Source organism: Procambarus clarkii, chromosome 73, assembly GCF_040958095.1.
Source record: "Procambarus clarkii isolate CNS0578487 chromosome 73, FALCON_Pclarkii_2.0, whole genome shotgun sequence".
NCBI lineage: Eukaryota > Metazoa > Arthropoda > Malacostraca > Decapoda > Cambaridae > Procambarus > Procambarus clarkii.
Genome location: NC_091222.1, coordinates 25012518 through 25300875, shown reverse-complemented (window position 1 = coordinate 25300875; position 288358 = coordinate 25012518). Strand labels below are relative to the sequence as shown.

The window sequence follows — 288358 nt, the reverse complement described above, 5'->3', positions numbered from 1 at the left end:
TAAAGTTTGCAAGCTACAATCAGGGCTGTTCCTAGATGCTATATGATAATTTAATAATTTCTTGTCTCGCGGGACAGGAAGCCTGAGTGTATTCATACACGTTAGGCTTATATCGACGTCCCCCCCCCTCCCCAAGGTCGAATTACTGACCCCCTTCAGGATGTAACCCCCCCAACAAACTGCCTTACTGCTAGGTGAACAGAGTCATTAGGTGAAAGGAAATGTGCCTATAACCACATCTATCCCGCCCGGGATTCGAACCTAGAACTCTCGATTGCGAAACGACAACAAACCCGACTTAACTACAGGGAAAAGAAAGGCTCCGAGACAGAGATAAGAATCTCACAGCTGCTTGACAGAAAACCGAATGCTAACTAAGACAGCCAAGACAATCATGTGACAATCTGCTTCAAAACACAATATAGTTCCCAAGATTATAATATGATTGTCTATTCCAATTCCACAACAACGGAGAACTATATCAGTAACTGTTATATTTGACCCGTAATGGAATATAACAATGCTAATAAGATAACTTTATTTTACAAATTAAGTTATCTTACGTAGAGAGAGAGAGAGAGAGAGAGAGAGAGAGAGAGAAAAGAGAGAGAAAAGAGAGAGAAGAGAGAAAAGAGAGAGAAAAGAGAGAAAAGAAGAGAGAAAAGAGGAAAGAGAAAAGAGGAAAGAGAAAAGAGAAAAGAGAGAGAAAAGAGAGAGAAGAGAGAGAGAGAGAGAGAGAGAGAGAGAGAGAGAGAGAGAGAGAGAGAGAGAGAGAGAGAGAGAGAAAAGAGAAAAGAGGAAAGAGGAAAGAGGAAAGAGGAAAGAGAGATAGAGATAGAGAGATAGAGAGATAGAGAGATAGAGATAGAGAGATAGAGAGAAAGAGAGAGAGAGAGAGAGAGAGAGAGAGAGAGAGAGAGAGAGAGAGAGAGAGAGAGAGAGAGAAAGAGTCAAAAAATAATATTTCGATTACGGGTTATTCACACCCGTACCACCACTAGTCATCATCAATAAATCAAAGTTTAGAGCTGTACAAGGCCAGCAGCAGTCGAACCAGCGTGGGTGCCACAGTCTCGCCTCACGAGTCTAAATGCCAGTGAGGGCCATTTTTGCAGAGATGAACTAGAGGATTCAAGATGACCCGACCCAGAGCAGGAGAAATTAAGGTGTTGGCCAAGACGCCAGATCCTGATACCGTAGAACCAAGAAGATCCTGATACTGTAGAACCAACAAGATCCTGATACTGTAGAATCAAGGCCCTGATACTGTAGAATCAAGGCCCTGATACTGTAGAATCAAGGCCCTGATACTGTAGAACCAACAAGATCCTGATACTGTAGAATCAACAAGATCCTGATACTGTAGAATCAAGGCCCTGATACTGTAGAATCAAGGCCCTGATACTGTAGAACCAACAAGATCCTGATACTGTAGAACCAAGAAGATCCTGATACCGTAGAACCAACAAGATCCTGATACTGTAGAACCAAGAAGATCCTGATACCGTAGAACCAACAAGATCCTGATACCGTAGAATCAACAAGATCCTGATACTGTAGAATCAACAAGACTGATACTGTAGAGCAATTAGGGGCCTATGTCTAATAGGCAATTAGACATAGCCGAAGAACCACATATCAAACCCACTTTAACCCATTATCAACAGCCAATTTACACAGGTGTGAATCAGTTGAATCAAAATAGGTTGAGTCGGGGTAATCTTTAAGTTGTTTGGAGCCAGATTCACGAAAGTACTTACGCAAGCACTTACGAACCTGTCCATCTTTTCTCAATCTTTGGCGGCTTTGTTTACAATTATTAAACAGTTAATGAGCTCCGAAGCACCAGGAGGCTGTTTATAACAATAACAACAGTTGATTGGCAAGTTTTCATGCTTGTAAACTGTTTAATAAATGTAACCAAAGCCGTCAAAGATTGAGGAAAGATGAACACGTTCGTAAGTATTTGCGTAACTGCGTCATGAATCTAGCCCCAGGTTCGTAAGTAATTGCGTAACTACTTCATGAATCTGGACCCAGGTTCGTAAGTACTTGCGTAACTACTTCGTGAATCTGGCCCCAGGTTCGTAAGTACTTGCATAACTGCTTCGTGAATCTGGCCCCAGGTTCGTAAGTACTTGCATAACTGCTTCGTGAATCTGGCCCCAGGTTCGTACGTACTTGCATAACTACTTCGTGAATCTGGCCCCAGGTTCGTACGTACTTGCATAACTACTTCGTGAATCTGGCCCCAGGTTCGTAAGTACTTGCGTAACTACTTCGTGAATCTGGCCCCAGGTTCGTACGTACTTGCATAACTACTTCGTGAATCTGGCCCCAGGTTCGTAAGTACTTGCATAACTGCTTCGTGAATCTGGCCCCAGGTTCGTAAGTGCTTGCATAACTGCTTCGTGAATCTGGCCCCAGGTTCGTACGTACTTGCGTAACTACTTCGTGAATCTGGCCCCAGGTTCGTAAGTGCTTGCATAACTGCTTCGTGAATCTGGCCCCAGGTTCGTAAGTGCTTGCATAACTGCTTCGTGAATCTGGCCCCAGGTTCGTACGTACTTGCATAACTACTTCGTGAATCTGGCCCCAGGTTCGTAAGTACTTGCATAACTGCTTCGTGAATCTGGCCCCAGGTTCGTAAGTGCTTGCATAACTGCTTCGTGAATCTGGCCCCAGGTTCGTAAGTACTTGCATAACTGCTTCGTGAATCTGGCCCCAGGTTCGTAAGTGCTTGCATAACTGCTTCGTGAATCTGGCCCCAGGTTCGTAAGTACTTGCATAACTGCTTCGTGAATCTGGCCCCAGGTTCGTAAGTGCTTGCATAACTGCTTCGTGAATCTGGCCCCAGGTTCGTACGTACTTGCATAACTACTTCGTGAATCTGGCCCCAGGTTCGTAAGTACTTGCATAACTGCTTCGTGAATCTGGCCCCAGGTTCGTAAGTACTTGCATAACTGCTTCGTGAATCTGGCCCCAGGTTCGTAAGTGCTTGCATAACTGCTTCGTGAATCTGGCCCCAGGTTCGTAAGTACTTGCATAACTGCTTCGTGAATCTGGCCCCAGGTTCGTAAGTACTTGCGTAACTGCTTCGTGAATCTGACCCCAGGCATCAAATTGGTTTACCCCCAACGACCATGTGTTTATACATTTCAGTTGTGACGTAACCTTAAGACAATGTTGATCTATATTGTCCTGATGGAGCTGCAGTTAAAAATGTGTGAAAATCAGGACACAAGGAAAAGTGGACTTTTCCAAGTCCGACGGCCCAGGGATGCCCAAGTCCGGCCATGTTTGGCGACTCCCTCACAGCATCCCCATTTCTCATCCCAATGACCTGAGATGAACATACAAATCACAATAGCGTGATGCATCAAATGAGCGAATCCCACAAGGGCCGTCACGAGGATTCGAACCTGCGTCTGAAAGGATCCCAGACGGTGTCTTAATCGACTTAGTCGATTAAGGCAGCGTCTGAGATGAATCTTCGATTAGATGAGAGATCAATGGCTCTCTACTGGCAGAAAAAAAGGTATTCGACTCAGGTAAAGCAATTGAAAATAGTCTTAAGAGGCTACAACAGCAAATCAAACAACAAAGTTGTTTGATCTGTGACATCACAAGTTTGAGGTCAAGCTCCAAGCATTGCACGCTTCCTTACGTCACTTATGTGATGCTTGTCGGGTCAAGCTGGCGATCACGATGGGTTACGAATTACGGTCATTGACATAAGGTCAGGCAAGAGTTAGGTCAAGGGTACAGGTGAAACTTCCTCCCTGATGTTCTGATACACACACACACTCTTCTTAACACACAATCAGGTCATGTAAGGTGTTTTGTGTGGCTCTGTGTGGCTCTGTGGGGTTCTGTGTGGCTCTGTGCGGCTCTGTGTGTAGCTCTGTGTGTAGCTCTGTGTGTAGCTCTGTGTGTAGCTCTGTGTCGCTCTGTGCGGCTCTGAGCTGAGTGACAGTAAAAGTTGTCTTTGTTAGTCTATATTAATGTTATACATTGTCATTGCCTGTGTGTGAATCAGTGTTATGTGTGACTCGGTATTGTGTGTGAATCAGTATTATGTGTGAATCAGTGTTGTGTGTGGATCAGTGTTGTGTGTGAATCAGTGTTGTGTGTGAATCAGTATTGTGTGAATCAGTGTTGTGTGTGAATGGCTCTGTGCGTCTCTGTGTCTCTGTGTGTCTCTGTGTGTCTCTGTGTGTCTCTGTGTGTCTCTGTGTGTCTCTGTGTGTCTCTGTGTGTCTCTGTGTGTCTCTGTGTGTCTCTGTGCGGCTCTGTGCGGCTCTGTGTGTAGCTCTGTGTGTAGCTCTGTGTGTAGCTCTGTGTCGCTCTGTGCGGCTCTGAGCTGAGTGACAGTAAAAGTTGTCTTTGTTAGTCTATATTAATGTTATACATTGTCATTGCCTGTGTGTGAATCAGTGTTATGTGTGAATCGGTATTGTGTGTGAATCAGTATTGTGTGTGAATCAGTGTTGTGTGTGAATCAGTGTTGTGTGTGGATCAGTGTTGTGTGTGAATCAGTATTGTGTGTGAATCAGTGTTGTGTGTGAATCAGTGTTGTGTGAATCAGTGTTGTGTGTGAATCAGTGTTGTGTGTGAATCAGTGTTGTGTGTGAATCAGTGTTGTGTGTGAATCAGTGTTGTGTGTGAATCAGTGTTGTGTGTGAATCAGTGTTGTGTGTGAATCATTGTGTGAATCAGTGTTGTGTGTGAATCAGTGTCGTGTGTGAATCAGAGTTTTGTGTTGCTTAGTGTTAGCTCTCTCTGCTAAGTGTTACTGTTTTGAGCCGGAATTTGTTCTTCAGTATTCTTCAGTGTGTTGTCCTATGTTCCATATCGGTCAAGAGTGTTGAATTAGTCAATGTTTCTCTGCTTTATTATGTGCGGGTTAGTACTGATCTGTATTGTACGGTGGTCACTGTTGGGTGGTGGTCACTGTTGGGTGGTGGTCACTGTTGGGTGGTGGTCACTGTTGGGTGGTGGTCACTGTTGGGTGGTGGTCACTGTTGGGTGGTGGTCACTGTTGGGTGGTCACTGTTGGGTAGTGGTCACTGTTGGGTGGTCACTGTTGGGTGGTGGTCACTGTTGGGTGGTGGTCACTGTTGGGTGTTGGTCACTGTTGGGTGTTGGTCACTGTTGGGTGGTGAGCACTGTTGGGTGGTGGTCACTGTTGGGTGGTGGTCACTGTTGGGTGGTGAGCACTGTTGGGTGGTGGTCACTGTTGGGTGGTGGTCACTGTTGGGTGGTGGTCACTGTTGGGTGGTGGTCACTGTTGGGTGGTCACTGTTGGGTAGTGGTCACTGTTGGGTGGTCACTGTTGGGTGGTGGTCACTGTTGGGTGGTGGTCACTGTTGGGTGTTGGTCACTGTTGGGTGTTGGTCACTGTTGGGTGGTGAGCACTGTTGGGTGGTGGTCACTGTTGGGTGGTGGTCACTGTTGGGTGGTGGTCACTGTTGGGTGGTGGTCACTGTTGGGTGGTGGTCACTGTTGGGTGGTGGTCACTGTTGGGTGGTGGTCACTGTTGGGTGTTGAGCACTGTTGGGTGTTGGTCACTGTTGGGTGGTGGTCACTATTGGGTGGTGGTCACTGTTGGGTGTTGAGCACTGTTGGGTGTTGGTCACTGTTGGGTGGTGGTCACTGTTGGGTGGTGGTCACTGTTGGGTGGTGGTCACTGTTGGGTGGTGGTCACTGTTGGGTGTTGAGCACTGTTGGGTGTTGGTCACTGTTGGGTGGTGGTCACTGTTGGGTGTTGAGCACTGTTGGGTGTTGGTCACTGTTGGGTGTTGAGCACTGTTGGGTGTTGGTCACTGTTGGGTGTTGAGCACTGTTGGGTGTTGAGCACTGTTGGGTGGTGGTCACTGTTGGGTGTTGAGCACTGTTGGGTGGTGGTCACTGTTGGGTGGTGGTCACTGTTGGGTGGTGGTCACTGTTGGGTGGTGGTCACTGTTGGGTGGTGGTCACTGTTGGGTGGTGGTCACTGTTGGGTGGTGGTCACTGTTGGGTGGTGGTCACTGTTGGGTGGTGGTCACTGTTGGGTGGTGGTCACTGTTGGGTGGTGGTCACTGTTGGGTGGTGGGCACTGTTGGGTGTTGGTCACTGTTGGGTGGTGGTCACTGTTGGGTGGTGGTCACTGTTGGGTGGTGGTCACTGTTGGGTGGTGGTCAATAACTCCATGAGCTGACAGCCAAGAACGCCCACAAGAACACGACCCGACAGCTAATAAAAATAAGAACACGAGCTGAGAGCCAAGAACCCGACAAGACGTCACCATGAGCCTCTGGGTCACACCAGAGTGGTAGCAAGATTGTCACCAAGATTCACGAATGAGTTTCCTCAATGGCCAACCCTTCCCCCTCAGTTCTTAGCTGCTGCTGCTGGTGCTGTTCTTCCTTGATTCATCTTATCCTTCCAACATATCTAAGAGATGATGATATACTTTAAACTTACGACACTATACAGGGGCCTCGTAGCCTGGTGGATAGCGCGTAGTACTCGTAATTCTGTGGCGCGGGTTCGATTCCCGCACGAGGCAGAAACAAATGGGCAAAGTTTCTTTCACCCTGAATGCCCCTGTTACCTAGCAGTAAATAGGTACCTGGGAGTTAGATAGCTGCTACGGGCTGCTTCCTGGGGGATGTGTAACAAAAAGGATTCCTGGTCGAGGACCGGGCCGCGGGAACGCTAAGCCCCAAAATCATCTCAAGATAACCTCAAGATAACTTCAAGATAGCACTAATAAACAGTAAGCACACCGCATATGTCCTGCAGAGAGGAACTATAGTACCATTGAGATGGAAGCGATAGCAATCACATTCGCATTGCAACGAAACCGGTACATCATCTTGCTAGAACGTGAGATCAGGCTCAGAAGCGATCACAAACCTCTTAAGTATGTGTTCGAGACCCCGGAGCCTTGTCGGAACCCGTTCTCGCACTTTCTTACAGTCAATATTGACTTATTAAATAAGTGCGTATGTGACATACTAATTTATTGTGAATATTTTAGTTTACCTTGAAAAGCTTCATAGAAAACACCGACCTTACCTAACCTTCTTAGTATGTTAAGATAAGCATCTTATTGCTTCGTAATTACAATTACTTAACCTATTATAGCACGGGTTGGTGGGTGACTGGCCAACCCCTCAGTGTTCAAGAGAGAACTGGATAAGCACCTCCAAAGGATACCTGATCAACCAGGCTGTGACTCATACGTCAGGCTGCGAGCAGCCGCGTCTAACAGCCTGGTTGATCAGTCCAGCAACCAGGAGGCCTGGTCGACGACCGGGCCGCGGGGACGCTGAGCCCCGGAAGCACCTCAAGGTAACCTCAAGGTAAGGTGACATCTCTCTCGGAAATGTCACCCAAAATTATTACAAATTCTGAGCATGTATCAGGGAAAGTCAAGCGATCCCGGACACATCTCAAAATCTTCGCCTTTCTGGTTAATATGTCTTGTTGAATAAAAGCGACAAGTAGAGTTATTGCAAGTTATGTTAGTATGTAAGCTGGACAAAGACAAGATGCGAGATTTAGCAGTCTAAGATGGTGCAAGATTTAAGTCTAAGATGGTGCAAGATTTAGCAGTCTAAGATGGTGCAAGATTTAGCAGTCTAAGATGGTGCGAGATTTAAGTCTAAGATGGTGCGAGATTTAACAGTCTAAGATGGTGCGAGATTTAGCAGTCTAAGATGGTGCAAGATTTAAGTCTAAGATGGTGCAAGATTTAGCAGTCTAAGATGGTGCAAGATTTAACAGTCTAAGATGGTGCGAGATTTAAGTCTAAGATGGTGCGAGATTTAACAGTCTAAGATGGTGCGAGATTTAGCAGTCTAAGATGGTGCAAGATTTAAGTCTAAGATGGTGCGAGATTTAACAGTCTAAGATGGTGCGAGATTTAACAGTCTAAGATGGTGCAAGATTTAGCAGTCTAAGATGGTGCGAGATTTAACAGTCTAAGATGGTGCGAGATTTAGCAGTCTAAGATGGTGCGAGATTTAACAGTCTAAGATGGTGCGAGATTTAGCAGTCTAAGATGGTGCGAGATTTAACAGTCTAAGATGGTGCGAGATTTAGCAGTCTAAGATGGTGCGAGATTTAACAGTCTAAGATGCAAAATTTAACAGTCTAAGATGCAAGTTTTAACAGTCTAAAATGCGAGATTTAACAGTCTAACAAGATGCAATTAGCTCATGTAACTGCTGACGTGGTGGTAATGTGGCTATATTTAACTACTTGTATCGACCCTGTGCAAAACTATCATCTTATAGTTACAAATACCAAAAGCTCCCAAATGAGGAATTACTGCACCTCAAGGTACAATTCAGATTTATATAATATAGAAGTTGTATGCAAATTTGATATATTGAAAAATGAAGCATTTATCTTTTATCTTCGTTAGCTGTGAGGGTAATCGTGGCCATAGCCCTGACTAACACACTCGACCTTCACAGACAATCGAATTTAATTCCACATTGAGGTGTTGAGAGATTAATCTTAGGTGTGAGAAATGGGATCTCTCTCTCTCGATATGACTCTGTCGGGCGTCAACTCCGTGTAAAGAATTTAATATTTATATAGAAAGGGTTAAATATATTGTTGTGCTTTGTTAAGGGTTGTATTATATATATAATATATATATATATATATATATATATATATATATATATATATGTGCGTGTCAGACCACGGAGGAAAATTGAAACAGGAATTTCCTTAAGTACTTTCGTATATTAATACATCTTCAGGAGTCAATTAATATTATTAATATACGAAAGTGCTTAAGGAAATTCCTGTTTCAATTTTCCTCCGTGGTCTGACACTGTCACATTTATAATCACGTGTTTATTTTCGTGATACACACACACACACACACATAATATAATATAATATAATATATATATATATATATATATATATATATATATATATATATATATATATATATATATATATATATCATTCCCGGTCACGTACATGAAGATATTGACCCAATTTTAGTACGTGACCTCTGACCTCTCCTTTTCCCTCTCCAATGTTACCCTTCCGCTACCCCCTACCCCTGACCCCCTACTGCTACCTACCCCCCAACCCACCCGCTAGAACCCCCCCCCCCTTTACCCCAATGTTACCTTACACTCGCTACCTCGACCTTGAATCTCACTGCTACCCAAGCCGCCCCAAGCACCACCTTCCCTTCACATATCATTCACACTGCGCCACAGTCGTGACTGACGGGGGGGGGGGGACGGGGGGGGACGGGGGGGACGGGGGGGGGGACGGGGGGGGACGGGGGGGGGACGGGGGGGGACGGGGGGGGGACGGGGGGGGACGGGGGGGGGACGGGGGGGGGACGGGGGGGGGACGGGGGGGGACGGGGGGGGGGACGGGGGGGGGACGGGGGGGACGGGGGGGACGGGGGGGAGACGGGGGGGGGGGGACGGGGGGGGGCTGAGGAGGGGGGTGGGGGGGTCGTCCAGCTTCCACAGTATTCAAGAGTACTCTAGTTCTCAGTACTCTAAGAACTAGTGTACTTAGAGTACATTATCAGTACTCTAAGAACTAGAGTACTCTTAAACATGTGAGTTAACTAAATAACTGTTAACTGGTTACTCGGATTACAAATTAATGGTCGTTATCAGTCAGTCTAACTGCTTTCAGTCTTGCAATGATCAATAATAATTCGTTTTCTTGGGGGGACATGAAGCCTGTGAATATATGTCTCCTCCCCCCCCCCCCACCACAAGGTAGAACTACTGACCCTTATCATAACCCCCACAACAGCTGAATATCTCCGGGGGTCACCTATTTATGGGCAGGTGAACGGCGGTATTAGGCGAAAGAAAACCTTGCCCAACCATTTCCAATCGACCCGGGAATCCTCGAGTGTGATTGGGGAACGAAGCCCACTCTTGTATTGAGCTTTCCGATTCCAAGAGAATCTTGAGAAATATATATAATTATATTTTGCATAAATTTTGTGGTTTTGTGTATAAAGAAATGGAATTTAAATAACTGGTTATCAAACAGATATCGTCCCCCCCCCCACCTTTCCATGAAGATAACTAATGTTATATAATATGAAAAGATATCACGGTATGGTCGATATCATTCCTATTTCTATAACTTCTAAATATTAAGTCACTAAAATATTTAGAATGATAACATATATAATAATTTAAACAATTAAAATAATATATTATACTAATTATAATTAATAATATAATTTATATAATTATATAATAATTTAAATAATAATATATATGTATAGCCCAACCAAAATTGTAGATATTTAGATCATAATGAGATAAGTCCATGCAATAACTCAACCCGTTCTCGCACATTCTTATAGTCAATATTGACTTATTTAATAAGTGCGTATGTGACATACTAATTTATTGTGAATATTTAAGTTTACCTTGAAACGCTTCATAGAAAACACCGACCTCACCTGACCTTCTTAGTATGTTAAGATAAGCATCTTATTGCTTCGTAAGGTCGATGTTTTCTATGAAGCTTTTCAAGGTAAACTAAAATATTCACAATAAATTAGTATGTCACATATGCACCTATTTAATAAGTCAATATTGACTTAAAGAAAGTGCGAGAACGGGTTGAATAACTACATATTTCTATTTCTATTTGTAGAAAATGTGTGTGGGGCAGAGTTGTCAACTTTGTGAGGCAGAGTTATAAGCTATGTTGCAATAGTTCGCAACAATATCAGTTACTCTAAAGGTCGCTCCCAGAAGGCAGAGAGCAACATTGTATCGCAAGTAAATCAGGCGGCCTTACCCTACATATTATATATATATATATATATATTATATATATTATATATATATTATATATATATATATATATATATATATATATATATATATATATGCGAACAAGCCTGAATGGTCCCCAGGACATATGCAACTGAAAACTCACACCCCAGAAGTGACTCGAACCCATACTCCCAGAAGCAACGCATCTGGTATGTACAAGACGCCTTAATCCACTTGACCATCACGACCGGACAAAATGAGGTGATAGCCGAGGCTATTTGAACCACCCCACCGCCGGCACTCGGATAGTTATCTTGGGCATAGCATTTTACCAAATCACCTCATTCTTTGGGGCAACACGTGAGGAACACAAATGCGAACAAGCCTGAATGGTCCCCAGGACATATGCAACTGAAAACTCACACCCCAGAAGTGACTCGAACCCATACTCCCAGAAGCAACGCATCTGGTATGTACAAGACGCCTTAATCCACTTGACCATCACGACCGGACAAAATGAGGTGATAGCCGAGGCTATTTGAACCACCCCACCGCCGGCACTCGGATAGTTATCTTGGGCATAGCATTTCAGTTGCATATGTCCTGGGGACCATTCAGGCTTGTTCGCATTTGTGTTCCTCACGTGTTGCCCCAAAGAATGAGGTGATTTGGTAAAATGCTATGCCCAAGATAACTATCCGAGTGCCGGCGGTGGGGTGGTTCAAATAGCCTCGGCTATCACCTCATTTTGTCCGGTCGTGATGGTCAAGTGGATTAAGGCGTCTTGTACATACCAGATGCGTTGCTTCTGGGAGTATGGGTTCGAGTCACTTCTGGGGTGTGAGTTTTCAGTTGCATATGTCCTGGGGACCATTCAGGCTTGTTCGCATTTGTGTTCCTCACGTGTTGCCCCAAAGAATGAGGTGATTTGGTAAAATGCTATGCCCAAGATAACTATCCGAGTGCCGGCGGTGGGGTGGTTCAAATAGCCTCGGCTATCACCTCATTTTGTCCGGTCGTGATGGTCAAGTGGATTAAGGCGTCTTGTACATACCAGATGCGTTGCTTCTGGGAGTATGGGTTCGAGTCACTTCTGGGGTGTGAGTTTTCAGTTGCATATGTCCTGGGGACCATTCAGGCTTGTTCGCATTTGTGTTCCTCACGTGTTGCCCCAAAGAATGAGGTGATTTGGTAAAATGCTATGCCCAAGATAACTATCCGAGTGCCGGCGGTGGGGTGGTTCAAATAGCCTCGGCTATCACCTCATTTTGTCCGGTCGTGATGGTCAAGTGGATTAAGGCGTCTTGTACATACCAGATGCGTTGCTTCTGGGAGTATGGGTTCGAGTCACTTCTGGGGTGTGAGTTTTCAGTTATATATATATATATATATATATATATATATATATATATATATATATATTCCCGAAGTCAGGGGCCACATTCACAAAGCAGTTACGCAAGCACTTACGAACCTGGGGCCACATTCACGAAGCAGTTACGCAAGCACTTACGAACCTGGGGCCACATTCACGAAGCAGTTACGCAAGTACTTACGAACCTGGGGCCAGATTCACGAAGCGGTTACGCAAGCACTTACGAACCTGGGGCCAGATTCACGAAGCAGTTACGCAAGCACTTACGAACCTGGGCCCAGATTCACGAAGCAGTTACACAAGCACTTACGAACGTGTCCATCTTTCCTCAATCTTTGACGGCTTTGTTTACATTTATTAAACAGTTTACAAGCATGAAAACTTGCCAATCAACTGTTGTTATTGTTATAAACAGCCTCCTGGTGCTTCGGAGCTCATTAACTGTTTAATAATTGTAAACAAAGCCGCCAAAGATTGAGAAAAGATGGACAGGTTTGTAAGTGCTTGCGTAACTGCTTTCGTGAATTAGTCTCGTCGACCACTGCCCCTTGGCGGGGATCGAACCGTAACTCTCACTTGCCACTTAGCTGGGGCGAGCCAATCACCGCCTTGTTGACCCAGAACGGAAGCTTTCCTCACCTCTGATGCTAACACAGATTGATTGACTGATGAAGATTAAGCCACCCAAAAGGTGGCACGGGCATGAATAGCCCGTAAGTGGTGGCCATTTTAAGCCATTACCAGTATCAGGAGCTGATACTGGAGATCTGTGGAGGTGCGACTGCACCCTGCGTGACGGGAGATGTCTCCCGGACCAAATGGTGACCAGATGGTGTGCTAACACACTTAATCCGTTCAATTTATTAGTATAAATGAAAATTTATATATAACAACAATTTATATATATATATATATATAAACCCTTTTTGGCGATGCATAACAGGAATAAAATGTTTAATAACAGTGTGTAATCCGGGCAGCAGGAGAGGCAACTCTCTCCAAGTTCAGTTTCCAGTTAGTAAATATTGCAATTTACTGCCATCTATTGGCGGGATTAGTAACTGAGCACCCACAGGAAAATTATTCCATACAATTTCACCCTCGTTCTGTTATTTTCTTTCTTACAATATGGTAGCCTTCAAGTATGTTTATTAAGACGATAAAACATCTCAAAGGGATAGAATAGCTTAGGCTATCTCTACCCTCCTTAATCGTAGCCTCATAGGAATACTGAGTACCTTATAACTTCTGATAGATTCAATCGCATCTTCTATCTTCTATTCAACGTCTATGGAGTTTACATAGTTGTCTTTGCATTCTCACAAGATCTCTTACACCATGTTGACCAGACCACACACTAGAAGTTGAAGGGACGACGACGTTTCGGTCCGTCCTGGACCATTCTCAAGTTGATTGTCTTACACATCTTAAGATGTGAGTGTTTGGCCCCGTGAAGGGATTACAAGGGGGTTTGATGGGATTTCAAGAGTTGGGGGGGGGGGAATGTTTCTTGAAATCAAGTATTGCGTGGAAGATTTAGGGCTGAGGTTGCAAGATGGGTCCAGGGAAGGATTTGCGTGTGGATTGAGTGCGTCCAGGGACGGGTATGCGTGTGGATTGAGTGCGTCCAGGGAAGGGTTTGCGTGTGGATTGAGTGCGTCCAGGGAAGGGTATGCGTGTGGATTGAGTGCGTCCAGGGAAGGGTATGCGTGTGGATTGAGTGCGTCCAGGGACGGGTTTGCGTGTGGATTGAGTGCGTCCAGGGACGGGTTTGCGTGTGGATTGAGTGCGTCCAGGGAAGGGTATGCGTGTGGATTGAGTGCGTCCAGGGAAGGGTATGCGTGTGGATTGAGTGCGTCCAGGGAAGGGTATGCGTGTGGATTGAGTGCGTCCAGGGAAGGGTATGCGTGTGGATTGAGTGCGTCCAGGGAAGGGTTTGCGTGTGGATTGAGTGCGTCCAGGGAAGGGTATGCGTGTGGATTGAGTGCGTCCAGGGAAGGGTATGCGTGTGGATTGAGTGCGTCCAGGGAAGGGTATGCGTGTGGATTGAGTGCGTCCAGGGAAGGGTATGCGTGTGGATTGAGTGCGTCCAGGGAAGGGTATGCGTGTGGATTGAGTGCGTCCAGGGAAGGGTTTGCGTGTGGATTGAGTGCGTCCAGGGAAGGGTATGCGTGTGGATTGAGTGCGTCCAGGGAAGGGTATGCGTGTGGATTGAGTGCGTCCAGGGAAGGGTATGCGTGTAGATTGAGTGCGTCCAGGAAAGGGGGTTAGGGGTAGGAGTGTGGTTATCTTGAGATGATTTCGGGGCTTTAGTGTCCCCGCGGCCCGGTCCTCGACCAGGCCTCCACCCCCCAGGAAGCAGCCCGTGACAGCTGACTAACACCCAGGCACCTATTTTACTGCTAGGTAACAGGGGCATAGGGTGAAAGAAACTCTGCCCATTGTTTCTCGCCGGCGCCTGGGATTGAACCCAGGACCACAGCATCACAAGTCCAGCGTGCTGTCCGCTCGGCCGACCGGCTCGGTGTGGGCTGAGTGCTTGCCTTAATATTGACTATATAATGAAAAGATGTCTGACTCCTTATGCTCTGACTCATTTTCTTCTTGTACGTGTTACCTTATAATGACATTGTACTGATGTACAAATTCTTTGATGAATCTGGTAGAAAGTTGAGGATGGAGGTGGCTTCCACAACTTATTCTTTCATTGTATTCCATTTCTTGGTCACCTGTATAGGTTACGAGTACTTGCATTAGGTGTGCGCAAGGTGTGTACTAATCTAGTTGTGCTTGCGGGGGTTGAGCTCTGGCTCTTTGGTCCCGCCTCTCAACTGGTGTACAGGTTCCTGAGCCTATTGGGCTCTATCATATCTACACTTGAAACTGTGTATGGAGTCAGCCTCCACCACATCACTGCCTAATGCATTCCATTTGTCAACCACTCTGACACTGAAAAAAATTACTTCTAATATCTCTGTGGCTCATTTGGGCACTCAATTTCCACCTGTGTCCCCTAGTGCGTGTGCCCCCTGAGTGTATGTGCGGTCAGTCCCAGGAGTGCACTCTGCGAGTCGCAGTATATAAGTCCACTGCCTTTGTTAACACTTTTACCGCTCCTGTGCCAGGTAAGTCCACTACGGGCTCACCATAGCCCGTGCTACTTGCCCCGCTCCTGTGCCAGGTAAGTCCACTACGGGCTCACCATAGCCCGTGCTACTTGCCCCGCTCCTGTGCCAGGTAAGTCCACTACGGGCTCACCATAGCCCGTGCTACTTGCCCCGCTCCTGTGCCAGGTAAGTCCACTACGGGCTCACCATAGCCCGTGCTACTTGCCCCGCTCCTGTGCCAGGTAAGTTCACTACGGGCTCACCATAGCCCGTGCTACTTTGAACTTGTTCCGAATAGCTGAATCTTAAACAACAACATGTTAACACTACAGTGGCAAGGTCTATGCCTGCAAGTTCGGTTTGAGTTGTACTTGCCCAATCATTGAGACTCGTTGAAAGCAAAACGATGGTTCGTGACTGACAGTGTGGTGACAGCAGGTTGTCAATGAGGGAGCTGTTGCTGAGGTCAACGTAAACATGACGTTTTCTGCGGTAATGAGGAGGGCGTAATGAGGTGTCATTCAAGGCTGGTGACGGCGTGACATGGCGTGACGTGATGGACATGACAGTGACAGATCTTGGTCACACCCGAGTCACGATCTGCCACGCCTCAAACACACACACACATACAACAGTTGATTGTGAAACAGTTAGAAACATTTGATTGACAATTGAGAGGCGGGCCGAAAGAGCAGAGCTCAACCCCTGCAAGCACAACTAGGTGCACACACACACACACACACACACACACACACACACACACACACACACACACACACACACACACACACACACACACACACACACCTGGCCTGATAGCTGAGTCGACAGCGCTTGAGATTCGTAATCCTATGGCCCGGGGATCGATCCCCGGTGGAGGCGGAAACCAATGGGCACAGGTTTCATCCTGTTGCTTCTGTTTACCTAGCAGTAAATAGGAACCTGGGAGTTAGACAGCTGTCACGGGCTGCTTCCTGAAGGTGTGTGTGTGTGTGTTTACTAGTTGTTTTTGCGGGGGTTGAACTCTGGCTCTTTCGGCCCGCCTCTCAACTGTCAATCAACTGTTTACTATTTTTTTTTTCACACCACACACACACACACCCCAGGAAGCAGCCCGTGACAGCTGACTAACTCCCAGGTACCTATTTACTGCTAGGTAACAGGGGCACTTAGGGTGAAAGAAACTTTGCCCATTTGTTTCTGCCTCATGCGGGAATCGAACCCGCGCCACAGAATTACGAGTCCTGCGCGCTATCCACCAGGCTACGAGGCCCCCGTGTGTGTGTGTGTGTGTGTGTGTGTGTGTGTGTGTGTGTGTGTGTGTGTGTGTGTGTGTGTGTGTGTGTGTGTGTGTAAAAAAATATTGACAGTTGAGAGGCGGGCCGAAAGAGCCAGAGTTCAACCCCCGCAAGCACAACTAGGTGAATACACATACACACAGTCGCGCCTGCGCAAACGCCAAATGACCGTAGTTTTAACAAGTTAGTTTTCCCAGGATGTGACGGGTTGAAAAGCTACTTAACGTACACTTAACATAACATAATGGAAGGACCAAAGATAACAGTAACATATAACCCTTCAGGAACACCAGAACGAACGGTCATTAAAGTAAAAAGAGTAGATTAGAGTAATACTTGACTACAATTTACGAAAATTTGCTTAAACTACAAAAAATTCAACGGCATACAGCAAAACTTCTCTCACTTGTCTCTTGGCGGGGAAAAAAAACTCAAAAAATTGTCAACAAAACACAGCTGTTTCGGAATTAGTCAACCCCATCCCTGGAAACACAAGCCGAAACTGTCTCTATTTTCCGCTTGTTACAACTTGTAATAAAGTTGTTACATTTTGACTTAACGTGTTTATGACGTATTAGAACGTTGTTACAACTTGCTATATTGGTTGTTATAACTGGTTAGGAGGTGTTAAAACTTGTTCGAACGTTGTACCAACGTCGTAGTTTCGGTGTTTGGCGGGAACACGCCCCCAAAATAGCCGTAGCCGGCAACCATATTCCAAGAGAAACTATACCACCTCGACACGGAGTAAATTGCTCAGTTCCATATCGCCGGAGGTGGAGGGCGTTGCTGCGCCGCTCTTCCTGACCTCATAACTTTTACAAAAGCTGGAATTATTTACAAAAGCTGCCAGCAGTCAACCACACTAGACTGTGGAACGATAACCCAACCCATTTGCCACAACCATAACTACTTTGAATTATTAGACAGGATCACAACTACTTTGAATTATTAGAACCAGTACTACTTGCAGACGAGGAGTCACAATAACGTGGCTGGAATATGTGGACCAAACTACATACTAGAAAGTGAAGGGACGACGACGTTTCGGTCCGTCCTGGACCATTCTCAAGTCGATTGTGACACAGTCGACTTGGGAATGGTCCAGGACGGACCGAAACGTCGTCGTCGTCCTTTCACTTTCTAATGTGTGGTCTTGTCAACACCATTACTACGTCTGAAATATTTGACAATACCACAACCACTGCCCGTTCAGCACTACACGTTCACCACTACACGTTCAGCATTGCATGTTCACCACTACACGTTCAGCACTACACGTTCACCACTACACGTTCACCACTACACGTTCAGCATTGCATGTTCACCACTACACGTTCACCACTACACGTTCACCACTACACGTTCACCACTGCATGTTCACCACTACACGTTCAGCACTGCATGTTCACCACTACACGCTCAGCACTACACGTTCACCACTACACGTTCAGCACTACACGTTCAGCACTACACGTTCACCACTACACGTTCACCACTACACGTTCAGCACTGCATGTTCACCACTGCACGTTCACCACTACACGTTCACCACTGCACGTTCAGCACTACACGTTCACCACTACACGTTCATCACTACACGTTCACCACTACACGTTCAGCACTACACGTTCACCACTACACGTTCACCACTACACGTTCAGCACTACACGTTCACCACTACACGTTCACCACTGCACGTTCACCACTGCACGTTCACCACTGCATGTTCACCACTGCATGTTCACCACTGCACGTTCAGCACTACACGTTCAGCACTACACGTTCATCACTACACGTTCACCACTGCACGTTCAGCACTACACGTTCACCACTACACGTTCACCACTACACGTTCACCACTGCACGTTCAGCACTACACGTTCACCACTACACGTTCACCACTACACGTTCACCACTACACGTTCACCACTGCACGTTCACCACTACACGTTCACCACTGCACGTTCAGCACTACACGTTCACCACTACACGTTCACTGCACGTTCACCACTACACGTTCACCACTACACGTTCACCACTACACGTTCAGCACTGCACGTTCACCACTACACGTTCACCACTGCACGTTCAGCACTACACGTTCACCACTGCACGTTCAGCACTACACGTTCACCACTACACGTTCACTGCACGTTCACCACTACACGTTCACCACTACACGTTCAGCACTGCACGTTCAGCACTGCACGTTCAGCACTGCACGTTCACCACTACACGTTCACCACTGCACGTTCAGCACTACACGTTCAGCACTACACGTTCACCACTGCACGTTCACCACTGCACGTTCACCACTGCACGTTCACCACTACACGTTCAGCACTGCACGTTCACCACTGCACGTTCACCACTGCACGTTCAGCACTACACGTTCACCACTACACGTTCAGCACTACACGTTCACCACTACACGTTCACCACTACACGTTCACCACTGCATGTTCACCACTACACGTTCACCACTACACGTTCACCACTACACGTTCACCACTGCACGTTCACCACTGCACGTTCACCACTGCACGTTCACCACTACACGTTCACCACTGCACGTTCACCACTGCACGTTCACCACTACACGTTCACCACTGCACGTTCACCACTACACGTTCAGCACTGCACGTTCACCACTGCACGTTCACCACTGCACGTTCAGCACTACACGTTCACCACTACACGTTCACCACTACACGTTCACCACTACACGTTCACCACTGCACGTTCACCACTGCACGTTCACCACTACACGTTCACCACTACACGTTCACCACTGCACGTTCACCACTGCACGTTCACCACTACACGTTCAGCACTACACGTTCAGCACTACACGTTCAGCACTGCACGTTCACCACTACACGTTCACCACTGCACGTTCAGCACTACACGTTCAGCACTACACGTTCACCACTGCACGTTCACCACTGCACGTTCACCACTGCACGTTCACCACTGCACGTTCATCACTACACGTTCACCACTGCACGTTCACCACTGCACGTTCACCACTACACGTTCACCACTACACGTTCAGCACTACACGTTCAGCACTACACGTTCAGCACTGCACGTTCACCACTACACGTTCACCACTACACGTTCAGCACTGCACGTTCATCACTACACGTTCACCACTGCACGTTCACCACTGCACGTTCAGCACTACACGTTCACCACTACACGTTCACCACTACACGTTCACCACTACACGTTCACCACTGCACGTTCACCACTACACGTTCAGCACTACACGTTCACCACTACACGTTCACCACTACACGTTCAGCACTGCATGTTCAGCACTGCACGTTCAGCACTGCATGTTCAGCACTGCATGTTCAGCACTACACGTTCACCACTGCATGTTCACCACTACACGTTCAGCACTGCATGTTCACCACTACACGTTCACCACTACACGTTCACCACTACACGTTCACCATACCCAAACCGTCATATAATTAGTGCAAGGTGCATTCGTGAATATATATCTACACTTCATATCAGATTTGATATTCAATCACTTGGGGTGGACGGTAGAGCGACGGTCTGGCGTCATGCAGGTCGGCGTTCAATCCCCGAGCGTCCATAAGTGGTTGGGCACTATTCCTTTCCCCCCGTCCCATCCCAAATCCTGACCCCTTCCCAGTGCTATATAGTCGTAATGGCTTGGCGCTTTCCCCCTGATAATTCCCTCCCTCCTATATGCCTCTATTCCCTTCCCATATGCCTCTATTCCCCTCCCATATGCCTCTATTCCCCTCCCATATGCCTCTATTCCCTTCCCATATGCCTCTATTCCCCTCCCATATGCCTCTATTCCCCTCCCATATGCCTCTATTCCCTTCCCATATGCCTCTATTCCCCTCCCATATGCCTCTATTCCCCTCCCATATGCCTCTATTCCCCTCCCATATGCCTATTCCCTTCCCATATGCCTCTATTCCCCTCCCATGTGCCTCTATTCCCTTCCCATGTGCCTCTATTCCCCTCCCATATGCCTCTATTCCCCTCCCATATGCCTCTATTCCCTTCCCATATGCCTCTATTCCCCTCCCATATGCCTCTATTCCCTTCCCATATGCCTCTATTCCCCTCCCATATGCCTCTATTCCCCTCCCATATGCCTCTATTCCCCTCCCATATGCCTCTATTCCCCTCCCATATGCCTCTATTCCCCTCCCATATGCCTCTATTCCCCTCCCATATGCCTCTATTCCCCTCCCATATGCCTCTATTCCCTTCCCATATGCCTCTATTCCCCTCCCATATGCCTCTATTCCCCTCCCATATGCCTCTATTCCCTTCCCATATGCCTCTATTCCCTTCCCATATGCCTCTATTCCCCTCCCATATGCCTCTATTCCCCTCCCATATGCCTCTATTCCCCCTCCCATATGCCTCTATTCCCCTCCCATATGCCTCTATTTTCCATTCAGTAAAAACAGACTGTTGGGCTCAGATGTCACTCCACAAGTTTATCTGGGAATGAATGAGAGTCTCTAGGGACTCTATATCCGGTACAGGCAGAGTCTCTAGGGACTCTATATCCGGACAGGCAGAGTCCCTAGGGACTCTATATCCGGACAGGCAGAGTCCCTAGGGACTCTATATCCGGCACAGGCAGAGTCTCTAGGGACTCTATATCCGGTACAGGCAGAGTCTCTAGGGACTCTATATCCGGACAGGCAGAGTCCCTAGGGACTCTATATCCGGCACAGGCAGAGTCCCTAGGGACTCTATATCCGGCACCGGCAGATAACCTTTTCAAAATCTGCCATATATCCGGCCGTAATAGCCGGATATATATATATATATAGCCGGATTCCGGTACTGTGTTTTCTCTAGAAGACAATCTACAATAGTTCCCCCAGTGGCTACATGGGGGGGAGGAGCCGGTCGGCCGAGCGGACAGCACGCTGGACTTATGATCCTGTGGTTCTGGGTTCGATCCCAGGCGCCGGCGAGAAACAATGGGCAGAGTTTCTTTCACCCTATGCCCCTGTTACCTAGCAGTAAAATAGGTACCTGGGTGTTAGTCAGCTGTCACGGGCTGCTTCCTGGGGGTGGAGGCCTGGTCGAGGACCGGGCCGCGGGGACACTAAAGCCCCGAAATCATCTCAAGATAACCTCAAGATGGCTGAAGGCTGATGCGGGACATTGCCGTTTTGCCCTACTGTACCTAGGGTTCGATTCAGAGTCGTCCTCGTCTTTCGGGACGAGCAGGTGTGGGAGCCGGGTCCGGGAGCTACAACACTACAGTAGTTCTACACTACCCTTACTTCTCATCACCGTGAATCATCACACATTTATAAGATTATCACCCTTACCATTTCACCGAAGAATGTCATTTATTTTCGAAACGATCTGTCTAAATAATTAACAGTTTTAAAGCCAGAATGATTTTCTAGTGATACATGTTGATAATAATAAAAAATATACTTAACATAAAAATGTAAAAATATAATATAAATATATTTAGTAAAAAAATATACTATAAATATATACAGTATAAAAATATACTATAAATATATACAGTATAAAAATATACTATAAATATATACAGTATAAAAATATACTTTCCATACTTCCCAACTTTAGGCTCTCAAAGATGATGTGTGTATTAATCAAGTTACGGGATCACCATAGCCCGTGCTACTTGGAACTTTGTTCCAGGTAGCGAATCTTTAACAACAACGTGTGTAAAAATTGTCATTCACACTATTGGTGAAATAAAGACTCCATTCAAGACACTTCCTTATTAAGGCCACTCAATAGCGCGGTCGATAGAGCTTCGATCCTCACACACACGTGGGGGTCCAGGGTTCGAGTCCCCTAGTACCCAGGTGAATGGATTGACGTGTCTTTAATGTTGTAAATGTTGACACAATTATTTTTTAATTTTTATTTGCGAAGAATTTACTTGTATCCAAACTTCATAGCGAACATGTAAAGAATTAACGTCAAAATTTAGTTTAAGCTTTATAAATACAAAATAAATTAACATATGGTTAAAGGAAGACACATTTAATTAAGTTATTAATGATGGGGAGGACTAAAATAGTTTGCCCTCGGCTGTTAGTTACCAATTGCCTCAAAATAGACTGAAACTAACGAGCTAGTCAAAACAATTTATTCTATAAGGGAAAACACCAAGCCATTACGACTATATAGCACTGGGAAAGGGTCAGGATAAGGATTTGGGATGGGACGAGGGGAAAGGAATGGTTGCCCAACCACTTGTTGGGACGGTCGGGGATTGAACGCCGACCTGCATGAAGCCAGACCCTTACAGCCTGTACTCTGAGGCAATTGATAGCTATAAGAGTGTATGGATTACTTCTTTGAATTCTGTTATGATATCGCATTTCATCAACCCATTAACCCAGTCTTCCACTGGCATTGTGAATGTTGTCAAACAACCATAGCTTACCATGTGTCTGCTGTCAATCAGACAGCATGTGTCCATTGCTTGTTGACAGCTTGTAGACGCGTCTTGTTACAGTCCAATCCGTTCTCGCACTTTCGTATAGTCAATATTGACTTATTTAATAAGTGCATATGTGACATACTAGTTTATTGTGAATATTTTAGTTTACCTTGAAAAGCTTCATAGAAAACACCGACCTTACCTAACCTTCTTAGTATGTTAAGATAAGCATCTTATTGCTTCGTAATTACAATTATTACTTAACCTATTATAGGTATAGGTTAAGTAATAATTGTAATTACGAAGCAATAAGGTGCTTATCTTAACATACTAAGAAGGTTAGGTAAGGTCGGTGTTTTCTATGAAGCTTTTCAAGGTAAACTAAAATATTCACAATAAATTAGTATGTCACATATGCACTTATTTAATAAGTCAATATTGACTAAGTGCGAGAACGAGTTGTACAATCCATGTTTTCAGTTAGCTGTCACCTACAACAATCAGTTTTGCAATGATTATGTAACCTACAATCACTGCAGCGTACTCTGCCTTCGCCAGTTACCACCTTTGCGTCATCTGGTCGCTCCAGTGCAGTCAGAAGTGCGTAATGTCACGGTCACCATTGCGTAACGTGCTTCAGGCGGCTTGTAGACGCACATTACCATCTTGTGGACGCAAATGGACGGAAAGTTTTCTTTGGCGTTAACCTCAACTTTCAGGGGAAACTACTTTAAATTGCTAGCAACTGTATTTTTCGTCTAAAAGTATTTGGTGCTTGGGATATTTAGTGCAAGACATGTACTGTTACTGATATTGTTTGAAAAAGAGCAGTATTTTCTTGTCGATGTTGAGAAAGGAAGAAGTATGTGGTGTGAATGTTGTCGATTTACAAGAATGTTTGGGATTAAATGTCCTTGATTTCTTTCTCATGAGACACGACTGTTTGGAAAACATTCTTAACACCCTTAACATGGGTAGGGATACTTATATCTAATTCAACTTCATTCTTGTTTGATGCTATTTTAACTGTTGTGTCTGTGTTATCAATGGGAAGCAATGGCCAGCTGCCATTAACAGTTAGGGAAGACACTTCCATTAACCTAATCTCATCTGAAAACCTCACTCAAGCGATCATAGCGACGTCTGCTACAACATTATCAAAACATCCCAAAAGCAGCCCAAATGCTGCAGCCAAACTCTCTAATCTTCTGAAAAGGGTCAATGATGCCCCGGAAAACATTCAAGCATGGCTTTGGGGAGCCGGTCGGCCGAGCGGACAGCACGCTGGACTTGTGATCCTGTGGTCCTGGGTTCGATCCCAGGTGCCGGCGAGAAACAATGGGCAGAGTTTCTTTCACCCTATGCCCCTGTTACCTAGCAGTAAAATAGGTACCTGGGTGTTAGTCAGCTGTCACGGGCTGCTTCCTGGGGGTGGAGGCCTGGTCGAGGACCGGGCCGCGGGGACACTAAAGCCCCGAAATCATCTCAAGATGGCATAATGTCCTTTTGTTTGGCAATGTATGCCTCACCGTCCCTCCAAGGTGGGACAAATCACTTGCATCTTCGGTCATTAGGGCAATAAATGAATACCCAAGGAGGGGGATAACCTAGTTCGCCTGCCTCTTCGAGCAAAACACACCCGTCACAGCAATAACAACACATCAGAAACGTCCAAAAACAGAACACAAATCACCAAGAAAATATAAGAGGGAAGTATCGCAAGTGCTATTCGAGTCCTCACCAGTGACGAGAAAATTGCTCCTAGAAACTCTGCCACAGCACGAGCCCTGCAAAGCAAGCACCCACCCAGAGCCCCTCAAGGCGAACAACATCGCTCCGCCACCAGCCGAGGCCAGTTCGCACCCATTAACTGTTGGTGAATCTGAGGTCTATAAAGCAGCTCTTTCTTTTCCACCTGGGTCAGCAGGCGGCTTTACAGGATTAAAACCTCAACACGTCAAGCAAATGTTGAATCCTGCAGTTGGTGATGCTGCACAAGATCTTCTTAAGGAACTCACGAAACCTTGCGGGTCAACAGGTGCCTCGCTGGTGGTATACTTGAAGTCATCAGGCCCCTTTTTCCGACGCCTGGTTGCTAAAGCTGCCACGAGGGTTGTCAGCCAGCAAGCGGCTGAATTGCTGAAACGAATTCAGCTAGGATTTGAGATCCCCCAAGGTTGTGAAGCGGCTGCCCATGCAGCACGAACATACATCACCAACATTTCTGACGAAAAGGCCCTGCTCAAACTGGACTTTAAGAATGCCTTTAACATGGTCAGAAGAGATGCAGTGCTCTGTGCCGTACATCGCCATTTCCGGCCCCTCTACCCGTTCATACTATCTTGCTACAGTTGGGAATCAAAATTGCTCTTTGGCAAACACGAAATTAGATCATGTGAAGGTGTTCAGCAAGGTGATCTTCTAGCTCCTCTTCTTTTCTGCTTAGTCTTGAAAGAAATCAGTGAAAACTTGTCCAGCGAGTTCATCATCTGATTTTGAATGATGGCACATTAGCAGGCCCCCTAGACCACCTCTTAATTAATAAGGTAATTATCAAAAGGCACCAAACCGGGATCACCTCTTGGAAGACATTAGAAAAATAAAGGAGCAAGAAGTAAGCCTGGGGTCTCTTCCTGAACTTTCTAGTGTGTGGTTTAGTCAACATAGCATAAGATCCATTTTGCCTGGAGCCCATGTCATTAGGGCTGAGAACAGCACTCTCCTTGGAGCCCCCCTCGGGTCTAACGCCATTGAGGAGATCCTTGATAAGAAAATCACAGATCTCAGGAGGATGGAAGACAGGATAGGTGACATCGATGCTCATGATGCCTTTCATCTCCTCACTAGATGCCTATCCCAAGGCGATAGTCATGAAGGGATAAGAATCGATTCCTTCCTTCCCTTACTTTCTGAGGTGCGCGCCGTCTTACAACCACCACAAAGCTTAAAGAATATGACTTCTTACTGACGTCCATGCTAGAAAAAGTTGTCACCCTTTCCCTCTGAATGACTCAGTAGAAACAAGCCACTTTTCCTGTCAAGCTCGGCGACCTTGGTGTCCGCACTGCCACCCAAATTACTGTTATCATTACTTATCTTACTTAATCTTAATCTTACTTTAGGATATACGTGAACATGTTTATCCTGGCCCAAATTGAAAAACAAAAGAGGAATCCATGGGTTAATTAGGGATGTGAGGAAGCCAATTAAACAAAAGGCGAGGAGGGGAAAGGGAGAGGGAATTATCAGGGGGAAAACGCCAAGCCATTATGACCATATAACCCTGGGATGAGGTCAGGATAAGGATTTAAGGCGAGGAGGAACTACGGAAATAACACAACACCCGACAACAGAGAGATAACAGAGGATCAGGAATGAATACCTCAGAGTGGGAAGAGAAGCTGAGAGACAGTATGAAAACGGCATAGCAAATAAAGCCAAGACCGACCCAAAACTGCTCCACAGATACATCAGGAGGAAAACAATAGTGAAAGAACAGGTGATGAAACTGAGAAAGTGTGAGGACAGGTACACAGAGAATGACAAAGAGGTGTGTGAAGAACTCAACAAGAGGTTCCAGGAGGCCTTCACAATAGAACGAGATGAAGTCCTCGAGTTAAAAAAAAAGAGATGAAAATGAACCAGGCAGCTTTGGAAAGGTTTGAAATTACCAGAGATAAAGTTACGAGGTATCAGGTATTGTATCTGAACGTGAGAAAGGCTGTTGGACCTGATGACATCTCTCCATGAATACTAATAATGTGAGTAGAAGCATTTTATTTGCCGCTATCCATGATGTATAAGTCACCGGAAACAGGAGACCTATCAGAAGAATGGAAGGCAGCTAATGTAGTCCCAGTATACGAAAAAGGGCGACAGGCAAGAGGCACTGAACTACAGGCCAGTGTCCTTAACTTGTATACCATGCAAGGTGACAGAGAAGATCGTTAGAAAAAAAACTTGGTATTAACACATCTGGAGAGAAGGAACTTCTTTACGCACCACCAGCATGGGTTCAGGGAGGGTAAATCTTGCGTCACAGGTCTAATAAAATTCTACGATAAGGTGACAAAAATTAAGCGAGAAAGAGAAGGATGAGCTGACTGCATTTTCTTGGACTGTGAGAAAGCCTGATGCAGTACCCCATAAGAGGCTTGAGCATAAGTAAGAGAAACAGGCAGGAGTAACTGGTAGGGTGCTCCAGTAGATAAGGGAGTACCTAAGCAATAGGAAGCAGAGGATTACCGTGAAGGGTGAGACCTCAGATTGGCGTGATGTCACCAGTGGAGTCCCATTCTCTTCTTCGACCTATCCTGTTGTCTATATCAGTAAATGATCTTCCAGAGGTCATTGACTCATTCCTCTATTGACTCATTCCTCTATTGACTCATTCCTCTTTTGACTCATTCCTCTTTTGACTCATTCCTCTATTGACTCATTCCTCTATTGACTCATTCCTCTATTGACTCATTCCTCTATTGACTCATTCCTCTATTGACTCATTCCTCTATTGACTCATTCCTCTATTGACTCATTCCTCTATTGACTCATTCCTCTATTGACTCATTCCTCTATTGACTCATTCCTCTATTGACTCATTCCTCTATTGACTCATTCCTCTATTGACTCATTCCTCTATTGACTCATTCCTCTATTGACTCATTCCTCTATTGACTCATTCCTCTATTGACTCATTCCTCTATTGACTCATTCCTCTATTGACTCATTCCTCTATTGACTCATTCCTCTATTGACTCATTCCTCTATTGACTCATTCCTCTCAATGATTGCTGATGCCAAAATTATGAGAAGGATTAAGTCAGAGGAGGACATCATGAGGCTACAAAATAACCTGGATTAAAGAAATTGTCCAACAAATGGCTATTAGAGTTTAACCCGAGCAAATGTAAAGTAATGAAGATAGGTGTAGGGAGCAGGAAGCCAGATACAAGGTACCATTTGGAAGATGAAATCCTTAAAAAATCAGGGTGAGAAAAACCTGAGGGTTGATATCACACCAGACCGGTCCCCTGAAGCCCACATCAAGAGGATATCATCAGCGGCATTTGCCAGGTTGGTCAACATAAGAACTGCCTTTATAAAATTTGGAACCGTGTATACAACATATGTCAGACCAATTCTGGAGTATGCAGCTCAAGCGTGGAGTCCGTTTCTCTCCAAGCATAAAATTAAATTCTAGAAGGTTCAGAGGTATGCCACCAGACTAGCACCCGAGCCGAGGGGCTATGAGCTACGAGGAGAGACTACGGGAGCTAAACTTCCCATTGCTGGAAGAAAGAAGAGTTAGGGGAGACATGATCACCACATACAAGAGTCTCGGAGGAACTGATAGAGTAGGTAATGACAGTTTAACACAGAGGACACGAACAAGGGGACACAGGTGGAAACTGAATACCCAAATGAGCCACAGAGTTATTAGAAAGAATTTGGTCAGTGTCAGAGTAGTTAACAGGTGGAATGCATTAGGCAGTGATGTGGTGGAGGTTGACTCCATACACAGTTTCAAGTGTAGATATGATAGAGCCCAGTAGGCTCAGGAACCTGTACACCAGTTGTTTGACAGTTGAGAGGCGGGACCAAAGAGCCAGAGCACAACCCCCGCAAGCACAACTAGATGAGTACAACTAGTTGAGTACACACTTAAATAAGGAGGAGTTTAGATCACTGTTCACCACGTACGTGAAACCAGTCTTAGAGTGTGCCGCTCCATCTTAGAGCCCCATCATAAAACATCCATAAGGAAGCTCGTAAAGGTACAAAAGTTTGCAACGAGACTCGTTCCAGAATTGTGAGCGATGAGTTATGAAGAGGGACTGAATGAACCAAACCTGACGACACTAGAAAGGCAGAGTGAGAGGAGGAGACATGATACAGACGTATAAAATCTTAGGGACGCTTAACCAACCCGTCCTCGACTCAAGTCCATTCCATTCAGCGGTCGACCCCACAGACGGATTCATAAATTTTAATATGCTGTTCATTCAAAACGGGAATTTTCTCAAGTATAAATTAATATTATAATATATTAGCATATTGTGTATATATAGGCATAGGATAGGTTAGGTGTTTAGGTTCTGTTGGCGATTATTTGTATTTGTAGTACGTGGGTGAAGCATTTATAACGTTGTGGTTCGAACACAAGTCGTCAGTGAAGCACTTGTTCCGGATATGTTCGAACGTCAGCAGTTGTGAGTCGTGTGTAAACCGCTTTTCATTCATAAACAGCTGAGGGTTTGGCGGGTGCATGGAATCACTTTTGGATCTTTGTTTGGAGGACGAGCTGCGCTTAACAGAGTGGAAATGTTCGCAAATGTTCAATTATTCCAACAGAATAAGAGGCTTGAGAATCATTTGAGTCATTGAGATGTTCAAAAGTTATTAAAGTAAGATTAGTGTGTAATTGGAATGAACTGAAGGAGCAGGCAGCAGAGGTAAACTCCATTCATAACTTTAAAAGCAGGGAGAATAGGGAAATAGGCCAGGAGTTACTGTATTATACAACCGCCGGCTAGACAAGCCGGGTCCAAGAGCTTGAACTCGATCTTGCAGGCACAAATAGGTGAGTACACACACACACACTGGAAAACTGGATCAACAAACTGGAAAAGATGCAAAGACAAGTGGCTCCCAGAACTGAAGGGCAAGAGCTACGAGGAGAGGTTAGAGGCATTAAATATGCCAAAACTTGAAAGACAGAAGAAAAAGAGGTGATATGATCACTACATACAAAATAGTAACAGGAATTGATAAAATCGATAGGGAAGATTTCCCGAGACCTGGAACTTTAAGAACAAGAGGTCATAGATTTAAACTAGCTAAACACAGATGCCGAAGAAATACAAGAAAATTCCCTTTCGCAAACAGAGTGGTAGACGGTTGGAACAAGTTAGGTGAGAAGGTGGTGGAGGCCAAGACCGTCAGTAGTTTCAAAGCGTTATACGACAAAGAGTGCTGGGAAGACGGGACACCACGAGCGTAGCTCTCATCCTGTAACTACACTTAGGTAATCACACACACACACACACATTTGGTCGTAGTCGACCAAATGTGTGTGTGTGTGCCCAAAAAAAAGCCGACAGGACCCGGGTTTGATTTCCAGCCGAAGCAGAAACAAATAGTCAGTCTCTTTCACCTGATGCGCATGTTCACCTAGCAGTAAATGGGTACCTGGGAGTTATACAGCTGAGGTGTATTACATCCTGGGATGTAATACAGCTGAGGTGTATTACATCCTGGGATGTGTGTGTGTGTGTTTGAGAGATAAATATATTAATAGATCTGATAGATGCAAATAGATCGGAAGTCCGTGACATCCGACGATTAGAAAGGCGGGGACCAGGAGCTAACAGCTCGATCCTGCAGGTACAAATATTAATACAAATAGTAAATACACAGGCAGATGTAGATATGATAGAGCCCAGTAGGCTCAGGAACCTGTACATCAGTTAACTGATAGCTGAAAGGCGGTACCAAAGAGCCAGAGCTCAACCCCCGAAAGCACAATAAGGTAAGTACAATTAGGCGAGTACAGACTCCATACACAGTTTCAAATGAAGATATTATAGAAACCAAGAGACTCAGGAACCTGTACACCAGTTGACTGATAGCTGAAAGGCGGTACCAAAGAGCCAGAGCTCAACCCCCGAAAGCACAATAAGTACAAATAGGCGAGTACAAACTCCATACACAGTTTCAAATGAAGATATTATAGAACCCAATAGGCTCAGAAACCTGTACATCAGTTGATTGACAGTTGAGAGGCGGGACCAAAGAGCCAGAGCTCAACCCCCCTGCAAGCACAGACGCCAACACATCTGACCTAAATACACCCTGATCTGGAAGGTTTTTATGTCCATTCCAACTGGAAATTTGACCCTGACCGAGCGATGAGAGAGAAACAGCTTCTGTGGAACCGCCTACGGGCATTCAGTAGCAATTATCCCTCCCGGCAACATATGAGGCTGAAGCCAGATAGTGTAGTCTTAACACATACGGGTGGAAGTCCTTCACGTACCACCACATTCTCCACCTCACAAGGCCGCCTACCCAGCCAGGGAGCCGGTCGGCCGAGCGGACAGCACGCTGGAGTCGACCAAAGAGCCAAAGCTCAACCCCCCGCAAGCACAATTAGGCGAGTACTGGACTTGTGGTCCTGGGTTCGATCCCAGGCGCCGGCGAGAAACAATGGGCAGAGTTTCTTTCACCCTATGCCCCCTGTTACCTAGCAGTAAAATAGGTACCTGGGTGTTAGTCAGCTGTCACGGGCTGCTTCCTAGGGGTGGAGGCCTGGTCGAGGACCGGGCCTCGGGGACACTAAAGCCCCGAAATCATCTCAAGATAACCTCAAGATAACCCGGCCTCCTAACAGCACGTCGCATTTTGACATACTCTCCCTACGGCCCAAAAAATCGTCGTACCTGAACATGGAAGCAGCTCGCTAAATTGACATATTGTCCCGTTTTCTGTTTTGGGGCCTCTGGTATGTTAAGATAAGCCCACGTTAGTACGACAGTTTCTTGACGTTGGGGAACCTTAGGGGAGGACGGGCTGGTGGACTATGTTCAGGAAGCAACCCGTCCTCTTAAAAATAACGTCACTTTTGGATCGTATGCGCGCTATGGCCAAATTTGAACGTAATTCGAAATGAAATCGACTCACAAAAGTGACTTACTGTCCCGTTTTCTGTTCGAGTCGTCTGGCTTACTCGGCAAGGTTAGAAGAGGAAACTTTCAATTAACGTTTTTCATAACGTTTTGAAACTTTGTGAGGATTTCCTGCCCACCTAACCCATCAGAGGACCCTTAACTTACTGTTGTTGAAAAAAAATCCCAAATTTATTTTCATTTTCAAATTACATCCACTTTCGGCTATACGGGCGAAAGGTGAAAAGCGACGTTATTTTTAAGAGGACAGGTTGACCGAATAATATATTCCTGTACTCAAACAATTCAGCTTTCCCCTCAACCTTCAGCACAGACGTCGTTTCCAATCCATTTTTTTTTTTTTGAGATATATACAAGAGTTGTTACATTCTTGTACAGCCACTAGTACGCGTAGCGTTTCGGGCAAGTCCTTAATCCTATGGTCCCTGGAATACGATCCCCTGCCGCGAAGAATCGTTTTTTCATCCAAGTACACATTTTACTGTTGCGTTAAACAGAGGCTACAGTTAAGGAATTGCGCCCAGTAAATCCTCCCCGGCCAGGATACGAACCCATGACAAAGCGCTCGCGGAACGCCAGGCGAGTGTCTTACCACTACACCACGGAGACTGTATTTATCTTCTTGGATCATGGGTCGCTATCGGCGAGGGCGTATGGCTGACCATAATAACCACAGTGATGATTGCCTCGTGATCCAGGATAGTTGGCAAGAGTCGAAACTAACTCGCTCGCTGTCTACTCCAGTTTCTGTTTCAGCGCCTCAGTGTGGCGATCCAGAGGGGGAACGGCTCGGTGTGGCGATCCAGAGGGGGAACGTCTCAGTGTGGCGATCCAGAGGGGGAACGCCTCAGTGTGGCGATCCAGAGGGGGAACGCCTCAGTGTGGCGATCCAGAGGGGGAACGCCTCAGTGTGGCGATCCAGAGGGGGAACGCCTGCCGTGTGGCGATCCAGAGGGGGAACGCCTGCCGTGTGGCGATCCAGAGGGGGAACGCCTGCCGTGTGGCGATCCAGAGGGGGAACGCCTCAGTGTGGCGATCCAGAGGGGGAACGCCTCAGTGTCGCGATCCAGAGGGGGAACGCCTGCCGTGTGGCGATCCAGAGGGGGAACGCCTGCCGTGTGGCGATCCAGAGGGGGAACGCCTCAGTGTGGCGATCCAGAGGGGGAACGTCTGCCGTGTGCTCGGTTTCTGTCCAGGATCAGAGGAGATCCAAGAGATGGTTGGCTGCCTAACGAATATAATCAAAACAAAATTGACCCTTTGAAGCTACGTTAACTATGGATGACTGATTAGCACCTGTTGACGGATGACTGAGTTCGTCAATCATCGGGTGAGATGAGACATTAATCGTGCTGGGTGTGATGGTCTGAACGACCAGACGATTGATGAAGTGGGACTGGTTGACAATGGGACTGATTGACAATGGGACTGATTGATAATGGGACTGGTTGACAGACTGGTTGAGAGTGGGACAATGGTTGACAACTTCTACTGAATGCAGGCGATGAGTCACAATAACGTGGCTGAAGTATGTTGATCAGACCACACACTAGAAGTTGAAGGGACGACGACGTTTCGGTCCGTCCTGGACCATTCTCAAGTCGATTGTGAGAATCGACTTGAGAATGGTCCAGGACGGACCGAAACGTCGTCGTCTCTTCAACTTCTACTGAATGTTTCTCCATGGTAAGGGAGCCGGTCGGCCAAGCGGACAGCACGCTGGATTTGTGATCCTATGGTCCCGGGTTCGATCCCAGGCGCCGGCGAGAAACAATGGGCAGAGTATCTTTCACCCTATGCCCCTGTTACCTAGCAGTAAAATAGGTACCTGGTGTGGGAAATTTTTACCCACCATATCTAATAATCATCTAAGAAATGTATAATTTCTATATCATATCTAAATCATATCAAAATCATATCTAAAATGTATCAAAATCATATAATGAATCTTTAAAGATTCATTATATAGCTTGATCCTGGATGACAATGGCACCATGAACACGTACGCAACAGGGGCCCTTTTGATGCCTACGTGACTTTGTACATGATCTCTCAAGGATCCAGAAGCTTCTAGAAGGACTTCTTAATTAAAAAACTATTGGAACATTGATTCAACATCCGGTAGGATTAAAAATCGAATCCTTAATAAGATTCAGTGGTACTTTCAAATACTACTTATAATCTTTAAATCTTATATCTAATTATATTATAATCACATCTTATTTCAATAATAAGTCTAGACTGTAAAAATAATCAATCAATATTCATTGCAAGCTACCTCTCAAGGGAGAGGGGGAAGGCTCTCGGGGGGCGAGAAGCGCCCACGACGATGCCTCGAGGCACTCCGCGTTTGTTTACAAATGAGTGAACAAGTGACTGATCCTTAGCGAACATTACCAGCTCAAGGACACCTTATCTAACATTTTTATCGCCAGTGAATACTCTCTAGAACTGGGGGAGTACCTGGACAATATCTACAAGGAAAATCCGTGAACATTCACATAAAATAGAGTGTATAGTGGAGATCAGTGACACGGTTTCCTCCACCTTCATTCATAAACTTTTATCTCGAATCATTCTTCTGCAACTGCAGGATAATCACGTAGCAACGCTACCAGATCATCATACAGCAACGCTGTAGCAAAATATCGTGCCTAAACTCAACAAGGGAGAGTTAATCAGTCTGGCAAACTTGTCAGACAGGCACCCCGACTGGCAGAGAAGTATATTGAGGGTTATTTGGTGTATGATTGGCCAATTGTATGCTTGTGTAACTTTAATATCCTATAAATCTGTCTGTTGGTTAAAAAGCGAGGCTAAGCCTCACATTTCAGTAAGTTTATTAAAATTGTAGTGTAGCTGTGAATCTTATCCAAGCACTGAACCTCATGAGTGTCCATTCTGTCAGAAAAGAATTCAGCCTCAATAAGTAAAAACCTCACAAGTGTCCACAGTCTTGGAAGAGATTCAGTCAAGCTAACTGTATAAAGTGAATATGTCTGCATATATATTTGAATATATAAATTAAGTTATCAATTGCTTGCTTAGTTATTTATAAGTTATCATATAAGTTCATTTAATTGAATATAATTTCTAGTACTAAGTTAATAGTATTAAGACTCCATTTAAGGTCATTTATTTATACTTTTACAATTAATTTGTTGTTTATAGTATAAGAATCTATTGGCTGTTAAGTTATGGTACTAGGTTAGACTATGTATGTTTAAATCTCTGATTTAAACAGAGCCAGTGTTCAGTCAGATAACTGAATTTATCAAATCTTATCCTTGTATAAAATACAAGCTGATGTGAGATCCCTGTCTACAGGTGGATTGGAACTTCTATCAACATAGTCATTCACCCCACCTGTCCCTTACAGCCCACAGTCTGTCATTAGGAAAAGAGGATTTAGGATTTACAACCCTAGCTAGAGATTTTAATTGAATTAATTTGCAGACAGTAATTTTTAATTTAGTTCAGTACAAGTCCCTGGTAGTCTCCTCTTATATCAATCCCAGCAGGTTTTTCCCACATTAATGGTCCTTCGAACCTAGATAATAATGGTCTTTTGTACCTAGATATTTATGATCATTCGTTTACCGAATATTTCAATGCCAAATACATAAGAAACTTCTTGATTTTGCATTGGAATAATTCTTACATATTCTAGCCTAACCTAGCTATCAGCCAATATTTATCATAGCTATATATCTAAGTAAACAAATAGTTTGCAGTGGCTTAAGCCACCATATCCATTAACTAGTAAGCATTCATAACAATCTGATATTGTTTTGTGTTAAGAAACCACAGTACTTAATTATATCAGTGTCACAGACACAACTGCATCTTAATCATAAATATCAATTATCTACCTCATTGTGGTAACATTACATATATATTTAAGTGTATTATCTAGCATTATCTCTAATCTACTGATTTTCAGAGCTGCTCATTACATAATATTCTTTAAAAAAGTGTTATCATCACTGTAAGAGCATTCCTTACAATCTAACTATAATTAACTATATCATACCCTATTCCAGGTAAAACCAGTAGACATTCTACTGTATTTTATCTAACAATTATTATGGTAACAGATTTTGTAATAACTTTGCAAAAATAGTGCCATTTACTATTTTTAAAAAATTATTACAAGATTTACCAACTTGGTGCATTCGTGCATTCGGGTCACAAATCAAATTATTACAGTACTTTTGATAATTGAACACCTGCTACAACCAGATTCCAGGGAGGAAATGAAGGACGATCTTTGGAATCATTACCTAAGTAGACAGGAAAGCTCATTTATCAAAATACATTAACATCATACATATTTATCAGAAAAAAGAGAAAAATCTCGGAATCTCCGAAACTCGGAAAAGGTCAAAATGACTAACAGTATTCCACCTGCAGCTGAAACAGAAAAGAAAAGGACACAAAGTGTCTAAAAAAATCACTTGAATCTACAGCCTACAGACCATTTAAATCAGGTGATAGACAAATGTCATCATCACTTGACTACAATAGTCTACAATTGGGGATTAAGACCAATCTTAATCTCACATCGCAATCTGAAAGGCTAACAACACATTGACAATGTCAATACAAATATTATCATCCATCTAAGATAACTATCTTAATCCAAGAATAAAGTCTTGATCACCTAATCTCATGCTTTCACTGGAGTGAAAGCAGCCTCAGAAAATCTGAAGTTAATCAAGCATCTCAAAGAGACTTACTTAATAGAAAAGGCAAAGCCGAGAAAAAAGAAAAAGCAAAATGCTTCATCACATCATGAATAATGTAGATACACATTATTACAGATACAATTCATCCTTTAAGGAAATCCTTGGAGGAGTACAAGTGTTACATGCTTGTATGACCTACTTGCATGTAATTACTTACCTACAAGTTTTACATACTTGTAACAACATCTTATCACAAAGCCAAATCTTTGATGGACTTCGAGCTTACGTACAAAGATTACGAAGCCGAGGAAAACTTAGATCTCAAGAAAAAATCCCCAAAGGTGAATCCACGGACAAAAGCAAAAATGTCCAGAATGGCAGTCAAAAATCAAGGCAACAAAACTCCTCTTCTGCAAAGTGGAAACAGAATAATGTTGGCTCTTATGCTATATCCCCCACAGTTAACAGAACTGTAGGAAACCAAGCTCCTAAGACAGATAAGACAAAAGGAGCTACAAGTGCCCCAAAATGTTTATTCTGTCAAGAAGCACATACCATTTATCAATGCACAGTTTATGTAGGCCGTGCCAGTCGAATCGATCGACTGAAATCTCTGAACAGGTGCATCCGTTGTCTACGGAAGCACGATACAAGTGAGTGTATCACTCAATTGCAGAACTGCCAATATTGTCATAAAAGTGTACATCACACAGCACTCTGTAGTGATATTAACACTCAATCCAGATCACAGACTTCCAATAATCAACCTGCATCTCAGGCAAAGCCCAAAGATGATAATACCACAACAGCCGTACAATTCTGTACAGTAATGAGCAATGTCAACGACTTGGATACAGAAATTGTTACAGCAGCCATATTGCCTACTGCACAGCTAGAACTATGCAATCAAGGAATTTGTATTCCAACTAGAGGCTTTTTTGATCAAGGGTCACAGAAAACCTTTATCAGTAAAAAGATGGCAGAAGATTTACAACTTAAATCTTCAAAGCAAGTATCTACATCCATATCAGGGTTTTTTACTAATTCTGGTCGTAGAACCTTTGCAGTAGTAAAACTCAATGTCTGTCTAGGTACATCCCAAAGGACAGTAGAAGCCATAGTAGTTGATAAAATTCCTACTGAAATGGGAGTGACTGGTCTGACAGCCACAATTAAATTCCTAAAAGAAAAAGGAATACAATTAGCAGATCCTCTGCTTGATTCTGACTACATAGGAGATATCGGAATCCTGATTGGAGCTGACTACTATCATCGATTCATTCTGGGATCAGAAGAATCTATGGGTATGAATATACTCAAATCAGCAGGAGGCATATTGATGACAGGACCTATACTAGATCTTGAACCTTCAACTCCTGAAAAATCACATCATACAGAAACTGTAATAGTGGCATGACTAGGCAAAGAACAGTCACCACTTAAAATCCCCCACATGATTGATGATGGATTGGAATCTGTACCTCAATTGTGGGAACTTGATGCCATAGGAATAATTCCTGAACAACCAAGTCCTGATGATGTCTGTGCATACAATCAATACTTAGAAACTGTACAGTACAATGATGGACAGTACTGGGTAAGGCTACCATGGAAAATCAACCATAAAACCTTACCTACCAATTATCACATGGCTTATAGTCAATTTAAATCTCAACTAGCAAAGCTAAGAAAAAGGCCTGAGCATTTAAAACTCTATCATGAGATTATTGCTCAACAATTAAAGAATAAATTCATCGAAGTCGTGAAACATGACAATACGCAAATAGGCCATTTTTTACCACACATGGCTGTAATGAGAGAATCAAAAACGACTCCTTTACGGATAGTTTTTAATTGTAGCTCTAAATCTGGACCCCAAGGAACCAGTCTAAATGATTGTTTGCAAACAGGTCCAAGTCTAACTCAGAAATTGTATGACATACTGTTGAAGTTTAGACTTAACAAATATGCGTATTCAGCAGATATAAGTAAGGCCTTTCTCAGAGTGGGCTTGCAGGAAGAAGATAGAGACTTCACTAAGTTTCTATGGGTAGAGAACCCAGAAGATGTCAATAGTCCTGTAGTGACTTTCAGATTCTCTTCAGTTCTTTTCGGCGCGACAAGCAGTCCATTTCTGTTGCAAGCAACTCTAGATACTCATCTGAAGAAATCATCAAGTCCCTGTAAGACTGAAATCAGTCAAAATCTATATGTAGATAATTTTCAAGGGACAGTTAACAGTACTACTGAACTGTTACAATTATATCAAGAGGCCAACAAGGAGCTACAAGGTGCCAACATGCCACTACAATCTTGGGCCTCTAATAATGCAACATTGAATAATCAAATAGCAAGAGATTACCCTGAATATCACGTACCAGAATCACAAAAAGTGTTAGGTATGGATTGGGATTTAATCTCGGACACAATATCGATCAAATCTGTGCCAGTAAATTACATCATCACTACAAAAAGGGATTTGCTTTCACAAGTTAGCAAAGTATTCGACCCACTTGGTCTACTAAATCCTTTGACTATCAAGTGGCGTTTATTAGTGCAAGAAGCATGGAAAGCTAAGGTTGGTTGGGATGATCCACTACCAATCCAGTTACAAAAAGCTTGGATGGAAGTGGCTCAAGAACAAACTTTAGTTGAAAAGATAATCTTTCCGAGACACATAGTCGAGGAAAATGAGGAAGTATCACTACATGTATTCGCAGACTCGTCAGCCAAAGCTTTTGGAGCTTGTGCTTACTTAGTGACTTCTAATCAATCATATCTTATCACCTCTAAGGCCAGAGTCGCTCCATTAAAAAGGAGGACTTTGCCTCAGATGGAACTAACAGCACTGCTAACTGGAACACGCTTAGCAGTGCATATCAAACAAGTCTTGTCTACCATGAACATCAAAGATGTCATTATATGGTCTGACAATGAAGCTGTCTTACAATGGGTACGAAACGACAACTGTCCAACTCCATATGTAAAAAATCGCGTCTCGGAAATTAAAGAAATTTCCGCAGGCTTTCAATTGTTGCATGTACCAACAAAGGATAATCCAGCTGATCTCTTATCAAGAGGTATGACATTTAAACAGTTTGCAAAGACAGATATTTGGTTTCATGGGCCTCGATGGTTAGTGAATGGTAGTTGGCCTGAACAAAAGCCACACGTCATTACGACACAAACCATAACTACCACTAGGCAGCAAGCTCAAATATCAGTCTTGGATTGTACTCGTTACTCCTCGCTCATCAAATTAATCAATGTAACACAGAACGTGTTTCATTATCTCAGGAAAAAAGGTATAAAATACACTTTTCCTGATGCACTTATCTATTGGGTAAGACAAGCCCAGAGAGAAACTTATGGGAATAACTATGAAAATCTTCCGCATAAGTTAAAACACAATCTCGGTCTGTGGATAGACCAAGAAAATCACAACATTCTGCGTTGTGGAGGGAGACTTAAACACGCAGATATCAATCTAGATACCGTGCATCCATGGCTTTTACCAAAAAATCATTGGATCACAAGGTTGATTGTGTTGCATACACATCAACAAATCATCAAACATGGAGGAGTGTTAGACACACTCACACAAATCAGACAGCAGTACTGGATTCCTCAGGGAAGACAGTCAGTCAAATCAATCTTAAAGAATTGCATGATATGCCGCAGGTACGATGCAAGAACTTGCTCTTATCCAGGGCCACCACCCCTGCCAAAGGAACGAGTGGTCCATCTACAACCTTTCGAAACGACAGGAGTAGATTATACAGGAGCAATATATCTAACAGGGACTGCAGATAAGCAACCTATCAAGGCATACATCTGTCTGTTCACCTGTGCTACCACCAGGGCAGTACATCTAGAGGTAACACCCGATATGACTGCTCAATCATTTATTCAAGCTTTCCGCAGATTCGCAGCACGCCGATCATGCCCTAAGCTGATGATTTCAGATAACGGAGCAAACTTGGTAGCTGGAGAAGCATGTCTACGGGAAATCTGTTCCCATCCTGCAGTTACTTCCACACTGGAACAGCGTCATTGCAGATGGAAATTTATCCCTCCGAGAGCCCCATGGCACGGAGGATTTTATGAACGGTTAATAGGAACTGTAAAAAGATCCTTGAGAAAATCTCTACACCGTCAGAAAATCAATCTTCAAGAGCTCCAGACAGTAATCACGGAAATAGAATCAAGGGTGAATAACCGGCCGTTGACTTACTTGTCTGAGGATCCTACTCAACATGAGCCATTAAGTCCTGCCCACCTAATGTATGGAAGACTTCTGACTCCAGTACCATCTCTAGTGGATGATGAGATCAGAGATCCCTCATATGTGGGTCAGAGCGAGTTGGTTCAGGGGTATAAGCATCTGTCCAGCATAATCCAAAAATGGAATGATGTTTGGACAAAAGAATATCTTACATCTCTACGAGAACATCACTATGGGGCCAATGTCCCACATAATATAGCTAATCTCCAATCTGGCGATATTGTCTTGGTAGACAGTGATGGCCCTAGGGCTGACTGGCCATTAGGTAAAGTTGTCTCAGTCCATCCAGATAGTCAGGGGATTTTGAGAATAGTCAAAATCCTGTCTAAAGGAACAACTTCCCTGAAGACATTGGACAAACTCATCCACATGGAATCAGTGAGCCAGCTGCAGTTAGATCCTGAGAGACCTCAAGAGACTCTAACTCCACAAGACCCACAGACTCCTAACAGACACAATCGTCCACAACGGACAGCAGCACAAAAGTGCAAGCAAAATTTGCACTTGTATTATCAATCCAATGGAGAGTAAATAAATACATATGGTTACTATTGTCCTAAGTATTGGACTCTGTGCCAGTTCTCTCCCTCTGGAAGATGTGGGAAATTTTTACCCACCATATCTAATAATCATCTAAGAAATGTATAATTTCTATATCATATCTAAATCATATCAAAATCATATCTAAAATGTATCAAAATCATATAATGAATCTTTAAAGATTCATTATATAGCTTGATCCTGGATGACAATGGCACCATGAACACGTACGCAACAGGGGCCCTTTTGATGCCTACGTGACTTTGTACATGATCTCTCAAGGATCCAGAAGCTTCTAGAAGGACTTCTTAATTAAAAAACTATTGGAACATTGATTCAACATCCGGTAGGATTAAAAATCGAATCCTTAATAAGATTCAGTGGTACTTTCAAATACTACTTATAATCTTTAAATCTTATATCTAATTATATTATAATCACATCTTATTTCAATAATAAGTCTAGACTGTAAAAATAATCAATCAATATTCATTGCAAGCTACCTCTCAAGGGAGAGGGGGAAGGCTCTCGGGGGGCGAGAAGCGCCCACGACGATGCCTCGAGGCACTCCGCGTTTGTTTACAAATGAGTGAACAAGTGACTGATCCTTAGCGAACATTACCAGCTCAAGGACACCTTATCTAACATTTTTATCGCCAGTGAATACTCTCTAGAACTGGGGGAGTACCTGGACAATATCTACAAGGAAAATCCGTGAACATTCACATAAAATAGAGTGTATAGTGGAGATCAGTGACACGGTTTCCTCCACCTTCATTCATAAACTTTTATCTCGAATCATTCTTCTGCAACTGCAGGATAATCACGTAGCAACGCTACCAGATCATCATACAGCAACGCTGTAGCAAAATATCGTGCCTAAACTCAACAAGGGAGAGTTAATCAGTCTGGCAAACTTGTCAGACAGGCACCCCGACTGGCAGAGAAGTATATTGAGGGTTATTTGGTGTATGATTGGCCAATTGTATGCTTGTGTAACTTTAATATCCTATAAATCTGTCTGTTGGTTAAAAAGCGAGGCTAAGCCTCACATTTCAGTAAGTTTATTAAAATTGTAGTGTAGCTGTGAATCTTATCCAAGCACTGAACCTCATGAGTGTCCATTCTGTCAGAAAAGAATTCAGCCTCAATAAGTAAAAACCTCACAAGTGTCCACAGTCTTGGAAGAGATTCAGTCAAGCTAACTGTATAAAGTGAATATGTCTGCATATATATTTGAATATATAAATTAAGTTATCAATTGCTTGCTTAGTTATTTATAAGTTATCATATAAGTTCATTTAATTGAATATAATTTCTAGTACTAAGTTAATAGTATTAAGACTCCATTTAAGGTCATTTATTTATACTTTTACAATTAATTTGTTGTTTATAGTATAAGAATCTATTGGCTGTTAAGTTATGGTACTAGGTTAGACTATGTATGTTTAAATCTCTGATTTAAACAGAGCCAGTGTTCAGTCAGATAACTGAATTTATCAAATCTTATCCTTGTATAAAATACAAGCTGATGTGAGATCCCTGTCTACAGGTGGATTGGAACTTCTATCAACATAGTCATTCACCCCACCTGTCCCTTACAGCCCACAGTCTGTCATTAGGAAAAGAGGATTTAGGATTTACAACCCTAGCTAGAGATTTTAATTGAATTAATTTGCAGACAGTAATTTTTAATTTAGTTCAGTACAAGTCCCTGGTAGTCTCCTCTTATATCAATCCCAGCAGGTTTTTCCCACACCTGGGTGTTAGTCAGCTGTCACGGGCTGCTTCCTGGGGGTGGAGCCCTGGTCGAGGACCGGGCCGCGGGGACACTAAAGCCCCGAAATCATCTCAAGATAACCTCAAGATGGTATTTATTAAACGAAGCGTTCTCTCTCTCCTCACACCATCAGTCTGAGAAGAGCCATATTGACACATTAACCCAATCACATTCCCACAGGATGTTAATTTAACCCATCTGCACTCAATAGTCTTATATACACTCAAGACCTTGAAGGGGGGGGGGTAGTCGTGTCTTTGGTCAGAGTGCACAATCACCTCTGACCATGAGCAGTCCACTCTGGCCCAAAGGGGGTGTAATTACACAAAGTGGGGGGATGTAATTACCGTGGTACAAGGGATGTTCTAAAGTCAACAGTTTACTGAGTACATACTCGGCTCATCGTTGATTGGTTGGTGGTGTTTGGAGAAGGTATATAGGATGATAGGTTTTCGTGAGCATATAGGCAGGATGACAGCCCTTGGAGTGGGTGGGGTAGGATGACAGCCCTTGGAGTGGGTGGGGTAGGATGACAGCCCTTGGAGTGGGTGGGTAGGATGACAGCCCTTGGAGTGGGTGGGGTAGGATGACAGCCCTTGGAGTGGGTGGGGTAGGATGACAGCCCTTGGAGTGGGTGGGGTAGGATGACAGCCCTTGGAGTGGGTGGGGTAGGATGACAGCCCTTGGAGTGGGTGGGGTAGGATGACAGCCCTTGGAGTGGGTGGGGTAGGATGACAGCCCTTGGAGTGGGTGGGGTAGGATGACAGCCCTTGGAGTGGGTGGGGTAGGATGACAGCCCTTGGAGTGGGTGGGGTAGGCTGATAGCCCTTGGAGTGGGTGGGGTAGGATGACAGCCCTTGGAGTGGGTGGGGTAGGCTGACAGCCCTTGGAGTGGGTGGGGTAGGATGACAGCCCTTGGAGTGGGTGGGGTAGGATGACAGCCCTTGGAGTGGGTGGGGTAGGATGACAGCCCTTGGAGTGGGTGGGGTAGGATGACAGCCCTTGGAGTGGGTGGGGTAGGATGACAGCCCTTGGAGTGGGTGGGGTAGGATGACAGCCCTTGGAGTGGGTGGGGTAGGATGACAGCCCTTGGAGTGGGTGGGGTAGGATGACAGCCCTTGGAGTGGGTGGGGTAGGATGACAGCCCTTGGAGTGGGTGGGGTAGGCTGATAGCCCTTGGAGTGGGTGGGGTAGGATGACAGCCCTTGGAGTGGGTGGGGTAGGCTGACAGCCCTTGGAGTGGGTGGGGTAGGATGACAGCCCTTGGAGTGGGTGGGGTAGGCTGACAGCCCTTGGAGTGGGTGGGGTAGGATGATGTAGCCCTTGTGAACATGGTCTTATACCCAGCTCACACATTTGTTCTTTCTCCCCGCCCTCCATGCAAGCATGGGTGATTTACAGGCTATATACTCCTTAAAGCACTTAATTTAGGCCAACACCCGCCGGCCTATGTTCGTCCTGTACCCCAGACCATTTACCCTGCAAATCTGAGTGAGGTTAGCCCCTACCCTCTGGCCTACATTCTAATACTTTATTTATAATTATATATATATATATATATATATATATATATATATATATATATATATATATATATATATATATATATATATATATATATATATATATATATATATATATATATATATATATATATATATATATATATATATATTATAAAGGAACCTCCTATATACCTATGACAGGTGAGGTGGGATGTAGGATTGCTTTCCCGTGATCTCGAAGATGCCGTAGTTAAGAGATAGCGAACACCACCATACTCCTCCCACCACAAGGGGTGGTTGTACTACCCCTTCCCCTTCTTCCCCTTTCCTCTAATCTCCTACAACCCCAATGGCACCCCGGCAAGAAATCCTCCCCTCTCCCCCCACCACCGGGAAATCCCTATCTACCTCTTCAAGAAATCCTTAAGAGACTGATAATCAGCAAAGGATTAGACTATGCAAAGGGAACTATCAGGGGGAAACCACCAAACCATTACGACTATATAGCACTGGGAAGGGGTCAGGATTTGGGATGGAACGAGGGAAAAGGAATGGTACCCAAGCACTTATGGACGATCGGGGATTGAACGCCGACCTGCATGAAGCCAGACCGTCGCTCTACCGTCCAGATAAGACTATCCAAAGCTGCAGTAAGGTTTCAAAACGGGATTTGACGCTTAACTTTCCTTCCGGAAGTGAGAATAGCTTGAGCTACCTCATCCCTTTGTGTGTATTTTACCTCAATAAACTTATTTCTCAATTTCCGGAAGTGAAATGGCCGCTCGTGGTGGTAGTGAAATGGCCGCTCGTGGTGGTAGTGAAATGGCCGCTCGTGGTGGTAGTGAAATGGCCGCTCGTGGTGGTAGTGAAATGGCCGCTCGTGGTGGTAGTGAAATGGCCGCTCGTGGTGGTAGTGAAATGGCCGCTCGTGGTGGTAGTGAAATGGCCGCTCGTGGTGGTAGTGAAATGGCCGCTCGTGGTGGTAGTGAAATGGCCGCTCGTGGTGGTAGTGAAATGGCCGCTCGTGGTGGTAGTGAAATGGCCGCTCGTGGTGGTAGTGAAATGGCCGCTCGTGGTGGTAGTGAAATGGCCGCTCGTGGTGGTAGTGAAATGGCCGCTCGTGGTGGTAGTGAAATGGCCGCTCGTGGTGGTAGTGAAATGGCCGCTCGTGGTGGTAGTGAAATGGCCGCTCGTGGTGGTAGTGAAATGGCCGCTCGTGGTGGTAGTGAAATGGCCGCTCGTGGTGGTAGTGAAATGGCCGCTCGTGGTGGTAGTGAAATGGCCGCTCGTGGTGGTAGTGAAATGGCCGCTCGTGGTGGTAGTGAAATGGCCGCTCGTGGTGGTAGTGAAATGGCCGCTCGTGGTGGTAGTGAAAGGCCGATTGCGAGCCACTATGTAGGGTCCACCGGCCACGTTAATAACCTAATGACAGAATGAATGACAGAAAATGAAGCTATTTTTTGTTCGCTGGCAATTTGATTTTCTATTTCCCTGTGACAATGGTAAATATGTATTGCTTCCTGACCGACCTCTCACTACGGCCCAATCGTCGCGTGCTGCCTTATTTGACGGGAATGTTTCGCAAATGTTTTCACGGCGAATGACGCCGCTTTTGACAGAAAACTTTCTTCCTCGTAATTTTGAGTTCTATTTTACGTTTTATATTCCCCAGTTAATCTCCGCTTTCGGAACTTTTGGTGACAACGGAACTATCAGAGAAAATACCTTTGGAGGAAACTGAACTTTCAGAGTTAACACGTTTGGCGACAAGGGAACTTTCCTATTGGAAAAACAGCCGACAATGCTATCCTTGAGGATCTGAGTATATGAACCTATTTCAAAATAGACATAATGTCTTCTCTCTATGGCTACCAAACTAATCCTTGATCTGTCTTACACGATACAAAATGGGTTAGTATGACTCTTGATAGGCAAAAGAGGTTTATTGAAAGACGGCTTCGCAACACCATTTAATAACTATGTATATATTACATATATACATAGAATCACCTCTTTCGTCGCCTCATTTTGAGTGCTCCGAGATGGTTCCAATAATTAAGGGGCTTTACCGTTTCTAGTCGTGTGTAAGTGTACCTTGAAATCATTCTAAGTCAGATTTCTCTCCTGCTTTGGGAAGGGAGTTGAGGGTTGACCAATACTCGAAGTGGAGAAGCAGAAGTGAATTGGAAAAGTATAAACATTGAAGAGAAATCCCAGGATTTCAAGGGTCTCGTAGTCAATCCTATCACCCAAACCAGGTATCACCCGCCAAACACACAGCGAAACTACGACGTTGGTACAACGTTCGAACAAGTTTTAACACCTCCTAACCAGTTATAACAACCAATATAGCAAGTTGTAACAACGTTCTAATACGTCATAAACACGTTAAGCCAAGATGTAACAACTTTATTACAAGTTGTAACAAGCGGAAAATAGAGACAGTTTCGGTTTGTGTTTCCAGGGCAGGTACCTAACCTAACCAGGTATCAGGTATCAGGTAACCAGGTATCAGGTATCAGGTAACCAGGTATCAGGTATCAGGTAACCAGGTACCCTGCCTTTTGCCGTTTTTTGATATGTTGTGTTCACTAAATATTAGGTCATCTAACATTATAATTTCCAGATTCTCTGCATATTATTTTCCGTCTATGACAATATCGGATGTTTTCTCGTATCCAGTATTTCATTTAAGTCTTATAATATTTTTACCATATCTAAATATCAGAAATTTACTATTTTTATAAATTTTAAATTGCCTTATCTTGAGGTTATCTTGAGATGATTTCGGGGCTTTTAGCGTCCCCGCGGCCCGGTCCTCGACCAGACCTCCACCCCCAGGAAGCAGCCCGTGACAGCTGACTAACACCCAGGTACCTATTTTAATGCTAGGTAATAGGGGCATAGGGTGAAAGAAACTCTGCCCATTGTTTCTCGCCGGCGCCTGGGATTGAACCCGGGACCACAGGATCACAAGTCCCGAGTGCTGTCCGCTCGGCCGACCGGCTCCCTTGTCTAGGATTTTACTGAGATCAACTTGTAGCTTTTCAAAGTTTTCTATCGAAGTAATTTTCATTCTAATATGTGTATCGTCTGTAAGGGCTGACATGACAACGTGATGTATATTCATGTCTACACCCGATATACGAATGAGAAAATGAAATGGCACAATGTCATAGGTTATCTTGAGGTTATCTTGAGATGATTTCGGGGCTTTAGTGTCCCCGCGGCCCGGTCCTCGACCAGGCCTCCACCCCCAGGAAGCAGCCCGTGACAGCTGACTAACTCCCAGGTACCTATTTACTGCTAGGTAACAGGGGCATTCAGGGTGAAAGAAACTTTGCCCATTTGTTTCTGCCTCGTGCGGGAATCGAACCCGCGCCAAGAAGAAGTTACAAGAAGTTTTTGAAAGTCTTTACAGAGCTCAGACTTAAGTTTACTTGAAAGACTCGGTCTTAACATTCTATTTTGACATGAATATCTCTCTCCCTCCTTTACCTGTTACTTCTTCTCACCTCATTTAGTAGTCTATCTCAAACCACATTCATCAGAAGCCTTTGCAGCGTCCGAATACACAACATCGCCATTTTGCATTTTCTTCCATTTCCGGGATTTTATCACAGTAGTCAAGTCTTAGTGAAAGGCTCAATCTTCAAATTGAGGTAAATCGTATTACGGCACACTATTGTTAGTGCTTAGAGGCCTGGTCGACGACCGGGCCGCGGGGACACTAAGCCCCGGAAGCACCTCAAGGTAACCTCAAGGTACAAAGTGATTGACTCAAATTACAAGCTTTAGAGCACTTTACGGGTGAGTAAAAGTATATGCCAGAAACGGTATACGTACTAGTGGCTTTAGGTACTTTGAGGTGCTTCCGGGGCTTAGCGTCCCCGCGGCCCGGTCGTCGACCAGGCCTCCTGGTTGCCGGACTCGGTACTATATGTACTACCTCTATCTTTAAATCAATGTTTGTACTGTAACTCTGTAACTATGTATGTTCCTAAATAAATTGTCATTATATACGGTGAATCACCGTATATGGATGGGAAAGTTAATGTGTGTCACATTATAGTGAGTATATCACGTTATAATGACCCGGTCACAATAATGAGATCAACATTAAGGAGCGATAGTGAGGTACATTATATAAATCTTGTACATTATATAAATCTTGTACATTACATTATATAAATCAAGTGCATTACATTATATAAATCACGTACATTATAAAAATAATGTACATTACATTATACAAATAATGTACATTATACAAATAATGTACATTATACAAATAATGTACATTATACAAATAATGTACATTATACAAATAATGTACATTATACAAATGTACATTATACAAATAACATACATTACATTATACAAATAACATACATTACATTATACAAATAACATACATTACATTATACAAATAACATACATTACATTATACAAATAACATACATTACATTATACAAATAACATACATTATATTATATAACATATAAATAATATTCTGGACCAGCATACTTCACCATCCGGCTTCTGACGCCTCGCCAGGTTTAAAATAATAGTGAAGCCGTCGATATGATCCAATTTATGGGATAATGGTGAGAAACACTTCACTTGACACCATCATTGCCTCCCTGGATAGTGTCATTACAAATTAGGAGAACTATCACTCTCTTAACTACTTTACCCACAGAACTCGACCCGTTCTCGCACTTGCTTACTGTCAATATTGGGTTATTTAATAAGTGCATATGTGACATACTAATTGATTGTGGATATTTTAGTTTACCTTGAAAAGCTTCATAGAAAATACCGACCTCACCTAACCTTCTTAGTATGCTAAGATAAGCATCTTATTTACAATTATTACTTAACCTATCAACGGTAGGGGAGCTAATAATTGTAATTACGAAGCAATAAGATGCTTATCTTAACAATCTAAGAAGGTTAGGTGAGGTCGGTGTTTTCTATGAAGCTTTTCAAGGTAAACTAAAATATTCACAATCAATTAGTATGTCACATATGCACATATTAAATAAGCCAATATTGACTAAGCAAGTGCGAGAACGGGTTGAATCCTCTGTTACTTTTATTTTCAATTCACTATTCAATTTTTAAGCTTTTTCACGCGTACGTTAATAGGTTCGTGGGTTTTTTTTTTTTTTGGTCATGCCACTTTTACTTCCACAAAATAATATCACTCCACTCTTGTCGGGGAGTCACTCACCATCGCTCTACATTCACTGTTTCCCTTTCTAAACCCCTGGATGGGGTCCTTCCACCTTCACAAACTCCTTGAGAACTTCTCCATTTGCAGGCGAGGAGTCACAATAACGTGGCTCAAGTATGTTGTCCAGACCACACACTAGAAGGTGAAGGGACGACGACGTTTCGGTCCGTCCTGGACCATTCTCAAGTCGATTGAGAATGGTCCAGGACGGACCGAAACGTCGTCGTCCCTTCACCTTCTAGTGTGTGGTCTGGTCAACTTCTCCATTTCCTCACTGGCATCACCACCGATTCGAATCTCCACCACGTTCCACTAACCTCTACTATAATCTCCTCAACTCCAGTACATCCCGTCCTCCTAAGGTCTCACAACGTCAAGAAACTGACGTACTAAAATGCGCTTATCCTAACCTGCCAGAGGACCCAAAACAGAAAACGGGACAGTACGTCACTTTCGCCGGCCGCTTCCCTTTTCTAGTACGACGATTTTTGGCCTTAGTGAGATTATACGTCAAAATGCGACGTGCTATTAGGAGAACGGGTTTGCTTTACCCTCAGTTCCATCAACTACACTACCTCCTCCGACCCCAACCAACCTGTCCTCTTTAAAAGAACGTCGCTTTTGGCCGTATGGCCGAATATGGACGTAATTTGAAAATGAAAACAAAAATGAATATAAATTTGGGATTTTTTTTTCAACAACAGTAAGTTAAGGGTCCTCGGATAGGTTAGGTGGGCAGGAAATTCTCATAAAGTTTCAAAACGGTATGAAAAACGTTAATGGAAAGTTTCCTCTTCTAACCTTACCGAGTAAGCCGGACGACTCAAACAGAAAACGGAACAGTACGTCACTTTTGTGAGTCGATTTCATTTCAAATTACGTCCAAATTTGGCCATAGCCAGGGGAGCCGGTCGGCCGAGCGGACAGCACACTGGACTTGTGATCCTGGGTTCGATCCCAGGCGCCGGCGAGAATCAATGGGCAGAGTTTCTTTCACCCTATGCCCCTGTTACCTAGCAGTAAAATAGGTACCTGGGTGTTAGCCAGCTGTCACGGGCTGCTTCCTGAGGGGTGGAGGCCTGGTCGAGGACCGGGCCGCGGGGACACTAAAAAGCCCCGAAATCATCTTAAGATAACCTCAAGATAGCGCGCATACGAAAAGTGACGTTATTTTTAAGAGGACGGGTTGAACCGCCACCGCTGCCTCCAGGCATATCTTACGACCAGGCGCACCACTCTCCCTTTCCTCTGCCTAACCCGGACAAAAACTTGAACAGCGGCTGGAATCTTCCAAGACGAGATCACCCGAGACGAGATCACCCACATTACGTCTCCGGTCCACCACGGTGAAGGGTCCACAACTCACCAGTGGAGAAAAAAGGGCATGACTTGCCACTAGCAGGGGGCCTCGTAGCCTGGTGGATAGCGCGCAGGACTCGTAATTCTGTGGCGCGGGTTCGATTCCCGCACGAGGCAGAAACAAATGGGCAAAGTTTCTTTCACCCTGAATGCCCCTGTTACCTAGCAGTAAATAGGTACCTGGGAGTTAGTCAGCTGTCACGGGCTGCTTCCTGGGGGTGGAGGCCTGGTCGAGGACCGGGCCGCGGGAACACTAAAAAAAAAAAAGCCCCGAAATCATCTCAAGAATATGATCTCAAGATAGCAATATCACACTCCTGATACACATTCACTCTTTAACATCAGCGGTGTATGCGAAGCTGGCTAACATCAGAATTGCCTTCAGAACCTGTGTAAGGAATCATTCAGAATCTTGTACACCACATATGTAAGACCAATCCTGGAGTATGCGGCCCCAGCATGGAGCCCGTACCTTGTCAAGCACAAGACGAAGCTGGAAAAAGTTCAGACATATGCCACTAGGCTAGTCCCAGAACTAAGAGGCATGAGTTATGAGGAAAGGCTGCATGAAATGAACCTAACATCGCTGGAAGATAGAGCTCGGAGAGACATGATCACTACCTACAAAATTCTAAGAGGAATCGACAAAGTAGATAAAGATAAATTGTTTAACACGGGGGTACTCTAACAAGGGGACACAGATGGAAATAGAGTACCCACATGAGCCACAGGGACGTTAGGCAGAACTTTTTCAGTGTCAGAGTAGTTAACAGATCGAATGCATTAGGCAGTAATGTGGTGGAGGCTGACTCCATACACAGTTTCAAGTGTAGATATGATAGAGCCCAGTAGGCTCAGGAACCTGTACACCAGTTGGAACCTGTACACCAATTGATTGACGGTTGAGAGGTGGGACCAAAGAGCCAGAGCTCAACCCCCTCAAGCACAACTAGGTGAGTACAACTAGGTGAGTACTCGTAGCAGACGCAAGAACAGCGGAAATAGCAGCAAAAATATCAGAAATAACAGCAGAATTAACAGCATAAATTATAACAAGCAGCAACATCAGCAGTAACAACAGCAAGAGCAGAAACAGAACAGCTTGAACAAAAACACTAGTAACAGCTACAGCAGACGCAGCAGCAGACGAAGCAGTAGTAGTCCAAACAACCCTACAGCAGAAACAGCGCATCAGAAGTAGCAGCAGGAGCGATCAAACAACTCTCTCCACAGCAGTAACAGCTACAGCAGAAGTAGCAGCAGGAGCAGTACAAACAAGCCCCCTACAGCAGACGTAGCAGCAGACGAAGCAGCAACACACACAACCCCTACAGCAGAAACAGCAGCAGGAGAAACAGCAGCAGCAGCAGAAACAGCAGCAGCAGGCCACAGCAGAAACAGCAGCAGCAGGCCACAGCAGCAGCAGGCCACAGCAGAAACAGCAGCAACAGGCCCCAGCAGAAACAGCAGCAGCAGGCCCCAGCAGAAACAGCAGCAGCAGGCCACAGCAGAAACAGCAGCAGCAGGCCACAGCAGAAAACAGCAGCAGCAGGCCCCAGCAGAAAACAGCAGCAGCAGGCCACAGCAGAAACAGCAGCAGCAGGCCACAGCAGCAGCAGGCCACAGCAGCAGCAGGCCCCAGCAGAAAACAGCAGCAGCAGCAGGCCCCAGCAGAAACAGCAGCAGCAGGCCCCAGCAGAAACAGCAGCAGAAGGCCACAGCAGCAGCAGGCCACAGCAGAAACAGCAGCAGCAGGCCCCAGCAGAAACAGCAGCAGCAGGCCACAGCAGCAGCAGGCCCCAGCAGAAACAGCAGCAGCAGGCCCCAGCAGAAACAGCAGGCCACAGCAGCAGCAGGCCACAGCAGCAGCAGGCCACAGCAGCAGCAGGCCCCAGCAGAAACAGCAGCAGCAGGCCCCAGCAGAAACAGCAGCAGCAGGCCACAGCAGAAACAGCAGCAGCAGGCCCCAGCAGCAGCAGGCCACAGCAGAAACAGCAGCAGCAGGCCCCAGCAGAAACAGCAGCAGCAGGCCCCAGCAGCAGCAGGCCACAGCAGCAGCAGAAACAGCAGCAGCAGGCCCCAGCAGAAACAGCAGCAGCAGGCCCCAGCAGAAACAGCAGCAGCAGGCCCCAGCAGAAACAGCAGCAGCAGGCCCCAGCAGAAACAGCAGCAGCAGGCCACAGCAGCAGCAGGCCACAGCAGCCGCAGGCCACAGCAGCAGCAGGCCACAGCAGAAACAGCAGCAGCAGGCCCCGTAGAACACACACCACCACCACCTTTAATCCCAAGCCTTATCTTGAGGTTATCTTGAGATGATTTCGGGGCTTTAGTGTCCCCGCGGCCCGGTCCTCGACCAGGCCTCCACCCCCAGGAAGCAGCCTGTGACAGCTGACTAACTCCCAGGTACCTATTTTACTGCTAGGTAACAGGGGGCATTCAGGGTGAGAGAAACTTTGCCCATTTGTTTCTGCCTCGTGCGGGAATTGAACCCGCGCCACAGAATTACGAGTCCTGCGCGCTATCCACCAGGCTACGAGGCCCCCCCTTAACCTAGCCTAGCTCTACTTCGTAACCTAGTTCTAGCCTTAACTAGAACACGGAGAGAAACTGCACGATAATTCCTTTTAATTAACGCCACTGCATGGCCCTTCATGCCGTGTGGTAACGTGCGTAGAATATGAATGACCAAATAACCAGTGCATGTGGAGCACCTCGTTAGTCAGAGTAACAGAAACAGGCGAGAATAGCAACAGGAGACAACGGGGAGCTGCGCAAAAGGAGATAACGGGAATAATTCTGAGTACAAACGGGGAGCCGAGAGAGAACAGCTCAGCACGGAACACGGCAAAGAGTGGATACATTACTGGACACATTGACACATTATGAGGAGGATTAAGACGGAGGAAGACAGTATGAGGCTACAAGATGACCTAGACAGACTGAGTGAATGGTCCAACAAATGGCTACTAAAGTTCAGCCCGAGTAAATGTAAGGTGATGAAACTAGGCGGTGGAAATAGGAGGCCAGACACAGGATACCGAATGGGAGACGAAGTCCTTCATGAAACGGACAGAGAGAAAGATCTAGGACTTGATATCACGCCAAACCTGTCTCCTGAAGCCCACATAAGAATAACATCTGCGGCATACGCGAGGCTGGCTAACATCAGAACTGCCTTCACAAACCCGTGTAAAGAGTAATTTAGAATCTTGTACACCACATATGTAATACCAATCCTGGAGTATGCAGCCCCAGCATGGAGCCCGTACCTTGTCAAGCACAAGACGAAGCTGGAAAAAGTTGAGAGGTATGCCACTAGACTAGTCCCAGAACTAAGAGGCATGAGTTACGAGGAAAGGCTGCGGGAAATGCACCTCAAGACACTGGAAGACAGAAGAGTAAGGAGAGACATGATCACTACCTACAAAATTCTCAGAGGAATTTACAGGATAGAAAAGGATAAACTGTTTAACACGGGTGGGACGCGAACAAGGGGACACAGGGGGAAACTGAGTACCCAAATGAGCCACAGAGCCGTTAGAAAGAACTTTTTCAGTGTCAGAGTAGTTAGTAAATGGAATGCATTAGGAAGTGATGTGGTGGAGGCTGACTCCATACACAGTTTCAAGTATAGATATGATAAGAGCCCAATAGGCTCAGGAACCTGTACACCTGTTGATAGACGGTTGAGAGCAACACATGTAACACCATGATACATGGTGACACTGGCAGCAACATTAGACACAGTGAGACGTACACCACAATACCACAATCACCACCATCACCACTAATCTCACAATCACCACCATCACCACTAATCTCACAATCACCACCATCACCACTAATCTCACAATCACCACCAATGTAATTATCAAAATGCAGGCGATGAGTCACAATAACGTGGCTAAAGTATGTTGACCAGACCACACACTAGAAGGTGAAGGGACGACGACGTTTCGGTCCGTCCTGGACCATTCTCACAATCGACTTGAGAATGGTCCAGGGCGGACCGAAACGTCGTCGTCCCTTCACCTTCTAGTGTGTGGTCTGGTCAACCTAATTTTCAACATTACCACTATCACCAATGTCTTAAAAACATCGTAATTTACACAGAGAAATCACGCTAAACAAGTGTGAGTTCTCTTATGTATTTCATGTTGGGACTTTGGGTATTGAACTACTCTACCTCCACCCGGGTGCTTGTGGGGGTAATATGTCATATTTACAATGTCCTCAGAGGCCTCAAGGCTTCCTGTCCATTCAGTACAATCCCTGGTCGTGTGACTTACCAATGGCCAGGGTGGTACAACCCAAGTAAAAGGTCTTGCTCTGGTTAGGCCCCATTTAGATTATGCAGTTCAGTTTTGGTCGTCATAGTATGGTACCGTGGTAGAGTTTGCGGCTGGATAGGGACTTTGGTCGAGGGTTCGAGTCGCCTCGGGGCTCTAGTTAATTGTCTCATCAACCTCATTATCACACACAGAAGTTATCACATTGCCAAATCACCTCAACTAGGACAAATATCATTTGGGGGGCAGAAGAGGCACTGAACCAGCGTCTTGGGTAGCCCCAGACACCCTCGATCCCCCATTCTCCTTCTTGAGGTTATCTTGAGATGATTTCGGGGCTTTAGTGTCCCCGCGGCCCGGTCCTCGACAAGGCCTCCACCCCCAGGAAACAGCCCGTGACAGCTGACTAACACCCAGGTACCTATTTTACTGCTAGGTAATAGGGGCATAGGGTGAAAGAAACTCTGCCCATTGTTTCTCGCCGGCGCCTGGGATCGAACCCAGGACCACAGGATCACAAGCCCAGCGTGCTGTCCGCTCGGCCGACCGGCTCCCTAAAGCCGATATCAACATTAAGTACAAGATGATATTCTCCAATGATATTCTGGTAGATATGTCATGTTATAGTTAATTTCTTGTGTATTTGAAGATGGTGTTCGGTGGAAAAACTTTTATTTACGTAAGCAACATGTTCTCAGATCAAGTCCATTCCATCCAGCGGTCGACCCCAAAGAAACATTCTTAAATTTTAACATACTGTTCATTCAAAAGAATTTTGTTTAAATATAGAATAATTTTGTTATATATTAGCATATTGTGCATATATAGGCATAGGATAGGTTAGGTGTTTAGGTTCTGTTGGCGATTATTTGTATTTGTAGTACGTGGGTGAAGCATTTATAGCGTTGTGGTTCGAACACAAGTCGTCAGTGAAGCACTTGTTCCGGAAGTGTTCGAACGTCCAGAGTCGTGTGTAAACCGTTTTTCATTCATAAACAGCGGGTTTGGCGGGTGGATGGAATGGTCTTTGGCCTTTCCTTATGAGTTCGGACTGACATCAGAGTGCACAGCCCGTCCTCCAAAGATCCAAAAGTGATTCCATCCACCCGCCAAACCCTCAGCTGTTTATGAATGAAAAGCGATTTACACAAGACTCACAACTGCTGACGTTCGAACACTTCCGGAACAAGTGTTTCACTGACGACTTGTGTTCGAACCACAACGCTGTAAATGCTTCACCCACGTACTACAAATAATCACCAACAGAACCTAAACACCTAACCTATGCCTATATATGCACAATATGCTATTATAATATTAATTTATATTTGAGAAAATTCTTGTTTTGAATGAACAGCATGTTAAAATTTATGACTGCGTCTGTGGGGTCGACCGCTGGATGGAATGGACTTGAGTCGAGGACAGGTTGGAGTGCAATCATTTATTTCTGAAACCAGAGTTGGCGTTCATTCGATGACTCCAGACTCCTACTTGACTGGGAAGGTTAGGTTAAATAACATTAACCCATGGGATAAGGGCGCGTCTCTAGGGTAACCCAGAACACAAGTTCGATACCCGTCCTGTTCCAATCATTTTCACATTTATGTATCTCATTATGAATTCCTTGTGCACCACCACTAGAAAGTTCACCAGCGACAACACCAACAGAATAACTAGCAGCTGCACCACAGGAGACGCCATCAGCAGCTTAACATCACCCTTTACATCTTCAATATCATAATCGCTTGATAATGGGCCTGGACAGCATGGTATCTCCACCACAAGACTTGCTAGTGGTCCAGGACCTCATGATATCTCCACCACAAGACTTGCTAGTGGTCCAGTACATCATGATATCACAACCCGTTCTCGTACTGTCTTACAGCCAATATTGACTTATTAAATAAGTACATATGTGACATACTAATTTATTGTCAATATTTTAGTTTACCTTGAAAAGCTTCATAGAAAACACCGACCTTACCTAATCTTATTATTATGTTAAGATAAGCATCTTATTGCTTCGTAATTACAATTATTACTTAACCTATACCTATAATAGGTTAAGTAATAATTGTAATTACGAAGCAATAAGATGCTTATCTTAACTTACTAAGAAGGTTAGGTAAGGTTGGTGTTTTCTATGAAGCTTTTCAAGGTAAACTAAAATATTCACAATAAATTAATATGTTACATATGTACTTATTAAATAAGTCAATATTGACTGTAAGAAAGTGCGAAAACGGGTTGGATATCACCACCACACGACTTGCTAATGGCCAAGAATGAACCAAAACGTCGTCATTTCTCCATTTTTTAATGTGTGGTCTGGTCATCATATCTTCAGCCTCGTTACTGTATACCTCATCATCTGGATCATCACCACCACTAAACTCATCATCAGCTACACATGCACCATCACCACGCCGGGATAGGTGGTGTTCCAACACGTACCAGAGTGACGGACAACATGAGCAGTGACGGACAACATGAGCAGTGACGGACAACATGAGCAGTGACTGTGCTAAACAGGATTACTATCCCTTCTTGGGAAAGGTAGAGAGCTGGGGCCAGATTCACGAAAGCACTTACGAACCTGTACATCTGTTCTCAATCTTTGGCGGCTTTGTTTACAATTATTAAACAGTTAATGAGCTCCGAAGCACCAGGAGGCTGTTTATAACAATAACAACAGTTGATTGGCAAGTTTTCATGCTTGTAAACTGTTTAATAAATGTAACCAAAGCCGTCAAAGATTGAGGAAAGATGTACACGTTCGTAAGTGCTTGCCTAAGTGCTTTCGTGAATCTGACTCCAGTATTGAAGGGTGTAAAGTCATGGCCAGCTGTCGCAGGAGAAACCTAGCAGGTATGGGGGAAAAGGTAGGTTATCTTGAGGTTATCTTGAGGTTATCTTGAGATGATTTCGGGGGCTTTAGTGTCCCCGCGGCCCGGTCCTCGACCAGGCCTCCACCCCCAGGAAGCAGCCCGTGACAGCTGACTAACACCCAGGTACCTATTTTACTGCTAGGTAACAGGGGCATAGGGTGAAAGAAACTCTGCCCATTGTTTCTCGCCGGCGCCCGGGATCGAACCCGGGACCACAGGATCACAAGTCCAGCGTGCTGTCCGCTCGGCCGACCGGCTCCCTTAAGCCAGGTAAGCCAGTATCAGGAGTATAAGGGATTCTTTTTATAATAGATCTTCACCTGCATCTACCTAAGTGAGGGAACCAGGTGAGGGGTGATAGAGGAACTTTTTTTTTCCCCTCAGATGTTTTCATTCACATACAGAGGCTGACCAGGATATGTTCATTACACATTTACCATTCAGTCCTTGGTGGACTATTGCATGTCCTCCAAGGGCAGAGTTATAGGTCTCTCATACTTTATGTACATGGGGGGGGGGGGGTATTAGTACATGGTACCTACTAATAGTACATGCTGGTACCCGGTCAACCCGTTCTCGCACTTTCTTATAAGTCAATATTGACTTATTAAATGTGCACATGTGACATACTAAACATACTAGTTTACCTTGAAAAGCCTACTTAACCTATACCTATAATAGGTTAAGTAATAAATGTAATTACGAAGCAATAAGATGCTTATCTTAACATACTAAGAAGGTTAGATAAGGTCGGTGTTTTCTATGAAGCTTTTCAAGGGAAACTAGTATGTTTAGTATGTCACATATGCACGTATTTAATAAGTCAATATTGACTACACGAAAGTGCGAGAACGGGTTGACCCGGTAGTACCCGGGTTTCCCTGGAACCCAAGCCATGCCCACACGCCCTCTCCATTCTCCACATACCACCCTCCAGAGTATTGCTTCCACACCCCCACCTCTCTGTCCACACCCTATCCTCACCATCTTCCTGCCTGTCTCCCCATCATCACTATACACCATCACTATTTTCCCTATACACTATCTTCAGGTCTACATCTTTATTAATTGTATATAAAAGGGGTATTTATATGCACCCGGGTATCTCCATCCCCCAATCTCACCCTTGATTCCCTCGTCCCTATCCTCTTGATCCATTCCTTCCTCCTCCCACTCTCCCTCACCCCTACCACACAGAAAATGTATTAAGTTTGGCTCGAGAGCCAGTTTAAGAGTGATTCAGCAGCTTCTGTTTATTACATCTCTCGCTGAAAGTGATTTTCCAGGCAGTTCACGAAGGCACAATGTACAAGACAAGCGAGTTCTGATATTTCTAATCTGTTTATACTGTGTTGCAGGATGTGGGCGATTTTCTGTGATAAATGTTGAACTTTCACCTCTTGCTCGTGCACCAGTTATCTTGAGATGATTTCGGGGCTTTCAGTGTCCCCGCGGCCCGGTCCTCGACCAGGCCTCCACCCCCAGGAAGCAGCCCGTGACAGCTGACTAACACCCAGGTACCTATTTTACTGCTAGGTAACAGGGGCATAGGGTGAAACACTGCCCATTGTTTCTCGCCGGCGCCTGGGATCGAACCCAGGATCACAAGTCCAGCGTGCTGTCTGCTCGGCCGACCGGCTCCCAGTACTGCCAACGGTGACCAGGAGGGTGGGGCAGGAACAAGACACTGGTCTGCTGATCAAATCAAGAAATAAAAATGATTTTCTGTACTGAAGGTCAACGCCATCTATAGGCAAAAAAAAACTAAGCGAATTTTAAACAATTTATTCGAGAAATAAATTGTTTTAGATTCAAATTTACTCATTGTCTATATTGTTATAATTCCGTGGCAGCGCCTGACCGCCTTAAGAGTTCATGACATTTCCCATTGAAAACTAAATATATAATATTTTGAAACGCTCTTGATGTCGAAAATTTCATATTCCCGACTTCTTACTTTAAAATGATTGCGGTTAAAACTACATATCTTAAAGTTTCAGAATTTGTGTCGTATAAATATCGCCACACAACAGTTTAAAATGAAAGTTGGTGTTTAAGACTCTATAGAAACCCATGAATAGAACTCTATTCATGGATTAGTCTATAGATTATAGACTCTATAGAATCCATATTATTATACATTCCAAGGGTCTTTAATACTCTATTTCATTTATTGAGACGTACAGGAACCTTCAAGATACCCTTCATACAGAGCAGGTTTCTACTGAACTCTCTTTTCCATTCGAAATCATTTTGGGTCAAAACAAGTTTAATAAAATCATTTGGTAGCTTATGTTCAGGAAATCTAACGCAAGGCACGTTCCCTATAGGTCAAGGCGAACACTTCAGAGTAGGAGAAATATCTGTTCCTTGTGGGATATTCATACTCCACGAAATATGACTACAAATGTTGAGTTTGCATGACAATCTTTTGTACCCAATTGTTCAAAATGCAAAATGTATGGCAGGACAAATACAGGGGAAGATGAGAGATGACTGTACTTCAGGCCAAGATGAGAGAGATAACCATGTACTTCACGCCAAGATGAGAGATATAACCATGTACTTCACGCCAAGATGAGAGATATAACCATGTACTTCAGGCCAAGATGAGTGATATAACCATGTACTTCAGGCCAAGATGAGAGATATAACCATGTACTTCACGCCAAGATGAGAGATATAACCATGTACTTCACGCCAAGATGAGAGATATAACCATGTACTTCACGCCAAGATGAGAGATATAACTGCATTCACTTCAGGCCAAGATGAGATAACTGCATTCACTTCAGGCCAAGATGAGATATATAACTGCATTCACTTCAGGCCAAGATGAGAGATATAACTGCATGCACTTCAGGCAAAGATGAGAGATATAACCATGTACTTCAGGCCAAGATGAGAGATATAACCATGTACTTCAGGCCAAGATGAGAGATATAACCATGTACTTCAGGCAAAGATGGGAGATATAACTGCATGCACTTCACGCCAAGATGAGAGATATAACTGCATGTACTTCACGCCAAGATGAGAGATATAACCATGTACTTCACGCCAAGATGAGATATATAACTGCATGTACTTCACGCCAAGATGAGAGATATAACTGCATACACTTCAGGCCAAGATGAGAGATATAACTGCATGCACTTCATGCAGTGCATATCTGTTTATTTGCTTGTTGCAGGCCAGACGCATAGGGCTAGTCTTACTCAACTTTGCATGGTGATTTGCGACTGCATTGGGAGTGTCACAGGCGGACCATAGTCGACCTCCATATGCTTTTTTAAAGTGTGTCAGCTCCTAATGTGACTCCCAACTAATCCTATGAAGTCAAAGTGTGGTTTCATTTTCCATAGAGTTTTGCGACTTTGCTGTACGTAATGTGGCACTTCCCGAGAGAGGAAAGGAGGAGAGTTTAAGAAGTGCGAGAGGGAAGAGGGGCAATGGGTTATCTTGGTTATCTTGAGATGATTTCGGGGCTTTAGTGTCCCCGCAGCCCGGTCCTCGACCAGGCCTCCACCCCCAGGAAGCAGCCCGTGACAGCTGACTAACACCCAGGTACCTATTTTACTGCTAGGTAACAGGGACATAGGGTGAAAGAAACTCTGCCCCTTGTTTCTCGCCGGCACCCGGGATCGAATTTGGGACTACAGGATCACAAGTCCAGCGTGCTGTCCGCTCGGCTCCCCGAGGCTCCGACTGGCTTGGGTTGTGGAAAGGGGCTAAAGAGAGAGGGAAGTGACTAAAGAAACAGTTTCATAATGCTCACCATGATGGGGATCACCTATTAGTTTCGACTATCAGTTTATGCAACAGCTTAACGGTACAAGTTATTAAGCGTGAAAGATCGCGCTGAGCCTCGTCAGATTAACATTACAGCCGGTTGAGCACGTAGCCAAGACAGTCTAGCTAACCTGAGCCCTGCTTTGGTCAGTGAGCAGGTCTCTCTGACCAACCCCCAGGTCCCCAGCCGAGGACCGAGCGGACAGCACGCTGGACTTGTGATCCTGTGGTCCCGGGTTCGATCCCGGGCGCCGGCGAGAAACAATGGGCAGAGTTTCTTTCACCCTATGCCCCTGTTACCTAGCAGTAAAATAGGTACCTGGGTGATAGTCGGCTGTCACGGGCTGCTTCCTGAGGGTGGAGGCCTGGTCGAGGACCGGGCCGCGGGGACACTAAAGCCCCGAAATCATCTCAAGATAACCTCAAGATATCTCTGGTCTCACTAGCTGAACTGAATTCATTACGAGGGATATATAGACCAATCATAGACTAATAATTACAATACAAATCACTTGTTACATCCTCCGTAGCGTTACATAAGGCTACAGGATAGTCACCTCTGAATCCTTGGGGGAAAAAAAACAGAGTTTGGAACCAGATTATTGGCGATTGAGCAAGCTCTATATACCTGTTTGGTCAAGTTAGCCACACCCTCCAATACTCCCGTTTTCTCCCGCCCGAACCACTGCTTGACGGGGTAACTGAACCATCTGAGTATGGATCTAGTTCAGCGGTCCCTAACAAGCTCAATGCCATGCATTCATTGGCTATTAACTCCCCGGCCAGAATGCACACGCCATAAATATTCATTCAGGCATGAACGTCGCATTCTAAGCGTTTGTTCCATGTTGCACGGCATTCTCATAATGCAATAATTGCCCTACTTCGCTTACACCCGCTGACCACAACACTTCAATAACTTTTTTTTTTTTTTTTTTTTTTTTTTGAGATATATACAAGAGTTGTTACATTCTTGTACAACCACTAGTACGCGTAGCGTTTCGGGCAAGTCCTTAATCCTATGGTCCCTGGAATACGATCCCCTGCCGCGAAGAATCGTTCGAAGACAATGAAAGGGAAAGCGTGCACAATATGTTCTACCCTGCAAGGGAATGCGTGTCAAGCTTGCAATGCCCGCAGACACCTTGCAACAAGGTCCTCAGGTATAGTCATTTCCTCACACTGACCTAGAATGAGATGAATACGTGTGCGATAAAAGTAGCGTTGTAGTTGTAAGTAGCGTGATAAAGTAGCGTGTTAGAGTAGTGTGTGATTAAGTTGGGTGTGTTAGAGTAGCGTGTGATGAATGAATGTTTGTATTGCATATATATAAAATATACTTGTGTAGGTCTATACGACAAGGCCACACCCTTGTGATAAAGTAGCGTGTGATAAAGTAGCGTGTGATAAAGTAGCGCGTGATAAAGTAGCGCGTGATAAAGTAGCGCGTGATAAAGTAGCGCGTGATAAAGTAACGCGTGATAAAGTAACGCGTGATAAAGTAACGCGTGATAAAGTAACGCGTGATAAAGTAACGCGTGATAAAGTAACGCGTGATAAAGTAACGCGTGATAAAGTAACGCGTGATAAAGTAACGCGTGATAAAGTAACGCGTGATAAAGTAACGCGTGATAAAGTAACGCGTGATAAAGTAACGCGTGATAAAGTAACGCGTGATAAAGTAACGCGTGATAAAGTAGCGCGTGATAAAGTAGCGCGTGATAAAGTAACGCGTGATAAAGTAACGCGTGATAAAGTAACGCGTGATAAAGTAACGCGTGATAAAGTAACGCGTGATAAAGTAGCGCGTGATAAAGTAACGCGTGATAAAGTAACGCGTGATAAAGTAACGCGTGATAAAGTAACGCGTGATAAAGTAACGCGTGATAAAGTAACGCGTGATAAAGTAACACGTGATAAAGTAAAGCGTGATAAAGTAACGCGTGATAAAGTAACGCGTGATAAAGTAACACGTGATAAAGTAACACGTGATAAAGTAACGCGTGATAAAGTAACACGTGATAAAGTAGCGCGTAATAAAGTAGCATTTCTTCATCAATCTCATAAATGCTTCTGACCTAAATACATAATGACCTTGATCATCTATTGCATTTGTTTCTTGCGCTTAGAAAGTCACCTAAAGATGAAAAGGGAAAGGAAAGCGTGCCTTTCCCTGCAGACTAGCAACATCTGGCACTTTCTCTTCTCATTTGCCTGTAAGTCCTTATACTGGGATATCGCGGTGGAAGCCCAACCGCTTTGGCAAGTTGGTACGAGGCGATAGCCTCGTATATTTTGGTAGCAGTCTTGTTTTTAAACATTTTGTTGAAAACCACAGAACGTTTTAGATTTATGATTCTGATACGAGGCGTCTCGATATTCCTCATGCATAAACATCGGTTATTGCTATTTCAGTGAGCAGTTCTGGAGTATTTATCAACGGTGTAGAATAATTATATTTCGCTAAATACAAGAAAACGCGAAAGTGAGGCAAATATTTTACGAATAGTTCAATTAGAGGTGTAAGGGCCTGTATCCCTTGAATCTGGCGTCAATAAGCAGTTATACACAAGCACTTATGAACGTGTACATCTTTCCTCAATCTTTGACGGCTTTGGTTACATTTATTAAACAGTTTACAAGCATGAAAACTTACCAATCAACTGTTGCTATTGTTATAAACAGCCTCCGGGTGCTTCGGAGCTCATTAACTGTTTAATAATTGTAAACAAAGCCGCCAAAGATTGAGAAAAGATGTACAGGGTCATAACTGCTTCGTGAATCTGGCCCAGCTGGAGCCCCACAGGAATCACCGTAGACACCAACACAAGCAACACCAACTCTCTCCTACTGACCTGGGCTGAATTTATGAACCCAAGTGAAAGCCTCACTGACAATCCCCTTCCTAGGATTGCATTCTCAATCCAAAGTTGAATACTCACTGTTTTTGCCTAACTGAAGCAGTATTCCTGGACCACAGCGGGAGCCTTGCTGCCTTCTCGGCAACCCGTCCTCCAAATGAAGACCCAAAAGTTATTCCATCCACCCGCCAAACCCTCAGCTGTTTATGAATGAAAAACGGTTTACACACGACTCACAACTGATGACGTTCGAACACTTCCGGAACAAGTGCTTCACTGACGACTTGCGTTCGAACCACAACGCTATAAATGCTTCACCCACGTACTACAAATACAAATAATTGCCAACAGAACCTAAACACCTAACCTATCTTATGTCTATATATGCACAATATGCTAATATATTATAATATTAATTTATATTGGAGAAAATTCCCGTTTTGAATGAACAGCATGTTAAAATTTATGAATGTGTCTGTGGGGTCGACCGCTGAATCAACCCGTCCTCACACTAGGCTGTTTAAAGTAGCGGCCGTCCTCCCCACACGCATCCATCAATCTTAACTTACTGTGTATTAAAAATTGGTTTGTTGTCACATATTAATTAATAATATTATACATAAAAATTCGACGTATAGTTAGGCGTAGGTGTTTATGTTCGTTGGCGATTATTTGTATTTGAAAAACGTGGGTGAAGCATTTACAGAATAGTGGTTCGAACAGAGGACGTGAGCAAAGCACTTGTTCCGGAAGTGTTCGGACGTCATCAGTCGTGTGTAATCCACTTTTCATTCACAAACAGGGGGTTTGGCGGCTGGATTAACGAGCTTGGATCTTTGTATGCGAGAACGGGTTGCCTTTCTCACAACTGTGAACCAAACCGCAAAGAATGATCAAACAATTGAAAAATCAGTTTGAAGTCATTCTTGAAAAGAAATCTACCAACTCAAATTTTGTAGCAAGAATGATATTTACCAATATTTGACCCCAGCCGTCAACAGGTGTGACCCCAGCCGTCAACAGGTGTGACCCCAGCCGTCAACAGGTGTGACCCCAGCCGTCAACAGGTGTGACCCCAGCCGTCAACAGGTGTGACCCCAGCCGTCAACAGGTGTGACCCCAGCCGTCAACAGGTGTGACCCCAACCGCCAACAGGTGTGACCCCAGCCGCCAACCGGTGTGACCCCAGCCGTCAACCGGTGTGACCCCAGCCGTCAACCGGTGTGACCCCAGCCGTCAACAGGTGTGACCCCAGCCGTCAACAGGTGTGACCCCAGCCGTCAACAGGTGTGACCCCAGCCGTCAACAGGTTTGACCCCAGCCGTCAACAGGTGTGACCCCAGCCGTCAACAGGTGTGACCCCAGCCGTCAACAGGTGTGACCCCAGCCGTCAACAGGTGTGACCCCAGCCGTCAACAGGTGTGACCCCAGCCGTCAACAGGTGTGACCCCAGTCGTCAACAGGTGTGACCCCAGCCGTCAACAGGTGTGACCCCAGCCGTCAACAGGTGTGACCCCAGCCGTCAACCGGTGTAACCCCAGTCGTCAACCAGTGTGACCCCAGCCGTCAACCGGTGTGACCCCAATCGTCAACCGGTGTGACCCCAGCCGTCAACAGGTGTGACCCCACCCGTCAACATTTGTGACCCCAGCCGTCAACAGGTGTGACCCCAGCCGTCAACAGGTGTGACCCCAGTCGTCAACAGGTGTGACCTCAAGAGGTCACGGATAGACTAGAGGTGGAGTGCTGGTCCCAGATTCACGAAGCAGTTACGCAAGCACTTACGAACCTGGGGCCAGATTCACGAAGCAGTTCGCAAGCACTTACGAACCTGGGGCCAGATTCACGAAGCAGTTACTCGAGCACTTACGAACCTGTACATCTTTTCTCAATCTTTGGCGGCTTTGTTTACAATTATTAAACAGTTAATGAGTTCCGAAGCACCAGGAGGCTGTTTATAACAATAACAACAGTTGATTGACAAGTTTTCATGCTTGTAAACTGTTTAATAAATGTAACCAAAGCCGTCAAAGATTGAGGAAAGATGTACACGTTCGTAAGTGCTTGCGTAACTGCTTCGTGAATCTGGCCCCAGGTTCGTAAGTGCTTGCGTAACTGCTTCGTGAATCTGACCCCAGGTTCGTAAGTGCTTGCGTAACTGCTTCGTGAATCTGACCCCAGGTTCGTAAGTGCTTGCGTAACTGCTTCGTGAATCTGACCCCAGGTTCGTAAGTGCTTGCGTAATTGAGTAGGCTATAAACATTCACTCCATATAACGGATAATGAGACCGTGGACGGGATCGTACATAGAACGTCGTTTTTCGCACGTATGCGTTACACTAGGCCAAAAATCGTCGTACTAGAAAACGGAAGCGGCTGGCGAAAGTGACGTACTGTCCCGTTTTCTGTTGTGGGTCCTCTGGTAGGTTAGGATAAGGTCACTTTAGTACGTCAGTTTCCTGACGTTGGGGAGACCTTAGGAGGACAAGTTGGGCTGTGTATAATGCCTCAGTGGCTGTGTATAATGCCTCAGTGGCTGTGTATAATGACTCACTGGCTGTGTATAATGCCTCAGTGGCTGTGTATAATGCCTCAGTGGCTGTGTATAATGCCTCAGTGGCTGTGTATAATGACTCACTGGCTGTGTATAATGCCTCAGTGGCTGTGTATAATGACTCACTGGCTGTGTATAATGCCTCAGTGGCTGTGTATAATGCCTCAGTGGCTGTGTATAATGCCTCAGTGGCTGTGTATAATGCCTCAGTGGCTGTGTATAATGCCTCAGTGGTTGTGTATAATGCCTCAGTGACTGTATAATGCTCAGTGACTGTATAATGCCTCAGTGGCTGTGTATAATGCCTCAGTGGCTGTGTATAATGCTCAGTGGCTGTGTATAATGCTCAGTGGCTGTGTATAATGCTCAGTGGCTGTGTATAATGACTCAGTGGCTGTGTATAATGCCTCAGTGGCTGTGTATAATGCCTCAGTGGCTGTGTATAATGCCTCAGTGGCTGTGTATAATGCTCAGTGGCTGTGTATAATGCCTCAGTGGCTGTGTATAATGACTCAGTGGCTGTGTATAATGACTCAGTGGCTGTGTATAATGACTCAGTGGCTGTGTATAATGACTCACTGGCTGTGTATAATGCTTCAGTGGCTGTGTATAATGCTTCAGTGGCTGTGTATAATGACTCAGTGACTATATAATGCTCAGTGACTTTCTATATCAACTGATATCGACGATATCATTAAGGCAATGATCGTGAGGAGATTTCCTGCCCTTATCAGATGGTTGAAAGCTGCTCCAGTTCTTACTATTGGTGTCACTGGCACCCTTACATTGGCACCACAGAGCTGTGGCACCCATTGGTTGTTGGTGGTGAAAGGGCCGACCACTAACGAGCGTACTACACGTAAAGTCTTACAGCTTGAATCGCAAAGCAGTCACAGCTTGGACCTAGAGATTCGCTGCTTGAATCTCTAGGTCTCTATTAAGTAAGTCTTCTGGAGTCAGATTCGCGTAGCAGTTACGCTAGCACTTACGAACCTGGGGTCAGATTCACTTAGCAGTTACACAAGCACTTACGAACCTGGGGTCAGATTCACTTAGCAGTTACACAAGCACTTACGAACCTGGGGCCAGATTCACTTAGCAGTTACGCAAGCACTTACGAACCTGGGGCCAGATTCACGAAGCAGTTAAGCAAGCACTTACGAACGTGTACATCTTTCCTCAATCTTTGACGGCTTTGGTTACATTTATTAAACAGTTTACAAGCATGAAAACTTACCAAGCAACTGTTGTTATTGTTATAAACAGCCTCCTGGCGCTTCGGAGCTCATTAACTGTTTAATAATTGTAAACAAAGCCGCCAAAGATTGAGAAAAGATGTACAGGTTATTAAGTGCTTGCGTAACCGCTTCGTGAATCTGGGCCCTGGCTGTCGTATTTAAGCACTGTCACGCATGACAGAGCCTAACATGCAAGAATATTCACAAAAAAACGTGATTCGGTTATGCATAAGTGTCCACTAGGAAAAAACGAAAATTTCGAGCGGTTTCCACATGGAAACATGAAACTAAAATTCCGTACGTTTTCGTGTTTCATCACAAGGAAACTTGATAATATGGTGAAACCCGAAGATTTTCGTTTCATTTTCCTAGTGGATGAACCCAGAGCCAAATATATTCTTTGGAATAAAAGGAGCTATCAGCCGATATGAGCTTTGCAATTCACATGAACCAAATTCCAATTGAGGGACTGTTTATGCAAATTGTGACTCATCACCGGGGCATTCGTAAGAGATAGACGGCATTGGAAAGGTGGATAATTCAAGAGGATTTGCTAACAACTCACAGCTACACATTTGGTGGTTATAACAATCAACTATCTCCACTCACTACGTATAAGGAGTCTTCCCAATAGAGAAGAGGAGGGTAGAATATTTACATAGCTCTGACAAACTGAGGAATCACCTATCAATGGTGGCAGCGGAGTATTGGTGACAGACATATTGCTGGAAGCACCAGAATTGGCTATTGCAATACATGTAAAATCAATTCATAACTATAAAATTCATATAATATCGTTTCAGTGTCGCAAGCGGCTCTGTTCAGTCACTCAGAGCTGCCCAACTTCATTGCATCATTTAGGTCACTAAGGAATGTCGCTTCGAGACATACCCGCATCCGCCTACCTATCCACACGCCCTCTAACCACATACTATCCCTCAATACAGGCAAACTCACTCCATAAAGGAATCTACTCAGTATTATGCCAGACAATGGGTCTATGAAGCAAGATTCAGTAGCGTTTGAGAGGTTAGTGTCGATGATTCGTTTAAGCGGGTCTGACAGGAGCAAAGCTGGTGGCAGTGGTCTGAGCGGTGCTGAGCGACCAGACTGTGCAGTCAAGGTTACTAGTGACGCGAGCGTTGACGCCTGTTCCAGCCACACACGCGACCTGAGCACACACCCACACACGCAGACCTGAGCACACACCCAAACACCACAACCTGAGCACACACCCACACACTATGACCTGAGCACACACCCACACACCACCACATGAGCACACACCCACACACGCAGACCTGAGCACACACCCACACACCACCACATGAGCACACACCCACACACTATGACCTGAGCGCACACCCACACACTATGACCTGAGCACACACCCACACACGCAGACCTGAGCACACACCCACACACTATGACCTGAGCGCACACCCACACACTATGACCTGAGCACACACCCACACACTATGACCTGAGCACACACCCACACACTATGACCTGAGCACACACCCACACACTATGACCTGAGCACACACCCACACACTATGACCTGAGCACACACCCACACACTATGACCTGAGCACACACCCACACACTATGACCTGAGCACACACCCACACACTATGACCTGAGCACACACCCACACACTATGACCTGAGCGCACACCCACACACTATGACCTGAGCACACACCCACACACTATGACCTGAGCACACACCCACACACTATGACCTGAGCACACACCCACACACGCAGACCTGAGCACACACCCACACACACCAGGACCTGAGCACACACCCACACACTATAACCTGAGCACACACCCACACACCACAACCTGAGCACACACCCACACCACAACCTGAGCACACACACACACACACCACCACCTGAGCACACACACACACACCACCACCTGAGCACACACACACACACACCACCACCTGAGCACACACACACACACACCACAACCTGAGCACACACACACCACAACCTGAGCACACACACACCACAACCTGAGCACACACACACCACAACCTGAGCACACACACACCACAACCTGAGCACACACACCACCACCTGAGTACACACACACCACAACCTGAGCACACACGGAGCACCGACAACCTTGCACACACCCACACACCCACACACACACACACACTTTACAAGCTTAACACATATGTAACAACGTTTTGAGCTGAAATATAAATCACACTGCAATAAATTCCAATTACTCTTATATTTATACAGCAATATCTCTAGGAATTACTCGTGTGGATCACAATACTGTTGTGGTTTGCATTGTAAGTGAATGTTCTCCATCTGTGTGTGATCACATCAGCCAAGAGGGCTGAGATACACTTAAGTGTCCCCACAGACTTACGAGATTACTTACGACATCTGTAGTCTTATCGCAAGCATGTCAGCATTGTCAGTATTCATCAAACAGTCTACGACCTTGGAATCGCTGCGAGGTCATTCCCAACGGCAGGTAATTATAGATAATACTTAGGAACTCGTAAACTCTTTAGTAAACACAGATTAAGATGTAATGATTGAAGAATGAGCTTCAGATGTCGTAAGTGCACTCGTAAGCAATCGATGCGTCCTAAGGTAATATGAACAAAAAATACTTAGCAATACCTTGATATCACAATGAACAGGTGAAGGTGAACAAGTAGTTGACGTGAGTCACATCCACAGTCGAGGGAACAAGATGTTCTTGTCAGTATGAACATCCACAGTCGAGGGAACAAGATGTTCTTGTCAGTATGAACATCCACAGTCGAGGGAACAAGATGTTCTTGTCAGTATGAACATCCACACTCGAGGGAACTAAATGTTCTTGTCAGTATGAACATCCACAGTCGAGGGAACTAAATGTTCTTGTCAGTATGAACATCCACAGTCGAGGGAACTAAATGTTCTTGTCAGTATGAACATCCACAGTCGAGGGAACTAGATGCTCTTGTCAGTATGAACACCCACACTCGAGGGAACAAGATGTTCTCGTCAGTATGAACATCCACACTCGAGGGAACTAGATGCTCTCGTCAGTATGAACATCACGAGTGCCTGACACTTGAGTCATGATCAGTGGGGCTAGTTGCTTATAGAATAACAAAACAAAACCACACACTACAAAGTGAAGGGACGAAGACGTTTCGGTCCGTCATGGACCATTCTCAAGTCCATTGTGGTCCAGGACGGACCGAAACGTCGTCTCTTCACTTTCTAGTGTGTGGTTTGATCAACATTTTTCAGCCACGTTATTGTGACTCCTCGTCTGCAAAACTAAACTAGTATTACGATGTATGTCAAGTGTGTCACAGATGTTGGACTCTTCCATCATGGCGTGATGAGAAGCTGCTAAAGCAATACATATATTAAACTGAACAAATCCACAAGGGCAGTGACGGGGATTCGAACCTGCGTTTGGGAGCATCCCAGACACTATGCCCTTGTGGATTTGTTCATTTGATGCATCACGTTAGTGTGATCTCTGTGTGCATATATTAAACTATTTGTGTGGAGTATTTTCCTAGCAGGCATTTAATTTTAAGTTATTTAAATATTGAATTCCTGATATATTGAATTTACTTTATATATTTATGTTATTACTTCACAGTGGACTGTATTTAAAGTTATCCTGCTCGATGTTTACCTGGTAACAAGTATGGGGAGGTTATTACATAGTCTATTAATAAAGTAAGTCATTATCAAAAGAAGGCACCAAGCCGGGAAGGCTATGTAGCACCATCAAATGTGAGGGATAATCAGAGGGCACTAAATATCACCGAGGATGCCAATACGAGAACAAAAACGCATAAGGCGAATGATATCAAAAGTATCCGAGTCACCAAGAATACTATCGAGGGACAGGTGACAGCAGGGAACGGTCGGAAAACAAGACACACTTGTCCCGGAAGTCAGGACATTCAACAAGGATATTCACGACTGTAAGGGGGACAATGCAATTTGGACAATAAGGAGTAGGGTGGCACTCCATTAAGTGACTGAGTTAAGCGAGTATGGCCAATACGCAACCTCGCCAGAGCCGTTTCCCATCGCCGGTTACGGTGGTAGGAGGACGGCCATGAGGACAGACTACTCTTAAGAGTACGCAGTTTGTTATCAGGAACAGAAGACCAACAAGCCTGCCAACGGACAAGGATGGAGGAATGAATAACTGGGTAAAAGTCGGAATAAGGAATACTTTTATGAGAGATGGGACAAGAGCGGACAGCTTCCCTAGCGACAGCATCCGTACGCTCATTTAAAGACACACCAATATGGCTGGGAACACAACAAAACTCAACCGACTTAAATTTACTGTGAACGAGAAACAGCCAATGCTGGATCTCGACAACCACTGGATGAACCGGATTAAAGGACCCGAGAGCCATGAGGGCACTACGAGAGTCAACAACAACTACAAAGGAAGACTGACAACGAGAAAGCAGGAGACGAAGAACATAGAGAATAGCATAAAGCTCCGCTGTGAAGATGCTAGTCTCCGGAGGCAAGCGACACATATAAGTGCGATCAGGAAAAACAAGAGAGTAGCCAACACCATCCGCAGACTTAGACCCATCGGTGAAGACAGAAATGGAGCGGGAGTGAGAAGAAAAGTGTTCAAGGAAAAGGCGTTTCAGAGCCGTAGGAAGGGTAAAAGCTTTAGTTATGCGGTCTATTAATCAAATAATTGATAATTATAATAAAAGCTAAATACTGTTCTACTACTAAATTGGGTTAATATTACAGCTAAGATTGGGTTAATTTATGGTTAAATTAGTCTCACCTGTTGACCAGACCACACACTAGAAATTGAAGGGACGACGACGTTTCGGTCCATCCTGGACCATTCTTTTTTGAGATATTTTTTTTTTTTTGAGATAAATACAAGAGTTGTTACATTCTTGTACAAGTCGATTGAGAATGGTCTCACCTGTTTGGTTGTGCGAGAGCTGGTCTTCCAACATCAGACTCATGTCTGATGTTGGTCTTCCAACATCAGACTCATGTCTGATGTTGGTCTTCCAACATCAGACTCATGTCTGATGTTGGTCTTCCAACATCAGACTCATGTCTGATGTTGGTCTTCCAACATCAGACTCATGTCTGATGTTGGTCTTCCAACATCAGACTCATGTCAGTGGTTTGCACATGTGGACCATCCTGGACCTGTTAGTAGCATCCCTGTTGTCTTTGGTAGAGCAAGTGGACATCTGGATAGGTTCAGGTAGGCGTTACCAGCTCTGTTAATTTTTCTTTCCTTGGGCTGTACCTGCAGAGTATTTAATAAAGTAGTAACCTATGCAGGCGAGGAGTCACAATAACGGGGCTGAAGTATGTTGACCAGACCACACACTAGAAGTTGAAGGGACGACGACGTTTCGGTCCGTCCTGGACCATTCTCAAGTCGATTGTGCTGGACCATTCTCAAGTCGACAATCGACTTGAGAATGGTCCAGGACGGACCGAAACGTCGTCGTCCCTTCAACTTCTAGTGTGTGGTCTGGTCATCATCAAAGTAGTAACCTGCTACTCATCGTCGCTCCTCTATGGCTCAATGCAGCAAGCACTTTTGAAACTCTCTTATTCTCAACATTCACGCATCTGCCAACGTCTGTACTGGTGCAGTTGTCGGGAGATCGAACCCTTCATGCAGACTCCACCTACTATCAAGAAAAAGAAGAGTCGTCTTTGTTTACATACAATGACTCATCTCCGGCCTAGGGAGCTGGTCGCCCGAGCGGACAGCACGCTGGACTTGTGATCCTGTGGTTCTGGGTTCGATCCCAGGCGCCGGCGAAAAGCAATGGGCTGAGTTTCTTTCACCCTATGCCCCTGTTACCTAGCAGTAAAATAGGTACCTGGGTGTTAGTCAGCTGTCACGGGCTGCTTCCTGGGGGTGGAGGCCTGGTCGAGGACCGGGCCGCGGGGACACTAAAAAGCCCAGAAATCATCTCAAGATAACCTCAAGAAGATACACACACACACTACCAAGTCCAAGGTTTGTGTAAACGATACACAAACATTTTAATATCAATAATTTTCAGTTTTGCACACTCCTCTTACCCCTGCATCCTAAAATCTTATACATTGCACAAACAAAACAAATGCATTTAGTAAATGTACCATGACTGATTTTATTGTAGGATAAGTATATATGTTGCAGGAGATCGAGAAATGCATCTATTGTCTCTATCATATTTTTCTCATTATCATACATTCTCCAACACCCCTCCCTCTCCTCCACCCCCCCCCCCTCCCTTTCTCATATCAATTCAGTAAAGATTATCATAATAAAAACACCCCTCCCTCTCCTCCACCACCCCCCCCTCCCTTTCTCATATCAATTCAGTAAAGATTATCATAATAAAAACACCCCTCCCTCTCCTCCACCCCCCCCCCTCCCTTTCTCATATCAATTCAGTAAAGATTATCATAATAAAAACACCCCTCCCTCTCCTCCACCACCCCCCCCCTCCCTTTCTCATATCAATTCAGTAAAGATTATCATAATAAAAACACCCCTCCCTCTCCTCCACCCCCCCCCCCTCCCTTTCTCATATCAATTCAGTAAAGATTATCATAATAAAAACACCCCTCCCTCTCCTCCACCACCCCCCCCTCCCTTTCTCATATCAATTCAGTAAAGATTATCATAATAAAAATAATTCAATATTTAGCATCAATGTTTTAAAACGCCATCATTGCAATACAACAAAAGACGTGGGACTCGAACTGGGACTCGAAACCACTATGCCCATTGATGGAAACGGATATTAGTGTTTTTTCACATATATTGAGGTTGTTGCCAGCCAACTAAAATGGCGTAAAGAACAACGGTCCATCCTTCTACGAACTCGTTTTACAGAAAGAGCTGCTAATCAAGCTGTCAATGTAATCAATCAGAGCTTTAATATAACAATGTGCTTTAATGCACCTACTTATATCTCTCATCTCATTTTTCTCTTGTAATGTATCTTTATCATTTATCAATTCTGATTGAAATTACCTACTTAAAATTATCTGTTAGATTAAGGACCTGCCCGAAACGCTGCGCGTACTAGTGGCTTTACAAGAATGTAAATACTGTACTATCCAATGTATTCTCACAAACCCAATGTACCTTCTTGTATATATATAAATAAAAAAAGAGTGGCCGTGACTCTCGGTACTCTCGACATAGAAACCAACTATGAAGTACTGAAGAAAACTTTTTGGATGTTTATCTAGCCTCTCCTGAGCGACGGTTCCTTTGATTATGTCAAGACGTGTGCAACGGTATGGTAGCTATGGACATTGCACATTCAACAGAACTGGTCCCGAATTTGGACGTAATATGAAAATGAAAAAAATATGAAAATAAATTTGGGATTTTTTTTTTCAACAACAGTAAGTTAAGGGTCCTCTGATAGGTTAGGTGGGCAGGAAATTCTCATAAAGTTTCAAAACGTTATGAAAAACGATAATTTAAAGTGTCCTCTTTTAGCCTCTGCGCGTACGCCGGACGACTCAAACAGAAAACGGAACAGAACGTCACTTTTGTGAGTCGATTTCATTTCAAATTACGTAAAAATTTAGCCATAGCGCGCATACCAGCCAAAAGTGACGTTATTTTTAAGAGGACGGGTTGGGTCCTGATAGGTATCTTGAGGGACTCGGCTTCCCTACTGACATCTTAAAGAGCGTAAAATATCACACATTTTCTTTTAAAAACATTTTAAATACTACATTTGTTCTCGTTTTTTCTCAAATTTTCTTATAAAAGTAAGCAATTATGAAAGAAGGCAAAACAAAAGAGTACTGCACAGACAATAATTATATTAATTAATAATACATTATGTCATGGAACAGGAAGCCAGAGTGCATTCATCCATGTTAGACTTATATCGAGGTCCCTCACCCAAGGTCGAATTACTGACCCTGTCGCAGTAATTCGGACGCAGGTTCGAATCCTCGTCACGGCCCTTGTGGATTTGTTCATTTGACCCCGCCCAGGATGCAACCCCACAACAAGCTAACTCCCGAGTACCTACCTACTTACTGCTAGGTGAACAGGTTTATTAGGTAAAAGAAAATATGCCCAACCATTTCTGTCCCGCCCAGGATTAAAACCCGGAATTCTCAATTGTGCATCTACAATGAACCCGACTATATATTAATATATAAATTAGAAAAGAAAACTAATCTTTACAAAATTAGTTTTGAAGAGTGAAACAACTAAGAATTTTGTTTTGAGGTAGTAACAGCTTTAAATATATAGGGATGTCTTAACCTGTTTTTTGAACAAAAGTACTCTGCTTTCGAGAAGTTAAAGGAAAAGGTTTTCTATATGATTAGGTAATTAAACTGCAAATCTTGCTAATACCTTACGCTTAAGGAGGAATGGCGAATTCCTTACCTAATACAGCTAATCATGATTTTGAGTGAAAGAATTAGGGGTTCGGAAAATGTCAAATGATGGAATTTTGCATACTTGTTCCAAACATATAGCAAACACAAATGCGATCAGTGTTTGTAACCCAATACTTCCTCCTAACCTCGTTTACAAAGTGAAAACATTGAAGTGTTTGAGGCAAATCGAGATACATTTATGTATATTGATTTGCCTCAAATATTTCAAAAACATTTGGGACAGCAAAGAAAGGCAAGACAAGATAAGGTAATTATCAAAAGAAGGCACCAAACCGGGAAGGCTATGTAGCACCATCAAAGTGCAAAATATTCAGAGGGCGCTAAATATCACCAAGAATGCCAATACGTGAACAAAAACGCATAAGGCGAATGATATCAAAAGTATCCGATTCACCTAGAATTCTATCGAGGAACAAGTGACCGTGAGGGACGGTCGGAAAGCAAGACATGCTCGTCCTGGAAGTCAGGACATTCAACAAGGATATGCACAACTGTAAGAGGGACAATGCAATTTGGAGAATAAGGAGCAGGGCGGCGCTCCATTAAGTGACCATGGGTTAAGTGCCATACGCAGCCTTGCCAAAGCAGTTTCCCACCGCCGGTTACGGTGGTAGGAGGAAGGCCACAGGGACACTACGTTTGAGAGCTGTTACTGACTACAGAAGACCAACAACCCTGCCAACGGGTAAGGATGGAGGAATGAATAACAGGATACAAGTCGGAATAAGGAATACCTTCATGGGAGATGGGACAAGAACGGATAGCTTCCTTAGTGGCAGTATCCACATGCTCATTGAAAGAAACACCAATATGGCTGGGAACCCAGCAAAACTCTACCGATTTAAATTTACTAGAAATAAGAAACAGCCAATGTTGAATCTCGATGACAACTGGATGGACAGGATTAAAGGACCCTAGAGCCATAAGGGCACTACGAGAGTCAACTACAATCACAAAGGAGGAATGACAATGAGAAAGCAAGAGACGGAGAGCATAGATAATAGCATAAAGCTCTGCTGTGAAGACGCTAGCCTCTGAAGGGAGGCGACACATAAGTGCGGTCAGGAAAAACAACAGTAGCCCACACCATCTGCAGAGAAAGGCAAGACAATAGTGCACTCATTAAACATAAGGATGAACCTACAGAAAAACATTATGTAACTACCAGTTAGTCAAGATAATTTTTTTTAATTGGTGATCACAAATTGCCATACCTTTGGTAATATAACTTTATTGTAAAATGACAAGCTTAAGGAGTCAAACAAGTTGAATCAGTTCATACAAAAGATTGAGTTAACACAGACACATCAAACAATACAATCCTGGACAGGCCCCCATTTTATGTTATGTTCATTAAGGTACTGTGGCGATACCCAGCTCATGGACTGCTAAACTTAAATGCGGCTTTTCTTTTTTTATGTTAATGTGCTATGAGAAAACAGGACTAAACCTAAAACCCAAAATAAAACATGTGATACTTTCATACACGTTAGACTAAAAGACCGTGTGCGTCCGATACACTATGCGTACTAGTGGCTTTAGATATTCTATGTGCTAGCTCTATCAATAAATCCAACATTATGTTTGTAAAACAACTATGTATGTACTTTCCTGAATAAAATTGACTTTACTTACTAATATATAAAAATTAACACCTGCAATATAACTTGTCTTGTTCACAAAAATAATGAGATAAAATATAAATAAATGACTCGGACTTTTACAAATAACAATACAAAGTTATATTTCAAGACCCACAAACCTTACCAACTGCCTAAGCAGTTCATAAGACCTTAGTGTTGGGTGCTTGTCGGGAGACGAGCTGACTGAATACTGCAGCTTCCTAACTAACAAGGTAACCTCACCCCTTCCCCAAAGGGGAAAGGTTGGGGATAATTCATTCTAACTGGTAACAACTGTGAAAGTAATTACAGGATGATACATTCCTGTAGTCTGAAGTGATAATCATATGACGAATAAAACTGGAGAATTTTCATAATACAGAATTTGTACAAAGGGAGTAATATTATTACAGGAGTATTATTCCATGTAAGAGGGAGACTGCGGTGGGGAAACAAAAGCCCATTTATAGAGGGTTATGATGTGACTATATACAGCAGGTATCCAATCATGGGGTTGAGAGGGATCTTCATGTTCCTATACAGCAGGTAACAAATCACTGGGTCAAGAGTTATCCACAGGTTGCTATATATAGCAGGTAGCCAATCTTCTGGTCGAGAGGGATCCTCTGGTTATGTACAGCAGATTGTCAATCAAAACGTCGGGAGGGATCCTCAGCTTGCTATATATAGCAGGCAGCAACTATGGCATCAGGGGATATCCTCAGGTTGCTATATATAGCAGGCAGCAATCATGAGGTCGGGAGGGATCCTCAGGTTGCTATATATAGCAGGCAGCAATCATGAGGTCAGGAGGGATCCTCAGGTTGCTATATATAGCAGGTAGCAATCATGGCGTCAGGAGGGATTCTCAGGTTGCTATATACAGCAGGTAACCAACCATGAAGCAAACCATGAGGAGGAAAACAAAGACCTTGGCCACCATCTCCAGCTGCTCCACAGTGTAGTCCGGCGCCCAGCGGCAGCGGTCACGGAGTCCTATCAGCTCCTGCTTCTTGTGCGACGCTGGCATGCCAAAATGTTTCACTTGGGTCATTTTCTGGTCCTTAAAGAGTCGATTATCGATCAAGATATGAAATATGATGACCAGGAAGGTGATGCCCACGCAGAATAGCAGCCAAATGTCCACCATCTTGAAGTACGAGGTGTTGGGCAGCGAATTTGATGCCTGTCGGGTCAGGAAAATGCATCTTAATATATGTATGTTGACTATATTGTGAACTTTGTCGTCCAAGTGACACGTTTATTCATATATGAAACATAGCGTGTGAACGTTTCATCACGATGTGTTTGGGGTGCGAGTAATGGTATGAACGGACCTGAGCGAAGAGTGTAGCGAGGACGAGAAGGGCCGTGAGAGTGACCATGACTCGCACGTCGAAGAGGGAGGTTCTGAAGTAGAAGGTGAGGTAGCTGATGATCATGAGGATGAGGGAAGGAATGTAGATGTTGAGGATGGAGTTACCAAACTGTCGCATCATGGGCACCCGGACCCGAGCCTCGCCTGCCAGGTAGTCCTTCCTCAGGAGCACCTTCACGTCCCCGATCTGAGGCACACACAAGCCACTCAAACATGTATATACCAGCTATAATATATTATATTATCCACGCTATTTACTCATTGAAAATGTGGAAAACTTCCATCAAAACTATAGCATAACATGCTGAGTAACATGGTCTATGAAAGCACATGGACCAGGCATGACTATAGAACAAGCCAAGCTCTCTCAAGGCAGAGGGTATCATCAAGTCAGCATATTTCGACCATTTTGTGAATTCCATCCCAGGAAGGCCTTCATAATGGATTAATACCAAGATGTGTAATTACATCTAATAAGCATATAATGGTAATACTCCAAAATAAGTGTGTATACTCTATGAATAATTGTTTAACCAGATATGTTTGGTTAAGTTATATAAATGGATCCTTAAAACAGGCAGGACAACGATACTCGCCTTGGGGTGGATCGCCTGTGTGTTCAGACCCTGACACTTTAGTAAACATAACTCCGCCACCACACAAGGACACTACGATGGGACTCCTGGTTCAACCTTGATGACGAGCAGACGTCTGGACACCACCTCCACCTTGGAGCCATCCGATCACGTTCTGTTTTCGCGTTTTGACTTTGATACTGCCGTTTGGCATCCCTAATCAACGTTCCGGTTGTATGACGCCTGGCACACACATCGCCTTGGGTCGGATTGTTGATAGTTTTTTTTTTTTTTACATGTTCTGGCTGGTTCTGGCGAAGTGACTGTCCGACGCCGGCTTGGCCGAGAGGTGCCGGGGGTTGGTGGGGCTTGGTGGGCTCCTGGTGTGCCCTCAACCATGGTGGGCGGCTGGCTTCTGCTGTGCCGGAGGACACTGGATGACTTTTGCGTTCTACTTGGGGGTCGAGTTTTTGGTTTTGCTACCCAGTGTTTTCTGTGTGGGACGGGGCCAGTGCTTATCACCCTTAGGGTCCTGGGGCTCCCCCAATCATCTGCCTGTCTGTTTCTTTGCCGCAGGGCATATTAGGTTCCAGTGACTGGCGCCACTTGTTTCGCGATTTGGCTTGGCGTTTCACTTTTCCGGGCTTCATGATTAATCCTTCACCGGTACGCCGGGGCGCATCCGATCCCACGATTGTCGTCGCCCCCTCAATCAACAATAACATTACGATGTACAAGCTGCTTAATTTGCAGCCGTTTTACATCCGTGGATGTGAATGTGGTGTAAACTACTACATAAATGTGTATAAAAAACAGGGGACACTATTTTAAGTGATATAAGTGTGTGTGTTGCTGTAAAACAGTGAGAGGAGAGCTTGATCACTGACGCCACAGCAGCAATGCCACACTTCCTCACACACACATTACCATTCCACCTCATGGGAACACTTCACGGTTATACAAGCTTAGTTTTATCCATTTTTCATCCATGGACCCCTAGCTGGTGGTGTAAAACAACCCCTAAACGAGTATAAACATCAAGACAAACTATTTAAAGTGATATAAGTCTTGCTATAAAGAAAGTGAGAAAAGTGTGTGATCAATGACGCAACAGCTTCGACCCCACACACCCTCACACAGTCAAAAACACCACTTCAATATCGATAGTAAACAACACGACACGCTATGGCCCGACAAGAGTGTTAAATCTTAGTACAAATTAGAGCTCCGTACCTGCATCTTAATCAAATAAGGCAGATTGGTTGTGTAGTAACAGGGAAATTGGATCCAATATCTTTGTACCACTAATGCTATTAATTGCAGGTGCAGTTACACCATTAACTTACGAGCTCACCTCAGTAAGTAAATTACCTACCACTAAAATAAAACTATACTAACTAGGTTAAGCAACATTTAAACAGATATTTGATATATTGCAATTGCTTAAAGACCAATTAGAGTAGACATAAGCAATAGATAAATTCACAGCATTAAAGAATTATTTAATCTTGTCATTTCTATAATTCATATGTCATAAGATACCAGATTAAAAGGATTTGCTATAATAATTAGTAACTATCAATGCTAGCTGAATTATGCATATTTTTTACCAAGTGGTAAGGTGGTAATTTGTTATCCAAAAGGCAAATGAAAGCACCACTATTCTTGTTGGATCACTAAAACTGAGCCACCTAGGGAACCTAAAGAATAAACAGTCCACTACCCCACGAAGAAAACAACAGTTCCCAAGTGACCACTGGATATGACTACTGTCATTGTAAACAGCCAAGTTGCCATCATGTTGATAGTTAAGTTCTTTACTTTAAGGAGTCTGAAAATTAAAATTTCCACAGAAAATATACTCAAAATATTAAATATGAAAATGTAAATTGGCCTCTTGGAGGAAGTTCAGATACTGACCTTGTATTCATTGAGGACATTGCTTCCCAAGTAGACAACGGTGGAGTTAGAGTGGACTTCGAGGAAGGACACCTGGCCAGACACAATCTGAAGGTGGATGTCACAGTGCTGGTTGTCGAAGGGGTAGAGTGTGAGGTCGAACTGACAGGCGTACACTGTGCTGTACTTCCTGCTCACAGATATGGGGTTCTCTTCTCCAGAATACATGTCCACTGAAGCAACACATAAGCTTCAGTTAATATTTAACTCACAATAACACCAAATGGCACATTGATAATAATGACAAAATAACGAATATATTTGTATGAATTAACTGAAGGTTTACTTAGACAAACAGTATGCAGATTAGTCAATAATGTGGCAAAAGATATGTTGACCAAACCACACAAAACATGAAACGACGATGTTTCGGTTCGTCCTGAGCCATTATCAAGTCGTATGTGATGGGGGGGAGAGATTGATGGAAGATTAAGCCACTCAAGAGGTGGTACGGGTATGAGTAGCCCTTATGGATGGGAGAGAGGAAGGCACGGGAAATAAGGAGAGTGGGATGAGGAGCAGGCAAGAGAAAATTGAAAAGAAAATTAAAAAAGGGGGGTAGGCTTAAGCCAGGTCACGTTTGTTATGAAGGTTGGAGCATTTGAATAAGTACTGTGAAAAGGAAGAGGGAATAATGCAACAAAGGCTTCACCTGGCATTTTTACTGTTCCCTTTTACAGTACTTATTCAAATGTTCCTACCTTCCTAACAATAGTGACCTCACTTAAGCCGGTCGGCCGAGCGGACAGCACACTGGACTTGTGATCCTGTGGTACTGGGTTCGATCCCGGGCGCCGGCGAGAAACAATGGGCAGAGTTTCTTTCATCCTATGCCCCTGTTACCTAGCAGTGTAATAGGTACCTGGGTGTTAGTCAGCTGTCACGGGCTGCTTCCTGGGGGTGGAGGCCTGGTCGAGGACCGGGCCGCGGGGGACACTAAAGCCCCGAAATCATCTCAAGATAACCTGACCCACTTTTTCTTACCTATACTATTCTTTCATCCCATTTGTATCTTAACCTATTCTTACCTTTTCAATTCTCTCTTACCTGCTCCTCATCTCACTCTCCAGCCCGTACCCGTGCTTTCCTCTCTCCCCATTCGAACAATTTTTAGCCCATATCATGCCCGTGCCCCCTCTCATGTGGCTTTATCTTCATCAATCTCTTCCCAATCAACCGGTGGGCTAAAGACAAGCCCACACACACTTCAAAATGTTATGCAACCAAAGTCCACATTCACTCCAAACATCTACCACCAGCGGGCTACTCATGCCCGTGCCACCTCTGGTGGTAGCTTAATCTTCATTAATCAATATCTATCCCATCACATACAACTTGATAATGGTCCAGGACGGACTGAAGTAAGTAAGTAATTATCAAAAGAAGGCACCAAACCGGGAAGGCTATGTAGCACCATCAAATACGCAAAATAATCAGAGGGCGCTAAATATCACCAAGGATGCCAATACAAGAACAGAAACGTACAAGGCGAACGATATCAAAAGTATCCGATTCACCAAGAATTCCACCGAGGAACAAGTAAGTAAGTAAGTAATTATCAAAAGAAGGCACCAAACCGGGAAGGCTATGTAGCACCATCAAATACGCAAAATAATCAGAGGGCGCTAAATATCACCAAGGATGCCAATACGAGAACAAAAACGCATAAGGCGAACGATATCAAAAGTATCCGAGTCACCAAGAATTCTATCGAGGGACAGGTGACCGCGAGGGGCGGTCGGAAAGCAAGACACACGCTCGTCCTGGAAGTCAGGACATTCAAGAAGGACATGCACGACCGTAAGAGGGACAATGCAACTAGGACAATAAGGAGCAGGGCGGCGCTCCATCAAGTGACCATGGGTTAAGCGAGTATGGCCAATACGCAACCTCGCTAGAGCTGTTTCCCACCGCCGGTTACGGTGGAAGGAGGACGGCCACGAGGAAACACAACATTTAAGAGTACGTAGCTTGTTACCAGTAACAGACAACCAAGAAGCCTGCCAACGGGTAAGGACTGAGGAATGGATAACCGGGTAAAAGTCGGAATACGGAATGCCTTTACGAGAGATGGGACAAGAGTGGACAGCTTCCTTAGCGGCAGCATCCGCACGCTCATTTAAAGACACGCCAATATGGCTGGGAACCCAACAAAACTCAACCGACTTAAATTTACTGTGAACGAGAAACAGCCAATGCCGGATCTCGACAACTACCGGATGAACTGGATTAAAGCACCCGAGAGCCATGAGGGCACTACGAGAGTCAACAACAACCACAAAGGAAGACTGACAACGAGAAAGCAGGAGACGAAGAGCATAGAGAATAGCATAAAGTTCCGCTGTAAAGATGCTAGTCTCCGGAGGCAAGCGACACATATAAGTGCGATCAGGAAAAACAACAGAGTAGCCAACACCGTCCGCTGACTTAGACCCATCGGTGAAGACAGAAACGGAGCGGGAGTGAGAAGAAAAGTGCTCGAGGAAAAGGCGTTTTAGAACTGTAGGAGGGGTAAAAGCTTTAGTGATACGAGTCAAGGATGTACAAAACCGCGGAAGAGGGACCCTCCACGGGGGCAAAGAAGGAACAACACGAGGAGAAACATCAGAAATACGAACGGAAAGAGAATCCTGCAGGCGAGATAACCGGACAGAAAGAGGGAGGTGGTGAAGAGGAACAGGAACCGCAGGAGGGGTAAAAGTTAAAGCACGACAGAGACGAGAGGAAGGATGTTGCAAGGACCGCGCAAGATAGCGAAGACAGTAGCGATCACGGCGGTCCTGGAGAGACAGGAAGCCAGTGTCAACATACAAGCTAAGGACGGGAGTCGAACGAAAGGCACCAGAACTGAGGCGCAACCCAGTATGGTGCAAAGCATCAAGACGGCGAAGAGTAGAAGGAGAAGCAGACGAGTAAGCAGGGCAACCATAATCGAGCTTAGACAGGACGAGAGAGGAATGTAAAGCAAGGAGAGTGCGCCTATCTGCCCCCCAAGAAGTATGGGACAAGACCCGAAGGAGGGTAAGGGACTTAGAGCACTCAACACGGAGGTAAGAGATATGGGGAGACCAAGACAAACGAGTGTCAAGGAATAACCCCAAAAGCTTCGCGGAATCTTTGTATTCAAGGGGATGACCATAAAGTGACAAAGAGGGACGAAGAACAACCCGTTTCCGCGTAAAAGTCATGGCACAAGTCTTAGAAGTAGAGAACTTGAAGCCATGACCTGTGGCCCAAGACGACACGGCATCAATCGCAAGTTGAAGCCGGCGTTGAAGGAGAGGCGAATCATCACCCTGACAACAAAGGGTAAGATCATCGACATAGAGAGCGGAGAAGACACCAGAAGGAAGAGAGGAAAGAAGACCATTGAGGGCAACCAGAAAAAGAGTAGTGCTCAGAACACTACCCTGGGGCACACCTTCGTATTGCTGAAAAGAGGGAGAGAGCGCGGTACCAAGGCGCACCCGAAAGGAACGACGAGAGAGGAAGCTGCGGAGAAAGAGAGGGAGATGACCACGAAGGCCAAAAGAATGAAGTTGAGATAGGATATGATAACGCCAAGTGGTGTCGTAAGCCTTTTCTAGGTCAAAAAGGACGGCAACAACGGAGGCCTTCGCAGCAAAAGCAGTACGTATATAGACCTCCAAGTTCACCAGGACATCTGTCGTGCTGCGGCACTTGCGGAAACCAAATTGAGAAGGGGAGAGGAGGTGATGGTGTTCCAGGAACCACATCAGACGAACGTTAACCATACGTTCAAAGAGTTTGCAGACACAACTTGTGAGAGCAATAGGGCGAAAGTCCTTAGGGGAAGTACCCAGAGACCCCGGTTTGCGAACAGGGAGGACAACGGCATCGAGCCAGCCCTCAGGGACTGACGACGACTCCCAGATCCGATTATACAGACTCAGTAAATACTGAGACGTGCTCGGAGGGAGATGGCGAAGCATCTCATAATGAATACCATCGGAGCCCGCCGCCGTAGAACCGCAGAGGGCCAGGGCAGAACGAAGTTCAGAGAGAGAGAAGGGATCATTATAGGGAAGCTGAAGATGAGTGCAGAAATCTAAAGGACGAGGCTCAAGGACAGGTTTACGAAGAAGGAAAGATTGGGGAAGATGAAGACCAGAGCTAACAGAAGAAAAGTGGGAACCCAGTTCGGAAGCGACCTGCAACGGGTCCGCCACAAGAGTATCATGGAGGTGAAGGACCGGTGAAACATCGGGAACGAACTTACCCGCTATCTTGCGGATACGCTTCCAGATCTGGGCCAGAGGGGTTTCGGACGTAATTGTCGAGACATAAGATGCCCAACATTCACGTTTAGCCGTACGGATGGCCCTACGGGCCACCGCACTCGCTTTCCGAAAGAAAAGAAAAGAATCGGTCGTCTGCCTACGGCGGTGCTTCTTCCAGGCTGCACGCTTACAGCGGACAGCCCGAGCACAGTCCGCATTCCACCAGGGAACGCACTTCCGTGGACCCCGAGAGGAAGAGCGAGGAATAGAGCGGAGGGCAGCGTCGAAGACAGTCATGAAAAAGGAGGAGAGCGCGAGAGAGGGGCAGAAGGGAGAGGTCAGAGAGAGTAGCACTGAGGGAAAATAGGGTCCAGTCCGCCTTAGCAAACTGCCACCTAGGGAAAGAGAGGGAAGGGCGAAAAGAGAAAAAGGAAACAAGGATGGGGAAATGATCACTTCCATGGAGGTCATCAAGAACCTGCCATGTGAAATCTAAGTAAAGAGAAGAAGAGCAGAGAGAAAGATCAAGACAAGAAAGGGTGCGAGTTCGAGAGTCCAAATGAGTGGGCTCACCAGAATTCAGAAGAGACAGGGAAGAAGAGAGGAGAAACGGCTCAAGGAGGCGACCCCGGGTATTCGTCAGAACGTCACCCCAAAGAGAATGACGACAATTGAAGTCACCCAGCAGGAGCACAGGCTCCGGCAAGGAGTCTAGGAGGTGTTGCAAATCAGGAAGAGAGAGCGGGACACTCGGGGGGAGATAAATGGAACAAACTGTGTACCATTTCCCCACAAAGATACGAGCAGCAGAACAATGGAGAGGCGAAGGAAAAAGTAAAGGAACAAAGGGAACATCAGCCCGAATCAAGAGAGCAGAAGAATTAGAAGCCCCAGCAATGGCTGGGGGGGGGGGGAGAGAAAGGAATAGCCACGAAAACGACCAGGACGAGCACCAAGCATCGGCTCCTGGAGACAGACACAAAGGGGCGAAAACCGCGAAACCAGAAGTTGGAGTTCGAGGAAATTGGCGTAATAACCTCGAACGTTCCATTGAAGAATGGACAACGACGAGAAGAGAAAGGACAAAAACAGAGAACAAGGAAGAAACAAAGGCGAAAGACCAACAGAGCACGTTAAAGAATATCAGGGTCGGGATCAGGGTCAGCAAAGTCAGGGTTAGGGGGCATGGGTAAACTGAGCAAAGACGGAGGGAAGGAAACGGGAGAACAGATCAGAGGTGGGCGGGCAGGGTCCGGAGGAGGAGGAGGAGACAACGGAGAGGAGCAGTCAAGGACAGCAGCAGGAAGAGGGGGAGTAGAAAGAGAGGAGCGCACCCCAGCAAGAGCAGCAACCGAAAGGGAAGCAGGGGCCAAAGAAACCTCCATAGCAGGAACAGGGGGCGCAAGCACTGAAACGGGAGTGGAAGGAGCAACAGAGCCAGAAGGAGGAGCTGAGGAAGAAAGCGAAGCCTTCTTACCCGCCGGGGAAGAGGAAGGAGAGGAGCCAGGCTTACGCTTCTGACTTAAAGAGACCGGTGTCCCAGCAACTACGTACCGGGCAACGGATTCCAGTGTCTCAACAGGAGAAGCCGAACGAGAGCACACACGACGGCCGTTAGGAGAGCGATGGACATCCGCCCGCACCGACAGGCGGCAGGGAGAGCCGATAGATGGAGGAAGAGGATGGGAAGGAGGATCGGAGGGGGACGAGGAAGGAGACACAGAAGACACGACAGACCGGGTAGAAGGAAGGGGAACCCCAGACAGAGGACCAGGAGGAGGATCCTTCAGGAGAGAACCCAAAGGGACAGAGGAGGGGGCAGTGGGCGCATCAGGGTCCAAGGCCTGGAAACGGTTGTGAGTCTGAGGAAGGCGGGAAGGACGAGGAGAGGAAGAGCGCAACACGCGAGCATAAGAGATATTAGCATAAGGCGGGAGCCGGCGAACCTGGCGCCTCGCCTCAGGAAAAGATAAACGCTCCCGGTGCTTCAAGTTGAGGACGGCTGCCTCAAGCTTGTAATGGACACACGCACGGGAGAAGGTAGGATGGGCCTCACCGCAGTTGAGGCAACGAGCCTGGGGAGAAGCGCACTCCGACTTAGAGTGACCTTCGCCACCACACAAAGGACAGAGAGAGACAGTCCCGGAGCAGCGGAGGGCACCATGCCCAAACCTCCAGCACTTGTTGCAGAGCCGAGGAGAAGGAATGTACTCCTGGACAGAGCACCTGGCACCAGCAAGAATGACAGAGGGTGGAAGGGTCCTACCATGAAAGGTAATCTTCACAACCCGGAGGGGTTGACGGCGACTACCACGAGGGGGACGAGTAAACGTGTCCACCTGGAGAATAGAATGGCCCTGGGCAGCGAGGATATGTCGAATATCGTCGTGGCAGTCGCGTAGGTCCCGAACACCGGTCGCAACATGGGGCGGGAGCAAAATAGTGCCAACACTGGCATTCAACTGAACGTTCTTCGAGACCCGAACGGGGGTCTCGCCAAGGCAGGATAAGGCAGCCAAGCGGGAAGCAGCATCCTGAGAAGGAGCAGCAACGACACGCGTACCGAGACGAGTGGGGTTAAAAGTAATGGAGGCATCCACGGAATCAATGAGATGTCGATGAAGGGAGAAATCGTCAGGAGGCGCAGAATCAAGAGGGAGGAGATCAAAATATTTGGCCCACGAAGCGGGACCAAACAAGGCTTGATAGGTAGCAGAACTGGAAGGAATCGAGCGAGGGCGGCCGTGACGAGAACGGCGGTGAGAACCCCCAGAGAGAGAGGGGTTAAAAGGCGCAGTAGTTACAACTAGAGAAGGAGCCGCGCCAGGGGACGAGGTAGTCACCACTGGGGGCTTGGGGCTCGACCCAACCACAGAGGAGGGAGGGGAGCCAGGGGAAGGAGTCAGAGAGGCCAAAGGAGGAGCAAGGTCGGGGCCCAATGCAGCGGAGGCTACAGAGCCCGGTCTTCCAATACGGACCGACTCGGGGGCTTGGTCGCCCACCCCACGAGCCTGAAAAGGTAAGCCAGAAGCAGCCGAAACAGGGGTTATCATCTTGACGAAATTACGAATTCACTCACGAATGTGCCCCCACACCCACCATGGAGCCACAATTAGAGGCAGGACACCCAACAAGAAGCTATCGCCGATCTTGTCGGGGCCTCCTAGGGGTGCGTCGTGAGTATACGCCCCACAAACGCCACCTTAAGAAACCGACAGTCCGTCGAGATCGGGTTCAGTGACGAAGTGGGGATTGACAATAAAAGGTTCCCCTCGCTCTCGACGTCGGGTACTGCAGTTCTACGGGTGCAAGAGTATGCCTCCTCAAGCACCCGGGCGTCAAAGTAGAAGAAGTCCAAGGGAAGAACCAGAACGAGCAAAAGGTCGGCAGGAAACGGCAAGCAGATAGGAGAAGAGGGGGGAGAAAAACGAAACAGAAGGAAAAGGAAAAGATGCCCAGCAGAATTGGAGAGGACGGCAGCAGGAGCACAAGGCTAGAAAAGGACAGAGGACTGTCCCAAGGAGCATCACACTCCGGCAGCCGCCCACTAAGCCCCCAGACGGCGACAACGAGCTGAGCGGGGAGGGGGAGGACGGACTGAAACGTCATCGTTTCTTCATCCTCTTGTGGTGGTCTGGTCATCACTAACAGTATATTTATGCAATAAGAATTGGTAAAAGATGCTAACCTTCGCCTGCAGCTCCCTCGTCCCTTCCCAAGGGCTGAGTGAGTCTTTTGACAAAAGTGTTGGTATCTGCGGCCAAGAGTGTTTGGTCGATGGTGTCTGTGTTGAGAAGCTTCACCAGCGGCGACCACAGCTTCATCATCACGTCTACGGTTGGGCTGTTTAGGCTGTCATTTGACTTCAAATTATAATACTGAAGCCTGTTATCAAACCATATCATCTCTATTTCATAAGATAATTTCATGGACATCGCTACCGTCTGGACATCTATGGATTTAATGATAACATTTATGACAACTGGAAGCTTCGAGTCCTCCTTCCCAGGCACTCTTGGAGGAAGATTCTGGTGGTAATCTTTGGGGAATAAGATGAGTTCGCATTCCAGCTCATCGCTTAGATCTCTACAATCATATTTGAGATCACAACGATAGTGGTGAGGGATGCAGGTCCCGTCATCACATGTATAATGGTTAGAGAGACAAGGTGTGAGTAGCATGAGACGTCGACCACCGCTTGGCTGGCCACACACCTCTCTCTCCAGCTGCCACCATCTGCGCCCCATTGGAAAGTCGGGATCAAATTCTTCCATCTTGGCTATGATGTAGTCCTGCACTGCATTGATGTAAATCCATGTCCCATTCACTTTCTTAATGTGGTTTGATCCGTAACTCCTGAAGATCAAACCACCGTATTCCTCTTGGTACGCGACAAAGTAAATGTTACGCAGTTCTGGCTCACATGTCCCTAGCAAGGAAAATCTCTTGGGTTCCGTAAATGTGCAGAGTGCGCACCTACGCCAGGAGCAATCGTCGTCAATCAGTCCATCCCGTCGTATTGCGCCACAGTTTTCATATCTATAACCATTAGGCTCATCAGGACACCAGTAAGAGGAGTTATCGATATAATTCTTGTCATAAGAAGCTACCCAAACATTCTCTTGCTTCTTATCATTGAGAGGACTCCAGATGTAGACAGGACAATGGTCACTATTAGGCCACATGGTCTCCAAGAGTTGGTAATAAAATTCTGCTTCCTGTAAGCTGGTAACATTAGGCAGGTGAGTGCCCAGAGCCTCACACAGGTACTGAGCGGTGTCGTCAGTAACTTCAGGAAACCAGAAGTAAATATTGCCCACTTCTTCTTGACAAAATTTGTCCAGAGACATGTCGTAAGAAGTTACGTTGTGGAGCGTCCAGCCCGCCTCCCATGAGATGAAGTTTCCCTTGGGGTCAGTTTGGCAGGCTGCAATCTTCTGGATATCTTCGTTGCTAAGAACTCTGGTCCATATGTTGGCCTGGAAGAAAACACATGTAATTGATAAACGTTCTATAGAAATAAGCGAGTCAAAACGGACAAAGATTTATGGGGCCCACTCTTACGAGACCACACTCCTCTTCCATATTTAAGCTGTCTTTCCAACAGAGGGATTATTATAGCCTTATAGGGCTGATAATAGGTGACTACCTGTCACGGATTTAGTAAACTTAATACAATATTTTTGGATGATCCAATAATCGGTGACCATTTGACTATTATATTATCGAACGAATTAAACTCAAATTATTGAGTGCGTGGTGACTATTCGACTATTCTCGTTATTCACCGCCAACTCCACCTTTATGACATTAACAAGATTTTCTAGTGGTAGTATGTATTATTTTGGCTATACCACTCAGAAGGTATTTGTCTGGCCTAATCAAAGGACGAGGTTAGACCTATAGTTGATGTTTGTTATTAAGCGATTCAGGAAATTGACTTTTATGTCATTTATTAATAAGTGAATGCAAGGCTTAACTAAAGGAGAAGCCTAGCCCACTAACTTGTATAATAATAATAATGATAATCATTTTGAGGCAATGAAGGGGACCTGAACCCACGTTTGGGTGATTCCCAGACACATATCTTAACCGACTCAGCCATAATGGTACAAAAGGTGACCAATCCCAAACGCTACTGAATTCACTGGGAAGTTCTGCAGGCCTCAAACCGGAGCCCAACCTGGATTTTACAGTCTGCGCGACCACACACTATCCTACGATAATGGAGTTCACACTTTTACAGCCCACTCAAATTGTAGTGAAAATACATCACACAATGTGATATATCAATGAAGGGTTTTTCATTAATATATCACAACAATCTGTACTCTTACAAGTAGGTAATAATCAAAAGAAGGCACCAAACCAGGAAAGCTATGTAGCACCATCAAATGTGCAGAAGAATCAGAGGGCGCTAAATATTACCAAGGATGCCAATATGAGAATAAAAACACTTAAGGCGAATGACATCAAAAGTATCCGATTCACCAAGAATTCTATCGAGGGACAAGTGACCGCGAGGGATGGTCGGAGGCAAGACAGACGCTTGTCCTGGAAGTCAGGACATTCAACAAGGATATGCACGACTGAAGAGGAACAATGCAATTTTGATAATATGGAGCAGGGCAGCGCTCCATTAAGTGACCGTGTGTTAAGCAAGTATGGCCAATACGGAACCTTACCAGAGCCATTTCCCACCGCCGGTTATGGTGGCAGGAGAAAGGCCACGGGGACACACTATGCTTAAGAGTATGCAGTTTGTTACCAACAACAGAAGACCAACAACCCTGCCAACAGGCAAGGATGGAGAAATAAATAACCAGGTAAAAGTTGGAATAAGGAATACCTTTACGAGAAATGGGATGAGCAGATAGCCTCTCTAGCGGCAGCATTTGCACGCTCATTTAAAGAAACACCTACATGGCTGGGAACCCAGCAAAACTCTACGGATTTAAATTTACTAGAGATAAGAAACAGCCAATATTGAATCTCGATGACTACTGGATCAACAGGATTAAAGGACCCGAGGGCCATGAGGGCACTACAAGAGTTAACGACAACGACAAAGGATGATTGACAACGAGAAAGCAGGAGACAGAGGATATAGAATAGCATAATGCTCCGCAGTGAAGATGCTAGTCTCCGAAAGGAGGCGACACGTATAAGTGCGGTCAGGAAAAACAACAGAGTACCCAACACCTTCCGCAGACTTAGACCCACCGGTGAAGATGGAAACAGCAGGAGTATGAAGAAAAGTGCTCATGGAAAAGCCGTTTCAGAACTGTAGGAGGGGTAAAAGTCAAAGCACGACAGAAGTGAGAGGAAAGATGTTGCAAGGACCGTGCAAGATAGCGAAGACAGTAGTGATCATGGGGTCCTGGAGAGAGAGGAAGCCAGTGTCAACATACAAGCTGAGGGCGGTAGTCGAATGAAAGGCACCAGAGCCGAGGCGCAACCCAGCATGGTGCAAAGCATCAAGACGGCGAAGAGTAGAAGGAGATGCCGACGAGTAAGCAGGGCAACCATAATCGAGTTTAGGCAGGACGAGAGAGAAATGTAAAGAGAAGCGTGCGCCTATCCGCCCCCCCCAAGAAGTATGGGACAAAACCTTAAGGAGGGAATGGGCATTAGAGCATTCAGCGTGGAGGTAAGAGATATGGGCCAACCAACACAAACGAGTGTCAAAGACTAACCCCAAAAGCTTAGCAGAATCCCTGTTCACAAGGGGATGACCATAAAGAGATAAAGAGGGACGAAGAACGAAATGCTTCCGAGTAAGGCATAGCACAATGTCATGTTCACAGAAAATGGTACCATCCGTTTTCTATGTGCGGCGGCTGAGACGCCAGAAGGAGGAGGTAAACAATAGAGAGTACAGGACGCCCGCCAAGCTTGGTAGCTACTAGTCATGTAATCATATTAAGTATTAAAGTCAGTAACCAAGTCATGACTTTACATCAACCCTACAACCAAGACTTCCTCAGTAACACACAAACACCACACACAAGTCTTAGACGCAGAAAACTTGAAGCCACGATCGGTGGCCCAAGAAGACCCGGCATCAATCGGAAGTTGAAGCCGCCATTGAAGGAGAGGCAAATCATCACTCCGACAGCAAAGGGTAAGATCGTCGACACAGAGCGGAGAAGACGCCAGAGTGAAGGGAGGAAAAAAGACCATTGAGGGCAACTAGAAAGAGAGTAGTGCTCAGAACACTACCTTGGGGCACACCCTCATATTGCCTAAAAGGGGCAGAGAGAGTGGTACTCGAAAGGAACGACGAGAGAGGAAGCTTTGGAGGAAGTGAGGGAGATTCCCACGAAGGCCAAAAGAATGAAATTGGAACAGAATATGATACCGCCAGGTAGTGTCGAAAGCCTTTTCCAGGTCAAAAAAGGACAGCAACGACGGATGTCTTGGCAGCAAAAGCAGTACGAATATAGACCTCAAAGTTCACCAGGACATCCGTTGTGCTGCAGCACTTGCGAAAACCAAATTGAAAAGCAGAAAAATGGTGATAGCGTTCTAAGAACCTCATCAGACGAACGTTAACCATACGTTCAAAGAGCTTGCAGACAACTTGTAAGGGCAATAGGGCGGAAGTCCTGGGGGGAAGACCCAAGAGACCCTGGTTTCCAAACAAGGAGGACAACAGCATCGAGCCAGTCCTCAGGGATCGACGACGATTCCCAGACCCGATTATACACACTCGGTAAATACCAAGACGTGCACGGAGGGGGATGGTGAAGCATCTCATAATGAATGCCATCGAAGCCTGCCGCCATAGAACCACAGAGGGCCAAGGCAGATTGAAGCTCAGAGAAAGAGAAGGGATCGTTATAGGGAAGGCTAATACAGAAATCTAAAGGACGAGATTCAAGAATAGGCTTATGAAGGTGGAAGGATTGAGGAAGATTAGAATCAGAGTTAACAGATGAAAAGTGGGAACCCAGTTCGGTCGCGACCTGTAACGGGTCCACCACCAGAGTACCATGGAGGTGAACGAACTTACCCGCTGTCTTGCGGATAATCTTCCAGATCAGTGGCAGAGGAGTTTCGGACATAATGGTGGAGACATAAGACATCCAATATGCACGTTTAGCTGTACGGATGGTCCTACGGGCCACCACACTCGCCTTCCGAAATATAGGAAAAGACTACCGTCTGCCAGCGTCGGTGTCACTTCCAGACTGCACGCTTACAGCGGACACCCCGAGCACAGTCCACATTCCACCAGGGAACACACTTCCGCATTCCCCGAGAGGAAGAACGAGGAATAGAGTGGAGGGTAGCGTCTAAGACACAGTCATAAAAAAGGAGGAGGGCGCGAGGGAGAGGCAGAATGGAGAGGTCGAGATAGTAGCAAGGAGGGTAAAGAGGCGCCAGTCAGCCTCAGCAAACCGCCACCTAAGGGAAGAGAGGGGAGGGTGAAAAGAGAAAAAGGTAACAAGGATGGGAAAATGATCACTACCATGGAGGTCACCATGAACCCGCCACTCGAAATCTAAGTAAAGGAATGACGAGCAAAGAGGAAGATCAAGACAGGAAAGGGTGCGAGTCCGAGAGTCCAAATGAGTGGGCTCACCAGAATGCAGAAGAGACAGGGAAGAAGAGAGGATGAACCGTTCGAGAAGGCGACCCCGGGTGTTTGTCATAACATCACCCCAAAGGGTATGTCGACAAATGAAATCACCCAGCAGGAGCACAGGCTCCGGCAAGGAGTCCAGATGGTGTTTAAGATCGGGAAGAGAAAGTGGGACATTTGGAGGGAGATAAATGGAACAAATCGTGTACCATTTACGTATAAAGACACGGGCAGAAGAACAGTGGAGAGGTGATGGAAAAAGCAAGGGACGAAGGGAACATCAAAACAAATCAAGAGAGCAGAAGAGTTATGGGCCCCAGCAACAGCTGGGGAGGGGCGGGGGGGAAGGAGAAAAGAATAGCCAAGAAAGCAACCAGGATGAGCACCAAGCATCGGCTCCTGGAGACGGACACAAAGGGGGAAAAACTGTGAAATTAGAAGTTAGAGGTCAAGGAAATTGGCATACTATCCACGAATGTTCCACTGAAGAATAGACCTCAACAAAAAGAGTAAGGAAAGTAACAGAGAAGGAAGAGAACAAAGGTGAAAAAGGAACAGCACGTTAAAGAAGCTCAGGGTCAGTGAAGTCAGAGTTGGGGGGCATGGGTAAACCGAGTAAAGAAGGGGGGAAAGGAGTGGGAAGACAGACCAGAGGTGGACAAGTAGGGTCCATAGGAAGGAGGAGGAGAAGACAACCGAGAAGGGTGGTCAAGGAGAGCAGGAGGGGGGGGGGGCAGAAAGAGGGGAGCGCACCTCAGCTAGGACAGCAACCGAGACGGAAGTGGGGCCAAGGAAACCTCCACAGAAGGAACAGGGGATTCTACCACCGAAACGCGAGGGAATGGAATGATAAGAGTCAGAGATAGGGGGCGAAGAAGAAAGAGAAGCCTTCTTACCTGCCGGGGAGGAGGAAGGAGAGGAGCCAGGCTTTTGCTTCTGAGTCAGATAGGTGTCCCAGCAGCAGTGTACTGGGCAACAGACTCGAGCATCTCAATAGGAGAAGAGGAACGAGAGTGAACAACACGATCTCCGGGAGAGCGATGGACATCGGCCCATACAAACAGGCGGCATGGAGAGCCAGGAGACGGAGGAGAATGACGGGAAAGAGGATCAGAGGGAGAGGATAAAGAAGACACAGGAGACATGACAGACTGGGTAGAAAAAAGGGGAACCCCAGACAGAGAACCAGGAAGGGGACCCTCTGGAACAGAACGTAAAGAAACAGGGGAGGAGGTGGTGGGCATGTCCGGGTCTAAGGCCTGGTAAACGGTTGAGAGACTGAGGAAGGAGGGAAGGACGAGGAGAGGAAGAGCGTAACACACGAGCATAAGAGATGCCAGTGAAAGGGGGTAGACGATGAACTTGGCGCCTCACCTCAAGAAAAGACAAACTGTCTCTGTGCTTCAAGGTGAGGAAATTGAAATTGGTATGTAATGTATACACGTGCGGGAGAAGGTAGAGTGGGCCTCACCGGAATTGAGGCAGCGGGCCTGGGGAGAAGTGCACTCCAACTTTAGAGTGACCTCATCCTCATCCCCACACATGGGACAGAGAGACAGGACTAGAGCATTTGAGAGCACCTTGGCCAAACTTCCAGTACTTATTACAGAGCCGAGGAGATGGAATATACTCCTGAATGGAGCACCTGGCACCAGTAAGAATGACAGGGCGGAAGGGTCCTACCATCAAAGGTAATCTTCACAACCCGAAGGGGCAGACGGCGACGACCACGAGGGGAACGAGTAAACGTATCCACCTGAAGGACAGAATGGCCCTGGGCCTCGAGGATATGCTTGATATCCTCGTGGCAGTCTTTCAGATTTCTAACACCGGTAGCAACATGGTGTGGGAGGAAAACAGTGCCAACACTGGCATTTAACCAAGCGTTCTTGGAGACCCGAACAGGGGTCTCGCTAATGCAGGATAAGGCGACCAAGCGGGTGGCTGCATCCTGAGAAGGAGCAGCAACGACACGGGTACCGAAACGGGTGGGGTTGAAGGTAACAGAGGCATCTACTGAATCAACAAGATGCCTATGAAGGGAAAAATCATCAGGAGTTGAATCTAAAGGTTGGAGGTCAAAATACTTAGATCCACGTAGCAGGACCAAACACGGCATGGTAGGAATTAGTATGGGAAGGGAGCACACGAGAGCAGCCGTGGCGGCGGTGAGAACCTCTAGAGATGGGTCATAAGGTGCAGTAGTCACAATGAGAGATGTAGCCGTGCAAGGGGCGAGGCAGTTACCACAGCGGACTTAGGACTCGACCCAAGCACAGAGGAGGGAGGGGAGCAGGGAGTAGTAGTCCAGTCTGGGCCTAAACTGGGCCCTGCAGCGTAGAGCCCGGGTCTTCCAGTACAGTCCAACCCAGGGGCCTGGTCGCCCACCCCATGAGCCTAGGCAAGAGAAGTTGTGTCGTCATCCATGCAGCAATCAGTTAATGCAGCATTAACTGATTGCTGTCGTCATCCATGCAGCAATAGAGGCCGACGCTCTATCGACTGGGCTATGAGCAGTCTTAAAGAAAAGTTTCCAGAAGCAGCATCCTGCTGCCAAACTGGTATTTGCAACTTTCCCTGACTACTACTGAAGCCCAGAAGAATTACTGACCCACGTCCACATCATATAAATGTATGGTGAAATAAGGTGAATGGAGAGTTTATTTCCACGGAAGTGTGGATGACAATTTATATGACATGCACGTTATTATTTACCCATTATAGTGAATTTTAAATTTATCAGTAGTTTATTTAAAACGAATCAAACAGTAATAACAAATTAAATTGGCCTTTTTGGAAGAAAAGTTAATTTGAAAGGTTTCTGTTCAATATTTATGGGTTTTTAATCATGTGATTTTCCTGTTAGAATTAATATCAAGTGGATTAAAATGAAGATTTTCTTCAGTTTATGTGATGAAATACTTGAGAGCTAGAGACGGTCACCTGACCATCACCTGAGTTATGTCTCCACTGAAGCTCTCCGCCGAGGCACGAGCATTCCCCAGCATCACCTGATCTCCGTACGCCGGCCTGCTGATGTTATAGATGCTCTCTCTCACCATTACTCCGTCCAGGAAGGTCTGGATCTGGGAGGCGGGGTGGTTGTGGGTGAAGCAGAGATGGTACCATCTGCAATAATGCAATATTTTGCAGTCCCTGTGGTGTAGGGGTTAAGATGCCCGCCTGGCGTTTCTCGAGCGTTACTGGGCGTCAATCCTTAACTGTAGCCTCTGTTTACCCAATAGTAATATGGGTACCTGGTTGTTAAAACGATTTGGCAGGGTCATATTGAGGGGGAACATAGGATTAAGGACTTGCTTGAAACGTAATGTGTGCTGGTGGCTGTACAAGAATATAAAAACTTGTATAGTGTGTATATATATATATATATATATATATATATATATATATATATATATATATAAAGATTTGTAATGCTTGTGAAAAGTGGCATCTGGAAGAATGGAAGAAGCTTAGTTCATCATTATTTATGACTGACAACACTTTGTATGATTGACTTGCTATTTTTTGGCTTTTCTGTGGTTATATTTTCTTATAATAATCGCCCACTTGAACCATCACTACAAAGAGATTCTTGTTACAAAGCCACGTGCGGTCCAAGATAATTTCATGTATTCAGCACAGTTAAATTTGTAAATAATGCACATAGTGCATTCTTCTATATAAATAAAATGTTATGTATATTTGTGTTAAAACTTTTTAATTAAGATAATTCTGTTTATCTAGGATACAGAGCTAAGTATCTGGCATATCGGTTATTTCTAGTTCAGTTGATGTTACAATGTTCAATGAAGTTACTATTATTATTGCAGTATTACTTGGGTATTACCTACCACAATTCGGTTTGAATATCCGCCGTAAATAAATAAACTAAAATAAAAAAATAAATAAATAAAACATACTAAACAAGTTTCAGAAACTTGACTGCTTTGGACAAGCTGTCCTCGACAAGTCCATTACACCCAGCGGTCGACCCCACAGACGCATTCGTAAATTTTAACATGATGTTCATTCAAAACGAGAATGTTCTCAAATATAAATATTATAATATATTAGCATATTGTGCATATATAGGCATAGGTTAGGTTAGGTGTTTAGGTTCTGTTGGCGATTATTTGTAGTACGTGGGTGAAGCATTTATAGCGTTGTGGTTCGAACAAAATTCGTTAGTGAAACACTTGTTCCGGATATGTTCGAACGTCAGCAGTTGTGAGTCGTGTGTAAACCGCTTTTCATTCATAAACAGGGGGTTTGACGGGTGTTTGACGTCACTTTTGGGTCTGTTTGGAGGACGAGCTGCTGTGGAAGCAGTCAAGGAAGGCTGAACTGAAACACTAAGTATATAAGCTTATTGTCAAATGGGCGAACTTTGATTTCTAGCCTTAAATCAACAAATACTTAAAATAAAATGATTTATTAAGGCAAAACTCTCATCTGTTGTATAATTTCCCGATGAGAGCGAGACAACGTTTAGGTGATTTAACCAAAAATGAAACAGTCAGGAATACAGAGTGAACACATTTGAAACTTATCGGAAATAGAGAAAGAAAGAGGGAGGGAGAGTGAGGTGGGAGGGATGGGGGGGGTGGTAAGAGAGAATGGAAGTTTGTGAGAGAAAATGTGATGGAGGGTAGACTTAGAGAGAGAGGGACAGAGGCAGATGAGGGAAAAGAATGTATTACACACAGAATTTCTGTGATTCTGTCAGCACAGAATCACACTTTTAACTTCTCGATCAAACAAAAAAATCTGATATAATCATTAACAATCAAGACTGGAAATATAAAGGTAATATCTTGAAGCATTAAACAGCGATCAAAGCGTTTTTTGACTTTTTTTCTCCTTGAATCATTCACGATCAGTTAAATTTTAATTTTATTTATATATACAAGAGTTCTTACATTCTTGTAAAGCCACTAGCACGCATAGGGGTTTGGGCAGGTCCTTAATCCTATGTTCCCTGGAATACGACCCGCCAAATCGTTCAACAACCAGGTACCCATTTTACTGTTGGGTAAACAGAGGCGTCCAATTAAGGATTAGCGCCTATTCAATCCTCCCTGGCCAGGATACGAACCCTGGCTAAAGCTTTCGTGAAGCGCCGGACGAGTGTGGTACCACTGCACCACGAGAACTGCGGATGAAGACATGGAGCCAGATTCACGAAACAGTTACGCAAGCACTTACGAACCTGTACATCTTTTCTCAATCTTTGGCGGCTTTGTTTACAGTTATTAAACAGTTAATGAGCTCCGAAGCACCAGGAGGCTGTTTATAACAATAACAACAGTTGATTGGCAAGTTTTCATGCTTGTAAACTGTTTAATAAATGTAACCAAAGCCGTCAAACAGTTTACAAGCATGAAAACTTGCCAATTAACTGTTGTTATTGTTATAAACAGCCTCCTGGTGCTTCGGCGCTCATTAACTGTTTAACAATTGTAAACAAAGCCGCCAAAGATTGAGAAAAGATGTACAGGTTCGTAAGTGCTTCCGTAACCGCTTCGTGAATCTGGCCCATGCTTCTCCGGATGCCAAAACTCAAAATTAAAACTAACTCAAATGTTGCATTAAAGAGCTTCAGTGTTAGACAAATTACATTCTAAGGCAGTTAACAGAAATAAACTAACAATTATTTGAAAAGAATAATTAGAAAAAAATTCATGGTTACATTAGTTGTGGAAAAGCATGACATTAGGAAATTAAATTTTCGTTCGTATGTGTTTGTGAGCCAACAAGAATTCCCTCATGCACAAAATTAATTCATGAGTGAGTTTCTGTATTTTGTACGTTAATTGTGAGTGAAAGAGTTGTATCTTACAGAGTGAACAAGACCTAGATCTCAGTGTACGAATTGACCTCGCGGTCCACAGCTGGTAATGAAGGTGTACGAACTCGCCTTTAGGCCCCAGAGATGGTGACGAAGGTGTACTAGCTCACCTTGAGGGCCGAAGATAGTGACGAAAGTGTACAAAGTTACCTTGAGGGGGCCCCAGAGATAATGACAAAGGTGTACTAGCTCACTTTTAGGCTCAAGAGATAGTGACGAAGGTGTACTAGCTTACCTTTAGGCCCAAGAGATAGTGACGAAGGTGTACTAGCTCACCTTTAGGCCCAAGAGATAGTGACGAAGGTGTACTAGCTCACCTTGAGGGTCGTAGAGAGTGACGAAGGTGGAATAGCTCACCTTGAGAGCCGGAGATAGTGACGAAAATGTACTTACTCACATTGAGGGCCCAAGAGATAGTGACGAAGGTGTACTAGCTCACCTTGATTGCCGGAAATAGTGACGAAGGTGTACTAGCTCACATTGAGGGCCCCAGAGACAGTGACGAAGGTGTATTAACTCACACTGAGGGCCCCAGAGATAGTGACACAGGTGTACTAGCTCACATTGAGGGCCCCAGAGACAGTGACGAAGGTGTATTAACTCACATTGAGGGCCCCAGAGATAGTGACAGGTGTACTAGCTTACATTGAGGGCCCCAGAGATAGTGACACAGGTGTACTAGCTTACATTGAGGGCCCTAGAGATAGTGACACAGGTGTACTAGCTTACATTGAGGGCCCTAGAGATAATGACGAAAATGTACTAACTCACCTTGAGGTCCATAGCTGGTGGTGTAGAGGCACAAAGTGCCAGGTGTGGGCGATGGCCACCCTCACCTTGTCCAGCCACACCTCTGCCACACCCACGGGAAGGAAATATCCATTAATACTTATTCATAAATCCCATTCTTGGCTTTTCTTTAAGATGGCATTAAGATTGTATCGAGGAGACCTCGATATCAGCCTAATATGTACGCTATGTGTAACATGGCTTCCCTGTGGGGAAAATTCAAGAATTGATTTTGAAGAATTGAAGAATTGTGTATTTTCTTAGTAGACTGGATTTTATTAATTGCACAGTTCATCAATCGAAATTAATCGATTATTGGAAATTTACTATAATGTGTCAGACTACAATGATTAATATTAAAACTCCAAAACAGCTTAGCTGCTGGGTAGAATGCAGACTGATTAACCAACATGGATACGAAGAATCAGACAAACTGATTCTTCTCGTGGATAGCTTCTCCACTTCTGCTAGCTTCTTGAAGCTATCAGAAGCCGATAGCTTCTTCTGCTTCTATAGCATTAACACGTCAGGTACCAGGAAATGCTACTAAATTTCTTCCTCCCCATCAATTTCACCTGTCAGAAGAGCAACAGCAATAAACCGTAACCGATAGATTTTATATGAGGGGGCAAAAGATTATGGGGTAAACTAATTTACCTTAGCCTTTATGGGCTATACCTGATCAACCAGGCTGTGACTTATACGTCAGGCTACGAGCAGCCGCGTCCAACAGCCTGGTTGATCAGTCCGGCAACCAGGAGGGCTGGTCGACAACCGGGCCGCGGGGACGCTAAGCCCCGGAAGCACCTCAAGGTAACGGGTAGCTTGCCTAACCGGTCAACCCTATTAATGGCCAAAAATGGATAGATAAACGGGCTAATCGGGTACAGAACACTTGCCTTATGGCTAGCGAAGTCGTGTTGACGATAAGAAACTCTGATATCCCTCAATACTGATATCCAAAGGACGTTTTCTTGGAGTAAATTGCGAACACGATCACAGTCAAGGCTTCTTGTTCTCCACTAATGGCGTCTCTTCCTTCCCAGGCGAGAGACGCGTCCCTCGCTGGTTCAATTTCGACTTCTCATGCTCAAAGCGAAGAAGGAACTTGTATTCTTTATAATTTATTTAAATCCAGTCTTGGAAAGTACTTTTTTATTCTATTTAATTCCCTGGCTGGTGTTATAAAGATTATCGAATCTAATTTTACACGTAAATAGAAAATCAAGTGACGTGGCAAGTTCTCATATTAATTTCTTTGCATGGCTAACTTTAGTAGATTAGGGGTTAGTAGTATTAGTGTCGGATTTTCCGATATACCGTTCCCCGACACAATGAATTGTTACGTAATTAGGTTGATAGTGTTTATTTCACAATCTCACGCCCTCTGCTACTTGATAATAAAGTGTCAGCATCTCCAACGTTTGTCTTCCACCACAATACATCATTTTAGCAGCATATTGTCTATGAAGACATTGTTTATGACGCATATGTCTATGGAGACATGTCTATGGAGCATATATGTCTATGGAGACATGTCTATAGAGCATATATGTCTATGGAAACATGTTTATGGAGCATATATGTCTATGGAGACATGTCTATAGAGCATATATGTCTATGGAAACATGTCTATGGAGCATATATATGTCTATGGAAACATGTCTATGGAGCATATATATGTCTATGGAAACATGTCTATGGAGCATATATGTCTATGGAAACATGTTTATGGAGCATATATGTCTATGGAGACATGTCTATGGAGCATATATGTCTATGGAGACATGTCTATAGAGCATATATGTCTATGGAAACATGTTTATGGAGCATATATGTCTATGGAGACATGTCTATGGAGCATATATGTCTATAGAGACATATGTCTATGGAGACAATAACATTAACTCTAGTATTTTGGAAGCGATGCTCTTACTAAACGGCAAACCCTGGCGTGTCGAACTTTCAGATATTCTCAAATATCACTTGTGTTGATGGTTAAGTTGTTGATGTAGATGATTGATGATGATGTTGGTGAGTGGAGAGAGAACTCACCTCCTCTCAGCATCCAGTAGTGACCCTCGGCTGTGTCGTACATGTAGATGAGTGTCCCGCGTTGATGAAGAAAGAAGAGCTTGAACCTCACACACAAAGTGAGGGAGTGGAGGTGTTGGGACCGACTCAAGTCGCCAGCGTACACTGCATTGGTCAGCATGCTTTCCTCTCCGTCCTGCTGGAACCTCAGCACCGTCACCCCTTCCACACACACTGCCGAGAAGGGGGAAGGGGGAGATTGATTGATGCAGATTAAGTCACCCAAAAGGTGGCACGGGCATGAATAGCCCGTAAGTGGTGGCCCTTTTTGAGCCATTACCAGTATCAAGAGCTGATACTGGAGATCTGTGGAGGTGCGACTGCACCCTGCGTGACGGGAGATGTCTCCCGTCGAAGGGGGAGCTATCAGGAGGCCATATAATACTTCGAAGTGATTAGGATAAGGATTTGGAATAGGACGAGGGGGATAGGAAGCAGCTGCCAGATATTCCCACCCCCACACATCATTCTACTATGAACGAATGGCATATAATACTTCAATAACATCGTTATCCAGCATTACTTGGTAATAAAATATATATTAGTTAAAGGTTATGGGCAGGATTTCTGTTTTATTTTCAGATATAAATCCATTTGATTGATTATGAATCGCTCACAAGACGAGCTTTGGGTGCACAATAAACTAATTACAAAATGATTGTGAGAGCCAGGTCACCATAATGATCTTCTTGAGGTTATCTTGAGATGATTTCGGGGCTTTAGTGTCCCCGCGGCCCGGTCCTCGACCAGGCCTCCACCCCCAGGAAGCAGCCCGTGACAGCTGACTAACACCCAGGTACCTATTTTACTGCTAGGTAACAGGGGCATAGGGGTGAAAGAAACTCTGCCTATTGTTTCTCGCCGGCGCCCGGGATCGACCCCCGTCCGGTGTATATTACGTGAAGTTTTTCATGAGAGTCGACCCAATTATGCATAATTTGCATAACCATTGCAATCCTTCCGTTAAAATGTCAACGCCCCTTGTCCACAGGGGCGTTGACACAGCTCCAATAGAGACATGGAGGGCCTCTATTGGGAGTGTGTAAGGAAGCGTAGTGTGAACAAATCCACAAGGGCCGTGACGAGGATTCGAGCGTAGTGTCTTTGGCATAGTGTAGGATGCTCCATCAGCAGCAGCAGCTGTTGGTGGTGTTGGAGAAGAGTTTGAGGGAGAGATCAGTAGTAATATGCAATCTAACCTAACCTAACCTAACCTAACCTAACCTAACCTACTAGAGCCTGAGGGAGACGGAAAATAAGGCTATAATATGTACTATCTATCGTTGTATCATGCTCCTTATGGCAAATAAGGAGCGAGATTGAGGGAGCTATCAGGAGCCAGATTCGAACCAGCTCACTTGAGACTCCCAACCCTGGAAACACAAACCGAAACTGTCTCTATTTTACGCTTATTACAACTTGTAATAAAGTTGTTACATCTTGGCTTAACGTGTTTATGACGTATTAGAACGTTGTTACAACTTGCTATATTGGTTGTTATAGCTGGTTAGGAGGTGTTAAAACTTGTTCAAACGTTGTACCAACGTCGTAGTTTCGGTGTGTGTTTGGCGGGAAGCTAGCAGCCCTTAACCACTACACCATGACATGGTAAACAAGCAATGCAACCTGGGATTCCATTGACTCCACTAGGAGTCCCGAGGCTTCCAACCATAGCCCAAACCAGAGGTTTCAGAGTGTGAAACGAAGGGGTTCACACAAATTAACACAACCACCATCACTACCGGTCGGTCGGTCGAGCGGACAGCACGCTGGACTTGTGATCCTGTGGTCCTGGGTTCAGGGAGTTAGCCAGCTGTCACGGGCTGCTTCCTGGGGGTGGAGGCCTGGTCGAGGACCGGGCCCCGGGGACACTAAAATGCCCCGAAATCATCTCAAGATTACCTCAAGATAACCCTATGCCCCTGTTACCTAGCAGTAAAATAGGTACCTGGGTGTTAGTCAGCTGTCACGGGCTGCTTCCTGGGGGTGGAGGCCTGGTCGAGGACCGGGCCGCGGGGACACTAAAGCCCCGAAATCATCTCAAGATTACCTCAAGATAACCCTATGCCCCTGTTACCTAGCAGTAAAATAGGTACCTGGGTGTTAGTCAGCTGTCACGGGCTGCTTCCTGGGGGTGGAGGCCTGGTCGAGGACCGGACCGCGGGGACACTAAAACCAATAAACTATATAAAAAATAAAGACAATAAACCTCCAGTACATAAAAGTTACTCCAGTAAACCCATGAACATTATTAGCAACAGTTATGTTATTTAAACATCCTAGAAAATGAAATGTATAAATGTACTACCTTCTCACCACAGTACACCGTCACCATGATCTAGTGGTGGTAGCCTGACCCCACAACACTGCGGGTGTACCTTACCATGTAGGAGGAGCAGCAGGGTGTAGGTGACAGCCTGGAGCAGTGCCTGGACCATAGTGTAGGCTGGTGGGCCAAGACAGGGCAAATGAGATTGTCTGAATATCTTACACAGACCCATTTTCTACCGTTCACCCCTAGGTCGCACAAGCGCCTGCGCAAGCACTATTATTTAGGGCATAATACTTCTCACCAGCTCCACCCATAACAAAGGATAGCGAAGCTTGAGTGGGATTTATGAGGCTCTACGTACTGCATCTTCGACACGCATTGTAAGGGAACCTGTATGTCTGGGAGCATGTCTTACCGTTACTTATTGTTAGTGAGAAGAGAGGAGAAAGAGAGAGAGACAGAGAGAGAGAGACAGAGAGAGAGAGAGAGAGAGAGAGAGAGAGAGAGAGAGAGAGAGAGAGACAGAGACAGAGAGAGAGAGAGAGAGAGAGAGAGAGAGAGAGAGAGAGAGAGAGAGAGAGAGAGAGAGAGAGGGAGAGGGAGAGGGAGAGGGAGAGGGAGAGAGAGAGAGAGAGAGAGAGAGAGAGAGAGAGAGAGAGAGAGAGAGAGAGAGAGAGAGAGAGAGAGAGAGAGAGAGAGAGAGAGAGAGAGAGAGAGAGAGAGAGAGAGAGAGAGAGAGAGAGAGAGAGAGAGAGAGAGAGAGAGAGAGAGACAGAGAGACAGAGAGACAGAGAGACAGAGAGACAGAGAGAGAGAGAGAGAGAGAGAGAGAGAGAGAGAGAGAGAGACAGAGAGAGAGAGAGACAGAGAGACAGAGAGAGAGAGAGAGAGAGAGAGAGAGAGAGAGAGAGAGAGAGAGAGAGAGAGAGAGAGAGAGAGAGAGAGAGAGACAGAGAGAGAGAGAGACAGAGAGACAGAGAGAGAGAGAGAGAGAGAGAGAGAGAGAGACAGAGAGAGAGAGAGAGACAGAGAGAGAGAGACAGAGAGAGAGAGACAGAGAGAGAGAGAGAGACAGAGAGAGAGAGACAGAGAGAGACAGAGAGAGAGAGAGAGAGAGAGAGAGAGAGAGAGAGAGAGAGAGAGAGAGAGAGAGAGAGAGAGAGAGAGAGAGAGAGAGAGAGAGAGAGAGAGAGAGAGAAAGGGGGGTGGGACAGTGGATGAACAAGGCATTACCTCACATGGATTAGGATATGCAGATCCTGTTACACTATCTTGGGAAACTCCAGAGGAGGGAGAGAGGGAGGGATAGGGAAGAGAGAGAGGGAGTGAGGGGAAAGTATTTAACTGAATAATTAATGTAACGTGAAGTGAGACTGAGATTCAAGCGAGGGATACATGACTGAAGGATTAAAGTGAGTGGGAGATTATCGAAGGATTAAAACGAGGTGGGCATGACTGTAGGATTAAACACATTAACATAGTAAATATATATACAAGATATTTGCAACACCTCTGTGAGGAGCGTTGTATGGACAACTGTCCACAATGGTTATCAACAAGGGTAAAAGGCTTAAAGGAATGGTGCAAAATTGTGTGAATTCTGACAGATACAGGTTGTGTCTGACGCAACCTGGAGAAGCAAGGATGTTGTTGTTAAAGATTCGCTACCTGGAACAGAGTTCCAAGTAGCACGGGCTATGGTGAGCCCGTAGTGCCTTAGAAGCAAGGAGTCAGATGTCGGTTCATCAATTTTTTGGGAACAAATATTTGCTAGTATAAGATTCCGTTTATAGGAACGACAGATTTATATATGTGGTAGAAAGGTCACAGATACACCATGTGTAGCTTAACATACAACTTTATTCACTAAATTAAAACAAATAGTTACACATGGATGGAGAATAGTTGTCTTTACTTAATGAATGTTGTGTTAGCAAATCTATGTGCAGCATCCTTCACACTGACGGTACTCAAGACGAGAGATTCCACCTTAACCTGGTTGATACATGGTTGATGGGGTTCTGGGAGTTGTTCTACTCCCCAAGCCCAGCCCGAGGCCAGGCTTGACTTGTGAGAGTTTGGTCCACCAGGCTGTTGCTTGGAGCGGCCCGCAGGCCCACATATACCTGGTTGATGGGGTTCTGGGAGTTCTTCTACTCCCCAAGCCCGGCCCGAGGCCAGGCTTGACTTGTGAGAGTTTGGTCCACCAGGCTGTTGCTTGGAGCGGCCCGCAGGCCCACATATACCTGGTTGATGGGGTTCTGGGAGTTGTTCTACTCCCCAAGCCCGGCCCGAGGCCAGGCTTGACTTGTGAGAGTTTGGTCCACCAGGCTGTTGCTTGGAGCGGCCCGCAGGCCCACATATACCTGCTTGATGGGGTTCTGGGAGTTGTTCTACTCCCCAAGCCCGGCCCGAGGCCAGGCTTGACTTGTGAGAGTTTGGTCCACCAGGCTGTTGCTTGGAGCGGCCCGCAGGCCCACATATACCTGCTTGATGGGGTTCTGGGAGTTGTTCTACTCCCCAAGCCCGGCCCGAGGCCAGGCTTGACTTGTGAGAGTTTGGTCCACCAGGCTGTTGCTTGGAGCGGCCCGCAGGCCCACATATACCTGCTTGATGGGGTTCTGGGAGTTGTTCTACTCCCCAAGCCCGGCCCGAGGCCAGGCTTGACTTGTGAGAGTTTGGTCCACCAGGCTGTTGCTTGGAGCGGCCCGCAGGCCAGGCTTGACTTGTGAGAGTTTGGTCCACCAGGCTGTTGCTTGGAGCGGCCCGCAGGCCAGGCTTGACTTGTGAGAGTTTGGTCCACCAGGCTGTTGCTTGGAGCGGCCCGCAGGCCAGGCTTGACTTGTGAGAGTTTGGTCCACCAGGCTGTTGCTTGGAGCGGCCCGCAGGCCAGGCTTGACTTGTGAGAGTTTGGTCCACCAGGCTGTTGCTTGGAGCGGCCCGCAGGCCAGGCTTGACTTGTGAGAGTTTGGTCCACCAGGCTGTTGCTTGGAGCGGCCCGAGGCCAGGCTTGACTTGTGAGAGTTTGGTCCACCAGGCTGTTGCTTGGAGCGGCCCGCAGGCCCACATACCCACCACAGCCTGGTTGGTCCGGCACTCCTTGAAGGAAACAATCTAGTTTCCTCTTGAAGATGTCCACGGTTGTTCCTGCAATATTTCTGATGCTCGCTGGTAGGACGTTGAACAACCGTGGACCTCTGATGTTCATACAGTGTTCTCTGACATTTCATCTTCCACAATAATTTCTGCCTAACACCACTCCCTTATTCAAAGGAAAATCAGCTCGGGAAAATTTTATGTGCACATAACTGACAGGTGTTTGAAATAAGTGCAAACATGTGCACTGCCAGAGACCTGCACTCGGCGGGAGTTCAGATTCAGATGTTTATTCAGGTAAGGTACATACATACAAGTGATGTTACATTAATGGATTGATATATAGATAGAGCTAGTACATACAATGCCTAAAGCCACTATTACGCAAAGCGTTTCGGGCAAAAGTTCTTCCTCTAACTAGCCCCACCAAGCCGAGACAAGGAAAGACCACCGGACTACTATCTTGAGGTTATCTTGAGATGATTTCGGGGCATTTTAGTGTCCCCGCGGCCCGGTCCTCGACCAGGCCTCCACCCCTAGGAAGCAGCCCGTGACAGTTGACTAACACCCAGGTACCTATTTTACTGCTAGGTAACAGGGGCATAGGGTGAAAGAAACTCTGCCCATTGTTTCTCGACGGCGCCTGGAATCGAACCCAGGACCACAGGATCACAAGTCCAACGTGCTGTCCGCTCGGCCGACCGGCTCCCAGGTTGCTATACTATAAAATACTAGGTTGCATTTGCACCATGAACCAAGTTACTAGTGTACACACAAATTAACACGGTACTTACTCGAAAGAGCCGGCTCACACACTTTCATTTACATATGGATTTCCACCCAGCGTCTTCAATCAGGGTCTATGTAATGGATGGAGCTTCTCTACCACTGTGGAGAGTCATCCACAGAGCTGGGCGAGTTCTGGAGTCATTACCCTCCAAACACACACCGAAACTACGACGTTGGTACAACGTTCGAACAAGTTTTAACACCTCCTAACCTGTTATAACAACCAATATAGCAAGTTGTATCAACGTTCTAATACGTCATAAACACGTTAAGCCAAGATGTAACAACTTTATTACAAGTTGTAACAAGCGGAAAATAGAGACAGTTTCGGTTTGTGTTTCCAGGGTACTTGTAGCTTATAGAGATATGAGACTTGAGAAAAAGAAATTGAAAACAGAAAGAAAAAAAAAAAGACTTGAGAAATGCTTCACCCACGTACTTCAAATACAAATAATCGCCAACAGAACCTAAACACCTAACCCAACCCAACCTAACCATACATCGAATTTTTATGTATAATAATATTAATTCATATATATGGGAACAAACCAATTTTTAATACACAGTATGTTAAAATTGATGAATGCATCTGGGAAGGATGGCGGCTGCTTTAAACAGCCTAGTGTGAGGACGGCCGCTGCTTTAAACAGCCTAGTGTGAGGACGGCCGCTGCTTTAAACAGCCTAGTGTGACGACGGCCGCTGCTTTAAACAGCCTAGTGTGAGGACGGCCGCTGCTTTAAACAGCCTAGTGTGAGGACGGCCGCTGCTTTAAACAGCCTAGTGTGAGGACGGCCGCTGCTTTAAACAGCCTAGTGTGAGGACGGCCGCTGCTTTAAACAGCCTAGTGTGACGACGGCCGCTGCTTTAAACAGCCTAGTGTGAGAACGGGTTGAAATGTGGTGGCGATGCTTCCTTGACTACACAAGTGCGATGCATAACACTTTCACCTGCTCGCATACCCAGAAATAGTATGCCATCATAAATACTGCAACTGAATTGCAAATGGCATTACCGATCCAAGGATACCCAAAACGAGGGAACTATGACCTGGGACAAGGGCATTGCACAATGGACATCACTGCACAACATTGCATCCATGGGGCAGCAAGTCGAGCCGAGAGACCCACCAATCTCTCGCATGAAGAATGAAGACAGTAATGATCACAAGGATCCTGTATAGCATTGGTTTCCAACCTGTGGTCCGTACAGGTAATTCTGAGGGTCCACAAGTAAGTAATTATCAAAAGAAGGCACCAAACCGGGAAGGCTATGTAGCACCATCAAATGTGCGGAATAATCAGAGGGCGCTAAATATCACCAAGGATGCCAATACGAGAACAAAAACGCATAAGGCGAACGATATCAAAAGTATCCGAGTCACCAAGAATTCTATCGAGGGACAGGTGACCGCGAGGGGCGGTCGGAAAGCAAGACACACGCTCGTCCTGGAAGTCGGGACATTTTGCTGCCACAAAGGCCGTCGCGTGTTTCACCTATTAGCAATTACCGCAAGAAGATTTTTTTATAAGCACATTTAGGTTGTGTATCTAGGAGGAGAGTGGAAGGAGGGACCAGGAAAGACCTTGGACCACACTGCCTCCTCATTCTGTCCGAGTCAGCTGCCTGCTAAAACGTGAGAATTCTATCTTGTTGGCCATAACTAAGAACTCCGTCATCACGACGTTAATTAGTATCTCTTCATCTGTCTTATTCCATTTAGCATGTTTCGTTGCAGAATACGGTTCGTGGTATTTGGAAACTCATCCGAGATATAAGTAATAAGAAAGAGAAGTGCTCACCACATGATCACTGCAAAAGCAACGTAACTCTCAGTGTTAAAATCTGTGATTATCGTCAACATCCGTGAAGATATTTCCACGAGATGAAATTTAGAGTGGATAGCATTGATTCCCAATTGTTGTTGTTAATTTCTCTGAGCAAGATAAATGTATTTTCGGCGATATTTTGAGGACATTTCCCGCCATCACCGTGCGGCGCCCACCACTAGTGCCTTATCCCCACGGTCTAGTGCGCTCGCAAATTCCACCCTTGTTTGTAGCCGTCACCGCCACCCACCTGTTACTGCGCTACTACGGTGGACCTGATTTATGCAGGCGATGAGTCACAATAACGTGGCTGAAGTATGTTGACCAGACCACACACTAGAAATTGAAGGGACGACGACGTTTCGGTCCGTCCTGGACCATTCTCAAGTCGAAACGTCGTCGTCCCTTCAATTTCTAGTGTGTGGTCTGGTCAACGACCTGATTTATCATTCACACTAGCCACTTAGTGTACACCACGTGACTCGCATGTTAACCATGTGCGGTCCGGGCTTGAGTAGTCTTCACCAGCCACCCTGTCTGATTGTGGCTGGTAATGTTATTCACATGTTATCACATGCAGTCAGTGCTCGAGTTGTTGCACTAGCCACCCTGTATCAACTATTATTACTCGCATGTTACCTCGTGCGGAGATTGCTGGAGTATTTCATCGGAGCATCTACAGTCCAACATTGTATGTAAGGGAGCATTGGGGAGCCGGTCGGCCGAGCGAACAGCACACTGGACTTGTGATCCTGTGGTCTCGGATACGATCCCGGGCACCGGCGAGAAACAATGGGCAGAGTTTCTTTCACCCTATGCCCCTGTTACCTAGGAGTAAAATAGGTACCTGGGTGTTAGTCAGCTGTCACAGGCTGCTTCCTGGGGGTGGAGGCCTGGTCGAGGACCGGGCCGCGGGGACACTAAAGCCCCGAAATCATCTCAAGATAACCTCTCAAGAAGGAACGTGTGAGTGGCAGGCCGGTCTTTGAGTACAAATATTTTTCATGTTTAAATAAGTGATTCTTTGTGTTGATCTAGGATCAACCGTCCGACCTTCCGTTATCTCGTTATCACCTGTAACAGACGTGAGTATACCGGTTGAGGAGACGGTAAGAAAGTTGTCCCTACAGCTGTCTGCGTGACCTTGTGTATGTCGCTGTCTTTGGTGTATTATACACCCCACCACACATTTAGTAGTTGTATACTTGTGTGCTTTTAATTGTACAGAGTTGTTATTATTTCATTCATATTGACTACTGTGTCTGTGTGATACCGTGTATGTTTTATTCTTTCAGTGGAAGAGTAAGGCATTGAGTACTGTGTCAAGGTGATACGTATGATTATATTATCATGATTGTGTTATATATCACAGTGTTGTACTTGAGTGTTATAGTAATGTGTTGAGTATAATTATTCAGCTTGGTTAAATGTGTTGGTGACAAGATTTAACGTAATTATTGATTTGATTGGTAACTGTCTTGGTGACAGGAGCTAAAGTAAAGAATTACTGTTTTGATTTGTTACTGTCAGTGTGACAGAAGGATTAACGTAATTAATTAGATATTGATTTGATTGCCGTCCAAGGGACAAGTGTTAACGTAATTAATTAACTAAAGACGGCCTTATTGACAAGTCTTGCATTGTTTTGTTGTTATTGTTTTTGTTGTTATTGTTTTGTGTTGTATCATTGTTGATTGCCACTGCAGGAGTTATCTTGAGGTTATCTTGAGATGATTTCGGGGCTTTAGTGTCCCCGCGGCCCGGTCCTCGACCAGGCCTCCACCCCCAGGAAGCAGCCCGTGACAGCTGACTAACTCCCAGGTACCTATTTACTGCTAGGTAACAGGGGCATTCAGGGTGAAAGAAACTTTGCCCATTTGTTTCTGCCTCGTGCGGGAATCGAACCCGCGCCACAGAATCACGAGTCCTGCGCGCTATCCACCAGGCTACGAGGACCCCTACGTACGGACCCAGGACTACGAGGAGTTGAGTGCAGTCGAGTCCGAGTGTGCACTAGTGTTCAATTAGTTTACTTTGTTTCTATCTTACCCATGCATGAGGGTCCGAGACAAGGTCTTGTGACATCCAGACAGGGTTGGAGGGCTGCGTCCTGCTACACACGGAATTGATTAGCTGTGGATTGACTCTTGAGAATTAACGCAATGTAAAGTCGTTATTGCCGTGTATTAGTAAGTCAGTTTGTTGAATAAATTGTTATTTTTGCAAAAGTGGCTTTCCATCAACAACCTTAGAAGAGTACTACCCTGTTATATTGTTCGCTACAGCTACTTCTAAAGTCTTGAATTTAACCGTTTTAACTCTGGGATAAAGCCCAACAGCCTCAAACACTAAATACTAAATATTTGGTGTGAGAATCCATTTGTTACCCCCTCAAAATTGCTTATGCAATTGAAGAGCTAACGACCCAAGTGATTGGACCTCTGCGTTTGCTGTCGCCTTTCCTAGTTGAGTAATTTTCACATATGGCACCCACTCTGCGGCTAGTTAGTGTTGCTTCTACTAGACATACTACCACATCTGGCGCCCAACGTGGGGCCTCTAAGTGTGACTAAGATTACCCAATTAAGGGACACACTCACAATATTATATTGCACTTATATGCTGGCGCTAAAATTCAAAACTAGGGAATCTTTGTTGTGACAAAAGCCCGTTACGTTGTGCTGTATTTATAATAAAGGTGATGTTTAAAATAATGTTCACTTTGATGGGTTGAGAGGAATTCTCAAACTGCTATATACAGCAGGTCGCCAATCTTGCAGTCGAGAAGGATCATCTGGTTGCTATGTACAGCAGATTGTCAATCAAAACGTCGGGAGGGATCCTTAGATTGCTATATATAGCAGGTAGCAACCATGGCGTCAGGAGGGATCCTCAGGTTGCTATATACAGCAGGTAACCAACCATGAAGCAAACCATGAGAAGAAAAACGAAGACCTTGGCCACCATCTCCAACTGCTCCACAGTGTAGTCCGGCGCCCAGCGGCAGCGGTCACGGAGTCCTATCAGCTCCTGCTTCTTGTGCGACGCTGGCATGCCAAAATGTTTCACTTGGGTCATCTTTTGGTCCTTAAAGAGTCGATTATCGATCAAAATATGAAATATGATGACCAGGAAGGTGATGCCCACGCAGAATAGCAACCAAATGTCCACCATCTTGAAGTACGAGGTGTTGGGCAGCGAATTTGATGCCTGTCGGGTCAAAAAATGCATCTTAATATTTGTATGTTGACTACATTGTGAACTTTGTCGGCTAAGTGACACATTTATTCATATATGAAACATAGCGTGTGAACGTTTCATCATGATGTGTTTGGGGTGCGAGTAATGGTATGAACGGACCTGAGCGAAGAGTGTAGCGAGGACGAGAAGGGCCGTGAGAGTGACCATGACTCGCACGTCGAAGATGGAGGTTCTGAAGTAGAAGGTGAGGTAGCTGATGATCATGAGGATGAGGGAAGGAATGTAGATGTTGAGGATGGAGTTGCCAAACTGTCGTGTCATGGGCACCCGGACCCGAGCCTCGCCTGCCAGGTAGTCCTTCCTCAGGAGCACCTTCACGTCCCCGATCTGAGGCACACACAAGTAAGGAATTATCAAAAGAAGGCACCAAGTCGAGGAGGCTGTGTAGCACCGTCAAAAGTGCGGGATGTTCAAAAGGCGCTAAATATCACAAAGAATGCCAATACGAGAACAAAAGCACATAAGACGAACAACATCAAAGGCATCCGAGTCACCAAGGATACTATCGAGGGACAAGCGACCGCGAGGGACACTCGGGAAGCAAGGCACGCACATTCTGGAAGTCAGGATATTCATACAAGGATATGCATGATCGTAAAAGGGACAAGGCAATTCGGACAATAAGGAGCAGGGTGGTGCTTCATTAAGTGCTCGTGAGTTAAACGGGTATGGCCAATATGTAACCTCGGCAGAGTCGTTTCCCGCCGCCCGTTACAGTGGTATGAGGAAGGCCATGGGGACACACTTCCATTAAGAGCATGCAGCTTGTCATCCTTACAGACGACCAGCGATCCTGCCAACGGGCATGGATCGAGGAATGAATAACTGGGTAGAAGTCAAAATAAGGAACACCTTTGTGGGAAATGGGACAAGCGCGGATAGCCTCCTTCATGGCAGCATCCACTCACTTATTTAAGGAAATAACTTGTAGGTTATCAAGAACCCATTAGGGGAAGTCCAAATAAAGAGAAGACGAGCAGGGAGAAAGATAAAGACAGTAAAGGGTGCGAGTGTGGGAGTTAACATGAGTGGGCTCACCAGAATTTAGAAGAGACAGAAGAGAGGACAGAAGTTTCAAGAAGTCGGTACCAGGTGTTTGTCAGAACATCACCCCAAAGGGTATGCTGACAGTAAAAATAACCCAAAAGAAGCACAGGCTCTGGTGAGGAGTCCAACAGGTGTTTAAGATCAGGAAGCAAAAGTGGGACATTTGTGGGGAGATAAATGGAACAGACTGTATACCATTTACAAAGACACGGGCCGCAGAACACCGAATGGGCTACTGAAAGAGTAGGGGGGACAAAGGAAATATAAAGACGGATCAAGTGTATGTAGTAGAGGCATGGAAGAGGGAAAGAAATAACCCCGGAAGTGACCAGGATGAGCACCAAGCATCGGATCCCGGAGATAAACACAAAGCGGGGAGATCTGCACGATCAGAGGCTGGAGTTCATGGAAGTTGGCCAAAAATAAAAAAACACGAATATTCCATTGAAGAACAGATATAGACAAAAAAAGAGAGAACAGAAACAGAGATAACAAGTGAGAAGCAAAGGCAAAATAGAATACAGTAGACTAAGGAAGAACAAAATCAGGATCAGTGAAATTAGGGTGATAGGGTAGGGCTAGCAAAGCTAACTGAAACAAGGGAGCAGGAGGACGAACCAGAGGTGAACGGACAGAGTCCGGAGCGAGAAGAGGCAATGGAGAGGGGCAGTCAAGGGAAGTGGGGGCAGGAAGGACAGAAACAGGTGAGGGCACCGGAGCAAGGGGCAGCATCCAAGAGAGGATCAAGGACCAAAGAAACCTCCATAGGAGCGACAGGAGATCCCACCACTGAAAAGGGAGGGGAAGTAGGGATAGTGTCGGAGTCGAAAGGTAAGGAATACATTGAAGCCTTCTTACCCGCTGGGGAGGAAGATGGAGAGGAGCCAGGCTTACACTTCTGACAGAGACAGGTGTGTACCATCAGCAATATACTGAGTGACCGCCTTGACATTTTCAACAGAAGGTGAACGGGAACAGGCAACATGACGAACGCTGGGAGGAGGATGGACAATGGCCTGAACAGACAGACAGCAAGGAGGACTAAGAGACTGAGAAGAAAGAGGGCGAGACGAAGAAGGAGGGCACAGGAGACAAGGAAGACCGGGAAGGAAGGAAACACCAGACGGAGAACCAGGAGGAGGATCATTTGGCCCAAAACGCAAAGGAGCAGACGAGGTGGTGGAGGTGTCGGGGTCCAAGGCCTCGAAACGGTTGCAAAACTGAGAAAGAGGGAATGTAACACAATCATAAGACATGCCAGAAAAAGAGGGAAGACGGCAAACCTGGCACCTAGCCTCAGGAAAAGACAAATGATCACGATGCTTCAAATTGAAAATTGCTTCCTCAAATTTGTAATGCACACATGCGCGAGAGAAGGGAGGGTGCGCGTCACCGCAATTGATGCAGAGTTTGGGAAGAAGGGCACTCAGTCTTAGAATGACCCGAGGTTTCACACATGGGGCAGAGCCCTGACTTGTGCATCTGAAGGGACCATGCTTAAATCTCCAGCACCTGTAGCAGAGGCGAGGAGAGGCAATGTACTCCTGAAAGGAGCATCTGGCACCAGCAAGAATGACGGGAGAGGAAAGGGACCAACCATCAAACGTGACCTTCACAACGCGAAGAGGCTGATGACGACGACCACGAAGGGGTCAAGTGAAGGTATCCACCTGTAGGACAGATTGCCCTTGGGCCCCAAGGATATACTAAATATTCCCATGGCAGTCTTTATGTTCCTTGTCAAAAGTCGCAACTTGGTGTTGGAGAAGAACTGTGCCAATGCAGGCATTCAACCAGGCATTTTTGGAGATCCGAATAGGGGTCTTCCCAATACAGGACAACAAAGCCAAGCGGGCAGCTGTTTCATAAAAAGGGGCTGCAACAGGACAGGTACCAGTACGGGTAGGGTTAAAGGTGACCAACGTATCCACCGAATCAACAAGGTGCTTATGGAGAAATAAATCATCAGGACGATTAAGGGTCAACATGACTAAGATCAAAATACTTAGTCCACGTAGCAGGGCCTAACAAAGCCTGGAAAGGAGATTGTGAAGGAATCAAGCAAGAGCAGAGGTGATGACACCGAGCATCCCCCCAGTACGGAAGTGGGTAAAAGGTGCAGTTGTGACAGAGACAGAGCCATGCCAGGTGATTAGGTCGTCACCACTGGGGCTTGGGACTCAACCTTGCCACAGAGGTGGGAGGGGAGCAGGGATAGACAGTGGGGAGAGTCCGAGAAGGAACACTGTCAAGGCCCAATGTAGCAAGGGATACACAGCCCGGTCTTCCAACACATTCTAACTCGGGGGCTTGGTCACCCACACCACGAGTCTGGGAAATGAAAAGAGGGACAATCATCACATAATAACAAGCGGGTAACAATTTCATTCATGAATAAGTACCCATACCCATCAGGGAGCCATAATTAGAGGATAGGACACCCTACAAGACAGGGCCCCTCAGGGGTGCATCGTGAGTATACGCCCCGCAATTGCCACCTTAAGAACCGTCAGTCCGTCGAGATCGGGTTCAGCAATGAAAGCGAGGATTGACAAACGCATCCCCTCGCTCACAACGTCGGGTACATCAGTTATACAGGTGGGAGTGTGTCTCCCCAAACACCCTGGCATGAAAACAAAAGATGTTTTATCAAAACAAACGAATAATCAAGAATTGCAAAAAGTCGGTCGGAAATGACAATTAGAAAGGACAAGAGGGGGGGGGGAGGAGAAAAAAGGAAACATAAGGAAGAGGAAAAAGACTTCCAGCACAATTTGTGAAGATATGCTCATGCTGCTCATGGTAGCATGAGCATAAGACTTCAAAAGGACAGAACTGTCCCATGGAGCATCACACCCCAGCATGCGCCCAGCAAGCTCCCTCACGATGACAACGGGATGGAAGGGGAGGGGGAAGGCACATGCAAGTCTCTCAACCATATATAAACCAGCTATAATATATTATTTTATAGACACTATTTACTCTTTGAAAATATACAGTAAATAATATGAAAATGTAAATTAACTTTGTTTCTTGGAGGGAGTTTAGATGCTGACCTTGTATTCATTGAGGACATTGCTTCCCAAGTAGACAACGGTGGAGTTAGAGTGGACTTCGAGGAAGGACACCTGGCCAGACACAATCTGAAGGTGGATGTCACAGTGCTGGTTGTCGAAGGGGTAGAGTGTGAGGTCGAACTGACAGGCGTACACTGTGCTGTACTTCCTGCTCACAGATATGGGGTTCTCTTCTCCAGAATACATGTCCACTGAAGCAACACATCACAAGCGTCAGGTCAACATATAGCTCATAACACAATAACACCAAATGGCACATTGATAATAAAATATTTAATATATTTGTATCAATCAGCTAAGAGTTTATGTATGCTAATAGTATACTTATATAATAATGTTTCGTAAGAGGTGACCTAACCTTCACCAGCAGCTCCCTCGTCCCTTCCGAAGGGCTGAGTGAATCTTTTGACAAGAGTGTTGGTATCTGCGGCCAAGAGTGTTTGGTCGATGGTGTCAGTGTTGAGGAGCTTCACCAGCGGCGACCACAGCTTCATCATCACGTCAACGGTTGGGCTGTTTAAGCTGTCATTTGACTTCAAATTATAATACTGAAGCCTGTTATCAAACCATATCATCTCTATTTCATAAGATAATTTCATGGACATTGCAACCGTCTGGATATCTATGGATTTAATGATAACATTTATGACAACTGGAAGCTTCGAGTCCTCCTTCCCAGGCACTCTCGGAGGAAGATTCTGGTGGTAATCTTTGGGGAATAAGATGAGCTCACATTCCAGCTCGTCGCTTAGATCTCTACAATCATATTTGAGATCACAGCGATAGTGGTGAGGGATGCAGGTCCCGTCATCACATGTATAATGGTTAGAGAGACAAGGTGTGAGTAGCATGAGACGTCGACCACCGCTTGGCTGGCCACACACCTCTCTCTCCAGCTGCCACCATCTGCGCCCCATTGGAAAGTCGGGATCAAATTCTTCCATCTTGGCTATAATGTAGTCTTCCACTTCGTTTACGTAAATCCATGTCCCATTCACTTTCTTAATGTGGTTTGATCCGTAACTCCTGAAGATCAAACCACCGTATTCCTCTTGGTACGCGACAAAGTAAATATTGCGCAGTTCTGGCTCACATGTCCCTAGCAAGGAAAATCTCTTGGGTTCCGTAAATGTGCAGAGTGCGCACCTACGCCAGGAGCAATCGTCGTCAATCAGTCCGTCTATTCGTACTGCTGCACAGTTTTCATATCTATAACCATTAGGCTCATCTGGAGACCAATAGGAGGAATTATCGATATAATTCTTGTCATAAGAAGCTACCCAAACATTTTCTTGTTTCTTATCATTGAGAGGAGTCCAGATGTAGACAGGGCAATGGTCACTTTTAGGCCACATTTTCTGCGAGAGTTGGTACAGGTACTGAGCATCTTGCAAGCTTTTTATTAGCGGCAGGTGAGTGCCCAGAGCTTCACACAGGTACTGAGCAGTGTCGTCAGTAACATCAGGAAACCAGAAGTAAATATTGCCCACTTCTTGATTACAAAATTTGTCCAGAGACATGTCATAAGAAGTTACGTTGTGGAGTGTCCAGCCTGCCTCCCATGAGAGGAAGTTTCCCTTGGGGTCAGTTTGGCAGGCTGCAATCTTCTGGATGTCTGTATCACCTAGTATACTGTCCCACACATTGACCTGCAAGTACACAGTTTATGAATTATTTCATTTTATTATTTTTTAAAACAATTATGAGAAAGAAGTAGAAAATTAAAAGTGTTTATTCACATTACTTTTATGAAATCAAAGAATTATGTATAATGTTATTCTTAACTATTGTGACAACTTAAATACTTATAGTTTTAGCCCATATATTTGTCCATTCACATGCACACAAATGTAGTTAGGGAAGTTCATATATATGATTAGTATGAATGGCAGCATAATGACGACATTTTAGTTTTGCCAATGTCACCACTATGTTGCCACAGTTTTAGGCCAAAATTGGGGCTGAAGCAAGTCTATCTTTGTGTAATATATTAGTTAGGGATTGTCAGGCTATGGACAACATGAGACACACGAACCCTGGAACAGGGAACCTGATGTACCCAGAGAGCATCCACCGTCACAGAACTAGTGGCCCATAGATAATGGCATAAAGTTGCCACCGGACATAATATGTGATGCACCCCCTGTGCAATATGTGATGCGCCTAATCAACCAAGCATCCACCACTAACGGATCCCTCCGGAAGTCAGTCGTCCCATTCTACGCCAGAAAAGAAGAAGGCTGCAAACGAACAAAACTACCTCCTGGACCAAACGAACAGAACCCCTGGTGTTGGAGACGAGCATGAAGCTCCCCATCCTGACTCCCAGAGGCCAAGGCAAAAAAAAAAAAAAAAAACCTTCCACAAGCGATCCCAAACTGAAGGGGCCACAAAAATGTGGGAGAAGAAAGAAAGGAAAGAACCCAGTCCAAAGACCAATTAGGCTCAGGGAGCACATAAGCAGGCCGGAGATGAAAAAACGCACAAGAGTTTGCAGAACAGAGCGGAAGTGACATCCACCCCAAACGCAAGCTGCAGTGGCTCTGTCTATTCCCGGCAGTTTTTCCCCACATTTATGGTCTTTTGAACCTAGATGATTATTCCTGAATCTAGATAGTCTAGAAACTAGATTATATTTCAATAGCAAATACATAAGAAACTTCTTGATTTTGCATTAGAATAATTTTTACATATTATAGCCTATCCTAGCTAACAGCCCATATTTATAATATCTATATAACAAAGTGAACAAATTATTTACAGTGGCTAAAGCCACCATATCCATTACCTAATAAGCATTCATAGCATACTAATACAGTTCTGTGTCAAAAACCACAAAAACTTAATTTTATCAGTGTCAAAGACAATTGCATCTTACTCATATATACCATTATATACCTCAATTGTGGTAACATATATACACACATTAAGTGTATTATCTAGCATTATCTGTAATCAACTGATTTTCAGAGCTGCTCATTACAAAATACTCTTAAAAAACAGTTTTTAACACAAAAAGAGCATTTCATTTCAATATATCCATAATCAACTGTATCAATCCCTATTACAGGTAAAACCAGTAGGCATTCTACTGTATTTTATCAAACCCCTATTAAGGTAATAGATCTTGTAATGATTTTGCAGAAATAGTGCCATTTACTATTTTTAAAAAAATTATTACAAAATTTACTCATTTGGTGCATTCGGTGCATTCGGATGACAAACCAAATTATTACACTTTTGACAATTGAGCACCTGTTACAACAAGATTCCAGGGAAGAAAGGAAGGACGATCTTTGGGATCATTACCTAAGTAGACAGGAAAGCTCATTTATCAAAATACATTAACATTATACATATTTTTATCAAAACAGAAAAATATCTCGGAAACTCCGAAACTCAGAAAAATCCAGATTTCATCTAATTCTTCACCTGCTACAGAAACAGGTAAGAAAAGGACACTTATAAAGGTCTAAAAAATCACTCGACTCAACAGCTTGACAGATGTCAAGAGTTAGCTAATCAAGTATCTCTTAATTTAATCATCTTGAATAACAGTAAAAACTGCTGTTGAAAGATTTGATCAAATCAAAGACCCTTCTAAGACTTATTTAGCAGAAAGATCTAATGCTGATTTAACCCAAAGGGAACTTCAGGATATCAGAACTGAAACAGCCATTTATGAAAATAAAATCCAGGATCAGATAGATCCTTTAATCAAACTTGTATTACCAACAGTTGCCCAACCAAATGTGAGCACATGCACTAAGTTTGGTACCTCAACTATCCCACATGTAGCAATTAACTGAGCTCCCAAAGGTACAATTACCATGTTTTGAGGGCAAAGCTGAAGATAATTGGGATACCTTCTGCAGAGCTTTTGATTATTTAATACACTAATGCTTCTCTCATTAAGGCTATTAAATTTTTATATTTACAAAACCAAGTAAGAGGAAATGCATTGCAGTTCATTGCTAATTTGTCATGCACAGATGAAGCTTATGATTAAGCCATTCAATTGTTACATGCTAAGTACAGTGGATACTAATCAAGAAACTTGAAGGCCTACTGGCCACTTCTATCAGTTGAATGACAAACTCATCACTTAGCTAAACAGCAAATCATTAACCTTAATCTACAGCCTACAGGCCATTTAAATCAGGTGATAGACAAATGTCATCATCACTTTGCTACAATAGTCTACCATTGGGGATTAAGACCAATCATAATCTCAAATCACAATCTAAATAGCTGAATAGCCCATCACTAATCTACAATCTTAAGGCTAACAGCACATTGACAATGTCAATCCAAGTACTGTATTATCATTCATTTAAGGTAACTATCTTAATCCAAGAATATAATCTTGATCCCCTAATTTCATGCTTTCATTGGAGTGAAAGCAGCCCCAGAAAATCTGAAGACAATTAAGCATCTCAAAGAGATTTACTTAATAGAAAAGGCAAAGCCGAAAAAAATAAAAAGCAAAATGCTTCATAACATCATGAATAATCTAGATACACATTATTACAGATACAATTCATCCTTTAAGGAAATCCTTGGAGGAGTATGAGTGTTACATGCTTGTATAATCTACTTGCATGTAAATACATACCTACAAGTATTACATACTTGTATCAATATCATCACAAGAAAAAAATCACTGAAAGTGAATCTTCGGACAAAAATAAAAATGTCCCAACTGGCAGTCAAAAATCAAGGCAATAAAACTCGTCTTCTGCAAAGTGGAAAGAGTAATGTTGGCTCATATGCTATATCACCCACAGTTAACAGAACTGTAGGAAATCAAGCTCCCAAGGCAGATAAAACAAAAAGGAGCTACAAGTGCACCAATTTATTTATTCTGTCAGGAAGCACATACCTATCAATGCACAGCCCATGCAAATGCAGACTGCGCCAACAGAATCAATAATAATCAATAAGCCCATCATCACACAGCAAAAATCTGCTATCAGAATAATAACTAACTCTGCTTTCAGACAACACTCAGCTCCCTTGTTTAAATCCCTAAACTTGCTAAATATTAACTCCCTCCACACATTCTCTTGTGTCAACTACATTTACAAAACCCTGTTCTTAAATGCAAACCATGCTCTGAAACTCTCCCTGGACAGATGTAATAGGACCCATTATCACCACACCAGAAATAAATATCTCTTTGATATCCCCAGGGTCAAACTTAATCTGTGTAAACACTCTATGCAAATTAAGGGACCTAGTCTATGGAACTCACTCCTTAGTGAATTGAAAAACTGTAAAACTTTTGCCTTATTTAAAAGCAAAACCAAAAAGTACCTAACTTCATCTATTTAGTTTCCTACACTGAGCTTTAAATTTGCTCTGTACCTAGTGTTACCCAATCTCCTAATTTTTATGTAATATCAAACAACCTTATCATTGTGTTCATTGCTGTCTTCTTTTATGTGCTAGCCATATGCTGTATTGTGACTACCAATTTTTGTCAACTACCATTCAAGCTGTCATTGCAATCAATCTTATATTGTTTCTGCTGTATTGTGCCTACCAATTTGTTGTCAACTACCATTTTAAGCTGTCATTGCAATCAATCATAGCTACCTATGTGCTTTAATATACTGTACCTATAATTTTCTCTCATCTTCTTTTTTTTCATTCCATGTAATCTGTTATCATTTTTTTGTCTATAAATTTTGCAAGTATTTACCTCCTTAAAATTTTTAGATTAAGGACCTGCCCGAAACGCTGTGCGTGCTAGTGGCTTTACAAGACTGTAATTACCATATTTGTATCCTCACATTCCTTTGTACATTCTTGTATATGCATAAATAAATAAATAAATAAATAAATCTATATCACAGGCAAAGCCGAAAGATGATAATTCTTCACCAGCAGTACAATTTTGTAAGGTACTGAGTGATGTTAATGCCTTAGTAGCAAAAACAATTACTACAGATACATTACCTACTGTACAGCTGGAACTAATCTACCAAGGAGCTTGCATTCAAACAAAAGTACTAGATCTTGAAGCTACAACTCCTGATAAATCACATCATACAGAAACTGTAATAGTGACTTGACTAGGCAAAGAACAGCCACCACTTAATATCCCTTACATGATTGATGACAGATTGGAATCTGTGCATAAATTGTGCGGACTTGATGCAATAGGAATAATTCCTGAACAACCAAGTCCTGATGGTGTCTGTACATACAATCAGTACTCACATACTGTACAGTACCATGATTTTAAATTTAAATTTTTGAAATTTTGCCCCGAGGGGTGAGTTTATTGGGCAGTGCCACTCATCTTGTGAGTGGACACACCGCCATAGCAGCATGTACAACACTCCCCAATAGGAAGAAAACCCGCTGGGTTGTTCATCCTGTCACTTGTACCCAGACACAGCTGGGACTTGCTTAACTGTCTCAAGTGAACAGCTCCTCAGACAAGAAGATTAACATCTATCAACCCTTAAAAGCTTGATGGACAGTACTGGGTAAGGCTACCATGGAAAATCAACCATAAAACCTTACCTACCAACTATCATATGGCTTATAGTCAATTTAAATCTCAATTAGCAAAGCTAATGCTGGCTGTAATGAGAGAATAAAAAACAACTCCTTTACGGATAGCTTTTAATTGTAGCTAATTCTAGACCCCAAGGAACCAGTCTAAATGATTGTTTGCAAACAGGTCCAAGTCTAACTTAGAAATTGTATGACATACTGCTGAAGTTTAGACTTAACAAATATGCATTTTCAGCAGATATAAGCAAAGCCTTTCTAAGAGTTGGCTTACAGGAAGAAGATAGGGACTTCACTAAGTTTCTATGGGTAGAGAACCCAGAGGACCTCAATAGTCCTATTGTGACCTACAGATTCTCCTCTGTTACATCTAGCCCATTTTTGCTGCAAGCAACTCTAGATACTCATCTGAAGAAATCATCTAGTCCTTATAAGGCTGAAATCAGTCAAAATTTATATGTAGATAATTTTCAAGGGACAGTCAACAGTACTACTGAACTGTTACAAATATATCAAGAGGCCAACAAGGAGCTACAAGGTGCCAACATGCCACTACAATCTTGGGCCTCTAATAATGCAACATTGAATAATCAAATAGCAAGAGATTACCCTGAATATCACATACCAGACTCACAAAAGGTGTTAGGTATGGAAATGGGATCTAATCTCAGACACAATATCAATCAAATCAGTACCAGTAAACTATTGCATTGCTACAAAAAGGGATTTACTTTCACAAGTTAGCAAAGTATTCGACCCACTTGGTCTACTAAATCCTTTAACTATCAAATGGTGTTTATTGGTGCAAGAAGCTTGAAAGACTAAAGTTGGTTGGGATGATCCACTACCACTCCAGTTACAAAAAGCTTGGATGGAAATGGCTCAAGAACAAACTTTAGTCGAACAGATAATCTTTCCGAGACACATAGTCAAGGAAAATGATGAAGTATTACTACATGTATTCGCAGACTCATCAGCCAAAGCTTTTGGAGCTTATTCTTACTTAGTGACTTCCCATCAATCATAGCTAATCACATCTAAGGCTAGAGTCGCTCCACTAAAACATAGAGGACTTTGCCTCAGATGGAACTAACTGCATTTCTAACTGGCACACGCTTAGCGTGTGCCAGTTAGATCCTGAGGAATCTAGGTCCTGAGGCCAGATTCATCAAGCATTTACGCATCTACTTACGAACCTCTGCATTATTTCAATCTTTGGCGGCTTTGTTTACAATTGTGAAACAATTCATGAGCTCCGAATCACCAGGAGGCTGTTTATAACAATAACAACAGTTGCTTGGGAAGTTTTCATGCTTATAAATTGTTTAATAAATGAAACCAAAGCCACTAAAGACAGAGAAAAGATGCCTAAGTTCGTAAACAAATCCACAGGTACTGTCGTGAGGGTTCGTAAACAAATTCACAGGAGCCGTGATAAGGGCTCTGATGCAAATCCACGGCTCCTGTGTATTTGTTCATCGATATATCACGATAATGTGATTTCTCTGTGTATAGGTTGGTAAGTTAGATGTGTAATTCTTGTTAAGTTCCGGCCCCAATCCCTTACCTGAGTAATGTCCCCGCTGAAGCTCTCGGCAGCGGCCTGGCCATTGCCCACGGCAGCGTAGTCCCCGAAAGCCGGCCGGTTGACGTTATAGGAACTGTTTCTCACACCCACTCCATCAAGGAAGGTTTTAATCAAGAAGGTGAGGTGGTTATAGGTGAAACAAAGATGGTACCACCTGTAAATGTACAGCTTGTTTAGGCTTCATGTCGAAAGACGAATGTTTATTTTATTTTCTTCTCACTAACACTTCCAACTTGGGAGGAAGTTAGCAAATATAGAATTAAAGTCTAGGAAATGCTCACACTCATTTGCCAAGGTCGTAAGGGTAATAGTAACACATACATTACATTTATCTGGTTTCCAGGAGAATAATCCCTGATGGGCTTAGCCATGAGAAGAGACACAGGTTGGCGCCATCTTCCTGTTCCACAGCATCACTGTCCATACATATTGGTCAGAGCGTGTCCCTAATGATGTTAACATTCCTAACCTGCTCACTCCCTCTTCACTCAATACAGACCTAACTACCTTAAAGGACTGTAAGACTCGCTCAGTCGGGTCATTAAGCCCACCTCGGGGTCTAGTCGATCCCCTATAAACACAACGAAACTGTCCCTATGATTTTATAATAATAATAATAATAATAATTTTTATTTAGGCAAAGGTACATACATAAAGAGATTTTACAAAGTTTGTTGGCTTTATAGATAGAGCTAGTACATACAATGCCTAAAGCCACTATTACGCAAAGCGTTTCGGGCAGGAAAAAACACTACTGACTAAAGCTTAAAACTAATGGGTAAAAAGAAAAAAATGCGTTGAGTACAAAGTTTTCTCTGTACAAAGTACAGAGTTTTCTGATTACAACTTTTAATAAAGTTGTTAATCTTGTTATAACATTTTTATGACGTATTAGAACTTTGTTACAACTTGCTATATTGGTTGTTACAATTGTTAGGTGGTGTTAAATCTTGTTCAAACGTTATAGGAACGTCGTAGTTTTGTCGTGTATTTGGCTCTACTCTGCCTCATAAATATCAAGTCACCCCCCCCACCCCCATGAATAATATCTCAAAATCAGTACCAGAAATGTCCATGTGCTCAACCTTCGCCTGCAGAATAAAAAAAATTTACCCCAACATGATAGCAGTCTAAACAGATTTTCCCAACACTGCCTAGATCCCACATTACCACTTAAAAACTTGACATGGAAAGTAAGGAATACTGCATTTGACCTACTGATCAATACGAGGAAGATCATATTTATCCACAGTTCTCTACAGCCCAATTGCCAAACTAGTATTTGCTTATGTCAATTTTAAAATGTAGTTTCTTCAATTTATGATATTTAACACAAGCTCTGAGCTGGCTGTACATTGTGACACAGTATAGCTAAGATACAGCTGAGGTAATTGTCCGGTATAGCTAAGATACCGTTGAGATAAAAGTCCAATATAATTTAGATACCGTTGAGATAAAAGTTTGCCTGTACTCGGGTGGATTTCTTGCTGGGGTCTTGAAGATTTACTAAGGACAACAAATGATAAAGATAGGCAACAATCAACGAATCATAATTAAATCAGCAAACCTCAGTAATTACACGAGATGAATATTATTATCAAACAATAATCACCTCAGATGGTATAATTATTGGCTTACAGATATAATTTTGTTCCAAGGGAATGTATATGAAGCAATGTATAGTCAGCATATTTATATAATAATAATAATAATTATTTTTATTTAGGTAATGTACATACATAAAGAGATTTTACAAAGTTTGTTGGCTTTAAAGATAGAGCTAATACATACCAACCCGTTCTCGCAAATTTAATAAGTCAATATTGACTTATTAAATATGTGCATAGGTGACATACTTAACATAATAGTTTCCCTTGAAAAGCTTCGTAGAAAACACCGACCTTACCTAACCTACTTAGTATGTTAAGATAAGCATCTTATTGCTTCGTAATTACAATTGTTACTTAACCTATTATAGGTATAGGGTAGGTAATAATTGTAATTACGAAGCAATAAGATGCTTATCTTAACATACTAAGTAGGTTAGGTAAGGTCGGTGTTTTCTACGAAGCTTTTCAAGGGAAACTATTATGTTAAGTATGTCACCTATGCACATATTTAATAAGTCAATATTGACTTATTAAATTTGCGAGAACGGGTTGTACATACAATGCCTAAAGCCACTATTACGCAAAGCGTTTCGGGCAGGAAAAACATTAATGACTAAAGCTTAAAACTAATGGGTAAAAAGAATAAGGTGTGTTGAGTACAAATAAAAATAGAGGTAAAAGAGGGGGGAACATTGTTGAAAAAGCAGCACAAATACAATTACAAATTATTACAGAAAATTACATTCAAACAGCGTTGATTTGAAAAACAAAAAACATACATGGGTTGACAACAGAGGTGTATTATAGAACTCACCTGAAGGCCCAGAGTTGGTTATCGAGAGGCATAAAGTGCCAGGTGTGTGAGATAGCCACCCTCACCTTGTCCAGCCACACCTCTGCCACACACCCACCACACATGCAAAACAATAGTGAGATATCAGGAAAATATGTTGACATATTAAGTAGTAGTAGTAGTAGTAGTAGTAGTAGTAGTAGTAGTAGTAGCTACATTTAGTAGCCTTCACTACGTACGCTACTAAAGTGGCTTTTTTATGTAATGTTTCAGTGTAGCATTTAAACAAAGAGTCAAGAGATTCATTGATCTATTGTCGAGTTATTTAACTCTTAATATTAACTTCACAAGATATTGTTAATTACAAACGTAAAGGGAAATATTTGTGTTAAATATTGAATCTGCTTTTGAGCTATATTTCACTTGTTAATAGAGAGAGAGAGCCAGCACTTCTCACCAGGTCAGTAAAGAGAGAGAGAGAGAGAGAGAGAGAGAGAGAGAGAGAGAGAGAGAGAGAGAGAGAGAGAGAGAGAGAGAGAGAGAGAGAGAGAGAGAGAGAGAGAGAGCCAGCACTTCTCACCAGGTCAGTAAAGAGAGAGAGAGAGAGAGAGAGAGAGAGAGAGAGAGAGAGAGAGAGAGAGAGAGAGAGCCAGCACTTCTCACCAGGTCAGTAAAGAGAGAGAGAGAGAGAGAGAGAGAGAGAGAGAGAGAGAGAGAGAGAGAGAGAGAGAGAGAGAGAGAGAGAGAGAGAGAGAGAGAGAGAGTGAGAGAGAGAGAGAGAGAGAGAGAGAGAGAGAGAGAGAGAGAGAGAGAGAGAGAGAGAGAGAGAGAGAGAGAGAGAGAGAAGGAGCTTGGGGCAATGATTAAGGAACCAGGTCTGATTAATACCTGCTGAAATAAAATTAACACGAGTGTTAATATAAAATCGTGCTACAATGTACCTTTTCACCTTAACTAATATGTTAGATTAAGGACCTGCCCGAAACGCTATACGTGTTAGCGGCTTTACAAGAATGTCAAAATATCTCTCTAAAGTAATCTCACCAACCCATTGTGCCTTCTTGTAAATAAAATAATTATTATTATATTAATACCGAAGACTACCAGTATTGACCCTCCCGAGGAGTGATGACCTCTCTGATAACCTCAACCTCTCAAGACTCTACTCTAACCTCTTAAATGCTGTATCCTCTTAAATGCTGTATCCTTAAATGCTGTAAAACGGGTCCTCGTAGCCTGGTGGATAGCGCGCAGGACTCGTAATTCTGTGGCGCGGGTTCGATTCCCGCACGAGGCAGAAACAATGGGCAAAGTTTCTTTCACCCTGAATGCCCCTGTTACCTAGCAGTAAATAGGTACCTGGGAGTTAGTCAGCTGTCACGGGCTGCTTCCTGGGGGTGGAGGCCTGGTCGAGGACCGGGCCGCGGGGACACTAAAGCCTCGAAATCATCTCAAGATAACCTCAAGAAGATCCTTTAGCTAACCAGGCGATTTGCCAAGGTTGTTAGAAGCTTATTTATACTCGGCTGTACATACCACAAAATGCCGACAACCATGTGGAGAACTACCTAGTTGATAGAAGACTGTATCCGTAGATTATGTTGTGGTTAAAACAGCAACATTGCTTCTAAAAATACACACGCCAAGTGTTTATAAATGGGAAAAAGGAGGCTGGGTCTGTGAGGTGTAGGTTTGAGTGAGGTGAAGATGTTGGGGGGATGGGGGATATGAGGTTAGTGAGGTTGGGGTGGAGACAGTGAGGTGAATGAGGGGGCATTCGCTCAATGGTTTAAAGTTGTTTGGCTGAAGTCAATGAGGTACAAGTATGTTTATTGAGATAAGCAATAAATACATCTCAAAGGGATAGAGTAGCTTAGGCTATTTCTACCCCCCCCCCCCCTTAATGAGGTACAGGTAGAGGGTAATGAGTACAGTGAAGGTGAGAGAGGGGTCAAGGTCAATGAGATGACCAGCCGTGAGGGGTTATGTGCAATAACATATATTATTTAAGAATCAATTTGGCAAGAGACCTTTGCAATTTCCGTCATTGCATTCAATATTAATGAATTGTTTAATGGCTGCAGATTCTCTAGTCCCTTAATATTTGTAGTGTATTCTAATAAATTCATCATCTGTGATGAATGATGGACACGAGCACCATCTTTAGTGTGAACAGTATCCTCTACGGCGATGATTCATAATCCTTATACATAAATTACTTTCATTTAATTCTTTAGCAATTTCATTCTCTGTTTACATACAAACAAACAAGAAACTAATCTACGACGTCAACAATGCGACGTCAAGCGACGTCGCATTGTTGGACGGTAGAGATGGATGGATGGATGGACGGTAGAGCGACGGTCTCGCTTAATGCAGGTCGGCGTTCCATCCCCGACCGTCCACAAGTGGTTGGGCAACCATTCCTTTCCTCCGTCCCATCCCAAATCCTGACCCCTTCCAAGTGCTATATAGTCGTAATGGCTTTGTATTTTCCCCTGAAAATTCTCTACCTCCCTCCTAAGTAGCTACTCTATACATCACTCTCTTATTGTTAGTTTCTGTGCCACAAACTTCAAGACCTCGTATATAGTCGTTCTCTGTGCCACACTTAGCTAAAGTTGAGTGAGACTCTTATATCTTCTGGCTCAGACAGTAAATGTTTATAATGTTATTTCAGTTTTTAGTGTTACGGTATAAACTAAGCCTTGCTGATAGGAAGGAACTCTACTACATCCGTTCACACAACTGAGGCGGACACTAGGCTGCCATCTGGTGTCCCACGCAAGTACTCGCATAGTTGTGCTTGAAGGGGTTGAGCTTCGGCTCTTTGGGAGACACGCCAGACTTCTTGCCAACAAAGTCCTCCAAATTTAATAATTAATAATACTATCTTGAGGTTATCTTAGTCTGAGGTTATCACCCTCAGCCGTGGTGGGGTCCTGGTGTGCCCTCAGCCGTGGTGGGCTCCTGGTGTGCCCTCAGCCGTGGTGGGGCTCCTGGTGTGCCCTCAGCCGTGGTGGGGCTCCTGGTGTGCCCTCAGCCGTGGTGGGCTCCTGGTGTGCCCTCAGCCGTGGTGGGGCTCCTGGTGTGCCCTCAGCCGTGGTGGGCTCCTGGTGTGCCCTCAGCCGTGGTGGGCTCCTGGTGTGTGCCCTCAGCCGTGGTGGGCTCCTGGTGTGTGCCCTCAGCCGTGGTGGGCTCCTGGTGTGTGCCCTCAGCCGTGGTGGGCTCCTGGTGTGCCCTCAGCCGTGGTGGGGCTCCTGGTGTGTGCCCTCAGCCGTGGTGGGCTCCTGGTGTGTGCCCTCAGCCGTGGTGGGCTCCTGGTGTGTGCCCTCAGCCGTGGTGGGCTCCTGGTGTGTGCCCTCAGCCGTGGTGGGCTCCTGGTGTGTGCCCTCAGCCGTGGTGGGCTCCTGGTGTGTGCCCTCAGCCGTGGTGGGGCTCCTGGTGTGTGCCCTCAGCCGTGGTGGGCTCCTGGTGTGTGCCCTCAGCCGTGGTGGGTTCCTGGTGTGCCCTCAGCCGTGGTGGGCTCCTGGTGTGCCCTCAGCCGTGGTGGGCTCCTGGTGTGCCCTCAGCCGTGGTGGGGCTCCTGGTGTGCCCTCAGCCGTGGTGGGCTCCTGGTGTGCCCTCAGCCGTGGTGGGCTCCTGGTGTGCCCTCAGCCGTGGTGGGCTCCTGGTGTGTGCCCTCAGTCGTGGTGTGGCTCCTGGTGTGTGCCCTCAGCCGTGGTGGGCTCCTGGTGTGCCCTCAGCCGTGGTGGGGCTCCTGGTGTGCCCTCAGCCGTGGTGGGGCTCCTGGTGTGTGCCCTCAGCCGTGGTGGGCTCCTGGCTTCTACTCTGCCGGGATCATTGGACGACTTCTGCATTTTAGTTGGGGGATCAAGTTCTTGGTTTTGCTACCTGGTGTTCTCTGTGTGGGACGGGGCCGGTGCTTGTCCCCGTGAGGAACTCCTGGGGCTCTCCAATCATCTGCCTGTCTGCGTTTCTTTGCCGCGAGGCATATTAGTTTCCACCGATTGGCGTCACTCGTTTCACCATTAGGCTTCGCGATAAACTCTTCACGGGTACGCTGGGGCGCATCCGATCCCTCGATCGTCATCGCCCCTAAATCACCAGCAACAACAGGGTGTGAAACTTGGGTATCTGGGTGATGTTTTGTGTTGCTGCGACTGGCCACCAGGGCGGCGCTCCGATCATGGCGCACCATCCCACAGCTGTGATTTGTTTTTATCCATTCCTTGCATATGGCTGCCAGGCAGTTATCTTTTTTTTTTTTTTTTTTTTTTTTTTTTTTTTTTTTTTTTTGAGATATATACAAGAGTTGTTACATTCTTGTACAGTCACTAGTACGCGTAGCGTTTCGGGCAAGTCCTTAATCCTATGGTCCCTGGAATACGATCCCCTGCCGCGAAGAATCGTTGTTACATCCAAGTACACATTTTACTGTTGCGTTAAACAGAGGCTACAGTTAAGGAATTGCGCCCAGTAAATCCTCCCCGGTCAGGATACGAACCCATGACATAGCGCTCGCGGAACGCCAGGCGAGTGTCTTACCACTACACCACGGAGACTGCTTCTTGAGGTTATCTTGAGAGGATTTCAGGGCTTAGCGTCCCCACGGCCCGGTCCTCGACCAGGCCTCCTTTTTTGTTACACATCCCCAGGAAGCAGCAGCCCCTAGCAACTGTCTAACTCCCAGGTACCTATTTACTACTAGGCGAACTGGGGCATCAGGGTGAATGAAACTCTGCCCATTTGTTTCTGTCGCCACCGAGAATCTAATCTGGAATCTTGTTATTGTTATAAACAGCCTCCTGGTGCTTCGGAGCTCATTAACTGTTTAATGAAGCTCACCTTAATTCTTTCCTCAGTGACTGTGGGTTAGCTGCTGTATAGCCTGAATTCAGATTATAATCTCATATAACTACCTTTGTGTACTCTAGCTCTGCCTTTCCCTTCAAAAGGTTTTAACTTTAGTTTAAAAAAGAAAAAAAAAATAATAAAAAGAATAATATTGTCATCTTTATTATTGTCTTTTTTTTCTTTTTACTCCCATGTTCCATAGTACACTGGCTTTGCCTGTGTCCTCTAGTATTAACTTCATTATCCAGTGTTCCTGAGTGTATCTCTATTTAAACTACCTCAGTTTGTTTTAGTGTAACTTTAGTATTCAACTATAGTGTACTTATAATAGTATAGTAAGCAAGCTTTTCATCTTATAGATTTCATAATTGTTTTTTTTACTTTTTTGGTCATCTATTGTTATTAATTATTTTAGTTCATTTTTTACATTCCTAGTTCCCATTAAGTTTTTTTTTTTTTTTTTTTTTTTTTTTACTTAAAATTACCATTAAGTTTATTTTACTTTAGAATTTTTAATCTACTTTTTTCTTTGTTTTCTATTTTGTAATTTGCCATTCTTGCCTTGTTTTCCTGCAAACAGCCTTTTTATGCCGACAAGTATAGACCCAGAACTAAACCTCTTATCCACTATCTATGACAATCATCACTTCAATGATCAAAATTGCAGATATTTTACAGCACATGATGTAAACAATGTATTAACAGATAATCTCAATATCTCTGTAATCAACTTGAACGTTAGATCCCTAGGTAAACACTTCGATGATGTTAGTGCCTTGATTGAAACTATTGACAACAAATTCTCTTTTATTATACTTACTGAAACGTGGTTGAAAGAGGATAATACTCAACTCTTTAACATGCCTAACTACTCGGCAATTCACAACTGTCGTCAAATGCAGAGAGGTGGTGGTACTGCTCTTTACTACCACCAAGAACTAACATGCTTAAAAATAATTAGAACTAGAGACTGCTGTGGGGAGTATATCTTCGCCAGTTTCAGAGTCAAGGGTGCCGAGTCTGTCCTGTCTGTGGGTGCAGTCTATAGAATTCCTAACACTGATGTGTCTGAATTCAACTCAAACCTTAGAAATCTAATACTAGATAACAGATTGAACAAAAACCATCTAATTATCGCAGGGGACTTTAATATTGACCTCTGCGAGCCTGAACACCCTACTGCTGTTAGCTTCCTCAACTGTATGAATTCCTGCTTCCTCATACCCTTAATCACTAGACCAACTAGAATCACTGATAGTACTGCTACGACTCTAGATCACATCTGGACCAACATAACCTCTCCGCTTACTTCAGGTATAATCACCGATAGCACTACAGACCATTACCCCACATTTCTCTTATCTAACATTAGCAAACCACCTCTAGAGACAAGGGAGTTAAGCTTTAGGCTGCACAATGAAACTGCTATAAACAATTTTATAACTGCTGCTGATAATGTCAACTGGGAGTCCGAGTTAGGTAACATAGGGGACATCAACCTAGCAGTGAAATCTTTTCTACAAACAACTCTTAGCCTTTATAACACCCACTGTCCTATGCTTACAAAACAAGTCACAAGCAAAAGACTTAACAATCCTTGGCTTACAAAGGGAATACTTAAATCCATTAACAAAAAACATGACCTTGAGAAGAAGTATAGGCTAGGAACAGTCTCCAAAGAATTCTCAAAGAATTACTCGTTATTGCTATCTAAAATAATTAGACGAGCCAAAACTAAATACTATGAAGATAAATTTACCCAAATAAAGAGCAACATTAAAAAAACTTGGAGCACAATTTCACAAATATTGGGATCAAAGAAGATTTTAAATAACAAACCAACACTCCTTTCCAATAACGTTGGTCAGCTTTCAGCCTCTGATTCTGCTATTGAGTTCAATAGGTTCTTCTCTTCCATTGGGTCATCCCTTGCAAATGATATTCCATCTTCCTGTACTGATGTTAAGGACTATCTTACAGGTAACTATCCACAGTCTCTGTACCTAAAGCCTACTAGTTCCACTGATGTCAATGAAATAATCCTTTCCCTTAAAACTAAGTCTAGTGCCCTCGAGGAGATACCAACTTTAATTTACAAAAAAGCCTCCAGATCGCTAGCCCCTGCTATTGCATTGCTCTTCAACAAGTCACTTGAACTCCAAACCTTTCCTGACATTCTAAAAAAAGCAAGAGTAACCCCTGTCTACAAATGTGGTGATCTCACTGATGTTAACAACTACAGACCTATATCAATCCTGCCTAACTTGTCAAAAATATTCGAAAAGCTAATCTACAAGCAGCTTTACTCTTTTCTAGCCAAACACAATATACTTAGCTCTTGTCAATATGGCTTCAGACCCAAAAAAAGCACTAACGATGCACTTATTAGTATGATTAACTTAATTCACGCAGCTCTTGATAAAAAGGAGTTTCCTGTTGGGTTATTTGTGGACCTGCGTAAGGCTTTTGACACTGTCAACCATCAAAACCTTCTTCTTAAATTACATCATTATGGAGTCAGAGGACACTCCCTGCAATACCTCAAATCTTATCTTACTGACAGGCTCCAGTATGTTTCTGTGAATAATACAATTTCTCCCACCCTACCCATCAACATTGGTGTTCCTCAGGGCAGCATACTTGGCCCTCTCCTCTTTCTCATCTACATTAATGACCTTCCAAATGCCTCCCAACACCTCAAACCAATTCTATTTGCTGACGACACAACCTTCATTTACTCCAGTCCTGACCCCCTTGCTCTAAATGCCACAGTAAATACTGAGCTAGAGAAAGTCCATCTTTGGCTAACTGCCAACAAACTCACCCTTAACATTGACAAAACGTTTTATATTCTGTTTGGCAATAAATCCTCTAATCAGATAAATCTCAAAATAAACAATACCCTAATTTGTAACAAATTAGATGGCAAATTCCTTGGCGTTCTCATCGACCACAAGCTGAATTTCCAGGGTCACATTCTAAATATATCAAAAAAAGTTTCAAAAACTGTTGGCATTCTTTCTAAGATCAGATATTATGTACCCCGCCCTGCCCTGGTTACTCTCTATTACTCCCTCATCTATCCATACCTCAACTATGGTATTTGTGCTTGGGGTTCTACTACCCAAAATCATTTACGTCCTCTTATTACCCAACACAAAGCTGCTATTAGGACAATATCCAACTCTGGCCCCAGACATCACTCGGTACCCTTACTCAAATCTCTGAATATGTTAGATATTAAGTCACTGCACATTCTCTCTTGTGTATTATACATATATAAAACGCTGAACTGTAATGCCAATCCTGACCTCAAAAGCTTCATTGAAGGTTGTAACAGAACCCATGAGCACCACACCAGGAATAAATACAGTTTTGATATTCCTAGAGTACGACTTAATCAAACTAGAAATGCTCTACAAATCAAGGGACCCAGAATGTGGAATGACCTTCCCAACCATGTTAAAGACTGTACCTCTCTCAACCAGTTTAAGATAAAAACTAAACACTACCTAATAAATTCCCTGTAACCCACCGCACTCCTTTATTGTCAACCCATGTCTGTTATTTTTTTATTATTATTTTTTTTTAATCAACACTGTTTGTCAACCTATTGTATTTGTGCTGCTTTTTCAGTCATGTTCCCCCTTTTTTTATCTTTATTTGTATTTGTTTTCAACACTTTTTATTCTTTATGCTCAATTAGTATTAAGTTCTAGATATTAATGTTTTTCTTGCCCGAAACGCATTGCGTAATAGTGGCTTTAGGCATTGTATGTACTAGCTCTATCTATATATCAATCCATTAATGTAACATCACTTGTATGTATGTACCTTACCTGAATAAACATATTTATTTATATTTATTTATTTTATTTAATAATTGTAAACAAAGCCGCCAAAGATTGAGAAAAGATATACAGGTTCGTAAGTACTTGGGTAACTGCTTCGTGAATCTGGGTCTAGGTTCGTAAGTTCTTGCGTAACTGGCTTCGTGAATCTGGACCTAGATTCAGGAAGCTCTGTGTATTTCTTCGTAAGTGGGTTTGCTACGAAGGTTCCTAAGTGCGCCCTAAGAAGATGCTTAGGTGCGATTCAATAAGGTATACTTAGGAAGAAAATTGTTGGTTCACCAGCGTGCCGATAGAGGTCACTACTGTGTTTCGTTTGGCCAATCAGAGAGCAGCAACATTCTTCATATTGAAGATTTAGCGCTGGCTTATCGCAGCTCTACTGCCTCCTATTTACGTCGAATTTTCTTATAAAATTAGTATATTTCGAAGTAAAACAATGTTTTTTCAACTTCTACAGCCAGCACCGACATTGTAGTAAACAAATATGTTACATTTGTTGTTTACCTACGTAATTCTAAGAGATACTGTGTAGCTGTCCTTGTTGCTCGGAAGATGCGCTGACAATTATTGTATATATTTACTGAATTTACCCAAGGGCCACTAACTATCTAGTGACCTCGAAGAGGACAGAAAGCCGGCGGCTTGTTAAAGGGCCCGCCAATTGTCTTAATGATATTTTTTAGCTGGAATTTGGCATTTACGGCTTCAGCGGGTAGGCGGTTCCATGGGTTTATAGCCCTCTTGGTGGAAAAAAAAACATCTGTTTTCAGTCCTACTTGAGAGAACATACTCTCCAACACTATATCTGTGATTGTCCTGTTATCAGTGACTTCATACCAAATGGTATGAGGTATTTTGAGCTCTGTAATTACTTCATACACTCAGGAGTATTGGAAGATATTCTTGTGCTGCACCCAGATTTTGCCAGTGGAGGCTAATAGATCAGCATTAAGTATTTTGTTCTCTCCTAATTCCATGTATGACTGGCCATCCTGTGAGGTGAGGATGTTGGGTGAGCTTGTAGCTGGTTTTTGATCTACACTGTGTGGTCCTTTATACAGAATAGGGAAGCAGCACATTGCTGTGTATACCTAAACATGTTTAAAAATACATTGTTTGAGAGGAGTTTTGTAGAAACTGGTAAGAGTAATTATAATGATTCCATGATTCAGTGCTTACCTCTTGTGAAAATTGCTTAGAGTTGTTTAGTCAGAGTTGATTTGTTTTTTGTATTGAGGCTGGTATTTTCTAAATTGATTCCATGTACAGTATGTCTAACCATCCTGTGAGATGGGAGTACTAGATAAACTTATAGCTAGTTTTTTATCTACACTGTGTAATACTCCATAAAGAATAGGGTAGCAGCACATTGCTGTGTATACCTAATCTTCTTAATAAAAGAAATCAGTAATAAAGATTTTAAATTATAGTTTGTATTATTACAAATACAGTACTGTATTATCCTTATTAAATCATGTTGACCATGGATCATTAAGATCTCATGTTGATATGTAATACAAGTCATATTTCTTTTGAACTGCTAATCCATGCTAATCATTCATTAAATTGTGCATTATGTCTCAATTTTTCACTTCCTTGGATATACTGTACAGTACAAAAAGATAGGATAAAAATAAACCAGTAATATTTCTTGCATTATATTTTTCATTTAAATAACTGCATCAATATTTTTACAGCTGACAGGATTTGTTTTCCCATACAGGTGCATTATTTGTTAAAAAAATTTGGTTTATTGTTACACACAATGGTGCTACATAGCCTTCCCAGCTTGGTGCCTTCTTTTAATACTTACTGATTAAAAAATAAATAATAAATACATTTTATTCAGGAAAAGTACATACAGTTGATTTACAAACATAATGTTGGATTTATAGACAGAGCTAGTACATACAATACCTAAAGCCACTAATACTCATAGCATTTCGGGCAAGGTGTGGGGGGAAAAACACAGACTAAAACTTAATAGTAATCGGGATTAGGTATAAATTGTGTTGAAAGAAGGAATAAAAAATACAAAAAGGGGGGTTAGCATAGCATAACTCAGCAATTGCACATGTTGGTGAACAGCGTTGTTTAAAAAATAGCAAGACATGGGTTGACATTTAGGAGGTAAGTTAGGTTACATGGAGTTAATTAGGCAGTACTTGGTTTAACTCTTAAACTGGTTGAGAGAGGTACAGCCTTTGACATGATTCGGGAGGTCATTCCACATTCTGGGTCCCTTGATTTGTAGAGCACTTCTAGTTTGGTTACACACAGCCAAATTGAGTAACAGGAAGAGGTCTTGGACACAAATTTGTTCCATGCTAAATGTAGAGGAATCAGCTGAGTATTCCTCAAATAAAATAAGTTGCCTCAGCTTGTAAGGAAATAAAATAAGCATTTCTCAAATAAGTAGCTGCCTCACCTCACTGCCTTACTGCTACGTAGCCTTCCCGGCATGGTGCCTTCTTTTGATAATTACTTGTTCCACACCCAAATTGTATAACAAGAAGAGGTCTTGGACCCCTACTTCCCTCTCTCTTTTTTAATAGTCTATATAGTCATAATTATAGCTTTAAGTATTCAATGAATAAAGTTTTTGACATTTTTACCCTTTTCCTTACCTAACATCATTTGTACAGCATATTTTTATTTTATGTCTCACCCAGATTTAATTTCAAAATAAAACCAAACTAAATAAATTAGAAATGGGTATGTATAGCTAAGGTACACCCTTACTACTAGATGAACAGGGGCATTTGGTGATAGTAAATGATCCCATCAGGCAGGGCTCATCACCTTCTCTCATATTTCATGTTCACCAGTGTTTATTTACTTAATAACTACTGGTATAATATCTTGCTATTATAAAACTAATTCTACTATCATCAAACACATATTTACTTCAAGTTTCAAGCAGAGAATGCATATATAACTAACACGAAGGACTCTTCTTCATTAGATTCACCAGCTATAATATTTTGGTCATGTTCCAATATCATAAATCGATCCTAGTGTTATGTAGTAGAGAAAAAATGACTTATATCCAGTTTACGTAAAGCTACGAGTGGTCGAAACCACACTTAAATCCCGGAATGTACTTACGAAGGTTTTTCCACTTAGGGTAGTTAATTGAATACGGACGTAGCCGCCACGAAGGCGCTAAGAAGGAATTCGTTCTTAGCTAAGAGGAAAAACCTTCGTAAGTACCTTCCTGAATCCGGCCCCTGGCCCCCAAACCTCACAGCAGAAAATTGAGAAACGGTGACGTTTCGGTCATTCCTGGACCATTATCACACGACTTGCTAATGGTCCAGGACGGACCGAAACCTCGTCTCCTCATCTTCTGGTGTGTGGTCTGGTCATCATATCATCAGCCACGTTATTGTGACTCATCGTCTGAAGATAAATAATCATCGCTATATATTTCTAAAGTAAATTGAATTGTTGATTCAACTTCATCTTGTTTGTTCGAACAATTACAGAGCGCCTGTGTGGTGATTAGGCTGCAATCAACTTAACGAATCTATTTGAGACTTCGGCCGACAATACTGCAGAATGGTTCCATTTCAAGTGATTCCATGAATAAAATAACAAGCACATCACTAATTGGAAATCCAATTGCCATCCTGAATTGTTGCTAATGGGATTGAGAACTGAAGCAGAGGTATCGTTATGTATGCATAAGTCGATAGGGTCGATGAAGTCATTATAAAGTAGGGGATTGTTGATGTTAGAGGCAGGTAGTTTACCTTAACGTAATCTGAGGGATTTGTGAGTGGGGCTGTTAGTGAAGAATGAGTGTGTGAGGACCAGGAGACACCAGGAGTGGTGTCTCCTGGTCCAGGTAAGGTCCTCACATTTCTGGTGAGGACCAGGAGACACCAGGAGTGGTGTCTCCTGGTCCAGGTAAGGTCCTCACATTTCTGGTGAGGACCAGGAGACACCAGGAGTGGTGTCTCCTGGTCCTCCTGGTCCGGGTAAAGTCCTCCTGGTCCTCACATTTCTGGTAAGGACCAGAAATGTGAGGACCAGGAGACAGGTTCATTTAGCTCAGTTCTCAGTGGTATGCTCTTAACATCATTATGTTATGTTTCAGATGTTTTTTCTAAATTACTCCTTTGTATGTTCATTCTGTTATTAATTAATAAACCATTGTACAGTTACTAGAATTACAGACTCTATAACGTAATAGTCTAAGCCTGTCATTATTATCACTTTCTTGTATTTATTGATTTTTCTTGAACTTTTTCCAATTGTGTTAGCTCCTCTAGTATTAAATGTTTACCCTTTCACACGTTTAGTAAATTTATCTAAATCGTTCTAAGTTTTGCCCGAAATGCTTAACGTAATAGTGGCTTCATGTGTGTAACGCCTGTCCCTACAACTGTACATTTAGTCTCCGTGGTGTAGTGGTAAGACACTCGCCTGGCGTTCCGCGAGCGCTATGTCATGGGTTCGTATCCTGGCCGGGGAGGATTTACTGGGCGCAATTCCTTAACTGTAGCCTCTGTTTAACGCAACAGTAAAATGTGTACTTGGATGAAAAAACGATTCTTCGCGGCCGGGGATCGTATTCCAGGGACCATAGGATTAAGGACTTGCCCGAAACGCTACGCGTACTAGTGGCTCTACAAGAATGTAACAACTCTTGTATATATCTCAAAAAAAAAAAAAAAAAAAAATTACTCCTATGTTGACTTGTACATACATTCTTTTGAATAAAAAATTATTATTATTGAGAAAATCCATTAGGACTGAGGTGGGAGCGAACCTACTACCAAGGCTTTGTCAAGCCACATACTTGGTCATAAGTTTTCATCCATCTCACAGCCCTCACGTTAATGTCATTTCTGGGTGATTATTTTTATTATTACGAGAAAATAACAGCTTACCAGCTCTCAGCATCCAATAGCGATTATCCACACTGTCGTACAGGAAGAACAGCGTGCCACGCTGCTGAAGAAAAAATATCTTGAACCTGACGCAGAAGGTGAGAGAGAAGAGATGGTTGGCCCGGCTGAGAGTCCCTCGGTACACGGCGACGCTCTCGCTGGAGGCTAGGCCATCCTCCTCTAGCCTTACAACCATCACGCTCTCTACACACGCTGAAGAATAACATAACAAATTACAAATATGGCCCGAGAAAGCTAACCTCGGACTACTTCGTTAGCTAGATAAATTATTCTATTCAAACTTTATTATCTTAAACTAAATTTAGGGAAGGTACAGATTTCACCGTCACATCAGTTTGTAAGGGGCAGGATAGGGTGTTTCAAGGACAGACGACTTGAGAATAGTCCAGGACGGACCGAAACGCCGTCGCCCCTTCACTTTCTAGTGTGTGGTCTGGTCAGCATTTTCAAGGACATTTTGGGGGCTTATGCTCCACAAAGATACTTTCTGGAGTGAATAGAACGAAGTCTGGAGGACTCTGCTGAAGCCTGTCCAAGTTTTTATGTATAGCCCCCCTAAGCACTCTGCTGTAGACAACGAAGTTCATCCGCCATACGCGCCAACTTCAGATACTCAGAGAAATCATACTAATGTGATATGTATCAATGATAAAATCAACTGGAGCTCTGAGGTGAACCCGCGACCGAGCGACTCCCAGCCACTGACGCCAACCCCTGAACCACTATGACTTGATAAAAGTTAAACGACCGATTTGCTACCGAAATCACACTCCAGACTTCCTGTCTGGAGTGTGATACCCTCTTTATACCCTACCATTATATTACCATCTCTCTTACCCTAACATTATACCACCAGCCCCTTAACACTAACATTATACTATTGAGAAGATGAGTAGGACCCATGGGGAAGGATTCGAAACCACACACACTTGGGACTCTCTAGCAAACGCCCTAGACCATTGTGAGGACCTGGGGTCAGATTCTCGAAGCAGTTACGCAAGCACTTACGAACCTGGGGCCAGATTCACGAAGCAGTTACGCAAGCACTTACGAACCTGTACATCTTTTCTCAATCTTTGGCGGCTTTGTTTACAATTATTAAACAGTTAATGAGCTCCGAAGCACCAGGAGGCTGTTTATAACAATAACAACAGTTGATTGGCAAGTTTTCATGCTTGTAAACTGTTTAATAAATGTAACCAAAGCCGTCAAAGACTGAGGAAAGATGTACACGTTCGTAAGTGCTTGCGTAAGTACTTTCGTGAATCTGGCCCCAGGAGTCCTCAATGATTCCTAAAGGATTACACTGAGGTCCAATGAGGGTTTGGCGCAGTACCCGAGCCCATTGACTGTGGTTCAGCAGTTTTACCTCTTCAAATGCATAATGAAATAACATTAACGTTATGCATCAATGAGAAAACTAGCGGAAGCCTAATAAGAGGTTCGAATCTATCTCACAACTCCTACTGATTTTCCCACTGATCCGTTATGTTAATTGGATTTAATTGTGCATTATACTACTATTGAATGGAAACTAGGTGTAAGCGTACTTCTGGAAATCTTTTCGAAATTGTAAATTTAACCTAGCCTAACCGAACCTAACTCCAGTAATTTAACTTTAACCTAACTATACCTAACCTTACCTAACTTAACCTAACCTAACAAGAGGCGGCCTGGTCGACAACTGGGCCGCGTGGACGCTAAGCCCCGGAAGCACCTCAAGGTAAGGTAGCCTAACCTGACTCCAGGAATTAATCTCATTGCGCTCTTCGTTTGAGTTTTGACTCAGATAGTGACCTTTATTTTCACTGCTAGCTAGTAGATACATTTGCTTCTGTTATTGAGCACTGTACCATAGGAGGCGATTGTAATGGCAACTGCTGAAACTGCGCATGCGCAGAATACAGTTATCCAGTGGTGCGCAGCAGGCATTGCGCATCCTGTACACTCTATGACACAATGTATTGACCATCGCTGGTCTTGATCTCAATATGATTAATGCAACATATTTATGTAATAATTTAATAGCAACCACAATACCAAACACAACAGCTACTGGGCTCTTGCACTTCAATACAATGAATACAACAACAATACAATGAAACCTCTGAATGTATTTATTGTGTTTCATTTTAAGATATGCACTTGGACGTGAATAGTCCAGCCAAAAATTCGATACATATGTGAAGTATATTTAAATTAAAGATTCAGGCTAGGCTTTGTGAAGGGAATATTGAAGATATTCCTCGGGATGCCAGAGGCTAAAGGATCACAACTCAATACGTAATATTCGTTATTTACAACCTCTGGAGAGTGGTCGGCCGCTCACTCACAAAACGACTACGACTTGTACATGGATACAGGTATGCTCACACACACACACACACACACACACACACACACACACACACACACACACACACACACACACACACACACACACACACAGAGGAAGGGAGAGGGGGGACATGATAGGAACGTATAAAATACTCAGAGGGATTGACAGAGTGGACATAGACGAAATGTTCACACGGAATAGTAACAGAACGAGGGGACATGGATGGAAGCTTGAAACTCAGATGAGTCACAGAGATGATAGGAAGTTTTCTTTTAGCGTGAGAGTAGTGGGAAAATGGAATGCACTTCAGGAACAGGTTGTGGAAGCAAATACTATTCATAATTTTAAAACCAGGTATGATAGGGAAATGGGACAGGAGTCATTGCTGTAAACAACCGATGGGATCCAAGAGTCAATGCTCGATCCTGCAAGCACAACTAGGTGAGTACACACACACGTCAACAGGTGGAATGCATTAGGCAGTGATGTGGTGGAGGCTGACTCCATACACAGTTTCAAATGTAGATATGATAGAGCCCAGTAGGCTCAGGAACCTGTACACCAGTTGATTGACAGTTGAGAGACGGGCCGAAAGAGCCAGAGCTCAACCCTCGCAAGCACAACTAAGTGAAATACATACACAGTTGGGCCTCGCGGCTGAGTGGACAGCGTTCGAGGGTCGTAGTCCTAATGACACAGGTTCGATTCCAGGAAGAGGTGGAAAGAAATGGGCAGTTACTTTCACCCTAGTGCCTCTGGTGACCTAGCAGTAAATAATAATAATGTATATTCAGGTAAAAGTACATACATTTTAAATGAGTTACAAGCAGAATATTGGCTTTATAGATAAAGCTAGTGCATACTATGCCAAAAGGCACTAATACCCACAGCGTTTCGGGCAAGATACGGGAAAAATTCTTAGACTAAAACTTAAAACCGAGAACAAAAGCATAAATTTAATTTAAAAAGTGAAAAAAAACAAAAATAATGATAATTACATGATGGATGGAACAGAAATTGAAACATAAGGCAGAAGTCATTTTAACTAAAATAGAAGACTATAATTGTATTTAAGTTAATGCATAATTTCTTTTTTATACAAAAAATGACAAAAAATATAATATTAGGATACAAAATATTGATTATTTCATTAAACACACAAATCCAATCTTTTCTTCTTGGAAATATAGTCTTACCCTTCCTTGTCTATGTCAAAATTTCAATTTTTAAGACATATATTATCCCGCTAACTCAGTACCAGACTATCAACGCGGCATGTAGCCTAGCGGCATGTGTGTCAGCAACCTCAGTCAACCCCCGTGGTTGACAAGGCGTTAGTCGATTGTCAACTTTGTCATGCGCGCGTTAGTTGATGTTAGTTGATGTTGGTGGGTGTTGGCAGGCGGGTATATGCTTTGGGTAAGCATGGCTGGACGGGTATGTGCATTGGACAAGTGTGGGTGGACTGGTATGTGCATTGGACAAGTGTGGGTAGACGGGTATGTGCATTGGACAAGTGTGGGTGGACGGGTATGTGCATTGGACAAGTGTGGGTGGACGGGTATGTGCATTGTACAAGTGTGGGTGGACGGGTATGTGCATTGGACAAGTGTGGGTGGACGGGTATGTGCATTGGACAAGTGTGGGCGGACGGGTATGTGCATTAGACAAGTGTGGGTGGACGGGTATGTGCATTAGACAAGTGTGGGCGGACGGGTATGTGCATTGGACAAGTGTGGGCGGACGGGTATGTGCATTGGACAAGTGTGGGCGGACGGGTATGTGCATTGGACAAGTGTGGGTGGACGGGTATGTGCATTAGACAAGTGTGGGCGGACGGGTATGTGCATTGGACAAGTGTGGGCGGACGGGTATGTGCATTAGACAAGTGTGGGTGGACGGGTATGTGCATTAGACAAGTGTGGGTGGACGAGTATGTGCATTGGACAAGTGTGGGTGGACGGGTATGTGCATTGGACAAGTGTGGGCGGACGGGTATGTGCATTGGACAAGTGTAGGCGGACGGGTGCGTGTATTGTGTACTCACCTAGTTGTGTTTGCGGGGGTTGAGCTCTGGCTCTTTGGTCCCGCCTCTCAACCGTGTGGGGCGGCATGGATGAACAGCCGGAGTACTGGAGCTGTGAAGGCTGTGGTGTAGTGTGAAGGATTTCGGGGAAGTAATTATCAAAAGAAAGCACCAAGCCGGGTAGGCTATGTCGCGAAGCTGGCATATGCACTGGCTGGTGTTTCAGGTACCTGGGGTACCCAGGTACATTGAGGGTGGTACCTGCACATGCAAATTCCAATTGTTCAACATAATTTTATCTACATGTGAATGCAGCTGCATCTTCAATTCAGTACGATCTCAGCCTTTCTAGTAGGCACAAAATCACATGTAACATTAATGCAATGTTAATTCAGTGCTGAATTAACGTTACACTTGGATACTGTGCCTTACCTTGAGGTGCTTCCGGGGCTTAGCGTCCCCGCGGCCCGGTCGTCGACCAGGCCTCCTGGTTGCTGGACTGATCAACCAGGCTGTTGGACGCGGCTGCTCGGAGGACGAAGATATGGTTTAGAATGAAAAGAATACCAAAGACAATGGTCAAGTGACGTTATCTTGAGATGATTTCGGGGCTTTAGTGTCCCCGCGGCCCGATCATTGACCAGGCCTCCACCCCCAGGAAGCAGCCCGTGACAGCTGACTAACACCCAGGTACCTATTTTACTGCTAGGTAACAGGGGCATAGGGTGAAAGAAACTCTGCCTATTGTTTCTCGCCGGCGCCCGGAATCGAACCCGGGACCACAGGACCACAAGTCCAGCGTGCTGTCCGCTCGGCCGACCGGCTCCCATCCTCCACTAACGTGGAGGAGGTTATAGCAATGTTAGAGCATCTAAGAATGCCCATGCAGTGTCTAATGGGCCCAATAGCCAAGTGTTACGTCAATTCAACGTTGATTAGACGTATCCCGCCAAACACACACCGAAACTACGACGTTGGTACAACGTTCGAACAAGTTTTAACACCTCCTAACCAGTTATAACAACCAATACAGCAAGTTGTAACAACGTTCTAATACGTCATAAACACGTTAAGCCAAGATGTAACAACTTTATTACAAGTTGTAACAAGCGGAAAATAGAGACAGTTTCGGTTTGTGTTTCCAGGGATGGGGGAAAATAGTCCACTGTTATATAATATAGGATACTGTATGTAGGAATTATAGGCTAATAATCAAAAGCCGCTGATGCAAGGAATCGTTTGAGACTAACTCATCCTCCTTTTAGTACGTCGCATTTTGACGTATACTTAACCTAAGGCCAAAATTCGTTTTACTTAGAAAATGGTAGCGGCTCGCGAAATTGTCCCGTTTTCTGTTTTGGGTCCTCTGGTAGGTTAGGATAAGGGCACATTAGTACCCCAGTTTGTTGTCGTTGGGGACCCTTAGGAGGACGGGGCTGATGTCTATAAATAGTACAGGAGCACTGTGGCTCATATGGCTATATATAGACAACACTATAAGGCTTTCTCGAACTGCAATTACATTAGTATACAATATCATAAACGTCTGGAATAGCTCATAAAGGAGAAAATCCACATTTTTGTAATCAAAAACCATTCCTTCCCTCCGTCCCATCCCAAATCCTGACCGCTTCCCAGTCGTAATGGCTTGGCGCTTTCCCCCTGATAATTCCCCTCCCTCCTTTAAGGCTTTCTATATTTATTTGTTTACTTATGAAGATCTTTTAATAAAAAAATATAATCAATGTTAAACCAAGATAATATCTCAAAACGGGTCTTTAAATAATTATATAATAATATATTAATTAAATTATAATTACTTTAAATAATTAGTTAAATAATTAACAATTTATTAAAATAATAAGGAAATAGCGAGAAAGAAAACCGTTTTCTTTAAATCGGCTTGGGAAACCTTGGGTTACAAGCGACCAGCTCACGAACGCCAAGGTCTCACTGTGGATACACAACGTGCTTTTGGATTCCTGGTTCAACCTTGACTGGGAGCGGACGTTCGGACACCAATCCTCCTGGGAGCCGCCGGATCACGTTCTGTTTTCGCGATTTGGATTTGATACTGGTGTTTGGCATTCCTATTCATCGGTCAGTTGAGCGACGTCTGGCGCACCATATCGCCTTGAGTCATGGGATTGTGGATATATTTTTTTCACGTGCTGTTTCTCCCGGCGGGGTGACGGTGTTCGGGGGCCGGCTTGGCCGAGAGGTGCTGGGGGTTGGTGGGTCTTGGTGGGCTCCTAGTGTGTGCCCTCAGCCGTGGTGGGCTCCTGGTGTGTGCCCTCAGCCGTGGTGGGCTCCTGGTGTGTGCCCTCAGCCATGGTGGGCTCCTGGTGTGTGTCCTCAGCCGTGGTGGACTCCTGGTGTGTGCCCTCAGCCGTGGTGGGGCTCCTGGTGTGTGCCCTCAGCCGTGGTGGGCTCCTGGTGTGTGCCCTCAGTCGTGGTGGGCTCCTGGGGTGTGCCCTCAGCCGTGGTGGGCTCCTGGTGTGTGTCCTCAGCCATGGTGGGCTCCTGGTGTGTGCCCTCAGCCGTGGTGGGGCTCCTGGTGTGTGCCCTCAGCCGTGGTGGGGCTCCTAGTGTGTGCCCTCAGCCATGGTGGGGCTCCTGGTGTGTGCCCTCAGCCATGGTGGGGCTCCTAGTGTGTGCCCTCAGCCATGGTGGGGCTCCTGGTGTGTGCCCTCAGCCATGGTGGGGCTCCTAGTGTGTGCCCTCAGCCATGGTGGGGCTCCTGGTGTGTGCCCTCAGCCATGGTGGGGCTCCTGGTGTGTGCCCTCAGCCATGGTGGGGCTCCTAGTGTGTGCCCTCAGCCATGGTGGGCTCCTGGTGTGTGCCCTCAGCCATGGTGGGGCTCCTGGTGTGTGCCCTCAGCCATGGTGGGGCTCCTAGTGTGTGCCCTCAGCCATGGTGGGGCTCCTGGTGTGTGCCCTCAGCCATGGTGGGGCTCCTAGTGTGTGCCCTCAGCCATGGTGGGGCTCCTGGTGTGTGCCCTCAGCCATGGTGGGGCTCCTGGTGTGTGCCCTCAGCCATGGTGGGGCTCCTAGTGTGTGCCCTCAGCCATGGTGGGCTCCTGGTGTGTGCCCTCAGCCATGGTGGGCTCCTGGTGTGTGCCCTCAGCCATGGTGGGGCTCCTGGTGTGTGTGCCCTCAGCCATGGTGGGGCTCCTAGTGTGTGCCCTCAGCCATGGTGGGGCTCCTAGTGTGTGCCCTCAGTCGTGGTGGGCTCCTGGTGTGTGCCCTCAGCCATGGTGGGGCTCCTGGTGTGTGCCCTCAGCCGGGGGCACTGGAGGACCTTTTAGCTGGGGGCCAAGTTTTGATTATGCTCCCCAGTTTTCTCTGTGTGGGGCAAGGCCGGTCCCCCTGAAGGACTCCTGGGACTCCCCAATCATCTGCCAGTCTGGGTTTCTTTGCCGCGAGGCAAATTATTTTCCAGTGATTGGCATTGCTCGTTTCGCGATTAGTCTTAGGGTTTCACCTTTCCGAGCTTCGCGCTTAACCCTTCACGGGTACGCCGGGGCGCATCCGATCCTACGATCATAGTCGCCCTTAAATCAACAACAACGCGCTTTACTGAACATCATAAGTTCCACATAATAACTCGTCTACCACTGGCCTGTGTTTTCAAATTAGTGGCACCAGACCGTCCTTAATATTGGAGAAAGGATCATAAGAGAATTGACAATAGGGAAGAGTGACAAAGGCTTGCCACCTTCAACCCTCTCCGTCACCACAGCAATCAACACCATTTAGTTGCCAGAGCCCCGAACCTAATGTGACATTATAAGTTTTTTTGAAGCTGTAAGACTTGAGCATCCCGTGTGAGACTGTAGTTGATTTAATTAAATAAATGTTTATTCAGGTAAGGTACATACATACAAGAGGTTTTTACAAAAATTCGCTGTAGCGGACTATATAAAATTAATTTTTGGCACACACTCTCACACCATAGCGAGGTTTTAATGTTTTATCTTGAGATTATCTTGAGATGATTTCGGGGCTTTAGTGTCCCCGCGGCCCGGTCTTCGACCAGGCCTCCACCCCCAGGAAGCAGCCCGTGACAGCTGACTAACACCCAGGTACCTATTTACTGCTAGGTAACAGGGGCATAGGGTGAAAGAAACTCTGCCCAATGTTTCTCGCCGGCGCCTGGGATCGAACCCAGGACCACAGGATCACAAGTCCCGCGTGCTGTCCGCTCGGCCGACCGGCTCCGTCTCATGTTAGTGATATTCAGATCCATATTTGTTCATTTAAGGATCATTAAATATTGATTTAATGTTAATGATATGAGATCAATTTTATAGAACTGACAAATTAAATTTAGCAGGTCAAAAGCCTCATATCAGGTTGAAATTCTTGAGTCAAAAGCCTCATATCAGGTTGAAATTCTTGAGTCAAAAGCCTCATATCAGGTTGAAATTCTTGAGTCAAAAGCCTCATATCAGGTTGAAATTCTTGAGTCAAAAGCCTCATATCAGGTTGAAATTCTTGAGTCAAAAGCCTCATATCAGGTTGAAATTCTTGAGTCAAAAGCCTCATATCAGGTTGAAATTCTTGAGTCAAAAGCCTCATATCAGGTTGAAATTCTTGAGTCAAAAGCCTCATATCAGGTTGAAATTCTTGAGTCAAAAGCCTCATATCAGGTTGAAATTCTTGAGTCAAAAGCCTCATATCAGGTTGAAATTCTTGAGTCAAAAGCCTCATATCAGGTTGAAATTCTTGAGTCAAAAGCCTCATATCAGGTTGAAATTCTTGAGTCAAAAGCCTCATATCAGGTTGAAATTCTTGAGTCAAAAGCCTCATATCAGGTTGAAATTCTTGAGTCAAAAGCCTCATATCAGGTTGAAATTCTTGAGTCAAAAGCCTCATATCAGGTTGAAATTCTTGAGTCAAAAGCCTCATATCAGGTTGAAATTCTTGAGTCAGACATAAGTACGGATTTTGATTACAATTATTATTTCTGAATAGAGGACAAGTTCTCATAGTTTATTATTTAATGTAATTAGTATTTATTTACGCTCATATGTGGGAAAATATTCCCCACATTAATTCCAGAGAAAACAGAATTTGAGGAATAATATTGTTATAGTTTCTGCTTGACCTTTTGTGGGACAGTCTGAACTGCAGCTGCCAGGCATGCTACCCAACAGTCTAGGCAGCTGCCAGGCATGCTACCCAACAGTCTAGGCAGCTGCAGGCATGCTACCCGACAGTCTAGGCAGCTGCTAGGCATGCTACCCGACAGTCTAGGCAGCTGCCAGGCATGCTACCCAACAGTCTAGGCAGCTGCCAGGCATGCTACCCAACAGTCTAGGCAGCTGCAGGCATGCTACCCAACAGTCTAGGCAGCTGCAGGCATGCTACCCAACAGTCTAGGCAGCTGCAGGCATGCTACCCAACAGTCTAGGCAGCTGCAGGCATGCTACCCGACAGTCTAGGCAGCTGCAGGCATGCTACCCAACAGTCTAGGCAGCTGCAGGCATGCTACCCAACAGTCTAGGCAGCTGCCAGGCATGCTACCCAACAGTCTAGGCAGCTGCCAGGCATGCTACCCAACAGTCTAGGCAGCTGCAGGCATGCTACCCAACAGTCTAGGCAGCTGCAGGCATGCTACCCGACAGTCTAGGCAGCTGCAGGCATGCTACCCAACAGTCTAGGCAGCTGCTAGGCATGCTACCCAACAGTCTAGGCAGCTGCTAGGCATGCTACCCAACAGTCTAGGCAGCTGCAGGCATGCTACCCAACAGTCTAGGCAGCTGCAGGCATGCTACCCAACAGTCTAGGCAGCTGCCAGGCATGCTACCCAACAGTCTAGGCAGCTGCCAGGCATGCTACCCAACAGTCTAGGCAGCTGCAGGCATGCTACCCAACAGTCTAGGCAGCTGCCAGGCATGCTACCCGACAGTCTAGGCAGCTGCAGGCATGCTACCCAACAGTCTAGGCAGCTGCTAGGCATGCTACCCAACAGTCTAGGCAGCTGCAGGCATGCTACCCAACAGTCTAGGCAGCTGCAGGCATGCTACCCAACAGTCTAGGCAGCTGCTAGGCATGCTACCCAACAGTCTAGGCAGCTGCCAGGCATGCTACCCAACAGTCTAGGCAGCTGCCAGGCATGCTACCCGACAGTCTAGGCAGCTGCCAGGCATGCTACCCGACAGTCTAGGCAGCTGCTAGGCATGCTACCCGACAGTCTAGGCAGCTGCTAGGCATGCTACCCAACAGGCTAGGCAGCTGCTAGGCATGCTACCCAACAGTCTAGGCAGCTGCTAGGCATGCTACCCAACAGTCTAGGCAGCTGCTAGGCATGCTACCCAACAGTCTAGGCAGCTGCTAGGCATGCTACCCAACAGTCTAGGCAGCTGCCAGGCATGCTACCCAACAGTCTAGGCAGCTGCTAGGCATGCTACCCGACAGTCTAGGCAGCTGCCAGGCATGCTACCCAACAGTCTAGGCAGCTGCAGGCATGCTACCCAACAGTCTAGGCAGCTGCTAGGCATGCTACCCAACAGTCTAGGCAGCTGCTAGGCATGCTACCCAACAGTCTAGGCAGCTGCTAGGCATGCTACCCAACAGTCTAGGCAGCTGCAGGCATGCTACCCAACAGTCTAGGCAGCTGCTAGGCATGCTACCCAACAGTCTAGGCAGCTGCTAGGCATGCTACCCAACAGTCTAGGCAGCTGCTAGGCATGCTACCCAACAGTCTAGGCAGCTGCTAGGCATGCTACCCAACAGTCTAGGCAGCTGCTAGGCATGCTACCCAACAGTCTAGGCAGCTGCTAGGCATGCTACCCAACAGTCTAGGCAGCTGCTAGGCATGCTACCCGACAGTCTAGGCAGCTGCTAGGCATGCTACCCAACAGTCTAGGCAGCTGCTAGGCATGCTACCCAACAGTCTAGGCAGCTGCTAGGCATGCTACCCAACAGTCTAGGCAGCTGCCAGGCATGCTACCCGACAGTCTAGGCAGCTGCTAGGCATGCTACCCGACAGTCTAGGCAGCTGCTAGGCATGCTACCCGACAGTCTAGGCAGCTGCTAGGCATGCTACCCGACAGTCTAGGCAGCTGCTAGGCATGCTACCCGACAGTCTAGGCAGCTGCTAGGCATGCTACCCAACAGTCTAGGCAGCTGCTAGGCATGCTACCCAACAGTCTAGGCAGCTGCTAGGCATGCTACCCGACAGTCTGAACTGCAGCTGCCAGGCATGCTACCCGACAGTCTGAACTGCAGCTGCCAGGCATGCTACCCGACAGTCTGAACTGCAGCTGCCAGGCATGCTACCCGACAGTCTGAACTGCAGCTGCCAGGCATGCTACCCGACAGTCTGAACTGCAGCTGCCAGGCATGCTACCCGACAGTCTGAACTGCAGCTGCCAGGCATGCTACCCGACAGTCTAGGCAGCTGCTAGGCATGCTACCCGACAGTCTAGGCAGCTGCTAGGCATGCTACCCAACAGTCTGAACTGCAGCTGCCCGACAGTCTGAACTGCAGCTGCCCGACAGTCTGAACTGCAGCTGAACCGACAGTCTGAACTGCAGCTGCCCGACAATCTGAACTGCAGCTGCCCGACAGTCTGAACTGCAGCTGCCCGACAGTCTGAACTGCAGCTGCCCGACAGTCTGAACTGCAGCTGCCCGACAGTCTGAACTGCAGCTGCCCGACAGTCTGAACTGCAGCTGCCCGACAGTCTGAACTGCAGCTGCCCGACAGTCTGAACTGCAGCTGCCCGACAGTCTGAACTGCAGCTGCCCGACAGTCTGAACTGCAGCTGCCCGACAGTCTGAACTGCAGCTGCCAGGCATGCTACCCGACAGTCTGAACTGCAGCTGCCAGGCATGCTACCCGACAGTCTGAACTGCAGCTGCCAGGCATGCTACCCGACAGTCTGAACTGCAGCTGCCAGGCATGCTACCCGACAGTCTGAACTGCAGCTGCCAGGCATGCTACCCGTGTGGGAACCGACCTGTGAGATTTATATTTATTTAATTTATATGAATTTATATTTACGTTAATTTATATACTTCGATAGCAATTTGTATAATGATAAGTGGACTGTATTTCTGCAATAATCTCAATCTCACAAATCGATCCTCTACACATTAGGGGGTTTATATTAATTGAATATATATGCAGCCAATCAAACTACAGTATTAACTACATACATTGAAAAGGTTCCTTATCTTATAGTACAGCAGGTTAGTCCACCAGGTATAACTAGGGTGTAGACACCAAATTATCCTCTTTGAGGTAGCTTCCATCACCCAGTAACTGGTGCACAAAGTCTTGCTTCCTCGTCTTGACCTGTCAAAAGGGCGCTAGCTGTAAAGCCAGATACCTATATATGACAAGCTATATCAGAGAAAACACTGTACATGGAACCTTAAAGACCTGGCTTAATTACCTTTAGTTTGAGGCTATCTCGTGCTCTAACCGGAAACCCTACCCAATGACATTAATGGCCACTAATGATAGATAATGGGTTTCGGAAAGAACACTTAACTTGATTTGTTGACAGCGTGTTGAAGATGGTACACCTTTGGTTTCCATAACACTACGTCCAAGTAAAATTAACAGGAGCCGTATTTGCTCCTGTGAGCCTCTGGTCTAGTATAAACAATGGCTGTCTAACACTCCATACTATTGACGCTACTGGCCGACATTGTCCAGATATGATAGGAGCCAAATTTGCTCCACACGTCTCGGAGGTGACAACAACAATGGCTGCCCCTCCTTCCTCACTGACGCCTAGCTTACATTGTCCAGATGTCAATAAGTGATAGAAGGGTCACATTTACTCTACTTTAATATTGATAATTAAGTTAATTTATATGAGATGTTTTTCTGATGGTAAAGTCCAAAGACTAATGTATTTAAGAATAATTCCCACCATAATAGGTGGTGATTTATAATAGTATGTGGTGATGATATCCCGTTTTCTATAGACGGTAATTCCACTACAAGTTACGTTTTCTATGGGTAACTTGTTGGTAATACAGCAGCAATTATTATCTGTCTGTATGATATATTAAATGGTGTCGGATTTTCCAACAACCGGACAGTCTGAACTGCAGCTGCCAGGCATGCTACCCGACAGTCTAAACTGCAGCTGCAGCAGAATATACAACGGATGGAAAATTTAAGCAAACACTACTAGCAGAAACAGGAGGTGCTCTACCAGCAGAAACAGGAGGTGCTCTACCAGCAGAAACAGGAGGTGCTCTACCAGCAGAAACAGGAGGAGCTCTACTAGCAGAAACAGGAGGAGCTCTACTAGCAGAAACAGGAGGAGCTCTACCAGCAGAAACAGGAGGAGCTCTACCAGCAGAAACAGGAGCTCTACTGGCAGAAACAGATGAGCTCTACTAACAGAAACAGGAGGAGCTCTACCAGCACAAACAGAGGAGCTCTACTAGCAGAAACAAGAAGTGCTCTACTAGCACAAACAGGAGAGCTACTAATTCATCCGAAAATTCGGGTTAATAATACATACACATGCATACGTAATGACTAATTAATGAATACTTATACATATATTCAACATTTCGTTCACCAATCCTCGTTATAGCACGTCGCATTTTGACGTATATCTCCCCAAGGCCAAAAATCGTCGTACTAGAAAATGGAAGCGGCTGGCGAAAGTGACATACTGTCCCGTTTTCTGTTTTGGGTTCTCTGGTTTATTAGGATAATGGGCAGTTTAGTACGTCAGTTTCCTGACGTTGGGGACGCTCTCGCGGGAATGACCTGGTGTAACTCATCTGTTTCAAAATGACAGAAAAGGTGTTTTGACAGGTGTTGGGTCACATCCTTGACAGGTATCTGTCAAGGATGTGACAGCTAATTGTATTAATCTGTTCCTGTGTTGTCGCGTAGTCGTGGAATATGACGGGTGTCTTATCAGTGTGGGTACTCACCTTCTTCTGCCGAGCTTTAGCTCTTGGACTCTTCGGCTTTGGCTCTTTGGTCCTGCATCTCAATTGTCAATCAACTGACAGTTGATTGACAGTGTATTAACCTAGTTGTGCTTGCGGGGGTTGAGCTCTGCTCTTTCGGACCGCCTCTCAACTGTCAATCAATTCCTACTAACTAATGTTTTTTCACACATTCTCACACACACACACACACACACACACACACACACACACACACACACAAGGAAGCAGCCCGTGACAGCTGTCTAACTCCCAGGTACCTATTTACTGCTAGGTGAACAGGGGTGAAAAAGAAATCAGGGTGAAAGAAACTCTGCACATTTGTCTCTACCGGCGCCGGGAATCGAACCCGTATTATCATATTAATTTACACTTGAGAAAATTCCCGTTTTGAATGAACAGCATGTTAAAATTTATGAATGCCTCTGTGGGGTCGACCGCTGGATGGAATGGACTTGAGTCGAGGATGGGTTGCCCAGTGGCATTGTGGTAAAACACACTCTGCTTTCTCCAGCGCTTTGACCTGGGTTCGTATCTTGGCCGGGGGAGGATTGACTGGGCGCCAATCCTGAACTGTAGCCACTGTTCACCCAGCAGTAAATGTGTTCCTGGTTGTTAAACGATTTGGCGGGTCGTAGAAAATCAGGAAAAGTTAGGATTAAGGACTTGCTCGAAACGTGTAGAGCATTATTGGAGTGGGGTTATCTTGAGATGATTTCGGGGCTTAGTGTCCCCGCGGCCCGGTCCTCGACCAGGCCTCCACTCCCAGGAAGCAGCCCGTAGCAGCTGTCTAACTCCCAGGTACCTATTTACTGCTAGGTATGAGGGGCATCAGGGTGAAACATTTTGCCCATTTGTTTCCGCCTCCACCGGGGATCGAACCCGGAACCTCAGGACTACGAATCCGAAGCGCTGTCCACCCAGCTGTCAGGCGCCCGGATCCTTAGCCCTGTGAGGGAAACGTTGTTGTTTAATATACTCCAAATGTGCCAAGTATCTATGTTTTAAATATACATTAATACATGTTGTATAATAAAAAAAATTATAAAGGGGAATTACGACTTGGGACAAGAGGCGAGCCCAAGAATTACATTTTCTTAACTCACTCAAGTAACCATGTTCAAACTTTTGCTGAAATAAGATATTTTAACATTGTATTTTCATGTGTGTATAAGACTAAGGAACAGGAGCTGGAGCCCAAGAACTATGTTCTTTCCTCTTACTACGTCAAGTAATTTTAAATTTCATTAAAATTTGAATATCAACGAAATTACAATCATCGACATCTAGAGGCGGGGTCCAAGAACTAACATTTAACCTTACAAGACTTGTCACATGTTCCGCCCTTAATTGACTTGATACATGGACTGAAACTTATCCAGGGTATAACATCAGGGTTTAAAAGTATGTCGACTTATATCCTCACTTTAGCCTGAAGAGTATATCGACTTACTCACTTTGGCCTGAAAAGTATATCTACTTGTAGCCTCGCTTTGGCCTGAAAAGTATGGCGACTTACAGCCTCATTGGACTTTGCCGAAATTTGGCCTAAAAAGGGTGACGATTTGCAGCCTCATTGGCCAAAACCCAAAAGTGAATATGTAAGCAGAGTCATTCCCACTACTGACTGATCCATCCCTCAAAGTCATCACTTCCTAAGGGTCCAGGGTCGAGCCTCAAAGTCATCAAATGCTAAGGGTCGAGGGTCGAACCACACAAAGTCATCACTTCCTAAGGGTCCAGGGTCGAGCCTCAAAGTCATCAAATGCTAAGGGTCCAGGGTCGAACCCCAAAGTCATCAAATGCTAAGGGTCGAGGGTCGAACCACACAAAGTCATCACTTCCTAAGGGTCCAGGGTCGAACCTCAAAGTCATCAAATGCTAAGGGTCGAGGGTCGAACCACACAAAGTCATCACTTCCTAAGGGTCCAGGGTCGAACCTCAAAGTCATCAAATGCTAAGGGTCGAACCACACAAAGTCATCACTTCCTAAAGGTCCAGGGTCGAACTTCAAAGTCATCAAATGCTAAGGGTCGAACCACACAAAGTCATCACTTCCTAAGGGTCCAGGGTCGAGCCTCAAAGTCATCAAATGCTAAGGGTCGAGGGTCGAACCACACAAAGTCATCGCTTGCTAAGGGTTCAGGACGGACTGAAAATCGTCACTTTCCTTTCATTTGCTGCTGCATAAGTATTGGACTATTGTCGTGTCATTGTTTCAAGAATTTCTAAATATTTGAAACAATGATGAGGATGACAGACGCAAGGAAACATTCGTTTGGTGTTTGTCATAGCTATCTTGAGGTTATCTTGAGTTGATTTCGGGGCTTTAGTGTCCCCGCGGCCCGGTCCTCGACCAGGCCTCCACCCCCAGGAAGCAGCCCGTGACAGCTGACTAACACCCAGGTACCTATTTACTGCTAGGTAACAGGGGCATTCAGGGTGAAAGAAACTTTGCCCATTTGTTTCTGCCTCGTGCGGGAATCGAACCCGCGCCACAGAATTACGAGTCCTGCGCGCTATCCACCAGGCTACGAGGCCCCCCCCCCCACGCTGTTGATGGGCATCGCAGGGTTTAACATCGATTGGTTATTTGTCGTTCGTTTGTGGTTTGTTCTTTCTTGGGCGCATTCTCATAGACTGAAGTCACTTCACGTCTCAAGGTGCTGCCTGGCCACTGGAGGACCTAAGGAGCCAGATTCACGAAGCAGTTACGAAAGCACTTACGAACCTGGGCTAGATTCACGTAGCAATTACCAAGCACTTACGAACCTGGGGCCAGATTCACGAAGCAGTTACGAAAGCACTTACGAACCTGGGCTAGATTCACGTAGCAATTACCAAGCACTTACGAACCTGGGGCCAGATTCACGAAGCAGTTACGAAAGCACTTACGAACCTGGGCTAGATTCACGTAGCAATTACCAAGCACTTACGAACCTGGAGCCAGATTCACGAAGCAGTTACGAAAGCACTTACGAACCTGGGCTAGATTCACGAAGCAGTTACGAAAGCACTTACGAACCTGGGCTAGATTCACGTAGCAATTACCAAGCACTTACGAACCTGGAGCCAGATTCACGAAGCAGTTACGAAAGCACTTACGAACCTGGGCTAGATTCACGTAGCAATTACCAAGCACTTACGAACCTGGGGCCAGATTCACGAAGCAGTTACGAACCTGGGGCCAGATTCACGAAGCAGTTACGAACCTGGGGCCAGATTCTCAAAGCAGTTACCCAAGCACTTACGAACCTGTACATCTTTTCTCAATCTTTGGCGGCTTTGTTTCCAATTATTAAACAGTTAATGAGCTCCGAAGCACCAGGAGGCTGTTTATAACAATAACAACAGTTGATTGGCAAGTTTTCATGCTTGTAAACTGTTTAATAAATGTAACCAAAGCCGTCAAAGACTGAGGAAAGATGTACATGTTCGTAAGTGCTTGCGTAACTGCTTCGTGAATCTGGCCCCAGGTTCGTAAGTGCTTGCGTAACTGCTTCGTGAATCTGGCCCAGGTTCGTAAGTGCTTTCGTAACTGCTTCGTGAATCTGGCCCCAGGTTCGTAAGTGCTTGGTAATTGCTACGTGAATCTAGCCCAGGTTTGTAAGTGCTTTCGTACCTGCTTCGTGAATCTGGCCCCAGGTTCGTAAGTGCTTGGTAATTGCTACGTGAATCTAGCCCAGGTTTGTAAGTGCTTTCGTACCTGCTTCGTGAATCTGGCCCCAGGTTCGTAAGTGCTTGGTAATTGCTACGTGAATCTAGCCCAGGTTCGTAAGTGCTTGCGTAACTGCTTCGTGAATCTGGCCCCAGGTTCGTAAGTACTTGCGTAATTGCTTCGTGAACCTGACCCACTGATGCTGCATCTCTGCAAGCCTGAGACCATTATGCAACCCACAACAGTCAACCAACTCCCAGGTATCCGTTCACTGCAATTTATAAAACGTATCTAAACTCTCGCTTTGTCCGGGAATCGAACACAGGTGCCGAACATTTGAGAGTGAACTATACTAATCACTAGCCCACCCTTCCAAGGAGGAAGCCGTGTGTTAAGAAGCAGGTAGACGTTAAGGAGCAGGTAGACATTAAGGAGCGGGTGGACATTACCGTGCAGGAGCAGTAGAGTAGCAGTGAGGGCCAGCACAAGAGTCTGGAACATGGTGGTGGCCGGCGGGTCGAGGCAGGGAATGTCTCTCAAAGACCTCTTCTCCGCCTCACTTTCCCGCCAAACCTCACAAGTCACTTCATCTGCTCCCGCGCGCCGGCGCCCCTCCTCAACCTTCCCTCTCTCCCCTCTCCTCTCTCCTCTCTATTCCATTATTGCTTAACTACAAAACTTATCATGGAAGGTAACCGAGAATTGTGATTTAAGTTTATGATTTTATAATTATCTAAGTGTCGCTCTGATGTCTTCTTATACAGTATTATCCCAGCTGCGTCTGTGTGAGTGACGCTGTCTCATACTGGCACTGTGGCGTACGAGCAACAACAGTCACACACACACACACACACACACAAGGAACAACACCCAACACACACACACACACACAAGGAACAACACCCAACACACACACACACACAAGGAACAACACCCAACACACACACACACACACACACACACACACACAAGGAACAACACTCAACACACACACACACAAGGAACAACACCCAACACACACACACACACAAGGAACAACACCCAACACACACACACACACACACACACACACACAAGGAACAACACTCAACACACACACACACAAGGAACAACACCCAACACACACACACACACAAGGAACAACACTCAACACACACACACACAAGGAACAACACCCAACACACACAAGGAACAACACCCAACACACACAAGGAACAACACCCAACACACACAAGGAACAACACCCAACACACACAAGGAACAACACCCAACACACCCACACAAGGAACAACACCCAACACACCCACACAAGGAACAACACCCAACACACACAAGGAACAACAGCCCAACACACACAAGGAACAACAGCCCAACACACACAAGGAACAACACCCAACACACACAAGGAACAACACCCAACACACACAAGGAACAACACCCAACACACACAAGGAACAACACCCAACACACACAAGGAACAACACCCAACACACACACACAAGGAACAACACCCAACACACACACACAAGGAACAACAGCCCAACACACACAAGGAACAACACCCAACACACACAAGGAACAACACCCAACACACACAAGGAACAACACCCAACACACACAAGGAACAACAGCCCAACACACACAAGGAACAACAGCCCAACACACACAAGGAACAACAGCCCAACACACACAAGGAACAACAGCCCAACACACACAAGGAACAACAGCCCAACACACACAAGGAACAACAGCCCAACACACACAAGGAACAACACCCAACACACACAAGGAACAACACCCAACACACACAAGGAACAACACCCAACACACACAAGGAACAACAGCCCAACACACACAAGGAACAACAGCCCAACACACACAAGGAACAACAGCCCAACACACACAAGGAACAACACCCAACACACACAAGGAACAACAGCCCAACACACACAAGGAACAACACCCAACACACACAAGGAACAACAGCCCAACACACACAAGGAACAACAGCCCAACACACACAAGGAACAACACCCAACACACACAAGGAACAACAGCCCAACACACACAAGGAACAACAGCCCAACACACACAAGGAACAACAGCCCAACACACACAAGGAACAACAGCCCAACACACACAAGGAACAACAGCCCAACACACACAAGGAACAACACCCAACACACACAAGGAACAACACCCAACACACACACACAAGGAACAACACCCAACACACACACAAGGAACAACACCCAACACACACAAGGAACAACACCCAACACACACACAAGGAACAACACACACACACAAGGAACAACACCCAACACACACACAAGGAACAACACCCAACACACACAAGGAACAACACCCAACACACACACAAGGAACAACACCCAACACACACACAAGGAACAACAGCCCAACAACAGCAGTCAAACTCAAACAGAATACAACACAGCAGGACAATGAGATACACAAGAATACCCAATAAGAAAAAGATTGAAAATCTATAGCTTCAACAAGTAGCGTTCATGTCGTGTATTTTCTAAAGCTTTTGTGAGTAGACTTATGTGAGGGCCTCATGTTTAAAGCCTTATGTGAGGGCCCCATGTTTAAAGCCTTATGTGAGGGCCTCATGTTTAAAGCCCCGGACCCTCACAATACAACACATCTCTCATGTTGTGTGTAAAGTGATTGCTTTGTTCCTACTTTCTCTTGTCATGTACAAAGTGAATGTCTAGAGAATATCTATAATATTAGAATATGTTTATCGACACTCTGACAAGGTATTTTATAGGTGATAGGTCAAGAGACTATTCAGTGACATTTGAAGTGTTCCCAGTCGTGGTACAATCCATATTGCAGGGCATGTCGGTTTTAACAATGATATAATGACAGGTTGGGCATGACATAATGACAGGACGAGCACGACAATGACATGACAGAAGGACATGACTAAGCGTGTTCCCATCATGAAGCCATCAACACATACACTCATGGGTAACTCAGAGATGAATGAGAACATTTCAACAATGAGTAACTCACTCACTTTCACCGCTAATGTGTATTGCAAACTAATATTAATTCAGATAACAAATCCCTATACGCCAACAATGACATAATTACAACAATTATCACCATACCAAGAACGTTAATTGGTTTAATAAAACAAACACTGAGATGTTGATTAAAGATTCGCTACCTGGAGCAAAAAGTTTCAAGTAGCACGGGCTATGGCGAGCCCAAACACTGAGAATATTATCAATGAAATCATTGTCAGTTTAACAATTAGTTATAATGACCGCATTGTAGGCTACAGCTAACTGGCAATTGAGGTCGTCACCACTATATTAATGTTCAACCATCAACTTTTACGACGATTGGGAATAATTGGTATTCATAATTAGCATAAATTATGTTGACCAGACCACACACTAGAAGGTGAAGGGACGACGACGTTTCGGTCCGTCCTGGACCATTCTCAAGTCGATTGTGATGAGGAATGTTTTAGATACAGCTACTCAGAAGAAAAGTTCCAAGTAGCACGGGCTATGGTGAGCCCGTAGTGGACTTACCTGGCACAGGAGCGAGGCTGTGTATGTGTGGTGATGAAGTAGATACAGAAATAAATAGGCAAGAGAGATGAGGAGCAAAGCAAGAGGTAGTAGAGAGGATAGTAGGAGGAATAAGAACTGCAGAGGGCCTATTGGTCCATACGAGGCAGCTCCTATTGGTCCATACGAGGCAGCTCCTATTGGTCCATACGAGGCAGCTCCTATTGGTCCATACGAGGTAGCTCCTATTGGTCCATACGAGGCAGCTCCTATTGGCCCCCATACGAGGCAGCTCCTATTGGTCCATACGAGGCAGCTCCTATTGGCCCCCATACGAGGCACCTCCTATTGGTCCATACGAGGCACCTCCTATTGGTCCATACGAGGCACCTCCTATTGGTCCATACGAGGCACCTCCTATTGGTCCATACGAGGCACCTCCTATTGGTCCATACGAGGCACCTCCTATTGGTCCATACGAGGCACCTCCTATTGGTCCATACGAGGCACCTCCTATTGGTCCATAAGAGGCACCTCCTATTGGCCCATACACGAGGCACCTCCTATTGGTCCATACGAGGCACCTCCTATTGGTCCATAAGAGGCACCTCCTATTGGCCCATACACGAGGCACCTCCTATTGGTCCATACGAGGCACCTCCTATTGGTCCATACGAGGCAGCTCCTATTGGCCCCCATACGAGGCAGCTCCTATTGGTCCATAAGAGGCACCTCCTATTGGTCCATACGAGGCAGCTCCTATTGGTCCATACGAGGCAGCTGCTATTGGTCCATACGAGGCAGCTGCTATTGGTCCATACGAGGCAGCTGCTATTGGTCCATACGAGGCAGCTCCTATTGGTCCATACGAGGCAGCTCCTATTGGTCCATACGAGGCACCTCCTATTGGCCCCCATACGAGGCAGCTCCTATTGGTCCATACGAGGCACCTCCTATTGGCCCCCATACGAGGCAGCTCCTATTGGTCCATACGAGGCAGCTCCTATTGGTCCATACACGAGGCAGCTCCTATTGGTCCATACGAGGCAGCTCCTATTGGTCCATACGAGGCAGCTCCTATTGGTCCATACGAGGCAGCTCCTATTGGTCCATACGAGGCAGCTCCTATTGGTCCATACGAGGCACCTCCTATTGGCCCCCATACGAGGCACCTCCTATTGGTCCATACGAGGCACCTCCTATTGGTCCATACGAGGCACCTCCTATTGGTCCATACGAGGCACCTCCTATTGGTCCATACGAGGCACCTCCTATTGGTCCATACGAGGCACCTCCTATTGGTCCATACGAGGCACCTCCTATTGGTCCATACGAGGCACCTCCTATTGGTCCATACGAGGCACCTCCTATTGGACCCATACGAGGCACCTCCTATTGGACCCCATACGAGGCAGCTCCTATTGGACCCCATACGAGGCAGCTCCTATTGGTCCATACGAGGCAGCTCCTATTGGTCCATACGAGGCACCTCCTATTGGTCCATAAGAGGCATCTCCTATTGGTCCATACGAGGCAGCTCCTATTGGTCCATACGAGGCAGCTCCTATTGGTCCATACGAGGCAGCTCCTATTGGTCCATACGAGGCAGCTCCTATTGGTCCATACGAGGCAGCTCCTATTGGCCCATACGAGGCAGCTCCTATTGGTCCATAGGAGGCAGCTCCTATTGGTCCATAGGAGGCAGCTCCTATTGGACCCATACGAGGCAGCTCCTATTGGACCCATACGAGGCAGCTCCTATTGGTCCATACGAGGCACCTCCTATTGGTCCATACGAGGCACCTCCTATTGGTCCATACGAGGCACCTCCTATTGGTCCATACGAGGCACCTCCTATTGGTCCATACGAGGCACCTCCTATTGGTCCATACGAGGCAGCTCCTATTGGCCCATACACGAGGCAGCTCCTATTGGCCCATACACGAGGCAGCTCCTATTGGCCCATACACGAGGCAGCTCCTATTGGCCCATATACGAGGCACCTCCTATTGGTCCATACGAGGCACCTCCTATTGGTCCATACGAGGCAGCTCCTATTGGTCCATACGAGGCAGCTGCTATTGGTCCATACGAGGCACCTCCTATTGGTCCATACGAGGCACCTCCTATTGGTCCATACGAGGCACCTCCTATTGGTCCATACGAGGCAGCTCCTATTGGTCCATACGAGGCAGCTCCTATTGGTCCATACGAGGCACCTCCTATTGGTCCATACGAGGCAGCTCCTATTGGTCCATACGAGGCACCTCCTATTGGTCCATACGAGGCAGCTCCTATTGGTCCATACGAGGCACCTCCTATTGGTCCATACGAGGCACCTCCTATTGGCCCATATACGAGGCAGCTCCTATTGGCCCATATACGAGGCAGCTCCTATTGGCCCCATACGAGGCACCTCCTATTGGTCCATACGAGGCAGCTCCTATTGGTCCATACGAGGCACCTCCTATTGGCCCATACACGAAGCATCTCCTATAATCTATGCTTTATGCGGACACAGGATAGTCATTGGGTACTTTAAAACTACACAAAATTATATTATTGTTAACGCATTTGAGGCCGTTTGATAATTTGACCTCAGGGACGCCATCTTTCTTTAGTGGCCTTAACGGGGACAGAAAGCCGGCGGCTTTTCAAAGTCCTCCCCACACTATCACTAGTTACTTCATTCCCCCTGAGGATATTGTTCATAGATGATTTTAACACCGCCGTAATGTGGTATTAGGTTTGTGTGTACGTGGCAGTCTGTGTGCGTGGCAGTCTGTGTGCGTGGCAGTCTGTGTGCGTGGCAGTCTGTGTGCGTGGCAGTCTGTGTGCGTGGCAGTCTGTGTGCGTGGCAGTCTGTGTGCGTGGCAGTCTGTGTGCGTGGCAGTCTGTGTGCGTGGCAGTCTGTGTGCGTGGCAGTCTGTGTGCGTGGCAGTCTGTGTGCGTGGCAGTCTGTGTACGTGGCAGTCTGTGTACGTGGCAGTCTGTGTACGTGGCAGTCTGTGTACGTGGCAGTCTGTGTACGTGGCGGTCTGTGTACGTGGCAGTCTGTGCACGTGGCAGTCTGTGCACGTGGCAGTCTGTGCACGTGGCAGTCTGTGCACGTGGCAGTCTGTGCACGTGGCAGTCTGTGCACGTGGCAGTCTGTGCACGTGGCAGTCTGTGCACGTGGCAGTCTGTGCACGTGGCAGTCTGTGCACGTGGCAGTCTGTGTACGTGGCAGTCTGTGTACGTGGCAGTCTGTGTACGTGGCGGTCTGTGTACGTGGCGGTCTGTGTACGTGGCAGTCTGTGCACGTGGCAGTCTGTGCACGTGGCAGTCTGTGCACGTGGCAGTCTGTGTACGTGGCAGTCTGTGCACGTGGCAGTCTGTGCACGTGGCAGTCTGTGCACGTGGCAGTCTGTGCACGTGGCAGTCTGTGTACGTGGCAGTCTGTGTACGTGGCAGTCTGTGTACGTGGCAGTCTGTGTACGTGGCAGTCTGTGTACGTGGCGGTCTGTGTACGTGGCAGTCTGTGCACGTGGCAGTCTGTGCACGTGGCAGTCTGTGCACGTGGCAGTCTGTGCACGTGGCAGTCTGTGCACGTGGCAGTCTGTGTACGTGGCAGTCTGTGCACGTGGCAGTCTGTGCACGTGGCAGTCTGTGCACGTGGCAGTCTGTGCACGTGGCAGTCTGTGCACGTGGCAGTCTGTGCACGTGGCAGTCTGTGCACGTGGCAGTCTGTGCACGTGGCAGTCTGTGCACGTGGAAGTGTGTGTACGAAACACCGGGTGCTCCTGGATTGGTTAGACGACACATCAACACACGAACTACACCAATTAAACAATTACTCTTGAAATTGCATAATTGACCAACTGAACTAAACAGGAATCGTCAAGACCTAATCCGGACCGAAACCGGACCTGAATTAATTGATTCATGATGGACCACGATTCTTCGCGGCGGGGATCGTATTCCAGGGGCCAGATTTACGAAAGAACTTACGCAAGCACTTACGAACGTGTACATCTTTCCTCAATCTTTGACGGCTTTGGTTACATTTATTAAACAGTTTACAAGCATGAAAACTTGCCAAATCAACTGTTGTTATTGTTATAAACAGCCTCCTGGTGCTTCGGAGCTCATTAACTGTTTAATAATTGTAAACAAAGCCGCCAAAGATTGAGAAAAGATGGACAGGTTCGTAAGTGCTTGCGTAACTGCTTCGTGAATCTGGCCCCAGGTTCGTAAGTGCTTGCGTAACTGCTTCGTGAATCTGACCCCAAGGAACTGCCCGAAACCGCTACGCGTACTAGGTGGCTGTACAAGAATGTAACAACTCTTGTATATATCTCAAAAATTGTGATGAGATTCTGGAATAGAGCAGTTGCTATTCGGGCAAGTATTGTACCCATCGCCGGGGGGAGCCGGTCGGCCGAGCGGACAGCACGCTGGATTTGTGATCCTGTGGTCCTGGGTTCGATCCCAGGCGCCGGCGAGAAATAATGGGCAGAATTTCTTTCACCCTATGCCCCTGTTACCTAGCAGTAAAATAGGTACCTGGGAGTTAGTCAGCTGTCACGGGCTGCTTCCTGGGGGTGGAGGCCTGGTCGAGGACCGGGCCGCGGGGACACTAAAAAGCCCCGAAATCATCTCAAGATAACTCAAGAAGATCGCACATTAATTGAAAAAAAATGAAAAAAAAAAACAGCTTGATACCTCTACGATGAGAGAGCTGCGGGCCCAAAGAGAATAAAAGCTACAAACATTGAATATAATAAAAAAAATGACTAATTTTACACAAAATAAGCAATAATGAAAACAAAACTCCTTATCCACTTGGCTTACAATCAAAAAGATATATACATGTGAAATTTATATTCAATAACAAAGGTGCTGGTAATACCTTATACAAGATGCTATGTGCGTCTACCGTCACCCGGGGGTCAAGAGTAGATGTGCAGGCGATGAGTCACAATAACGTGGCTGAAGTATGTTGACCAGACCACACACTAAAAGTTGAAGGGACGACGACGTTTCGGTCCGTCCTGGACCATTCTCAAGTCGATTGTGATCAATCGACTTGAGAATGGTCCAGGACGGACCGAAACGTCGTCGTCCCTTCACCTTCTAGTGTGTGGTCTGGTCAACAAGAGTAGATGTTACAGCTGAGAGCACTCGAAGGTTAGTTTGTTGAGCTGGACACTAGCAAGCCCTTTTATATGGGCCATGACGTCATAATTGGCGCGAATTCTGGAGTTTAACAATCAGCAGGCAGGTAAACGATTGTTAGCTGATGGCATCTGGACCCCCTGCTGAGACAGGTGTCATGGGTACTAGAGGGGGGAGGGGGGAGGGGGAGGTGTGTCTAGACCAGCTCGTCCTCCAAACAAAGATCCAAAAGTGATTCCATGCACCCGCCAAACCCCCTGTTTATGAATGAAAAGCGGTTTACACACGACTCACAACTGCTGACGTTCGAACATATCCGGAACAAGTGCTTCACTGACGACTTGTGTTCGAACCACAACGCTGTAAATGCTTCACCCACGTACTACAAATACAAATAATCGCCAACAGAACCTAAACACCTAACCTAACCTAACCTAACCTAACCTAACCTAACCTAACCTAACCTATGCCTATATATGCACAATATGCTAATATATTATAATATTAATTTATACTTGAGAAAATTCCCGTTTTGAATGAACAGCATGTTAAAATTTATGAATGCGTCTGTGGGGTCGACCGCTGGATGGAATGGACTTGAGTCGAGGACGGGTTGGTCTAGACTCCCATACATTTTGGGCCCATATTGTTGTTGTCGTTGATAAATCTTGTTATAGCATGCTGATAAGTAGGCGGTAAAGGAAGAGGCAGGATCTACTGCTAAGCAGGATATTACGGTAACATAATAAACAAAAAAAAGCTGGTACGGACCTCAAATCTCACAACCTGTCCTCGACTCATGTCCATTCCATCCAGCGGTCGACCCCACGGACACATTCATAGATTTTTTACATGCTGTTCCTTCAAAACGGGAATTTTCTCTAATATAAGTTAATATTATAATATATTAGCATATTGTGCATATATAGGCATAAGTTAGGATAGATGTTTAGGTTCTGTTGGCAATTATTTGTATTTGTAGTACGTGGGTGAAGCATTTACAGCGTTGTGGTTCGAACACAAGTCGTCAGTGAAGCACTTGTTCCGGATATGTTCGAACGTCAGCAGTTGTGAGTCGTGTGTAAACCGCTTTTTATTCATAAACAGCTGAGGGTTTGGCGGGAGGATGGAATGGTCTTTGTGTCTTTGTTTGGAGGCAGCCCGTCCTCCAAACAAAGATCCAAAGACCATTCCATCCACCCGCCAAACCCTCAGCTGTTTATGAATGAAAAACGGTTTACACACGACTACACTGATGACGTCCGAACACTTCCGGAACAAGTGCTTCGTTCACGTCCTCTGTTCGAACCACAATTCTATAAATGCTTCACCCACGTACTACAAATACAAATAATTGCCAACAGAACCTAGACACCTAACCTAACCTAACCTAACCTAACCTAACCTAACCTAACCTAACCTAACCTAACCTACGCCAAACTATACATACCATTTTTATGTATAAGAATATTAATTTATATGAGAACAAACCAATTTTTAATACACAGTATGTTAAGATTGATGAATGAGTCAGGGGAGGAAGGCCGCTGCTTTAACCAGCCTAGTGTGAGGACGGGTTGCCCACGTACTACAAATAATCGCCAATAGAACCTACACACCTAACCTATGCCTATATATGCACAATATGCTAATATATTATAATATTAATTTATATTTGAGAAAATTCCCGTTTTGAATGAACAGCATGTAAAAATCTATGAATGTGTCTGTGGGGTCGACCGCTGGATGGAATGGACTTGAGGACGGGTTGATATAATCACGAATAGAAACCAAACACCTAGCCTAATCTACACCTAACTATACATAGAACTATATATATATATATATATATATATATATATATATATATATATATATATATATATATATATATATATATATATAGATCAAATCTGTAATACACATTACGTTAAAATTGACAAGTGCGTCGTGCGTAGTAGAGGGGGAGGGACTGCCGCCTCTTTAACGAGCTTAGCCTCACGATGAGTTGCACAGTCCCTCATTGGACTTGATGTAAATAGCTCAGCGCTTCATAGGACTGTATCCAAATAGCTCAGCGCTTTATAGGACTGAATCCAGATAGCTCAGCGCTTCATAGGACTTATCCAAATAGCTCAGCGCTTCACAGGACTGTATCCAAATTGTCAACAAGTCCAATATCAGGTGTTTGATAAATCGGAACATTGTTTAGATACCCCTCAAAAATAGTTTTTTTCCACTATGGCCATCTTTGCACTATAGCAGCTTTTAGACTGATGCTACTACCTTGGCCTCTCATATCGGGCATTCACCCGCCCTCCTTCCATATCTGTGTTCCACTCTCCAACTTCCCTCCCTCTTTTTTCCCACGCTGCTCCCCCCTTCCCCCAACAGTTGTAGGGGCAGGGGGTTGTATATAAGGTGTGGGTGGGGGATTTGAGGGTGATTCTTTTACGTGTGGTGGCCAGATGACTCTTCTAGCGTTGTGGCTGCTTGCTCTGACTCCTTACGCCTTGGGTAAGACCCGCCAAACACACACCGAAACTACGACGTTGGTACAACGTTCGAACAAGTTTTAACACCACCTAACCACTTATAACCACCAATATAGCAAGTTGTAACAACGTTCTAATACGTCATAAACACGTTAATCCAAGATGTGACAACTTTATTGCAAGTTGTAACAAGCGGAAAATAGAGACAGTTTCGGTTTGTGTTTCCAGGGGTGTCTCTCTCAACTCTAACTGGGGTCCTATGATCTCCCTTCTCCTTTTCCGTTTCTGTACAGGATGGTGATCCGGCGGTGCTCGGGACATCTTTCCTTCTGCACACACCTCTTCTTTTTCTCTCTAAGCACACTCTCCCCCGTCTCCTTCGTCCCTGCCCACACACGCCCTTACGACGTCGTCTCTCCACGATGTTTCAGCATTCTTGGAGGACAAGTGTCAATTATTACCGAACTGCTCAACCCGTTCTCGCAAATTCGTAAAGTCAATATTGACTTATTAACTACGTGCATAGGTGATATACTAAACATAATAGATACCCTTAAAAAGATTCATAGAAAACACCGACCTTACCTAACCTTGTTAGTATCTTAAGATAAGCATCTTATTGCTTCGTAATTACAATTATTACTTAACCTATACCTATTATAGGTTAGGTAATAATTGTAATTACGAAGCAATAAGATGCTTATCTTAACATACTAAGTAGGTTAGGTAAGGTCGGTGTTTTCTATGAATCTTTTTAAGGGTATCTATTATGTTAAGTATGTCACCTATGCACATATTTAATAAGTCAATATTGACTTATTAAATTTGCGAGAACGGGTTGCACTGCTTGTGAGAGTAAATACTATAATTACCACGGTCTGCTCACCTAAGGTCAACTCGTAAGTGTACTCGAGTTCCTCATCACTTAATATCCCGAATTTTGTGACTTGCTGTTAAAATAGTGAGAATTTGTGGGTATTAACTCACCGCAGGAATGGTGAAATACGCCTAAATGGTGAGCATCTTCTTCTTGAGGTTATCTTGAGATGATTTCGGGGCTTTTAGTGTCCCCGCGGCCCGGTCCTCGACCAGGCCTCCACCCCCAGGAAGTAGCCCGTGACAGCTGACTAACACCCAGGTACCTATTTTACTGCTAGGTAACAGGGGCATAGTGTGAATGAAACTCTGCCCATTGTTTCCCGCCGGCGCCTGGGATCGAACCCAGGACCACAGGATCACAAGTCCCGTGTGCTGTCCGCTCGGCCGACCAGCTCCCTTATGCATAATGACAGTTGATGATGTATGGTATTAGGAAGGTATATGTTGCATTTGTTTTTGTCGTTGAAGATTCATCTACTCTGAACAAAAGTGTCAAGTAACACGGGCTATGGCGATCCCAAAGTGGACATTTTTTTCCCCCCATATCCTCTGTGTTGCAGGATCGCCCCGGGCTTGGGAGGCGGAGATCCGCTGCTACGCCTCCACCAACAAGAACGGTGAATGGTTCGAGTTTAACGAGCCCGTGCCAAACCTGGCCAGCTTCAGCTTCGACAACACTGTTGAGAGTGTTACAGTCACCGGCATGTGAGTCCCTTCACCTACACACTTTCACCTACATTTTCACCTACACCTGGTCGACGACCGGGCCGCGGGGACGCTAAGCCCCGGAAGCACCTCAAGGTAACCTCAAGGTAAGGTATATCCCTTCCTCAGGCCTGTCTCCCTGGGGCCAGATTCACGAAAGCACTTGCGCAAGCACTTATGAACCTGGGGCCAGATTCACGAAAACACTTACGAATCTGGGGCCTGATTCACGAAGCAGTTACGCAAGCACTTACGAACGTGTACATCTTTCCTCAATCTTTGACGGCTTTTGTTACATTTATTAAACAGTTTACAAGCATGAAAACTTGCCAATCAACTGTTGTTATTGTTATAAACAGCCTCCTGGTGCTTCGGAGCTCATTAACTGTTTAATAATTGGAAACAAAGCCGCCAAAGATTGAGAAAAGATGGACAGGTTCGTAAGTGCTTGCGTAAGTGTTTTTGTGAATCTGGCCCCAGGTTCGTAAGTGCTTGCGTAAGTGTGTTCGTGAATCTGACCCCAGGTTCGTAAGTGCTTGCGTAAGTGTGTTCGTGAATCTGACCCCAGGTTCGTAAGTGCTTGCGTAAGTGTTTTCGTGAATCTGGCCCCAGGTTCGTAAGTGCTTGCGTAAGTGTTTTCGTGAATCTGGCCCCAGGTTCGTAAGTGCTTGCGTAAGTGTGTTCGTGAATCTGACCCCAGGTTCGTAAGTGCTTGCGTAAGTGTGTTCGTGAATCTGACCCCAGGTTCGTAAGTGCTTGCGTAAGTGTGTTCGTGAATCTGACCCCAGGTTCGTAAGTGCTTGCGTAAGTGTGTTCGTGAATCTGACCCCAGGTTCGTAAGTACTTGCGTAAGTGTGTTCGTGAATCTGGCCCCAGGTTCGTAAGTGCTTGCGTAAGTGTGTTCGTGAATCTGACCCCAGGTTCGTAAGTGCTTGCGTAAGTGTGTTCGTGAATCTGACCCCAGGTTCGTAAGTGCTTGCGTAAGTGTTTTCGTGAATCTGGCCCCAGGTTCGTAAGTGCTTGCGTAAGTGTGTTCGTGAATCTGACCCCAGGTTCGTAAGTGCTTGCGTAAGTGTTTTCGTGAATCTGACCCCAGGTTCGTAAGTGCTTGCGTAAGTGTTTTCATGAATCTGGCCCCAGGTTCGTAAGTGCTTGCGTAAGTGTTTTCGTGAATCTGACCCCAGGTTCGTAAGTGCTTGCGTAAGTGTTTTCATGAATCTGGCCCCAGGTTCGTAAGTGCTTGCGTAAGTGTTTTCGTGAATCTGACCCCAGGTTCGTAAGTGCTTGCGTAAGTGTTTTCATGAATCTGACCCCAGGTTCGTAAGTGCTTGCGTAAGTGTTTTCATGAATCTGACCCCAGGTTCGTAAGTGCTTGCGTAAGTGTTTTCATGAATCTGACCCCAGGTTCGTAAGTGCTTGCGTAAGTGTTTTCATGAATCTGGCCCCTGGAGTGTGTGTCTCTGCTACACCTGCAGACTATAAGTACTAAACAAAAGACAATATACCGTTTGTCTCTACACTCTTGGGGCCAGATTCACGAAAGCACTTACGCAAGCACTTACGAACCTGGGGTCAGATTCACGAACACACTTACGCAAGCACTTACGAACCTGGGGCCAGATTCACGAAAGCACTTACGCAAGCACTTACGAACCTGTACATCTTTTCTCAATCTTTGGCGGCTTTGTTTACAATTATTAAACAGTTAATGAGCTCCGAAGCACCAGGAGGCTGTTTATAACAATAACAACAGTTGATTGGCAAGTTTTCATGCTTGTAAACTGTTTAATAAATGCAGCCAAAGCCGTCAAAGATTGAGGAAAGATGTACACGTTCGTAAGTGCTTGCGTAAGTGCTTTCGTGAATCTGGGCGTTGGTGTACAAGAGTTAAGGTGTAACCTACAATGACCTTTCTCATCTTCACTCTCTTCCCCACATTCTCACTCTCCTTCACTCTTTCTGAATGAGTGCGAATGTGGAAAAATGTAATCATGTCTTCTATACAATATTGTAAACATTGTACTAGAGTTAAAACAGTCTTGGTTTACTTAGTATTTAATGTGTTAGAAGATTATCTGAAGAGTGAAGATATATCAGTGCTTCTGAGTATCTGAAGATATATCAGTGCTTCTGAGTATCTGAAGATATATCAGTGCTTCTGAGTATCTGAAGATATATCAGTGTCTCTGAGTATCTGAAGATATATCAGTGCTTCTGAGTATCTGAAGATATATCAGTGTCTCTGAATATCTGAAGATATATCAGTGTCTCTGAGTATCTGAAGATATATCAGTGTCTCTGAGTATCTGAAGATATATCAGTGTCTCTGAGTATCTGAAGATATATCAGTGTCTCTGAGTATCTGAAGATATATCAGTGCTTCTGAGTATCTGAAGATATATCAGTGTCTCTGAGTATCTGAAGATATATCAGTGCTTCTGAGTATCTGAAGATATATCAGTGTCTCTGAGTATCTGAAGATATATCAGTGCTTCTGAGTATCTGAAGATATATCAGTGTCTCTGAGTATCTGAAGATATATCAGTGTCTCTGAGTATCTGAAGATATATCAGTGTCTCTGAGTATCTGAAGATATATCAGTGCTTCTGAGTATCTGAAGATATATCAGTGTCTCTGAATATCTGAAGATATATCAGTGTCTCTGAGTATCTGAAGATATATCAGTGCTTCTGAGTATCTGAAGATATATCAGTGTCTCTGAGTATCTGAAGATATATCAGTGTCTGAGTATCTGAAGATATATCAGTGTCTCTGAGTATCTGAAGATATATCAGTGCTTCTGAGTATCTGAAGATATATCAGTGTCTCTGAGTATCTGAAGATATATCAGTGCTTCTGAGTATCTGAAGATATATCAGTGCTTCTGAGTATCTGAAGATATATCAGTGCTTCTGAGTATCTGAAGATATATCAGTGCTTCTGAGTATCTGAAGATATATCAGTGCTTCTGAGTATCTGAAGATATATCAGTGTCTCTGAGTATCTGAAGATATATCAGTGCTTCTGAGTATCTGAAGATATATCAGTGTCTCTGAGTATCTGAAGATATATCAGTGCTTCTGAGTATCTGAAGATATATCAGTGTCTCTGAGTATCTGAAGATATATCAGTGTCTCTGAGTATCTGAAGATATATCAGTGCTTCTGAGTATCTGAAGATATATCAGTGTCTCTGAATATCTGAAGCCATCTATCAAGAGGAAGCGCCAAGCCATCACGACTATATAGCACTGGGAAGGAATCAGGATAAGGATTTAGGATGGGACGAAGGAAAAGAAATGGTGCCCAACCACTTGTAAACAGTCGGGGATTGAACGTCGACCTGCATGAAGCAAGACCGTCGCTCTCTACCATCCACCCCAAGTGGTTGGGGCCCAGAGCATCAAGAACAACCCTCAATTAGAGTTATTAAAACAATTACGTCCGCTTTTTAACATTGCCGTATAATGCTTGCTGGGTAATCTAAATGATGGCAACACGTACCTTATAAACCTCTCCCACTCCATAAACAACTCCAACTGCTAATGTTAGCAATTATTCCGTCTTGTAACGTCTCGTTCATAATGTCTCATTAACATAGGGGCCTCGTAGCCTGGTGGATAGCGCGCAGGACTCGTAATTCTGTGGCGCGGGTTCGATTCCCGCACGAGGCAGAAACAAATGGGCAAGTTTCTTTGACCCTGAATGCCCCTGTTACCTAGCAGTAAATAGGTACCTGGGTGTTAGTCAGCTGTCACGGGCTGCTTCCTGGGAGTGGAGGCCTGGTCGAGGACCGGGCCGCGGGGACACTAAATCCCCGAAATCATCTCAAGATAACTTGCGAGATTGAATCGAATTCTCGTTATTATAATTTGATTCTGAATATTCTGTTTAATTTGAAAACTTCAAAATGGCAAAGGCTGAATAGGACTTTGATAAGACTTTGTTTTACGAACATACATGTTAATGTTAAGTAACATCTACGCCTTATACTCCAGTAACAGAATGGTGTAGGGAAGTGTAGACACTAGAAGGTGAAGGGACGACGACGTTTCGATCCGTCCTGGACCATTCTCAAGGCGATTGTGAATGGTCCAGGACGTTTCTTCATCACTAGCTGGCTATACTGGAACCCACCTATATCATACACTCCAGTAGGTGGATATCCTGGAACCCACCTACATCATACACTCCAGTAGGTGGATATCCTGGAACCCACCTACATCATACACTCCAGTAGGTGGATATGTTGGAACCCACCTACATCATACACTCCAGTAGGTGGATATCCTGGAACCCACCTACATCATATACTCCAGTAGGTGGATATCCTGGAACCCACCTACATCATATACTCCAGTAGCTGGCTATACTGGAACCCACCTACACCATATACTCCAGTAGGTGGATATACTGGAACCCACCTATATCATACACTCCAGTAGGTGGATATACTGGAACCCACCTACATCATACACTCCAGTAGGTGGATATACTGGAACCCACCTACATCATATACTCCAGTAGGTGGATATCCTGGAACCCACCTACATCATATACTCCAGTAGCTGGCTATACTGGAACCCACCTACATCATATACTCCAGTAGGTGGATATGTTGGAACCCACCTACATCATACACTCCAGTAGGTGGATATCCTGGAACCCACCTACATCATACACTCCAGTAGGTGGATATCCTGGAACCCACCTACATCATATACTCCAGTAGGTGGATATCCTGGAACCCACCTACATCATACACTCCAGTAGGTGGATATCCTGGAACCCACCTACATCATACACTCCAGTAGGTGGATATCCTGGAACCCACCTACATCATACACTCCAGTAGGTGGATATCCTGGAACCCACCTACATCATACACTCCAGTAGGTGGATATGTTGGAACCCACCTACATCATACACTCCAGTAGGTGGATATCCTGGAACCCACCTACATCATACACTCCAGTAGGTGGATATCCTGGAACCCACCTACATCATACACTCCAGTAGGTGGATATCCTGGAACCCACCTACATCATACACTCCAGTAGGTGGATATGTTGGAACCCACCTACATCATACACTCCAGTAGGTGGATATCCTGGAACCCACCTACATCATACACTCCAGTAGGTGGATATCCTGGAACCCACCTACATCATACACTCCAGTAGGTGGATATCCTGGAACCCACCTACATCATACACTCCAGTAGGTGGATATCCTGGAACCCACCTACATCATACACTCCAGTAGGTGGATATCCTGGAACCCACCTACATCATACACTCCAGTAGGTGGATATCCTGGAACCCACCTACATCATACACTCCAGTTGGTGGATATCCTGGAACCCACCTACATCATATACTCCAGTTGGTGGATATCCTGGAACCCACTTAAACACCTACACCATTCACTCCAGTGAGTAGTTACAGCTGATCCCTCCTACAGCACCAACTCTGTATTCCTGCAGGTGGATCTTGTACCAAGAACCCGACTACAACACCCAGGTCTCTGGTTCCGTCTTCTGGTTGGATGGTATCGACTTCACAGCGGACGTTCCCTCTCAATACGCTAATATGGTGAGAATTCTTCCTTGTGCTAAATAGTCCTCTGGCTTGGTACGTTCTTTGGTGATTACTCCTGTGTCTAAGTTTGTGGCAACTTTTTCAGCGTGAGAGGCGACGGCGCTGGAACCAATCGTATTGGCGTTTGCTTTTCCAGTGGAGACTTTTGGCGCCGTGGAGAGAGGAGGGAGGGCCTGCTGCATGGGTAACAGCTTCTCCCCCGTATCAACCTACCCAGGCTTTGCGCCCTGGAGAGAGGGGGGGGACCTGCTGCATGGGTAACAGCTTCTCCCCCGTATCAACCTACCCTGGCTTTGCGCCCTGGAGAGAGTGGGGGGGGACCTGCTGCATGGGTAACAGCTTCTCCCCCATATCAACCTACCCAGGCTTTGCGCCCTGGAGAGAGGGGGGGGGGACCTGCTGCATGGGTAACAGCTTCTCCCCCATATCAACCTACCCAGGCTTTGCGCCCTGGAGAGAGGGGGGGGGACCTGCTGCATGGGTAACAGCTTCTCCCCCATATCAACCTACCCTGGCTTTGCGCTCTGGAGAGGCCACTCCAGACCGACAACCAGAGCGCAACTCCATAGTCTCCGAGGACTGATGGATGTCTACTATTACCACTGCTACTACTTTTTCTAGCCTCTCACGCTAAAAACTTTGTCGCAATCTTACAAACACACAGGAAATAGAGTGACAGATAGGAAATATTTGATGTTTGGCCGATTAGTTATCTGTATATTGAAATGTCGTCAATTAGTTATCTGTTATTTATGTTAGATTTGTAAGTGTCTGTATTGTCCTTATCCTTCTAATTTTCAAGCCCTGGAGGGGAATTATCAGGAGAAAGTGCCAAGCCATCACGACTATATAGCACTGGGAAGGGGTCAGGATAAGGATTTGGGATAGGACTGAGGGGGTGGGGGAAGGAATGGTGCCCAACTACTTAGACGGTCGGGGATTGAACGCCGACCTGAATGAAGTCAGACCGTCGCTCTACCGTCCACCCCATGTGGTTAGACTGGAACTTGTGGCTTTCAAACTTTCATATTAGTTTTTTAATCTGTGTAGCTAGTCGAGATCAGAGAGATGCCAAAACTATGCAGAAAGGTACAAGTGCGTAAGTAATTACCAAAAGAAGGTACCAAGCCGGGAAGGTTATGAAGAATATTCAGGCGAGGAGTCACACTAACGTGGCTGAAGTATGTTGACCAGACCACACACTAGAAGCTGAAGGGACGACCACGACGTTTCGGTCCGTCCTGGACCACTCTCAAGTCGATTGAGAATGATCCAGGACGATCCACGATTCTCAAATCCACAATCGACTTGAGAATGGTCCAGGACGGACCGAAACGTCGTCGTCCCCACGGGAGACATCTCCCGTCACGCAGGGTGCAGTTGCACCTCCACAGATCTCCAGTATCAGCTCTTGATACTGGTAATGGCTCAAAAGGGCCACCACTTACGGGCTATTCATGCCCGTGCCACCTTTTGGATGGCTTAATCTTCTCTTGTCGTCGTCCCTTCACCTTCTAGTGTGTGGTCTGGTCAACACGTAGCACCATTCATAAGGGTACAAGAGTAGGCATCCATCAGTCTCAGGACTCCTGGTCAACAAAGGTGTCCAGCAGCTGGACACCCTCATAAAGACTGTGAAGCAGTATCCTCCCCCGCGATAACAGCTTGATGGTTAAATGCAACCTCAGAATACTGAAAAAAAAATTGTACCACTTACGGGCTATTCATGCCCGTGCCACCTCTTGGGTGGCTTAATCTTTATCAATCATCCATCAGTCTCAGGAGACTATGGAGTTGCGCTCTGGTTGTCGGTCTGGAGTGGCCTCACCAGGGCGCAACTAGTGAGGCCACTGGACCAAACTCTCACAAGTCAAGCCTGGCCTCGGGCCGGGCTTGGGGAGTAGAAGAACTCCCAGAACCCCATCAACCAGGTATCAACCAGGTATCAACTAATTAGAACTTCACGTCAAGGTTCTAATCAGTCTGAAATGTGCGTCGCCTCCCACAGGCCTCGTCTCTACGGTACGCTGGCAGCCCTTTCCAGCTGAACGAGGACTCCTGGACGATGTATACTGGGCAGGGGTTCACCGAGGACACCCTCTACGGCGCCTCTGATATGCCCTCCCTCGGACGCCTGTCCGCTGACGTCTCCTCCATCATCCTAACAGGCACCAGCGCCTGGACCTTCTACCAGTGAGTCTCGCTGGCTTTCCCACCGCACAAAAATTTCCTAAATAGCGCTAAAAATCTCTAAAATAGAATTAAATTATGGATAATTTACCTATACATATCACTAAGAGTTTATCCAGCTATGCCTCAATTATTCAAAGACTGCACAATAGATCTTCCCCAGTTACATCGGGTTATATGTTCTTCAAAATTTTAATGAAATATCCTTTACAGTATACAATGATTGTGTCGTTAGGGGGATAAGGAGGGTAGAAATAGCCTAAGCTACTCTATCCCTTTGAGATGTATTTATTGCTTATCTCAATAAACATACTTTAACTTGAACTTGTTAGGGGGATAATTTCGAACTTGTGAGGGGCCAAATCTGTGCTTGTGAACACTGCTGTGTGTATATTGGGTCCCTTACTGGATCTATATATATTTATTACTTAAACATGTGACGTTTAAGTGGTCATATTGGTGCTTGAACAGGGGAGAGAGTTACACCGGCGGGGGTGTGTGTCTGCGGCCAGACACCCATCACCACAACACTCTCTTCAAGAGCTTCGACGTCGGCATCTTCCCGACGGTAAGGTGGTTCTTCTTTAAAGTAAGGCTCATCTTCCCTAGAGTAAGGTTCATCTTCCCTAGAGTAAGGGTCATCTTCCCTAGAGTAAGGGTCATCTTCCCTAGAGTAAGGCTCATCTTCCCTAGAGTAAGGTTCATCTTCCCTAGAGTAAGGTTCATCTTCCCTAGAGTAAGGTTCATCTTCCCTAGAGTAAGGTTCATCTTCCCTAGAGTAAGGTTCATCTTCCCTAGAGTAAGGGTCATCTTCCCTAGAGTAAGGGTCATCTTCCCTAGAGTAAGGGTCATCTTCCCTAGAGTAAGGGTCATCTTCCCTAGAGTAAGGGTCATCTTCCCTAGAGTAAGGTTCATCTTCCCTAGAGTAAGGGTCATCTTCCCTAGAGTAAGGGTCATCTTCCCTAGAGTAAGGGTCATCTTCCCTAGAGTAAGGGTCATCTTCCCTAGAGTAAGGGTCATCTTCCCTAGAGTAAGGGTCATCTTCCCTAGAGTAAGGGTCATCTTCCCTAGAGTAAGGGTCATCTTCCCTAGAGTAAGGGTCATCTTCCCTAGAGTAAGGGTCATATTCCCTACAGTAAAGGTCATATTCCTTACAGTAAGGGTCATATTCCTTACAGTAGGGGTCATATTCCCTACAGTAGGGGTCATATTCCCTACAGTAAGGTTCATCTTCCCTAGAGTAAGGGTCATATTCCCTACAGTAAAGGTCATATTCCTTACAGTAAGGGTCATATTCCTTACAGTAGGGGTCATATTCCCTACAGTAGGGGTCATATTCCTTACAGTAGGGGTCATATTCCCTACAGTAGGGGTCATATTCCCTACAGTAAGGGTCATATTCCTTACAGTAAGGGTCATATTCCTTACAGTAAGGGTCATATTCCTTACAGTAGGGGTCATATTCCTTACAGTAAGGGTCATATTCCTTACAGTAGGGGTCATATTCCTTACAGTAAGGGTCATATTCCTTACAGTAGGGGTCATATTCCCTACAGTAGGGGTCATATTCCCTACAGTAAGGGTCATATTCCTTACAGTAAGGGTCATATTCCCTACAGTAGGGGTCATATTCCCTACAGTAAGGGTCATATTCCTTACAGTAGGGGTCATATTCCTTACAGTAAGGGTCATATTCCTTACAGTAGGGGTCATATTCCCTACAGTAAGGGTCATATTCCCTACAGTAAAGGTCATATTCCCTACAGTAGGGGTCATATTCCCTACAGTAAGGGTCATATTCCCTACATTAGGGGTCATATTCCCTACAGTAAGGGTCATATTCCCTACAGTAAGGGTCATATTCCCTACAGTAGGGGTCATCTTCGCTACAGTAGGGGTCATATTCCCTACAGTAAAGGTCATCTTCCCTACAGTAGGGGTCATCTTCGCTACAGTAGGGGTCATATTCCCTACAGTAAGGGTCATATTCCCTACAGTAAAGGTCATATTCCCTACAGTAGGGGTCATATTCCCTACAGTAAGGGTCATATTCCCTACAGTAAAGGTCATATTCCCTACAGTAAGGGTCATATTCCCTACAGTAAGAGTCATATTCCCTACAGTAGGGGTCATATTCCCTACAGTAAGGGTCATATTCCCTACAGTAAAGGTCATCTTCCCTACAGTAGGGGTCATCTTCGCTACAGTAGGGGTCATATTCCCTACAGTAAGGGTCATATTCCCTACAGTAAAGGTCATCTTCCCTACAGTAGGGGTCATCTTCGCTACAGTAGGGGTCATATTCCCTACAGTAAAGGTCATCTTCCCTATGGGAAGGTTCAACATATGCCTTTCTGCCCTGTATGAGTTACAGAAATTAGAGAATATCTAATTTAATATTGGTAATTTCTCATGTGTACAGAGCATTTGGCAGGCATAGTGAAGTTACGGAACATTATTTCATATGTTAGTAATATCTGAACACATAGCAGGATTTGTGCTGACAAGAGCCAGAAACCTGCATTAATATTCACTAAAGCTTTCCAACTTAAAATAATGTAAGTTTAGTTAAGCTTCGAGTATGTTTTCCCAAGTTGATCAATTCCCATTATCTTCATAAGTCGATTAATCAATTACTTAATAATATATTCAAATCAAATCTAATGTAAAGTAACTTTACCAAATCTTGGTAAAGTTACTCATTTGTTATTCAATAACTGTACATGATCACTACGTCATCAAAATTGAAATATAAATATCTATTCTTTATCACTTTTCTATTTTATTAAAGTCTCTTATCTTATATTTCTCACATTCTTATCTTTCATGTTAAGATTTCACATCTTGACTGACAAAATATTTTTCTGATATGTCGTCCAAGTCGGTATACAGCTTGTCGATGTTGTGTTTGGTCGACGTACAATCGAAATTTCCGGGTTCGAGTCCCGGGCGGGACAGAAATGATTGGGCACATTTCTTTGAACCTAATGCACATGTTCACCTAGCAGTGAGTAGGTACTCAGGAGTTAGTCATCTTATTGTGGGAGTGCATCCTTGGGTGAGGTCAGTAATTCGACTTTGGGGGGGGGGGGGAGAGGGAAGCTTGATATAAGCCTAACGTGTATGAATACACTCTGGCTTCCTGTCCCCCGACACAGTGAATTAAAAGACAAATTATAACTATATGTGGCTGATGTGGCTTCATTAACATGGTATGTGAGGCATCTGACTCATGTTTCTCTGATCCACAGTCCGCTGAGTTCAACCTCCAAGATAACAGCATCAGGTCGGTGAGGAAGGGATGCTACTCTGAGGCCGTGGCTCCCTACAACTCTACCACCACCTACTTCGGGGAGTACTCTGCCAGTGGTGCCTGGGGGTACTTCCACCTTTAGGTGCCTCAGGGGCATACCTACCTCTAGGTGCTTGGAGGGGGCATGCCCTCCTCTAGGTGCTAACCTAACCTATCAATGCAGATGCTCATTGGACCGAGCAAGCTTCCAAATTAAGGTTCCTTAATTTCCTCAAGTGTCAGGAGATGATGTAGTGTGTGTGTGTGTGTGTGTGTGTGTGTGTGTGTGTGTGTGTGTGTGTGTGTGTGTGTGTGTGTGTGTGTGTGTGTGTGTGTGTGTGTGTGTGTGCCACTATCCTGGCGGTGTTCCTGGTAACTTGCTGTAATGTTTAGTTTTGTAATAATACACTACAAATGTTTACACGTACATTCAGTAATATGGTACACAACAAATATAATGTAAGTTGAAACACACTAGGTATTATTTAATAAACATTAATTAAATATATAAGTACCATTATTACTAGTGTCTTATTTGGAACTGTTGTGATGGCATGTTATTATACAGAACAACAAAGTTGTAAGGGAATAATGTTTTACAATGACTGCAATTGCACACAACAGCACCAGTCCCAGTGGTGGTTGCTATCCAGACTATATCATATATCAGACTATATCAATCGACAGAAATTAGATTCATGATCATTGTGGGATCTCAGTCACCTGCTGCATTGGTAGCATCCTGCGACCTGTGACATTGATAGGGGCTCAGCCACTTGTGATCAGGAGGAGGCCTGGTCGACTAGGCCACCGACCAGGAGGCTTGGTCGACCAGACCACCGACCAGGAGGCTTGGTCGACCAGGCCACCGACCAGGAGGCTTGGTCGACCAGATCACCGACCAGGAGGCTTGGTCGACCAGGCCACCGACCAGGAGGCTTGGTCGACCAGATCACCGACCAGGAGGCCTATTCGACCAGGCCACCGACCACTTCCAGAAGGCCACCGACCAGGAGGCCTGGTCGACGACCGGGCCGCGGGGACGCTAAGCCCCGGAAGCACCTCAAGGTAAGATGATATTGGTAGTGTGGTCACCTTTGGTATTGGTAACATCCAGTCACCTGTGGTAATGGTAGTGTTGTGACCCAAATGAATATGCATACATTAGTTAGATTCTATCTCAAACTATAAGGTGGTAGAGGTGTATATGCGTGTGTATGGATTAGCTGAGTGACATCTGGCTAATGTCACTGAGTGGAAGCAGGTGACATCTGGGATGCCAGATTGTCGGAGTCTCCTTAGATGAGGCCACCGATCATCTGAGACTGATAGTACTTCAAAAATCTGCTGGCAACTCTAAAGTATAATCAGAAACTGGCTTGAGGCTAATGCACAATGAATTGTTGTTTGTGGAAGGTCTGAGGGCACGTCACATATGTGGAGACTGTGTAAGACTGTGTAAGATAGCCTCAAGTTAGACGGGCAAGCAGTTCTGATGCAGGCGATGAGTCACAATAACGTGGCTGACGTATGTTGACCAGACCACACACTAGAAGGTGAAGGGACGACGACGTTTCGCTCCGTCCTGGACCATTCTCAAGTCGATTGAGAATGGTCCAGGAATCGACTTGAGAATGGTCCAGGACGGACCGAAACGTCGTCGTCCCTTCAACTTCTAGTGTGTGGTCTAGTCAACAAGCAGTCCTGATCAGCAAGCAGTATTGACAGACATTGTGGCGTCTTGTGATAGTAGACCCCCACACTCATCAAAGCAGTGCAGGCCTGTGGTGGAATATGTACCTACCTATCTTGAGGCTACCTTGAGGTGCTTCCGGGGCTTAGCGTCCCCGCGGCCCGGTCGTCGACCAGGCCTCCTGGTTGCTGGACTGATCAACCAGGCTGTTAGACGCGGCTGCTCGCCGCCTGACGTATGAGTCACAGCCTGGTTGATCAGGTAAATGTAGGTTAGTATTGTGAAGAGTATGTGTTATGAAGTGATTAAAATTGGACCAGTAATATGAGAGAGATAAGTGGTTTTCCGGAGACAAGGATGTCATAGGGATTAGATTATTGGAGACCAAGGGGGATGCCGAATGGGGAGTAGGGGGTTTAGACCCCTAGGCACACAGAATAGAACTATCAGGAGAAATCGCCAAGCCATCACGACTATATAGCACTGGGAAGGGGTCAGGATAAGGATTTGGGATGGGACGGTGGGAAGGAATGGTGCCCAACCACTTGTGGACGGTCGGGGGATTGAACGCCGACCTGCATGAAGAGAGACCGTCGCTCTACCGTCCAGCCCAAGTGGTTGGGTGTCCAGCCCTAGTCAGTGTTTGGGGAATGTAAATACTCGTGAATGCGTAAGTATCCACTAGAAAAATAAAGTGAAACTTGCAAACTTTTTGGTTTCAACACATTATCAAGGAAATACAAACAGATGACAAGATTGATGAAGATTAAGCCACCCAAAAGGTGGCACGGGCATGAATAGCCCGTATGTGGTGGCCCTTTTGAGCCATTACCAGTATCAAGAGCTGATACTGGAGATCTGTGGAGGTGCGACTGCACCCTGCATGACGGGAGATGTCTCCCGTGGACAGATGACAGATTGATTGATGAAGATTAAGCCACCCAAGAGGTGGCATGGGCATGAATAGCCCCGACAGATGATTGATTGATTGATTGATGAAGATTAAGCCACCCAAGAGGTGGCACGGGCATGAATAGCCCGTAAGTGGTGGCCCTTTTGAGCCATTACCAGTATCAAGAGCTGATACTGGAGATCTGTGGAGGTGCGAATGCACCCTGCATGACGGGAGATGTCTCCTTTGTGAATGTGTTAAGATGAAGATTAAGCCACCCAAAAGGTGGCACGGGCGTGAATAGCCCGTAAGTGGTGGCCCTTTTGAGCCATTACCAGTATCAAGAGCTGATACTGGAGATCTGTGGAGGTGCGACTGCACCCTGCATGATGGGAGATGTCTCCAGTGACAGATGACATTAGTGTCTGGAATTATATACCCAACTTCACCTGACTACACAATGATCCATAAGTTAAAATATCGATTAAAGGAAGTGACATGAAGGTGAGTTGGGTATATAATCTTTATATACTTAATATATACTCACTCTCACGTCAGTTCTATTAATGAATACTTTAGCTTATGGATCTTTGTCTAGGCAGGTGTAGTTGGATATATAATTCCAAACTTATCATCTGTTTCACGGGCTATTCATGCCCATGCCACCTCTTGGGTGGTTTAATCTTCATCAATCAATCAATCTGTCATCTGTCGGCACCATCTGGTCACCACTTGGTCAGGGAGACATCTCCCGTCACGCAGGGTGCAGTCGCGCCTCCACAGATCTCCAGTATCAGCTCTTGATACTGGTAATGGCTCAAAAGGGCCACCACTTACGGGCTATTCATGCCCGTGTCACCTCTTGGGTGGCTTAATCTTCATCAATCAATCATCTGTCGGGGCTATTCATGCCCGTGCCACCTCTTGGGTGGCTTAATCTTCATCAATCAATCTGTCATCTGTCCACGGGAGACATCTCCCGTCACCGCAGGGTACAGTCGCGCCTCCACAGATCTCCAGTATCAGCTCTTGATACTGGTAATGGCTCAAAAGGGCCACCACTTACGGGCTATTCATGCCCGTGCCACCTCTTGGGTGGCTTAATCTTCATCAATCATCATTCATCAATTGTCTTCTGTATTTCCTTGACTATGTGGTGACACACGAAAACTTTCGGAATTTTCATATTTTCCTAGTGAATACTTCTTACACATAACTTGTAGTCACCTGTGGTATTGGGAGCATTCAGCAACCCGTTCTCGCACTTTCGTATAGTCAATATTGACTTATTAAATACGTTGACCAGACCACACACTAGAAATTGAAGGGACGACGACGTTTCGGTCCGTCCTGGACCATTCTCAAGTCTATCGACTTGAGAATGGTCCAGGACGGACCGAAACGTCGTCGTCCCTTCAATTTCTAGTGTGTGGTCTGGTCAACATACTTCAGCCACGTTATTGTGACTCATCGCCTGTATTAAATACGTGCATATGTGACATACTAAACATACTAGTTTACCTTGAAAAACTTCATAGAAAACACCGACCTTACCTAACCTTCTTAGTATGTTAAGATAAGCATCTTATTGCTTCGTAATTACAATTATTACTTGGTAAGGTCGGTGTTTTCTATGAAGCTTTTCAAGGTAAACTAGTATGTTTAGTATGTCACATATGCACGTATTTAATAAGTCAATATTGACTAAGAAAGTGCGAGAATGGGTTGCATTCAGTCACCTGTACTCACCATGTTGTGCTTGTACTCACCAAAGAGCTTTGGCTCTTTGGTGCTGATACCTGTGGTATTGGTAGTATCCAGTCACCAGTGATGTAACCTTTAATCTATAAAAACCTCATTCAAATGTTATTACTACAAGAGAGAGGTGGTGGTTATTAATATCTATATTAACACTAGAAAGACAACAACAACAACTTAGCTGATAAATGGTGGTAGTTGTGGTGGTGTTGTGAGTGGCTCCGATTGGTGTAATGAGGAAGCCCCAGCCAGGTATTACAGCAGTTACCTGCTGGTAGACTTAATTTTATAATCTTATAAGATTAAACATTAATGCAGCAACATTGGTACTATCTTAAAAGATGTGAAGCCAGCCTAGATTATAACTTAAATAATAGCATTGTAAATTATCACTGGTTATCTTGAGATTATTTGATTTGATGAGATGATTCTCTGAAGTGAATTAATTTATTGGAAAGTATATTTATATTTATGCAACTGCAAGAACTCATTTAATATTAATTAACCTAGCTAGTTTAATTACTGTTCTTATGTTCTTATGTTCTTATTCATGCCCGTGCCACCTTTTGGGTGGCTTCATCTTCATCTTAAACACATTCACAAGCGAGACATCTCCCGTCATGCAGGGTGCATTCGCACCTCCACAGATCTTCAGTATCAGCTCTTGATACTGGTAATGGCTTAAAAAGGCCTCCACTTACGGGCTATTCATGCCCGTGCCACCTTTTGGGTGGCTTAATCTTCATCAGTCAGTCAGTCAGCAGCTTGAGGTTATCTTGAGATGATTTCGGGGCTTTTTAGTGTCCCCGCAGCCCGGTCCTCGACTAGGCCTCCACCCCCAGGAAGCAGCCCATGACAGCTGACTAACACCAACGTACCTATTTTACTGCTAGGTAACTAGCTAGGTAGCTATTTTGGCCCACTTCACTAATCAATTTTGGGCACTAGACCAACAACTTTTCCTCTTAAAAAGAACGTCGCTTTTGGCCGTATGGCCGAATTTGGACGTAATTTGAAAATTAAAATAAATTTGGGATTTTTTTTTCAACAACAGTAAGTTAAGGGTCCTCTGATAGGTTAGGTGGGCACGAAATTCTCATAAAGCTTCAAAACGTTATGAAAAACGTGAATTTAAAGTCTCCTCTTCTAACCTCTGCGCGTACGCCGGACGGCTCAAATAGAAAACGGAACAGAACGTCACTTTTGTGAGTCGATTTCATTTCAAATTACGTCCAAATTTGGCCATAGTGCGCATACGAGCGAAAAGTGACGTTATTTTACACCTATTTCTTCTTTCTACAAAAAAATTTGTGTCTATAGATATGTATATAATTTAGTTTATTGCACTACACTGTGTCTACAAAAACAGATAAACGGCTTCGATCTTCCAGCTTGCACTTACGGTGTCGTCTTGGTGGTGGTGTTGAGTGAGAGGCAACGATGATCGTAGGATCGGATGCGCTCCGGCGTAGCCTTTAAGGGCTAATCGCGAAACCTAATGGCGAAATTAATGTCGCTTATGAGCAAAAACTAATGTGCCTCGTTGCTCATAAACACTGACGGGGGAGATGATTGGGGAGCACCCAGGAGTTCCTCAGGGTGACATGCACTGACCCCGTCCCGCACAGAGAACACCAGGTAGCAACACCAAAAACTCGGCCCCCAGCTAAAACGCAAAAGTCATCTAATGCCCTCCTGCAGAGCAAAAGCCAGCCGCCCACCATGGCTGAGGGCACACCAGGAGCCCACCACGGCTGAGGGCACACACCAGGAGCCCACCACGACTGAGGGCACACACCAGGAGCCCCACCACGGCTGAGGGCACACACCAGGAGCCCCCCACGGCTGAGGGCACACACCAGGAGCCCACCACGGCTGAGGGCACACCAGGAGCCCACCACGGCTGAGGGCACACACCAGGAGCCCCCCACGGCTGAGGGCACACACCAGGAGCCCACCACGGCTGAGGGCACACACCAGGAGCCCACCACGGCTGAGGGCACACACCAAGAGCCCACCACGGCTGAGGGCACACACCAAGAGCCCACCACGACTGCGAGCACACCAGGAGCCCCACCACGACTGAGGGCACACCAGAAGCCCCACCACGGCTGAGGGCACACACCAGGAGCCCACCACGGCTGAGGGCACACACCAGAAGCCCCACCACGGCTGAGGGCACAAACCAGGAGCCCACCACGACTGAGAGCACACCAGGAGCCCACCACGGCTGAGGACACACCAGAAGCCCACCACGGCTGAGGGCACACACCAGGAGCCCACCACGACTGCGAGCACACCAGGAGCCCCACCACGACTGAGGGCACACCAGAAGCCCCACCACGGCTGAGGGCACACACCAGGAGCCCACCACGGCTGAGGACACACCAGAAGCCCACCACGGCTGAGGGCACACACCAGGAGCCCCACCACGGCTGAGGGCACACACCAGGAGCCCACCACGGCTGAGGGCACACACACCAGGAGCCCACTACGGCTGAAGGCACACACCAGGAGCCCCACCACGGCTGAGGGCACACACCAGGAGCCCCACCACGGCTGAGGGCACACACCAGGAGCCCCACCACGGCTGAGGGCACACACCAGGAGCCCACCACGGCTGAGGGCACACACCAGGAGCCCACCACGGCTGAGGACACACCAGAAGCCCACCACGGCTGAGGGCACACCAGGAACCCACTAAGACCCACCAACCCCCGGCACCTCTCGGCCAAGCCGGAGTACCTCCACCTCGCCATGAGAACCAGCCAGAAAACGTTTAAAATCTATCAACTATCCTGTGACCCAAGGCATTGTAACAATCCGGACCGTTGAATAGTAACGCCAAACGGTATTATCCAAAATGGTGAAACAGAACGTGATCTGGTGACTCCCAGGTGAGCAGGTGTACGGACGTCCGCTCGTCAAGGCTGAACCAGGCGTCGCTCTGTGGTGGCGTCACTTGCCGCCTGCTTGACTTATGACGGCAGGCTCAGTTGCCCGCTTTCCTTTTCAATTCTGATATACAATATACTTAAGACTAGCAAGTGAATTCGAGCTGCCAGTTAATTGTTAGTCATATTATTTATTTTAAACTGTTACCATTATGTTTATGTGGCTACTTTATGTATTTATGTGCCTTGATAAGAAACCATTACTGAGGCCTTTTTGTTCTATGTAACATCATGTGATGGATGATGCTTGCTTATCTTTCAATCTCTGTTCTAGGAGACCGCATGACTCTGGTCTGAAAACAGACCGATATGGACCACGTGTTCTTTTCTTCTATAATAAAATAAATAAATAAAATAAAATAAAATGTTTATTTAGGTAAGGTACATACATACAAGAAATTTTTACAAAGATTGGTTGACTTATAGGTAGAGCTAGTACATACAATGCCTAAAGCCACTATTACGCAAAGCGTTTCGGGCAGGAAAAACTGAAATGACAAGCTTAATACTAATTGAGCATAAAGAGTAGAATGAAAACAAGATATGAAAACATAGCTGAAAAAGCAGCACAAATACAATTATGTCGAAAAACAGCGCTCTTTAAAAAAACAGACATTGGTTGACAATAGAAGGGTAAGGTAGGTTACAGAGAATTTATTAGGTATAGCTTCGTTTTTATCTTTTATAATGCACCTATAGGCTATGAATACTTAATATATGCTATATTCTATCTTAGCATACCTTACCTTGCGTTGATTCCAGGGATCAAGGTGCTTATGGCCCGGTCTCTGACCAGGCCATATAAGGATCAGCCTGGTCAACCAGGTTGAATGGTCTGATCAACCAGGCTGTTGGATGCGGGTGCTCGCAACCTGACTTATGAATCACAACCTAGTTGAGCAGGTATCATTTGGAGGTGCTTATCGTGTTCTCTCTTGATGCTATCGGCGTGGAGGATTTACGCCTTAAAAAAAACTCTACTCTACAGCACGTATATATAATTTAGTGATTAACTGCAATATACAGGAATAGTTAGTAACATGTGTATTGTGTAGTTAGCTGCAAACGCTAGGTAGAGTCAAACTGCTTATAGGCTAGGCTTCCTGATGGGACTATTGCTCAACTGCCAATGCTTCAACTTGTGGAGAGTCTCTTATCGTGGCAACTGATTTTATTTATTTATTTATTTATTTATTTATGCATATACAAGAATGTACATAAGGAATGTGAGGATACAAATATGGTAATTACAGTCTTGTAAAGCCACTAGCACGCGCAGCGTTTCAGGCAGGTCCTTAATCTAAGAAAATTTAAAGAAAAAATCTAAAGAAAAATCTAAGAAAATTTTTTTAAAACTTTATATCCAGCGTAGCCAAGCACAGATTCATTGGTTTTATATTTTGACTTAAGTTAATGGTAATGATTATTTACAACTTAACACAAATAATATAATATTTATATAATCAATATATGAGGATTGAGCCAAATCTTATTCTTAATATATTTTGATTGATGTGAAATATATGATCATACTAATTAATATTAATATTTAGAATTAATACGGACATTTGGTTGGGTTTAAAACGCATATGATAATTGGATCTCCTGTGAGGAAAAGTAGTAACATATATTCTAATCAATATGGATCAAGATTAATTAGAAACGAACAACCACAAACTAACCTTGTAAATTGTAGATTTTTTTTTTTTTTTTTTTATTTTGATAAAAGAAATATACAAAGTATAGCACAATATATACATGACATGAACCTAAGAACAGAACATAACAACAAAAACATAATCATAAACAGGCATAGAAGAGAACATTGCATAATAAGACCCCAGAAACTCCAGGGACACAAGTCCGAATACACATAAACATAGAAACGGACACACAACAAACGGACGCATACGGACATGGAAAGACACAACTAACATATAAAGAATAAACCAGACACACATATAAATACACAATGCACACAAGTACAGAAATAACACAAAGCATAAGCACATCGCACACAAATCATATAAGTAACATAAAAACAAACCATGGCCAAGGCCCAGGCACTACTATATGACAACCCCAAGAAAGAATCCGGGGCGAACAATGAAACACAGAGATACATGTACCCTAAACAAACACACTTCCAGGAAGAACAGCAATCAAACCAACAAAATGAGTAACAAAACAACCGCATGCAACTCACTCAAGGTACAAGCAACGGCCCACGCAGGAGCCAACATAGAAGCAAACCCACACTCACACTCAACCCCACACACCAAACCGAACACACAACCACAGGAGCAACCACACACACACCCAGCACAACTCCCCCGAGGAGGCCCACCGGAGGGCCGGGGATCCAGGATGAAAACAGAAGACCACTCACCCAAAAGCAACCCCACGCACATACCCACCCAAGACCAACCACGGAACTCGCTCGGAAACGCACGCTGCACCCACCACCACGTGAACCGCAAACGACCCCTCAAAAACCCCAAAAGCCTAGCAACCCCATAACCCTCCCTCCGACCCACCCACACACAATACACAAAGTCAGCAACAAGAAGACAAAGCGTATTACGAACACGGCGCGACCTCCGCGGAAAGGACAAAAACAAAAATCTCAAAAGGTCACCCCGACACCCAGGTCCACAAACCCCAACCAACACGTCCCGAAACCAATCAAGCAAACCCCGCAACCGCCCGCAAAAATAAAAGACATGCAACTGCGTCTCAGGGAGCCCACAGTGCACACACGCATCAGAGGCACGCAAACCCAGCATGCACAACCGTGCATTAGTCGCCAACGACAAATGCAAGAGCCGAAACAACAATTCCCGCTGTTGCGGAGCCAGAAACCGAGCCCTCAGCGCCGCCCACACATCCCCCCAATCCCAACACGGGAACAAACCCTCCACCCGCGGTGGAACACGACGAAACAAAACCCGATACACCGCCTTGACCGACAAGGACAGGAACCCCGGACAACGGCATACCTCCCGAAGAATTGCCACCGCCCAAGAGTAAACCGGGGGGGGGGTACAGACCGCCGCCTCCCGACAAACACCAAAATCCACCAAATAGCTAAACCTAACAGAGCAATAATAAACACACAAACCATTGAGCCCCCCACCCAACTCAAACCCCTGACACAACGAGACCCAAAAGAGCGCCCGAGCCCTCGTGAACACATCAGGAATGCCCACCCCACCCTCCCGCACAGCCAACACCAACGTCGACCGGCGAATTGGGTGGTAACGACCACACCACACATAACGATAAACCTGGCGCTCCAACCCGAAAGCCAGCTTACGATCCAGGGGGAAAACCCGAGCCACGAACCAGACCCGGGACAAAACTTTGCAATTCACAAGCAACGCCCGCTGATAAAGCGTCAACGGGCGCACAGCCAGCAACCCAATCGCAACACCGACACTCCGGGAAACCATATCCCAATTGCAAGCCAAGGACCTCTCAAAGGAAGCGAACCAGGTAAGCCCCAAAACCCGCATAGAAGTGACAACCGGAAACCATGACCCCACCCACACAAGGCGAGAGGACCACCCACCAAGACCCATAAGACCGGACTTCGCACGATTCACCTGCGCCCCAGTGGCCAACTCGAACCTCTCAACCACAACCTGGACCGCCCCAACCGACCCCTCCGAGGCCAGGAACAGGACGGTATCATCTGCATAACCGCAGATAGGCAACCGAAGACCCGACGGCAAACGGGGGGGGGGGACGATCAACGGGCATCCCTTGATCGCCCGAAAAAACGGCTCCTGAAAGACGATATACAGGAGCATCGAAAGCGGACAACCCTGCCGCACCGAGCGACGCACAGGGAAAGAATCACTCAAAAACCCATTTACACAGACCCGACTACAACATTGAGCGTACAACATACGCACCCAACGAACAAACAAGGGCGGAAATCCCAGCCTCCCCAACACGCGAAACACAAAATCGAGCGACACACGGTCGAAAGCCTTCGACCAATCCAGACAAAGCATCGCTGCCAACAAGCGAGCGTCGGACACGTACAAGAGCACATCTCGAAACAATGCATTGCAATGCAACAAGGAACGACCCGGAACACCACAAAACTGCTCCACAGAGACAACAGACGCAACAACACTGCGACACCGACCAGCCAAGACCTTAGACAGGATCTTGTAGTCGACATTCAACAAGGTAATGGGCCGCCAGTTTGAGAATAACCGTAGATCGCCCGACTTCGGGAGAAGCCGCACAATCCCAACGCACTGAGACATAGGCAGAACGCACTCCCGAAGACAAGACTGGACCACCTCCAGCAGAACATCCCCCAACACATCCCAAAAGGCGACATAGAACTCAATAGGAAGACCATCCGAACCCGGCACCTTCCCGGAACGAAACGACCGCACCACCACAAGCAGCTCCGCCAAGGAGACCTCTTTCACCAGACCAGCACACTCCGCAACCGACAACCCAGGAAGGCACCGACCCAAGAAATCCTCCGCAAGTGCGGCGTCCCCAGCCACCTCTGCATACAGCGCAGCCAACTCCTGCCGAACATAGTGCAACACCCCACCAGTGTCCGAAACAACCGTCCCATCTGGCCGTTGCAAGGCCGTAAAAAGAACAGAGTCCCGCGCGGCCCGTACCTTACTTAAAAGAAATGGAGAAATCCGTTCCCCGTCGACCCTCTCACTTACACGAGCCCTCACACGCACACCCTCCGCCCACTCACTCCGCAACCCGCATATACGCGCCTTGCAGTCCACAATCTTATCAAAACAATCAACACCAGCATCGTACCGTACATACAACCTCGACAGCTGCGCCTGCAACAAACGCAGCAACCCAAAGCGCCCAGCAGCCTCGCGCTTAGCAACCACGCGAAAAAACAAACGACACTGCTCTTTACACCACTCCCACCACTCCAAGACAGAGAGAAACTCACAACGCCGGGCTCGAATCCCGACCCACCAACACCGAAACTGACGACAAACACGCGGAGAACGCAACAACCCACAGTTTAGCTTCCACCACCCCGCACCGACCCGCACCTGACTGGGTACCCCAACCCGGACCACCACCAAACTGTGGTCGGAGAATGCAACCGGGACAGTGCGAAAAACATACACCATACATTCCCCACCATTGACATACACCCTATCGATGCGCGAACGCACCCCACGTGCAGCAAAAGTAAACGACAACCCTCCACCAAAGAGCACGGCAGCGTCCCGGAAACCACATGAACGCACCACCTCCAGCAGCGCACCCGAGACATTCTGCGGACGGGCGCTACAACAATACCGCGCACTCGTCACACAATTGAAGTCCCCTCCAAAAATCATGCCCCGCGTATCATGGCGCAAGAAAGGAAGAAGCCCCACCCGAAAAAACTCTTCCCTCTCCCGACGACGCGCTGCACCCGAGGGGGCGTACACCGTCAAAAACGGAATCACGACCCCCAAAAACTCCACCCGCACAAACAACACCCGCCCATCCTCGTCCAACTCCGTGTGAAGCACGGAGAAGGAGGCTTTACGAGAGAATAACATAAGGGTCCCCCTGAAAGGCGTCCTCGGCGAGTTGAGCACCACATGATAATGCACGCTTAGACACTGCAACACAGACACATCATGCACATTATGCTCCTGTATGAGAGCCACATCCACACGTTGCTCCTGCAAAACATCCAACAGGCCCAACTGGACCCCAAGAGCATTCAAACCCCGAACATTCAAGGACGCACAAACTACAGAGGGCGCCATCGGAACAACCTCAGGACACCCCCAACCCGTCGCGATACACAGGCCGCACTTCATCCTAAACCCCAGGGCGATCACAATGAGCACCGTCAGTCGCCGTACCCAGCCCCACGGACGAGCCCTCTGCCGGATCCGCAGAGCCCCCACCAACCGGAACAAGGGCCGAAGACCCCCGACAGGTACTCTTAGACAACACGACCACCAGGTCCCGGTCACCGCGATGAGCCACCCACCCAGAGATGCCACCATCAGGAGGCGCAGCTGCCGTCACTGGAGGCACCACAGAAGAAACCTCCTCGATGTCCTCGCCCGCAACCTCCATCGCAACACCGCCCTCCGCCCACAACCGACGAGGCGATGTATCCTGAGCCGAACGACGGCGCTTCACATGAGGCTGCTGATCGTCGGTACAACGACCCCCAGCAAGGGGTGCTCCAGAAGAACCCGACGCGGGCGGGCCCAAAGCCGAAGCAGCACGGGCACACACAGCAGCAACCTCCACAGCATGGGGCCACAGCTTACCACCACGCCCGGAGACCGGAGCAGAAGGAGCAGGTCCAGAAAGCGGGAGAGCACACTCCAGCTCACAGGGGGCATCCACCACGGACGCCGAGGCAATCGCAGCTGACGAACCACTGGATAAGGCGACCTTCGTAGACGACGAGGGAGTCGACGCAGAGTCAGAGGGCAGGGAGGAGGACACACACCCCACCACCCCAGCATCCCCGGGCAGCAGACAATCGTCAGCAGGGGAAGCAGGCACCACACCAACAGCAGCAGCCGAGGACCGCACAGAAGCCTCCGGCCGTGGATGTACCTCCGCCACCACCGAACGAGGAACCCCCGAGGTAGGAGCTCCCGTTCCCACAGAGCACACTGGGGAAGCAGACGTACTATGTCCCGACCAAACAGGGACCGAGGGAGCACTCGCTGAACCCGCCGCAGGAACCACCCCAGGCACCTCGCCAGGGCGAGAAAGCGATGAGGAAGCCCCCCGCGTCTCCAAAGGGGGGAAGTCACCCTCCAAGAAAACGGAGGGAGCCTCAGCCCGAGGAGCATCACAGCTCGCTGCCACATGGCCCTCAGCACCACACCGGAAACAAGTACGAGTCTGTCCCTGATAGAATACTCTGAGCGAGAGCCCACGATACAGAAGACGAGATGGCACCGGTGACGTAATCTTCATACCTAGCGTACGAATGCCCGTACGCAGCCCGCTCAGCCGACCTGTACGCAGATGGTTGAAATGATGAAACTGCACCTCTCCATATTTTCCAAACACAACCCGCAGCTCATCCTCAGAGAACGTCACCGGTACACCATGCACACTCACGTACTGCACGGCCCCCCAGGGATCCGAAACGGCCACAGACACAGCCGCGTTGGTGACTGGAACAGAGTGGCCGGCCCAACGCGCCACAAACTCCTTGTACAGCGAGCTCCTGCAGAAGGTCATCGCCACCCGCGTAGGGGAAAGCTTTTCCAGCCCTATCAAATCCTGGACATCCGCTTGAAGCACATCGACGACAGCAACTTCTACAATCGCCCAGTCCACATCCCCTGAGAAGTCAAGGCACGCCGTGTCCACCCGCCGTACGTGGGACACACCACCAACCACCATACCACCAGCCGGGCCCTCCGGCCAGCGGGCGCACCACACCACAATCCACACCCGCCCCTACTCAGCACCAGGCGACAACTGGCAGGTCAAACGAGCACGTCCTGGCCCTCTGGCGGCCAGTCGAAGGGTCTTGTAAATTGTAGATAGTAGATTCCTGGTGCTCGAGTCTGTGATTGAGCCAGACTCGGTTGATTCTTCTGTGAACCGAACACTAATTATTTTGTTAATGAAGTGTGATGGAATATGGTGTCGTAGCCGGCTGCTAGGTGAATTTCTACAAAAACTTTGCTAGCATTGTCTACCCATTTCACAATTTATATTAGTCTTTGATCACTAAATACATTTCAATTCCTTTAAAGAAGCGTGAACTGAGATTATTCAGCTATAAACGTCCAAGGGCCAGATTCACGAAGCAGTTACGCAGGCACTTACGAACGTGTACATCTTTCCTCAATCTTTGACTGCTTTGGTTACATTTATTAAACAGTTTACAAGCATGAAAACTTCCCATTCAACTGTTGTTATTGTTATAAACAGCCTCCTGGTGCTTCGGAGCTCATTAACTGTTTAATAATTGGAAACAAAGCCGCCAAAGATTGAAAAAAGATGTACAGGTTCATAAGTGCTTGCGCAACTGCTTCGTGAATCTGGCCCCAGAAAAATCTCTTGATGATCAGAAGAGGCCGTTAATGGGCCGTAGAGTAGAAACTTGTTGGTTGGCGAGTCCTCCCTCTCCCCAGGTGAAGGAGGGGCCAGTTAGTTACTTTTTATGTCCTAACTTTTAAACAAATATATCCATCTAATTCGGCTAGAACCTAAACGCCTGAATTAAGCTGTATTTTAGAGACTATTATAATGTTAAAACAATGATTTATACTCAAAACAGTAAAAGTTAGGTGGATATATTGACAGTTATCTGCAATGACAATGACGTTATAGCTGGCTAAACTAGCTAGCGGTTGCTCTAGGTAGATTCATGGCCTATAGCCATAAAAATATTTTGTTAAATATGAAGCATTGCTGGCGTTGTTGATCTTATAGTGTAAGCTTTCTCTATGCTTCTATGTTCTTAGAATCAGTATTAAGAAGAACAATCGTTACCAAAATGTATGGTAAAGAAACTCTTATTAATTACTGAAGGATTTATTTTCTATGTTTTTTCTCTCTGGAATATCTTCAGGTAAAGAATGAGTACATGAAGTACAAATTTGGCTAAATATACATATGTGAAAGAGTCGAAAAAGTATGGGGTGAGGTGATGGGGGTAAACATAAGGGAGACAGGGCCAATTATACTTATAAATAAATAAATAAATATGTTTATTCAGGTAAGGTACATACATACAAGTGATGTTACATTAATGGATTGATATATAGATAGAGCTAGTACATACAATGCCTAAAGCCACTATTACGCAATGCGTTTCGGGCAAGAAAAACATTAATATCTAGAACTTAATACTAATTGAGCATAAAGAATAAAAAGTGTTGAAAACAAATACAAATAAAGATAAAAAAAAAAGGGGGAACATGACTGAAAAAGCAGCACAAATACAATAGGTTGACAAACAGTGTTGATTAAAAAAAAATAATAATAATAAAATAACAGACATGGGTTGACAATAAAGGAGTGAGGTGGGTTACAGGGAATTTATTAGGTAGTGTTTAGTTTTTATCTTAAACTGGTTGAGAGAGGTACAGTCTTTAACATGGTTGGGAAGGTCATTCCACATTCTGGGTCCCTTGATTTGTAGAGCATTTCTAGTTTGATTAAGTCGTACTCTAGGAATATCAAAACTGTATTTATTTCTGGTGTGGTGCTCATGGGTTCTGTTACAACCTTCAATGAAGCTTTTGAGGTCAGGATTGGCATTACAGTTCAGCGTTTTATATATGTATAATACACAAGAGAGAATGTGCAGTGACTTAATATCTAACATATTCAGAGATTTGAGTAAGGGTACCGAGTGATGTCTCGGGCCAGAGTTGGATATTGTCCTAATAGCAGCTTTGTGTTGGGTAATAAGAGGACGTAAATGATTCTGGGTAGTAGAACCCCAAGCACAAATACCATAGTTGAGGTATGGATAGATGAGGGAGTAATAGAGAGTAACCAGGGCAGGGCGGGGTACATAATATCTGATCTTAGAAAGAATGCCAACAGTTTTTGAAACTTTTTTTGATATATTTAGAATGTGACCCTGGAAATTCAGCTTGTGGTCGATGAGAACGCCAAGGAATTTGCCATCTAATTTGTTACAAATTTGGGTATTGTTTATTTTGAGATTTATCTGATTAGAGGATTTATTGCCAAACAGAATATAAAACGTTTTGTCAATGTTAAGGGTGAGTTTGTTGGCAGTTAGCCAAAGATGGACTTTCTCTAGCTCAGTATTTACTGTGGCATTTAGAGCAAGGGGGTCAGGACTGGAGTAAATGAAGGTTGTGTCGTCAGCAAATAGAATTGGTTTGAGGTGTTGGGAGGCATTTGGAAGGTCATTAATGTAGATGAGAAAGAGGAGAGGGCCAAGTATGCTGCCCTGAGGAACACCAATGTTGATGGGTAGGGTGGGAGAAATTGTATTATTCACAGAAACATACTGGAGCCTGTCAGTAAGATAAGATTTGAGGTATTGCAGGGAGGTATTGCAGGTATTGCATACTTATGGTATGGGGATAAAGCCAATCAAACATTGGATAAGATACTGAGTACAACTCTGGTGCTCTTGTTGGGCAGAGAGACCTCAGTAGAGACGTCATTATCTGGTGATGTTTGGTGAGCTCTAGGTCTGAATGTTGGCAAGGAAGTGAAGTCGTCATTCTGTATGTTCAAGGTGGGTCATTTTTATCTTATAAGTATTGCTTCCGGATTTTGGAATCTTCTTTGGTCAGTGGTAGGTTCCAGGATATTTGTATTATGTACTAGGATGTTCCTAATAAGTGTTGTTTTATGCTCACTTTGCCCATGGTTTCTGTGGGCACCAGCTTGTAGATAGAAAGTTAGTCATCTCGAAAGCAAAGCCATGCCAATACTATTAGGTTGAAAGTAGCATCCTTCATTGAGACACGTAAACTGGTATGCCACGTATGCTTTTTGGAGAAGGTTGTATTGTTTAATGGGGCTGTTCTTGTGTATTAAAATCAGCAGTCCCTTTTGTTTTGGAGTAAATAATAAAGACCAATTTTGATCTGGGGCTGTCTGTTTCAATCCATTTGAAATTATATTTTGCATAATTCTCTCCTTTGTTCTATACTTTTTTTTTGCAGGGATAATCCTGCGCGGGCCCTAAGCCTCTGGCTGGCCCACTGGGCGGGCCCTAAGCCTCTGGCTGGCCCACTGGGCGGGTCCTAAGCCTCTGGCTGGCCCACTGCGCGGGCCCTAAGCCTCTGGCTGGCCCACTGGGCGGGCCCTAAGCCTCTGGCTGGCCCGCTAAGTGTTGCTAGTTTCTGTTTTACTTGGGTGGAGTATGAGTATTTATGACTCGTATGGTCGCTTCAGTAAGATTTTGCCATATGTGTTTAACAACTTCTGCTCTGTTGAATCTAAGTTGAAATCTTAATGGGTTTGTAACTGTGCACTGTGTTAGATAATGTTCCAGTGGTCTGTCGGGCATTTCTCTGTTCTATACTGTGAACTGGCAGTAGATTTGCAATAGAGTTTTATGGGAGGAGTTGCTTGCTGTTGCAGTTTGTTGTGCTCTGTGGTACTATTTCTCTAAATGTCTTCTGGTACGAGTGTTGACTTCTCTGTTCGTATATCTGTTGTTTATTGATACTTGAAGGCTTCTGTACAATTGTGTATATTAAGTGAGTCAGAATAATGTGCAAGGGCTCGTGTACATGTAAATTTATCACACTATGTAAGATAGATATAAGATATCATTGGAAGTCCAGTCCACAAGATGGCTGCAGAGTGGAAGAAAACAGAGAGATCAGGTTATGGACTTGAAAAAGAGGAGATATGCAACTCTTAAGAGAAGAGATTGAAAAAGAATAGGATAAGCAATTTTGCGATGGGAAACCAATAACAAGCTTAAGAATGAGATTAAGATCAGACAAGAAGCTTTCCTCAATGAAATCTAGAATTTGGCTTGAAGTGCAACTTCCTCATATATTAAAGAAACATCTTTGACAAGGAAGATGAATAAGACTTGTGTATAACTGAACTTACAGATAAGTGAGATATTTTGAACTATTAAAGAATACCCAACATTTTGGATGCGTTCCTAACAACTGCCGAGATGTGAGGTCTGCAGGACAAGACGCTTTCATGTCTAGGATGTAAGTAGAGAGCAAGAAAGGAATTATCAAAAGAAGGCACCGTCAAATGTGCGGGATATTCTAAAGTCGCTAAATATCACTAAGGATGCCAATACGAGAACAAAAACACATAACGCAAACAACATCAAAGGTATATGATTCACCAAGGATTCTATCGAGGGACAGGCGACCGCAAGGGACAGTCGGGAAACAAGGCGAACGCACGTCCTCGAAGTCAGGACATTCAACAAGGATATACACGACCATAAATGGGACAATGCAGTTTGTACAATAAGAAGCGGGGCAGCGCTAGTTAAGTGCCCATGAGTTAAACGGGCCTGGCTAATATGTAACCTCGCCAGAGCTGTTTCCCACCGCCGATTATGGGGGTAAGAAGAAGGCAAGTGGATACCAAAGGCTCCAGAGAAGTTTTCCAAATTGACCTGGAAACTTGTCAGAGCTTGAATGATATGACTAAATACCGAAAGGCTAAATTAAAGACGAGTGTTCTAGACTGCAAACTCTAGAGTGATGAGAGGAAAGATCTTGATGAGAAGCATGAGGAGTGCAAAGTAAAGGCAGGCATTAGATATGCTGTGTTGATAATTGATGGATATTTAGGAAAGTGAAGGTGACAAAACAGATCCTTCTGGAAAAATGGCATTTATTGGGAAACTTGACTAGCTACAACAGCGATGGAGCTGCCAATGAGCAACCAGCAGGCAATACACCGAGAAACTGTTCAAGGCTGAAGAAAGGAAGTTTACTGAGTATAGATCTGTGTCAAATTCTCTCAAAAAGCACCAAAATGCCATGGACTTTGGGGGAAGATTCACCGCAATTAAATAATGAGGTGGCCAACATGTTTTAGATAATTAAGAGACCACTAAAATAACAAGCCTTAAAGAATCCTCAGGTTGCTAAATACAGCAAAGTGCCAATCCAAGGGTCGGGGTCGAGGGATCCCCAGACTGCTATATAAAGCAAGTAATCAATCACTTTATCTGCAGGGTTCCTCAGGTTGCTATATATAGCAGGTAACCAACCATGAAGCAAACCATGAGGAGAAAAACAAAGACCTTGGCCACCATCTCCAGCTGCTCCACAGTGTAGTCCGGCGCCCAGCGGCAGCGGTCACGGAGTCCTATCAACTCCTGCTTCTTGTGCGACGCTGGCATGCCAAAATGTTTCACTTGGGTCATTTTCTGGTCCTTAAAGAGTCGATTATCGATCAAGATATGAAATATGATGACCAGGAAGGTGATGCCCACGCAGAATAGCAGCCAAATGTCCACCATCTTGAAGTACGAGGTGTTGGGCAGCGAATTTGATGCCTGTCAGATCAAGAAAATGCATCTTAATATTTGTATGCTGCCTATGATGTGAACTTTGTCAGCTAAGTGACACGTTTATTCATATATAAAACCTGCGTTGAATGTAATGAAACACCCTTTTCTGGGCAAGCCCCCGAGGCTCCCTGAAGTTATCAAACTGACATGTGCCATATTAGTTTGATGCCATCAGCCCCAGGAGTTCGAGTGCCTACCAGAGACCAACGCCAAAACCTGGTCCCCTCAGAGGGGCACAAGGAGCAATGGCCAGTATGAGCACTCTACATTTAGAGTTTGTCATGTCTGCCATCGACCGGGGGATACCACCAGAAAGTTAGGCGAAACAATACAAACCTCGAACTGGTTAAAATTGCGACCTACATTCAAACAGAGCCAAAGAACTCCCCCAAAAAGAAAACAATTTAACAAGCAAATCACCATCCCACTAGCGAGCCCACTCATTAGCGCGATGAAAACCCGCCGACCGGAGGGAGGGTGGCAGGGAGCCTCCAGGGCTTGCCCAGAAATTGGCGTTTTATTATATTCAACACTGATTTTCTGTGGGGAGCCCCATCGGCTCCCTGAAGCTAACTACCCACAGATAAGTAAAAACTGGGACTCACCCGGGAGGCGGCAGCACTACAGGTCTCACGACGAATATGAGACAACAGGCCGCGACACACGTCCCAAGGCAACATAAGGCCGCAGAGGACCCGGAACGTTGAAAAGATATCTGGCAGCCAGGACTGTGCTCGATATCCATAACCCTCGTGCACAAAATGTCGACCCAAGACATAACCAAAGATAGCAGCAAGACCTGTATACTTACTCACATCATGGGCACAACGGTAGACTGCAGGCTGGCTAGACTTAATAACCTTGTGGGCAACCTGAGAGACGCAAGCCCTGGGACAGGGAACCAGGGAAACCGGGTCTACCCATAGCACCTCCACCATCGCTAAACCAGTAGCAAGCAGGTAGCGATGTAAAGCCAAAACTAGACAAAACATGATGCACCCCTGTCTGAACCAACATCCCACAGACCTATCTGGAAACCAACCATCTGGCTTTTCTTACCCAGATAAGAAGAAGGCTGCAAACAAACAAAGCAACCCCCAGGTCTAAAGAAGCAGAAACCCCTGCACTGGAGAAGAGCATGATGCTCCCCAACCCGACCACCAGAGGCGAAAGCCAACAAGAACAAGTCCTTTAGAAAACAATTTCAGACCGAAGGGGCCCACTACAAATCGAGGAGAAGAGAGAAACGAGAGCACCTGGTCCAACGACCAAGAAGGCTCAGGCTGCACGTGAGCAGGTTGGAGATAAAAAACATACGAGAAAGCTTGCAGAATGGAGCGGAATTGACACCAAAAGCAAGCTCGAGCAGCTCCACCAACACCGCATGATATGAAGCGACGGTATTCGGCATGAGATGCCAGTCAACAAAAAGCCATGAAAGAGACAAAACAACCGGAACCGACACCGACGAAACCCTATTAAGGGACAGGAAATGGCAGAAAGATCTCCAAGAGACTTATACTGTTGCTGACAAGACGACCGCAGGTGGGACACTATCAATGAAGCCACCTGATCACCATACAAATGGCGATACATTCACGTCAGAAAAACCAGGCGTAGAAGAGTAAGCCAAACCAGCAAGGTACTTCAATGGCACGACCTGCTGAAAGAGGCAGAGCCAGGGAAAAGACACTCGAATTCAGACACCGTGCAAGCAGTATCTGAAACCAAAGCTGGGCCGACCACCATGGGGCCAGGAGAACCATTATTCCCTGAAAGGATTCGAGCCATGCCAGATCCCAAAACAACAGCTGGACGGGGGGATGAAGGAACAGGAACCGCCACCTCGACCAGTCCTGCCGAAAAGCATCCACTGCGAACACCTCACAGTCAGGGAAGAATGTCACATATACAGACAAGCGCCGGGACCAAGCCGACACGAAGAGGTCCACCTCCAGCACACAAACATATGACAAAGCCAAAGGAAGGAGGCAGCATCAACCGTCCACTCTGTGGAAAGAGGAATGAAGTGAGACAGGCAATCTGCCAGGACATTGGACACCCTCTGAACCACAGGAGAGTAGTCCGAATAGAACCAAATCACTGATCCCCGAGGCAATCGAATCCGCCACAGCACCTGCCACAAACTCCCACACTGTGCTGTGAGCCCAACGGAAGGCTGGAGTCCAATTCTCTGGGCTGGCCTGGTGAGCGCTGGTCACAAAACCCAAGCTGAGAGATGAACACAGAGCAAGGGCAAGGGAACGCGCCATGGCACCTGACCCCTAAAAACCCGAAGATGTCGGAGATGCAGCAACCGACGTAAGGACCCCGGGGGCTGAACACCAGGAACCCAAACCCGGCAAACTGGAAAGAACCACATCCCTGGCGAGCAGACTTGCAGACCGGCTGGGAGCCCATACCAACCAGTCATCGAGGTAGGCCAGAACCCAAACACTGAGCAGACGAAGATAGGCCAACATGACCCTGGTTAAACTCGTAAACACGCGAGGTGCCAGATTCAAGCCAAATGGAAGGCAACAAAAGCGGTAAGCTTGACGCCCGATCATGAAACCTAACCAATCTCCGAATCCCGGATGGATAAGAACGTGCCTATATGCATCCATGAGGATCAGAGAAATCATACAATCCCCCAGCTCGAGAAGAAGCAGAACCTAGGACAACATAGTCATCCGATAGGAGGGGCAAAGAATCCAATGATTCAAATGGGATAAGTACAGAATGAACCGAAGATCCACACAGTCCTGTATAAGAGCTAGAAACGAGCGAGAAACCCACTTGAGGGACGAAGTTGTTTTGAACATGACCAAGCTAACCCACTCCATGATGGAGACACTTCAACAGAGATATGGAGAAGCTTGCTCCGCCAATCCTGAATCCCCAACCAGAGGAGGAGCTGTGGGAATAACCTGCCAGGATTGATATGAGAGGAGTACTACCAGGGACTTGTACTGTATTAAATTAAAAATTACTGTATGCAAAATTAATTCAACTAAAGTCTCTAGCTAGGGTCGTAAATCCTAGCTCCTCGTTTCCTAATGACAGATTGTGGGCTGTAAGGGGCAGGTGGGGGGTGAATCTAGATGTTGATTGAAGCTCCATAATCCACCTGCAGGCAATTATCTCACATTAGCTTGTATTGTTTATACAAGGATGAGATTTTAATAAATTCAGTTCTATGACTGAACACTGGTTCAGTTTAAATCAGGGATTTAAACATGTACATAGTCCAGCCTAGCACCATAACTATCAACAGCCAATATTCATTTACTATAAACACAACAATTTAAATTGTAGTAGTATGATATTAAATGACCTTAAATGTGGTCTAAGTACTGTTAACTAAGTACTAAAGATTATATTCAATTGGATGAACTCATGATAAATTAAAGATCACTAAGCAATTGTTAGCTTAATTTATATGTTCAAGGATATATATTTATAGAGAAATATTTAATTAATATGAAGAGGTTCAGTCAACACGATTGAGGCTTTTCCCACACAAGAGACACTCTTGATATTTTGATTACATCGTGAGTGTCTTTATGCTTGGAAAGGATTCAGCTGCTGCACTACAATATTAATAAATTTACTGAAATATGAGGCGTTGCCTCACTCTATAACCGACAGACTGATTTATTGGATATATTAAAGTTATACAAGCATACAATTGGCCAATTAATACACTAAATAACATTCAATATACTTCTCTGAATGCCGGGTGCCTGTCTGACAAGTGTGCCAGACTGGATAACTCTTGTCGAGTTTAGGCACGATATTTTATATCACAGCTTTGCTGTATGATGTTCTAGTAGTGTTGCTAATTGATTATGTCCTTAATTACAGTTGCAATAGGTTAGATAAGTGATGATGGTGGAAGGGGGGGATAGTGTTACTTTGTGTGCTCCACTGTACACTTAGATATGTTCTAGGAATTTTTCCTTGTATTATTACAGTTGCAATAGGTTAGATAAGTGATGATGGTGGAAGGGGGGGATAGTGTTACTTTGTGTGCTCCACTGTACACTTAGATATGTTCTAGGAATTTTTCCTTGTAGATATATTGTCCAGGTACTCCCCCAGTTCTAGAGAGTAATCACTGGTGATAAAGATAACTGGATAAAGTGTCCTAAGCTGAATAATTGTTCGCAAGGCACCGTCACACTTGTTCACCGTTTGTAAACACACGCGTTCTGCCCTCGGGCGCCCCGTAGGTCGCTTACTCCCGAGTTTGGCTCCTCCCACTTCCTAGAGAGTAGCTTTCAATGAATATTGATTGATTATTTTTACTGTCTAGTCATATTATTGAGATAAGATGTGATTATAATATAATTAGATTTAGGATGTAAAGATAATAAGTAGTACTTGATAGTACTATTGATTCTTATTAAGGATTTGATCTCTACCAGAAATCGATTCAATTGTTCCAATAGTTTTTAATTAAGAAATCCTTTTAGAAGCTTCTGGATCCTTGAGAAATCATGCACCAAGTCACGTAGGCACCTATAGGGCCCTATGGTATATGTGATCATAGGTGGCAGTCTTGTATGATCCAGATATAATGAATCTATAGTGATTCCGATATGATATAGAAATAATACATTTTAGATAATATATAGTGGGTAAAAATTTGCCACATCTTCCAGAGAGATAGAACTGGCACAGAGTCCAATACTAAGGACAATAGTAACCATATGTATTCATTTACTCTCCATTGGATTGATAATATAAGTGCAAATTTTGCTTGCACTTTTGTGCAGCTGTCCGTTGTGGAAAAGTGTGCCGGTTAGGAGTCTGGGTCATGTGGAGTTAGAGGGTCTGGAGGTCTCAGGATCTAACTGCAGCTGACTCACTGATTCCATGTGGATGAGTTTGTCCAATGTCTTCAGGGAAGTTGTTCCTTTAGACAGGATTTTGACTATCTTGAGGTTATCTTGAGATGATTTCGGGGCTTTTAGTGTCCCCGCGGCCCGGTCCTCGACCAGGCCTCCACCCCCAGGAAGCAGCCCGTGACAGCTGACTAACACCCAGGTACCTAATTTACTGCTAGGTAACTGGGGCATAGGGTGAAAGAAACTCTGCCCATTGTTTCTCGCCGGCGCCTGGGATCGAACCCAGGACCACAGGATCACAAGTCCCGCGTGCTGTCTGCTCGGCCGACCAGCTCCTATTCTCTTATACTATTCTACTATACTATTCTCAAAATCCCCTGGCTATCTGGATGGACTGAGACAACTTTACCCAATGGCCAGTCAGCCCTAGGGCTATCACTGTCTACCAAGACAATATCGCCAGGTTGGAGATTAGACATATTATGTGGGACATTGGCCCCATAGTGATGTTCTCGTAGAGATGCAAGATATTCATTTGTCCAAACATCATTCCATTTTTTAATTATGCTGGACAGATGCTTATACGCTTATACCCCTGAACCAACTTGCTCTGACCCACATACGAGGGATCTCTGATCTCATCGTCCACTAGAGATGGTACTAGAGTCAGGAGTCTATCATACATTAGGTGGACAGGACTTTATGGCTCATCTTGAGTAGGATCATCAGACAAGTATGTCAATAGCCGGTTATTCACCCTTGATTCTATTTCCGTGATTACTGTCTGGAGTTCTTGAAGATTGATTTTCTGACGGTGTAGAGATTTTCTCCAGGTTCTTTTAACAGTTCCTATTAACCATTCATAAAATCCTCCATGCCATGGGGCTCTCGGAGGGATAAATTTCTATCTGCAGTGACGCTGTTCCAGTGTGGAAGTAACTGCAGGATGGGAACAGATTTCCCGTAGACATGCTTCTCCAGCTACCAAGTTTGCTCCGTTGTCTGAAATCATCGGCTAAGGGCATGATCGGCATGCTGCGAATCTGCGGAAAGCCTGGATAAATGACTGAACAGTCATATCGGGTGTTACCTCTAAATGTACTGCCCTGGTGGTGGCACAGGTGAACAGAGGTATGCCTTGATAGGTTGCTTATCTGCAGTCCCTGTTAGATATATTGCTCCTGTATAATCCACTCCAGTCCTCTCAAAAGGATGTAGATGGACCACTCCTTCCTTTAGTAGAGGTGGTGGCCCTGGATAAGAGCAAGTTCTTGCATCGTACCTTCAGCATATCATGCAATTTTTCAAGATTGATTTGACTGACTGTCTGTCTGTCTTCCCCGAGGAATCCAATACTGCTGTCTGCTGTGAGTGTGTCTAACACTCCTCCACGTTTGATGATTTGTTGATGTGTATGTAACACAATCAACCTTGTGATCCAATGTTTTCTTGGTAAAAGCCATGGATGCACAGTATCTAGATTGATATCTGCGTGTTTAAGTCTCCCTCCACAACGCAGAATGTTGTGATTTTCTTGGTCTATCCACAGACCGAGATTGTGTTTTAACTTATGCGGAAGATTTTCATAGTTATTCCCATAAGTTTCTCTCTGGGCTTGTCTTACCAAATAGATAAGTGCATCTGGAAAAGTGTATTTTATACCTCTTTTCCTGAGATAATGAAACACGTTCTGTGTTACATTGATTAATTTGATGAGCGAGGGGTAACGAGTACAATCCAGGACTGATATTTGAGCTTGCTGCCTGGTGGTAGTTATGGTTTGTGTCGTAATGACGTGTGGCTTTTGTTCCGGCCAACTACCATTCACTAACCATCAAGGCCCATGAAAGCAAATATCTGTCTTTGCAAACTGTTTAAACGTCATACCTCTTGATAAGTGATCACCTGGATTATATTTTGTTGGTACATACAGCAATTTAAAGCCTGCAGAAATTTCTTTAATTTCTGAGACGCGATTTTTTACATATGGAGTTGGACAGTTGTCGTTTTATTTATTTATTTATTTATGCATATACAAGAATGTACATAAGGAATGTGAGGATACAATTATGGTAATTACAGTCTTGTAAAGCCACTAGCATGCGCAGCGTTTCGGGCAGGTCCTTAATCTAAGAAAATTTTAAGGAGGTAAATACTTGCAAAATTTATAGACAAAAAAATGATAACAGATTACATGGAATGAAAAAAAAAAAAGATGAGAGAAAATTATAGGTACAGTATATTAAAGCACATAGATAGCTATGATTGATTGCAATGACAGCTTAAAATGGTAGTTGACAACAAATTGGTAGGCACAATACAGCAGAAACAATATAAGATTGATTGCAATGACAGCTTGAATGGTAGTTGACAAAAATTGGTAGTCACAATACAGCATATGGCTAGCACATAAAAGAAGACAGCAATGAACACAATGATAAGGTTGTTTGATATTACATAAAAATTAGGAGATTGGGTACCACTAGGTACAGAGCAAATTTAAAGCTCAGTGTAGGAAACTAAATAGATGATGTTAGGTACTTTTTGGTTTTGCTTTTAAATAAGGCAAAAGTTTTACAGTTTTTCAATTCACTAGGGAGTGAGTTCCATAGACTAGGTCCCTTAATTTGCATAGAGTGTTTACACAGATTAAGTTTGACCCTGGGGATATCAAAGAGATATTTATTTCTGGTGTGGTGATAATGGGTCCTATTACATCTGTCCAGGGAGAGTTTCAGAGCATGGTTTGCATTTAAGAACAGGGTTTTGTAAATGTAGTTGACACAAGAGAATGTGTGGAGGGAGTTAATATTTAGCAAGTTTAGAGATTTAAACAAGGGAGCTGAGTGTTGTCTGAAAGCAGAGTTAGTTATTATTCTGATAGCAGATTTTTGCTGTGTGATGATGGGCTTAAGGTGGTTTGCAGTGGTAGACCCCCATGCACAGATACCATAATTAAGATAGGGGTAGATTAGTGCATAATATAGTGAGAGGAGAGCAGAGTTAGGAACATAATATCTGATTTTGGAGAGTATACCAACTGTCTTAGAGACTTTCTTAGTTATGTGTTGAATGTGGGTGCTGAAGTTGAGTCTCTTGTTTCGTACCCATTGTAAAACTGCTTCATTGTCAGACCATATAATGACATCTTTGATGTTCATGGTAGACAAGACTTGTTTGATATGCACTGCTAAGTGTGTGTGCCAGTTAGCAATGCAGTTAGTTCCATCTGAGGCAAAGTCCTCATTTTTAATGGAGCGACTCTCGCCTTTGAGGTGATTAGATATGATTGATTGGAAGTCACTAAGTAAGCACAAGCTCCAAAGGCTTTGGCTGACGAGTCTGCGAATACATGTAGTGTTACTTCATCATTTTCCTCGACTATGTGTCTCGGAAAGACTATCTTTTCGACTAAAGTTTGTTCTTGAGCCATTCCCATCCAAGCTTTTTGTAACTGGAGTGGTAGTGGATCATCCCAACCAACTTTTGTCTTCCAAGCTTCTTGCACCAATAAATGCCATTAATAGTTAAAGGATTTAGTAGACCAAGTGGGTCGAATACTTTGCTAACTTGTGAAAGCAAATCCCTTTTTGTAGCAATGCAATAGTTTACTGGTACTGATTTGATTGATATTGTGTCTGAGATTAGATCCCATTCCATACCTAACACCTTTAGTGATTCTGGTATGTGATATTCAGGGTAATCTCTTGCTATTTGATTATTCAATGTTGCATTATTAGAGGCCCATGATTGTAGTGGCATGTTGGCACCTTGTAGCTCCTTGTTGGCCTCTTGATATATTTGTAACAGTTCAGTAGTACTGTTGACTGTCCCTTGAAAATTATCTACATATAAATTTTGACTGATTTCAGCCTTATAAGGACTAGATGATTTCTTCAGATGAGTATCTAGAGTTGCTTGCAGCAAAAATGGGCTAGATGTAACAGAGGAGAATCTGTAGGTCACAATAGGACTATTGAGATCCTCTGGGTTCTCTACCCCTAGAAACTTAGTGAAGTCCCTATCTTCTTCCTGTAAGCCAACTCTTAGAAAGGCTTTGCTTATATCTGCTGAAAACACATATTTGTTAAGTCTAAACTTCAGCAGTATGTCATACAATTTCTGATTTGGACTTGGACCTGTTTGCAAACAATCATTTAGACTGGTTCCTTGGGGTCCAGATTTAGAGCTACAATTAAAAACTATCTGTAAAGGAGTTGTTTTTTTATTCTCTCATCACACCCATGTGTGGTAAAAAAATTGGCCTGTTTGCTTATTGTCGTGTTTCACGACTTCGATGAATTTATTCTTTAACTGTTGAGCAATAATCTCATGGTAGAGTTGTAAATGTTCAGGCCTTTTCCTTAGCTTTGCTAATTTAGATTTAAATTGACTATAAGCCATATGATAGTTGGTAGGTAAGGTTTTATGGTTGATTTTCCATGGTAGCCTTACCCAGTACTGTCCATGGTACTGTACAGTTTCTGAGTACTTATTATATGTACAGACATCAGGATTTGGTTGTTCAGGAATTATTCCTATTACATCAAGTTGCCACAATTTATGCACAGATTCCAATCCGTCATCAATCATGTGGGGGATATTAAGTGGTGACTATTCTTTGCCTAGTCAAGCCACTATTACAGTTTCTGTATGATGTGATTTATCAGGAGTTGTAGCTTCAAGATCTAGTACTCTTGTTTGAATGCAAACTCCTTGGTAGATTAGTTCCAGCTGTACAGTAGGTAATGTATCTGTAGTAATTGTTTTTTATACTAAGGCATTAACATTACTCTGTACCTTACAGAATTGTACAGCTGATGAAGAATTATCTTTCGGCTTTGCCTGTGATATACAGTAGATTTATTATTGATTCTGTTGGCACAGTCTGCATCTGCATACGCTGTGCTTTGATAGGTATGTGCTTCCTGACGGAATAAACATCTTGATGCACTTTTAGCTCCTTTTGTTTTATCTGTCTTGGGAGCTAGATTTCCTACAGTTCTGTTAACTGTGGGTGATATAGCATATGAGCCAACATTACTCTTTCCACTTTGCAGAAGAGGAGTGTTGTTGCCTTGATTTCTGATTGTCAGTTTGGACATTTTTGTCCGTGGATTCACCTTTAGTGATTTTTTCTTGTGATATGACATTGCTACAAGTATGTAACACTTGTAGGTAAGTAATTACATGCAAGTAGGTCATACAAGCATGTAACACTCGTACTCCTCCAAGGATTTCCTTAAAGGATGAATTGCATTTGTTATAATGTGTATTTACATTATTCTTGATGTGATGAAGCATTTTGCTTTATTTTTTCTCGGCTTTGCCTTTTCTATTAAGTAATTCTCTTTGAGATGCTTGATTGGCTTCAGATTTTCTGAGGCTGCTTTCACTCCAGTGAAAGCATGAGATTAGGTGATCAAGATTATATTCTTGGATTAAGATAGTTATCTTAGATGAATGATAATACAAAGTGTTTCATGCCCGAAACGCTTTGCGTAATAGTGGCTTTAGGCATTGTATATACTAGCCCTCTCTATAAATCCATCACTCGTTGTAAAATCTCTTGTATGTATATACCTTACCTAAATAAACATTTGATTTCATTTGATTTGATACTTGGATTGACATTGTCAATGTGCTGTTAGCCTTAAGATTGTAGATTAGTGATGAGGGGCTGTTTAGCCAATCAGATTGTGATTTGAGATTAAGATTGGTCTTAATCCCCAATGGTAGACTATTGTAGCCAAGTGATGATGACGTTTGTCTATCACCTGATTTAAATGACCTGTAGGCTGTAGATTAAGGTTAATGATTTGCTGTTTAGCTAAGTGATGAGTTTGTCATTCAACTGATAGAAGTCGCCAGTAGGCCTTCAGGTTTCTTGACTAGTATCCACTGTACTTAGCATGTAACAATTGTATGGCTTTATCATAATCTTCATCTGTTAATGACAAATTTACAATGATCTGTAATGCCTTCTTACTTGGCCCTAAAAACATGGTAATTGTACCTTTGGGAGCTCGGCTGTTACATATGGGATAGTTGAGGTACCAACTGAGTGCATGATATGTGCTCACATTTGGTTGGGGTACTGCTGGTAATGCAGGTTTGATTAAAGGATCTAGTTGATCCTGGATTTTATTTTCATAAATTGCTGTTTCAGCTCTGGTATCCTGAAGTTCCCTTTGGGTTAAATCAGCATTAACTCTTTCTGCTAAATAAGTCTCAGAAAGACATTGAATTTTATCAAATTTTTCAACAGCTGTTTTAATTTTGTTATTCATGATGATTAAATCAAGAGATACTTGATTAGCTAACTTTTGACATTTGTCAATCAGTCGAGTCAAGTGATTTTTTAACACTTTATAAGTGTCCTTTTCTTTCCTGTTTCTGTAGCAGGTGAAGAATTGCCGTCATCTGGATTTTTCTGAGTTTCGGAGATATTTTCTCTTTTTTAATAAGAATATGTACAATGTTAATGTATTTTGATAAATGAGCTTTCCTGTCTACTTAGGTAATGATTCCAAAGATCGTCCTTCCTTTCCTCCCTGGATTCTGGATGTAACAGGTGCTCAATTGTCAAGTGTAATAATTTGGTTTGCCATCCAAATGCACCGAATGCACCAAATCGGTAAATTTTGTAATAATTTAAAAAAACCAGCGTTGAATGTAATGAAACGCCATTTTCTGGGTGAGTCCCGGAGGCTCCCCGGAGCTATCCCAGGCTGATATGCTAATGTCAGACTTTGGCATCAGTCATGTGTATGGAGTTCTTAGGCCTACCGGGGACCACGGCCAGAACCGGGCCCCCTCAGAGAGGCAAGGGGAGCAATGGCCTATAGAAGCCCCCGTGTAGTTGGAAGCATTCTATGTCTGCCATCGACCGGAACAGGCACCCAGAAAGGTAAGCGCCCCAAAACAAACCCCTATTCTGGTTAAAATTGCTACCTAATACCGAACTAGTGGATAGAACTCCCCAACCGAAAACAAGCAAATTAGTGTGACGTCACACACTGCCGCGCCGCTGTCTGCGCAGCTCCCCCCTCCCCGGGAGGGGGAAGGGGGAGCCCCAGACCCCCCGCGCCGGCTACCCACACCTCAGTTCTTGAGGCTGGATGTCAAAAACGCGAAAAACCGCCGACCGGAGGGAGGGAGGGATGCCGGGGAGCCTCCGGGACTCACCCAGAAAATGGCGTTTCATTACATTCAACGCTGGTTTTCTGGGGGGAGCCCCGTCGGCTCCCCGGAGCTAACTACCCACAGACAGAAAAAGAGGGACTTACCCGGGAGGCGGTCGTCGCTCACCCCTCAACTCGAAGCCGAGACAACTGGCTGCAACCGCCGACCCAATGCAATACAGGCCCGACGAGGGCCAGGGACATTCACAAGGTAACGAGCAGCCAGGACCCTGTTCGACCGCCAAAATCCCCGCGCCCGAATATCAGACCAAGACATAATCCCAAAGACGGCAGCAAGAGCCGCGAACTTACGAACGTCATGGGCACGGGGATAGACCGCAGGCTGGCTAGACCTAATAACCCTGCGGACGACCTGAGAGACCCGAACCCGCGAACAGGGAAGAAGGGAAACCGGATCAACCCACAGCGCGTCCCCGGACACAGAAGCTGTGGCGCGCAAATAACGGCGAAGCGCCGCAACCGGACACAAAACATGATGCACCCCCGGCCTGACCAACCAAGCATCAACCACCCATGGACCCCTCCGGAACGCAGCAGTCTCATTCTTCGCCAGAAAAGAAGGAGACGGCTGCAAACGAACAAAACTATCACCACGACCAAAAGAGCAGAAACCCCTGCGCCGGAGGAGAGCATGAAGCTCCCCTACCCGACCCCCAGAGGCCAAAGCCAACAAGAAAAGTGCCTTGGAAAAACAATCCTGGACCGAAGGGGCCACAACGAAACGAGGAGATGAAAGGAAAGAGAGCACTCTGTCCAAAGACCAAGACGGCTCAGGCGACGCATGAGCAGGCCGGAGGTGAAACAATGCACGAGACAGCTTGCGAAACGGCGCAGACGTAACATCGATACCGAAAGCAAGCTGAAGCGGCTCCGCCAGCGCCGCACGATACGAAGCGACAGTGTTAGGCATAAGATGACGGTCCTGAAACAACCACGAGAGGAAGGACAAGACCACCCGAACAGACAAGGAGCTAACACGACGAAGACGCAAAAAGAAACGGAAGGACCGCCAGGAAACTTCATACTGCCGCCGAGAAGAAGCCCTCAGGTGGGACACCAACAAGGAGGCCACCTGATCACCATAGAGATGATGATAGACTCGAGTCAAAAAAACCATACGCGAAGACTCGAGGAGAAGATCGAACCAGCTACGTGACGTACCGGCCCGATCTGCTGAAAGAGGCGGAGCCGCGGGAAAACCCTCGGGTTCGGACACCGAGCAACCAGCGCCTGAAACCAAGGCTGGGCCGGCCACCAAGGGGCCAGAAGGACAACTCTCCCCCGGTAAGTCTCTAAGCGAGTCAGGGACCTGGAGCAACAGCCGAACTGGGGGAAAGAGGTACAGGAACCCCCACCTCGACCAGTCGAGCCGAAAGGCATCGACCCCGACGGCCTCGCAATCGGGGAAGGGCGCCGCATAAACGGGAAGACGCCGCGACCACGCCGACGCGAAGAGGTCCACCTCGGGGCGCCCGAACGTCTGGCAAAGCCAACGGAAGGACTCGTCGTCGACCGTCCACTCCGTGGAGAGGGGAACGAAGCGAGACAGGGCGTCGGCCAAGACGTTGGACACGCCCCGTACGTGAACCGCCAGGAGAGCCAAACCCCGAGAACTCAGCAGACGAGTCACCCGAAGCGACCAACCCCAAAGAGACAAGGACCGCATCGAACCCCCGCGGTTCAGGCAATGAACCACCGGAGAGCAGTCCGAATGGAGCCGAATCGTCGATCCGCGGGCCACCCGAATCCTCCCCAGAGCAAACCACACTGCCGCGAACTCCCGCACCGTACTGTGAGCTCGACGGAAGGACGGATCCCAACGCCCCTGGCCGGCCTGGTGAGCACTGGTCACAAAACCCCAGCCGAGAGACGACGCATCCGTGTACACATCGAGCGAGGGCTCGGGTAGGCGCCAAGGCACTGAACCCCGAAAAACCCGAAGAGGAAGCCGGTGACGCAGCAACCGACGCAAGTCCCCCGGGGGTCGAACTCTGCGATCGCGAGAGGCGGAAGGGGGAACCCCGAAGGAACCAGAACAGCCGTCGAAGCCAAACCCGACCCGGCGGGTAGACCACCATCGCGAAGTTCAGGCTCCCGCACAGCCCCTCGAGCAACCGCCGGGTGACCCGAGGGCCCTCCAGAAACAGACGAAGGCGGGACCGCAGCCGCAGGAGAGACTCCGGAGGGAGAGACAAGGAGGCGGTCCGAGAGTCCCACACGAGACCCAGCCAAGTCCGAACCTGAGAGGGAACCAGATGGGACTTCCTCCAGTTCACCAAGAACCCGAACCCGGCGAGCTGGGAAAGAACCAAATCCCTGGCTAGCAAGCAAGCTGACTGGCTGGGAGCCCAAACCAGCCAGTCGTCGAGGTAGGCCAACACCCGAACACCTAGGAGACGCAAACGAGCCACCACAACCCGTGTAAGGCGTGTGAACACGCGAGGTGCCAGGTTCAACCCGAACGGGAGACAACGAAAGCGGTAACTCAGACGCCCCACTACAAAACCGAGCCAGTCCCTGAACCGCGGATGAATCTGGACATGCCAATAAGCGTCCCGGAGGTCCAGGGACACCATCCAAGCACCCGGCTCCAAGAGGAGCCGAACCTGAGACAGCGTAGTCATCCGAAAGGAGGGGCAATGAACCCAGGGGTTCAGACGGGACAAGTCCAGAATGAACCGCAGGTCCGCGCAGTCCCGTTTCGGAACCGGAAACAGACGGGAAACCCATCTGAGGGACGACGTCGTTTCGACGACGCCCAAGCGTACCCACTCCAAGACGACTCGACAGAGCGCAGGGGAAGAAGCCTGCCCCGCCAGCCCCGACCCCCCAAAGGGGGGAGGGGCCACCCAACGCCACCGCAGGCCGCGAGACACGACCCGAAAGGCCCACGAATCGTGGGACCAGGCGCGGGCGAACAGCGCAAGCCGCCCCCCCATCGCCCCGTCAAAGGGGCAAACCGCGAAAGGGCCGGCGACCCTTACGAGACCCAGAACCCCACACAGCGCGAACACCGCGCCGACCAGACGAGGGAGGGTCCGCAGGAGGAGCCAACCCCAAACCTGACACCAGAGGCCTACCACGACGAGAGGAACCCCGAGCCCTGGCACGACCTTTCCGGGAAGACCCACCCCGGGACCCCCGGAAAACCAACAAGTCCGACATCGGACGACAAGCCGCCAACGCAGCCTGAATAAACTGCGCCACGGCCGACTCCCCAAACAGGAGAGGACAAAAAGGTGAAGAACGCCTAAGAGCCAGAGCCCAAGCAGATTCCACGGAGGAACCCAGCACCGCCTGCCGACACGCGAGACGGGAAGCATAGAACAGGGAAACCGCATCCCGCAAAATCGGCGTGAACAGCTTCAACAAGGCAGCCGACGAACGCACAGCCGAGGACAAGGTGCCGGACCCCGGGACGGACCCAAGCGTCCCCACATCCTCCACGAGCCAATCCGAAGACAGCTCCAGGAGGGAAAAGAACCGCAAGGCCGAACACAAAAGGCCCCGAGCGCGCAAGTCCTCCGCCACGAGCGCCGCCGAAAGGGAGGGAACCTGCACATGGAGCTGAATAACGCCCACATCGCGGGGAAGGGCAGGGGCAAACAAGCACTCATTCAGGTACTCAAGTTCACCCCACAGGAAAACCTGAAGCACCGTGGAAGCTTCCCGCCACTCCAGCGTGCGGGAACGACAGAAGGAATGCCAGGAATCCAGACCAAACAAGGGGCAGTCTGCTAGCCAGGATGACTCCGGAACCTCGTAACGGAGCCAGAAAGGGAACGAAGTCCCAAACCTGAACGTGGACGGATCCATTTCCGAGGCATAATCCGGGTCACGCAGGAGGTAAGCTGCAAAGGCCGCTCGCACCACACCAGGTTGGATGCGATAAGCCGAAAACCTCCGGAAGGACGGAACCGACGTACCCGGGGGAACACGGAACCGTACCCGGGGAGGGGCCGACACCAAATCCAACTCGTACGCAGAGGGGGGGAAAGAAAACCCCACTCCTTGTAACAATAAGCCCCGCTCAGTGGGAAGAAAAACCCAGGCGGGGTCCAGCGGGGCCTAAGGCCCCCAAGTCAGCCCCTCCCCAGCCTCGAGGTCCGTCACCACAGGACCCGAGGCCGAGTCCTCTCCCCAAGCCCCGACCCCACAAGACAAGGACGGAGCAGCCGGAAAAGCTGGAGGAAGGGGGGCCCACTGGTCAGACCCTGAAGCTTCGGCCGGGAGACAAGACTCGAATGCCTCTGCCGCCCCCCCGGAAGGGGCAACCCCCGAAGCTGCCCGAGTCTCGAGATCAAGTAACCCCTGCTCCGACCCCGAAACCCTCAGACGCTTCGGGGCCGGAAGCAGGGGCGGGGGACCAGAACGAACAGAAGGGGTAGGACGAGGAGGTGCGGACTGAACCAGGATCGAAGCGACCCCCACCCCCAAGTCCGGGTCTCGAAAAGCAAAGCGGGGCAGCCCCGGGGCATCCGGGGAAGCAACCAACCGAGCGCGTTGCAACAGACGAAACCTAGACTGCAACGCACGTGCCGCCCGTACCCGAATAGAATCATCAGAGGATTGGGTAAATTGAGTCACAAGCAAGCAGCAACACTCACAGGACTCAGGGTCGAAAGTATCACCGACCCAACAGGCAGCGTGGCAGAGGCAAAAACAATGAGGGTCACCCTGAGACAAGGGGACCGAGCAACCCTCAAACTCGCACACAGCGAGTGGGGACTCCGGGGTCACATCCATCGGACCCACGCGCCCCCTAGGGGATTCCCAGGGTCCTGAGCGTTTACTTTAAGAGGACTCGCGCTCAGGTAGTCCCAGGCAGGGTGCTGCAAACCGGCGCCCAAAACTACCAAGCAAACTTCTAAAGCTGAACCCCAGGGACGTGTACACTCACGGGGACCTAGCAGGGGGCGCCACCGAGGAGAACAGTGGAAGGGCAAAAACAAACAGAATAAAATGACAGAACCCCCCACCAGGCAAAAACAAAAAGAAAAACAAAACCCCGCAAGAGGACAGCGAACCCCAAGGAACAGAGCCGGCCGCGATGTCGGGAATTACAAGCTGAGCAGCACCCTGCGCCCCTACCAGTGCAAACTGCCTCTTACCTGCCGGTAACAAGGGAGAACAGAACACCCAAGAGCCCAACAGGCGGCCGAAAAACCGAAAGGTAAAACGGACCAGCAGAGGCAGACCCCGAGGAGCCTGTGGAAGGTGGCCCCAAGCCCCAAGGGCAGTACTTACAGGGCACCTAGGGAAGGCAGCCCTAGGCGCATGCAGCCCGAGTACTGAAGATAACTCCTGGCTCTCGCACCCACAAAACTAACACCACACTCAAAGCACAGTGCAGTAGCGACACCGGAGCCAGAGCACACGACCATCGCCTATAGCATCAGCCTCAAGAACTGAGGTGTGGGTAGCCGGCGCGGGGGGTCTGGGGCTCCCCCTTCCCCCTCCCGGGAAGGGGGGAGCTGCGCAGACAGCGGCGCGGCAGTGTGTGATGTCACACTAATTTGCTTGTTTTCGGTTGGGGAGTTCTATCCACTAGTTCGGTATTAGGTAGCAATTTTAACCAGAATAGGGGTTTGTTTTGGGCCGCTTACCTTTCTGGGTGCCTGTTCCGGTCGATGGCAGACATAGAATGCTTCCAACTACACGGGGGCTTCTATAGGCCATTGCTCCCCTTGCCTCTCTGAGGGGGCCCGGTTCTGGCCGTGGTCCCCGGTAGGCCTAAGAACTCCATACACATGACTGATGCCAAAGTCTGACATTAGCATATCAGCCTGGGATAGCTCCGGGGAGCCGACGGGGCTCCCCCCAGAAAAAATAGTAAATGGCACTATTTTTGCAAAATTATTAGAAGATCTATTACCCTAATAGAGGTTTGATAAAATACAGTAAAATGCCTACTGGTTTTACCTGTAATAGGGTTTGATACAGTTGATTATGAATATATTGTAATGATATGGTCTTACTGTGTTAAAAACACTTTTTTAAAGAGTATTTTTTAATGAGCAGCTCTGAAAATCAGTTAATTGCAGATAATGCTAGATAACACACTTAATGTGTGTATACATGTTACCACAATTGAGGTATATAATGGTATATATAAGTAAGCTGTAATTGTGTCTGACACTGATAAAATTAAGTACTGTGGTTTTTGACACAGAACTGTTACTAGTATGTTATGAATGCTTACTAGGTAATGGACATGGTGGCTTAAGCCACTGTAAACAATTTGTTTACTTAGATATATAGATATTATAAATATTGGCTGTGGGCTGGCTCACCTGAGCGGACTCCCTCTCCCTCCCTGTCGAGGAAAGGGGGTGCTAACGAATGGGCGTGCTATTGGGATGATGATTCATTGTTCTATTTTGGGACAGATCTTTGGCTCTTCAGACGTAGGTCGCAATTTTAACCAGTTAGAGATTTGTATTGTTTAGCCTACCTTTCAGGTGGTATTCCCCAGTCGTTGGCAGACATGACAAACTAAATGTAGAGTGCTCATACTGGCCATTGCTCCCTATGCCTCTCTGAGGGACCAGGTTCTGGTGCTGATCTCCAGTAGGCACTCTAATTTCTGGAAATGATGACACCAAACTAATATGGCACATGTCAGTTTGATAGCTTCAGGGAGCCGACATGGCTCCCAACAGAAAACAAATCAGTTGAGCGTTTCATCATATTTGACTGTGCTTATGTGAACTGGTTGAGAGTAATCGGTCCGTCTAATTACCAAAAACTACCACATACTATACACGCTTCAGAAAACTTCCTGGCAATACGTTAGTAATGAATAAATATGATATATTTACTCATTATAATGTGGGTGCTGAATGTACAACACGAAAAAACATAATTTTAATCTGAAAAAGTATCTTTTTATAAAGAAATTAGACGAAAATAAAAAGCTGGTGACGCCAAATCAAGTCGACGATCCAAGCTTCGGTTAGGTTAGGTTAGGTTTGGTTAAGTTAAGTTAGGTTAGGTTAGGTTAGGTTAGGATAGGTTAGGATAGGTTAGGTTAGGTTAGGTTAGGTCAGGTTAGGTCAGCCTAACTTAATATATCATATTTATTCATTACTAACGTATTGCCAGGAAGTTTTCTGAAGCGTGTGTAGTATGTGGTAGTTTTTGGTAATTAGACAGACCCAGAGTAATTGTATGAACGGACCTGAGCGAAGAGTGTAGCGAGGACGAGAAGGGCCGTGAGAGTGACCATGACTCGCACGTCGAAGAGGGAGGTCCTGAAGTAGAAGGTGAGGTAGCTGATGATCATGAGGATGAGGGAAGGAATGTAGATGTTGAGGATGGAGTTACCAAACTGTCGCGTCATGGGCACCCGGACCCGAGCCTCGCCTGTCAGGTAGTCCTTCCTCAGGAGCACCTTCACGTCCCCGATCTGAGGCACACACAAGCCGCTCAACCATGTATAAACCAGCTATATTATAATATACACGCTATTTACTCATTGAAAATATACTCAAAATATTTAATATGAAAATGTAAATTGGACTCTTGGAGGGAGTTCAGATGCTGACCTTGTATTCATTGAGGACATTGCTTCCCAAGTAGACAACGGTGGAGTTAGAGTGGACTTCGAGGAAGGACACCTGGCCAGACACGATCTGAAGGTGGATGTCACAGTGCTGGTTGTCGAAGGGGTAGAGTGTGAGGTCGAACTGACAGGCGTACACTGTGCTGTACTTCCTGCTCACAGATATGGGGTTCTCTTCTCCGGAATACATGTCCACTGAAGCAATACATCATAAGCTTGTCAATATTTAGCTCACAATAACACCAAATGGCACATTGATAATAATGACAAAATAAATATATTTGTATCAATCAACTGAGAGTTTACATATGCTAATAGTATATATATATATATATATATATATAAATATATATATATATATATATATATATATATATATATATATATATACAGTATATATATATATATATATATAACTTTAGAACACTTTCCCACCAGGAGACTCGAACCCTAGCCAGCACAGAAGCCTTCCAGCAACTGGCATAACAGGTACGCCTTAACCCTCTCCACCTTAACCCTCTCCACCAAGCAGAGTCTTGAGGTGGGTAGAATTCTACCCACCTCAAGACTCCGCCTCTATATTGGAGCGGAGACCACCTCTATATTGGAGCGGAGTCTTGAGGTGGGTAGAATTCTACCCACCTCAAGACTCCGCTCCAATATAGAAGCATCAAGAAATATGGACCAATAGGCTTTCTACAATCACTTCCATTCAATACCCATTGTTTCGTGTTCTGTCTTGTGTTGATGAATTTAATACCCAATTAATACCACCTCACCCCATCCACCTCACTCAAATGTAGATATAAACAAATCGGAGATGTGTAAGTTCTATTCAGTTGTGTATGTGTAAACTAAAGTCTTTGAAAATGTAATAAGTTTTACGAAACACGCTCAAGTGTCGCGTCAGACTAGAAATAAAAATGAATTTTGGAGAATTGATTTTTGAATTACCACCAGCGGTGAAAAGAAATGTACGAAAGATTGAGAAAATTCATGTTAGAATTATTAATCTTACTTTTTCGGTCATATTTAATAATATATGTCATCAGGAAAGACTGCTACCAAAATATACTAATATATATATATATATATATATATATATATATATATATATATATATATATATATATATATATATATATATATATATATATATATTAGTATATTTTGGTAGCAGTCTTTCCTGTAGACATATATTATTAAATATGACCGAAAAAGTAAGATTAATAATTCTAACACGAATTTTCTCAATCTTTCGTACATTACGCTTCACTGTTGGAGGTAAATCAAATGAAGAAATGAAATGCGTAAATCAAATGAAGAAAATGAAATGCGAGTGAAATGGCCTGGAAAGTAGAGTTGGAAATTCTGTTGGACGACATATTCGACCTCGAGACACAAAAGAAGGTCACTACCAAAGATACCTTACAAGCAGAACTTATTGCAGAAGGAGGAAAGAATCGAGGCAACTACAGAAGCACCATACTGTCCCCCGAGCTTAAAGCGGCAGCTAAAAGCCTTCGTGAGAACAAGGAGATAGTTGTCAGGAGAGGAGACAAGTCGCCAATATATGTCATTCTTAAAAAAGACGAATATCTGGCGAAAATGAACATCATACTCTCTGACCAAACTAAGTTCCAAAGGGTAACGAAGGACACTACAGCCGAATTAAAAGCAAAGGTCAACAAACTGATCGAAACTGTGAACGCCAAGAAATCCGGACTCCACCTGCCAAAGATCATTGGGGAATATAAACCTGGATATGCGTATGGAAATGTCAAGACGCACAAGCCTGGAAACCCACTTCGGCCAATCATTAGCCAGATACCCACACCCACGTACAGACTGGCGAAGCGACTCAACGGCCTACTGACTCCTTATGTTCCTTGCGCCTTCAGCCTGAAGTCTCCAAAGGAATTTGTGGACTTACTGCGGGGCACACGGGCCACAGGGATAAGAGCCTCGTTGGACGTAGAATCGCTGTTTACCAACGTACCTGTGGACGAGACAATCGGAATGATAGCCGACAGAGTGTATCGTGATCCAGCCTGTACTCCTCTTGACATGCCAGAAAGTATTCTGAGGAAACTACTCCAAGCTTGTACTAAAGAGGCACCCTTCTTGAGCCCGGATGGGCACATGTATAAGCAAGTAGATGGGGTCGCCATGGGTTCTCACCTAGGTGTCCTGTTTGCAAACTTCTACATGGGTACCATCGAGCAAAAAGTCTTAGTCGACATGAACTTGAAACCGGCCATATACTGCAGGTATGTTGACGACATTTTTACACAGGTACCTGATGTCAGACATCTGCAGGAGCTGAAGGAGGCATTTGAGCAGAGTTCCGTGCTGCGTTTCACTTACGAGACGGAAAAGGATGGGAAGCTGCCTTTTCTAGATGTAACAGTCATGGAAAAGGGCGGAGGTTTCCACACTGCAGTCTACACTAAGGAAACAAACATAGGAATGTGCCTAAATGCCAACAGCGACTGCCCTGACAGGTATAAGAGGAGTGTTGTTAACACATACGTCGACCGTGCTCTCAGCCACAGCTCAGAATGGAAGCAAGTCGACGAAGAACTCTGTAGGGTAAGGCAGGTCCTAGTCAATAACGGCTTCTCCAATGGTTTCATCGAAGACATCATAAGAAGGAAAGTGAAAAGCCATGCAACCTCTGAAGAGACAACTAACACAACACCTATACCCCCTATTAGACTATTTTACAGGAACTTCTTTTCCACAGCTCATAAAACGGAGGAAAGGGTCCTGAAAGATATTGTTAATAGAAACGTTATCCCTACAGACAAAAATCAGAGGATACAACTGACGATTTACTATAAAACCAGAAAAACGGCCAGCCTACTCATGAGAAACTCTCCAGACACAAAACAGAACGCTTTAAAAGAGACTAACGTCGTCTATGCCTTCAAATGCCCACTTGGGGACTGTAAGCTCCAAAAAAAACCCAATATATAGGCAAGACAACAACATCTCTTTCTAGGCGTTTAACGATGCATAAGCAACAGGGCTCCATTAAGGAACATATAATCTCTTCCCATAACCAAACCATCGCCAGAGAAATCCTAGTAAACAACACAGAAATCATCGATAGATACAGCGATAGCAGGCGGCTTGACGTTTGCGAGGCACTACACATCAAGAAGTCAACACCAGCAATCAACAGCCAATTATTGCACAACTATATTCTACCCACCTCAAGACTCCGCTCCAATATAGAAACATCATGAAATATGGACCAATAGGCTTTCTACAAACACTTCTATTCAATACCCATTGTTTCTGTTCTGTCTTGTGTTGATACTTTTAATACCCTATTAATATCCCCTCTTGTTCTGTCTTGTGTTAATGCCACATCACCCCTCCCACCTCACTCAAATGTAGATATAAAATCAGAGATACGTAAGTTCTAATCAGTTGTGTATTTGTGAAGTCTTTGAAAATGTAATAAGTTTTACGAAACGCGCCCGTGTCGCGTCAGACTAGAAATAAAAATGAATTTTGGAGAAGTGATTTTTGATTTACCTCCAACAGTGAAGCGTAATGAACGAAAGATTGAGAAAATTCGTGTTAGAATTATTAATCTTACTTTTTCGGTCATATTTAATAATATATATATATATATATATATATATATATATATATATATATATATATATATATATATATATATATATATATATATATATATATATATATAATAATGTTTCCAAAGAGGTGACTAACCTTCGCCTGCAGCTCCCTCGTCCCTTCCCAATGGCTGAGTGAGTCTTTTGACAAGAGTGTTGGTATCTGCAGCCAAGAGTGTTTGGTCGATGGTGTCTGTGTTGAGAAGCTTCACCAGCGGCGACCACAGCTTCATCATCACGTCTACAGTTGGGCTGTTTAGGCTGTCATTTGACTTCAAATTATAATACTGAAGCCTGTTATCAAACCATATCATCTCTATTTCATAAGATAATTTCATGGACATCGCTACCGTCTGGATATCTATGGATTTAATGATAACATTTATGACAACTGGAAGCTTCGAGTCCTCCTTCCCAGGCACTCTTGGAGGAAGATTCTGGTGGTAATCTTTGGGGAATAAGATGAGCTCGCATTCCAGCTCATCGCTTAGATCTCTACAATCATATTTGAGATCACAACGATAGTGGTGAGGGATGCAGGTCCCGTCATCACATGTATAATGGTTAGAGAGACAAGGTGTGAGTAGCATGAGACGTCGACCACCGCTTGGCTGGCCGCACACCTCTCTCTCCAGCTGCCACCATCTGCGCCCCATTGGAAAGTCGGGATCAAATTCTTCCATCTTGGCTATGATGTAGTCCTGCACTGCATTGATGTAAATCCATGTCCCATTCACTTTCTTAATGTGGTTTGATCCGTAACTCCTGAAGATCAAACCACCGTATTCCTCTTGGTACGCGACAAAGTAAATGTTACGCAGTTCTGGCTCACATGTCCCTAGCAAGGAAAATCTCTTGGGTTCAGTAAATGTGCAGAGTGCGCACCTACGCCAGGAGCAGTCATCGTCAATATGGCCGTCTAGATTTATTGCGCCACAGTTTTCATATCTATAACCATTAGGCTCATCTGGTGACCAGTAGGTGGAGTTATCAATATAATTCTTGTCATAAGAAGCTACCCAAACATTCTCTTGCTTCTTATCATTGAGAGGACTCCAGATGTAGACAGGACAATGGTCACCATTAGGCCACATGGTCTCCAAGAGTTGATACAGATGCCGGGCATCTTGCAAGCTTTTTACGAGTGGCAGGTGAGTGCCCAGAGCCTCACACAGGTACTGAGCGGTGTCATCTGTAACATCAGGAAACCAGAAGTAAATATTGCCCACTTCTTGATTACAAAATTTGTCCAGAGACATGTCATAAGAAGTTACGTTGTGGAGCGTCCAGCCTGCCTCCCATGAGAGGAAGTTTCCCTTGGGGTCAGTTTGGCAGGCTGCCATCTTCTGGATGTCTTTATCACCTAGTATACTGTCCCACACATTGACCTGTAAGTAAACAGTTTATGAGATTTCATTTTAGGATTTTGGAAAACAAATACGGAAAAAATACAGAATAGGAAGATAATGTTTATTCACATTAAAAATAGTTGCTCAGTTTCACAAAAGTTAAGTTATTCTTAACTATTGTGACAACTTGATTATTTATAATTTGAGCACATCTCTCATTACACACACTAATGTGTGTGTAATGAGTGTAATAATGTAATGTGAGGGAAGAATGTGTGAGGCAATAAATCCTCTAATCAAATAAATCTCAAAATAAACAATACCCAAATTTGTAACAAATTAGATGGAAAATTCCTTGGCGTTCTCATTGATCACAAGCTGAATTTCCAGGGACACATTCTAAATATATCAAAAAAAGTTTCAAAAACTGTTGGCAGTCTTTCTAAGATCAGATATTATGTACCCCGCCCTGCCCTGGTTACTCTCTATTACTCCCTCATCTATCCATATCTCAACTATGGTATTTGTGCTTGGGGTTCTACTACCCAAAATCATTTACGTCCTCTAATTACTCAACACAAAGCTGCTATTAGGACAATATCCAACTCTAGCCCCAGACATCACTCGGTACCCCAACTCAAATCTCTGAATATGTTAGATATTAAGTCACTGCACATTCTCTCTTGTGTATTATACATATATAAAACGCTGAACTGTAATGCCAATCCTGACCTCAAAAGCTTCATTGAAGGTTGTAACAGAACCCATGAGCACCACACCAGAAATAAATACAGTTTTGATATTCCAAGAGTACGACTTAATCAAACTAGAAATGCTCTACAAATCAAGGGACCCAGAATGGGGAATGATCTTCCCAACCATGTTAAAGACTGTACCTCTCTCAACCAGTTTAAGATAAAAACTAAACACTACCTAATAAATTCCCTGTAACCTACCTTAACCCTCTATTGTCAACCCATGTCTGTTATTTTTTTTTTCAATCAACACTGTTTGTCAACCTATTGTATTTGTGCTGCTTTTTCAGTCATGTTCCCCCTTTTTTTTATCTTTATTTGTATTTGTTCTCACCACATTTTATTCTTTATGCTCAATTAGTATTAAGTTCTAGATATTAATGTTTTTCCTGTCCGAAACGCATTGCGTAATAGTGGCTTTAGGCATTGTATGTACTAGCTCTATCTATATATCGATCCATTAATGTAACATCACTTGTATGTATGTACCTTTCCTGAATAAACATATTTATTTATTTATTATTTACACACACACGAATGTGAGCTTTTGAGAAGCTCATATATAAGTACTTTACGAAAAGAGACCCAGAGGTTAAGAAAGCATTGCAAGAAACAACAGTGTATGCAGTCAATTCCCAAGAAGCAGGAAGGAGTTCCATCTACCTACAATTTTATTTTTTTCTATTTATATATACAAGAAGGTACATTGGGTTTATGAGAATACATAGCATTAATGTTTTTACATTTTTGCAAAGCTACTAACATGCATAGCATTTTGAGCAGGAAAAGAAGAAAAATAAAGAAAATAAAGAAAGAAAGAAAGTAGAAGATAAAGGAAAGAAAAAGGAAGAAACTAGAAACTTACTAGAAAGATAAAGAGCAATAGTGGTAGAATGACAGAGGGAAAAAAGGAGTGGATCAGGAGGGGGGGATAGGAATGCTGTACAAGGAATCATAAACAATACACATATGGAGAGAGAGAGAGAGTAGCAGTAAAATAGCCACCAATCCACCTAAAATGAAAGTAGTTATAATAACTATTTGGTCGAAAGTACCAATATGTTGTGATGGATCACCAGAAGGTGGACTTTTGTATTGTTGAATTTTAAACAACTGGAACCGTTTTTAATAGCAACATAATGTGACTTAAGCTAATCTCTCCTTCCAATCCTCACCCTAATGCACTCTAACCTAGGCCTAATCTATACTATTAGAGAGAATTTCTGTCTGTTCAGTGATGGAGGCCATCTGCTTGGCACTAGACTCTCCCAAACTGGCAGAGGGAATGGTCTGGGGTATGGAATGAACATAGGTTGGTCGGGGTTGCCAGAATTCAAAAGGGAACAGTGTGCCAGGATCACATTCAGATCCCCAATGACGATTTTTAGCACCACTCGCCAGCTACGCAGCTAAATATTTTCAAAGCAAACGCTTTAAAACACATTGTCTTTTTATGGCAATATGCACTATTATACACTGATCTCAGGTAAATTAATAGAAATGTCCTGCTGTCGATAATTTGCCCGTACTTGCATAAAACAGGCGATTCTTCCACAGCTTCAAAGGTTTCTCAAGCCACAGTATTTTATCAGAGTAAAGAATAACTTTTTTAAATATTTAACACCACTAAACTCCTCTCACTGGCGACCACCCAAACATTAGACAATTTCATATTTTATAAGAGAAAGACAGACAGATACAGAGACCAACATACAAAGAGCACACAGAGGCAAACAGCAAGAGATATACAGAGAAAGAGACAGAAAGTAGATGGATGGAGAGGTGGATGCATATAGATAGAGGGATAGATTGACAGATTTTTTTTGTACTTCAACACTTTTTCCCAATCTTATCCTTTATGCAGAATATGAATAAAATATACTCTTAATACTACTATATTAATACTAAAAATAACAAAAATACCAGAACACTTCTAGCTGGGTACTAATAAATCTCAAAACTCTGAAGGTTCAGATCATTCAAATATACACAGTTCACTACTATGAATACTCTAGGAAGTCTACCATTAATTATTTAAAAAATGAAGAATGCAACTCACAGCTGGGATTAGCGTATCCTTGTCACTTAGTTTACTGATGGGTGAGGAGGTTATAAAATGCAGGTATACTACTCATTCTTGCCTGCAGCTGCTGAGAAGTCCCACATTAAAGTTTTAACATTTATATTTAGGTTATAGGAAGTGAGGCGTCGGTTCGTTGCCATGCACATACACTTCAAACAATGAATATTAATAGCCTAGCCTAAACAATTACTATAGTTCTCTGAGTGTTAGGTTATCTTACATATAACAACCAATAAACAATTTTATTTTTATAGAGATATTATGGCATGTAAATAATGCAGCAAGTAATTATCCACTTGCATAGGTTGAGGTAAAGACCCCACTATATACAATACAATACAATACAATTTTATTTAGGTAAGGTACATACATACAATAAATATTTACAAGGATTGTTTAACTTATAGGTATAGCTAGTACATACAATGCCTAAAGCCACTATTACGCAAAGCGTTTCGGGCATGATAAACTTTAATGACAAGCTTAATACTAATTGAGCATAATGAGTAGAATGAAAACAAGAAATGAAAACATAGATGAAAAAGCAGCACAAATACAATTATGTCGACAAACAGCGCTCTTTAAAGAAAAAAACAGACATTGGTTGACAATAGAAGGGTAAGGTAGGTTACAGGGAATTTATTAGGTATAGCTTCACTTTTAACTTAAACTGGTTGAGAGAGGTACAGTCTTTAACATGGTTGGGAAGGTCATTCCACATTCTGGGCCCCTTGATTTGTAGAGCATTTCTAGTTTGATTAAGTCGTACTCTAGGAATATCAAAACTGTATTTATTTCTGGTGTGATGCTCATGGGTTCTGATACAACCTTCTATGAAGCTTTTGAGATCAGGATTGGCATTATAGTTTAGCATTTTATATATGTATAATACACATGAGAGAATGTGCAGTGACTTAATGTCTAACAATATTCAGAGCAATAATATCTAACAACAATATATCTAACAATATAACTGATATACTCTGGAAGAAACTACGACACGTCAATAAGAAGACATAAAATTAATAACATATGAAACAATTACAACTATCCTTGTTAGGTAGATACTGGGTGCTCGAGTCAGCCTTCTGGTAGTTGACTCATTCCCATTCCCTCTGACAGCTTGGGTGAGCCTAGCCCCAAGGCCTCTAATTTTGGACAGACAGGTAGACACATTCTCACTTATAATACAGATATACAATATTTCTAAATGCTACCTGTCTAAACCCTCCAAGCACCAAGCCCTACACATTCTTTGTCTTTGACGAATCTGTAATCAACAGAGAATCGTTAATAATATTTAGTTTCATATACCATCAAGAAGACAAACATAAGAGTTATTATGAATGCATCACATGAAATATAACTTATCTGAGAGCAAAGATATAAATGTTTTAATGAAAGTTTCTCTGGTTCGTACCAGAGGTATCGAAAGCCACCCAACAACCTTGTAGTGTTATTTAAAGAATACATATAACGTATTTGCTTACTAGGTTGTGATACTAAATGGTGGAGGTGAATAAACTGCTAATAGCAGCATACAAACACCTTTAATTTTGCATTAGGGCCTTCTTGCAGAGTTCCTAAGAACCTTCGTGACAGGAATTTACAGAGAAATACATGACTCTTAATGAATGCACTTACCTGAGTAATGTCCCCACTGAAGCTGTCTGGGGCAGCCTGGCCATTACCCACAGCAACATAGTCACCAAAAGCCGGCCGGTTGATGTTATAGGAACTGTTTCTCACACCCACTCCATCAAGAAAGGTTTTAATCAAGAAGGTGAGGTGGTTATAGGTGAAACAAAGATGGTACCACCTGCAAATGTACAGCTTGGTTAGGCTTCATGTTGATAGACAAATGTTTCAAACAAGAATTCATGAGTTTCAAACAAGAATTCGTGATAAACTAAATATACTTTGTTTTGTATACATATAGGATCTACTTAGCAACGTTTTGTTGCTTTCCATTGTTTTATTTTATTCTCACTAACACTTCAAATTTGGGTAGAAATTAACAAATACAAAATAAAAGCCAAGCAATTGCTCATGCCATAATGAAGTATTTGCCATGGTCATAAGCATACCAGTATCATGTTTATCTCATTTCTCTAGCCTTTAGGAGAATAATTCCTTACAAGTTTTGCCATGAGAAGAGAGATTGCCACCATTTGTCTATTCAACTGCATCACTGAATATACATATTGACAAGAAGGTGCCTCCATTCTTGACATCCCAACTTGTTTCCACCTTCCCTCATCACACAATACAAAGCTAGCTATCTTACAGGACTGTAAGACTCAACAAGACGTTTCTCTAGGCCCACCTTGGTAATACACTGCCCCAGAAATATCCTCCCCAGGACAGTTTCTCAAAATCAGCACCAAAACTAGCCTTGTGCTTAACCTTCACCTCCTGCATACAAAATATTTACCCCAACTTGACGACAATCTAAACAGATTCACCCAGTGATGCCTAAATCTCAAATTATCACTTAAAAACTTAAGAACATAAGAAGCAATAGACGACAGCAGAAGACCTACTGGTCTTAATGACCAGAAGGCATTTGGTCTACCGGTCAATAGGAGACAGATCCTATTTATCTAAAACCCTATTACCAAGCTAATGTTTGCTTTTATATTTTTTAAAATGTAATTTTTTAAATTTAAGATAGTTATTACTAGCTCTGAGCTGGTTGCACATTGTCACACAGTATAACTCAGATACACATGAAGCAAATGTTAGGATAACTAAGACCACTAAGGTAAGTGTTTGGTGTAACTTAGATTCCACTGAGATAAGGGTCTGATATATAGCTTAGATACCACTGAGGTAAAAGTCTGGTATAGCTTAGATGCCACTCTGATAAAAAAACTGCATGTATTCTGGCAGACTTCTTGCTGATGTTTTCCCAGCATGAAATTTTTAATTTAAAAACATTTTTAAAAATCACAAAGTTTGGTTTGAATAACGTTTTATAAATGTTTTTTGACATTTAGAAATGTTAACATGAGGCCAAGATGAGTTTTAAGTCTTTTTAAGGTTTTATAAAACCTCTTTTTAATCTCATGATATTACGTTTTATCAAACATTTTTTAATCTCATGATATGTTTTTAACCCCTTGGAGGGTGCAAATCATATACAGGTATATGATTTTGGTATGCCTGGGGGGCACACATCATACATATATATATATATATATATATATATATATATATATATATATATATATATATATATATATATATATATATATATATATATATATGAATGATAGATAGATGAAATAATCCTTTCCCTTAAAACCAAGTCTAGTGCCCTCGAGGAGATACCAACTTTAATTTACAAAAAAGCCTCCAGATCTCTAGCCCCTGCTATTGCATTGCTCTTCAACAAGTCACTTGAACTCCAAACCTTTCCTGACATTCTAAAAAAAGCAAGAGTAACCCCTGTCCACAAATGTGGTGATCTCACAGATGTTAACAACTACAGACCTATATCAATCCTGCCTAACTTGTCAAAAATATTTGAAAAACTAATCTACAAGCAGCTTTACTCTTTTCTAGCCAAACACAATATACTTAGCTCTTGTCAATATGGCTTCAGACCCAAAAAAAGCACTAACGATGCACTTATTAGTATGATTAACTTAATTCACCCAGCTCTTGATAAAAAGGATTTTCCTGTTGGGTTATTTGTGGACCTGCGTAAGGCTTTTGACACTGTCAACCATCAAAACCTTCTTCTTAAATTACATCATTATGGAGTCAGAGGACACTCCCTGCAATACCTCAAATCTTATCTTACTGACAGGCTCCAGTATGTTTCTGTGAATAATACAATTTCTCCCACCCTACCCATCAACATTGGTGTTCCTCAGAGCAGCATACTTGGCCCTCTCCTCTTTCTCATCTACATTAATGACCTTCCAAATGCCTCCCAACACCTCAAACCAATTCTATTTGGTGACGACACAACCTTCATTTACTCCAGTCCTGACCCCCTTGCTCTAAATGCCACAGTAAATACTGAGCTAGAGAAAGTCCATCTTTGGCTAACCGCCAACAAACTCACCCTTAACATTGACAAAACGTTTTATATTCTGTTTGATATAAAACAAATAATAAATACTGTTTGGCAATAAATCCTCTAATCAGATAAATCTCAAAATAAACAATACCCAAATTTGTAACAAATTAGATGGCAAATTCCTTGGCGTTCTCATCGACCACAAGCTGAATTTCCAGGGTCACATTCTAAATATATCAAAAAAAGTTTCAAAAACTGTTGGCATTCTTTCTAAGATCAGATATTATGTACCCCGCCCTGCCCTGGTTACTCTCTATTACTCCCTCATCTATCCATACCTCAACTATGGTATTTGTGCTTGGGGTTCTACTACCCAAAATCATTTACGTCCTCTTATTACCCAACACAAAGCTGCTATTAGGACAATATCCAACTCTGGCCCCAGACATCACTCGGTACCCTTACTCAAATCTCTGAATATGTTAGATATTAAGTCACTGCACATTCTCTCTTGTGTATTATACATATATAAAACGCTGAACTGTAATGTCAATCCTGACCTCAAAAGCTTCATTGAAGGTTGTAACAGAACCCATGAGCACCACACCAGAAATAAATACAGTTTTGATATTCCTAGAGTACGACTTAATCAAACTAGAAATGCTCTACAAATCAAGGGACCCAGAATGTGGAATGACCTTCCCAACCATGTTAAAGACTGTACCTCTCTCAACCAGTTTAAGAAAAAAACTAAACACTACCTAATAAATTCCCTGTAACCTACCTCACTCCTCTATTGTCCACCTATGTCTGTAAATTTTTTTTTTTTTTTTTTTAATCACCACTGTTAACCTATTGTATTTGTGTTGCTTTTTCAGTCATGTTCCCCCTTTTTTATCTTTATTTGTATTTGTTCTCAACACTTTTTATTCTTTATGCTCAATTAGTATTAAGTTCTAGATATTAATGTTTTTCTTGCCCGAAACGCATTGCGTAATAGTGGCTTTTGGCATTGTATGTACTAGCTCTATCTATATATCAATCCATTAATGTAACATCACTTGTATGTATGTATGTACTTTACCTGAATAAACATATTAATTTTTATTTATTTATATGATTTGCTGATTTAATATATTATAAATAGTCCTGCACATACACAGTGGCTCACATTTGCTTCCTGAGGCCTCCAATAACCGTCCCTCACTAGAAGGAAAGTTAGTCTCTCACTTTCCTTCTAGGGCTTCATTTTTTGGCAACACCACCATCCAATGTCTGAACGTTTAGGGCAGAGATAGAAGAGACACTAAACTTTTAACAACAGCAAATGAGTGATTATCATGTAAGTATGTATTTGAGGCAAAATGAGTGCTATAAGCAATTTTAAGATTTAGGCTTGTATATATATAAATATATATATTAAATTTAAATATAAATAAATATCCTTATTTAAATATAAATAAGGAGACTGAAGAAACAGAAGGTGAAGTGATCATCCTAGACTGATAGAAATAAAATTGTAACAAAACTGTAAGAAGAAAAGAAAAGACCTAAAAGAAAAGTATAAGGCAATTTTTAGCAACCCAATAAACAATTTAAAGTTTAAGATCTGGATACCTTGTTTATGAATGATTTTCAAAAATTCAGACAATATAACTGATATTAACATGAGCACAAACCTGGCAACATATTGAAGAACAATGAGCTTTACAAACCAGGTCATATGGGTTTCGAGCAAGATTGTTCTTTCTCAGTTCCATAATCATTATGAAGAGCTCAATAAGAGGTTCCAAGAGCCCTACAAAACAATATCAGATTGGTGTCCTAGTAGGGGTGTCAACATCTCACCAAAACAACACTACACAATTGAAGTTGATATAGACGAGGTAAAAAGATACCTGCAAGAACTAGGTGCAGCAAAAGGAGTAGGAACAGATCAGATATCATCATCATAATGGGAACGGTGTCTGTTAATCTTGTTTAAATTACAATCAAGTTGTCAATATAATCAACCAGAGCTTTAATATACTTACTATTCTCTCTCATCTCATTTTTTTTCTTGCAATGTATCTTATTTTATTAATTCTGCTAGAATTTACCTACTTAAAATTATCTGTTAGATTAAGGACCTGCCCGAAGCGCTGCGCGTACTAGTGGCTTTACAAGATTGTAAATACTATGCTATGCATTCTCTCTAACCCAATGTACCTTCTTGTATATAAATAAATAAATAAATAAATAAATAAATAAAATAAATAAATAAATGGTTACTAAAGAAAGCTGCAGGATTATACTAGAGATTGGAAAGCTACAACAAAAAGGCAAACAAAGTTCAAATATTCAAGACAGGGACAAACATAAAGAACTAAACTTTAAAGCTGTGTCATTAATTAACATGAAATCCATGTAAGATTCTACAAAAGATGAGCAGAAATAGAATTGTAGTACATTTTGAGAATAAATATTATAACAGATATAACATGGCTTCTGAGAGGAAATTCATGCCTAACAAACTTGATTAAACTATGACAAAGTCACCAAAATAAGACAAGGATGGGTAAACTGCATCTTCCTAGACTGCCAAAATGTTTTTCATACAGTTTGTTAGTCACTGTACATCCTCTCAAGTGTACTATCTGTATATAAAACTCTGAACTGTAATGCCAATCCTGACCTCAAGCACTTCCTAGAAGGCTGTAACAGAACCCATGGGCACCACACTACAAACAAATATCTATTATTCCAAGAGTGCGACTTAATCAAACCAGAAATTCTTTCCAGGGCATTCTTTCTAAGATCAGATATTATGTACCACGCCCTGCCCTGGTGACTCTCTATTACACCCTTATCTATCCATATCTCAACTATGGTATTTGTGCTTGGGGCTCTACTACCCAAAACCACTTACGTCCTCTAATTACTCAACACAAAGCTGCTATTAGGACAATATCCAATTCTGGCCCCAGACATCACTCGGTGCCCCTACTCAAATCTCTGAATATGTTAGACATTAAGTCACTGCACATTCTCTCATGTGTATTATACATATATAAAACGCTAAACTATAATGCCAATCCTGATCTCAAAAGCTTCATAGAAGGTTGTAACAGAACCCATGAGCACCACACCAGAAATAAATACAGTTTTGATATTCCTAGAGTACGACTTAATCAAACCAGAAATGCTCTACAAATCAAGGGGCCCAGAATGTGGAATGACCTTCCCAACCATGTTAAAGACTGTACCTCTCTCAACCAGTTTAAGTTAAAAACGAAGCTATACCTAATAAATTCCCTGTAACCTACCTTACCCCTCTGTTGTCAACCCATGTATGTTTTTTTTTGTTTTTTTTTGTTTTTCAAATCAACGCTGTTTGAAAGTAATTTTCTGTAATAATTTGTAATTGTATTTGTGCTGCTTTTTCAACAATGTTCCCCCCTCTTTTACCTCTATTTTTATTTGTTCTCAACACATTTTATTCTTTTTACCCATTAGTTTTAAGCTTTAGTCATTAATGTTTTTCCTGCCCGAAACGCTTTGCGTAATAGTGGCTTTAGGCATTGTATGTACTAGCTCTATCTATAAAGCCAACAAACTTTGTAAAATCTCTTTATGTATGTACCTTACCTAAATAAAAATTATTATTATTATTATTATATAAATTCTCTGCAAATCAAAGAACCCAAAATGTGGAATGACCTTCCCAATCACATCAAAGACTGTCCCTCTCTCAACCAGTTTAGGTAGTACTTAGTTTTTCTCTTAATCAACTCCATGAAATCTACCTAACCTAACCTAACCACCTAACCTAACCTAACCTAACCTAACCTAACCTAACCTAACCTAACCTAACCTAACCTAACCTTACCTTCTAAATGTCAATCTATGTCTTGCTATTTTCAAACAATATTGACTATTGACCAAATTGTATAACTGCTGATATCTGCCATGTATAAATTTGTACAAAACAGGTATAAAAAAAATTGTAGTTCGTATAATTTAGTTAAAATTACTTCTGCTGTTCTGTGACAATTTCTACTGTTCCATCCAACACGAAATTATTGTCATTCTTGTTTCTTTTTTCCCTTTTTCAGTTCAATTCATTCTTTTGATATCAATTATTTTTAAGTTTTAGTTTTTAAGTGTTTTTCTCACATCTTGTCAGAAACGCTGTGCGTATTAGTGGCTTTAGGTATAGTGTTTATACTAGCTCTATCTAAATCCAACATTCTGTTTGTAACGCATTTTGTATGTATGTACTTTTACCTGAATAATAATAATAATAAATAATAATAATAAATTATTATATTATTATTTATTATTATTAATAATAAATTATTATTATTATTATTATTATTATTATTATTATTATTATTATTTGAGTATATGCTGTGTAAAGTGAAGACTACTGATAATAAACAGCAACTCTTCTATAATCCTGTAATACTCCATATTTAAATTATTTTATGTATTAACAAAACACCTACCTTCAATGTATAATAATGTATTGCAAATACATAAGTGATGCAATGAAAAAAGGTTTATAATTAGTTATTATAATTATCAGATGTCCTGGTTAGAATTAATGTTAAGGTAAAAAACATAACACAAAAACATCTCTAAAACAGTTGGTATACTCTCCAAAATCAGATATTATGTACCTAACTCTGCTCTCATCTCTCTACATTATGCACTAATCTATCCCTATCTCAACTATGGTATCTGTGCATGGGGTTCAACCACTACAAACCACCTCAAGTCCATCATCACCCAGCAAAAGTCTGCTATCAGAATAATATCAAATTCTGCTTTCAGACAACACTCAGCCCCCTTGTTTAACTCCCTAAACATGCTAAACATAATTTCACTCCATAAATTCTCTTGTGTCAACTACATTTACAAAACCCTGTTCTTAAATGCAAATCCTGCTCTGAAACTCTTCCTGGACAGATGTAATAGGACCCATTATCACCACACCAGAAATAAATATCTCTTTGATATCCCCAGAGTCAAACTTAATCTGTGTAAACACTCTATGCAAATAAAGGGACCCAGTTTATGGAACTCACTCCCTATTGAATTGAAAAGCTGTCCAACTTTTACATCATTCAAAATCAATACTAAAAAGTACCTAATGTCATCTTCATAGTTTTTCACTTTTTGCCTTAAAATTGCACTGTATCTATTGCTACCCAATCTCCCAACCTTTATGTTCCCAATTTGAACATCTTTACCATTGTGATTATTGCTGTCTTCTTATATGTGCTGCCAATCTGCTATATGGTGTTTATTAATCATGTTTATCTGTATCTATTGCTACCCAGTCTTCCAATCTTTATGTACCCAATCTGAACATCTTTACCATTGTGATCATTGCTGTCTTATATGTGCTGTCAATCTGCTGTATGGTGTCTATTAATCTTGTTTAAATTACTAATCAAGCTGTCAATGTAATCAATCAGAGCTTTAATATAACAATGTGCTTTAATATACTTACTAAGCTCTCTCATCTCATTTTTCTCTTGCAATGTATCTTTATCATTTATCAATTCTGATAGAAATTACCTACTTAAAATTATCTGTTAGATTAAGGACCTGCCCGAAACGCTGTGCGTACTAGTGGCTTTACAAGAATGTAAATACTGTACTATCCAATGTATTCTCACAAACCCAATGTACCTTCTTGTTTATATATAAATAAATAAATAAATAAATAAATAAATAAATAAATAAATAAATAAATAAACATAAATGACTTTTTATGCCCCTCTGTAATCTTGTTTAGCAATATCACTCTCAGGATGAATTTACCTGAGGGCCACTAACACTAGTGAAGTCGACGAGGACAGGAAACCTGTGGCTACCTTGAGGTGCTTCCGGGGCTTAGCGTCCCCGCGGCCCGGTCGTCGACCAGGCCTCCTGGTTGCCGGACTGATCAACCAGGCTGTTGGACGCGGCTGCTCGCAGCCTGACGTACGAGTCACAGCCTGGTTGATCAGGTATCCTTTGGAGGATGGCTTGTTAAAGGTCTCCCCCCACTTGCCCTGATCTTTTCCAGTTGTATTTTAAAACCCAGCAGAGTTTTGGCATTTATGGCTTCGGCAGGTAGGTGGTTCCACGGGTTTACAACCTTAAGGGTGAAAAAGAATCTGTTTATGTGTGCATGAGTATGAGATGCACAATAAACTGACTGCATCTAGCAGCAGCAGCATTCAAAATTAATCACATGTTAATTGGTGCATACAGAGATAAACATTTGGAGCATGCTGTATGGGTGAAAAGATTCATCTTGGGAAAAGGAAAACTCACATGTTAATTGGTGCATATAGGAGATAAACATTTGGAGCATGCTGTATGGGTGAAAAGATTCATCTTGGAAAAAGGAAAACTCACATGTTGGTGCATACAGATAATAATTATTCTGCGAGTATTAAGTGGGGACAATATTGGTGTATACAACTATAAATGCTGAATGCTGTTGGCATTCTTTCTAAGATCAGATATTATGTACCTCGCCCTGCCCTGGTTACTCTCTATTACTCCCTCATCTATCCATACCTCAACTATGGTATTTGTGCTTGGGGTTCTACTTCCCAAAATCATTTACGTCCTCTAATTACTCAACACAAAGCTATCCAACTCTGGCCCCAGACATCACTCGGTACCCTTACTCAAATCTCTGAATATGTTAGATATTAAGTCACTGCACATTCTCTCTTGTGTATTATACATATATAAAACGCTGAACTGTAATGCCAATCCTGACCTCAAAAGCTTCATTGAAGGTTGTAACAGAACCCATGAGCACCACACCAGAAATAAATACAGTTTTGATATTCCTAGAGTACGACTTAATCAAACTAGAAATGCTCTACAAATCAAGGGACCCAGAATGTGGAATGACCTTCCCAACCATGTTAACGACTGTACCTCTCTCAACCAGTTTAAGATAAAAACTAAACACTACCTAATAAATTCCCTGTAACCTACCTCACTCCTCTATTGTCAACCCATGTCTGTTATTTTTTTTAATCAACACTGTTTGTCATCCTATTGTATTTGTGCTGCTTTTTCAGTCATGTTCCCCCTTTTTTTTTATCTTTATTTGTATTTGTTCTCAAACACTTTTTATTCTTTATGCTCAATTTAGTATTAAGTTCTAGATATTAATGTTTTTCTTGCCCGAAACGCATTGCGTAATAGTGGCTTTAGGCATTGTATGTACTAGCTCTATCTATACATCAATCCATTAATGTAACATCACTTGTATGTATGTACCTTACCTGAATAAACATATTTATTTATTTATTTATTTATAAATGTTAATTACAAAATGAACAAACAGAATTGTTAAAATTAGTTTTATCTTGGAAAAATATAATTTTGAGTACTGTATCTGTTATCATAGCTTGCCAGGTGTTTGCTTGGTCTGTAAGAGCATCTAACTTACTACAGAATAGATCATTAAATAACTGGAATTTGGATGTAGAGCATTTCTTTCCATGGCCAAGCATATTTCTCATACAAATAATGAAAACAAAAATACCTTCATAGAATGTCTAATTGAGATTGTCCAGTATTTTTACAATGAAGCTTGCAATTTCTAGAGAATATTTTCAATAACTGGGAAGTTAGTGTCTTGTTATGTATCAAATACAATGAGTAAATGCATAAATGCATGTCATAAGATTTATTCAACATATATACCATGTTGTGCCTTTTAAAAATAATTTGGAAAGGAATACTTTTTTTCTGCAAGACTGGACACTAATCCAAGCCAGGTTTAACACCTAGATGAAGTATTTTTTTACCGATATATACACGGGTTCTTACATTCTTGTACAGCCACTAGCACGTACACCATTTTGGGCAAGTCCTTAATCCTAATTTTTCTCAATATGACCCACCAAATTATTTAACATCCAGGAAATGATGTGAGACATCATAATACAACATAACTTAAATATTTTCCAAAGTCTGAACACTCATGAGGCTAATCATCTATATACACTAGCCAGTGTGTAATTAAACTGCTATGTTCTCAAGAGTCTTTTCCCACACTTGGGATATTCTGAATATTTTTGATTCATATGCACCATCATACAGCTACATTATACTAATTTGACAATCTTTTCTCCACACTGAAAACTCATGGTAATTATTCCCTGTATGCATAGCTATGCAAGCCTTCAAATTTTCAAATTGACTGAATCTTTTCCCACTTTCGATAGTCATACCGTTACCTTGAGGTACTTCCGGGGCTTAGCGTCCCCGCGGCCCGGTCGTCGACCAGGCCTCCTGGTTGCCGGACTGATCAACCAGGCTGTTGGACGCGGCTGCTCGCAGCCTGACGTACGAGTCACAGCCTGGTTGATCAGGTATCCTTTGGAGGTGCTTATCCAGTTCTCTCTTGAACACTGTGAGGGGTCGGCCAGTTATGCCCCTTATGTGTAGTCATGAAGTTTATCCCCTGAATGCACAACCATGCAAGTCTTCATACAACCAAGATAGCTGAATCTTTTTCCACTCTCTGGACACTCATGATGTTTGTAGCTCAACAATGTGAGTTTTCATACATCCAGGACGTCTTGAGTTTTTTTCGACACCAGACACTCATGATTATGAGACTTCATATTTCTAGGACACTTGAATCTTTTCTATCACTCTAGACACTTATGAGGTTTATCCCTCGTATGCATAGTTATGCAAGTCTTCATACATTCAAGACAGCACAATGGGATACACAACAAACTGACTCTGGCAGCACCAATCAAAATTAACCACAGTTGGTGCATTCTGCTATCCTCGTGGTGTAGTGGTATAAGACCCTCGCCTGGCGTTTTGCGAGCGCTTTGTCCTGGGTTCGTATCCAGGCAGGAGAAGATTTACTGGGTGCAAATCCTTAACTATAGCCTCTGTTTAACTCAACAGTAAAATGGGTACCTGGTTATTAAACAATTTGGCGGGTTGTATTCCAGGGAACATAGGATTAAGGACCCGCCTGAAATGCTATGCATGCTAGTGGCTGTACAAGAATGTAAGAACTCATGAATACATAAATATATAAATAAAAATAAATTAGGAGACAAACATTTTGAGAGTGAAAAGTAGGTAATATAGTATGATAGAATTTGAATATGGGTGAAAAGATTCAGTCTTCTTGGAAATATGGAAGCTCACATTTTAGTGCATATGGATGATAAACATCTTGAGAGTGCCATGTGAGGACAATATTGGTGCATATTGTTACAGACAGCCATATATGTTAAGTACAAGTAATACAAAAAAAAAGCTAAAAAATAAGTTAAGTTTTGTTTCATGTTGAAAAATATAATTCATTGTATAATTCATAATTTGAGTCTTCAAAATTATCATAGCTTCACAGGTGCTTGCTTGGTCTATAAGAGTATCTAACTTTTACTATAGAGCAGATCAGAAAGGTATAAATCATAGGTGTTCCTATGTGCTGGGAATACCCAGCACATAGGTTTGAATTCTCATCAAGGCTCTTGTGGATTTTCTCATTGATATATCACCTTACTGTGATTTCTTTTTGTATTGAAACAGGGGTGTCAGAGGTAAAATTTCTGGATGATAGAGCCAGAGTGCATCATCTTGAGGTTATCAAGGGTCAAACTTAATCTGCGTAAACACTCTATGCAAATTAAGGGACCTAGTCTATGGAACTCACTCCCTAGTGAATTGAAAAACTGTAAAACTTTTGCCTTATTTAAAAGCAAAACCAAAAAGTACCTAACTTCATCTATTTAGTTTCCTACACTGAGCTTTAAATTTGCTCTGTACCTAGTGTTACCCAATCTCCTAATTTTTATGTAATATCTTTTATTTTTATTATTTTTATTTATGCATATACAAGAATGTACATAAGGAATGTGAGGATACAATTATGGTAATTACAGTCTTGTAAAGCCACTAGCACGCGCAGCGTTTCGGGCAGGTCCTTAATCTAAGAAAATTTTAAGGAGGTAAATACTTGCAAAATTTATAGACAAAAAAATGATAACAGATTTATTTATTTATTTATTTATGCATATACAAGAATGTACATAAGGAATGTGAGGATACAATTATGGTAATTACAGTCTTGTAAAGCCACTAGCACGCGCAGCGTTTCGGGCAGGTCCTTAATCTAAGAAAATTTTAAGGAGGTAAATACTTGCAAAATTTATAGACAAAAAAATGATAACAGATTACATGGAATGAGAAAAAAAAAAAAGATGAGAGAAAATTATAGGTACAGTATATTAAAGCACATAGGTAGCTATGATTGATTGCAATGACAGCTTAAAATGGTAGTTGACAACAAATTGGTAGGCACAATACAGCAGAAACAATATAAGATTGATTGCAATGACAGCTTGAATGGTAGTTGACAAAAATTGGTAGTCACAATACAGCATATGGCTAGCACATAAAAGAAGACAGCAATGAACACAATGATAAGGTTGTTTGATATTACATAAAAATTAGGAGATTGGGTACCACTAGGTACAGAGCAAATTTAAAGCTCAGTGTAGGAAACTAAATAGATGAAGTTAGGTACTTTTTGGTTTTGCTTTTAAATAAGGCAAAAGTTTTACAGTTTTTCAATTCACTAGGGAGTGAGTTCCATAGACTAGGTCCCTTAATTTGCATAGAGTGTTTACACAGATTAAGTTTGACCCTGGGGATATCAAAGAGATATTTATTTCTGGTGTGGTGATAATGGGTCCTATTACATCTGTCCAGGGAGAGTTTCAGAGCATGGTTTGCATTTAAGAACAGGGTTTTGTAAATGTAGTTGACACAAGAGAATGTGTGGAGGGAGTTAATATTTAGCAAGTTTAGAGATTTAAACAAGGGAGCTGAGTGTTGTCTGAAAGCAGAGTTAGTTATTATTCTGATAGCAGATTTTTGCTGTGTGATGATGGGCTTAAGGTGGTTTGCAGTGGTAGACCCCCATGCACAGATACCATAATTAAGATAGGGGTAGATTAGTGCATAATATAGTGAGAGGAGAGCAGAGTTAGGAACATAATATCTGATTTTGGAGAGTATACCAACTGTCTTAGAGACTTTCTTAGTTATGTGTTGAATGTGGGTGCTGAAGTTGAGTCTCTTGTCTAGGAATAGGCCAAGAAACTTGCCATCATTTTTATTACTGATGTTAATGTTGTCTATCTGTAGCTGAATTGCATTTGATGATTTGCTTCCAAATAAGATGTAGTAAGTCTTTTCGATGTTTAATGTTAGTTTGTTCGTTGACATCCATAAGTGGACTTTTTTTAATTCATTATTCACAACATTATTTAGTGTATGTGGGTTGAGGTTTGAGTAGATAAGGGTAGTATCGTCAGCAAACAATATAAGTTTGAGAATATTAGAGACATTAGGCAGATCGTTTATATATATAAGAAATAGAAGAGGTCCTAAGATGCTGCCCTGTGGCACTCCAACGGTAATTGGTAGAGTGGAAGAAGTTGTATCATTGATGGTTACATATTGGTGTCTGTCACTAAGATAGGATCGGATGTAGTCAAGGGCAAGGCCTCGGATTCCATAATGCTGGAGTTTAAATAAGAGGTAGTTGTGATTAACAGTATCAAAGGCTTTTCTTAGGTCAATGAAGAGTCCAATCGGAAACTCATTTTTGTCAAGGGCTGAGTAGATAATGTCAAGGAGACTAATGATTGCATCATTGGTACTCTTTTGGGACCGGAAGCCAAACTGGCAGGGGCTGAGTATGTCGAATTTTACGAGGTAGGAATAGAGCTGTTTGTAAATAATTTTTTCAAATATTTTTGATAGAATGGGTAGATTTGATATTGGTCTATAATTGTTTATGTCCGCCGGATTGCCTCCTTTATGGACTGGCGTTACTCTTGCTTTTTTGAGGATATCAGGGAAGGTGTGGAATGAAAATTTTTTTCACATTTTTCACATGGAATGAAAAAAAAAAAGATGAGAGAAAATTATAGGTACAGTATATTAAAGCACATAGGTAGCTATGATTGATTGCAATGACAGCTTAAAATGGTAGTTGACAACAAATTGGTAGGCACAATACAGCAGAAACAATATAAGATTGATTGCAATGACAGCTTGAATGGTAGTTGACAAAAATTGGTAGTCACAATACAGCATATGGCTAGCACATAAAAGAAGACAGCAATGAACACAATGATAAGGTTGTTTGATATTACATCGGTTGTTTGATATCAAACAACCTTATCATTGTGTTCATTGCTGTCTTCTTTTATGTGCTAGCCATATGCTGTATTGTGACTACCAATTTTTGTCAACTACCATTCAAGCTGTCATTGCAATCAATCTTATATTGTTTCTGCTGTATTGTGCCTACCAATTTGTTGTCAACTACCATTTTAAGCTGTCATTGCAATCAATCATAGCTACCTATGTGCTTTAATATACTGTACCTATAATTTTCTCTCATCTTTTTTTTTCATTCCATGTAATCTGTTATCATTGTTTTGTCTATAAATTTTGCAAGTATTTACCTCCTTAAAATTTTCTTAGATTAAGGACCTGCTCGAAACGCTGCGCATGCTAGTGGCTTTACAAGACTGTAATTACCATATTTGTATCCTCACATTCCTTATGTACATTCTTGTATATGCATAAATATATAAATAAATAAATATCTTGAGATGATTTTGGGGCTTTTTAGTGTCCCCGCAGCCCGGTCCTCGACAACATTAACATCAGTAATAAAAATGATGGCAAGTTTCTTGGCCTATTCCTAGACAAGAGACTCAACTTCAGCACCCACATTCAACACATAACTAAGAAAGTCTCTAAGACAGTTGGTATACTCTCCAAAATCAGATATTATGTTCCTAACTCTGCTCTCCTCTCACTATATTATGCACTAATCTACCCCTATCTTAATTATGGTATCTGTGCATGGGGGTCTACCACTGCAAACCACCTTAAGCCCATCATCACACAGCAAAAATCTGCTATCAGAATAATAACTAACTCTGCTTTCAGACAACACTCAGCTCCCTTGTTTAAATCCCTAAACTTGCTAAATATTAACTCCCTCCACACATTCTCTTGTGTCAACTACATTTACAAAACCCTGTTCTTAAATGCAAACCATGCTCTGAAACTCTCCCTGGACAGATGTAATAGGACCCATTATCACCACACCAGAAATAAATATCTCTTTGATATCCCCAGGGTCAAACTTAATCTGTGACGATCTGGGACGATCTGAAACTTAATCTGGGACGATCTGCCTAATGTCTCTAATATTCTCAAACCTATATTGTTTGCTGACGATACTACCCTTATCTACTCAAACCTCAACCCACATACACTAAATAATGTTGTGAATAATGAATTTAAAAAAGTCCACTTATGGATGTCAACGAACAAACTAACATTAAACATCGAAAAGACTTACTACATCTTATTTGGAAGCAAATCATCAAATGCAATTCAGCTACAGATAGACAACATTAACATCAGTAATAAAAATGATGGCAAGTTTCTTGGCCTATTCCTAGACAAGAGACTCAACTTCAGCACCCACATTCAACACATAACTAAGAAAGTCTCTAAGACAGTTGGTATACTCTCCAAAATCAGATATTATGTTCCTATCTCTGCTCTCCTCTCACTATATTATGCACTAATCTACCCCTATCTTAATTATGGTATCTGTGCATGGGGGTCTACCACTGCAAACCACCTTAAGCCCATCATCACACAGCAAAAATCTGCTATCAGAATAATAACTAACTCTGCTTTCAGACAACACTCAGCTCCCTTGTTTAAATCCCTAAACTTGCTAAATATTAACTCCCTCCACACATTCTCTTGTGTCAACTACATTTACAAAACCCTGTTCTTAAATGCAAACCATGCTCTGAAACTCTCCCTGGACAGATGTAATAGGACCCATTATCACCACACCAGAAATAAATATCTCTTTGATATCCCCAGGGTCAAACTTAATCTGTGTAAACACTCTATGCAAATTAAGGGACCTAGTCTATGGAACTCACTCCCTAGTGAATTGAAAAACTGTAAAACTTTTGCCTTATTTAAAAGCAAAACCAAAAAGTACCTAACTTCATCTATTTAGTTTCCTACACTGAGCTTTAAATTTGCTCTGTACCTAGTGTTACCCAATCTCCTAATTTTTATGTAATATCAAACAACCTTATCATTGTGTTCATTGCTGTCTTCTTTTATGTGCTAGCCATATGCTGTATTGTGACTACCAATTTTTGTCAACTACCATTCAAGCTGTCATTGCAATCAATCATATATTGTTTCTGCTGTATTGTGCCTACCAATTTGTTGTCAACTACCATTTTAAGCTGTCATTGCAATCAATCATAGCTACCTATGTGCTTTAATATACTGTACCTATAATTTTCTCTCATCTTCTTTTTTTTCATTCCATGTAATCTGTTTTCATTTTTTTGTCTATAAACTTTGCAAGTATTTACCTCCTTAAAATTTTCTTAGATTAAGGACCTGCCCGAAACGCTGCGCGTGCTAGTGGCTTTACAAGACTGTAATTACCATATTTGTATCCTTACATTCCTTATGTACATTCTTGTATATGCATAAATAAATAAATAAATAAATAAGTGTAAACACTCTATGCAAATTAAGGGACCTAGTCTATGGAACTCACTCCCTAGTGAATTGAAAAACTGTAAAACTTTTGCCTTATTTAAAAGCAAAACCAAAAAGTACCTAACTTCATCTATTTAGTTTCCTACACTGAGCTTTATATTTGCTCTGTACCTAGTGTTACCCAATCTCCTAATTTTTATGTAATATCAAACAACCTTATCATTGTGTTCATTGCTGTCTTCTTTTATGTGCTAGCCATATGCTGTATTGTGACTACCAATTTTTGTCAACTACCATTCAAGCTGTCATTGCAATCAATCTTATATTGTTTCTGCTGTATTGTGCCTACCAATTTGTTGTCAACTACCATTTTAAGCTGTCATTGCAATCAATCATAGCTACCTATGTGCTTTAATATACTGTACCTATAATTTTCTCTCATCTTTTTTTTTCATTCCATGTAATCTGTTATCATTTTTTTGTCTATAAATTTTGCAAGTATTTACCTCCTTAAAATTTTCTTAGATTAAGGACCTGCCCGAAACGCTGCGCGTGCTAGTGGCTTTACAAGACTGTAATTACCATATTTGTATCCTCACATTCCTTATATACATTCTTGTATATGCATAAATAAATAAGGCCTCCACCCCCAGGAAGCAGCCCGTGACAGCTGACTGACACCCAGGTACCTATTTTACTGCTAGGTAGCAGGGGCATAGGGTGAAAGAAACTCTGCCCATTGTTTCTTGCCGGCACCAGGGATTGAACCCAGGACCACAGGATCACAAGTCCAGCGTACTGTCCGCTCGGCTCCCCCTGGGGAATGAGGGAATTGTGTGAAAGGCTGGTTCAACTTCAGTGGAAACCTCAGGAATCCCTGTAGGTTCAACAGAATCCCAGGTTGCAATTATTTTGACCATGTCATGGCCAGGTTGTTTAGAGTATGTGTCTGGAAATACGCAGCACATAGGTTTGAATCCTCATCATCCACAGAAAATTCACAGAAAATCCTCCTGTGGATTTTCTCATTGATTTACAGTATCATGTTATGGTGATTTCTCTGTATATAGAACTGATCATTAAAATATAACTTAAACACAGATGCATATTTCCAAGACACCTGAATCTTTTCTTACACACTGGGCACTCATTGGGTTTATCCTCAGTATGCACAACCATGTGAGCCTTCACACTTCCAGGATGGCTGGTTACATGTTGGACACTGATAACCATGCAATTCTGCATACGTCGAAGCCAGTTGAATCTTTTCCTCACACTCTGGTCACTCCTGATCATGCAAGTCTTGATACTTCCAAGGTGACAATCTTTTCTCACACTCTGGACCCTCATGGGGTTTCATTCCCCCCACATGGTGATTTATTAGTACATAATAATGTACCCTATCAGTACATAATAATGTACCCTATCAGTACATAATAATGTACCCTATCAGTACATAATAATGTACCCTATCAGTACATAATAATGTACCCTATCAGTACATAATAATGTACCCTATCAGTACATAATAATGTACCCTATCAGTACATAATAATGCACCCTATCAGTACATAATAATAATACAGTACAGTATGCAGTGTATCTGTTAACTACAGAATTTTGAGAATTTTTTTGAGAAATTGACTATGTGCAACAAATTGATTTTACTATCTAAAGTTAAATAACAATGGTTAAAGTTTTATATTCTCATTTACAGAACTCATTCAATTTGAAAATTTAATCAAAAGATAAAATGAATGCAAGTTTAAATTTAAATACACGTGCTACGTTGGCCAATATTAAACCAAATTTTTGTTTCATAAAGCCGCTTGTTTTTTTTTAAACTGAAAACCCAGCCAGGGAGGGGTAACAGTAGCTAACCCGGAAGCTACCATACCAACCCTGAATGCATAATTTTGACAAAGGTTTAAATTAAATCATACTTACACTTCTGGCAAGGAATGGTCAAGGTTTAAAATTTACTGAACCTCATGCATAGAATGCTATAGGTTTAAAACATACCCAACCTTACAACAAGGCAACCTAATTTTTTAACATAATTAACATTATGGCAAAGGTTTGAAAACATACATAACTTTATGGCAGGCATGGCAAAGGGTTACAACATTCCTAATTTTGATGGGTTAAATCAGAATTGGTATCAAGAATCGAGCATTTTTCAGTAATCGGAAATGAGAAAAAGTTAACATGAATTCTGATTCTTAAAACTATTCTTTAACATTTAATAACAAAATTTGTCATTTTAGGTAATAATTAAAATTGTTTAAATTATAATCAGTAATAATCAATCATTATATTCTAAATTCTATACTATTTTGAATTTGAATTTTGAATTTAAAGTTAGTTTGATTTTGTTCGCTAGAAGTAAAAAAAGAAAGTTATTTTGTATTGCCAGTCAAGATATTGCAAGATTAAACAAACATTCTGTGTGGCAAGTGACATGAAAATGTGCAACTGTGCTAAGAAATAAAAATAACACTATCAGTACTAACACATAATCAGTGTTCCCAAGTCTGGCATTTATGTCATTATGCCATATATATGTATATATATATATATATATATATATATATATATATATATATATATATATATATATATATATATATATATATATATATATATATATGTCGTACCTAGTAGCCAGAACGCACTTCTCAGCCTACTATGCAAGGCCCGATTTGCCTAATAAGCCAAGTTTTCATGAATTAATTGTTTTTCGACTACCTAACCTACCTAACCAAACCTAACCTAACTTTTTCGGCAACCTAACCTAACCTAACCTATAAAGATAGGTTAGGTTAGGTTAGGTAGGGTTGGTTAGGTTCGGTCATATATCTACGTTAATTTTAACTCCAATAAAAAAAAAATGATCTCATACATAATGAAATGGGTAGCTTTATCATTTCATAAGAAAAAATTATAGTAAATATATTAATTCAGGAAAACTTGACTTATTAGGCAAATCGGGCCTTGAATAGTAGGCTGAGAAGTGAGTTCTGGCTACTAGGTACGACATATATATATATATATATATATATATATATATATATGTCGTACCTAGTAGCCAGAACTCACTTCTCAGCCTACTATGCAAGGCCCGATTTGCCTAATAAGCCTAGTTTTCATGAATTAATGTTTTTTCGACAACCTAACCTACCTAACCTAACCTAACCTAACGTTTTCGGCCACCTAACCTAACCTAACCTATAGAGATAGGTTAGGTTAGGTTAGGTAGGGTTGGTTAGGTTCGGTCATATATCTACGTTAATTTTAACTCTAATTAAAAAAAATTGACCTCATACATAATGAAATGGGTAGCTTTATCATTTCATAAGAAAAAAATTAGAGAAAATATAATAATTCAGTAAAACTTGGCTTATTAGGCAAATCGGGCCTCGCATAGTAGGCTGAGAAGTGAGTTCTGGCTACTAGGTACGACATATATATATATATATATATATATATATATATATATGTCGTACCTAGTAGCCAGAACTCACTTCTCAGCCTACTATTCAAGGCCCGATTTGCCTAATAAGTCAAGTTTTCCTGAATTAATATATTTACTATAATTTTTTCTTATGAAATGATAAAGCAACCCTTTTCTCTATGTATGAGGTCAATTTTTTTTTATTGGAGTTAAAATTAACGTAGATATATGACCGAACCTAACCAACCCTACCTAACCTAACCTAACCTATATTTATAGGTAAGGTTAGGTTAGGTAGCCAAAAAAAGCTAGGTTAGGTTAGGTTAGGTAGGTTAGGTAGACGAAAAAACATTAATTCATGAAAACTTGGCTTATTAGGCAAATCGGGCGTTGAATAGTAGGCTGAGAAGTGCGTTCTGGCTATTAGGTACGACATATATATATATATATATATATATATATATATATATATATATATATATATATATATATATATAATATATATATATATATATATATATATATATATATATATATATATTTTTTTTTTTTTTTTTTTGAGATATATACAAGAGTTGTTACATTTTTGTACAGCCACTAGTACGCGTAGCGTTTCGGGCAGGTCCCGGAATACGATCCCCGCCGCGAAGAATCGTTTTTACAACCAAGTACCCATTTTACTGTTGAGTTAAACAGAGGCTACAGTTAAGGATTTGCGCCCAGTAAATTCTCCCCGGCCAGGATACGAACCCATGACAAAGCGCTCGCAGAACGCCAGGCGAGTGTCTTACCACTACACCACGGAGACTGGTATTTTGGGCATATTTAAAGGCATTTTGGCATATAGAAAATTTGTGAATGCAAAATCCTATTTGACATTATATTTGACATAAAATAAATACTCCCTCTATTAATGTACAATAAGCCATAATAATGACGAGGGAGCCACATTCAAAATACCCGCCAGAGGGAGTTTCATACTTTAGGTGATGCTGCGTCCTGATTGGTTGGCGTGTAAGGGGGAGTAACGCACGCTTCAGGCAGAGAAGAGACCAACAGCTTAATTGTCTTGTTGATATTACATGTATTAATGTCGCCAAGCCCTCTTAATTGCCTTTAAGAGGCCAATTCATATTGCTCTTGCTGGAATTTTCGGGCTTGGACTACCCCAAAGCCGAGGAAACCCACTTACCTTATCACTTCCCACCTCTCGAAGCCCGGATTTGCTTCTACGGATTCGGGCACACCGTTCATGAGCGTATGCAGTGAATCCGGATTAGCAGTGTTATTGTTTACACAATACGCACGCTGTGGGCTGTCAGTAGCGCCATTGTCCCCCAGTGATTGATGCACCCTCCCACTGCTTGTACCTTTGTGGTTTATTATCATAGACTGTCTTCAGATGTATGGCTCCAGGGAGCCATATATATCAAGAAAGCCAGTGGAGATTGTGTGTTTCTACCTGAATTACTTCTATTTGTCACCGGAGACATAACTAATGATCCATACACCATTGAAAAGTCATTTAACTTGCAATGTATTATCACGTGTGGGTGTCAAACATAGATTATAAGTGAAAATATATAAGTGCCTTTTCCTGAAATAAGTATGCTTTTGACATTTCCACACATTCAGTGGTAGATATATATGTGCAATGACCTATCTAGCTTTTAAGTGCTTCACCTAGTTTATAGGTGAACATATAAGTGATTTAACCTTAAATAAGTGTGATTTAGAAATTTCCAATTCTGAGTGACAATTTAAGTGGTATCTCTACATAGAACAGTGGGCTACCTTTAGTATTAAAGTCCGTCCTTAATCTCATTATTGCACTTTTAAGTGTACAAGCTACAAATTTGCTCTGTAATAAGTGTGTCTTTGAAATGTCCACTCATTAGAACCAACATGAATCTATGGCTTTTCACTATATTGAAAATAACCTAGCTTTTAAGTGCATGACCCTAGATTAAGTACATGAACATCTGAAGTACATCCAGCTCTTAAGAGTGTTCCATACCACTTTTGGTATGATTTAACAGTACCCCAAATTCTGAAGAGGAGCAATACTGTGTTCGGCGAGTCCTAAGTAGTGGGTTTGGACTACCCAAAGGCTGAGGTACGAGGACCTGCCTATCTCATCCCTTCCCACGTCTGCCTGCAAAGCCTGGACTTGCATTTGACTCCTCTTCAGAAGTCCACAGCTTAAGGTGAGCCTCCATCACTTGTATCTATTCCTTATACGTGGTCCGGCCACCATAATCCATGAGGTGACTACAACAATAACACTTAGAACTACACTACAGCTGCACAAACATCTGTTAAAATGTGTTATTATTGAAATGCTTTTGGGAGCTGGCAACCCGCACTATTGTGTTGCCAGCTCTGGGATTGAGAGGTTGTTGCTAGATCAGATGAGTTGCTTGGCTCATCTCAACATTCAGACTTTGAAAGCTGTGTATGTGTTTATTTTATATATATACAAGAGTTCTTATATTCTTGTTAAGCCACTAGCATGCAAAGCGTTTTGGGCAGGTCCTTAATCCTAATTTTTCTCTGGAATTCGACCCGCCAAATCGTTTAATAACCGGGTACCTACTCACTGCTGCGTGAACAGAGGCTAAAGTTAAGGACTGGCACCAGGTCAATCCTCCTCGGCAGGGATACGAACCCAGGCTAAATTAAGTGCTCGCGAAGCGCCAGCGAGTCTTTTGTAGTCTCCGTGGTGTAGTGGTAAGACACTCGCCTGGCGTTCCGCGAGCGCTATGTCATGGGTTCGTATCCTGGCCGGGGAGGATTTACTGGGCGCAATTCCTTAACTGTAGCCTCTGTTTAACGCAACAGTAAAATGTGTACTTGGATGAAAAAACGATTCTTCGCGGCAGGGGATCGTATTCCAGGGACCATAGGATTAAGGACTTGCCCGAAACGCTACGCGTACTAGTGGCTGTACAAGAATGTAACAACTCTTGTATATATCTAAAAAAAAAAAAAAAGTGTCTACACTGCGCCATGGAACTGCTGATGTGCGCCGCCAACTTAAGAGGTCATGCGCCCAACGTTCGGGCAAGCGCATGGCGACACTGAAATGTGTATACTCGTTTCAGTTTTCTCACTTTAATTCTCGTACTACGTCGTTCGTTTTGGTATCATTGTGTTCGCAATTATATTCCCTACAGTTGTATATGCATATAATATCCAAAAGCCTGGCGTGACTCCCAACAGCAAAGCCTAAATTCGGCAAAAGTTACCCGTGAGCGCACAAAATCAGTAACATGTGTATACTTGTTTCAGTTTTCTCACCTTAATTCTCGTGCTACGTCGCTCGTTTTGGTATTATTGTGTTCGCAATTAAATTCCCTACAGATGTGTATGAATATAATGTACAAAAGCCTGGCGTGCCTCCCCGCAGGAAAGCCTAAATTTACCCGTAAAAGAGCACCAATTTGTACACAGCAACCTAATGTGTATACCCGTTCAGTTAGATAACATCAATTTTCGTGTTACGTCTTTCATTTTGGTATCAAATTGTTCGCAATAAAAAAGGCGCGTATTTTTAAACTAGTCCCATAATAATAGAGCAATAACTGGAATTTTAACAAATATTTTAATTCTGGAAGCTCATCAAATTTTGTTATATCTTTCCAGTGTTCCGACAAATTTGTGTTTCATCTTTCATTTTGGTATCAAATTGTTCGCGACGTAAAGGCGCGCATTTTAAAACTAGTCCCAACATAATAACACAATAAATAGAATTTTAAATATTAAAATTTTGACCAAAAACCAATTTATAATCTTTCAAGTGTTCGGACATCAAGTTTTATGTTACATCTTTCATTTTGGTATCAAATTATGCGCATTCTAAAGGCGCTTATTTTGATACTATCCCGAGGTCAATCGGATAAAAAATGAATTTTATACAAATATTTTTGTAGTGGACGCATGTCCTGTCCATGGCTAGGATTCGGGAACTAAAAATGGACGTGATCGGTGTCCAAAGAGAGCGATAGTGTTTAATTAAGACTGTGCCTGCGGTGACTTATTTCACATTGTCATCAATACAGAGTAAACATAACTAGATGAAATAGAGAAGTTACATTAGGAATTATGTATTTTGTAAAAAAATGCAATTCAGCTTCAGATAGAGAATGTTAACATCAGCAATAAAAATGATGGAAAGTGCCTTGGCCTATACTTAGACACGAGACTCAACTTCAGCACCCACATACAACACATAACCAAAAAAGTTAAAAAAACGTTTGGTATACTCTAAAATCAGATATTATGTTCCAAACTTTGCTCTCTTCTCACCATACTATGCGCTAATCTATCCCTATCTTACATATGGTATCTGTGCATGGGATTAAACCACTGCAAACTACCTCAAGCCTATTATCACCCAGCAAAAATCTGCTATCAGAACAATAACAAACTATGATTTCAGACAACACAGACCCATCCCTGTTTGAATCCCTAAACATGCTAAACATAATCTCACTCCACAAATTCTCTTGTGTCAATTACATTTACAAAACCCTGTTCTTAAATGCAAACCCTGTTCTGAAACTCTCCCTGGACAGATGTAATAGGACCCATAATCACCACACCAAAAATAAATATCTCTTTGATATCCCCAGAGTCAAACTTAATCTGTGTAAACACTATGCAAATAAAGGGACCTAGTCTATGGAACTCACTCCCTAACGAATTGAAAAAATGTCCAACTTTTGGCTTATTTAAAAATAAAACCAAAAAGTACCTAATTTTATCTTCATAGTTTCCTACCTAGTGCTTTAAACTCGCACTGTATCTAGTGCTACCCAGCCCCCTAATATATGTACCTAAGCCATACAACTTTACCATTATAATCATTGCTATCACCTTATAACATGGTTGTTACAATGAAGGCATATTTTACTGCATTATACCTTGACTTAATCTTCAAATTATGTTACAATGTACGTGTTGATAACCCTTAAATTTTACTTTATTGTACCTACTAATCTTTGTCAAACTTTCTTACAATGTCCCCTGTTAATTTGTTTAATTTTGCTAGATATTACCTACTTAAAATTATCTGTTAGAATAAGAACCTGCCCGAATAGCTTTAGCTATTAGCACACATGCTATGCGTGCTAATGGCTTTACAAAAATGTAAAAACATCAATGTTATGTACTCAAACCCAATGTACCTTCTTGAGGTTATCTTGAGATGATTTCGGAGCTTTAGTGTCCCCGCGGCCCGGTCCTCGACCAGGCCTCCACCCCCAGGAAGCAACCCGTGACAGCTGACTAACACCCAGATACCTATTTTACTGCTAGGTAACAGGGGCATAGGGTGAAAGAAACTCTGCCCATTGTTTCTCGCCGGCGCCTGGGATCGAACCCAGGACCACAAGTCCTTCCTGTACATAAATAAATAAATACATATATATAAATATATATATATATATCCCTTAATCATAAAATTTATATATATATTATATATAAATATATATATATTTTTTATTTATATATTTTTATATATATTTATATATGTTGTACCTAGTAGCCAGAACATCATACTGCCAACTATGCAAGGTCCGATTTGCCTAATAAGCCAAGTTTTTCTGAATTTATATATTTTTTTAGTTTCATTATGTATCAGTTAATTTGTTTAAATTTGAGTTAAACTAACATAGATATATGACCAAACCTAACCAACCCTACCTAACCTATCCTAACCTAACCTAACACAACTAAGCAAATAATTTATGTTGCTAATATAATATAATAATAATGCCTGCCTATTAACTTTTTCTCATTTCCGATGACTGTAAAATGCTCGATTCTTGTGATTCTAGATACCAATTCTGATTTATCATCCCATCGAAATTAGGAATGTTTGTAACCCTTTGCCTGCCATAAAGTTATGTATGTTTTCAAACCTTTGCCATAATGTCTGCCCCAACGAACTCAGTATATAGGCAAGACAACAACGTCTCTTTCTCTCTCTCTCTCTCTCTCTCTCTCTCTCTCTCTCTCTCTCTCTCTCTCTCTCTCTCTCTCTCTCTCTCTCTCTCTCTCTCTCTCTCTCTTGGTGTTTAACAATGCACAAACAGGGCTCCATTAAGGAACATATAATCGCCACACACAACAAGACGATCACCAGGGATATTTTGACAAACACTGAAATAATTGATAGATACAATGACAATAGAAGATTAGACATCAGTGAAGCGCTGCATATCAAGAAATCTAGACCAGCAATCAATAGCCAGCTAATACCTAGTTTCACTCTACTCACTTCAAGACCCCGAGCTACTGCAGAAGCAGGACTGAATGACCCTGTAAAAAGAACGAAAGCCTCCAGAATATAAACTGCGAACATGTCACATTCTTTACTACCCGATTGATTGATGAAGATTAAGCCACCCCAAGAGGTGGTACGGGAATGAATATCCAGTATGATTGACTACCCCATTAATACACCATTATATAGGACCCCATTTATACCCCATGTATGTCATTCATCCATGTCACCTCCTACCTCACCATTAGAAGATATAACCAGGTGCTAACAAGAATTTATCAGGTGCTAACAAGAATTTATCGCATTACGGGCTCACCATAGCCCGTGCTACATGGACACTCCGTCCTGAATAGCTAAATCTTTAACAACATAACAACAACAACAAAGAATTTATCTTTGAGAATGTGAGGTGAAACCTTATGAAATGCATCACTAGGCCTCGTAGCGTGGTGGATAGCGCGCAGGACTCGTAATTCTGTGGCGCGGGTTCGATTCCCGCACGAGGCAGAAACAAACGGGCAAAGTTTCTTTCACCCTGAATGCCCCTGTTACCTAGCAGTAAATAGGTACCTGGGAGTTAGTCAGCTGTCACGGGCTGCTTCCTGGGGGTGGAGGCCTGGTCGAGGACCGGGCCGCGGGGACACTAAAGCCCCGAAATCATCTCAAGATGACCCAAATAATATGTAAAAATGAACTTTGGAGAGTTAATTTTTAATCTTCCTACTCTAGTGGAAAAAAACATAAGGTATATAGAGAAGATTCGTGCCAGAATCATAAATGTAAACCTTTCTGTCGTTTTCAACGAAATATATATATATATATATATATATATATATATATATATATATATACATATATAATAGGGGTACCACCTCTAGTGCAATTGCAGGGGCTCATAGCCTCGTAGAAGAAAATAAAGAGTATTCAGAGAAGACTTTGTGGATACTCACTGAACACTTTAATCTTTTCTTCTCCTACCGTCCTATTATTTTATATATTATATAATAATATATATATATTATATATATTTAGGGGTACCACCACTGGTTTAATTAAAGGGACCCACATCCTCGAAGAAGAAAATAATTATAAATAGTGTTCAGAGAAGACCTTGTGGATTCTCACTGAATACTTTAATCTTTTCCTCTCCTACCACCCCTATTATTTTTTTTATTTTATTTTATTTTATTATATATATATATATATATATATATATATATATATATATATATATATATATATATATATATAATTATATAATATATATACACACACAGTGGTACCTTCGTTTACGAATTTAATCCGTTCCCAAAGATGTTTTATCAATCGAAAATTTGAAAACTCTGAATATTGGCTGAGCCATTGCCAGTCACCTCTCATGTTGTATAAGCTGTAGGCATGCGTCACTGCACTCCAGCAGTTACTGGATGTGTCCCTGCCCGCCCGGGCCCCATTTTGTTTATCAATCTGCCACAATTTATCCCCTTTACAGCCAAATATCATGCAAGATTGAGTATAAGACTCATTCCTTCTTAACTTAAATTACAGCTTGGGTCATCTGCGATCTTTCTAGGTGGGTAAAAATAACTCTTGAGGCCGGAAAGGAGAAGTTAAAGCAAATCATAACTTCGATCATAACAGCGCGCGCGCGCACACAGACACACACACAAACACACACACACACAAACACACACACACACACACACACACACACACACACACACACACACACACACACACACACACACACACACACACACACACACACACACAAATGGAATGCATTAGGCAGTGATGTGGTGGAGGCTGACTCCATACACAGTTTCAAGTGTAGATATGATAGAGCCCAATAGGCTCAGGAACCTGTACACCAGTTGATTGACGGTTGAGAGGCGGGACCAAAGAGCCAGAGCTCAACCCCCGCAAGCACAACTAGGTGAGTACAAACTAACGAAACAAAGCTGCCGGAGAAATATAAGAAAATTCACTTTCGCAGAGTGGTAGACGGTTGGAACAAGTTAGGGGAGAAGGTGGTGGAGGCCAAGACCGTCAGTAGTTTCAAAGCGTTATATGACAAAGAGTGCTGGGAAGACGGGACACCACGAGCGTAGTTCTCATCCTGTAACTACACTTAGGTAATTACACCAACACTCACAGGGACCTCGTGGCTGCGTGCAGAGCGCTTGAAGATCGTAGCCCTAATGACCCGGGTTCGATTCCCGGCGAAACAAATGGGCAGCGTTTCTTTCACCCTGATGCCCCTGTTACCTAGCAGTAAAATAGGTACCCGGGTGTTAGTCAGCTGTCACGGGCTGCTTCCTGGGGGTGGAGGCCTGGTCGAGGACCGGGCCGCGGGAACACTAAAGCCCCGAAATCATCTCAAGATATGGAGGAAGTTACACAGGGAATAGAACAGTGCAAGAAAGATATACAACTCACCTATGCACAAGTGGCCAGGGAGAAGGAAAAGATTGAAGCAGTAAAGGAAGCCAAACACTGAACTACAGCTACCTTATTATTATTAACATCTTTATTGACAAAATTAATTACAATTTTGCCTAATCTGAGGATTTTGATAGTCTTATTAAAGTGAGGATAATGCTGGTATTCACTGTCACGCAGGACAGAGGGTCATACATAAGACAATAGGTCTAAACTGTAGGCTGAAGCACATATATATATCATGGTTACAATCAATGTTTTAATGTATGGATATGTGAAAACAACTTTCTACTGCAGCAACCAAGATAAAATAAACATTAGGCTAGAAGTGAGAAAGGAACTGACACCCCTGGAAACACAAACTGCAACTGTCTCTATTTTCCGCTTGTTACAAATAGTAATAAAGTTGTTACATCTTGGCTTAACGTGTTTATGACGTATTAGAACGTTGTTACAACTTATTATATTGGTTGTTATTACTGGTTAGGAGGTGTTAAAACTTGTTCGAACGTTGTAGCAACGTCTTTGTTTCGGAGTGTGTTTGGCGGCATCAAACCCGAAATTGGTGCAAAACAGTTGATCAAAAGTCCCTATTAATTTTTGATTGCAAAGAAAAGATGATAACATCTCTATCAGAAAGAGCTGTAGAAGAAGAGAAAGTAGTAGATAAAATTGTTAGACTAGCGGAAGGTCTTACATCAAAAAAGAATGTCTTGTAACTACAGGAGAATTATCAGGTACGAAAAAGGAAAAAATCGACCCTTGAGGCTCACCCTGAGCAGCGCTAAACAGATGGAAGAAGTACTAAGGAATGTTAGGGAATTACAAAGTGGTGAGGAAGGGAAATTCTGGTCGTTCAGAAAAGATCTTTCAAAAGAAAACAACCAGAAACTGAACCTCGTCGAGGCAAAACCCCTAAATGAGAACAGGAACGAAGAAGAAATCAATTCTTTATTTCTATAGGTTTTAGAGGTAGGCAAGCCAGTAAAATGGTACAAAAAGGCAAGCCAACAAAATCACAAGAGAAAGGGGGAGTGAAGAATAAGGAGAGAGGGGAACGTGTTCCTGAAAATTATATACACCAACATAGATGGAGCGAGATCAAAGATACTGGAGTTAAGTGATGTAAAACAGCTGCAGACGTCAACATTGTAGCACTCACAGAGACGAAACTTGAATATGATATTTTAAATGAGGCCATATTCCCAAGAAGCTACTCAGTTTGGAGACGGGACAGAAAAATTAGGAAAGACGGTCGAGTGGCAGTGCTGGTGAAAGAACACCTAAAGGTAAACAAAATAATGATTGTCAATCCACGAGAAGTTGATATAATGAGCACTGGAGATCTGTAATCAGAATGATAAAATAATAATCATAAATACACATAGTCTAGCGCCATGCAACACATGGACAAAGGAGGAGCTAGATAGTAAACGAGAAAGTCTTATAACAATAATGAGAGAGATTATAGCGAGAGCGGATAACGATAGATCGCGACTGTTGGTAATCGGCGACTTCAACTTGAAATCCATAGACTGGGAGGCATATGAAGCTAGAACAGAGGACTTTGCACCTGTGGATTCGCAAACCTCATCCTGGAGACATTCATATATCAACACGTTAAACAAGTTGAGAGGATGAGGGAAGGGAATGTTCCTTCCATGCTGGATCTGATATTTACCAGGAAAGAGGAAGAGATTTGACATTCAGCGCCTTCCCAGGAAACACAAACCGAAACTGTCTCTATTTTCCGCTTGTTACAACTTGTAATAAAGTTGTTACATCTTGGCTTAACGTGTTTATGACGTATTAGAACGTTGTTACAACTTGCTATATTGGTTGTTATAACTGGTTAGGTGTTAAAACTTGTTCGAACGTTGTACCAACGTCGTAGTTTCGGTGTGTGTTTGGCGGGTTCCTCCTTTGGGTAAAAGTGACTGTCTTTTTGGGAATGAAATATGCAATGCGTTATAATCTGGAAGAAAATGAGGAGGTTGAAGCAGTTGAAAAAACCTGACTTCAGGAGAGAACATTATGGGGAATCAATCGACTTTAGAATGGTCCAGGACGGACCGAAACGTCGTCGTCCTTTCACCTTCTAGTGTGTGGTCTGGTCAACTTACTTTAGCCACGTTATTGTGACTCATCGCCTGCACATTATGGGGAACTTAGAAATTTCCGTAAGAAATTTGACTGGAAGGATTTGCTGTTAGGCAAGGAAGTAAATGAGATGTATGTCAAGCTTTGTGAAATATATGATATAAGCACAAAAACATTTATACCAAAGCAGTGATGCAGAACTAGGAAACAGGATTGGTTCAACAGAAATTGCAAGAGGGTCAGAGACCAAAAGACACATAAATGGAATCCATATAGGAAGAGGTCAAACACTCAAACATATCAGTGATACAAAGATGTGAGAAACAACTACACGGCAGTATAGTTGTTTCTTCCTAAGATAATAGGAAGGATAAGAAACTTAGATGATTGTCGTGCCCTTAAGAAAACCTGGACAAAATAAGTGTATGGAGCACAACTTGGCAAATGGAATTTAATGTAAATAAATGCAATGTTATGGAATTAGAGAACAGACTCCACACAACCTATAAAATATGTGAGAAATCTTTAAAGAATTCCGATAAAGAAAGATCTAGGGGGTGGTTCTAGATCCACCTATTCATCTAGGGGGTGGTTCTAGATCCACCTATTCATCTAAGGGGTGGTTCTAGATCCACCTATTCATCTAGGGGGTGGTACTAGATCCACCTATTCATCTAGGGGGTGGTTCTAGATCCACCTATTCATCTAGGGGGTGGTTCTAGATCCACCTATTCATCTAGGGGGTGGTACTAGATCCACCTATTCATCTAGGGGGTGGTTCTAGACCCACCTATTCATCTAGGGGGTGGTTCTAGATCCACCTATTCATCTAGGGGGTGGTTCTAGATCCACCTATTCATCTAGGGGGTGGTTCCAGATACACCTATTCATCTAGGGGGTGGTTCTAGATCCACCTATTCATCTAGGGGGTGGTTCTAGATCCACCTAGATCCATCTAAACTATTACCTGAAGACCACATAAAGAACATTGTGCGAGGAGCCTATGCCACACTTTCTAACTTCAGAATTGTTTTTAAATACATGGATGGCGAAATAGTAAAGAAATTGTTCACGACTTTTGTTAGGCCAAAGCTGGAATATGCAGCGGTTGTGTGGTGTGAAATCAAATCATCTGAAGAAGAAGATGCTCATATCTTAAGAAGCACATCAACAAACTTGAAAAGGTGCAAAGACATACAACTAAATGACCTTGCAACACCTTTGTAAACATTTCAAGATGATTTCAAGATGATTTCAAGATGATATTATGCAGTAACTACCTCTTGCTGCCTCCAATAATTACCAATAATTACCTTAAGTGAGTGACAATTCAAGTGTCTTATTTGTTAGGAATAAAATATAGATTTAAGAAGAGTGAAGGAATGTTTGTGAAGAAAAATGAATAAGAAATATAAGGAGATAAGTGAGTTAAACGTTTCTGAAAGCCCATTAGCTGGGCAAGCAAAGTACAAGTTTTAAAGACTTTTCAAATTAGGTCAAGGAAAATTTTATGAAAAGATAAGGCCACTGACATTTTGTCTATGTCAGTTAATTGATAATAAAGATATTAATAAGATAATAAAGACCATATTAACAACTTTCTATCTTCCTTCACTAAAGGACGATCATTGTATCTACAATAGTCTCCACTTATGTTTAAAGCTTACAACATATATTCTTCATTATACAAAACTGAGATTTGTAAAACAGAAAAAAAAATTAAAGCAAAAAAATCAACTGACATTCATAAACCATTTTCTGAGGTTTTAAAACAAGTGATAATCAGTTAACAAATATCATTAATAAATAAATTAGCTGTAGCCACCTCAGCAGTATGGAGAGTGTCATTGGTGGTTAAGAAAGCAATTTGAAGCATTAAAGAAAACCTCAAATCTGTAATCACCTATAAAACATTTTATAACAATGATTCACAGCATAATGCTCACTAAATGGTGTCCAGTTCTTACAGCTATATTTTTATTCTATTTAAAGGTATATGAAGCTATATGGTATATAAAGGTATATGGTATATGTAGATTAGTGTGTGATTATTATGGAACTCACCTGAAAGCCCAGAGTTGGTTATCTAGGGGCATAAAGTGCCAGGTGTGTGAGATAGCCACCCTCACCTTATCGAGCCACACCTCTGCCACACACCCACCACACATGCAAAACAATAACAAGGCATTTAGAAAATATGTTAACGTGGGTGAATATCTTTTGATACGCCTTCAAGACGCTATAAAGTGTCTTTTTATGTAAGACTTCAAGATAGAATCTAAATTAAGAGTGCCAGTTGTTGATCTATTTTAGAGTTATTCAATGTTGCAGGCGATGAGTCACAATAACGTGGCTAAATTATGTTGACCAGACCACACACTAGAAGGTGAAGGGACGACGACGTTTCGGTCCGTCGTGGACCATTCTCAAGTCGATTGTCGATTCTCAAGTCGATTCTCACAATCGACTTGAGAATGGTCCAGGACGGACCGAAACGTCGTCGTCCCTTCACCTTCTAGTGTGTGGTCTGGTCAACTTATTCAATATTGTTGATATTAGTTCATTAGTTATTGTTAATTGCAAACATAAAGGAAATACATGTGTTTAATATTAATTTGCTTAATCTAAACTCAAGACAATAGAGTTCAATACAGTATTGAATACAGCATTACAGGTGATCAGTAAAGAGAATGTGTGTAGAGCCATTCACCATTCCTCAAAGTGATCACTTCTCTGATGAGCTCAACCTCTCAAAACTCTATAGTCTTACCTCTTATATCTTTCTTTAGGTAATCAGGAAATTTGCCAAGGATGCAAAAAGCTACGTTATACTTACCTGTAGATAATAATCCATCTAGAGAACCACCATTTTGAGAGAAAGCTTTATCTAAAGATAATTTTGTGGCTATAGCAATTCAGTTCCAACTTACTCATGACTAGTGTTTTTTAATAGGGAAAAAAGGGCCTAGGTTAGTGAGGTGTAGATTTGAGTGTGGTCAGTGAGGTGTAGGTTTGAGTGTGGTCAGTAAGGTGTAGGTTTGAGTGTGGTCAGTAAGGTGTAGATTTGAGTGTGGTCAGTAAGGTGTAGGTTTGAGTGTGGCCAGTAAGGTGTAGGTTTGAGTGTGGTCAGTGAGGTGTAGGTTTGAGTGTGGTCAGTAAGGTGTAGATTTGAGTGTGGTCAGTAAGGTGTAGGTTTGAGTGTGGTCAGTAAGGTGTAGGTTTGAGTGTGGCCAGTAAGGTGTAGGTTTGAGTGTGGTCAGTAAGGTGTAGATTTGAGTGTGGTCAGTAAGGTGTAGGTTTGAGTGTGGTCAGTAAAGTGTAGGTTTGAGTGAGGGTCAGTAAGGTGTAGATTTGAGTGTGGTCAGTAAGGTGTAGGTTTGAGTGTGGTCAGTAAGGTGTAGGTTTGAGTGAGGATCAGTAAGGTGTAGGTTTGAGTGTGGTCAGTAAGGTGTAGGTTTGAGTGTGGTCAGTAAGGTGTAGGTTTGAGTGTGGTCAGTAAGGTGTAGGTTTGAGTGTGGTCAGTAAGGTGTAGATTTGAGTGTGGTCAGTAAGGTGTAGATTTGAGTGTGGTCAGTAAGGTGTAGATTTGAGTGTGGTCAGTAAGGTGTAGATTTGAGTGTGGTCAGTAAGGTGTAGGTTTGAGTGTGGTCAGTAAGGTGTAGGTTTGAGTGTGGTCAGTAAGGTGTAGGTTTGAGTGTGGTCAGTAAGGTGTAGGTTTGAGTGTGGTCAGTAAGGTGTAGGTTTGAGTGTGGTCAGTAAGGTGTAGGTTTGAGTGTGGTCAGTGAGGTGTAGGTTTGAGTGTGGTCAGTAAGGTGTAGGTTTGAGTGTGGTCAGTAAGGTGTAGGTTTGAGTGTGGTCAGTAAGGTGTAGATTTGAGTGTGGTCAGTAAGGTGTAGGTTTGCGTGTGGTCAGTAAGGTGTAGATTTGAGTGTGGTCAGTAAGGTGTAGGTTTGAGTGAGGGTCAGTAAGGTGTAGATTTGAGTGAGGTCAGTAAGGTGTAGATTTGAGTGCGGTCAGTAAGGTGTAGGTTTGAGTGTGGTCAGTAAGGTGTAGATTTGAGTGTGGTCAGTAAGGTGTAGATTTGAGTGTGGTCAGTAAGGTGTAGGTTTGAGTGTGGTCAGTAAAGTGTAGGTTTGAGTGAGGGTCAGTAAGGTGTAGGTTTGAGTGTGGTCAGTAAGGTGTAGGTTTGAGTGTGGTCAGTAAGGTGTAGATTTGAGTGTGGTCAGTAAGGTGTAGGTTTGAGTGTGGTCAGTAAGGTGTAGGTTTGAGTGTGGTCAGTAAGGTGTAGATTTGAGTGTGGTCAGTAAGGTGTAGATTTGAGTGTGGTCAGTAAGGTGTAGGTTTGAGTGTGGTCAGTAAGGTGTAGATTTGAGTGTGGTCAGTAAGGTGTAGATTTGAGTGTGGTCAGTAAGGTGTAGGTTTGAGTGTGGTCAGTAAGGTGTAGATTTGAGTGTGGTCAGTAAGGTGTAGATTTGAGTGTGGTCAGTAAGGTGTAGATTTGAGTGTGGTCAGTAAGGTGTAGATTTGAGTGTGGTCAGTAAGGTGTAGATTTGAGTGTGGTCAGTAAGGTGTAGGTTTGAGTGTGGTCAGTAAGGTGTAGATTTGAGTGTGGTCAGTAAGGTGTAGGTTTGAGTGTGGTCAGTAAGGTGTAGATTTGAGTGTGGTCAGTGAGGTGTCGATTTGAGTGAGGGTCAGTAAGGTGTAGGTTTGAGTGAGGGTCAGTAAGGGTGATCAGTAAAGAGAAGGTGCGTGGGGTCAAGGTCAGTGAGATAAGGTGAAACTCTGAGAGGTCTAGGTGCTTCAGCACACATGTTTTAAGTATGAATTTACTAAGAGGGTAATTAAGCGATCTTGAATTATCCATCATTGTATTCAGTATTATTGCTTTGCTCAAAGAAATTGTCGAGTCTATTAGTTCTATTGTTTTCTTACTGGCTTATTGTTCATTGTTTGTTCTCTCGAAAAATAAGTTATTATGGTTTTATTTGATAATTTAATCTAATCACCACGGCTCGTGTTATCCTGTTATCATGTTGAGAGTATAAGATGACCGAGGCGTCTTCCTAAAGGGGTTCCCTGTTGACTGTAAACTTCAGTAGAATTTCTGGTTGCAATTCTTTTGACCATGTCGTAGCTCAGTCGATTAAGGCAGCGTCTGGGATTCGACATAGGTTCGAATCCTCGTCACAGCCCTTGTGCATTTGTTCATCTGTAAACTTCGTGTGACATCTTTATGTTTAACAGAAAAAAGGAATCTATATATATTGCTAAAGTAAATTTTATTGTTGATTCAACATTATGTTTCTTCCTATAATTATAAAGCTATAAAGCTATTATGTTGTATTCACAATCGACTTGAGAATGGTCCAGGACGGACCGAAACGTCGTCGTCCCTTCAATTTCTAGTGTGTGGTCTGGTCAACATACTTCAGCCACGTTATTGTGACTCATCGCCTGCATGTTGTATTCTGTGTTATGACGCAATCAACATAGACTCATTTGATGGCGCTGACGACAATACAACAGCATAGATCTATTTCAAATGCTTCCATGAATAAAATAACAAGCACTGTACTAATTTGAAATCCAATTACCATCTTAAATTGTTGTTAATGGGAGTAAGACCTGAAGCAGAGGTATGGTTATGTATGCATAAGTCGATAGGGTCGATGAAGTCATTATAAACTAGGGGATTGTTGATGTTAGAGGCAGGTAGTTTACCTTGACGTAATCCGAGGGATTTGTGAGTGGGGCTGTTAGTGAAGAATGAGTGTGTGAGGACCAAGAGAGTGAGGATTAGGAGCAGGACCAATCATTTCCTCCAATCACTGTCCATTTTGACCTCGCAAAGTTCTTAACATTACCAAGATCTAAGGTACGAGATCGTACGTACGACCGGGAGCCGGTCGACCGAGCGGACAGCACGCTGGACTTGTGTTCCTATGGTCCCGGGTTCGATCCCAGGCGCCAACGAGAAACAATGGGCAGAGTTTCTTTCACCCTATGCCCCTGTTACCAAGCAGTAAAATAGGTACCTGGGTGTTAGTCAGCTGTCACGAGTTGCTTCCTGAGGGTGAAGGCCTGGTCGAGGACCGGGCCGCGGGGACACTAAAAAGCCCCGAAATCATCTCAAGATAACGAGAAAATAACAGCTCACCAGCTCTCAGCATCCAATAGCGATTATCCACACTATCGTACAGAAAGAACAGCGTGCCACGCTGCTGAAGAACAAATATCTTGAACCTGACGCAGAAGGTGAGAGAGAAGAGATGGTTGGCCCGGGTGAGAGGCCCTCGGTACACGGCGACGCTCTCACTGGAGGCTAGGCCATCCTCCTCTAGCCTTACAACCATCACGCTCTCTACACACGCTGAAAAACAAAAGTTTTGAGTTCACACGCTGAAAAACAAAAGTTTTGAGTTCACACGCTGAAAAACAAAAGTTTTGAGTTTGGTTCATTTATTATGTACCCCATTATATTATGTGTATGTATGTATTTATTATGTATCTTTTTATGTACTATGGGGGCCTCGTAGCCTGGTTTGGGGGCCTCGTAGCCTGGTGGATAGCGCGCAGGACTCGTAATTCTGTGGCGCGGGTTCGATTCCCGCACGAGGCAGAAACAAATGGGCAAAGTTTCTTTCACCCTAAATGCCCCTGTTACCTAGCAGTAAATAGGTACCTGGGTGTTAGTCAGCTGTCACGGGCTGCTTCCTGGGGGTGGAGGCCTGGTCGAGTCAGCTGTCACGGGCTGCTTCCTGGGGGTGGAGGCCTGGTCGAGGACCGGGCCGCGGGGACACTAAAAAAGCCCCGAAATCATCTCAAGATAACCTCAAGATAACCCCATACCCATCTTGTGGGCTTGTAAATTGTCTATACAGTATACCTAGGTCATAAAAGTATTTGTGTGTACGTCTGATACCATACTACTTGTGAAGGAGGAAATGTATATGTTTATCTCTCAGAATGTTTGGTAATGTTTATTTGTGATGTGTGGCTATGTATATATTAACACGTTGTACTGAACGGGGTGAGAATAGCTTGAGCAACCTCATCCCTTTGTGTGTATTTTACATCAATAAACTTATTTCAATTTCAATTTCAATTTCAATCTTGTGGGCGGTAGTGGAAAGGGTTGCAGAGGCACATAATGGGCTCAGGGACTGAACCCCACAATTCATTTAGCTAAGCAAGTTACAATCTTGATGAGCTAGTTACAAACTTTAATATAAGTCGTCACATCAACAATGGGTTCGAGATCGACCTCAAGAACAGGTTCTAAATTAAGCAACTGACATATGTGGAGAGCTAGTGTCAAAATTGATATGTTTGTCCTGAGCCTCGTAGCCTGGTGGATAGCGCGCAGGACTCGTAATTCTGTGACGCGGGTTCGATTCCCGCACGAGGCGGAAACAAATGGGCAAAGTTTCTTTCACCCTGAATGCCCCTGTTACCTAGCAGTAAATAGGTACCTGGGAGTTAGTCAGCTGTCACGGGCTGCTTCCTGGGGGTGGAGGCCTGGTCGAGGACCGGGCCGCGGGGACACTAAAGCCCCGAAATCATCTCAAGATAACCTCAAGATAACATGCAGGCGATGAGTCACAATGTGGCTAAAGTATGTTGACCAGACCACATACTAGAAGGGACGACGATGTTTCGGTCCGTCCTGGACCATTCTAAACTCTTCGACTTGAGAATGGTCCAGGACGGACCGAAACATCGTCGTCCCTTCACCTTCTAGTGTGTGGCCTGGTCAAAATAACAAAAATAACAGCAAATTAAAAATATGGGCCAAGAAGCGAACCTCTGACTACTTCGTTAGCAAGTTAAATGATTTTATTTTAACTTTTTTTCTTGTCAACCCAAATTTAAGTGATGTACAGGTTTCAACAAATCAGTTCACAAGGGTGTATCAAGGATATTTTGGGGCATGTGAGGGCTGTACGAAGTGGCTTTCTGAGAGCTACAAAAGATGAGGTACTTGAACCAAATCCACAAGGGCCGTGACGAGGATTCGAACCCGATTGTCAGGTTCGAATCCTCGTCACGGCCCTTGTGGATTTGTTTATCATCTTAGTGTGATTTCCCTGTGTTTATGAAGCTGGACAAATGAGGTTATCTTGAGGTTATCTTGAGATGATTTCGGGGCTTTAGTGTCCCCGCGGCCCGGTCCTCGACCAGGCCTCCACCCCCAGGAAGCAGCCCGTGACAGCTGACTAACACCCAGGTACCTATTTAACTGCTAGGTAACAGGGGCATAGGGTTATCTTGAGGTTATCTTGAGATGATTTCGGGGCTTTAGTGTCCCCGCGGCCCGGTCCTCGACCAGGCCTCCACCCCCAGGAAGCAGCCCGTGACAGCTGATTAACACCCAGGTACCTATTTAACTGCTAGGTAACAGGGGCATAGGGTGAAAGAAACTCTGCCCAATGTTTCTCGCCGGCGCCTGGGATCGAACCCAGGACCACAGGATCACAAATCCAGCGTGCTGTCCGCTCGGCCGACCGGCTCCCTACACCCGAAGTGCATGGGGGGGGGGGGTATACATAAAACTTGGACTGGCTTCAGTAGAGACCTCCAGACTTCCTGTTATTTCAGTAGAAATCCAGTTGTGTAACTTTTATCAAGTCAGGGTGGTCTAGTGGTTAGCCTCAGCGGCTTAGAGTCTCTGGGTCATGGGTTCGAGTCGCCTCAGGGCTTCACTTAATCTTCTCACTAATACTACTGAGAAAATCATGAGGAGCCCATGAGGATACGAACCCATTTACTTGGGACTCCCAAGCACACACCCTAGACCAGTACACCACTGGCCCCAAAGGGGCCTCGTAGCCTGGTGGATAGCGCGCAGGACTCGTAATTCTGTGGCGCGGGTTCGATTCCCGCACGAGGCAGAAACAAATAGGCAAAGTTTCTTTCACCCTGAATGCCCCTGTTACCTAGCAGTAAATAGGTACCTGGGTGTTAGTCAGCTGTCACGGGCTGCTTCCTGGGGGTGGAGGCCTGGTCGAGGACCGGGCCGCGGGGACACTAAAGCCCCGAAATCATCTCAAGATAACCTCAAGATAACCACTGAAGCCCAATCAGGGCTTCATACATTGTCTCTCATGCACTCCGGCTGTGGTCCAGTTCTATGTCCAACGCTTACCTTCAAATGCATAATGAAATCACATTAGTGTTGTATCAGTGAGAAAATTAGTATGAGCCAAATAGGAGGTTCGAATCCTCATCACAGCTCCTGATTTTCTCATTGATGCCACATGTTGATGTAGATGTTTTTCGAACTTTTAAATTAAAATCTTTTCGAACTTGTAAATTTAAATCTTTTCGAACTTGTAAATTTAAATCTTTTCGAACTTGTAAGTTTTACTCCAGGAATTTATTTCGTTTCATGAAATTGTTTATGTAATAATCTAAGATGAGGTCTGGTAAAGACCTTTTGTGCCCTCTGTAATGCTTTTTGCGCTACCGCTCACAGGAGGAGTATAGGGTGCACAATAAACTAGCCGTCTCCGGCGGCAACAATCAAAAACCAATCGCTTTCGGCTAGAGATTCTTCTCTCCCTCAGATGTTGAACTTTATTTTTACTGCTAGCCAGCAGATACATTTGCTTTTGTTATTCAGTAACTGAACCACAGAAGGTGACTGAAGTGCTTGCAGAATGGCAAAGGTTGAGAATGCATACTTGAATACCGTTATCCAGTGGCGCGCTGAAGCAACTACGCTTCCTGAATGCAATATCATAATGTCGATCAACATTGGTTTGATAAATCAATCAATTTTGATCTCAATGTGACTTATGTAACATATTTATGTAATACTTTAGTCGGATCGACTTGAGAATGGTCCAGGACGGACCGAAACGTCGTCCTCCCTTCACCTTCTAGTGTGTGGTCTGGTCAACACTTTAGTCGAAAGCACAATACCAAACACATCAGCCAAATGGCTCTCGCACTTCATACAGTCCAATGAATACAACAACAATACAATGAAACCTCTGAATGTATGTTTTGCATTTCAAGATGTGCATTGGACGTGAATCGTTCAGCCAAATATTCGATACATATGGGACGTATATTTAAGTTAAAGATTCAGGCTAGTCTTTGTGAAGGGAATATTGGAGAGGTGTGCCTGGGTAAGGAAAGTCAAGACGCTAGAGTCTTACAAGTGATACAGACTCAGTACAATATGTAATGGTCGCTATTTATTAACTCTGAAGAAGCCAGCAACTCGCTAAGAAGGTCGACAAAAGCCTGTACTTGGGTCCAAGTATGCTCGCGCACACACACACAGTTAGGGGGGACATGATCACCACATTCAAGGTTCTGAAGGGAATAGATAGGGTAGATAAAGACAGGCTATTTAACACAAGGGGACACAGGTGGAAACTGAGTGCCCAAATGAGCCACAGAGATATTAGAAAGAACTTTTTTAGTGTCAGAGTGGTTGACAAATGGAATGCATTAGGAAGCAATGTGGTGGAGGCTGACTCCATACACAGTTTCAAATGTAGATATGATAGAGCCCAGTAGGCTCAGGAACCTGTACACCAGTTGATTGAGAGGCGGGACCAAAGAGCCAGAGCTCAACCCCCGCAAACACAACTAGGTGAGTACACACACAGGGGCCTGGTAGCCTGGTGGATAGCGCGCAGGACTCTTAATTCTGTGGCGCGGGTTCGATTCCCGCACCAGGCAGAAACAAATGGGCAAAGTTTCTTTCACCCTGAATGCCCCTGTTACCTAGCAGTAAATAGGTACCTGGGAGTTAGTCAGCTGTCACGGACTGCTTCCTGGGATGTGTATAGTGTGGAAAAAAAGTAGTTAGTAAACAGTTGACTGACAGTTGAGAGGCGGGCCGAAAGAGCAAAGCTCAACCCCCGCAAACAATTAGGTGAATACACACACACACACACACACACACACACACACACACACACACACACACACACACACACACACACACACACACACACACACACACACACATGCATACACACACACACACACACACACACACACACACACACACACACACACACACACACACACACACACACACACACACACACACATGCATACACACACACACACACACACACACACACACACACACACACACACACACACACACACACACACACACACACACATGCATACACACACACACACACACACACACACACACACACACACACACACACACACACACACACACACACACACACACACACACACATGCACACACACACACACACACGCACATGCATACACACAAATATTAGTTGAACTTATTAACAAGAACGTCCTATCACATGTTTAATAAGATAGAAGAGGAAGAAGAGGGGAATACAGTGAGCCTATTAGACCTGAACTACCCTCAGAACAAGGAAGACATCATGAATTTGAAACAAGAAATACCACTAGGAGCCAGCGACCATTGTGTCCTAGTCTTGGACTACATGTCTGAACTTGAAAGTGTAAACACGGACAAAAGATCTGGGAAAGGAGAGTCGACTATCGGAAAGGGGATCACAGGAGGATAATCCACTCCCAGAGGACGGGATCACAGGAGGATAATCCACTCCCAGAGGACGGGATCACAGGAGGATAATCCACTCCCAGAGGACGGGATCACAGGAGGATAATCCACTCACAGAGGACGGGATCACAGGAGGATAATCCACTCCCAGAGGACGGGATCACAGGAGGATAATCCACTCCCAGAGGACGGGATCACAGGAGGATAATCCACTCCCAGAGGACGGGATCACAGGAGGATAATCCACTCACAGAGGACGGGATCACAGGAGGATAATCCACTCCCAGAGGACGGGATCACAGGAGGATAATCTACTCCCAGAGGACGGGATCACAGGAGGATAATCCACTCCCAGAGGACGGGATCACAGGAGGATAATCCACTCCCAGAGGACGGGATCACAGGAGGATAATCCACTTCCAGAGGACGGGATCACAGGAGGATAATCCACTCCCAGAGGACGGGATCACAGGAGGATAATCCACTCCCAGAGGACGGGATCACAGGAGGATAATCCACTCCCAGAGGACGGGATCACAGGAGGATAATCCACTCCCAGAGGACGGGATCACAGGAGGATAATCCACTCCCAGAGGACGGGATCACAGGAAGATAATCCACTCCCAGAGGACGGGATCACAGGAGGATAATCCACTCCCAGAGGACGGGATCACAGGAGGATAATCCACTCCCAGAGGACGGGATCACAGGAGGATAATCCACTCCCAGAGGACGGGATCACAGGAGGATAATCCACTCCCAGAGGACGGGATCACAGGAGGATAATCCACTCCCAGAGGACGGGATCACAGGAGGATAATCCACTCCCAGAGGACGGGATCACAGGAGGATAATCCACTCCCAGAGGACGGGATCACAGGAGGATAATCCACTCCCAGAGGACGGGATCACAGGAGGATAATCCACTCCCAGAGGACGGGATCACAGGAGGATAATCCACTCCCAGAGGACGGGATCACAGGAGGATAATCCACTCCCAGAGGACGGGATCACAGGAGGATAATCCACTCCCAGAGGACGTGATCACAGGAGGATAATCCACTCCCAGAGGATGGGATCACAGGAGGATAATCCACTCACAGAGGACGGGATCACAGGAGGATAATCCACTCCCAGAGGACGGGATCACAGGAGGATAATCCACTCCCAGAGGACAAGAAAATATCTGGGAGAAGTGCAGTGGGTGGAAGAACTTTGAGGAAAACCAGAACAAGAGACGAAAAACTAGACTTTTCTGGAAGACGTTCCGGACCAACCAGGCTGTGGTGGGCCTGCGGGCCGCTCCAAGCAACAGCCTGGTGGACCAAACTCTCACAAGTCAAGCCTGGCCTCGGGCCGCTCCAAGCAACAGCCTGGTGGACCAAACTCTCACAAGTCAAGCCTGGCCTGCGGGCCGCTCCAAGCAACAGCCTGGTGGACCAAACTCTCACAAGTCAAGCCTGGCCTCGGGCCGCTCCAAGCAACAGCCTGGTGGACCAAACTCTCACAAGTCAAGCCTGGCCTGCGGGCCGCTCCAAGCAACAGCCTAGTGGACCAAACTCTCACAAGTCAAGCCTGGCCTGCGGGCCGCTCCAAGCAACAGCCTGGTGGACCAAACTCTCACAAGTCAAGCCTGGCCTGCGGGCCGCTCCAAGCAACAGCCTGGTGGACCAAACTCTCACAAGTCAAGCCTGGCCTGCGGGCCGCTCCAAGCAACAGCCTGGTGGACCAAACTCTCACAAGTCAAGCCTGGCCTGCGGGCCGCTCCAAGCAACAGCCTGGTGGACCAAACTCTCACAAGTCAAGCCTGGCCTCGGGCCGCTCCAAGCAACAGCCTGGTGGACCAAGCTCTCACAAGTCAAGCCTGGCCTGCGGGCCGCTCCAAGCAACAGCCTGGTGGACCAAGCTCTCACAAGTCAAGCCTGACCTAGGGCCGGGCTTGGGGAGTAGAAGAACTCCCAGAACCCCATCAACCAGGTATCAACCTGGGGCCAGATTCACGAAAGCACTTACGCAAACACTTACGAACCTGTCCATCTTTTCTCAATCTTTGGCGGCTTTGTTTACAATTATTAAACAGTTAATGAGCTCCGAAGCACCAGGAGGCTGTTTATAACAATAACAACAGTTGATTGGCAAGTTTTCATGCTTGTAAACTGTTTAATAAATGTAACCAAAGCCGTCAAAGATTGATGAAAGATGTACACGTTCGTAAGTGCTTGCGTAACTGCTTCGTGAATCTGGCCCCAGGTTCGTAAGTGCTTGCGTAACTGCTTCGTGAATCTGGCCCCCAGGTTCGTAAGTGCTTGCGTAACTGCTTCGTGAATCTGGCCCCAGGTTCGTAAGTGCTTGCGTAACTGCTTCGTGAATCTGGCCCCAGATGTACCTAGTCAAATGGAAATGCAAGGAGACCGAAGAGAGTGCCATAGCTTCAGTAATTGAACAAAATAGGAGGAAAGAATAACTCATGATTTAATAGACAGTGTCAGGAAGAAGAGGAGCCGGTCGGCCGAGCGGACAGCACGCTGGACTTGTGATCCTGTGGTCCCGGGTTCGATCCCAGGCGCCGGCGAGAAACAATGGGCACAGTTTCTTTCACCCTATGCCCCTGTTACCTAGCAGTAAAATAGGTACCTGGGTGTTAGTCAGCTGTCACGGGCTGCTTCCTGGGGGTGGAGGCCTGGTCGAGGACCGGGCCGCGGGGACACTAAAAGCCCCGAAATCATCTTAAGATAACCTCAAGATAACCGGAAGCAAAAGATGCAGGAGGGAGTGGAGGAAGTACAGAAGACAAAGATGCAGGAGGGAGTGGAGGAAGTACAGAAGACAAAGATGCAGGAGGGAGTGGAGGAAGTACAGAAGACAAAGATGCAGGAGGAAGTGGAGGAAGTACAGAAGACAAAGATGCAGGAGGGAGTGGAGGAAGTACAGAAGACAAAGATGCAGGAGGGAGTGGAGGAAGTACAGAAGACAAAGATGCAGGAGGGAGTGGAGGAAGTACAGAAGACAAAGATGCAGGAGGGAGTGGAGGAAGTACAGAAGACAAAGATGCAGGAGGGAGTGGAGGAAGTACAGAAGACAGAGGACAACAAGAATAGATACAACAGAGGTAGGAACGAGAAATTACGAAAACAATATTGCTATCAAATCAAAATTACTACATAATCATATAAGAAAGAAAATGACAGAACGACTAAGTGACAGTCTTGAAAGGTTATCTTGAGATGATTTCGGGGCTTTAGTGTCCCCGCGGCCCGGTCCTCGACCAGGCCTCCACCCCCAGGAAGCAGCCCGTGACAGCTGGCTAACACCCAGGTACCTATTTTACTGCTAGGTAACAGGGGCATAGGGTGAAAGAAACTCTGCCCATTGTTTCTCACCGGCGCCTGGGATCGAACCCAGGACCACAGGATCACAAGTCCAGCGTGCTGTCCTCTCGGCCGACCGGCTCCCTGAGAAGACTACTGAAAAACGGAAGGGGCATATACAGAAAGTGATAAGGAAATCTGTGAGGCACTGAATGCCAGTTTCCACGGAGTGTTCACAACCGAGCCTGAGCAGCTGCCATTGTTACAAGATCTATATCTTGTAACATTGTTACCTTAGATCAGATATAGAGGTTATCTTGAGATGAATTCGGGGCTTAGCGTTCCCGCGGCCCGGTCCTCGACCAGGCTTTTTTGTTACACACCCCCTCAGGAAGCAGCCCGTAGCAGCTGTCTAACTCCCAGGTACCTATTTACTGCTAGGTGGACAAGCGCATCAGGATGAAAGAAACTCTGCCCATTTGTTTCCGCCTCCACCGGGGATCGAACCCGGGACTTTAGGACTACGAATTCCGAGCGCTGACCACTCAGCTGTCAGGGGGCCCTGACAGCTAGAGGTGACAACAGAGGACAGCCCTGACAGCTAGAGGTGACAACAGAGGACGGCCCTGACAGCTAGAGGTGACAACAGAGGACAGCCCTGACAGCTAGAGGTGACAACAGAGCACGGCCCTGACAGCTAGAGGTGACAACAGAGGACAGCCCTGACAGCTAGAGGTGACAACAGAGGACAGCCCTGACAGCTAGAGGTGACAACAGAGGACGGCCCTGACAGCTAGAGGTGACAACAGAGGACAGCCCTGACAGCTAGAGGTGACAACAGAGCACAGCCCTGACAGCCTGAGGTGACAACAGGACGGCCCTGACAGCTGAAGGTGACAACAGAGGACAGCCCTGACAGCTAGAGGTGACAACAGAGGACATCCCTGACAGCTAGAGGTGACAACAGAGGACAGCTAGAGGTGACAACAGGACGGCCCTGACAGCTAGAGGTGACAACAGAGGACAGCCCTGACAGCTAGAGGTGACAACAGAGGACAGCCCTGACAGCTAGAGGTGACAACAGAGGACAGCCCTGACAGCTAGAGGTGACAACAGAGGACAGCCCTGACAGCTAGAGGTGACAACAGAGGACAGCCCTGACAGCTAGAGGTGACAACAGAGGACATCCCTGACAGCTAGAGGTGACAACAGAGGACAGCTAGAGGTGACAACAGGACACGGCCCTGACAGCTAGAGGGGACAACAGAGGACGGCCCTGACAGCTAGAGGTGACAACAGAGGACACTGTTGTCACACTGTTGTTGTCACTGTTAGAGGTGACAATAGAGGACGGCCCTGACAACTGAAGGTGACAACAGGACGGCCCTGACAGCTGAAGGTGACAACAGGACGGCCCTGACAGCTGAAGGTGACAACAGAGGACAGCCCTGACAGCTAGAGGTGACAACAGAGGTCGTAAAGAAACCACTATCAACACTGGTCGAAACTACAGCAGTTGAATCAGACAATCTATCACCCTGGGTACTAAAAGTTGCAGCGGAAGCCATCAGCGTGCCTCTAGCAAGGATTTTTAATGAGCCACATTGGAAGGGAGAGGGCTGGAATAAGACAAATGTAATACCAATTTTCAAGAAGCGAGATAGCGGATAGGCACTTAACTACACACCAGTATTATTGACAGGCATCTCGTACAAAGTACTTGAAAGAATAATTAGGTTAAGACTAGTTGCAAGGCGATGAGTCACAATAACGTGGCTGAAGTATGTTGACCAGACCACACACGAAAGTGAAGGGACGACGACGATCCTTCAAAAGTAAATAGGCGAGCGCGCGCACACACACTACACACAGAAATCACAATAGCGTAATACATCAAACGAACAAATCCACAAGGGCCGTGATGAGGGTTTGAACCTACGTCCGGAAGTATCCCAGACTCGCCTTAATCGACTGTGTCACGACAGGGTTAAAAGAATTGCAACCAGGAGTTCATCTGCCCTCACAGAAGGGGGCCTCGTAGCCTGGTGGATAGCGCGCAGGACTCGTAATTCTGTGGCGCGGGTTCGATTCCCGCACGAGGCAGAAACAAATGGGCAAAGTTTCTTTCACCCTGAATGCCCCTGTTACCTAGCAGTAAATAGGTACCTGGGAGTTAGTCAGCTGTCACGGGCTGCTTCCTGGGGGTGGAAGCCTGGTCGAGGACCGGGCCGCGGGGACACTAGAAAAAAAAAACCGAAATCATCTCAAGATAACCTCAAGATAATCACATGGATCCTGCAGCCTCTCCGAGACACAAACCAGGGTTTTTACACAACTCCCCCCATGCACCCAGGCTCACCGCCGACGCGATGATGGTAAGAGCCCCTCACAAGTCAATTGAAAATGATTTACAACTACACACACACAGAGATCACACTAACGTGATGCATCAAATGAACAAATCCACAAGGGCCGTGACGAGGATTCGAACCTGCGTCCGGGAGCATCCCAAACACTTCCTTAATCGACTGAGCTACGACAGGGTTAAAGGTCGGTTTCAACCCTTTTAACCCTGTCGTGGCTCAGTCGATTAAGGCAGTGTCTGGGATGCTCCCGGACGCAGGTTCGAATCCTCGTCACGGCCCTTGTGGATTTGTTCATTTGACATACAACTAGTTAACCACTAGTGAAAAATGGCTCAACTTAGAGACTTGTCTGGTTCTTGAATGTATTATTCTATGTAAGAACAGTAACTTAGCAAGATTTGCTTAGCTAAGTAAATTTATGGGTTAAACTTTATGAGAGCATTCTGTCTGAAATTTTTACCAATACTGCATGTGGGATGGGTATGGGGGTCCACTACCACTTACAGGATGGGTATGGGGTCCACTACCACTTACAGGATGGGTATGGGGTCCACTACCACCCACAGGATGGGCATGGGGTCCACTACCACTTACAGGATATGTATGGGGTCCACTACCACCCACAGGATGGGCATGGGGTTCACTACCACCCACAGGATGGGCATGGGGTCCACTACCACTTACAGGATGGGTATGAGGTCCACTACCACTTACAGGATGGGTATGGGGTCCACTACCACCCACAGGATGGGTATGGGGTCCACTACCGCCCACAGGATGGGTATGGGGTCCACTACCACCCACAGGATGGGTATGGGGTCCACTACCACCCACAGGATGGGTATGGGGTCCACTACCACCCACAGGATGGGTATGGGGTCCATTACCACCCACAGGATGGGTATGGGATCCACTACCACCCACTGGATGGGTATGGGGTCCACTACCACCCACAGGATGGGTATGGGGTCCACTACCACCCACAGGATGGGTATGGGGTCCACTACCACCCACTGGATGGGTATGGGGTCCACTACCACCCACGGGATGGGTAAGGGGTCCACTACCACCCACGGGATGGGTATGGGATCCACTACCACCCACAGGATGGGTATGGGGTCCACTACCACCCACGGGATGGGTATGGGGTCCACTACCACCCACGGGATGGGTATGGGGTCCACTACCACCCACAGGATGGGTATGGGGTCCACTACCGCCCACGGGATGGGTATGGGGTCCATTACCACCCACGGGATGGGTATGTTCAAGAGAGAACTATCAACATCAGAGGCCCGAGACACGCTTCCACTACACATAAGGGACATAACTGGCCGACCCCTCACAGTGTTCAAGAGAGAACTATCAACATCAGAGGCCCGAGACTGTTCAACACGCTTCCACTACACATAAGGGACATAACTGGCCGACCCCTCACAGTGTTCAAGAGAGAACTCTATCAACATCAGAGGCCTGAGACTGTTCAACACGCTTCCACTACACATAAGGGACATAACTGGCCGACCCCTCACAGTGTTCAAGAGAGAACTCTATCAACATCAGAGGCCCGAGACTGTTCAACACACTTCCACTACACATAAGGGACATAACTGACCGACCCCTCACAGTGTTCAAGAGAGAACTATCAACATCAGAGGCCCGAGACTGTTCAACACGCTTCCACTACACATAAGGGACATAACTGGCCGACCCCTCACAGTGTTCAAGAGAGAACTATCAACATCAGAGGCCCGAGACTGTTCAACACGCTTCCACTACACATAAGGGACATAACTGGCCGACCCCTCACAGTGTTCAAGAGAGAACTATCAACATCAGAGGCCCGAGACTGTTCAACACGCTTCCACTACACATAAGGGACATAACTGGCCGACCCCTCACAGTGTTCAAGAGAGAACTATCAACATCAGAGGCCCGAGACTGTTCAACACGCTTCCACTACACATAAGGGGCATAACTGGCCGACCCCTCACAGTGTTCAAGAGAGAACTATCAACATCAGAGGTCCGAGACTGTTCAACACGCTTCCACTACACATAAGGGACATAACTGGCCGACCCCTCACAGTGTTCAAGAGAGAACTATCAACATCAGAGGTCCGAGACTGTTCAACACGCTTCCACTACACATAAGGGACATAACTGGCCGACCTCTCACAGTGTTCAAGAGAGAACTATCAACATCAGAGGCCCGAGACTGTTCAACACGCTTCCACTACACATAAGGGACATAACTGGCAGACCCCTCACAGTGTTCTAGAGAGAAATTGATAAGCACCTCCAAAGGATACCTGATCAACCAGGCTGTGATTCATACGTCAGGCTACGAGCAGCCGCGTCCAACAGCCTAGTTGACCAGTCCAGGAACCAGGAAGCCTAGTCGAAGACCAGCTCGCAGGGGCATTGAGCTCTGAAATCAACGCAGGGTATCACAAGCCACAATTCCCATTCCAAAGAGACTGAAGCTGTGTATCAAGGAGCAGATAGACACTAAGGAGCAGGTAGACATTAAGGAGCAGGTGGACATTACCGTGCAGGAGCAGTAGAGTAGCAGTGAGGGCCAGCACAAGAGTCTGGAACATGGTGGTGGCCGGCGGGTCGGGACAGGGAATGATCGAATGTTTCTCACAGACCTCTTCTCCGCCTCACTTTCCCGCCAAACCTCACAAGTCACTTCATCTGCTCCCGCGCGCCGGCGCCGCGCCTCAACCTTCCCTCTCTCCCCTCTCCTCTCTCCTCTCTCCTCTCTATTCCATTATTTCTCAACTACAAAACTTATCTTTAAAAGGTAACTGAGAATTGTGATTGAAGTTGTCTATAATTATCAAAGCGTCGTTTTAATACCTTCTTATACGGCGTTCCTGAGTTCTTGCAGTTCTGACATTTTCAAAATTGCCTCTAGGCTTCTTCCCTAATTCGGATGTATTCATTCCTGGTTCCCTTTAGCGCCTCTCTATTGTTGTTGTAAGTGAACAGTAAGGTGTGCCAGGTATCTTGAGGTATTTTTCACTTACCGATCATTACACCTCAAACATTTACGAAGATGAAGTTCACCGGATCTTAGATCGAATAAATTATCAACACACACAAGGAACAACAGCCAGTACTCAGGTCCCACAGTATCTTGTAAGACAAATTATTTACAGTACCTTGTTTATATCCAAAAGTATATATTTAACTTATATATATTTAAGTCCCTTTCCTCTAAGTAATTATCTAAATACTTGTGATGCTGTTACGACTTAATTTGGCCACAAGAAATTTAAATACAAGTGCTATAAGTGCTTATAAGTGCTTAAGTGCTATAAATACTTAAGTACTGCCCGAAACGCTTTGCGTAATAGTGGCTTTAGGCATTGTATGTACTAGCTCTATCTATAAAGCCAACAAACTTTGTAAAATCTCTTTATGTATGTACCTTTACCTAAATAAAAATTATAATTATTATTATTATTATTATTATTATAAGTGCTATATGCCACAAGTGCTATAATTATCTACATGCTACTACATTAACTTAAATTTTCGGTTACATTGCTCAGTGTGTGTGTATATATGTGCGAGTTATATGTAGAGATATATGAGTTACTGATTGATACAAGAGGTTTTCTGTAATCCAACTTTTCTTTAATGACGGAGCCAGAAACATCGTTTTTTTCTCATTCTTAATTTTTTATGTATACTCGTGAGAATATATCACCCCTTGAAGGTCTCGTGATAGGTATGACCTCCACTACCACCAATGGGGGGGGGGTATGGGGGTCCACTACCACAATGGTACTGGTATGGGGGTCCACTACCACCAATGGTACTGGTATGGGGGTCCACTACCACCAATTGTACTGGTATGGGGGTCCACTACCACCAATGGAAGGGGTATGGGGGTCCACTACCACCAATGGTACTGGTATGGGGGTCCACTACCACCAATGGTACTGGTATGGGGGTCCACTACAACCAATGGTACTGGTATGGGGGTCCACTACCACCAATGGTACTGGTATGGGGGTCCACTACCACCAATGGTACTGGTATGGGGGTCCACTGCCACCAATGGGAGGGGTATGGGGGTCCACTACCACCAATGGTACTGGTATGGGGGTCCACTACCACCAATGGTACTGGTATGGGGGTCCACTACCACCAATGGTACTGGTATGGGGGTCCACTACCACCAATGGTACTGGTATGGGGGTCCACTGCCACCAATGGGAGGGGTATGGGGGTCCACTACCAGAATGGGACTGGTATGGGGGTCCACTACCACCAATGGTACTGGTATGGGGGTCCACTACCACAATGGGACTGGTATGGGGGTCTACTACCACA

The 288358-nt window shown here is 44.3% G+C and overlaps 5 protein-coding genes, 1 long non-coding RNA gene and 1 other non-coding gene across 14 annotated transcripts; 3 read left to right on the top strand and 4 right to left on the bottom strand.

Moving 5' to 3' along the window:
* Positions 1-37837: 37837 nt before the first annotated feature.
* Positions 37838-42973, top strand: LOC138356535 (uncharacterized). The gene is made up of 2 exons (XM_069312712.1): positions 37838-42276; positions 42771-42973. The coding sequence occupies exon 1, from the start codon at positions 37847-37849 to the stop codon at positions 41207-41209; it is 3363 nt and encodes a 1120-aa protein (XP_069168813.1). The 5' UTR covers positions 37838-37846; the 3' UTR covers positions 41210-42276; positions 42771-42973.
* A 30861-nt stretch (positions 42974-73834) lies between these two features.
* LOC123774179 (uncharacterized) lies at positions 73835-103720 on the bottom strand. Of its 7 annotated transcripts, none has more exons than XM_069312705.1 (7): positions 103568-103705; positions 102651-102732; positions 98983-99157; positions 90629-91919; positions 82661-82872; positions 80125-80352; positions 78381-79973 (listed from the first exon to the last, which is right to left on the bottom strand). In XM_069312705.1, exons 3-7 carry the CDS (start codon positions 99088-99090, stop codon positions 79656-79658), a joined length of 2157 nt encoding a protein of 718 aa, XP_069168806.1. In that variant the 5' UTR covers positions 99091-99157; positions 102651-102732; positions 103568-103705; the 3' UTR covers positions 78381-79655. The 7 variants fall into 7 exon arrangements, with proteins under 7 accessions (XP_069168812.1, XP_069168806.1, XP_069168807.1 ...); XM_069312706.1 differs by lacking the exon at positions 103568-103705 and adding an exon at positions 103326-103385; XM_069312711.1 differs by lacking the exons at positions 78381-79973; positions 80125-80352 and adding an exon at positions 73835-74025 and having other exon boundaries at positions 103568-103707.
* Positions 103721-108876: 5156 nt separating this feature from the next.
* Positions 108877-109883, bottom strand: LOC138356534 (uncharacterized). The gene is made up of 2 exons (XR_011224503.1): positions 109161-109883; positions 108877-109029 (listed from the first exon to the last, which is right to left on the bottom strand). It is a non-coding gene; the product is annotated as an uncharacterized lncRNA (long non-coding RNA).
* A 2-nt stretch (positions 109884-109885) lies between these two features.
* On the bottom strand, positions 109886-170882 carry LOC123774135 (uncharacterized). Of its 2 annotated transcripts, XM_069312703.1 has the most exons (8): positions 170684-170881; positions 144258-144470; positions 130670-130751; positions 128225-128399; positions 120491-121781; positions 120112-120323; positions 116108-116335; positions 109886-115957 (listed from the first exon to the last, which is right to left on the bottom strand). In XM_069312703.1, exons 2-8 carry the CDS (start codon positions 144451-144453, stop codon positions 115640-115642), a joined length of 2502 nt encoding a protein of 833 aa, XP_069168804.1. In that variant the 5' UTR covers positions 144454-144470; positions 170684-170881; the 3' UTR covers positions 109886-115639. The 2 variants fall into 2 exon arrangements, with proteins under 2 accessions (XP_069168804.1, XP_069168805.1); XM_069312704.1 differs by lacking the exon at positions 116108-116335 and having other exon boundaries at positions 170684-170882.
* A 2528-nt stretch (positions 170883-173410) lies between these two features.
* Positions 173411-186212, top strand: LOC123774178 (uncharacterized). Its single transcript, XM_045768320.2, has 6 exons — positions 173411-173466; positions 174884-175028; positions 180513-180621; positions 182636-182820; positions 183289-183385; positions 186069-186212. Exons 1-6 carry the CDS (start codon positions 173418-173420, stop codon positions 186210-186212), a joined length of 729 nt encoding a protein of 242 aa, XP_045624276.1. The 5' UTR covers positions 173411-173417.
* A 15888-nt stretch (positions 186213-202100) lies between these two features.
* Positions 202101-257219, bottom strand: LOC123774134 (uncharacterized). Its single transcript, XM_045768262.2, has 6 exons — positions 257158-257219; positions 235510-235684; positions 229776-231066; positions 226012-226223; positions 225645-225872; positions 202101-206391 (listed from the first exon to the last, which is right to left on the bottom strand). Exons 1-6 carry the CDS (start codon positions 257217-257219, stop codon positions 206074-206076), a joined length of 2286 nt encoding a protein of 761 aa, XP_045624218.2. The 3' UTR covers positions 202101-206073.
* A 5471-nt stretch (positions 257220-262690) lies between these two features.
* TRNAT-CGU (transfer RNA threonine (anticodon CGU)) lies at positions 262691-262761 on the top strand. Its single transcript has one exon. It is a non-coding gene; the product is annotated as a tRNA-Thr (tRNA).
* Positions 262762-288358: the final 25597 nt, after the last annotated feature.

Excerpts from the sequence above, each read along its gene's own strand:
- LOC123774135 (XM_069312703.1), bottom strand. The coding sequence starts at position 144,453 with ATGGTTGTAAGGCTAGAGGAGGATGGCCTAGCCTCCAGCGAGAGCGTC. Across the intron at positions 130,752-144,257 it reads CTATTGGATGCTGAGAGCTG|AGGTGTGGCTGGACAAGGTG; the intron begins GTAAGCTGTTAT and ends GGTGTGTGGCAG. Across the intron at positions 115,958-116,107 it reads TCGCTACACTCTTCGCTCAG|GCATCAAATTCGCTGCCCAA; the intron begins GTCCGTTCATAC and ends TTGACCCGACAG.
- LOC138356535 (XM_069312712.1), top strand. The coding sequence starts at position 37,847 with ATGATTGATGATGGATTGGAATCTGTACCTCAATTGTGGGAACTTGAT.
- LOC123774178 (XM_045768320.2), top strand. The coding sequence starts at position 173,418 with ATGACTCTTCTAGCGTTGTGGCTGCTTGCTCTGACTCCTTACGCCTTG. Across the intron at positions 173,467-174,883 it reads TCTGACTCCTTACGCCTTGG|GATCGCCCCGGGCTTGGGAG; the intron begins GTAAGACCCGCC and ends TCTGTGTTGCAG. Across the intron at positions 182,821-183,288 it reads AGCGCCTGGACCTTCTACCA|GGGAGAGAGTTACACCGGCG; the intron begins GTGAGTCTCGCT and ends GTGCTTGAACAG.
- LOC123774179 (XM_069312705.1), bottom strand. The coding sequence starts at position 99,090 with ATGGTGAGAGAGAGCATCTATAACATCAGCAGGCCGGCGTACGGAGAT. Across the intron at positions 82,873-90,628 it reads CGAGGGAGCTGCAGGCGAAG|TGGACATGTATTCTGGAGAA; the intron begins GTTAGCATCTTT and ends GTGTTGCTTCAG. Across the intron at positions 79,974-80,124 it reads TCGCTACACTCTTCGCTCAG|GCATCAAATTCGCTGCCCAA; the intron begins GTCCGTTCATAC and ends CTGACCCGACAG.
- LOC123774134 (XM_045768262.2), bottom strand. The coding sequence starts at position 257,219 with ATGAACGGTGTGCCCGAATCCGTAGAAGCAAATCCGGGCTTCGAGAGG. Across the intron at positions 235,685-257,157 it reads GAGAGGTGGGAAGTGATAAG|GTGGTACCATCTTTGTTTCA; the intron begins GTAAGTGGGTTT and ends GTACATTTGCAG. Across the intron at positions 226,224-229,775 it reads CGAGGGAGCTGCAGGCGAAG|TGGACATGTATTCCGGAGAA; the intron begins GTTAGTCACCTC and ends GTATTGCTTCAG.